The sequence below is a fragment of the Lathyrus oleraceus genome, chromosome 6 (assembly GCF_024323335.1).
Source record: "Lathyrus oleraceus cultivar Zhongwan6 chromosome 6, CAAS_Psat_ZW6_1.0, whole genome shotgun sequence".
Lineage (NCBI taxonomy): Eukaryota > Viridiplantae > Streptophyta > Magnoliopsida > Fabales > Fabaceae > Lathyrus > Lathyrus oleraceus.
In genome coordinates this window covers 515451326-515691944 of record NC_066584.1, presented here as the reverse complement: position 1 = coordinate 515691944, position 240619 = coordinate 515451326, and the positions used below count along the sequence as shown (strand labels likewise).

Genomic DNA, 240619 nt, shown 5'->3' with positions numbered 1-240619 from the left:
GGACAACAATAAATTCAGAGATTAAGATACAGGAGAAAAAAAATTAAATCATTAATTTATTTTTCAACATAAATATTTCATTTATGGTTTCTTAACATGTGTCATTGGGTGTAAGTTAACGTTACCTTAAAAATAAATACATTAAATTAAATTAATAATAGTATTAAAAATATATGATCGAATAATAAATTAATATAACATATAATATTAATAAAAAAATAAGTCAAATATAAATAAGATTAAAAATATATGCATGTGGTTTGGATTGGTTTGAAAAATCAATCCAAAATCTGATCTGAACCGAGTTGTTTTTAAAAAATGACATTCAAACGCATCTAATAATATTTGGCTTTTGTGATTTTTTGTTTTTTTAATCGATTTACAATTTTTATTTGGATCGATTTGGATTTGAACACCCCTAAATGGAACTCAATACTTCTTATTTTATAATTTTATTTTTCTTCAATTTGGAATATGTTTCGAATTGGTCAATGCTCCATGAAGATCGACGCAATCCAATCAGGAGGTGTGAATCATTAATGATCATGTGAACTTTCGTTTCTAGACTATGTACATAAGCATGGTCTCCCTTCATACATATTGTCGGCATGCATTCAATTGTTCTCTGCACTCTACGCTGGACAAATAAGGGTTTGTTATAATTGTCTTATCTACATATATGTGTGATTGTGATCACACTTGGGTATCTTCCCATTCATATTTGCAAAGATCCACCTCATTAATATTTTAACTTGAGCGTCGAAGTACTAACATTTTTTCAAGTATCCTCCCCCTCTAATAATTAGAAAACCATAACCATCGCCCCTCTGATAATTAGAAAACCATAACCATCGCATCACAAGCTTCATTGTGGTGGTCATCTTCAACCTAACATTCATTTATGTTCTAATACAGAATAATGGCTTCATCTGTGAGAATCCTTTTCTGATTCTGAGTGTTTCTTTTGTAGTTCTTTCAAGTTTTCAGTTGCACCGTCACAACTATTTTTTGTTACAATTATGAGCTACTGTAACTTTTTCCTATTACATCTCCAATGTCGAGTTTGAAAGCAATACACAGTTAAAACGCAACTCATGATCTCTAGTTAATTATTTGGATTCTTCAAGATAGCAGTTTATCTTTCCTCTTTGTCCTCAATGAAGATCCCCACGCTTCATCTATGATTTCTCAACCACCAGTTCAAGAAACTCATCCAGTTTCTCTATATTATGAGGCTAGGTTAGACAACAAGTTACATAGCTTTATATATGTATTGATGTATATCAATATGAGTGGATCACTATGCACATGCATGCATAACTATAACTAACTCTTACATTATCCACCCTGCATTCTTTTTTATATATAGGTGGCTATGGTATTGTAAAAATTGAGTTAAATTGAATGAATATGTGAGAAATACATTATATCATGGTATCAAAGCCTAGTTGATCCCTTCCGCTCTCTTTAACTTCCCTAACAAAATTTTGTTACGTAATTAACTTTCTCTCTCTTCTTCATCTTCTTCATTAAGACTCCATGGAATAATCTCCCAATGTTACACTAACTGCACCAGGTGGCGGTGTTCGTTAATCTTCATAACACATGGTGTTTTCTGCATCCAATTCATCCATTTCACATCATTATGGTTTGAAGCTTTCAATCAAAATGCAGGATAATAGTTACATGCATATAATCAATAGGTCGAAGGCATTATCATAGCTCAAAGATCTCATAAAGTGGTTGTGAATCCTTGCATTCTAATTACGTTTAATATGCCTCAAGATCAACTTGAAGGCAATATCTCTGATGAATATTAAGAGTGGATCGTTCAAGATCAAACTATTTTCATATGGCTTCTCTCCATAATATTTGAATATGTTCTTCCTCGTGTTCTTTCATGCAAGCATACCTTTGAAATTTGGAATTAAATTCACAAGTACTTCAATACACACATGAAAGCTCGCGTTCTCCAGCTACGTGTTGAACTGAAATCCATCAATAAAGGCACTAGTTCAATCATTGAATTTGTGTTAAGTGTTAAACCTATTGCAAACTTGTTGTCTTCATTACTTCTCCTTTTATCCGCACTAATACCATGTTCGTTTCATGTTCTGTGACATTTAGTGTAAATAAATCTAGCTCCAGCCTTCCTTGGCATTTTTGACTAGGTCATTGAAACAATCCAGTTATTTGACTAGCTCTAAAGTATTGTTAAATTTCCCTTTCTACTAATATATTTTCGACTAGGTCGTGTAAGTCTTGTTATATTGGCAAATATCAGTGATTGTATGCACATGCATCTATAACATTATATCATTCTCCTTTTGAATTAATGACATGGATCTTTGGGGCTCTGCACCCTTCCCTTCAACCTCCGACTTTCATTACTATGTTGCTTTTTCCAATGCTTATTCCAAGTATACTTGGATATATTTTATTAAAAACAAGTCGGAAACACTTCATGCCTTCAAATTATTTCACAAGTTCACTCAATCTCAATTTAACACTACCATTAAAGTTGTTCCATCCAATTTTGGGGGAGAATTTCGACCCTTCACCGAGTATTTTATTGATTTAGGTGTGTCTCATAGGCTCAGGTGTCCACACACGTATCACCAAAGTGGTACAGTCGAATGCAAGCACAAACATATTATTGAAATGGGTCTTACCTTGTTATCTCATGTTTCCCTTCCTCTTCATTTTTGGGAACATAGTTTTGCATCTTCAGTTCATGTGATTAGTTGATTGCCTATTGCGGGTCTTGCTCATTTTCAGTCCCCATTCTTTGCCTTGTATTGCAAGTATCCTTTATATGACGCTCTCAGAGTATTTGCTTGCTTGTGTTTTACATTCACCTGTCTTTACAACAAACATAAGTTGGATTTTCAGAGTCATGAGTGTGTGCACTTAGGAGATTCTTCTCAGCATAAGGGTTACAAGTATCTAAGAAGGTTAAGTAGAATTTGTATTTCCAAAGGTGTTATTTTTCATGAGGATGTCTTTCCTTATCCAACATTATTTTCCACTCCCACTTGTGAACCATCTGACCGTGACTATCACACTGAGTCCATTCTTTTTCCTTCTATTTTCGAGTTTTAATGGTCCTTTAGTCACAAGTAAAAGTCAGGAGTTAGCTAAGGAGGAATTGTCATCTCATTATTTTTAAGTTTCTCCCACTAATTCATCTCATTTACCCGTACCATTGATCACACCTCCCATCGGTCTTCAGGCCCCTCATACTTCTCACAAGGTCCTACCATAAGTCTTTCAACTGAGTAAGAGTCCCATATTATTCCTTCTTCCAATCTTTCTCGAGTTCAACAATTTAATGCACATCCCATGTTGACTCGTGCCAAGACAAGTCACTCCAAGCCTAAGGCTCTTCTTTCCCATGTTGAACCAACTTCAGTCAAACAACCTATCTCGAATCCATATTGGCTCGAGGCAATGCAACTTGAATATGAAGCTTTGCTAAAGAATTAGACCTAGACACTGGCCATTCTTCCACCAAATCAAAAACCTGGGGATGCATGTAAGTTTTCAAGGTTAAAGAAAATCATGATGGTTGAGTGAACAAGTACAAAGCTTTATTGGTTGCTAAGGGGTTTTATGAACAATCTGGCTTTGATTTCAATGAGACGTTTTCTCTAGTTGTTAAACCTATCACAAACTAAGTCATTCTCACTTTAGCTCTTACTCACAAATGGGAGTTTCAACAAATTGATATCAGCAATGCCTTTTAAATGGCTCATTGAGTGAAGATATTTACATGGTAAAACCTCCTGATTTTGAGCATCATGATTCTTCTCTTGTTTGCAAACTACATAAGGCGCTTTATAGGATCAAACAAGCACCTCGTTCTTGGTATGAGAAGCTAACTCACGCACTAGTTCAGTTTCTTTTTAGTCACAACAAATATGATCACTTTATCTTCATATATTCTCATTAGGGTGTTACTCTTTATGCCTTAGTATACATGGATGACATTCTGATCATAGGCTATTCCCTTGCTCATTCACAAGCTCGTAGTTTTCTGCATGCTAAGTTTGCTTTCAAGAAGTTGGGATCCACTGACTATTTCCTGGGCATTAAGATCAAATGTTTAGCTTCAGGAAATCATCTACTCACCCAGTCTAAATGTATTTGTGGTCTTATTTCAAAAGTCATTATGAGCAATTCCAATGGAATTACCACTCCCATTCTTAGCACATGCAAACTCAACAAACATGGCTCTTTTCCTCTTCATGATTCATTCATGTACCGTGTAACACCCCGAATATTTTGGATTAATTTAAATATTATTTTAATAAGATTATTGGAAGGAAAAAGGAATTATTAAATAATATTGGGAAATATTATTATTGATGTTATTTATTTTAATATTAATTAAATAAATAAAATAAATGGAATATGAAGAGTGGAAGGGTAAAAGTGGAATTGGATATAAGAGGCCAAAGTGAGAACTCAGAAGTTTTGTCACGTATTTTGCCTCAGAGTCAGAGAAAGAGAGGAACCGCTGAAGAGAAAGAGAAGGAAGAGGAAAAGGCCAAAGATTGCTCAGAGCTTCCTTCAATCCAAAGAGGTAAGGGGTCTGAACCTTATTAAATGATCATATGCGAGCAAATTCATGATATATGTTGGATTGTTGATGAATTTGGGGATTTTAGGGAGATTGGGAAAGTTGGGGTTTTGATGGAAATTCTCCGATCTGTGAGTCTGGTTGAGTTATAGGCATTATAATCGAAGTATGTTGTGTATATATGACTGTTAAATGTTGATATTGGGTTGTTAGCCGTGGGGTATGAATTATAGCGAGTAGAGAAGCAAAGCTGCGTTGGGTTCTGTAGCAGAGGGCTTCTGTTCGCGCGCGATTCGCGGCGCGAAGCCAGTTCGCGGCGCGAACTGGGCAGAATCCAGAGGAGTTCTGTAACGCACCGTTCGCGGCGCGAACCCTGCTGCGCGGCGCGAACTGTGCTGTGCAGAACTTGATGTTGGTGAGTTTTTGAGTGCGTTGAGTTGCGAGACTCTTAGTAAGTCGCTGTAATTGTATTATAACAATTAATAGTGATTATATGATGGTGTATGAGGTGTTTATGATGATGAGATGTTGAATTTACGTGTTTAGTTATAAATGTGTTATGTAACGATATGATATTGTTGTAATGTTGTTGTTGCTTTGAGTTGTATGTCATGCTATTAATGATGATGATAACATGATTATATGATGTTGTTGTTGCTATGTTGATGATGATGCATGTTTGGTGTGCATGAATTCATGAAAGGCCGATGCCTAGTGATGAACGAACTGAGTTCCAATGATGATGTTGACTCCGGGCTTGTTGAGAGGCTTGGTTCCTTGCGGGGAACTCGGATTCTATGGTGGTGAATCTGGGAGTGGTGATCCTGTAGTGGTCACAAAATGGGTATACCGAGTCGTGTTGAGTCATGCATGGGTGTGTGCATTGCATTGATATGTTGTCTTGCTGATGTTCATGAGTATGTTGATTATGATGATTATGATGAGCTGTGTTGGCATAGGGGAAATATATTATGTTTATATTTCTGTCGTTATATTATTATTTAATAATGTAATTCTCACCCCTTCTGCATGTGTTTATGTTCATCTATGATGAGCAATGTGCAGATAAAGAGGAGTAGCTATTGTTGAGGTTTGAAGAATAAGTGTAGAGTTATTCTACAGAGTCGAGTCAAATGCTCTGGTCATGTGACACCGGGGTTATGGGATTCGATAGAGAATTGATTATTATTACGTTGTTTATGATGACTATTATGTTGAGATGTTTGTTGAGACGATAATGAAACATTATTATGAATTGTTATATGTTGAAAGATTATAATTGTGTTGTTGTCCGCTGCGAAGTTTTTATTTTAATAAATAATATGTTTTATGTTGTGATATGATAAAAGTGTTATGTTGTAAGAAATGTAAACTCTTCTACATGTTGTACTCTGATAATCCATTTAATTATGTCGTTTGGGGTAGAAGGGTGTTACATTAGTGGTATCAGAGCATGGTCAGTCCAGTCGAGTCATAATGTGATGTTTTCACTGTTGGTCGATTAGTGTAAATGACACTGTCGATATTTAACGGTTGTGGTTGTGTTGTGTAGAGTATGGCTGGAGAAAATGACTGTGCGATTGCTAAGGCTTTGGCTGCTATAGCGCAGGCTATGCAGGCGCAGCAGAATCCGCCGGTCGACGAGTTTAAGAATTTGGGAAGGTTTCTGAAGAATAACCCTCCTACATTCAAAGGGCGCTATGATCCAGATGGTGCTCAGATTTGGCTGAAGGAAATTGAGAAGATTTTCCGGGTGATGACGTGTACTGAAGCACAGAAGGTGCAGTTTGGTACGCATATGTTATCTGAAGAGGCTGAAAACTGGTGGGATAACACTCGCCAGAGAATTGCAGTACCAGGTGCTGAAATGACTTGGGAAAGGTCCAAGACGGCCTTTCTGGAGAAATATTTTCCTGCTGATGTGCGATGTAAGAAGGAGATGGAATTTCTAGAACTGAAACAGGGTAACATGTCTGTTGCTGATTACGCTTCGAAGTTTGAGGAGCTGGTGCAGTATTGTCCTCATTATAATGATGCTGGTGCTGAGGGATCCAAGTGTGTCAAGTTTGAGAACGGGTTGCGTCCCGAGATCAAACAAGGCATTGGTTACCAGGAGATTCGTAGGTTTCCTACACTGGTTAATAAGTGCAGGATATTTGATGAAGATAGTAAGGCTAGGACTGCTCATTACAAGAGTCTTAGTGAGAAGAAGAATAAGGATCGTGGTAGTCCTTATGCATCTCCGAATGGTAAAGGTAAGCAGAAAGTGGTAGATGAGAAGAAGCCAAGTGGGGGAGGATCTTCCATAGCTGGTAAATGTTTCAAGTGTGGCGAGCCAGGCCACCGTGCTGATAGCTGTACCAAGAGAGTGCTGAGATGTTTCCGATGCGGTCAGGCTGGTCATAGAGTTACTGAATGTAAGGATGCTGGTCCGACGTGTTTTAATTGTGGCGAGAAAGGCCATATCAGTTCGCAGTGCTCGAAACCGAAGAAGGCGGCTACTGCAGCTCATACTACTGGTAGGGTGTTTGCTCTGAGTGGGGCTGAAGCTCCTAAAGAAGATAATTTGATTAAAGGTACTTGCTTGATTAATAATGTTGAATTGCTTGCTATTGTTGACACTGGTGCTACTCATTCGTTCATTTCGTATGAGTGTGCGACCAGGATTGGTGTGATTATGTCGTCCCTAGGCGGAAGTATGGTGATAGATACTCCTGCTAATGGTTCTGTGAAGACTTCTGTTGTCTGTCGAGGTTGTCACTTGACGATCTTTGAGAGAGAGTTCGTGGTTGATTTGGTGTGCTTACCCTTGCACCAAATTGATATTATTCTGGGAATGAATTGGCTAGAATTCTATGGCGTGTCTATCAACTGCTATAGAAAGACGGTGCGGTTTTCTAAAGTTGGTGAGAATGATGAGGCAAGATTTCTATCTGCTAGGCAGGTGGGGGAATTTGTGAAAGATGAAGCCCAGATATTCGCTTTATTTGCGTCTCCGCAAGCGGATAAGAAAGTGGTGAGTGTATATTTGCCTGTTGTCTGTGAATTTCAGGATGTGTTTCCGGAGGATGTAAGTGAATTACCTCCAGAACGTGAAGTCGAATTTGCCATTGACTTAGTACCAGGTACGAGTCCAGTGTCGATGTCTCCTTATAGAATGTCGGCAACTGAATTAGTTGAATTGAAGAAGCAACTTGAAGAATTGCTTGAGAAGAAGTTTGTGCGTCCAAGTGTTTCTCCTTGGGGTGCACCAGTATTGTTAGTGAAGAAGAAAGAAGGTACGATGAGGTTGTGTGTCGATTATCGGCAGTTGAATAAGGTGACTATCAAGAATCGGTATCCATTGCCGAGGATTGATGATTTGATGGACCAATTGGTTGGAGCTCATGTTTTCAGTAAGATTGATTTGCGGTCGGGTTATCATCAGATCCGAGTGAAGTCAGATGATATTGCGAAGACTGCTTTCCGTACGAGGTATGGTCATTATGAATACACTGTGATGCCGTTCGGTGTGTCTAATGCTCCAGGTGTGTTTATGGAATATATGAATCGTATATTTCATCCGTACCTTGATAATTTTGTTGTGGTGTTCATAGATGATATATTGATATATTCTAAGACGGAAGAAGAGCATGCAGGACATCTGAGAATTGTTTTGCAGGTGTTAAGAGAAAAGAAATTATACGCAAAGTTATCTAAATGTGAGTTCTGGTTGAAGGAAGTGAGTTTCCTTGGCCATGTGATTTCGAGTGGTGGGATTTCTGTTGATCCTGCTAAAGTTGGTGCTGTATTACAGTGGGGGACTCCGAAGTCTGCTACTGAGATACGCAGTTTTCTGGGGTTAGCTGGTTATTATCGCAGATTTATTGAGGGCTTCTCTAAGTTGGCATTGCCGTTGACGCAGTTGACTAAGAAGGGTCAAGTGTATGTATGGGATGCAGCTTGTGAAGCGAGTTTTGTTGAGTTGAAGAGGCGGTTGACCAGTGCTCCAGTGTTGATCTTGCCTAATCCTGGTGAGTCCTTCGTTGTTTATTGTGATGCTTCTTTGATGGGTCTTGGTGGTGTTTTGATGCAGAATGGTAAAGTTGTAGCTTATGCTTCTAGACAGTTGAAAGTTCATGAGAGGAATTATCCTACGCATGATCTAGAACTTGCAGCTGTTGTATTTGTGTTGAAAATGTGGAGGCATTATCTGTATGGTTCCAGATTCGAAGTGTTCAGTGATCACAAGAGTCTGAAGTATCTATTTGATCAGAAAGAGTTAAATATGAGGCAGAGAAGGTGGTTAGAATTACTGAAGGATTTCGACTTTGAATTGAGTTATCATCCCGGTAAGGCTAATGTAGTTGCAGATGCACTGAGTAGAAAGTCTCTACATATGTCTATGATGATGGTTCGGGAGCTTGAGTTAATTGAACAGTTCCGTGATATGAGTTTGGGTTGTGAAGTTTTCGCTGATAGCGTAAAGTTGGGTATGCTGAAGTTGACTAGTGGAATTCTGGAAGATATTCGGAATGGTCAGCAAGTTGATGTCGCTCTAGTTGATCATATTACTATGGTTAACCAGGGTAACGGTGGTAATTTTGAGATCGATGAGAATGGCATCCTGCGATTTAAAGGTAGAGTTTGTGTTCCTGAGGTGTCGGAATTGAAAAAGAGTATTCTTGAAGAGGGCCATAGGAGTGGATTGAGTATCCATCCAGGTGCAACTAAAATGTATCAAGATTTGAAGAAATTGTTTTGGTGGGCTGGTATGAAAAGAGATGTTGCTAAGTTTGTGTATGCCTGTTTGACTTGTCAGAAGTCAAAGATTGAACATCAGAAACCGGCAGGTGTGATGCAACCTTTGAAGATTCCTGAATGGAAGTGGGATAGCATTTCCATGGATTTTGTGACGGGATTGCCGAGGACAGTGAAAGGTAATGATTCTATTTGGGTGATTGTGGATCGATTGACTAAGTCGGCGCATTTCTTGCCGATGAAGATTAATCACTCTTTAGAGAAGTTGGCAGAGTTGTATATTGAGGAGATAGTGAGGCTGCATGGTATTCCATCCAGTATTGTGTCTGATAGAGATCCCAGATTTACTTCTAGATTTTGGGAAAGTTTGCAGAAAGCGTTGGGGACTAAGTTGAGGTTGAGTTCAGCTTATCATCCTCAGACTGACGGTCAGACTGAAAGAACTATCCAATCCTTGGAGGATTTGTTGAGAGCTTGTGTGTTGGAGCAGAGTGGTTCTTGGGATAGTTATTTGCCGTTGGTGGAGTTTGTAACACCCCGATTATCGTTAGAATAATTTAAATATTATTTAATAGGATTATTTGAAGGTAAAAAGGAATTTTTAAATAAAATAGGGAATTATTATTATTATTATTATTATTAGTGTTATTTATTTTAATAATAATTAAATAATAAAATAAGTGGAATATGAAGAGTGGAAGGGTAAAAGTGGAAATTGGATAGAAAAAGATTCCAAAGGAGAACTCAGAGTTGGTTTTTCACGTATTGTGTCTCAGAGTCAGAGAGAAAGGGAAACGCTGAAGAGAAAGAGGAAGAAGAGGAAGAGGCCAAAGATTACTCGGAGCTTCCTTCAATCCAAAGAGGTAAGGGGTCTGAACCTTATTAAACAATGATATGTTGAAATTGGTGAAATATTGGATGAACGAAATTAGGATTTTAATCGAAGTAATTCGTAGAAATTATATGCAATGATGTTAGGATTTGTGAAATCGAATAGGGGACTATTGTATTAGATGATATGAGTGATTCTGTGTGAAATTTGGACTGTGGAGGGATGAATTTGGATAGATCTCGTAGCAGATGGAGCCATTGCAGATCTGGAAATCTGGTTTCTGGTCATACGCGTATGGCACTAGGCAATACGCGTATGAGATGGCCTGGTACGCGTATGGCACTAGGCAATACGCGTATGAGATGGCCTGGTACGCGTATGGCACTAGGCAATACGCGTATGAGATGGCTGGTACGCGTATGGCGCTAGGCAATACGCGTATGGAGGAGGAAGATGGAATTTTGAACGTGAAATGGTCTCTGGTGGTACGCGTATGGGGAAGTGATACGCGTAGCATACGCGTATGGGAATGGGCAATACGCGTATGGATTTGGCCAGGCGTGGGCAATACGCGTATGAGCATGGGCAATACGCGTATGGGCAGACTTGTGGTCTTTCCTGGCTGTTGTTGTGCAGTTTCGGTTGTTTAGGCTGAGCGAGGTAACTTAGCTGATGCATAGTATACGAGGGATCAATTCCCGTTGCTTTGAGTGGTATAGATATTAGTAGAGTGCGATAATACTGTGTTTGATTATGTGGCATGAGGTGATATGCTCTTATGATAGAATGTGTTAATGATGATGATAACATGACTATATGATGCTGTTGTTGCTATGTTGATTATGATGAATGCTTGGTGTGCATGCATTCATGAAAGGCTGATGCCTAGTGATGAACGGACATGAGTTCCAATGATGTTGTTGACTCCGGGCTTGTTGAGAGGCTTGGTTCCTTACGGGGAACTCGGATTCTATGGTGATGAATCTGGGAGTGGTGATCCTGTATTGGTCACAAAATGGGTATACCGAGTCGTGTTGAGTCATGCATGGGTGTGTGCATTGCATTTGATGTGCTGTGTTGTTGATGTTCATGAGTTATTGATTATGATGATAATGATGAATTGTGTTGGTATATGTGAAATATATTTAGGTTTATATTTCTGTCGTTATATTATTATTTAATAATGTAATTCTCACCCCTTCTGCATGTGTTTATGTTCATCTATGATGAGCAATGTGCAGATAAAGCGGAGTAGCTATTGTTGAGGTTCGAAGAATAAGTGTAGAGTTATTCTACAGAGTCGAGTCAGATGCTCTGGTCAGGTGACACCGGGGTTATGGGATTCGATAGATAGTTGATTATTATTTATGTTGTTTATGATGACCAAATGTTGGGATGTTTTACTGAGATAATGTTGAACCATTTTTATGAATTGTTATATGCTGAATTAGAATAATTGCGTTGTTGTCCGCTGCGAAGTTTAAATATTAAATAATATGTTTTATGTTGTAATGTAATGAGTGTTATGTTTTTATGAAATGTAAACTCTTCTACAGTGTTGTACTCTGATAATATATATATATTATGTCGTTTGGGTAGAAGGGTGTTACATTAGTGGTATCAGAGCATGGTCAGTCCAGTCGAGTCATAATGGGAGGTTTTCCCTGTTGGTCGATTAGTGTAAATGACACTGTCGATATTTAACGGTTGTGGTTGTGTTGTGCAGAGTATGGCTGGAGAAAATGACCGTGCGATTGCTGAGGCTTTGACTGCTATGGCGCAGGCTATGCAGGCGCAGCAGAATCCGCCAGTCGACGAGTTTAGGAATTTGGGAAGGTTTCTGAAGAATAACCCTCCTACATTCAAAGGGCGCTATGATCCAGATGGTGCTCAGATTTGGCTGAAGGAAATTGAGAAGATTTTCCGGGTGATGACGTGTACTGAAGCACAGAAGGTGCAGTTTGGTACGCATATGTTATCTGAAGAGGCGGAAAACTGGTGGGATAACACTCGCCAGAGAATTGCAGTACCAGGTGCTGAGATGACTTGGGAAAGGTTCAAGACGGCCTTTCTGGAGAAATATTTTCCTGCGGATGTGCGATGTAAGAAGGAAATGGAATTTATAGAACTGAAGCAGGGTAACCTGTCTGTTGCTGATTACGCTTCGAAGTTTGAGGAGCTGGTGCAGTATTGTCCTCATTATAATAATGCTGATGCTGAGGAATCCAAGTGTGTCAAGTTTGAGAACGGGTTGCGTCCCGAAATCAAACAAGGCATTGGTTACCAGGAGATTCGTAGGTTCCCTACACTGGTTAATAAGTGCAGGATATTTGATTAAGATAGCAAGGCTAGGACTGCTCATTACAAGAGTCTTAGCGAGAAGAAGAATAAGGATCGTGGTAGTCCTTATGCATCTCCAAATGGCAAAGGTAAGCAGAAAGTGGCAGATGAGAAGAAGCCAAGTGGGGGAGGATCTTCCATAGCTGGTAAATGTTTCAAGTGTGGCGAGCCAGGCCACCGTGCTGATAGCTGTACCAAGAAAGTGCTGAGATGTTTCCGATGCGGTCAGGCTGGTCATAGAGTTACTGAATGTAAGGATGCTGGTCCGACATGTTTTAATTGCGGCGAGAAAGGCCATATTAGTTCGCAGTGCTCGAAACCGAAGAAGGCGGCTACTGCAGCTCATACTACTGGTAGGGTGTTTGCTCTGAGTGGGACTGAAACTCCTAAAGAAGATAATCTGATTAAAGGTACTTGCTTGATTAATAATGTTGAATTGCTTGCTATTGTTGACACTGGTGCTACTCATTCGTTTATTTCGTATGAGTGTGCGACCAGGATTGGTATGATTATGTCGTCCCTAGGCGGAAGTATGGTGATAGATACTCCTTCTAATGGTTCTGTGAAAACTTCTGTTGTCTGTCGAGGTTGTCATTTGACGATCTTTGAGAGAGAGTTCGTGGTTGATTTGGTGTGCTTACCCTTGCACCAAATTGATATCATTCTGGGAATGAATTGGCTAGAATTCTATGGCGTGTTTATCAACTGCTATAGGAAGACGGTGCGGTTTTCTGAAGTTGGTGAGAATGATGAGGCAAGATTTCTATCTGCTAGGCAGGTGGGGGAATTTGTGAAAGATGAAGCTCAGATATTCGCTTTATTTGCGTCTCTGCAAACGGATAAGAAAGTGGTGAGTGTAGAATTGCCTGTTGTCTGTGAATTTCAGGATGTGTTTCCGGAGGATGTAAGTGATTTACCTCCAGAACGTGAAGTCGAATTTGCCATTGACTTAGTACCAGGTACGAGTCCGGTGTCGATGTCTCCTTATAGAATGTCGGCAACTGAATTAGTTGAATTGAAGAAGCAACTTGAAGAATTGCTTGAGAAGAAGTTTGTGCGTCCAAGTGTTTCTCCTTGGGGTGCACCAGTATTGTTAGTGAAGAAGAAAGAAGGTACGATGAGGTTGTGTGTCGATTATCGGCAGTTGAATAAGGTGACTATCAAGAATCGGTATCCATTACCGAGGATTGATGATTTGATGGACCAGTTGGTTGGAGCGCATGTTTTCAGTAAGATTGATTTGCGGTCGGGTTATCATCAGATCCGAGTGAAGTCAGATGATATTGCGAAGACTGCTTTCCGTACGAGGTATGGTCATTATGAATACAATGTAATGCCGTTCGGTGTGTCTAATGCTCCAGGTGTGTTTATGGAATATATGAATCGTATATTTCATCCGTACCTTGATAATTTTGTTGTGGTGTTCATCGATGATATATTGATATATTCTAAGACGGAAGAAGAGCATGCAGGACATCTGAGAATTGTTTTGCAGGTGTTAAGAGAAAAGAAATTATATGCAAAGTTATCTAAATGTGAGTTCTGGTTGAAGGAAGTGAGTTTCCTTGGCCATGTGATTTCGAGTGGTGGGATTTCTGTTGATCCGGCTAAAGTTGATGCTGTATTACAGTGGGAGACTCCGAAGTCTGCTACTGAGATACGCAGTTTTCTGGGGTTAGCTGGTTATTATCGCAGATTTATTGAGGGCTTCTCTAAGTTGGCATTGCCGTTGACGCAGTTGACTAAGAAGGGTCAAGTGTATGTGTGGGATGCAGCTTGTGAAGCGAGTTTTGTTGAGTTGAAGAAGCGGTTGACCAGTGCTCCAGTGTTGATCTTGCCTAATCCTGGTGAGTCCTTCGTTGTTTATTGTGATGCTTCTTTAATGGGTCTTGGTGGTGTTTTGATGCAGAATGGTAAAGTTGTAGCTTATGCTTCTAGACAGTTGAGAGTTCATGAGAGGAATTATCCTACGCATGATCTAGAACTTGCAGCTGTTGTATTTGTGTTGAAAATGTGGAGGCATTATCTGTATGGTTCCAGATTCGAAGTGTTCAGTGATCACAAGAGTCTGAAGTATCTGTTTGATCAGAAAGAGTTAAATATGAGGCAGAGAAGGTGGTTAGAATTACTGAAGGATTTTGACTTTGAATTGAGTTATCATCCCGGTAAGGCTAATGTAGTTGCAGATGCGCTGAGTAGAAAGTCTCTACATATGTCTATGATGATGGTTCGGGAGCTTGAGTTAATTGAACAGTTCCGTGATATGAGTTTGGGTTGTGAAGTTTCCGCTGATAGTGTAAAGTTGGGTATGCTGAAGTTGACTAGTGGAATTCTAGAAGATATTCGGAATGGTCAGCAAGTTGATGTCGCTCTCGTTGATCATATTACTATGGTTAACCAGGGTAATGGTGGTAATTTTGAGATTGATGAGAATGGCATCCTGCGATTTAAAGGTAGAGTTTGTGTTCCTGAGGTGTCTGAATTGAAAAAGAGTATTCTTGAAGAGGGTCATAGGAGTGGATTGAGTATCCATCCAGGTGCAACTAAAATGTATCAAGATTTGAAGAAGTTGTTTTGGTGGGCTGGTATGAAAAGAGATGTTGCTAAGTTTGTGTATGCCTGTTTGACTTGTCAGAAGTCAAAGATTGAACATCAGAAACCGGCAGGTATGATGCAACCTTTGAAGATTCCTGAATGGAAGTGGGATAGCATTTCCATGGATTTTGTGACGGGATTGCCGAGGACGGTGAAAGGTAATGATTCTATTTGGGTGATTGTGGATCGGTTGACTAAGTCGGCGCATTTCTTGCCGATGAAGATTAATCACTCTTTAGAGAAGTTGGCGGAGTTGTATATTGAAGAGATAGTGAGGCTGCATGGTATTCCATCCAGTATTGTGTCTGATAGGGATCCCAGATTTACTTCTAGATTTTGGGAAAGTTTGCAGAAAGCGTTGGGGACTAAGTTGAGGTTGAGTTCGGCTTATCATCCTCAGACTGATGGTCAGACTGAAAGAACTATCCAATCCTTGGAGGATTTGTTGAGAGCTTGTGTGTTGGAGCAGAGTGGTTCTTGGGATAGTTATTTGCGGTTGGTGGAGTTTACTTATAATAATAGTTTTCATGCTAGTATCGGTATGGCTCCATATGAAGCATTGTATGGTAGGAGGTGTAGAACTCCATTGTGTTGGTATGAGTCAGGTGAGAGTGTTGTACTCGGACCTGAGATTGTGCAGCAGACGACTGAAAGGGTTAAGATGATTCAGGAGAAAATGAAGATTTCTCAGAGTCGTCAGAAGAGTTATCATGATAACAGGAGAAAGGCACTTGAGTTCCAAGAGGGAGATCATGTGTTCTTGAGAGTTACTCCGACGACAGGTGTGGGTAGAGCTTTAAAGTCTAAAAAGCTTACTCCGAGGTTTGTGGGTCCGTATCAGGTTTTGAAGAGGGTTGGGGAAGTGGCGTATCGGATAGCTTTACCGCCGTCGCTTTCGAATCTGCATGATGTGTTTCATGTATCTCAGTTGAGAAAATATATTGCGGATCCTTCGCATGTTGTTCAGTTGGATGATATCCAGGTGAGGGATAATTTGACCGTTGAGGTGTTGCCAATTCGGATAGATGACCGAGAAGAGAAGACCCTGAGAGGTAAGAAGATTGCTCTAGTGAAAGTTGTTTGGGGAGGTCCAGCTGGTGAGAGCTTGACTTGGGAGCGTGAAGATCAGATGAAGGAGTCGTATCCGGCTCTATTTGCTTGAGGTATGTTTTCGAGGACGAAAACTCTTTTAGTGGGGGAGAGTTGTAACACCCCGATTATCGTTAGAATAATTTAAATATTATTTAATAGGATTATTTGAAGGTAAAAAGGAATTTTTAAATAAAATTGGGAATTATTATTATTATTATTATTATTAGTGTTATTTATTTTAATAATAATTAAATAATAAAATAAGTGGAATATGAAGAGTGGAAGGGTAAAAGTGGAAATTGGATAGAAAAAGATTCCAAAGGAGAACTCAGAGTTGGTTTTTCACGTATTGTGTCTCAGAGTCAGAGAGAAAGGGAAACGCTGAAGAGAAAGAGGAAGAAGAGGAAGAGGCCAAAGATTACTCGGAGCTTCCTTCAATCCAAAGAGGTAAGGGGTCTGAACCTTATTAAACAATGATATGTTGAAATTGGTGAAATATTGGATGAACGAAATTAGGATTTTAATCGAAGTAATTCGTAGAAATTATATGCAATGATGTTAGGATTTGTGAAATCGAATAGGGGACTATTGTATTAGATGATATGAGTGATTCTGTGTGAAATTTGGACTGTGGAGGGATGAATTTGGATAGATCTCGTAGCAGATGGAGCCATTGCAGATCTGGAAATCTGGTTTCTGGTCATACGCGTATGGCACTAGGCAATACGCGTATGAGATGGCCTGGTACGCGTATGGCACTAGGCAATACGCGTATGAGATGGCCTGGTACGCGTATGGCACTAGGCAATACGCGTATGAGATGGCTGGTACGCGTATGGCGCTAGGCAATACGCGTATGGAGGAGGAAGATGGAATTTTGAACGTGAAATGGTCTCTGGTGGTACGCGTATGGGGAAGTGATACGCGTAGCATACGCGTATGGGAATGGGCAATACGCGTATGGATTTGGCCAGGCGTGGGCAATACGCGTATGAGCATGGGCAATACGCGTATGGGCAGACTTGTGGTCTTTCCTGGCTGTTGTTGTGCAGTTTCGGTTGTTTAGGCTGAGCGAGGTAACTTAGCTGATGCATAGTATACGAGGGATCAATTCTCGTTGCTTTGAGTGGTATAGATATTAGTAGAGTGCGATAATACTGTGTTTGATTATGTGGCATGAGGTGATATGCTCTTATGATAGAATGTGTTAATGATGATGATAACATGACTATATGATGCTGTTGTTGCTATGTTGATTATGATGAATGCTTGGTGTGCATGCATTCATGAAAGGCTGATGCCTAGTGATGAACGGACATGAGTTCCAATGATGTTGTTGACTCCGGGCTTGTTGAGAGGCTTGGTTCCTTACGGGGAACTCGGATTCTATGGTGATGAATCTGGGAGTGGTGATCCTGTATTGGTCACAAAATGGGTATACCGAGTCGTGTTGAGTCATGCATGGGTGTGTGCATTGCATTTGATGTGCTGTGTTGTTGATGTTCATGAGTTATTGATTATGATGATAATGATGAATTGTGTTGGTATATGTGAAATATATTTAGGTTTATATTTCTGTCGTTATATTATTATTTAATAATGTAATTCTCACCCCTTCTGCATGTGTTTATGTTCATCTATGATGAGCAATGTGCAGATAAAGCAGAGTAGCTATTGTTGAGGTTCGAAGAATAAGTGTAGAGTTATTCTACAGAGTCGAGTCAGATGCTCTGGTCATGTGACACCGGGGTTATGGGATTCGATAGATAGTTGATTATTATTTATGTTGTTTATGATGACCAAATGTTGGGATGTTTTACTGAGATAATGTTGAACCATTTTTATGAATTGTTATATGCTGAATTAGAATAATTGCGTTGTTGTCCGCTGCGAAGTTTAAATATTAAATAATATGTTTTATGTTGTAATGTAATGAGTGTTATGTTTTTATGAAATGTAAACTCTTCTACAGTGTTGTACTCTGATAATATATATATATTATGTCGTTTGGGTAGAAGGGTGTTACAGAGTTTACTTATAATAATAGTTTTCATGCTAGTATCGGTATGGCTCCGTATGAAGCATTGTATGGTAGGAGGTGTAGAACTCCATTGTGTTGGTATGAATCAGGTGAGAGGGTTGTACTCGGACCTGAGATTGTGCAGCAGACGACTGAAAGGGTTAAGATGATTCAGGAGAAAATGAAGATTTCTCAGAGTCGTCAGAAGAGTTATCATGATAAGAGGAGAAAGGCACTTGAGTTCCAAGAGGGAGATCATGTGTTCTTGAGAGTTACTCCGACGACAGGTGTGGGTAGAGCTTTAAAGTCTAGAAAGCTTACTCCGAGGTTCGTGGGTCCGTATCAGATTTTGAAGAGGGTTGGGGAAGTGGCGTATCGGATAGCTTTACCGCCATCGCTTTCTAATCTGCATGATGTGTTTCATGTATCTCAGTTGAGGAAATATATTGCGGATCCTTCGCATGTTGTTCAGTTGGATGATATCCAGGTGAGAGATAATTTGACCGTTGAGGTGTTGCCAATTCGGATAGATGACCGAGAAGAGAAGACCCTGAGAGGTAAGAAGATTGCTCTAGTGAAAGTTGTTTGGGAAGGTCCAGCTGGTGAGAGCTTGACTTGGGAGCGTGAAGATCAGATGAAGGAGTCGTATCCGGCTCTATTTGCTTGAGGTATGTTTTCGAGGACGAAAACTTCTAAAGTGGGGGAGAGTTGTAACACCCCGAATATTTTGGATTAATTTAAATATTATTTTAATAAGATTATTGGAAGGAAAAAGGAATTATTAAATAATATTGGGAAATATTATTATTGATGTTATTTATTTTAATATTAATTAAATAAATAAAATAAATGGAATATGAAGAGTGGAAGGGTAAAAGTGGAATTGGATATAAGAGGCCAAAGTGAGAACTCAGAAGTTTTGTCACGTATTTTGCCTCAGAGTCAGAGAAAGAGAGGAACCGCTGAAGAGAAAGAGAAGGAAGAGGAAAAGGCCAAAGATTGCTCAGAGCTTCCTTCAATCCAAAGAGGTAAGGGGTCTGAACCTTATTAAATGATCATATGCGAGCAAATTCATGATATATGTTGGATTGTTGATGAATTTGGGGATTTTAGGGAGATTGGGAAAGTTGGGGTTTTGATGGAAATTCTCCGATCTGTGAGTCTGGTTGAGTTATAGGCATTATAATCGAAGTATGTTGTGTATATATGACTGTTAAATGTTGATATTGGGTTGTTAGCCGTGGGGTATGAATTATAGCGAGTAGAGAAGCAAAGCTGCGTTGGGTTCTGTAGCAGAGGGCTTCTGTTCGCGCGCGATTCGCGGCGCGAAGCCAGTTCGCGGCGCGAACTGGGCAGAATCCAGAGGAGTTCTGTAACGCACCGTTCGCGGCGCGAACCCTGCTGCGCGGCGCGAACTGTGCTGTGCAGAACTTGATGTTGGTGAGTTTTTGAGTGCGTTGAGTTGCGAGACTCTTAGTAAGTCGCTGTAATTGTATTATAACAATTAATAGTGATTATATGATGGTGTATGAGGTGTTTATGATGATGAGATGTTGAATTTACGTGTTTAGTTATAAATGTGTTATGTAACGATATGATATTGTTGTAATGTTGTTGTTGCTTTGAGTTGTATGTCATGCTATTAATGATGATGATAACATGATTATATGATGCTGTTGTTGCTATGTTGATGATGATGCATGTTTGGTGTGCATGAATTCATGAAAGGCCGATGCCTAGTGATGAACGGACTGAGTTCCAATGATGATGTTGACTCCGGGCTTGTTGAGAGGCTTGGTTCCTTGCGGGGAACTCGGATTCTATGGTGGTGAATCTGGGAGTGGTGATCCTGTAGTGGTCACAAAATGGGTATACCGAGTCGTGTTGAGTCATGCATGGGTGTGTGCATTGCATTGATATGTTGTCTTGCTGATGTTCATGAGTATGTTGATTATGATGATTATGATGAGCTGTGTTGGCATAGGGGAAATATATTATGTTTATATTTCTGTCGTTATATTATTATTTAATAATGTAATTCTCACCCCTTCTGCATGTGTTTATGTTCATCTATGATGAGCAATGTGCAGATAAAGAGGAGTAGCTATTGTTGAGGTTTGAAGAATAAGTGTAGAGTTATTCTACAGAGTCGAGTCAAATGCTCTGGTCATGTGACACCGGGGTTATGGGATTCGATAGAGAATTGATTATTATTACGTTGTTTATGATGACTATTATGTTGAGATGTTTGTTGAGACGATAATGAAACATTATTATGAATTGTTATATGTTGAAAGATTATAATTGTGTTGTTGTCCGCTGCGAAGTTTTTATTTTAATAAATAATATGTTTTATGTTGTGATATGATAAAAGTGTTATGTTGTAAGAAATGTAAACTCTTCTACATGTTGTACTCTGATAATCCATTTAATTATGTCGTTTGGGGTAGAAGGGTGTTACATACCGATCCATAGTTAATGCAATTTAGTATGTCACTCTTACTCGCCCTAATATGGCTTTCAGTGTCAACAAAGCATGTTAATATATGGATTCCCCTATTGACTCTTATTGGGCAGTTGTTAAACACATTATGTGTTATCTCAATAGCACTCTTGATCTGACTTTCTCATTTCTATGGTACCACCCTCGTGCAAACTTTCATTTCGTGCTTATAGCCATTCTGATAGGGCGAGTGATCCTGATGATAAACGCTCATCATCTGGATCATGTATTTATATTGGTCTGGATCTTGTTTCATGGAGCTCAAAGAAGCAGTATTTGGTGGCTCATTCTAGCACGAAGGCTGAATATCGTGCTCTTGTGCATGCTACGTCTGAGTTGCTTTGGATTTAGTCGTTTCTACTATAATATCACGTGCCATTTCAATCTCATACTCTGCTTTGTGATAACCTTAACATGGTTTTGCTGTCACATAATACAATTCTTCATGCTCGAACCAAACACATTGAGTTGGACATCCACTTTGTCTGTGAACATGTTATTTTAAAGCTCTTAAAGATCCAACATGTTCAAAGCTCTCTCCAACTTGCAGATCCTCTAACTAAGCCTTTGGAAACTGTTTCCTTTAAAAACTTCACATCAATCTCAAAGTCGTTGCTTTCACCCCTCCATAAACTTGTGGGGGAGTATTATGAGACTAGCTTTGGCAACAAGTTACAATGATTTACATATGCATTAATGTATTTCAATATGAGTGGATTGCCATGCAAATGCATGTATAACTGTAACTAACTCTTGCATTATCAATCATGCATTATTTGTTATATATAGGTGGCTATGGTTTTGTAAATTAAGTGAGAGTGAATGAATAATGTGAGAAATACATTTTATCATTCTACAAGCAATCTAGATTCTTTCACCTCAAGATTTTCTCCCTCTGCCGCAACCTAACTTTTCTCCTTTGTAACCTTATATTTCGGTCCCATCGCTATTTCATCTTCTATAACATCACAAGCTTTGTTAGGCACTCCAAATTCTAACAACTTTATATTAAACATTTCCAACATTGTGCAACAAAAAAACATAAGGCTTTTTCGCGTAGAATAAAACCAGGAAAGGATCCCAGTTGAGTTTGCAACGCAGTTAGAGATTTTGCAAAGTGTTCACTCCGGTGTCAAGAGTTCACTATGACAACAATTCACTATCCTCCTTAGTGTGACAACAATTACCTCCATGTCGAAAAGAGTTTTGTTTTTAGTTATCGAGATCAACCTTGAAATCTCTAAGAAGGTTAGTTAGCTTATCATGTGGTAAAAGATATCTTTGGTTGGGGATAAACCCGTAAAAATCTCAAAGATTAGATTGTATAAAAATTTGTGGGCATAACCTTCAAAAGCTCAACATTTATAGTCAAACTTTCAAGAATATCTCTTGGGAAGAGAACTAGACCAACGTTCGCCCGAACCTATATAAATCTATGGTGCAATCTCTTTAAACTTATCCTTTGTAATTTTTGTTGTTTATTTTTACAGTTTTATTTCCAATGTTATTTACTCTTAAGAAACTACTAACACAATTTCAAGTTTAATCGAGAAAAATATAAAAATAATTACAAATTTAAATACCACAATCCAACCCCATCCTCCTCATGTGCTTAAAGTCACTTGTCCAACAAGTGTAAACTCCTAATCAAGTTAGTTATTAATTCCTTGAGTGGTTAAACTAATTCTAATCTTAATTATCATTAAAATAAAATATTTATTAAGTAATATGTATGATCATGTTATTTGGATCACTATGGATTAGTAATATCCCATGATTATAAATGACACTTATAGTAAAATGAACATTGCAAATACCTATGAAATTAGGGTGTATTATATTGGTATATGTAGTTATAACTTAAATTTTTATCTATGGATAATAAGATGTCAGACATAATATTGAAACAATGTGTACGATAAGTAGCATACGTAGCAGACAAAATAAAAAGGAAGAATATAAATAACAAAAAAATTGGCAACCAAGTTCGGTGCAAAATCACATACGTCTAGAGGGCGTTAACCTAATCAAAGAAAATTCACTCTTAATAGTCATAAGTACAAATTGGTCTGATTTAAGTTTTCCTAGTTCAGTGCCTATTTTCCTAATACTACTTGTTCTGGGTTAGTCATATCGACTATATAATCTCCTTAGCACATGAGAATTATCCTCATGAAAACAACAAATATATCTAATGCAAATGCACCTAACGACTCTCCTCAATTTATTCCTAACAAATAACGAGTTGGTATTACATATCTATTATATTTAGAGAAGGCGTTAAATTCATGTAAGAAGTTTCAAACATAATTGCAATGCACTCTTCATCATCACATACTGAATTGAGCATTGAAGTGATAACCTTGCAGGTCCCCTACTCCACTGCGCTTGAAGCTCATATCTACCATCACTTTCGATCACCACTCTATTTATGGTTCTAGAATAGAATACTACCCAAAAACTTTGATCTGGGGTCCACTCTGAATCTAAGACACCTCTCACTTTCACTCAAACATTATCCCAAGTGTTTTCACAATTAAAAAAGCATATGAATGATGGAACAATATTACAACTCAAATACTCTAGTCTCCTAACTTACAATTAAGACGCATAAATAGAGTAGTACACAAAAACAAACACAAGACTCAAGAACAATAAAATACGCCAAGCTTAGTAGTACAAGGTCCAAGTCTTCACAAAGGAGAACCATTTCTTAAATAGTAACAATGACCCAATTACAAAACTTAATAGATTTTTGATCTTGAAAGCATACGAACCTTTAAAAGTGTAAGGGGTAAATCATCAATAATGTTGATTGCAAATCTTGATTGATCAAATCTTGAATAAATCAAAAACCTTTGAAAATACAAAATCAATCTTACTAAAACTGATTCGGGTTAAACCTTTCCTTAATCCAAAAAGCACAAAATCAAGCGGTTTTTTAATTGTATATAAAAGGAAACAAATTAATCAACCACGGGAATTACTACAATCAATCTTGCGCGCGAAGCAACTCAGAGTCGGACAAGATGTCTCATACAATGTAGGACATTATACTTAACATGTTGCTTTCTACTAAAGTTTCTTGATCATTTAGAGACACGATGTCTCACAACTTGACAGAATATCTTGTTTCACATGTTACCTACAAAATATTGTCAATCACATGTAGTAACAAACTCCCCTTTTAGCCAATTTTTATGCAAATAAAACATGCAAGTGTTAGAAACAATCTTATAGACATTCTTCCAGAAAAGTGTCGAAAACACATTTAACAACATCATATTACAATGAAACTAAATAAAGAACATGTTAATAAAGAACACTTCTTCACGAGGAAACACATGCTTACATGCTTGCAAAAACTAACATCCGATACTATAATAGCAACATAGAGTGCATGCATTCCTTCACATATTCATTCGTCTTCAACTCAATAAGATTGTATTTCACTCCCCCATCAATATCAATCCAATCTTCACGAAACTCGATCTTTCTCACTTTTATATTTTCGGTATCGACTAATAATTCATTCAACTTGGACGTCAGACCGGCGAGAGATGTGATGTCATCCGGAAGTCAAAATTCTAGGGAGGTGAGACTCCGTTGAAGTACATTTCTATTTTAATCAAAAATTGAGGAAAATATATTTTTTGTGATTTTTTTATCAAACAATAGGTCGCCCCCTATTTATACAACTTTGCACTTACTCTGAACCACACAAAACTATCGGCAATATTCTGAGCGTTTATAATTTCACACAAATAATGCTACCAAAAATTTCTTTATGGTTGTAATTTCTGATATGAACCTCTAAGTTTTAAATTTCCAAAATTATTTATAACATATCCGAAAATTTTAAACATAAATTTCATAAGGGACAATTTTAATAATATAAAAGTATGGGAGAGACAGGTTTAATTGGGAGGTGTGATCTTGTTAGAGGAATTGAGATTCGAGTCTATAGAAATTATTATATCACCCGATGTTATTTTCTTTTCTTTCAGACATCAGGTTACAAGGAAGGAAAAACAAAACGCTATTTGAAGACTGGATGCTTAGTTTCTTATGTTTCATGTGTTATTTTCGATGCATACTCATATTTGGATGTATTAAGACCTTGTTGTTCTTGATTACTTGTTGTGTAAGACTAATGATCTACACTATTTGAGTAATCAATACCAATGATCTAAATACCTCATATTATTATTTTAGACAATTAAACCAAAATATATTGTAAGAAAAAAAATTACCAAAATATACTGTAAGAAAAAAAATTACATACATTATAGGATTTGGAAAATGACAAACTGCCACCTTAAAAACACATCCATCGCAGGATTAAAACAACAATTTAAAGTACTTCACATAGAGTTGAAATTCTGAAAAATAAAATTTCAAAACTTCTCAAAATTACTCCTTCCGTCACATAATGAATGACCCATTTGTAATAAAAGAATATCCCAAAATGTATTTTTTTCAATTTTACCCTCTATCATTCTCAATACGTAAGAAGGATATTTTAGTAAAAACATCATATTGTCTCTCTTTCCATTATTCTTTTTTCTCTTTCCATTATTCTTTTTTCTTAATCAGTATGAAATGATTAACCGGATCCCTCAGTGTGGAACGGAGGGAGTAATAACTTTTAATTAGTCCCTATTTCCCAAAATTAATGATACATTTACAAAAATTCAGGTTTTCCAAAATGAATATCACTCACCATTATTACTGTCATGATTATTAATGTAATACAGTACTCATTACTTTCTTTATACTATCATCATCATTTTTAAAATTAACATGTGAAATAAACAAATGTGACCCTTGAGAGCATAAGATCTAAACTCAATGGTAGAAATCACGAAAATCAACAGGGAGAAGTAAGAAATCAGAATGGGTAAGGGAGAAGGAGGTCTAATTTGCCTTAAATAACTTCCATAACTTTAATTGATGTTCCGAATAAATAGTTTTCTAACATAATTAAAGCTTACATCTAATCTAAATCCTACTAGATGCTACCAACAACAACCTACAACTACATCTAATCTTACAATTTGTACAGAAAAAAGTTACACAAGAATACGAGAAATTTGGCCCCCAAGAGTAACAACTACTCCTTGTTGCGAGAGGATCGGCCTTTCTTTTGGCCCCCAAGAATACGAGAAATTTGCAACCCTCGGCTGAATGCTTGATTGAAAAGCATACGTGTCTGAAATTCTGACACAAAAGGAAACCAAGCAAGGAAGGCAACAGGAGTGAACAAGAGCAAACCCATGACAACCTCATAAGCACGTGCTAGAGTTTTTACTGATTCCCAAATCCCTGCTCGGCCTATTAGAGGCTTTAATGCTTGTGCAATCTGCATGATAATGAAATAAAAATGATGACTATAAAAACCACAAACAAAAACATGAAGGGAAATAAGGATATTGCAGCTGTTGATAAACTGCCTCAAGATCTCATGACAAAAAGAAAGAATATTCATTCACCTGTAGCATTCCCCAACCCGTTGGCATGAAGGCAAGAATGCAAACAACAATGTCTTGCAATGTCATGTGAGCAAGAGCAATCATGGTTACTAGAATTGAGACAAATGTCACGAATATCAATCCCTTCATTAGCCTAAAGACAAGTTGAAAATCTGCACTAAATTTCCTTCTCCCAACAGACACCGTCTGAAAAAACACAGAATAAGAAAATCAGAAAGAGGAAATAGCTATTGTTGATTAGTTTGTATTAGTTGTCACAAATCCAAATGTCCGGCCCATGTACTTTGATAATTGAAATAATATTCTGAAATTCTTTCTACATAAAAATTGTTAATTCACCAAGGACTCTAAATAATACATGATATGACCCTACCCAAAGAGCAGAGGCCGATAACAACCTCTAAAGTTTACATTGAGAAATCATATATCGCGTGGATAATTTTAAGTTTTTAACATGCCCAACAATATAAAAACTAGTTTGCTTCTAACCTTCAACACAACTAATATTAGAAAGATCACCAACCATGATATGCCATAAACCTGCAGGCAAGAAATTGATATCCGTTTAATATACCAAATTATGAAAGCGAGATAGTTGAGAAAGGAGACTAACGCAAGTAAATACTTACCAGGACACTTTTCGTAGACTTAACAAAGTTCAAGTGATAAACAAGACCATACTGATAGATGAAAAACCGCAAAGACAAAACTATCTCAGCTATGATTCCGCGCATTCCTGAATATTTTAGATGCTCCTGTTCCTCCTCCCACCAGGATTCCCAACTCTTTTCAGGTGGTACACCAATACCACCTCGGATGCTAATCCACTTATTCCAATCAGTCCAATCATCAACAATCTTTTGCCACTCAAAACCAGAAGGATTGAACAAGAAGGGGGCATAAAGCCAGGTGCCCACCATAAACCATGTTGGTATGGTAATCAACAGATACGCAACCCCACTTCTATAAGTATTGCCAAAAATTTGGTATACAATGAGCAAAATCATTAGCTCTATACCTTTGACGAAGTGGCTACGGGAGTAAAGTCTATAGTTGTCAGCAAATTTAGCATGGAAAACCACAAACCCTCTACCAGTAGCTCTATATTTTGCACCTCCATGAAGCAACGTCCTTCCATAATAGTGAGTTTTTGTCCCAAGCGAAAATGTGAAGAAAACTGGAGCTAGCTGCAACTGCATCAATATGAACTCGCTAAGCGCTGTTCGGAATCCCCTTTCCAAGCCAATTTCCATCAACATAGGCAAAGCCATCAAAAACCCAATTTGAACAAAGGACTGGGATGCGAGAGCCACTTGAAGAGGCTTATTATCTCGAATGATTTTTTGTGTACTCAAACCTTCTTCAAGCCCACTAAGAACAAGATAAAGGCGACCGTAGAGGAATACGTACACGGTGAGAACAGTAATCTGCTCAAAGTTTAAACATGAAAATAAAAAGTTCAGAAAATCATGTGAAAACAAACAAACTAAATAAGAGTTAACTCTGTTGGTGACATACAAGAGTACTGAAGTAAAACCCAATTGTGGTGAAATAACAAGACAGCATTCTGAAAAAGTCAAATCGGTGACCAAGTCGGTATATATCTCGACTCAGTGTTTGTTCTCCATTGCCATTAGCTATCTTTGCTTCAAACATAGAAATCTGGTTGAGACCCACATCTCTTCCTTTCCCAACTTGTATGTATTCATGATGAGTAACGTTTCCTTCACGGAGGGTGGAATTAAAGCCTGCAAATAACATAGTGAAATTTAAACTAAGACTGTACAAAAAAGCGAATGATATAAGATTACAAAAAAATGGAGATAGACATCACTATACCAGCAAATATATCTTCACTCAAATTGATAACCTTGGAGGCTTTACTTACACCCCCTCTAGTGAGGTGAAAAATCCTATCAAAGACATCAGGATGGCCATAGTGGAAGCGAACCCTACATAATCATATATATAGAATGAAGGCAAATTATATATTTCCAAATGAAATTGAAATGGAGATTAAAATAATATATCTAACAAGGAGAATATACCAAACTTTTCCCATATAATGCTAATTTTGTCATCAAAGATTAATTAAATTCAATGATCAGTACTTGGTTTTTCTCTTGCTCATATTATCAGATTGTCGTGTGTCAGTATATAGGTTCAGTGGGAATATAAACTACGGTCTTCTTTTTAATAACTACTAGGATTGGAGAATAGCTTAGCAACCAGCCATGTATATTTTTTTCTCTCTTGCATAGACCCTTATTTTCTTTAATTCCTCTTTTGCAGTCATAAATCACTTTTAACAGCCAAAATAACATACAAACAAAAACGGGAATGACAACGTACCTCAGTGGATTAGCTAACAATCTCTGACCAATTGTCACAAAACTGGTTTCCTGATTTGACATGAACCACGCAAGAGAAGAAACACTGAAAATCGGTCAAAATAGTAGTCAGGAACTCATAACTTGTGAGTTACAGTTGCAAAACATTGTTTAAGCAGTATAAAAAAACCCAGTATGTGGAAAAACTGCTTTTACCTTCCAGTAAATATATGCTCCCGAAGTCCAAGAATACTTGGGTACCTCACTCCATCATGCTTTTTAAGGAATTCTTGCAACAAATTTCTCATTTTCAAAGCCTCTTCCATGTAATTATCCTAAAAAAGAGGAAGGTCGATCACATGGATTGATTGATATCAGACCATATAAAAAATTATGCTTTTCATACAAATATTATACCTGGTTCATATCTATTGTTTGCAAGCCTTCTCCACGTGTGAACATTATGGCATGATTCTGATTTTCAGGTTTACCCTCACCCAAAATAGCTGGCCCAGGAAGCTTTATTTTATATATGACCTAATTAAACAATCACATGCAGAGTATGAACCAAGATATTGATAGATGAATAATGAAAGAACTATTATGGAAGGAAAAGGATGTTGGCTTATGCAACTCTGAACTCCTGAGTTGTATTTAGTCCTATGCAAATTATATAACTAGCTAGAAACTACAAAATGAGAAATCATTTAGAGGGAAATATTGTTCATGTTGATTGTAAAAAATAGTTTGCAATTACTATTTGATTTATTTGATATAGGATCCTTGTCCCTTACATAGAGAATTCTGTTTTGATTTGATCCTGATATTATGGAATCATGTTTGCTTTATTCAGATTTAAGTGTCTGCGCTCGTGATAAAATCCTAAACAGGATTATTCATATATGAATAAACTAAACAGAGTGCTTACGTAAAGACAATACAATGTCAAAAATAAAACATGTCATTAACAGTTAGACAAAAATTCGGCTCTATTTAAGTGATTCAACACACTTAATTTCTTATCAAGAGATATTTGAGAGAAGTGATTCAACACACTTAGGGCCTGTTTGAAATGCATCTTAAAAACTCTTTTTTAGTTTTTGAAAATTTAAAATTTAAAAACTTGTTTGAATATAATGTTTTGCAAAAGTGTTTTTAAAAACTCTTTTCTATTTTTCAGTTTTTAAAAGTAAAAAAGTGAAACAGTTTAATTGTGTTTTCCTTCTCACTTTTTAATTTTTAGTATTATAAAACTTGAAGAAAAAATATAAAAAATTTATAATTTTCATTAATAACATTAATGTGATTTTAAAAGATTAGATTATCAAACAAGTTTTTTCATTTTCATATTTTTAAAACAGTTTTTAAAAATTACCTTATCAAACAATTTTTTTTTTAATTTTCTTCTTAAAAATAATTTTTTAAAATAGATTTGAAAAACAAATTTTAAGAACTAAAATTGGAAAGTGTTTCAAACAGGCCCTTAATTTCTTGTCAAGAGCTTGGTTACATCAATCAATAAAAATAATCGAGGAGTTAGCTATTAGCTGTTAAACAAAAATTCGGATATAAACATTTGTACAGACAAATCAAGCAGTTTGCAGTTATGCAGCAGTCAGGTTTGTTGTTAGGGTGCTTATGGGAGTTGCCATCTTATAGGATTGGAAACGTTGCTGTTTTTTTAGTTTTCTTATTTCAAAATGAATATAAACTTTCCAGTTTTCAAAAGATTAGGGGCCTGTTTGATTTGGTTTTGTAAAACTGTCTTCTAGTTTTTAAATTTTGAAAACAATGAAATTTGTTTGGTAGTATAATTTTATAAAACTATTTTTGAAAACTATTCTCTATTTGAGAGTTTTCAAAACTAAAAAACTAAAACACATTTAAGAAGTTTTAGTTCTTAAAATTTGTTTTTCAAATCTATTTTAAAAAACTATTTTTAAGAAGAAAATTAACAAAAAATTTGTTTGATAAGGTAATTTTTAAAAACTGTTTTAAAAATATGAAAATGAAAAAACTTGTTTGATAATCTAATCTTTTAAAATCACATTAATGTTATTAATGAAAATTATAAATTTTTTATGTTTTTTCTTCAAGTTTTATAATACTAAAAACTAAAAAGGGAGAAGGAAAACACAATTAAACTGTTTCACTTTTTTACTTCTAAAAACTGAAAAATAGAAAAGAGTTTTTAAAAATACTTTTGCAAAACATTATATTCAAACAAGTTTTTAAATTTTAAATTTTCAAAAACTAAAAAAGAGTTTTTAAGATGCATTTCAAACAGGCCCTTAGTTTTTGGTTTTTAGTTTTGGAAAGTAGAAAGAAGAAAAAAAAACAAGGAAAAGTGATACATTTAAGAACTTTAAAACAATTTTTAAAAGTAGGATTATCAAACATGTTTTCTTTTATTCTTCTTCTTCATAACTCTTTTAAAATTGATTTACAAAATAGTTTTTAAAAACTAAAATTCATTCAAACAAGCCCTAGGTATACTCCTGTGGTTGTATTTTCCCTCTTTTATGTGTAATAAAAAACTTCATTTTTCATCAGAAACGAATTATTAATACCAGAGAGAGAGAACTATTTGCATCCGTTAATTATCAAAATGCACTTACCTGGTCTAGACACTGCTCAGGCTCCGTCTCAGAAGGACTGTTGGATTTTGGCATAGCCTTCACCAAGCAGGAGTAATAAACCTTGCTGATCTTTTTTGGTCTCTCTTTGCTAGGTTCCTCTACCTCATCAATGTAGGCAACTCGAAGGGAAGGATATCTACCAAATGAAAACATATGAACCCACAAATTGGTATAAACAAGCATGAAGGCCAGCAGTACAATTAACACTAGACTTACCTTGCCATAAGCCTCAATATATCCTGTGCACGAGCAGCACCAGATCGCTTGTCAATCCCATATTGTTGGCATGATACAACATATGAGAATTTCATATCAGCTACAGCTTGACATTGTGTCCATAGTGACCTTTCCCCCCTTGAATTATCATCTGAATTTTCTATGGCCTTGTAGCCTTCCATCAAATCTGTACACTCGTATCGATTGGTTCAGAATAAGAAAAAAAAAATTAAGAAGTTAGTTTCATGCAAAAAAAATCATCTACTATAAACTTTAAAACCAAATTAAAAGCAAGAGAAAATCTTTGATCTCATTCCAAACAAACAGTCACCTTCGTCTTTGGCCATATCAAGAAAAGCCTGGAGCTCCAAGGCTTTTCTGTAGTACATCATGCCTCTAACTGCATCGATAAAAATTCTTCAATCAATTGTAATGATAAACAATAGGCAGTTTACACTTAATACAGGACATAATTATATAGGAACATCACACAAGTTTCATTTAAACATAGAGAAGGAAAAAAACCAGTTCTGGTCAACGTTTGGCCTCGGTATGATGCCCAACGACGAAGCTCTTCTTCTAATTCATCGTATTCTTTAAGTTCCTCTTCATTGGAACAATTCACTCGCTGAAGAAAGTTGTTCCATTCATCTGACGCCCAAATTACAGAATATCACATTAATACCCACCCCCTTGAACTTTAACATCTATACAACAGTGACTGAAGTTGGGTAAGGGTGAACACCTGGAAAGATTTTTTGCAAGTAGAAAAGTATAGAAACACCATCTTCATTGGGCGATTCCAACTCGCGCAAGGAAAAGAGAACCTCTTCTGTGTAGTATGGGGTTAAAACCCTGCAAAGTTCAAGTTGAAAGAGAATATTAGAGAAACTAAATATTGTTTTATTATTTATAAGTACAAGCACTAATACTATGGGGCATACACGGATCAAACAACACCATAATGCTCTATCTACCATAAGCCATTTCTATAATAAAACCATTGACCTCTCAATCATTTTTAATAGTTTCCCCTAAATATTTTATTGGTCTTATTCTACCTCAAGTCATTCATTATGGCTACCTCAAGGCAAACCAATGTCCTCTAAATATTGCCTATGTTATGCTTTGTTGCAAAGCTATACATAGTTGATCTCAAGCCAGGAGAAAAAGAGTGGGTTGTATTGCAAAGCCTTACATATGTCCTCTAACCAACATTCTTTAGTGATTTTGATTCTTATTCCACTTTCACATCTTTTATTGACATGTGTGCAGATTCAGCTTTGACAAAAAAGTATTTGCAAAAGATTACAATTGATAAGCTTTTGGTAACAAAAGACAGGTCTTGAAACCTCAGCATGATATGCAAGGCTATATACATGGATACAAAACAGTGAGGGCGGCCAACCCCAATGACCTTGAGCTAGGATATTAGAACCTTACTCTGGTACCATAATTTAGAATTAATGACTTACATTATACAATGGGGCTGTACAGAATATATATGCAAGAGAGAATCTCTCAAAATAAAGGAAAATAGTAATTAGTAGACTATAAAGATTATTTATGACTATAATCAACCTGTAAATTTACCAGCTAAAACCTGTCATAGGGTACTCTATAGATTGATGCTTCCCTTAAAACTCACAGTATACGCATGCATATATTGGGAGAAACAAACAATCTATTACATAGTTAGAATGTGTTACCAACATTATTGCATTGAAAGCTATTGATTCAAATAAAAAGCAAATTAATTGTTTTTTTTTCTATAATCACTTAACTGGTTCACATGTTTCATCATAAAAGCATATCAAAATATATAGAACTAAAAGAATGCTTACGAGAATGAAAGCATGTTGCGAACTTTGGGTGCTGTAGGCATATCCATAAACAGTGAATTTGAGAAAAATGAAATACGCCTTTTGGCTTCTAAGTTAGATGGTACATCCATTGCTGATTCTTTAGTTGTAAGCAACAAGTACAACCGTTTAATCTGAAAATATTAAATATACGGCAAAAGGTCATTAGATGTACACTCCGCTGTTCAATTTATCACAAGAACTGAATAAATAGCAGTAAACCTTCTCTTTCCAAGCTTCTGTAATCGGTTCAATTGGAAACCTGATAGCCCCTTCAGATGCAAACAACTGGTGTTGCTGCTCAAGAAGAAGCATCCCCTCCTGTCCAGATCCTCCATGGATTGAATCTACCAGGCTACACATGCAAAATAATATAATCATAATCACAGAAGGAAGAGTATATAATTTACAAATGTGGGATTATGGAATTTTCATCACCTGAATATATGATCCTCCATCATTATATCTCTTGTCACCACCTCCAGCATGTCCTGGAATAGAATCACAACTTGGTCCCTGTCTTCGTGCTTATTGTCTAACTGCATTAAATAAAACGTTGGAAAAGATTTTGACCAGGTACATATTCACAAACTAAAATGTAAATTTCATAAAGCTGTGTCCAAACGTTACCAAATATTTTATGAGCTCAACAAATTGCCCATAGAGGCTAGGAAGCGCACTCAGTTTGAATTCACTAATTAGATCACCAGCTTCAATATGTTTGTCTACCTCGGATAAAATGTATTCTATAACCCTGAAAAGGAAGGTGCCAAAATATTGAAAATAGGTTTTAGATAAACATAGACTTCAGTAGTCAGATAGATGCTGTAAATATAAAACATCAAAATTGAGGAAAATGGCCATTTTCAAAAGCATTCTGTTATAATTTGGATCAACTCGGGAATACTTCCTAGTAAGAAATATCACTCAAAGTACTACTACACACATCAACAACCAAGTGCACAACGGCATTATACTGTTTTAAAGGACTTACTTCTTCTCACGGTCCCCTTGAACCAAGTATCTAATAATGCTCTTAAATGAAGCATAACACTCACGAACAGCACAAGACATATAATTGTCAAACTCTATTCTTTTTCTTAGCTCTCGATCCTTTCCATTGCTGTCCTTAGCCATATCCAATGCAATTGGAATCTACAAAAGCAAATAGATAATCAATAATGGACATTAAGGCAGCAAGCTTTCAAAAGTAAAACACTAAATAAATAAACCTTGCTAGCAAGTAGAAATGGTGGCCATTGTATAAGGTCTAACTCAGGATCTGCCCAATAAGGCACAAGCAAAAGGTCCATTTCCCTGCACAGTATAACCACATTCGGCACACTATAGTCAAAAAAATAGAGTACTGTATCTCGTATCAAGAGAGAGAAGAAAAGATCAAGAACCACAAACTCAAAGGTCCCCTGCAGATTACCTATTACTGATAAGATCTTCTTCCCTAAAACTAGTGATAATTTGGTTCCAAAGTTGTGCAAATTTTGCAGCCTCTTTACCTTTGTTAGATGGGATCTGTATCAACAAGGAAAAGGAAATTTTGAAATAATGATGTTTTAAACTTTAACCACTCATCCAAGAAAGTGATGGTAAAGTAATTTAAAATTATCAACCTGATCAAATCTCCGCGAGAAAGTTGCTTTTAATCCTTTCTTTCTTAGCTCACTCTTTTCCTCTGGGATCAAACAGGCATTAAAAGCACCGGGCAGTGATTCAAACCGAGACCTAAGCATTCCGAGTGTCCTTATCTGAAACCAAAAGTAAACAATAAAATAGATTGAAAAGAGCAGAGGGTTATCACAGAAACAAACATTTTGTTTGATAAATAATTAATTTACAAAGTTGAAATCCTTGACACTCAACCCCCCAAATCCACATGTATCCATTAAACTGAAGGATATGTACTGAAGAATGGCTTAGTTTCGTATCTTGTTTCTATGAATGACAATTATTTAAATATCTCATGTTTTAAATTTCAAATCTAATCATGCATATCCTCATTTTCAACTTATACAATCTCAATGTTTTTTATGACTTTGAAAAATCATGCAATGCACGAGATACCTTCTAAACCAACTAAAACAAAAAGCCAAAGTTGAGGCATATTAGTATAAAAACGCATAAACCTATGCAAATCTTCTATAGCCATAGCAAAATAAAACATACTTCTCAAAACAGTGACTTAACTCAAGAAAAATCAGGTAAAAGTAACCACATTATGAAACTCAAGAACTAAAAGAGATTATAGGAGTAGGAAAATCTTCTAACCTCACCGAGGCGACGGAATGCCCCATAAATACCACCAAATAAAGTTGAGAATATGGCATACCAAATCTGGGTATCCATAAAATATACCTAAAAAAGGAAAAGATAGTGCTCAGTACGTAATGTGGTATTTACTGACCAAGTAACCGAATCAGATACGTTATAAAGACAGACATACCAAAATAATTGGAGCCCAAAGTGCAATTACAACACCAATATTTTTTCGAGCTGCAAAACACAGAATTTATGAACTCATTTGTGGGAAAATGAAATAATATGAAAAACCCAAGTATTCAAGCCATCTACCTCGCGGAAAGAATTCATGCCACTGGAAATGCGAGATTCTTACATGCATTATAGCCTTTGAAGGTTCCACCAAAGGTTTTATCTATAAAATTAAAATATACAGCCCGTTAAAAAGTCAATTAATTTATCGTTTGACACAGACAATATTGTGTTTTAGTGATATAGTTTGTGTGATATGAGACAAGTGCATGCGAGGACGATAACACCAAACCAATACAAATCCTGGTGCACTCTCTCCTTCTCTCTCTCTTGTTTAGATTTCTTGCATGCTCATGTTAGCAGTTAGATTTATTGTTTAGTCTAAAATTGCATGCTTCATAGGTTTATTGCATGGTCTTAATTTCTATAAGATTAAGTTTGATTAGAATTGGATTTCTAAATAATCACGTTATTGATTATTCTGAAAGAATTGAAATTAGAATTGCTCAAAACTGATTAATTGTTAAGTACATCAAACACCTTGTTTGAAACTTTGACTTTGACTCATTACATTGTCCATATCTTCATTTCATATCATTGGCGTGTGTATTACAACAATCTTCTTCCAATAGCTTAAAACCTTTCAAACAAAGTTCTCACTATATTTGTTTTCACTCGCTTAATCTGATTTTTACTCATTACATCATCCATATCATCATTTCAAACCATTTCAAACCATGGGGTGTATTACAACAATCTTCTTCCAATAGCTTAAAACCTTACAAACAAAGTTCTCACCATATTTGTTTCCGCTCGCTTAATCTGATTTTTTTTAACGAAAAGAAGGGAATTTTAATTGTCTATAAAAGTTTTCACCATATCTGTTTCCGCTCGCTTAATGATTTTTTTAACCAAAAATAAGGGAATTTTAATTGTCTATTCACCCAAGACAAATTACCCATATTCAAACCAACAGCATATTCATTCACACAAATGTGGAAAATTTTGGAATTAATGAACGAAAAGGGATTACCTCTATATAGTAACTGAATGCTAACTTTGTAATTATCAAGAGAACCCAAAACACAGTATACCTGAGATCATACGCTGACAACATGTTAAAATCAAATTTCAAGGAAAGTTACATTATCCTCAGCAAACAAAAACTTTTTAAACTTACTTGAAAAGGGAAAATGTGCTCTCATGCATCCCCCTACCGACATAGAGACGGGGCTGTCGATTACAAGGCAACAAAACCACCAAGTTAGAGCCTATATATCTCAGTTTTGAACAAAACAACTGTTGTTTGATGAACCAAACCAAATTATATACCGAAAACAAAGTTGTCATATCACCTACCTGCGACCACCACATCATTAGCATGACAATCCTATAATTTGATCTCTCAAGAAAACGCCGAATGAGTGGGAACATAAACAATATGGCAGCTAGCATATTTGGTGACAAGTATACAATAACAGCCATAATAAACATTGAAGGTGAGTGTTTAATGCTTCCAAACCAACTTTGGATGGTTTGAGCAAAGCTAGGAGGATTTTCCCAAGTATAAGCATAAGTGACCGATAAAACAATCACCCATGCTGCAGATGAAACAACCTTTAGAATGTATCTTAACTTAACATACATCAACATGCTCCGCTGTGCTTTCCAACTGAGGATCACATCAAGAATAGCTGCCACATTAACATATAATAAGAAGCGGTAACTATAAACAACCTGATATTTATATAAAGTTGAGATAGTTCCCGTGAGAATAAACTGTGATAGTCAAAAAGTTGTAGAAAAAAAAGTAGGGTATTTTGTGGAAAGTAGCTGCTTGCCAATTTTGGATGTTTTAATTATTGCATGGTGTCATCCAACAGACTTCTTCACTAACAAGACAACCTTTTATTAATGAAAGCTTGCTTTTTGATCAAAATAAGCAGCCCGTAGAGAAAAAAACTTTTCTACCATCCTATTTTGTCACTAGCAAGTTTTTTCAAACACTTGCACAATCTCCTTCTCCTGTTCTCTCTACTGTGTAAAGAAACTACGAACATCAAATTTTTTAAAGCGTTTAGGCAACTAAAAACAAGAAAATTTCCTTTAACAAAGATTGTTTCAGTGGCTATTACTATTTCTTGTTAACCAATCATTAAAATCTCAATAACAAAAGGCTCTAGAATCTTAGGGGGTGTTTGTTTCGCGGATACAAATGTCATTCCTGGAAATATGACATTGGAATTCATATATTCCCTTGTTTGTTTCAAGTTTTGATAATTTAAGTTTGGGTACTTTTTATTCCCAGGAATATGTTTTGTTCATAAATTTCTCCATTTTTATTCTCATGTCAAAGGATAGGAATCTTATATTTCCATGGGAATATAAAATAACCAACCATAACTTCCCACTCTCATGTTATTTAACACATTTATTTTTTTATTTATAATTTTTAAAATTTAATTAAATAAAAGTTAAAAATATTTCTGGAAATTTTATTGATTTGCCAAACACATTAATGGGAATAAAGTTCCTGGCAATAATATTCATAGGAATGATATTCCCGCGATTATAATTTTAATCCATCAAACAAACACACCCTTAGTCATCTTGGTAATAGAGTAGGCTGTAATTCTATATAGCAACACAATTTACTAAATACAAAACGGATACAATTGGCTATTGAACAACATCTAGCAGCAATATATATGTTGTTGTAAAATTGGCAGTCACGTACCTTGTCCAAGCTTTAATATAGCTGCTGTTATAAACACGCTAAGTGCCTTCTTGAAAACATTACCATTAAATATTGCACTTAGATCCCCATTTCCATTCCAAGCAACAATAATCATAGCCTAATGACAAATAGGCTCTTTCAGAAATGGATCTTAAACAAAAAAAATAAAATTAATGGGAGGGAGAATATATATTTTGCCAAAATAGGATATAAAGTACTTGTTACCTGTAAGCTTAGAATGAAAAAACTCCACATGCGATCAAAACTTCTGAAAATATGCCAAAAGGACCTTATCTCAACAAAGTTGCCCTTTCCAACCCATCGGTCCCTATTATCTGGCTTGTTACCCTGCAAGTTCAAGCTTCTATCAAGGCTTAAAATCTAGTGTCACATACAAGTTTCAAGCTTTCCATAATATATTGTTCAAATTTACTTGTATGCTCGATAATTTTAATAGCTCCTATTTAACAGTTTAAATCAGCATCATAATCATAATCAAGCATAGAAGAATCTTCATATTTTCATCCCAGCATATAGCTCTAAAGCCAATGCATAAAACTTTTTTAAAAGAAAAATAGACATCTTAACCAATGAAGCCCACATACTTCAAAATGGAGAAGTATAAGTGTCTGATACTTCCTGATACATACTCATAAAGTACCAATTTTTTTTTTATCTTTTGGGAATACTTTCCCTTATACTTCTTATATACATCTTTGATACTTCTCATATACATCTTCCATACTTCTCAGGTACATCTTTGATATTTTTTACCAACTATAGACACAGTTACCTTCCAGATACTATACATTTTGATATGTCGTACTAACTAAAGACATAAAATTGCATGCTTTTTGTGACACATACGTAGTAGAAATAATATGTACTCATAAACCAAGATACTAACATTATGGGTTTATTTTTAGTTTATTATACAAATAAATTTTGTTAACATATATTGACTGTCGTATTTTAAAATTTTGTCTATACCCCATAACAGTGTCGTATCGTACTATGTATTCCGGGCTTATTATTTAAGCAGTAATCAGCTAGTATATAATGCACATATTAAAACTCAATTTTCAATGGGTTGTATGCATCTAGTAAATCTTGGAAACAATCTTCTCTTCTGAGAACAAAGTTCTTGAAAAGATCAAGACTTAAGAAATTAAAGAATTGTGGAATTGCTTGAGTAATACTTACAAGAATTATAAATAAAGAAATAACCAATAAAAATAAGAAAGTATTTCAAAGAATACTTTGGGTTTTGTTTGGAATTGGAGAGAAAATGAAGGGAAGGTAAATAAATTTTTCATTTTAAAATCAAGAGGTAAAAATGAACAAATATGACATTAATTTTCATGATAACCTATCATTTAATATATTTCATTCTATAAATTTATTAATTTAGAGAATGTTTCATTTGAAATGAAACTTTTTCCCTCTCAAACTCTTCACCTAAACATAATGTAAGTCAAGGTTCCAATGCTACATGAAAATAACTAGGAGTACTAATTAGGAATGCCACTTGAAACTAATTTCCACTTATTTGATGCTATGAAAATTCCATCATAAAACTTATTCAATTAAAAGAATAAAAACTTGAAATTTGTGGACGAAATTGAGAAAATAGTAATATTATGAAAACCAAAAAGACAGTTTCTTTAAAAAGCATTATGTAAGTCACAGTTCCAATGCTACATGAAAATAACTACTAATTAGGAATGCCACTTGAAACTGATTTCCAATTATTCGATGCTATAAAAATTCCATCATATAACTTATTCAATTAATAGAATAAAAACTTGAAATTTGCGGACCAAAATTGAGAAAATACAGTTTCTTTAAAAAGTATTACCACATTAGCCACATCAATTAGGTTTGCACAAAAAGAAGATTCCAAGAAAGCCTAACTACTAACCAAAAGTATCATAAAAGCAAAATGATAATTCCAAGTTTCATCCACTTTGCAACAAATTTAAGATATGTACAACTCTTCTACGCAAATATTATTATAGCACCGATGTAATAAAAGTAATAAATAAATAGCAGATTTCAATATGAGAGTCACTATAGCAGCTATCAAATAATCAATAAATAGAAGTAGAAGTAAACCATATTTCCCACTATGAGATCAAAATCAATGCCTACCTTCAACTTATCAAAGTATAGTTGTTCAACTGGAAGGCAAAAGAAATCAGCATCAGCGCGCATTGGCCAACCAAGCCGAAAACAATCCGCTGACCTAAATTTTTTTATTGAAAGTTAACATTCAGACAGGTTTTATTCAAGACAAAACAATAAAGGAAGAATAAGTTAATTCATACCAGAAATATTCATTTATATCATCATAATTTCTCCATTGTGAATGCTTTGACCTCCCTCTTTTGGTCCTTTCAGCTTCCTATTGAACCAATCAATCAATACCTTTCTATGAGACATTACTAATATCATGAATAAAACATGGTTTAGCTGTGTGCTCACAAACATAGTGGGAAAAAAGTGTAGAATTGGGGAATAATTTTTTAAACATTATTCCAAAAGTAATTTGAGTTCAATTACTAAACTGTTTAAAGAGACTAGGCTATACTTAATGAGCCTAATTAGTGAATACAATCTATACAAATAATTACACAATATAAAACTGTATTTACAACAAGAATATAATCAGAGACTACAGGAAGTACCTTTGCAATCACATTATATATGGGAGTTACAACTTTACTTAAGAAAGCCTCCTCTTCACCTCCATAGGCTGGCTTGATATTCTCTCCCGTCATTGGACTAACATTACCAGCAAGCATACCATACAATTCAAAAGCCATCTACAAAAAACACCACGAAAAATATTACAAAGCATGTCAATATTCGATCAAGTTCAACAAATGAGTATGCTACCTTCCAAGAAACCGTTCAATGCCAACAACCATAAGGACAAACACACTTAAATATTAGAGATATACAATTATGATGATATAAATGACCAACTGATAAGGAGACCCGCGCATTGTCCAGGAGTCACAAACAACAAGCTCTTGCATACAGGAGAGTTGATCACTACCTAACAACTTAAGCTTTTGAGAAAGTTGGTCTTCAAAAATATCTAAACATTGGTTCTATAAGGATCTCCGTGTCCATCTTGAGTCTTAACTTATAGCGTATGATAACATCACTGAGAAACAAAATGACAGCAAAACCAAAACAGACATGCTTTAAGACAGAGCTTAGTTACATTAATTTATAGTGCTAAATGACTCAATATGGAACTTGTCGCGCCTCTAGGTAAAAACCATGGGAGGGTTATCCAAAGCAGGGAAACTCCAACTTAGTATACAAAAAATAGGCCCAATTCAAAACCAAAGGGTTTGAGAATTCAGAAACAAAGATAATGAAGTGACGCCTAGGATTAAATGGAAAGGAAAAAATAATTGTTTCATAATGGGTTAGCATATCCAATGGAAGCTCCACCTTTTAAACTTATTGTCACAAATGCATCTAACAAATATTACAATTACAACAAGGTGAAACCTAAAAAATTACTATTGACCATCCCATTGCATACCTAAACGTTCATAAAATCATAAAATACAGTCATGGAATAGTAGCTAAACATTATAGTAGGGATGAAATTGGCAAGTACAAGAGAATAATGCATGCACCCGTACCAACATAGATACTAGCATTTATTCATATACCTGATTGATGTCCATAAATCTAAAACCAGCCCATTAGCCATATGTGTTTTCGTATTTTTTTCTATAAATTTATAAAAAATGGCCTTTTACTATTAAAACTAATTGTAAAAAGTGGACTAATTTCTATAAATTTATAAAAAATGGCCTTTTACTATTAAAACTAATTGTAAAAAGTGGACTAAACTTTGATTAGTTAGTGCAACATCCAAAATATAAAATATTAATTGCACCTAGTTTTCATTGATTTGGATTGGAGAAGACTAATGATAAAGTGCCCAGAGAAATTTTGTGGAAAGCCGCTTGAGATAAAAAGGGATTAGGATTGCATTCGAGCTATCCAAGATATTTCTGAGGGGGTATCTACTAGTGTGTGGACGAGGTCCAATCCTAACAATAGGATTGCACCAAGGTTCAACCCTAAAACCCTTATCTTTTTACTTTAGCACCATGTATGTTTTTTTATAGATGATATTGTTCTACTTGAGCCGACCCCAATTGGTGGGATAAAGTTTGGTTGTTGTTGTTATTTAGGGCAGGTTTGTTTTAGCTTTAAAAATAGATTTTTTCTTTGTATTTTCAAAAATGATTTTTATGAACATTTTACAAAATATTAAAAGTTTTTTCAAATTTGTATTTTAAAAATTGAAAGAATAATTTTAACATCTTATAACATAAACATACATTATTGAAGATCAAAATATATAGTCAAAATCGCAATTTTTTCAAAAAGTTGTATTTTAAAAATGATTTTTATGAAAAGCTATTTGAAATAGCTTCAATTTAGTGATTTTTTGAAATTTTAATATCCAAAAAGAATTTCAATAAGAAGATGAAATGTTTAAAATAACATTTTAAGAACAACTATTTAAACCAAATTTTCGTTTGAAACTTTTATTAAAAAATTCTTTGTAAATTTTTTTTATACAAAAATATATAACGCTATAAAAATCATTTTAAAAAACAACTAAAAACATACATTATTGAAAGAACATTTTACAAAATATTAAAAAAAAATTCAAATTTGTTTTTTAAAAATTGAAAGAATAATTTTGACATCTTATAACATAAACATACATTATTGAAGATCAAAACATATAGTCAAAATCGCAATTTTTTCAAAAAGTTGTATTTTAAAAATGATTTTTATGAAAAGCTATTTGTTTTAATATTTTTTCAACTTTTAAAAAACAAATTTGATTTTTTTTTTAATATTTTGTAAAATGTTCTTTCAATAATGTATGTTCTTTGTAAAAAAAATTTAACAAAAATGTGTAACGCTATAAAAATCATTTTAAAAAAAAACTAAAACAAACGGGCCCATAGTCTCATTTTATGTAACACCTGAAGTCTTAAAAGCATATGACTTTGGCTTAAGCAGAAGTAAGATGGAGTATATGGAATGTAAGTTTAGCAAAAGGAGAAGAGTTTCTAACCTAAAGGTGAAAGCTAGAGATCATATTTTTACCACAAGTTACGCGGTTTAAATATTTTGGATTTGTAATACAAAATGACAGAGAAATAGAAGGAGGCGTAAACGACTGAATTCATGTTGGGTGGTTGAAATGGAGGAAGGCTTCCAGTGCTTTATGTGACACAAAGTACTGCTCAAACTGAAGCAAAAATTTTAGCAAACAAGTGCAAGACCGGAGATGTTGTACGGGACAGAATGTTGGGCAAGTTATTTTGAATGGGTCATGAGTGGTAAGACTAGATAAGATAAGATTAGAAATGACAATATCAGATAGAGTGTTGGGATAGCACTTATAGTAGAAAAGATAGTGGAAAATAGACTTAGGTGGTTTGAACATAGAGAGAAAACTTGTCAATTCTGTTATAAGGATAGTATATCAGATGAAGATTATTCAAACATTCAAGGGTAGAGGAAGATCTAGAAAATATAAAAAATAAACTATTAAGAAAGATTTTGAGATTAATGAGTTGGATAGAAACATGGTTTGAACATAGAGAGAATGGGATAAGACTTGGTTGGTTGGTTGTTGGTAATTAATATGAAATCAAACTGATTTAACAAGTTAAAACCCTTGTATCGGAAGAAGAAAAAAAAGGTTAAAACCCTACCCACGAGAAATAATATTTTAGGATGGGTACCCATATGATCTAGAAGTCCATTGTCATCCATAATTTAAATTACAAAGCTTACATGGTGATAGATATAGCAAAGGCATTCTGGCAAGAATCTTAGATTGGCAGCTTCACCCCATATTAGAAGATAAAGACCCATGTATAGTAATTTGCGTTGCTGCACTTCTTGTTGTATGGTTGGCAACCTGCAATGTATATTGATGAGATATGTTGCACGAGAAACTGTCATATGCATATATTTTTGGGAAAGCTAGGCAAAAAGAAACAAGATGGGAATAAGAAATCAAATTCAAAATGGAAAGTCGCAACTAAAACTTAAGAGTACAAATGACTATTTAACAATAGAGCATAAAATGTATAATGAGAATACAAAAACAAGTTTAAAATCTCTCTTTTGTCCTCAACTCTTCATATAGCTCCTAGTTGGCAAAACAACATCATAGATATATTTCCACGTTATGAGAACATAATTCTCACCAAAGGCTACTCTTTCGACCCAAATACTTGCACCACTTTTTATAATTCTTGAAAAGCTTCTTCATCACTTCTGTCAGTGCACGATCATCCAACTAGGCAAATAACATGCACAAGTCACAACCATATTAACACAAACCAAATATATGAATATTCTTATGGACAACGAAAAGAAGAAAAAAATATTAACACTAGAAATTGAAACATCAAGTGTAAAATATCTTCCCTCAAAATCAGTAAGAGAGTGCACTTGTATAGGATGTTTGAAGAGGCATTCATATCTATGACTATATTGCGCATGACATTTTTGAAACAAAAGAAACACACGCACACATTTACAGAATTTAAAATTGAAAATATAGAGGAAAAAACATTGTATAAACTATCCAATTAAACCTCACCTTTGGTTGTTGATCGGGCTTAGGGAATTGTCTAATGTGTACATTTGCAAGCAATAAGATCAAATGCTCTCTCTGATTTGCCACATTGTGCTTCTGTATTTTGTACAAGAGGTGGCAAAAAGCCCAACCGAATTTGTTAGTAACACATAAGTCATGATGTGTGAAAACAACAGATTGTAATTTACCTGAAACCCATACATTGCCCCAAGCCAATCCAGAATGTCTTCATCTTTCCTTTTCTTGTAGTCCTTTGGCCAGGCAAGACCCCTCGTGTTACGAAGAGCAAATACAGCAGCTTGGATCTGAAAATAGCATGGATAACTTTCACCAAGAGTTGAACAAAAGCATATGGGGATCATAATTATGTACATATATGAAACTACAGACCCTACCTCCGGAAATCTCATTATCGCCTGATTTGCACTATCAGGATCAAGAGGAAGAATATTGTAAGGAACTAAGATCTCTGTTTTTTCAGCAACTTTATCTTGAGTCTCCAAAATCTGTTACAATGCCAATGGAAAATCAATCATGACTCATGAATACAAAGGCAGGTGAAATTTAAATTTGTTGAGAAAAAATTCAATAATAGTGAATTAATTTATGAAGGAATGTTCGCATAAAAAGACTCAGCAGGGGAAAATTACCTCACGGTCAACTTCCATAGATTGTGTCATATTAACAGCTTTCAAAACCTCAAAAAGAACGTTAGCAGTCTGATATGCTTTGGTTAGTTGTGCTCTGAAAGTAAGAATAGAAACTCACTGCTAGTCACATCACAGAAAAGGCACATAACAAATCACATTGCACTCTGCATAAACACCATACCGATCAGCTTTATCAGCAGCATTTTGTAAAGCTTGGATATATTTTTTGTAGTAATGCTGATAGAAACTCTGCATCTCACGGGCATCACTTTTCTTTATCCTTCCTTGCAATGTTGGATCATTTTCCTAAGAAATATAGAATAAAATGATAAAAGATATCCATAACTTAAACGAAATGTTCTAAATTAGTAGTTAGGCATTACCAACTCTAAATCTTATTAGGGAAAATCGTTCACATTCATTATGTATAGCATGATAACAGAAAAAAGGTTGGTAAATAAAATTCTCCGAATAGAGCCTTCCTTAAACCTCCATGATGAAATCAGCAACAGTCTAACAATGTCAATGGAAACTATTGAAACATAAGAAAAGTTTTTTAAAAAGAACATAAATGGCACTATCAAAAATCTCTTCCTAAAATAAAATACAAGTGAAAACAGTAGAGCCATGACACATTATTTGGAAAAATAATGTCATAAATGATATCTTATCCAATGAAAACATGTTATTGCTTACTCTTTCTAAACGTTGAAGAAGAGCAGTTTTAAATTGTCGAACACCACGACCACTTGAAGTCGGGTCCAACCTATGAGCTTTCTCAAATGCGTAGAACCGGCCTACAATAGCAAAATAAATACCCTCAAATCGAAATACTCCATTCAAACACCAACAAATAATCACAGTGCTTACATAACTAAGCTGGTAGAGAATAATACTAAAATTAGCTAACACCAAGGTTTGCAATGCAACAGTGAGTAACTAAACTCTAATCAACTCAATAAATCGGAATCAGCAGCAAGTAAACAACACTATGTATATAAACTCAGTATGCACAGAAACAATAATGTGCTTCAGATTTCAACGCGGGTAAACGGAAATCAAACAGTTCAAAAAAAAATAACTTACAGAGATAAGCAACTCTAGGATGAGTCTTCTCAACCTCATTAGCAACACGAAGAATAGGAGCAATTTCAACAAGAGAAGAAGGTACAACCTCACTATCAAAAATGGCTTCTCCAAGGTTTCCAGCTGTTTGCGTCCGCGTTATCCGCCTCTGCATCACCGGACCTTGAGGCTCCGACGGTCCCGCTCTCGACGACATTCTCTTCTCTCACCGATCTAACTTCCTTCCCATTCAACAAAAACAACAACAAATAAACGATTTCAGAATCATAATCATAACCATAACCATAACTACGCATTTCATAAAATTAAACAGAAAATACGAACAATAAACGCGAAGAATCAGTTAGAATAATGAAGAAGAAGAGAAAGAGCTTACGAGTTACGGTGAAAAGAGAAAACCCTAGAAATGAGATAATGAGAATGTTTGCAAAGAAGGCACGAATACAGAGATAGTGAGTATTGTAACTGTTTGCTGTTACTTGTTTTGTTGCAGAAACGGAAAAGCACATGCAGCTTGAATGGAGTAGCAGAATACTGCTATATTCCGTCAAGCCAAGTCATCAGGTGGGTCCCATTTAATTCAGCTTCTTAGAAAATGTCTCATATTTTAGGTCAAATAACGTATATGCCATTGTGTGTGTATTTCAAATTTTAAAGTAACGGCTTTTTATTTATAACCAAATTTAATGTTATATTTGGTATTTAAAGAACTTTAATTTATTTTTTCACTTACCAAAAAGTTATATTTTCAAGGAAAGTTGTGATTTTTTATTATATAAATATATAAATATAAATATAACTGCAATAAATACTTAATACTATATTTTTTAGGTGAGTAAATAAATTTTAAATTAATATTTTTTATTAAATACGATTAAAGTCTGATGTCACTGGTCTTTAAAATGGAGTGAATTGTATTATTTAGTTTTTAAAGAAAAAAGGTAAAAGTTATTCTCTCTGCTATTTTTTAAGTGTCATTTTTCTATTTTTCTACCCATATCAAGAAAATTAATCATTACGGTTATTTTTTCAAAACAATTCTCCTTTTATGTGTAATGCATCTCACTGTTTATTACATTCATTTTACTTATTTAGGGGTAAATTTGACAAAATGCAATTAATATTACATAAATGACAATTAAAAAGGGACACAACTTTTTCAAAAAAAGGGAAATTTCAAAAGGAACGAAGGGAGTAGATTTTAAGGTTGGTTAATTTTAAGAAATAAGAAGAGTAAGAGAATTAAGAATGAAAAATAAAATATATAAATGTAAAGGAGAGAAAGAAAGATCACATCAGAATTTATAGTAGTTTAGCCTCAAACCACGCGGTTTAATTCAACCCTTAAGAGTTTTTCTTTAAGATATCTATTAAAGAGTTTGAGTTTCTACATCAGGATCAGCCCACAACCTCCTTATACCAAACTTTTACACCGATTTAGCTTGCAACCTCAATGTTACAAGAGAATTATGTTCTTAAATTACAATTATAACACAATCTCATTAAAAAAAACAAAATTACACATCTCTTAGTATAAGTCTTTAACTTTCTCGGCACTAAAATAATGAATGGTGTATAAAAACAATTTATAGGAAGAGGGTGAGTAGGAGAGAAGAGTGTTAAATCATAAATTTGTTATTTTGAATAGTGTCAAATACTCCTTATTATATGAGAAAAATGTTGGCTTAAAAGTTAAAAAAAATCGACTGAATCCGCTCTCTAATCGATTTGATTATCATTCTAATCAATTTGACTATTACCCTAATTAATTAAATTACAACTCGAGTCCTAATTGATTAGAAAACAATTATAATCAATTAAATTATCGTTCTAATCAATTAGACATAACAAAAAAGGAAATAATTGATGGATCTGATCCCTAATCCAATAGATAACTTCCTTAATTGAGAAAGTTTTATCTTATACCCCTACATTTATCCTTCCACCCCTACATTTTATAAAAAATACCAATTTTATCCTTATATATTTTTAATTACTTTATTATTTTATTTTTTAAATATTTTTAAAATTTTATTTTTGTGTACCGGAAGTCTTTGCAAAAGAGTTTCGGTAGTCATTTTTCAAGTATTTTTTAAATATTTTTTTATGTACCGGAAGACTTTGCAAAAGAGTTACAGTAGTCAATTTTTGTGTACCGGAAGACTTTGTAAAAGAGTTCCGGTAGTCATTTTTCAAATATTTTTTTAACATTTTTTTTGTGTAAAGGAAGACTTTGCAAAAGAGTTCCGGTAGTCAAATTTTATGTACCGGAAGACTTTACAAAAGAGTTCCGGTAGTCATTTTCAAATATTTTTTTATCATTTTTTTGTGTACCGGAAGACTTTGCAAAAGAGTTCCGGTAGTCAATTTTTGTGAACCGCAAGACTTTGCAAAAGAGTTTCGATACTCATTTTTCAAACATTTTTTGACTCTTTTTTTTGTATAGCGGAAGACTTTGTAAAAGAGTTCCGGTAGTCAATTTTTATGTACCGAAACTCTTTTGTAAAGTCTTCCGGTATATAAAAAAAAGTTTAAAAAATACGTGAAAAATGACTACCAGAATTCTTTTACAAAGTCTTCCGGTATGTAAAATAAAATTTAAAAAATATTTAAATATTTAAATAATAAATTATTTAAAAATATATAAGGATAAAATTGGTATTTTTTATAAAATATATGGGTATAAGGATAGATGTAGGGGTATAAGGTAAAATTTTCCTTAATTGATTATTGAGCAATTTTTGCCTTATAATCGATTATAAACTGAATTCTCATTGTATAATCGATTAAGCAACATCCATAATAGATTAGACATTGGCTAGAATCAATTTTAAGAAAGCTTGAAAATATATGAAGATTTAAAAAAATACTTAAGTGTGTGTATTGCTTTAATATTTTGAGAGCTATTCACATTTATTTACACATTAATCATCCTAAATAGTTAAATAAATAATTTAGCATTCAATCGGATAAGTTTTCACATCTTCAGTTCCTTATAGCATTTGACTTTCTTTGTTAAAGACACTTGGAACTTTCTTAGTTTTTCGTTTTGATAAACTTCAATATTTTTCTTCACTTGATGATTCTTATGACAGACTTACTTTACTTCCCTTATCATCATCAAACCCTATTATACCTATTAAGCATAAAGTCATACTCATGTAGTGAATCTTATATAAATAGAGATCTTTTATCAAGGTTTCTCATAAAATGAAAATCCGTGTCAATGTGCCTGCTTTTTCCATGCAGCATTGGATTCTTAGCAAGACCTATATCTGATTTGTTGTAAACTATCAACTTCACATGATTTCTCACCTTGATCTTTAAATCCTACAGCAAGTTCAGAATCCACACAGCTTGACAAGCAGATAAAGCACCTGCAATGTACTCATCTTTACAGGTTGACAATGCACCCACTAGTTTCTTCTTTGAGCACCAAGAAATAGAACTTCCTAGATACTTGAAAAGATATCTATAAGTGCTTCTTTTGTCAACTTTGTCTCCATACCAATCAGAGTATGAATAGCACATCAGTTTTGACTCAGTTTCAACACCAGAAGGGAACACAACTTCATACTTCAGAGTTCCCTTAATATACCTAAATATCCTGACAGCGTATTGGTAATGTGATCACTTTAGGTTGTTCATAAACCTACTCGGCATTCCAACTACATAGCAAACATTGGGTCTGCTATTACATAGATGTCTTAATGAGTCTACCAACCGTTTAAAAATTGTAGCATCTACATCATCACCCTCAACATCAAAATCCAACTTTTTATTTGTTTTAGGAGGTGTGATTGCAGACTTGCAATTCGTTATCTTAAATCTCTTCAGAAGCTCAAGTTCATACTTTAGCTAATGCAAGATTATACCCTTATCAGAGTAAAAAATCTCTATCCCTATAAAATATATCATATTTTCTAGACCAGTCATCTCAAACTCATTCATCAACGTCTTTTTAAACTTAACTATCTCATTTGAACAACTCCATGTTAGCAATATGTCATCAACATAGAGACACACCAGAATCATATTGTTATTAGATGTATACTAAACATAAACACCATACTCCATCTCATACTTTGTGAATCCTTGAAGCTTGAAAAATGAATCAATTTCCAGATTCCAAGCTCTAAGAGCTTATTTCAATTCATATAAGGCTTTATACAACTTGTACATCATCATTTCCTGATTCTTTTTCACAAATCCAGGATGTTGTGATACATAAACTTTCTCTTGCAAAGGACCATTCAGAAATGCAGATTTCACATTTAAATGCGTTAGAGGTCAATTCATGTTAGCAGTTATAGTAATTACCACTCTGAGTGTTTCATGTCTAAATACATGAGTAAACACCTAAAAGTAATATAGTCCATATTTTTGTATAAATCCTCTAGCTACTAACCTTTATTTGTATTTTCCAATTGATTCATTTGGCTTTAGTTTCACTTTGTAAACCCATATGACACTGATGGATTTCCTGTTCTTTAGAAGCTCAATCAACTCCTAAGTCTTATTTCTTTTTATCACCTTAAGTTCTTCTTTCATGGCCTTCAGCCAGACTTTCTTCTTGAGAGCTTCTTTTGTACTTACTAGTTCAGGTTCTACCAACATGGCACTCTTAATGACTTATCCTTCAGAGTTTATCTCAATATCTTGCAACATGTCAAACTCTACAAATCTTCTTGGTATTTGTCTGATTCTGTATGGTCTCTGAACTTGTTCTGAATCTTCTTCAGATGCTGGAATAGTATCAGATGTTGGACTACCTTCAGAGTTTGGTCCACCTTCAAAGGCATGACCATCTTTAGAGGCATGAGTACCACTAGAGTTTGGATCATCATCATCAGAACTTGGATCAGAATCAGATTCACCTCTTGAGTCTTCTTCAGCATCAGAGTCACCTTCAGACTCTAACTCATATTTAGACTTTTCTTCAGACTCATAATCTCTTTCAGAGGCAGATTCCTCTTCAGAGTCTGAAATATCTTCAGAAGTAAACTCTGGTGTTGAGAATACACCATAGTTGGATTGAGACTTTTTCCAATCCCACAATTCTGATTCTTTCACAATGATATCTCTACTAAATTCAACTTTGTTAGTGACGAGACAGTAAATCTTATAAGCATGTGTAATATGGTACCCTGCAAGCAACATGACTTTGTTTCCATCATCCAACTTCCTTCTTTTAGCATTTGGGACATGTTTATAAAAAACAGAGCCAAACTCCTTCAAATGGCTCACAATTTGCGTATCTCCAATCTACTTCTCAAAAGGAACAACTTCCTTTAACTTCTTAGTTGGACACCTGTTGAACACATATATTGTAGTGGCAACAACTTCTCCCCACAAGGTGTGAGGTGGTTTCTTCTCCTTCAGCATGCTCCTTATCATATCAAGCAAATTTCTATTTCTTCTTTCAGCAAGACCATTGTGTTGAGAAGTGTATGAATTTGTAACCTCATGCTCAATTTCATTCTCCTCACATAAGCTTATGAACTCTGTAGAGTTGTACTTACCTCCACCATCAGTTTTGAGAACTTTCAGCTTTTGACCACTATTTTTCAGCCTTCACCTTGAACTTCTAAAACTCAACAAACACTTCATGTTAAAATTTGATGAGTGTTACCCATGTCATTCTTGCGAAGTCATCCAAAAGTGACACAAAATACATGTTTCCTCCAAGTGAAGGTACTTCAAATGATCCACATACATCAGAATGCACCACTCTTAAAGCATGTTTTGCTCTTAGAGACTGATAACATGAAATAATATCACATTTTTGGACTCGATTTAATTAAATTATATTATTATTTGTTTCGATTTATTTCATTTTATTCAATATTACTTGGTATTTTCCTTCTATTTGTCTCAGGTAACTTATTTGAAGCATAAGTGAAAAAGGAAGAAAAGGGGGGTGAAAAAGAGGATGAAAGCAAATTCCACTAAAGCCTAGCCCACAATTACAAGCCAGGAGCGCTGAAGCTGTGACGATCGCCACACAAGGTGTGACGAGCGTCACGCCCTGCTACTTTGTGTTACGAGCGTAACACATGGTGTGACGAACGTCACACCCCACTCCTATATTTTTGGCTTTTAACGCGCAACAGAGGCACGTTGAAGCCTATTCCTCCGCTTGACTCGTTGAAGCGTGCAAGTTACTTACGGAAGGCACTTTTGGAAACAGTTATAAAATGGATTAATATAAATAGTTGCTTGGATCCAACCCTGCAGCTCGCTCGGTCTCGCTTTTTTTTCCGCCGTGCAAGCATTTACAGCATTAATTTTCTACACCTTTCTATTATTAGCAATTTTTATTTCCTTTTCTTTTCCAGTCAATTTTCAGAGCACTTAATTAATTTTTCACACAATAGTTTCTACACGGAAATTATTGTGTATCTTTTACTGGATCTAACCTTACGTTAGATCATAGTATTTTTATTCCTTTGCCTTTTATTTTCTTGTCCAACTGAAGAGTGCAAGAACAAATCCAACCGGTCTGTGGTGGAGTGTTCAAGATTCCTATTAATTATTCAGGTTCTTTAATTTGTTGCTTTAATTTATATATGCTCTGCATTACTGTTTATTTATATTGTTTGCCTGATATGGTTTTATTTAAGCATGATAATTGTTTATGTTTAGACCTGCTTAGCATGTCCGGCTAATTAATTTAGATATCGGTATGTAAAGTAAACAGAATGAAGGAATCAAAACTAAGTTGGTATAATTGTATTTAAAAATAAAGTCACTCTTTTTATGGTCTCAATTTACAGAGTTAATACCAAGGTTTTTGTACGAGAGTAAAAGACATAAAGAAGTTAAAATCAATAGAACGATGGTTTGAGTTTTTAACTGGACAGTGTAAATTGGACATTAATTCTAAATCAGGGCGAAAACAATTTTTAGAGTTAATTAAATTCTAATCTTTTTCAAAAAGTATTTTTAAAGGTTAAATGTGAGGACGAGAGTTAAGCATTTAAGTTTAATTATATAATCTAAGTCAATAGAGCGAGAGTTTGAGACGAGGGTGTTTAAACGATTATTATTTTAATGAAAAGAGTTTCTATAGATTCTGTTGTTTTCAAAAAGTGATTTTGGACTTAACTAATAAGTGACAGCTACGTTAACATAAAGTCATAGTCTATTCAACAGAGCGAGAGTTTGAGATAAGACTTTTAATCAATAGTGCCTACTGAAAAGATTTATTTTAAAACCAAGAAACCAACGAAGATTTGATTCCCTAATTACGACGAACTACATACCGATATCCGCTTAATTGATATTTAATCTAGATCTTATTTTAGTTTTATTTTTCCCCCAAATCATCAAAGTATTGTCCGCCTTAGCTTTACGAAGTAACCTTAGAAAACGGTATATCGATTCATAAGTCCCTGTGGGATCAATATCTTTTAAAACTACGCGATAAGATTGTGCACTTGCAGTCAGTACCCCAATCGACTCATAAAGTCGCGGTCAAGTTTTTGGCGCTGTTGCCGGGGACTTTTATTTAGTCGATATCGTAACTCTTCTGTTACGCTGTAGAGACTAAGGCAATTTTTATTTTTTTTCTTTCGTTGATTTGTATGCCACACACTCGCTCACAAGGCGAGTCTTTCTACTTACGAACCAACGACGTTGAACTATATCTCCGAGTCTTACGACGAATTCGGGAATATCGTGCTGCAAACAATCTCCCTCCTATCGAAGTGCCCGACCTCAAAAATCTTCTTCCTTCGCCGATACCCGAGATGGCAGAACCAGCTCGTGCTCTTCGAGATTACGCCGCTCCATCGCAAGATGAGCCACATTCGAGTATTGCTCCACCCACAATCGAAGCAAACAACTTCGAACTTAAACCTTCACTGTTACAAGCAGTGCAACAGAATCAATTCTCTGGAAATCCTACCAAGGATCCCAACCTTCATTTATCCGTATTTGTCCAATACGCCGATACTGTTAAAGCTAATGGTGTCACTTCAGAGGCAATTCGACTTCGTCTCTTTCCTTTCTCGTTAAGAGATAAAGCTAGAAGATGGCTTCAGTCTCTTCCTTCAAATTCAGTCACCACATGGAACGAGTTGAAGAAAGTCTTTCTTGCCCGATATTTTCCTCCAAGCAAAACAGCTATGCTAAGAGCCCAGATAAATGGATTTAAACAAAAAGATAACGAGTCTCTTTTCGAAGCATGGGAAAGATACAAAGACATGATGAGACTTTGTCCACACCATGGTTTAGAGGACTGGTTAGTAATTCATACCTTCTATAATGGTCTCTTATATAACACAAGGTTAACAATAGACGCCGCCGCAGATGGTGCACTTATGGATAAACCTTATACAGATGCTTATCAACTTATCGAAAGCATGGCCCAAAACCATTATCAGTGGGGAAGCGACCTGTAACACCTCAAAATTTGCCCTCCTCTCTTGGGACTAGCATTAACATCTATTGCATACATTTTAGGGCATTAGGCATTTCATATTGCATAACATGTGGTTACATTGTGCAAGCCATCTTCCCAAGTCTTGATCAGAAGATGAGGAAGTCAGAAAGTGCAAGCCTAGGGTCTACTGATTGATCATTGGCCATCTGAGGATTGGGCTGTGAATTAGGGTTTCATGATTCTCAAGGGTGTTGGTCTTAATATTGATTGAAGTGATACATCATCATCATCATCATGGTTGGATGTCATCAGAAGATTGAAGCTCATTCCTTGAGATTAGGGTTTTGACCACTGGTCAACCCTAATCAGTTGTATTGGGCCAAGCAGGGCTGGATCAGGAGATGAGGTTTATGAAGGATATGGGGTTCATTATTTGATTATATTGAGCTAATTGAGGCTAGGGTATCATGCTTGAGCCATTTCAGTTGAAGATTGGAGCTCAGATTGATCTATGCATTGCCTGATTCATCTATCAGTTGAAAAAGTCAACTGTGGTCAACTGTACATGATCTGATGGATGTGGAGGTGAAAATGAGTTGAAGACATTTCATTCATGTTGGAACAAGTGTTGAATGACATTGCAAAGCTTAAAAATGAAGAAAATCAAGTCAGGACAAAAACTGCCAAAAATAGCAAGTGACTTGTAACTGAAGTTTCCAAAAATGGAAAGTTTTGGACCTCAAAGCCACGTGTCCAAGGAAGCTTCAAATGAAAATTTGTTCAACATGAAAGTTGTGGATCTTGTTCTCACCTTTCCAAAAAGTCCAAGAACTTGAAAGTCCAATGTACGGTTGGAAAGTTATGGCTCAGTGAAATTCAAAAATGACCTGTAATCAGGAGGCCATAATTTCCACATACTTTGTCCAAATTGCAAGTTCTTTATATGCACAAACTCCATTTGACATGTACTTTGAGGGTGCATCATTGGATTTGTTCAAAAATGGCCAAGGCAAAAAGTCACTTTTCAACTGGACAGCTGAATTGGATCAGGGGCAAAATTGTCCAAATGTCAAAATAATTGGAATTTTTGAATGGGACTTTTTCCAACACCTCAGGAATGGCATTTTAAGTATGTTTGAATATTCATTTCATGGCTAAGGCATGTAAATTGGATTTTGGCTTGGAAAGTGAAAGTGCTAAAAATGGACATTTTGCAAATACAAGGTGAAATTGAGAAATACACCACCAATTGGAATGAAACAAGTTTCTACACATCACATATGTCATTTGGGGGCTGCTTGAGCTGTCAAAACAGCTGGCACTAGCTGGGATGATGTATTTACCATTTTGCCCTTGTTTACAAAATTACCATTTCCATTAACATTCCAAATTGTTAATTAAGTGGATTAAGGCATGATTAAGTGGACATATATAAACTAAAACCTCTCCTAATCCTAACAGAAAACACAACTACCAAGAATTCAGATCTGAAAATCTCAACATTCTCTCAATTTTGCTCAAGAACTCAAAAGCTTCAATCTCAAGTTTCTTCCTCAATTCTCAACCAAACTTCAAGATTTCTTTTGCATTCAACCACATTCATCATCTACACCGACTGTTTTTGTAAATTGGAAGGCATAGGGCGCTGCATCGTGACTGTTCCAAAACTCATCATCCATGGCAAATCCGAATTGTGGACACTAGGAGCAAAGGCAATTGAAGATAGCACCTCCATTCACCTTCTCTATCCTTCTAGTGTTGCTGTTTTCAAGAATTGAGCCCTGAAAGCGCGCGAATCACACCGCCATATCCAGGTTTGAAGGTTTTTTGAATTTCATGTTTCTTTGATTACTTATATGCGTTAGAAAGAGCATGAAATGTAGGTTCTGATGCTGCTTGTGGTTTTAGAAATAGTGACCTGTAGTGTGAGAAATCGTGAATTGAAAGTATGAACATAAACCCTAATTCGTTCGATTCTTGAGTTTTAGGAACTTTTAGGATGAATTGAATGGATATTTGGAATGTGCTTGAGAAGACGAGTTCAATGACTATATGCATGTCCATTTCTTTTGACGTTTGATGTTCTTTGATTTTTCAATTTTCTGGAAAATTTCGTGAGGAAGACGAAGCTGGAAGGTGTTTTGATCTGAAAATGTGTTCAAATTTTCAAACGCGGTGTTTACCGCCCCCGCTCAAAAGATTTACAAAAATGCCATTGTCCTTTTTTATTAATTTAATTAAATTCTTAAAAATTGATAATGACTTTAAAAATTCATAAAAAATAGTAAAAAAATTCAGAAAAATATGGAAATTTTTCTATGACTTTGTTGATGAGTGTAGAATTTTTTTGACCTATTGGTCAAAGTTGTGCTTGGTAATAATATTATTTGACCTAGGCTTGTTTCACATGTATCCATTTTCGACACCTTGCACCATTTTAATTGGGAAATGCACATGATGTAAAATAAATTCTTGAAAATTTTTGTGATGATTCTTGACTGATTGATGCTCATTTCTATGTAAATTTCATGCATTTTTGATACCTGGTCAATGAGCAGCAAATTCTGGAACTTAGGTGTGACAATTTGTGTCACACCTCATTATGTCAACTTGCTGGATTTTTTTGATTGGCTTATACTTGTTGAAATTGATTGAAATTTTGCATGGTGAATTGTTGACATGTTAGGATGCTTGGTGAATTTTTGTAGAATTTTTCACTGCCTTTTCTAATTGATCATGATTTTTCATTTCTGGTGATTGAATTTGCAAGTCCATGTGACCTAGGTTGGTAGAATGATTGAGAAATGCTCATGTTGTATTGTATGGCCATGAAATTTGATATGCATGAACTAGACACATGTTAGGACCTCCCTGTTTTGGTCTCATCCATTTCTTTTTTGTTTTCAATGAGATATGAATTTTTGATGTGGATGTATGCATTGATGTTGTGAATTGGAGCATGCAATTGTGTCTGTTTTTGTTGATTTTTATTGACATGGTTCCATTTGCCCAATTGAGCTCAAATTTGACATGGTAGACCTTGATTGACCCCTGTTTAGGTGTAATTAATTTGAGAATTTTGGATGTGTTTTGATGTGGATTTGAATGCAATACTTCTGTTTGTATGTTTGATGCTTCATATGAACCAATAGGGATTGTTTTGTGCATGAATTGAACATAATGGATGATATAAACATGAGACCAATGATGTTTGCTCTTGTTTGATGTTAATTTGAATTTGGTTTGAAGATACCTTGCTGTTTGAGATTTTTTTCTTGCCTTTGGGCCCTAGGCTTGGCCTAGTGGTCTAGTTGCTAATGTTTGCTTGATTTTTCAGGATTAAAAAGCAATGCACATGGATAATGGTCCAAATCAATTTTGATTGATGTTGTTGATGTTTGTACACTAACATAATTGTGTTTTGTAGGTTGTGAAGCATAGGCTTGAGCCTTGGCTTGCTTTGTTTGTGCATAGCTTGTATAGTTTGTCTGATTGAACTTGCTGTTTGGTTTTGTCTGTCTGAGTACTAATTGTGTTTGACTGTTTCCAGGTACTTTAGTTGCTCAGTTCCTTGCGAACTTTTGCTTTGCGTTGCTTAAGCAACTTGCATTGAGGTAAGTCCTCTCGACTTCATGTAGTCTGGAGACCCGGCTGTTACCGGGCCGGGCAAATAAATGTCTGAAGTCCTCCTTAAGAGGCAATGATTGTGGTTGTTTATTTTTAAGCCCAAGCAGGTGAAAGTCCTTTAAAGAAGGCAATTGGTGGAAGGTAGGGGTATGCAGCCTACCCCCCACTATTCAGTTGAGTCTTCTCCTTGCTCCCATTACATGGTTGTAGCATTGAGATCAAAAGCCCAAGATCCTGTGCAGTGCACATTGTGTTTGAGTCATCGAGTATAGAAGGGTTCCCCTATTCTGGACCCATGCTCATTTGTCAGCTCTCCCTGGTTAGGGATAAGAGCTGTGAGGTCTGATCCTCACTTCATCCTTTCATCTGCTTCACCTTAGCCTCGTAATGGCAAGGTTAAGAGCAAAACCAGCATGTACAGACGACTCGCTTCGGCGGTCAAACCCCATTGATTGAGCCCCTTGTTTGGCTATAGTGCGTGTTATGTGGATATCTGATTGACATGCTTGTTTGAGATACCTGTTCTCATTTGATGATATATGATTGTATGCTTGTGTGCTAGCTTCTTTCCTGGTTAGGTTAGTTTGCTTATGCAAGTAGGATAGAAAACTGAACTTAGGGTTAACGATGCATGACAACATTAGGCTCGAGTCTCAGCTCCCTAGTCGCGTGTCTTTCCCCGGTTTCTGGTTAGCAATTTAGTCCCTTTCAGGGGAACTACATCGCCCTGATCCTCGTGCCAGACGAGGTATGTAGGCAGGTGGTCGTGCGAGACCACTCCGGGCAACCTTTTTCTTTTTTGCGTGCGTTTACTTGTTATCTGATTATGTGTGTTTGGCTCGGATGCCGACGTAAGTCCAGGATTGGCTGTCGGGCTCCATGTTTGCCCTTTTGAGTGTGTTTTGGTTCGGATGCCGACGTAATTCCATCCAGTGGTTGTCGGGCTCCATGTTTGCCACCCTTGCATGTTCGTGTTGTTTTGTGTTGTTTGGCGTGCGTAAGCCGAACTACAGTGGCTCTGATTCTTGTTCCAGACAAGATATGTAGGCATAAGGTGCGATACCTTATCGAGCTCGTTCCTCTTAACCCCACCTGCGTTCCCCGTGTGTGTGTGTGATGTTTAGCAACCTTTTCTTTATTCTAGGACGTGGATCCCTAGGAGTACCTAGGACGTGAGGGGTGCTAATACCTTCCCCTCGCGTAACCGACTTCCTTACCCTGTCTCTTTGGTCGCGAGACCATGTTCTTTCCAGGTTTCTCTGAGCGTTTCCTTTCCCTATTTTGGGATAAATAACGCGCAGTGGCGGCTCTGTGTGTGCTTTCTTTTTAGGCTCGCCGGTTGATTTTCGCAGGATGCGACAGCTGGCGACTCTGCTGGGGACACACGATGTAGACCTATGCTGGTCCATCGTCCCTAAGCGAGTCCTTCCTAGCGTTCTAGGATTAGTTTAGGTTGCTTGTTGTGTGATTTATTGCATTTATTATTCTAACCAGTGTGTATATATTTGCATTAATGTCTGCATGCATCATACTATCATGTTGTTGCCATCCTCTGTGCAGGTGATTCCTCTGTTTGGGGTGGGTGTTCTGAGTGGGGCTAAAACCCAGGCCCGAGTATACACCTAGGATTAGCGTGGTCTCGCGTCGCTCACATGTCGGTTGGGCATGATGTTGCGACGTGACATACCACAAGCCGGACGAGGTTCATCTGAGAAATGCTCTTCCAGTGGGATTTTCCACTTTGGTTGGGTTATCTCTTTTGGGCTGTTGACTCTGGTGACCGATCATTTCCCGGATCTTTGGTTTGGACGATCTCAGGAGAGCTACAATGGCACACCCGAGAGGGCAAACCCATTGAGTATCTCTGCCCGATTGTCGAGACTATTATCCGCCTTAGGATGACCTGTTTAGAATTTACCTGTGAGGGGAGGGTGATTCTTTCAGATGCATGTTCAGATGGATTCAGAGGGTGACTATTTGTTCCGTGGGTCCTATTTATAAGTCGGATTTATGGTCATTTATTGCCGTGACGCCGGAGTGCTGTCCGTGATTTATCAGTGGGGATCCGTTTATTTCAGGATTCCCCGGCCGAGATATTTATCAGTGGGGATCCGTTTATTTCAGGATTCCCCGGGCCGATTCAGATGGTTGAGAATGTCAGCTCAGAGATTGTCAGATGATGATGATGATGTATCTGTCTTCCGTTTATTTCGGAACCCGTGGGCCAGATTGGTGGTTACATATTCCCTCAGATGGTTATGATCAGTTCAGAGACCAGGTTTCAGAGCAACAGATGATCAGATGACTTGGAGGATGGCAATGCAGTGCATTGCATACATCTGCATCATTCTCATTTTGCATTCATCTGCACTCAAACTCACATCTAGCCATATGGGGAGTATTATTGATTGAGAATCTGGTTGAGAGACATCTTGAATTTCAGAATGTTATTGTCAAAATATTATCCGTCTCGATGAAACCAGGATCGAAAGACAGAAGCTTCCTCATATGGATAGACGTTGCATTCATGCATATTAACCTGTTTGCTGTTTTGCAGGAATCATTGCTCGTGCTCGCAGAACCGTACCTTTGCACTCAACACGTCCTCACAGATACTTCACCAGACGCAATACTCCCGGACTAATGAATCCGTCCAACACCGACATTCTCGAGCTGAAAGAGAAGATGGGAGAACTGATCAGTGTCATGCAAGAGTTCGCCTTAGAGCAGAAAGTAATTGCCGAAAAGGTGAGGAGGATTGAAGACTGGCTGAAGATGGGGAACATGCAAGGAAACGCTTCGTCGTCTGGACCGAAGAAATCTTTTGGTAATGGCCAGCACAAGGATGAGGGTGAATCGAGTGCTGTATACGCCCAGAGAGGACACGGTAGGGGTCGTTACTACCAGCACACTGCTGCAGTAACCATCCCTGCTGGTAATCAGTCAGTACGACAGCAACGTCAGCTACCTCAACAGAGAGCCGGGTACCAGATGAGAGGAAAAGGGGTTGATCGCCATTTTGACAAGCCACCCGTGACATACGCTGTTCTGTTCAAGAAACTGATGGATCTTGGGTTGGTTCAGCCGAGGGCGATAGCTCCATTAGAACCTGATCAGAGGCCAACCAACTACGATGAGAATGCTAAGTGCGAATTTCATTCTGGAACACCGGGGCATAACATTGAGGGCTGTAGAGCATTCAAGAATGTTGTCCAGGATCTGGTAGACTCCAAGGCTATCAACTTTGCTCCATCTCCCAACGTTAATGCCAATCCCATGCCGGCACATGGTCAGGCGATGGTGAGTGCAGTTGCTGAAGATTCGGATCACGCCTGTGCGATGGGGGAAGAGACTGACAGTGACTGTGAGCTGGAGTCGTGGATAAAAGCGTGCCTACCAGGAAGCTGGAAGGCCTAAACAAGATCATCACTGTCACTCGTCCGGAAGAGTAATATTTCTTGTTTCCAGTTTTATTTGCATGAAAGCCATACGTGTTGCCCGACACGTAATGGTCCATTGTAAGGGCCACCTCATGTTTAAATTTGCATTTCTGCATCATTAATAAATGGATGTTTTTCAGTCAAAAAGCGGTGTTCCCTGTTATTCATTTATTTTTGCAGTTTAAAAACAAATAAAAATGGCAATGTTTATTTTCATTTTTCTTTTTGTGTTTTGTCTCGTTCCGACTTCGAAACAATAATTCTCCAGATCTCGTTGATAACAATTTGGTTACCCCTCATATGACTTCGACAAACCGAGCAATCATGCCGAAGAAGAAGGCGAAGAAGATTGTGATCTACTGGAATTAGCCAGGTTGTCAAAACAAGAGGAGAAGGTGATTCAGCCGCACGAGGAGCGGGTTGAGGTTGTTACTCCAAGCACCGCCGAGGTCAGGAAAGAAATAGGAAAATGAGGCCGCTTCAGAGGCGAATCGAGAGCAGAATGGTAGCCGTGTTAAAGGAGCACGTGGATACCTTCACCTGGTCATGTCAGGGTACGCCAGGGTCGAATACTGGTGTCGCGGTACAAAGCTACCAGGGAGAGAAGGCTGTCCTCTAGAGAAGCAGAACGCCAGTGCTACATATCAGAGAGCCATGGTGACTTTGTTTCATGATATGATTCATCATGAAACCGAATGCAATGCTATGACATGATAGCAAAGTCCCAGACAGAAGAGGGGCATCTGGTGGCTCTGGCCAAGTTGGTTAACTGGTTGAGACAATTCAAACTGAGATTGAATTCAAGTGAGTGCACTATCAGAGTGCGATCCGGTAAGATGCTGGGGTTCGTTGTAAGAGAGGAATCGAGGTTCATCCTGCAAAAAAAAAAAAAAAAAAAAAAAAAAAAAAAAAAAAATGCCTGAACCGAGGAAGAACATGAAGAAGAGGTTCGTGGTTTCTTAGAAAGATTGAACTACCTGTCATGGTTCACATCTCATCTAACAGCCACGTGCGAACCTATATTCAAGATGTTGAAAAAAAAATCAAACGGTCAGGTGAAATAATGATTGCCAAGGGGCATTGAAAAATAAAAGAATAAGTGCAGGAACCTCTGATTCTGACGCCTCCCTGTGGAGAGAGACTGTTAATCTGTACTTGATGGCCTTCGAGGGGTCTACGGGGTGTATTGGGTCAGCATGACGCGTCTTGTCGAAAAGAGCATGCAATTTACCTTAGCAAAAAGTTTACCGACTGTGAAACAATACATTCACTGTTCGAGAAAACTTGATGTACTTTGGCATAGGCTGCTCGCCGACTGAGACAGTTTATGCTGGTTCATACCACTTTGTGGATTTCCGAGATGGGTCCGATCGAGTATGTGTTCGAGAAGCCAACATTGACCGGACGGGTTGCGAGAGGAGCAAAAGAATGTTGACTGATTTGTGATGCTCTCAGAAAGCAATCAAGGGGTGTATTGTCTGATTACATCTCTCTGCAACCCATTGAGGATTATCAACCGAGGACGTTTGAGTTCCCTGATGAGGACATCTCGAGGTGCTCTAATCGAAAGATTGAGAGTAACCGATCCCGGAGGAGGGGCCTGACCCCAAATCCGAACGGATTCTGATATCTGATGGGGAGGTTAAGGTGTATGAGTTTTTGTTGCCCGGATAACGTTTGAATGCACCGATGGTGTGGTTGAGTAGGAAACTGGTATCCTGGGTATCGAATTTCAGTATGAACATCTACTGGGGCAACTCCTTTCTCATTGGTATATGGAATGGAGGCTGTATTACCTGTTGAGGTTCAGATTCCCTCTTTGAGAGTCCTGATGGACGTGAGATTGCAAGAGGCGGAATGGGTAAAGACCCGGTATGAAGAGTTGAGCCTGATTGAGGAAAAGAGGCTAGCAGCCATCTGTCATGGGCAGTTGTATCAGCAGCGAATGAAGCGTGCTTTTGACAAGAAGGTGCGACCTCGGGTATATCACGTAGGTGATATGGTGCTGAAAAGGATCTTTCCTCCTCAAAACGATTGAAGGGGCAAATGGACACCGAATTATGAAGGTCCATTCGTGGTCAAGAAGGTTTTCTCTGGTGGAGCCTTGTTGTTAATGACCATGGATGGCGAAGATTTTCCATCCCCTGTGAATGCGGACGCAGTTAAAAAATACTTCGTGTAAAAAGAGACCCGCTGGACGAAAAGAACAAAATAGTCCAGGCAAAAATGGGCATCCCGGCGAACCAAAAACAGAAAGAAAGGTTCAGGCAAAAATTAGGGATAAAATGAAAAAATGTACACCCGGCAAGTCGAAAACCTGAAGAGGCGACTTGGGCAAAAAAGGGTATCCCGGTGGACTGAAAACCCGCAAGGGCGGTCCAGGCAAAAGAGGGATTGAAACGAACAACTGCGTCCAACATGATCGTTTGCGCTTTGGTTAAAGCATCATGGATAATACCCGGTAGGGATCAATCGTAATCGTCTTGTTCAAAAGGCAGAAAGCATGGAGAGTCTGAGGACATATGGGGTGTAACCGAGTTGGAACTCGATGAGATCACGGGTTTCACATTGCCATTAAGATAGATTTTTCCTTTTGAGCGCAATTACCTCTTTTCAGGAATTGCTTCCTTTGTATTGCTCATTTGAGCCACACTTTTCCAATCAATAAAATGCATATTCAGTCAAATAATCTTGTTTTTTGTTTTCATTACCGCTTTGATTGCAAAAACATCCAGATATTTTTGATAAAGAATTTTGCATTTTTAGACATACAGGTCCCTTCCGATGCATGTTTATAAGATTGAGAGCTTGAAATCTTATTTGGAAGGCTGAGTGACCCAAGTGTGGAAATCTTGACACGCCTGGGGCACGGTTTTATCTAACGATCTGTTTTGCAGGAACTGTTGGATATTTTCACTCACTTGCATGTTGTGATGTGGAAGCTTTGTAACAGATCCCCAGAGAGTTCGCTCAGGAACGAATGAATGAAAAACGACGAAGTGACGTTGAGGCGTACGACGATCCTTGATGTTAATCAAGAAGACTCTTCAAAGTCGGAAGACTTGAAAGTTTGTAATTCCCCGCAGAGTTCGATCAGGGACGAGTGCACGAAGAAGGGCGACGAAGAGACGACGAGAGACGTCCGGCGACCTTTGAAATTAATCAAGAAGACTCTTCAAAGTCGGAAAATCGAATTTCTGTATTAATTCCAGGAGTACATCTCTCGTCGAGCGCGGAGCGACTTGGAATATAAGATGATGGAGCAGAAAAGGTCCAGATGAGTCTGGCAATTCTCAAAAGTGGAAAGCCGATGCGAGTATTGGAGGTGGATACCATGGTTCGATGAGTCGACGGGTGTTCTGTACCTACTTTTCTCATGTCCCAGCTAGGTCCCCGAGCAGAATTATAGGACTAGCTCCCCAGCAGATCCAGGGTCTATGGATTTCTCCAGCCGAGTCAGGTGGTTATCTCCGTCAGGTTTAAAGTGGTGTTTCCTCAGTAGCCAGGCCAGAAGGTTGCTATTCCCCGAGTGGAGCGGGTCTTTTTCAAAGAAATATATCTCCAGCAGTTCCCCGAGTGGAGCGGGTCTTTTTCAAAGAAATATATCTCCAGCAGTTCCCCGAGTGGAGCGGGTTTCAACGATATATATCTCCAGCAGTGTTCATCCTACCTGTGGATTGGACAAGTTCCCGTAGCGGACGGATTTTTTGCATCCCCAGCTGAGTTGATTCTATCTATGGATGGCATGGGTTGTCCCCAGCGGAGTAGTATGCAATTCCTTAGCAGGATCAGGATGGTTATCCCCAGCAGGTGATATATTGATGTTTCCCCAGTTGAGCCTGGAGGTTGCTATTCCCCTAGCAGAGTCTCTGTGAGTGTTTCCCCAGTGAAGTCAGCAGGTATCTGTGAGGGTTTCCCGAAGCGGAGTCAGGATTGATATCCCCAGCAAGTCAAAGATTGTTGTATCCCCACAGAGTGTTGGTGGTTCCTATCCCCAGCATTTCCTCGAGCGGATTGGGTGCAAAGGAGGTTTTTCCCCAGCAAGGGTTGCCTATTTCCCAGCAGCAGTGCTATTCCCCAGCAGGGTGGAATCGGAGTATTGACGAGTTCCTCAGCAGAGTGTCTCGTGCTCTTCAGAAGAGTCCCTGAGAGGGATACTTTTTATGCATTCATCATGTAGAGTAAGCATAGCATATTGCATAGAAAAAATAAATAAGCGCGTAGCATTTCCATAATTATGGAGCATTACGCAGAAAAAGATCATGCATCATTGTTGCACGTATAAGCTAGTCTCAAGCCGTGGTTACCGTTTGAGAGGTGGTTTTATCAGACAGTGAAGGTGTTACTCCGAGGAGTTCAGCATCGTGATTGAATCAAGGTGTTCCCCAGTAGTGCGATATTGGAGGAAATGTTTCCGTCGGGCCGAGATGGGAATGAAGATTGGAGGATGTTACGCGATCAGCGCGATTCGAGCCGTGGATACCGCTTGAGGATTGGTTTTGCCGGATAGTGAAGACGATACTCCGAGGAGTTCAGCATTGTGAGTGTGGAACAACAGTATTTCCCGGTCATCAGTCAGTGTCTGGTCGAGCTTTCTTTGGTGTCAGTAAACATCATCATTCGATGTCCAGTAAACGTCGAGGTATTTCCCAGTCATTGTTTAATGTCTGGTCGAGTTTTCTTTGGTGTCAGTAAACATCATTGATTCGATGTTCAGTAAACGTCGAGTTATTTCCCAGTCATTGTTTAATGTCTGGTCGGTCATTGTTTGATGTCCTGTCAACATCCTTGTTTGATGTCCTGTCAACATCCTTGTTTGATGTCCTGTCAACATCCTTGTTTGATGTCCTGTCAACATCCTAGTTCGATGTCCTGTCAACATCATTGTTTGATGTCCTGTCAACATCCTTGTTTGATGTCCTGTCAACATCCTAGTTCGATGTCCTGTCAACATCCTTGTTTGATGTCCTGTCAACATCCTTGTTTGATGTCCTGTCAACATCATTGTTCGATGTCCTGTCAACATCATCATTCGATGTTCAGTCAACGTCGAGTTATTTCCCAGTCATTGTTTAATGTCTGGTCGATCGTTGTTTGATGTCCTGTCAACATCCTTGTTTGATGTCCTGTCAACATCATTGTTTGATGTCCTGTCAACATCATTGTTTGATGTCCTGTCAACATCATTGTTCGATGTCCTGTCAACATCATTGTTCGATGTCCTGTCAACATCATTGTTCGATGTCCTGTAAACATCATTGTTCGATGTCCTGTCAACATCATTGTTCGATGTCCAGTAAATGTCGAGTTTTCTCCCAGTCATCAGTCAGTGTCTGGTTGAAGATGTTACTCTGAGGGGTTTAGCATCACGACGTCAGATCAACAATGTTCCCCAGTAGTGCGATACTGGAGGAAGCTTTTCCGTCGGACAGAGATGGAAATGATATCAGAAGACGTTACGCGATCAGCGCGATTCCGGGGTTCAAATGGAGAAAAGGAAATGTGGAGACATTTTCTGGAGAGCGGGGTTCAATCGGAGAAAAGAAATACTGAGGTATTTTCTCGGGTTCAAATGGAGATAGAGTTGAAGATTATATCCAGGATGAGGTCCTTGGGATTATCTTCTGTTCATGTGTCACCTTAGACTTTGGCGGATGCCAGTGGAGGTCGTTACAGGTGTCTTCTGAGGAAGAGATACACATGTTACCTTCCGTTGTGAAGGGTTACCCTCTGACATGTCGCCCTCAGAGTGGTTTGGTGTTAGTTCCGTCGTTGCCAGCGGAATTATCACGAGAGATTGGAGAAAAGGAGATGTTGCGACATTTTCTGGAGAGCGGGGTTCAATCAGAGAAGAGTATATGCTGAGGCATTTTCTGGGGTCCAAATGAAGATGGAGTTGAAGATTACATCCGGAATGAGGTCCTTAGGATCGTCTTCTGTTCATGTGTCACTTTAGGCTTTGGCGGATGCCAGTGGAGGTCGTTATAGGTGTCTTCTGAGGAAGAGATACACATGTTACCTTCCTTTTGTGAAGGGTTACCCTCTGACATGTCGCCCTCAGAGTGGTTTGGTGTTAGTTCCGTCGTTGCCAGCGGAATTATCACGAGAGATTGGAGAAAAGGAGGTGCTGAGGCATGTTCTAGGGTTCAAACGGAGAAAGGGAGATGTTGCGGCATTTTCTGGAGAACGGGGTTCATATTGGCGATCGCGAGTTATCGTCAGGCGACTGGGGTTCAAACTGGAGATTGGGGTTCATTATTCTGGCAAAAAGGAGTGCTGAGGCATTTTCCGGGGTTCAAATGCAGAGATCCGAGGATCGTTTGCGCAGAGAAAAGTTTCGGGGTTCAAGAAAATAAGAAAAGAGAAAAGAAAATTTCGGGGTTCAAGAAAAGCAAAAAAAAAAGAGAGAGAAAGGAAGAATGACAATCCCGAGTGGATGTGTGGTGATCAGACCATGGTTATCCCTGTGTTACCATTTATTTTGGTATCCAGGTCGACGTTTCAAGAGTTTGTTTCTTCGCCGCTGCTGACAGGCGCTGTTAATTATTCATCCCATCAGAGTGCAAATTGTTCGTCTGTTCTTGGTATTCAATCACTCTTCATCCTGATCATCTGAAAGCCGAGGCTATTCATATCGACAGGTTCACAGTGGATTGAATAGGGGCAGCTGTAACACCTCAAAATTTGCCCTCCTCTCTTGGGACTAGCATTAACATCTATTGCATACATTTTAGGGCATTAGGCATTTCATATTGCATAACATGTGGTTACATTGTGCAAGCCATCTTCCCAAGTCTTGATCAGAAGATGAGGAAGTCAGAAAGTGCAAGCCTAGGGTCTACTGATTGATCATTGGCCATCTGAGGATTGGGCTGTGAATTAGGGTTTCATGATTCTCAAGGGTGTTGGTCTTAATATTGATTGAAGTGATACATCATCATCATCATCATGGTTGGATGTCATCAGAAGATTGAAGCTCATTCCTTGAGATTAGGGTTTTGACCACTGGTCAACCCTAATCAGTTGTATTGGGCCAAGCAGGGCTGGATCAGGAGATGAGGTTTATGAAGGATATGGGGTTCATTATTTGATTATATTGAGCTAATTGAGGCTAGGGTATCATGCTTGAGCCATTTCAGTTGAAGATTGGAGCTCAGATTGATCTATGCATTGCCTGATTCATCTATCAGTTGAAAAAGTCAACTGTGGTCAACTGTACATGATCTGATGGATGTGGAGGTGAAAATGAGTTGAAGACATTTCATTCATGTTGGAACAAGTGTTGAATGACATTGCAAAGCTTAAAAATGAAGAAAATCAAGTCAGGACAAAAACTGCCAAAAATAGCAAGTGACTTGTAACTGAAGTTTCCAAAAATGGAAAGTTTTGGACCTCAAAGCCACGTGTCCAAGGAAGCTTCAAATGAAAATTTGTTCAACATGAAAGTTGTGGATCTTGTTCTCACCTTTCCAAAAGTCCAAGAACTTGAAAGTCCAATGTACGGTTGGAAAGTTATGGCTCAGTGAAATTCAAAAATGACCTGTAATCAGGAGGCCATAATTTCCACATACTTTGTCCAAATTGCAAGTTCTTTATATGCACAAACTCCATTTGACATGTACTTTGAGGGTGCATCATTGGATTTGTTCAAAAATGGCCAAGGCAAAAAGTCACTTTTCAACTGGACAGCTGAATTGGATCAGGGGCAAAATTGTCCAAATGTCAAAATAATTGGAATTTTTGAATGGGACTTTTTCCAACACCTCAGGAATGGCATTTTAAGTATGTTTGAATATTCATTTCATGGCTAAGGCATGTAAATTGGATTTTGGCTTGGAAAGTGAAAGTGCTAAAAATGGACATTTTGCAAATACAAGGTGAAATTGAGAAATACACCACCAATTGGAATGAAACAAGTTTCTACACATCACATATGTCATTTGGGGGCTGCTTGAGCTGTCAAAACAGCTGGCACTAGCTGGGATGATGTATTTACCATTTTGCCCTTGTTTACAAAATTACCATTTCCATTAACATTCCAAATTGTTAATTAAGTGGATTAAGGCATGATTAAGTGGACATATATAAACTAAAACCTCTCCTAATCCTAACAGAAAACACAACTACCAAGAATTCAGATCTGAAAATCTCAACATTCTCTCAATTTTGCTCAAGAACTCAAAAGCTTCAATCTCAAGTTTCTTCCTCAATTCTCAACCAAACTTCAAGATTTCTTTTGCATTCAACCACATTCATCATCTACACCGACTGTTTTTGTAAATTGGAAGGCATAGGGCGCTGCATCGTGACTGTTCCAAAACTCATCATCCATGGCAAATCCGAATTGTGGACACTAGGAGCAAAGGCAATTGAAGATAGCACCTCCATTCACCTTCTCTATCCTTCTAGTGTTGCTGTTTTCAAGAATTGAGCCCTGAAAGCGCGCGAATCACACCGCCATATCCAGGTTTGAAGGTTTTTTGAATTTCATGTTTCTTTGATTACTTATATGCGTTAGAAAGAGCATGAAATGTAGGTTCTGATGCTGCTTGTGGTTTTAGAAATAGTGACCTGTAGTGTGAGAAATCGTGAATTGAAAGTATGAACATAAACCCTAATTCGTTCGATTCTTGAGTTTTAGGAACTTTTAGGATGAATTGAATGGATATTTGGAATGTGCTTGAGAAGACGAGTTCAATGACTATATGCATGTCCATTTCTTTTGACGTTTGATGTTCTTTGATTTTTCAATTTTCTGGAAAATTTCGTGAGGAAGACGAAGCTGGAAGGTGTTTTGATCTGAAAATGTGTTCAAATTTTCAAACGCGGTGTTTACCGCCCCCGCTCAAAAGATTTACAAAAATGCCATTGTCCTTTTTTATTAATTTAATTAAATTCTTAAAATTGATAATGACTTTAAAAATTCATAAAAAATAGTAAAAAAATTCAGAAAAATATGGAAATTTTTTCTATGACTTTGTTGATGAGTGTAGAATTTTTTTGACCTATTGGTCAAAGTTGTGCTTGGTAATAATATTATTTGACCTAGGCTTGTTTCACATGTATCCATTTTCGACACCTTGCACCATTTTAATTGGGAAATGCACATGATGTAAAATAAATTCTTGAAAATTTTTGTGATGATTCTTGACTGATTGATGCTCATTTCTATGTAAATTTCATGCATTTTTGATACCTGGTCAATGAGCAGCAAATTCTGGAACTTAGGTGTGACAATTTGTGTCACACCTCATTATGTCAACTTGCTGGATTTTTTTGATTGGCTTATACTTGTTGAAATTGATTGAAATTTTGCATGGTGAATTGTTGACATGTTAGGATGCTTGGTGAATTTTTGTAGAATTTTTCACTGCCTTTTCTAATTGATCATGATTTTTCATTTCTGGTGATTGAATTTGCAAGTCCATGTGACCTAGGTTGGTAGAATGATTGAGAAATGCTCATGTTGTATTGTATGGCCATGAAATTTGATATGCATGAACTAGACACATGTTAGGACCTCCCTGTTTTGGTCTCATCCATTTCTTTTTTGTTTTCAATGAGATATGAATTTTTGATGTGGATGTATGCATTGATGTTGTGAATTGGAGCATGCAATTGTGTCTGTTTTTGTTGATTTTTATTGACATGGTTCCATTTGCCCAATTGAGCTCAAATTTGACATGGTAGACCTTGATTGACCCCTGTTTAGGTGTAATTAATTTGAGAATTTTTGGATGTGTTTTGATGTGGATTTGAATGCAATACTTCTGTTTGTATGTTTGATGCTTCATATGAACCAATAGGGATTGTTTTGTGCATGAATTGAACATAATGGATGATATAAACATGAGACCAATGATGTTTGCTCTTGTTTGATGTTAATTTGAATTTGGTTTGAAGATACCTTGCTGTTTGAGATTTTTTCTTGCCTTTGGGCCCTAGGCTTGGCTTAGTGGTCTAGTTGCTAATGTTTGCTTGATTTTTCAGGATTAAAAAGCAATGCACATGGATAATGGTCCAAATCAATTTTGATTGATGTTGTTGATGTTTGTACACTAACATAATTGTGTTTTGTAGGTTGTGAAGCATAGGCTTGAGCCTTGGCTTGCTTTGTTTGTGCATAGCTTGTATAGTTTGTCTGATTGAACTTGCTGTTTGGTTTTGTCTGTCTGAGTACTAATTGTGTTTGACTGTTTCCAGGTACTTTAGTTGCTCAGTTCCTTGCGAACTTTTGCTTTGCGTTGCTTAAGCAACTTGCATTGAGGTAAGTCCTCTCGACTTCATGTAGTCTGGAGACCCGGCTGTTACCGGGCCGGGCAAATAAATGTCTGAAGTCCTCCTTAAGAGGCAATGATTGTGGTTGTTTATTTTTAAGCCCAAGCAGGTGAAAGTCCTTTAAAGAAGGCAATTGGTGGAAGGTAGGGGTATGCAGCCTACCCCCCACTATTCAGTTGAGTCTTCTCCTTGCTCCCATTACATGGTTGTAGCATTGAGATCAAAAGCCCAAGATCCTGTGCAGTGCACATTGTGTTTGAGTCATCGAGTATAGAAGGGTTCCCCTATTCTGGACCCATGCTCATTTGTCAGCTCTCCCTGGTTAGGGATAAGAGCTGTGAGGTCTGATCCTCACTTCATCCTTTCATCTGCTTCACCTTAGCCTCGTAATGGCAAGGTTAAGAGCAAAACCAGCCTGTACAGACGACTCGCTTCGGCGGTCAAACCCCATTGATTGAGCCCCTTGTTTGGCTATAGTGCGTGTTATGTGGATATCTAATTGACATGCTTGTTTGAGATACCTGTTCTCATTTGATGATATATGATTGTATGCTTGTGTGCTAGCTTCTTTCCTGGTTAGGTTAGTTTGCTTATGCAAGTAGGATAGAAAACTGAACTTAGGGTTAACGATGCATGACAACATTAGGCTCGAGTCTCAGCTCCCTAGTCGCGTGTCTTTCCCCGGTTTCTGGTTAGCAATTTAGTCCCTTTCAGGGGAACTACATCGCCCTGATCCTCGTGCCAGACGAGGTATGTAGGCAGGTGGTCGTGCGAGACCACTCCGGGCAACCTTTTTCTTTTTTGCGTGCGTTTACTTGTTATCTGATTATGTGTGTTTGGCTCGGATGCCGACGTAAGTCCAGGATTGGCTGTCGGGCTCCATGTTTGCCCTTTTGAGTGTGTTTTGGTTCGGATGCCGACGTAATTCCATCCAGTGGTTGTCGGGCTCCATGTTTGCCACCCTTGCATGTTCGTGTTGTTTTGTGTTGTTTGGCGTGCGTAAGCCGAACTACAGTGGCTCTGATTCTTGTTCCAGACAAGATATGTAGGCATAAGGTGCGATACCTTATCGAGCTCGTTCCTCTTAACCCCACCTGCGTTCCCCGTGTGTGTGTGTGATGTTTAGCAACCTTTTCTTTATTCTAGGACGTGGATCCCTAGGAGTACCTAGGACGTGAGGGGTGCTAATACCTTCCCCTCGCGTAACCGACTTCCTTACCCTGTCTCTTTGGTCGCGAGACCATGTTCTTTCCAGGTTTCTCTGAGCGTTTCCTTTCCCTATTTTGGGATAAATAACGCGCAGTGGCGGCTCTGTGTGTGCTTTCTTTTTAGGCTCGCCGGTTGATTTTCGCAGGATGCGACAGCTGGCGACTCTGCTGGGGACACACGATGTAGACCTATGCTGGTCCATCGTCCCTAAGCGAGTCCTTCCTAGCGTTCTAGGATTAGTTTAGGTTGCTTGTTGTGTGATTTATTGCATTTATTATTCTAACCAGTGTGTATATATTTGCATTAATGTCTGCATGCATCATACTATCATGTTGTTGCCATCCTCTGTGCAGGTGATTCCTCTGTTTGGGGTGGGTGTTCTGAGTGGGGCTAAAACCCAGGCCCGAGTATACACCTAGGATTAGCGTGGTCTCGCGTCGCTCACATGTCGGTTGGGCATGATGTTGCGACGTGACATACCACAAGCCGGACGAGGTTCATCTGAGAAATGCTCTTCCAGTGGGATTTTCCACTTTGGTTGGGTTATCTCTTTTGGGCTGTTGACTCTGGTGACCGATCATTTCCCGGATCTTTGGTTTGGACGATCTCAGGAGAGCTACAATGGCACACCCGAGAGGGCAAACCCATTGAGTATCTCTGCCCGATTGTCGAGACTATTATCCGCCTTAGGATGACCTGTTTAGAATTTACCTGTGAGGGGAGGGTGATTCTTTCAGATGCATGTTCAGATGGATTCAGAGGGTGACTATTTGTTCCGTGGGTCCTATTTATAAGTCGGATTTATGGTCATTTATTGCCGTGACGCCGGAGTGCTGTCCGTGATTTATCAGTGGGGATCCGTTTATTTCAGGATTCCCCGGGCCGAGATATTTATCAGTGGGGATCCGTTTATTTCAGGATTCCCCGGGCCGATTCAGATGGTTGAGAATGTCAGCTCAGAGATTGTCAGATGATGATAATGATGTATCTGTCTTCCGTTTATTTCGGAACCCGTGGGCCAGATTGGTGGTTACATATTCCCTCAGATGGTTATGATCAGTTCAGAGACCAGGTTTCAGAGCAACAGATGATCAGATGACTTGGAGGATGGCAATGCAGTGCATTGCATACATCTGCATCATTCTCATTTTGCATTCATCTGCACTCAAACTCACATCTAGCCATATGGGGAGTATTATTGATTGAGAATCTGGTTGAGAGACATCTTGAATTTCAGAATGTTATTGTCAAAATATTATCCGTCTCGATGAAACCAGGATCGAAAGACAGAAGCTTCCTCATATGGATAGACGTTGCATTCATGCATATTAACCTGTTTGCTGTTTTGCAGGAATCATTGCTCGTGCTCGCAGAACCGTACCTTTGCACTCAACACGTCCTCACAGATACTTCACCAGACGCAATACTCCCGGACTAATGAATCCGTCCAACACCGACATTCTCGAGCTGAAAGAGAAGATGGGAGAACTGATCAGTGTCATGCAAGAGTTCGCCTTAGAGCAGAAAGTAATTGCCGAAAAGGTGAGGAGGATTGAAGACTGGCTGAAGATGGGGAACATGCAAGGAAACGCTTCGTCGTCTGGACCGAAGAAATCTTTTGGTAATGGCCAGCACAAGGATGAGGGTGAATCGAGTGCTGTATACGCCCAGAGAGGACACGGTAGGGGTCGTTACTACCAGCACACTGCTGCAGTAACCATCCCTGCTGGTAATCAGTCAGTACGACAGCAACGTCAGCTACCTCAACAGAGAGCCGGGTACCAGATGAGAGGAAAAGGGGTTGATCGCCATTTTGACAAGCCACCCGTGACATACGCTGTTCTGTTCAAGAAACTGATGGATCTTGGGTTGGTTCAGCCGAGGGCGATAGCTCCATTAGAACCTGATCAGAGGCCAACCAACTACGATGAGAATGCTAAGTGCGAATTTCATTCTGGAACACCGGGGCATAACATTGAGGGCTGTAGAGCATTCAAGAATGTTGTCCAGGATCTGGTAGACTCCAAGGCTATCAACTTTGCTCCATCTCCCAACGTTAATGCCAATCCCATGCCGGCACATGGTCAGGCGATGGTGAGTGCAGTTGCTGAAGATTCGGATCACGCCTGTGCGATGGGGGAAGAGACTGACAGTGACTGTGAGCTGGAGTCGTGGATAAAAGCGTGCCTACCAGGAAGCTGGAAGGCCTAAACAAGATCATCACTGTCACTCGTCCGGAAGAGTAATATTTCTTGTTTCCAGTTTTATTTGCATGAAAGCCATACGTGTTGCCCGACACGTAATGGTCCATTGTAAGGGCCACCTCATGTTTAAATTTGCATTTCTGCATCATTAATAAATGGATGTTTTTCAGTCAAAAAGCGGTGTTCCCTGTTATTCATTTATTTTTGCAGTTTAAAAACAAATAAAAATGGCAATGTTTATTTTCATTTTTCTTTTGTGTTTTTTGTCTCGTTCCGACTTCGAAACAATAATTCTCCAGATCTCGTTGATAACAATTTGGTTACCCCTCATATGACTTCGACAAACCGAGCAATCATGCCGAAGAAGAAGGCGAAGAAGATTGTGATCTACTGGAATTAGCCAGGTTGTCAAAACAAGAGGAGAAGGTGATTCAGCCGCACGAGGAGCGGGTTGAGGTTGTTACTCCAAGCACCGCCGAGGTCAGGAAAGAAATAGGAAAATGAGGCCGCTTCAGAGGCGAATCGAGAGCAGAATGGTAGCCGTGTTAAAGGAGCACGTGGATACCTTCACCTGGTCATGTCAGGGTACGCCAGGGTCGAATACTGGTGTCGCGGTACAAAGCTACCAGGGAGAGAAGGCTGTCCTCTAGAGAAGCAGAACGCCAGTGCTACATATCAGAGAGCCATGGTGACTTTGTTTCATGATATGATTCATCATGAAACCGAATGCAATGCTATGACATGATAGCAAAGTCCCAGACAGAAGAGGGGCATCTGGTGGCTCTGGCCAAGTTGGTTAACTGGTTGAGACAATTCAAACTGAGATTGAATTCAAGTGAGTGCACTATCAGAGTGCGATCCGGTAAGATGCTGGGGTTCGTTGTAAGAGAGGAATCGAGGTTCATCCTGCAAAAAAAAAAAAAAAAAAAAAAAAAAAAAAAAAAATGCCTGAACCGAGGAAGAACATGAAGAAGAGGTTCGTGGTTTCTTAGAAAGATTGAACTACCTGTCATGGTTCACATCTCATCTAACAGCCACGTGCGAACCTATATTCAAGATGTTGAAAAAAAAAGATCAAACGGTCAGGTGAAATAATGATTGCCAAGGGGCATTGAAAAATAAAAGAATAAGTGCAGGAACCTCTGATTCTGACGCCTCCCTGTGGAGAGAGACTGTTAATCTGTACTTGATGGCCTTCGAGGGGTCTACGGGGTGTATTGGGTCAGCATGACGCGTCTTGTCGAAAAGAGCATGCAATTTACCTTAGCAAAAAGTTTACCGACTGTGAAACAATACATTCACTGTTCGAGAAAACTTGATGTACTTTGGCATAGGCTGCTCGCCGACTGAGACAGTTTATGCTGGTTCATACCACTTTGTGGATTTCCGAGATGGGTCCGATCGAGTATGTGTTCGAGAAGCCAACATTGACCGGACGGGTTGCGAGAGGAGCAAAAGAATGTTGACTGATTTGTGATGCTCTCAGAAAGCAATCAAGGGGTGTATTGTCTGATTACATCTCTCTGCAACCCATTGAGGATTATCAACCGAGGACGTTTGAGTTCCCTGATGAGGACATCTCGAGGTGCTCTAATCGAAAGATTGAGAGTAACCGATCCCGGAGGAGGGGCCTGACCCCAAATCCGAACGGATTCTGATATCTGATGGGGAGGTTAAGGTGTATGAGTTTTTGTTGCCCGGATAACGTTTGAATGCACCGATGGTGTGGTTGAGTAGGAAACTGGTATCCTGGGTATCGAATTTCAGTATGAACATCTACTGGGGCAACTCCTTTCTCATTGGTATATGGAATGGAGGCTGTATTACCTGTTGAGGTTCAGATTCCCTCTTTGAGAGTCCTGATGGACGTGAGATTGCAAGAGGCGGAATGGGTAAAGACCCGGTATGAAGAGTTGAGCCTGATTGAGGAAAAGAGGCTAGCAGCCATCTGTCATGGGCAGTTGTATCAGCAGCGAATGAAGCGTGCTTTTGACAAGAAGGTGCGACCTCGGGTATATCACGTAGGTGATATGGTGCTGAAAAGGATCTTTCCTCCTCAAAACGATTGAAGGGGCAAATGGACACCGAATTATGAAGGTCCATTCGTGGTCAAGAAGGTTTTCTCTGGTGGAGCCTTGTTGTTAATGACCATGGATGGCGAAGATTTTCCATCCCCTGTGAATGCGGACGCAGTTAAAAAATACTTCGTGTAAAAAGAGACCCGCTGGACGAAAAGAACAAAATAGTCCAGGCAAAAATGGGCATCCCGGCGAACCAAAAACAGAAAGAAAGGTTCAGGCAAAAATTAGGGATAAAATGAAAAAATGTACACCCGGCAAGTCGAAAACCTGAAGAGGCGACTTGGGCAAAAAAGGGTATCCCGGTGGACTGAAAACCCGCAAGGGCGGTCCAGGCAAAAGAGGGATTGAAACGAACAACTGCGTCCAGCATGATCGTTTGCGCTTTGGTTAAAGCATCATGGATAATACCCGGTAGGGATCAATCGTAATCGTCTTGTTCAAAAGGCAGAAAGCATGGAGAGTCTGAGGACATATGGGGTGTAACCGAGTTGGAACTCGATGAGATCACGGGTTTCACATTGCCATTAAGATAGATTTTTCCTTTTGAGCGCAATTACCTCTTTTCAGGAATTGCTTCCTTTTGTATTGCTCATTTGAGCCACACTTTTCCAATCAATAAAATGCATATTCAGTCAAATAATCTTGTTTTTTGTTTTCATTACCGCTTTGATTGCAAAAACATCCAGATATTTTTGATAAAGAATTTTGCATTTTTAGACATACAGGTCCCTTCCGATGCATGTTTATAAGATTGAGAGCTTGAAATCTTATTTGGAAGGCTGAGTGACCCAAGTGTGGAAATCTTGACACGCCTGGGGCACGGTTTTATCTAACGATCTGTTTTGCAGGAACTGTTGGATATTTTCACTCACTTGCATGTTGTGATGTGGAAGCTTTGTAACAGATCCCCAGAGAGTTCGCTCAGGAACGAATGAATGAAAAACGACGAAGTGACGTTGAGGCGTACGACGATCCTTGATGTTAATCAAGAAGACTCTTCAAAGTCGGAAGACTTGAAAGTTTGTAATTCCCCGCAGAGTTCGATCAGGGACGAGTGCACGAAGAAGGGCGACGAAGAGACGACGAGAGACATCCGGCGACCTTTGAAATTAATCAAGAAGACTCTTCAAAGTCGGAAAATCGAATTTCTGTATTAATTCCAGGAGTACATCTCTCGTCGAGCGCGGAGCGACTTGGAATATAAGATGATGGAGCAGAAAAGGTCCAGATGAGTCTGGCAATTCTCAAAAGTGGAAAGCCGATGCGAGTATTGGAGGTGGATACCATGGTTCGATGAGTCGACGGGTGTTCTGTACCTACTTTTCTCATGTCCCAGCTAGGTCCCCGAGCAGAATTATAGGACTAGCTCCCCAGCAGATCCAGGGTCTATGGATTTCTCCAGCCGAGTCAGGTGGTTATCTCCGTCAGGTTTAAAGTGGTGTTTCCTCAGTAGCCAGGCCAGAAGGTTGCTATTCCCCGAGTGGAGCGGGTCTTTTTCAAAGAAATATATCTCCAGCAGTTCCCCGAGTGGAGCGGGTCTTTTTCAAAGAAATATATCTCCAGCAGTTCCCCGAGTGGAGCGGGTTTCAACGATATATATCTCCAGCAGTGTTCATCCTACCTGTGGATTGGACAAGTTCCCGTAGCGGACGGATTTTTTGCATCCCCAGCTGAGTTGATTCTATCTATGGATGGCATGGGTTGTCCCCAGCGGAGTAGTATGCAATTCCTTAGCAGGATCAGGATGGTTATCCCCAGCAGGTGATATATTGATGTTTCCCCAGTTGAGCCTGGAGGTTGCTATTCCCCTAGCAGAGTCTCTGTGAGTGTTTCCCCAGTGAAGTCAGCAGGTATCTGTGAGGGTTTCCCGAAGCGGAGTCAGGATTGATATCCCCAGCAAGTCAAAGATTGTTGTATCCCCACAGAGTGTTGGTGGTTCCTATCCCCAGCATTTCCTCGAGCGGATTGGGTGCAAAGGAGGTTTTTCCCCAGCAAGGGTTGCCTATTTCCCAGCAGCAGTGCTATTCCCCAGCAGGGTGGAATCGGAGTATTGACGAGTTCCTCAGCAGAGTGTCTCGTGCTCTTCAGAAGAGTCCCTGAGAGGGATACTTTTTATGCATTCATCATGTAGAGTAAGCATAGCATATTGCATAGAAAAAATAAATAAGCGCGTAGCATTTCCATAATTATGGAGCATTACGCAGAAAAAGATCATGCATCATTGTTGCACGTATAAGCTAGTCTCAAGCCGTGGTTACCGTTTGAGAGGTGGTTTTATCAGACAGTGAAGGTGTTACTCCGAGGAGTTCAGCATCGTGATTGAATCAAGGTGTTCCCCAGTAGTGCGATATTGGAGGAAATGTTTCCGTCGGGCCGAGATGGGAATGAAGATTGGAGGATGTTACGCGATCAGCGCGATTCGAGCCGTGGATACCGCTTGAGGATTGGTTTTGCCGGATAGTGAAGACGATACTCCGAGGAGTTCAGCATTGTGAGTGTGGAACAACAGTATTTCCCGGTCATCAGTCAGTGTCTGGTCGAGCTTTCTTTGGTGTCAGTAAACATCATCATTCGATGTCCAGTAAACGTCGAGGTATTTCCCAGTCATTGTTTAATGTCTGGTCGAGTTTTCTTTGGTGTCAGTAAACATCATTGATTCGATGTTCAGTAAACGTCGAGTTATTTCCCAGTCATTGTTTAATGTCTGGTCGGTCATTGTTTGATGTCCTGTCAACATCCTTGTTTGATGTCCTGTCAACATCCTTGTTTGATGTCCTGTCAACATCCTTGTTTGATGTCCTGTCAACATCCTAGTTCGATGTCCTGTCAACATCATTGTTTGATGTCCTGTCAACATCCTTGTTTGATGTCCTGTCAACATCCTAGTTCGATGTCCTGTCAACATCCTTGTTTGATGTCCTGTCAACATCCTTGTTTGATGTCCTGTCAACATCATTGTTCGATGTCCTGTCAACATCATCATTCGATGTTCAGTCAACGTCGAGTTATTTCCCAGTCATTGTTTAATGTCTGGTCGATCGTTGTTTGATGTCCTGTCAACATCCTTGTTTGATGTCCTGTCAACATCATTGTTTGATGTCCTGTCAACATCATTGTTTGATGTCCTGTCAACATCATTGTTCGATGTCCTGTCAACATCATTGTTCGATGTCCTGTCAACATCATTGTTCGATGTCCTGTAAACATCATTGTTCGATGTCCTGTCAACATCATTGTTCGATGTCCTGTCAACATCATTGTTCGATGTCCAGTAAATGTCGAGTTTTCTCCCAGTCATCAGTCAGTGTCTGGTTGAAGATGTTACTCTGAGGGGTTTAGCATCACGACGTCAGATCAACAATGTTCCCCAGTAGTGCGATACTGGAGGAAGCTTTTCCGTCGGACAGAGATGGAAATGATATCAGAAGACGTTACGCGATCAGCGCGATTCCGGGGTTCAAATGGAGAAAAGGAAATGTGGAGACATTTTCTGGAGAGCGGGGTTCAATCGGAGAAAAGAAATACTGAGGTATTTTCTCGGGTTCAAATGGAGATAGAGTTGAAGATTATATCCAGGATGAGGTCCTTGGGATTATCTTCTGTTCATGTGTCACTTTAGACTTTGGCGGATGCCAGTGGAGGTCGTTACAGGTGTCTTCTGAGGAAGAGATACACATGCTACCTTCCGTTGTGAAGGGTTACCCTCTGACATGTCGCCCTCAGAGTGGTTTGGTGTTAGTTCCGTCGTTGCCAGCGGAATTATCACGAGAGATTGGAGAAAAGGAGATGTTGCGACATTTTCTGGAGAGCGGGGTTCAATCAGAGAAGAGTATATGCTGAGGCATTTTCTGGGGTCCAAATGAAGATGGAGTTGAAGATTACATCCGGAATGAGGTCCTTAGGATCGTCTTCTGTTCATGTGTCACTTTAGGCTTTGGCGGATGCCAGTGGAGGTCGTTATAGGTGTCTTCTGAGGAAGAGATACACATGTTACCTTCCTTTTGTGAAGGGTTACCCTCTGACATGTCGCCCTCAGAGTGGTTTGGTGTTAGTTCCGTCGTTGCCAGCGGAATTATCACGAGAGATTGGAGAAAAGGAGGTGCTGAGGCATGTTCTAGGGTTCAAACGGAGAAAGGGAGATGTTGCGGCATTTTCTGGAGAACGGGGTTCATATTGGCGATCGCGAGTTATCGTCAGGCGACTGGGGTTCAAACTGGAGATTGGGGTTCATTATTCTGGCAAAAAGGAGTGCTGAGGCATTTTCCGGGGTTCAAATGCAGAGATCCGAGGATCGTTTGCGCAGAGAAAAGTTTCGGGGTTCAAGAAAATAAGAAAAGAGAAAAGAAAATTTCGGGGTTCAAGAAAAGCAAAAAAAAAAGAGAGAGAAAGGAAGAATGACAATCCCGAGTGGATGTGTGGTGATCAGACCATGGTTATCCCTGTGTTACCATTTATTTTGGTATCCAGGTCGACGTTTCAAGAGTTTGTTTCTTCGCCGCTGCTGACAGGCGCTGTTAATTATTCATCCCATCAGAGTGCAAATTGTTCGTCTGTTCTTGGTATTCAATCACTCTTCATCCTGATCATCTGAAAGCCGAGGCTATTCATATCGACAGGTTCACAGTGGATTGAATAGGGGCAGCTGTAACACCTCAAAATTTGCCCTCCTCTCTTGGGACTAGCATTAACATCTATTGCATACATTTTAGGGCATTAGGCATTTCATATTGCATAACATGTGGTTACATTGTGCAAGCCATCTTCCCAAGTCTTGATCAGAAGATGAGGAAGTCAGAAAGTGCAAGCCTAGGGTCTACTGATTGATCATTGGCCATCTGAGGATTGGGCTGTGAATTAGGGTTTCATGATTCTCAAGGGTGTTGGTCTTAATATTGATTGAAGTGATACATCATCATCATCATCATGGTTGGATGTCATCAGAAGATTGAAGCTCATTCCTTGAGATTAGGGTTTTGACCACTGGTCAACCCTAATCAGTTGTATTGGGCCAAGCAGGGCTGGATCAGGAGATGAGGTTTATGAAGGATATGGGGTTCATTATTTGATTATATTGAGCTAATTGAGGCTAGGGTATCATGCTTGAGCCATTTCAGTTGAAGATTGGAGCTCAGATTGATCTATGCATTGCCTGATTCATCTATCAGTTGAAAAAGTCAACTGTGGTCAACTGTACATGATCTGATGGATGTGGAGGTGAAAATGAGTTGAAGACATTTCATTCATGTTGGAACAAGTGTTGAATGACATTGCAAAGCTTAAAAATGAAGAAAATCAAGTCAGGACAAAAACTGCCAAAAATAGCAAGTGACTTGTAACTGAAGTTTCCAAAAATGGAAAGTTTTGGACCTCAAAGCCACGTGTCCAAGGAAGCTTCAAATGAAAATTTGTTCAACATGAAAGTTGTGGATCTTGTTCTCACCTTTCCAAAAGGTCCAAGAACTTGAAAGTCCAATGTACGGTTGGAAAGTTATGGCTCAGTGAAATTCAAAAATGACCTGTAATCAGGAGGCCATAATTTCCACATACTTTGTCCAAATTGCAAGTTCTTTATATGCACAAACTCCATTTGACATGTACTTTGAGGGTGCATCATTGGATTTGTTCAAAAATGGCCAAGGCAAAAAGTCACTTTTCAACTGGACAGCTGAATTGGATCAGGGGCAAAATTGTCCAAATGTCAAAATAATTGGAATTTTTGAATGGGACTTTTTCCAACACCTCAGGAATGGCATTTTAAGTATGTTTGAATATTCATTTCATGGCTAAGGCATGTAAATTGGATTTTGGCTTGGAAAGTGAAAGTGCTAAAAATGGACATTTTGCAAATACAAGGTGAAATTGAGAAATACACCACCAATTGGAATGAAACAAGTTTCTACACATCACATATGTCATTTGGGGGCTGCTTGAGCTGTCAAAACAGCTGGCACTAGCTGGGATGATGTATTTACCATTTTGCCCTTGTTTACAAAATTACCATTTCCATTAACATTCCAAATTGTTAATTAAGTGGATTAAGGCATGATTAAGTGGACATATATAAACTAAAACCTCTCCTAATCCTAACAGAAAACACAACTACCAAGAATTCAGATATGAAAATCTCAACATTCTCTCAATTTTGCTCAAGAACTCAAAAGCTTCAATCTCAAGTTTCTTCCTCAATTCTCAACCAAACTTCAAGATTTCTTTTGCATTCAACCACATTCATCATCTACACCGACTGTTTTTGTAAATTGGAAGGCATAGGGCGCTGCATCGTGACTGTTCCAAAACTCATCATCCATGGCAAATCCGAATTGTGGACACTAGGAGCAAAGGCAATTGAAGATAGCACCTCCATTCACCTTCTCTATCCTTCTAGTGTTGCTGTTTTCAAGAATTGAGCCCTGAAAGCGCGCGAATCACACCGCCATATCCAGGTTTGAAGGTTTTTTGAATTTCATGTTTCTTTGATTACTTATATGCGTTAGAAAGAGCATGAAATGTAGGTTCTGATGCTGCTTGTGGTTTTAGAAATAGTGACCTGTAGTGTGAGAAATCGTGAATTGAAAGTATGAACATAAACCCTAATTCGTTCGATTCTTGAGTTTTAGGAACTTTTAGGATGAATTGAATGGATATTTGGAATGTGCTTGAGAAGACGAGTTCAATGACTATATGCATGTCCATTTCTTTTGACGTTTGATGTTCTTTGATTTTTCAATTTTCTGGAAAATTTCGTGAGGAAGACGAAGCTGGAAGGTGTTTTGATCTGAAAATGTGTTCAAATTTTCAAACGCGGTGTTTACCGCCCCCGCTCAAAAGATTTACAAAAATGCCATTGTCCTTTTTTATTAATTTAATTAAATTCTTAAAAATTGATAATGACTTTAAAAATTCATAAAAAATAGTAAAAAAATTCAGAAAAATATGGAAATTTTTTCTATGACTTTGTTGATGAGTGTAGAATTTTTTTGACCTATTGGTCAAAGTTGTGCTTGGTAATAATATTATTTGACCTAGGCTTGTTTCACATGTATCCATTTTCGACACCTTGCACCATTTTAATTGGGAAATGCACATGATGTAAAATAAATTCTTGAAAATTTTTGTGATGATTCTTGACTGATTGATGCTCATTTCTATGTAAATTTCATGCATTTTTGATACCTGGTCAATGAGCAGCAAATTCTGGAACTTAGGTGTGACAATTTGTGTCACACCTCATTATGTCAACTTGCTGGATTTTTTTGATTGGCTTATACTTGTTGAAATTGATTGAAATTTTGCATGGTGAATTGTTGACATGTTAGGATGCTTGGTGAATTTTTGTAGAATTTTTCACTGCCTTTTCTAATTGATCATGATTTTTCATTTCTGGTGATTGAATTTGCAAGTCCATGTGACCTAGGTTGGTAGAATGATTGAGAAATGCTCATGTTGTATTGTATGGCCATGAAATTTGATATGCATGAACTAGACACATGTTAGGACCTCCCTGTTTTGGTCTCATCCATTTCTTTTTTGTTTTCAATGAGATATGAATTTTTGATGTGGATGTATGCATTGATGTTGTGAATTGGAGCATGCAATTGTGTCTGTTTTTGTTGATTTTTATTGACATGGTTCCATTTGCCCAATTGAGCTCAAATTTGACATGGTAGACCTTGATTGACCCCTGTTTAGGTGTAATTAATTTGAGAATTTTTGGATGTGTTTTGATGTGGATTTGAATGCAATACTTCTGTTTGTATGTTTGATGCTTCATATGAACCAATAGGGATTGTTTTGTGCATGAATTGAACATAATGGATGATATAAACATGAGACCAATGATGTTTGCTCTTGTTTGATGTTAATTTGAATTTGGTTTGAAGATACCTTGCTGTTTGAGATTTTTTTCTTGCCTTTGGGCCCTAGGCTTGGCCTAGTGGTCTAGTTGCTAATGTTTGCTTGATTTTTCAGGATTAAAAAGCAATGCACATGGATAATGGTCCAAATCAATTTTGATTGATGTTGTTGATGTTTGTACACTAACATAATTGTGTTTTGTAGGTTGTGAAGCATAGGCTTGAGCCTTGGCTTGCTTTGTTTGTGCATAGCTTGTATAGTTTGTCTGATTGAACTTGCTGTTTGGTTTTGTCTGTCTGAGTACTAATTGTGTTTGACTGTTTCCAGGTACTTTAGTTGCTCAGTTCCTTGCGAACTTTTGCTTTGCGTTGCTTAAGCAACTTGCATTGAGGTAAGTCCTCTCGACTTCATGTAGTCTGGAGACCCGGCTGTTACCGGGCCGGGCAAATAAATGTCTGAAGTCCTCCTTAAGAGGCAATGATTGTGGTTGTTTATTTTTAAGCCCAAGCAGGTGAAAGTCCTTTAAAGAAGGCAATTGGTGGAAGGTAGGGGTATGCAGCCTACCCCCCACTATTCAGTTGAGTCTTCTCCTTGCTCCCATTACATGGTTGTAGCATTGAGATCAAAAGCCCAAGATCCTGTGCAGTGCACATTGTGTTTGAGTCATCGAGTATAGAAGGGTTCCCCTATTCTGGACCCATGCTCATTTGTCAGCTCTCCCTGGTTAGGGATAAGAGCTGTGAGGTCTGATCCTCACTTCATCCTTTCATCTGCTTCACCTTAGCCTCGTAATGGCAAGGTTAAGAGCAAAACCAGCATGTACAGACGACTCGCTTCGGCGGTCAAACCCCATTGATTGAGCCCCTTGTTTGGCTATAGTGCGTGTTATGTGGATATCTGATTGACATGCTTGTTTGAGATACCTGTTCTCATTTGATGATATATGATTGTATGCTTGTGTGCTAGCTTCTTTCCTGGTTAGGTTAGTTTGCTTATGCAAGTAGGATAGAAAACTGAACTTAGGGTTAACGATGCATGACAACATTAGGCTCGAGTCTCAGCTCCCTAGTCGCGTGTCTTTCCCCGGTTTCTGGTTAGCAATTTAGTCCCTTTCAGGGGAACTACATCGCCCTGATCCTCGTGCCAGACGAGGTATGTAGGCAGGTGGTCGTGCGAGACCACTCCGGGCAACCTTTTTCTTTTTTGCGTGCGTTTACTTGTTATCTGATTATGTGTGTTTGGCTCGGATGCCGACGTAAGTCCAGGATTGGCTGTCGGGATCCATGTTTGCCCTTTTGAGTGTGTTTTGGTTCGGATGCCGACGTAATTCCATCCAGTGGTTGTCGGGCTCCATGTTTGCCACCCTTGCATGTTCGTGTTGTTTTGTGTTGTTTGGCGTGCGTAAGCCGAACTACAGTGGCTCTGATTCTTGTTCCAGACAAGATATGTAGGCATAAGGTGCGATACCTTATCGAGCTCGTTCCTCTTAACCCCACCTGCGTTCCCCGTGTGTGTGTGTGATGTTTAGCAACCTTTTCTTTATTCTAGGACGTGGATCCCTAGGAGTACCTAGGACGTGAGGGGTGCTAATACCTTCCCCTCGCGTAACCGACTCCCTTACCCTGTCTCTTTGGTCGCGAGACCATGTTCTTTCCAGGTTTCTCTGAGCGTTTCCTTTCCCTATTTTGGGATAAATAACGCGCAGTGGCGGCTCTGTGTGTGCTTTCTTTTTAGGCTCGCCGGTTGATTTTCGCAGGATGCGACACGACCGAACAATGGTAGAAAAACCTCAAACGAAAAGTGGCATGTACGAGATAAGTAGCCTTGATCATGTTAATGCAAAAGTGGATGCTCTGGCCCAGAAAATTGAAAGTTTAAATGTATCACCTCCAGCCACCGTGGTTGCCGCAACTCAAAATTGCGAAGTCTGTGGAATCCAAGGTCACACTCCTGCAGATTGTCAACTCTTAACAGGAATCCAAGCAGAGCAAGTGAATTATGCTCAAGGAAATCCCTACTCGCATACCTATAACTCAAACTGGAAGAACCATCCTAATTTTTCATATAAGAGCAATAATGCTTTATACGCACCAGGACAAGCTCCCAATCAAGCCCCAGTTATACCTCCTGGATATCAAAAGTCGACCCCATCTACACCTAACAATAATGTTCCTAGGAAATCCAACTTGGAAATCATGATGGAGAACTTCATAGCTTCTCAACAGCAAACCAATAAAGATTTCTTAAACCAGAATGTACACACGAGCGAACAAATTAAACAACTAGCAAGTAAAGTAAATGCCCTGGCTACCCATAACAAAATGCTAGAAACACAAATCTCACAAGTAGCTCAACAACAAGCGCCTACTGCTGCCCCAACTGGTACATTTCCTGGACAGCCCCAACCTAACCCAAAAAGCCACGCTCATGCAATCATATTAAGAAGTGGAACAGAGGTAGAAGGACCAGTAGATCCAAGGATTGAAAACCAAAACTCTAAAAAGTTAATTGAGGAAGAAAATAAACCTAAGGAAAAGGATGAGAGTAATAAGGAAACCGTAGAAAAGAAAGAACCTTATGTACCTCCACCACCTTATAAACCACCTATCCCTTATCCTCAAAGGCTTATTAAAACCAAAGATGTAGGCCAATTTAAAAAATTTGTTGACCTACTGAAACAATTAAACGTCACAATTCCGTTTACAGAAGCTATTACACAGATACCCTCATATGCTAAATTCTTAAAAGAAATTCTTTCTAATAAAAGGAAACTTGAAGATAGCGAAACCGTTACACTCGCTGCTGAATGCAGCGCTATAATCCAGAATATGCCTCCTAAACTTAAAGATCCTGGTAGTTTCTCTATACCCTGTCATATAGGAAAATTTGTCATAGACAAAGCCTTATGCGATTTAGGAGCAGATATCAGTGTTATGCCTTTATCCATATGCAAGAAACTGGAAATGGGAGAATTAAGACCAACTAAAATGTCTCTGCAATTAGCAGATCGTTCCGTTAGATATCCTGTAGGAATTCTTGAAAACGTTCCCGTGCGCATAGGTCAATTCTACATTCCAACTGATTTTATAATTATGGACATAAGAGAAGATGAAGTTACACCCATTATATTGGGAAGACCATTCTTAGCAACCGCTGGTGCGATCATAGACGTAAAACGAGGACGACTCACTTTCGAAGTAGGAGAAGAGAAAATTTAGTTCATTCTTTCCCAATTTTTGAAAGCACCTGCAATAGATGACACATGTTACTTCATGGATATCATCGATGAATGCATAAAAGAAACAGAAATAGAAAATGACAAATTGTCTGACTATCGTGTAGAAGACGAACTGAATCAATGTTTAGCAATAACACCGGATCCTACGCAATGCCTTAAGAAACCAACGCTCGACCTGAAAACACTTCCCAAAAATCTGAGATATGAATTCCTAGACTTAGAACTTGAACGACCAGTGATAGTTAATGCAGACCTAGGAAGACTCGAAACCGAAAAACTCCTACATATCTTAAGAAAATATCCAACCGCACTAGGATACAACATCACCGATCTTAAAGGGATAAGTCCTTCTATTTGTATGCACCGCATCATGCTAGAAGAAGACTGTAAAACTTTTAGGGAACATCAGAGGAGACTAAACCCAATCCTGAGTGAGGTAGTGAAAAAGGAAGTAACAAAGTTATTAGAGGCAGGTATCATATATCCTATATCTGATAGCAAATGGGTTAGTCCTGTACACGTAGTACCAAAGAAAGGAGGTATAACAGTTATTGAAAATGAAAAAGGAGAAACTATAACCAAACGAATCGAATCGGGATGGAGAATGTGCATTGACTATAGGAAACTAAACAAAGCAACCCGAAAAGATCATTTCCCTTTACCATTCATAGACCAGATGTTAGAACAATTAGCAAAGCATTCTCATTTCTGCTATTTAGACGGTTACTCAGGCTTCTTTCAAATACCAATCCATCCTGATGACCAAGAAAAGACAACATTCACATGTCCTTTTGGTACCTTCGCTTATCGACGAATGCCGTTCGGCTTGTGCAATGCTCCCGCAACCTTCCAAAGGTGCATGATGGCAATATTCGCCGATTTTCTCGAAAATATCATGGAAGTCTTTATGGATGACTTTTCCGTATGCGGGCAAAGTTTCGAAGAATGTCTTGAAAACCTAGAAAGAGTTCTAGAGCGATGTGTAAAAGTAAACCTAGTACTTAATTGGGAAAAATGTCACTTTATGGTACAAGAAGGAATTGTTTTAGGACACATCATATCAAATAGAGGAATCAAAGTAGACAAAGCCAAAATAGAAGTAATCGAAAACCTTCAACCTCCGAAAACTGTGAGAGAAGTACGAAGCTTCTTAGGACATGCCGGTTTTTACCGACGATTCATTAAAGACTTCTCTAAAATAACTAAACATTTAACCGGATTATTGATGAAAGATGCTGAATTCATCTTCGACAATAAATGTTTAGAAGCCTTTCAAACGCTTAAACAAGCATTGATCTCCGCGCCCATAATGCAGGCTCCAGATTGGAATGAACCATTTGAAATAATATGTGACGCAAGCGATTACGCCGTAGGTGCTGTCTTAGGACAACGAAAAGATAAAAAGCTTCACGTCATATATTATGCAAGTAGAACTCTAGATGAAGCACAGATGAATTACGCCACGACCGAGAAAGAACTTCTAGCAGTAGTGTTTGCGCTAGATAAATTTCGTTTTTACTTGGTCGGAGGTAAAACAATCGTTTACACTGACCACGCCGCCATTAAGTACCTCTTAACAAAAAAGGATGCTAAACCTAGACTCCTAAGGTGGATCTTGTTGCTACAAGAATTTGATTTGAAAATCAAAGATAAAAAAGGAACTGAAAATGTAGTAGCAGATCACCTCTCTAGACTTGAAAACCTGGAACCGGAAAGAACATCGATCAATGATAACTTCTCGTACGATAAACTTATAGCTAATTTGGAAGAAAATAAAGTTGATGAACAGGTAGAGACCACCTTGGCTGTATGCGTTACACCATGGTACGCAGACTTCGTCAATTATTTAGCTGCCGGAATAGTTCCACCTAATTTATCTTACCAACAAAAGAAACGATGCTTCCATGACATAAAACATTATTACTGGGATGACCCTTTACTTTTCAAAAGAGGCCCCGATGGTATTTTCCGTCGGTGTATACCTGAAGAAGAGATAGAAAATATAATCCAACACTGTCACTTCGCTCCTTATGGTGGACACGCAAGTACATCCAAGACCTGTTCTAAAATCCTACAAGCTGGTCTTTATTGGCCAAACATATGGAAGGATGTTCATGCGACTATCAAGAAATGTGATAGATGTCAACGCACATGAAACATATCTAGACGTGACGAGATGCCACAAAAGGGCATTTTGGAAGTAGAGATTTTCGACGTGTGGGGAATAGATTTCATGGGACCTTTTCCACCTTCTTTAGGTAACAAGTACATACTCGTAGCGGTTGACTACGTATCAAAATGGATTGAAGCTATAGCTTCCCCAACAAACGACACACGAGTAGTAACTAAACTCTTTAAGAATATAATTTTCCCAAGATTTGGTGTCCCAAGAATAGTAGTCAGTGATGGTGGATCGTATTTCATATCTAAGATACTCGAAAAACTATTGTTTAAGTACGGTGTAAGACATAGAGTAGCGACACCTTACCATCCTCAAACCAGTGGACAAGTGGAAGTGTCTAACAGAGAAATCAAACAAATATTGGAAAAAACAGTCGCCACCTCAAGGAAAGACTGGTCATCGAAACTACCCGAAGCTTTATGGGCATATCGAACCGCTTACAAAACTCCCATAGGGACAACCCCATTTAAGCTTATTTATGGAAAATCTTGCCACCTCCCGGTAGAATTAGAACATAAGGCCTACTGGGCTATTAAAAATCTAAATTTAAACTATAAGGCCGCTGGTGAAAAGCGAATTCTTGACATAAACGAATTAGAGGAGCTTCGACAAGACGCCTACGAAAATGCCAGAATCTACAAAGAAAGAACGAAAAAATGGCATGACAAACGTATATCTAGAAAAATCTTCAAACAAGGCGATATAGTCCTTTTGTTCAACTCTTGGCTTAAGTTATTCCCGGGAAAACTACGATATAGATGGTCAGGCCCTTTCCAAGTTACCAATGCTTTCCCTAGTGGAGCTGTGGAAATTAAAGGCAAATCTATGGAACCATTTATCGTAAACGGGCAGCGTCTAAAACATTATCATTATGCAGAGAACAATGAAGATTCGCAAGTCCTGCACTTAGACGTAATGCCTCCAGAATTTATAGATTATATTTGATGGTTTTTATGTCGAGCTTGCGACATTAAACAAAGCGCTTCATGGGAGACAACCCACAAATATTTTTATTTTTATTTCTTCTTTGATTATTCTTTTAAAATTTTATTTAGTATTCATTCTTCATTTATTTTAATTTATAAAAAAATTCTTCTTCTCTTCTTTCGGCATTTGGCCAAATCCTGACTAAAACTCTTGTTTTTCTTTTCTCTAGCTAACACTAACCTGATGGGACAAATTGATCGTATGGGTATCAAATTCAGAGGGAAAACTCAGAAACAAAGGTTTGAGGAACTAGCAGAGAGAGAGATGCTACCTAGTTTGTATGCTGATGATTGGGCAATGACCGCCCTTGGACTAAGAGAGAGTGTCATGTATTTGCTGAGTCAAATAGGGTGGGAAACCACTCCTATCCGAAGACAATTCGTCACTTACCGGAGACTAACGCTAGAATTCCTTAGCTCCCTGGTCTATCTTGTTGGTGTAAGTCCTAGAGGCTAATATTTTTGGTACTTGTATCGAATTATTTATTAATAATAAAAGGCATTTTCTTTATTATGGTTGATTAATAAAGCCCCTAGAATAGATAGTCCGTTTAATGTATTAAGTGTGACTTAATCATGAGAACACATTAAACATAAGGGCACTGTTCTTAAAGTATCCGTAGTCGAGCTTTAATGTGAAGTGGGATAACATTAAAGCATTAAGACTATTATGTTTGTAGACTGATGATCACATCTCATGGATCATGGATAAAGAGTTATCAAGTCTTAAACATAGGTATGAATATTAGGAGTAATATTTATACCGGATTGACCCGCTATGAGAATACTATATAGAAAGTTATGCAAAGTGTCATAAGTTATTCTCATGGTGATAATAGTGTATACCACTCTTCGACCTGAAACCACTATGGATCCTAGATGTAGAGTTGAGTGCCTTATTACTGATCCAACGTCATCCGTAACTGGATGACCATAAAGACAGTTGATGAGTACTCCACGAAGCATGCTGAGGGACATGAGTGTCCTAGATGGAATTTGCCAATCCTGCGTAACAGGATAAATGTCTATGGGCCCAATATTGAACTGGACAAGGGTGACACGGTCTATACCTTGTGTTCAATATAGACATAAGGGCAAAGGGGTAATGATACACATAATTATTATCACAAGAGGTTTTGTCAGATCACATGACATTTTTCGTGACTTGGGTAGCAGTGATGTGTTGCTAGATACCGCTCACTGTTTATTATGTTAAATGCGTGATTTAATATAATTGCCAACGCCGCGAAAACCTATAGGGTCACACACAAAGGACGGATTGATGAGAGATAGAATAATTAAGGAACATCGTAAGGTACGGTGTACTTAAGCAGAATACGAAATATGGTAAGGTACCAAATACTTAAGTGATTTTGGCATATTATGAGATATAGGCCAAAATGCACTTAAGTGGGCTTTTTGGCTTGAAGCCCACACAAGTGGTTCTATAAATAGAGCTCTTGTGCAGAAGCTTTGTATGGGAATACAACACAACTGAAGAGTTGGAATTTCGTATCTCTCTCTCACTCAAAGCCTTCATTCATAACAGCTAGCACTGCGATTGAAGGAATCCGTTCGTGTGGACTGAGTAGAGACGTTGTCATCGTTCAAGTTCGTGATCGCCCCGTGGATCTGTATCAAAGGTTTTGATCATTATCAGAGATCTGCACCAAAGGTTTGAATCGCCGCAAGAGGTAACGATTCTATCACTGATCATGCCCATTCGTAAGGATCACTAAATGGAGAAATTTTAAAATTCCGCTGCGCCTTGGATGGCAATTCTCCAACAGTGGTATCAGAGCCACTTACGAAACCATGAATCTGATAGCTGTTTTTGTTCTGTAATAATATGATTAAAACAGAATGAATCAAAGGTTAAATTGAGATCGATTAAGTTACATATATGTGATATATGTAACCCTGATGCAAAATACATTATATACGATATAATGTTCTTGTTTCGTTCATTCAAAACCTCGATGATTGTTTTCCTTTGAGCGATCAATGGTCGTTTGCTTCTTGATCCGACATTAGTATGGTGAAGCAATGACGTGTTGATCAATCATACTGAATTAACAATCGAGACGTGTTTGACGGTCTGAAATTGGTGCATTAGGGTTAGTGACGGCACAAGGGTTGTGTTGTCAGAGAGTTATGCGATTGGGGTTTGAACGCACAAGAGTTGTGCTTCCTAAACATTTTTTGGAACAGTGTTAACCGGTTAACGCGTATGGTTAACCGGTTAACGGAATGCGAAATAATTTTTTGTGATTTTCAAACAGTGTTAACCGGTTAACGCATTTGGTTAACCGGTTAACGCAAGGCGGAAAACAGTTTTCCAAGACATTTTCAAACAGTGTTAACCGGTTAACGCATTTGGTTAACCGGTTAACGCAAGGCAGAAAACAATTTTTTCAGATTTCAAAACAGTGTTAACCGGTTAACGCATATGGTTAACCGGTTAACGCAAGGAAATTTTCGCCCATTCGGCTAACTCAGTGCTTTAAAAATGTCAAGTGTTGATACGAAAAGCGACATCGATTTTAAATGAATTGTTCATTAAAATGTGATAATCGGTCATCGAAATTTAATTTGATTTTAATTAATTAAAGGAATTAATTATAATAATAATAAAGTGTTTATTATTGTCTTGTGGTGATCGGTTATGGCCCTAGTTTTCCTTTGTTTTGTTTTGGGTTTTTAAAATACGACCTACGTGTCGTGCCTCTCTCTTAATCTCCCAAATGTAACTTCTTTTCTCATCTCACTCCCTCGTATGTAAAACGAGTTTCTTTCATGTAATGTAATGATATGAAGAAAGCAAAGAAGTCAGTGCCAAAGGAGGACAACCTTGGAGATCTTGCTTGGAGAAGCTTAGATCGTTGTAGGTTAGCTTAGGTTCTCTCATTGGCTTGGGAGAACAATTGCGCTAGGGGCCATAACTGTTTCATTTTGTTTGTATGTATGTTGATGCATGTGAGAGACGGTTTATATGATAAACAAGCCGGTGAGATCAGAAAATTGCAATTCCCTCAAAATTAAATATTAAGTTTATGCTTTCCAAGTTTTAACACTCATCAAGACTAGTAATGGATAATGTAGGTTTCGCCTACGCGAGGTGCATGATCTATATATTAGTAAGGTGCGATGGGATAATTGTAATATTCAACTGTTAAAACAATGGGTCAAACTTAACTAAACAAATTATAATAAGATTATATATATGTTTAGAAGCAAGAGTTGGGAATGATCCATATGATGGATTGGAATAAGGAGTTATTCACCCAACTGAAATTTTCGAGAGTTGTATGAGATACAATTGGAAGGAGTTCCTACCTAAATAACCTAGTTTTGTGTAATCCGCCTACGCGGACTTAGAACGAAGTGAAATATGGATCTCGACCCACTAGAAAATCTTCCAACGGGATTTTCCGAATCAAATGATGAGGGTCATCTGTTTTGAATAAAATAGTGGGAGCATGTTTAATTAAAGGCCTAATTGAATATGTCAATGATACTTATATTTTCATTAATCCTTATGTAGATTACCATGACAACAAACACCTCTAACAACATCCTGCGATCAATCCTTGATAAGGAAAAATTGTCTGGGACAAATTTTCTGGATTGGCACCGAAACCTGAGGATAGTTCTCAAACATGATAAAAAGCTGTATGTCTTGGAGACACCTGTTCCTGAAGAGGAACCTCCTAGTTCTGCACCCAAGGCAGAAAGAGATGCTTATAAGAAGCATGTCGATGATGCCAATGAAACTGCTTGTTTCATGCTAGCTACCATGAACTCAGAATTGCAAAAGCAACATGAGAACATGTCAGCGTTCGATATGATCGAACACCTGAAGTTGCTCTATCAAGAGCAAGCAAGGCATGAGAGGTTTGAAGTTTCAAAAGCCCTTTTTCAAAGCAAGTTAGCTGAGGGAGCCCCTGTAGGTCCCCATGTACTCAAGATGATTGGGTATGTGGAAAACCTTGAGAGATTGGGTTTTCCCCTCGAAAAGGAACTTGCAACTGACTTGATCTTGCAATCGTTGCCAGATAGTTTCAGTCAATTTGTCCTAAATTTCAATATGATTGATATGGACAAATCTCTTCCTGAACTGCTCGCCATGTTAAGAACTGCCGAGCAGAATCTGAAGTCAAAAGGGAAGTCCATTCTGATGATCGGAAATGGAAAGAGACAGAACAAAAGGCCCACTAAGCATAGTGATAAGGGGAAGGGCAAGGAAGTTGCCAATCCCAGACCCACTGCTGCTTTGAAGCCTAGTGGAGGCATAGCAAAAGAAGGCACCTGCTTCCATTGCGGTAAGACCGGACACTGGAAGAGGAACTGCCCAAAGTACCTGGAAGATAAGAAGAATGGAGTAGAGACTTCAACTTCAGGTATTTTTTGTTATTAATTTATCTACTTCTATATCATGAGTATTAGATACTGGATGCGGTTCTCACATTTGTACAAATGTGCAGGAACTAAAAAGGAGTAGAGATTTGGCAAAAGGTGAAGTCGACCTACGAGTTGGCTATGGAGCAAAGGTTGCTGCTTTAGCCGTAGGAACTTTTGTAGTGACTTTACCTAGTGGTTTAATAATTTAGTTAGATAACTGTTATTATGTACCTGCAATTAGCAGGAATATTATTTCCATTGCTTGTTTGGACAAGTTTGGTTTTTCATTTATAATAAAGAACAATTGTTGCTCAATTTATTTGAATGATATATTCTATGCTACTGCACAAATGAACAATGGACTATATGTCCTTGATCTTGAAATGCCTATTAATAACATTAATACAAAAGGATGAAACCTAACGAGTCAAAACCAACTAGGTAAGAATATTAAAACTCTTCGATCAGATCGAAGTGATGAGTATTTAATCCTAGAGTTTGATGACCATCTGAAAGAGTGTGGGATCCTATCCCAACTTACTCCTCCTGAAACATCCCAATGGAAGGGTGTATCTGAGAGAAGAAATCGAACCCTGTTGGACATGGTCCGATCCATGATGAGTCACACCAATCTTCCAAACTCCTTTTGAGGACATACACCATTGACATCAACTTACACACTTAACCGTGTTCCATCCAAAAGGTTGAAAAGACACCATATGAGATATGGAGTGGTAAGAGACCACATATGTCTTACATGAAGATTTGGGGTTGCGAAGTTTATGTGAAACGACAAATTTCAACTAAGCTTGAGCCCAAATCTGACCAATGCTTGTTTATGGGGGTATCCTAAAGAAACAAGAGGATATTACTTCTACAATCCTCCAGAGGGCAAAGTGTTTGTCGCTCGAACTGGAGTTTTCCTAGAAAAGGATTTTAATTCCAAAGGAACCAGTGAGAGGAAAGTAGAGCTTGAAGAAATTCAAGAATCACAAAGCATCGATACACCTATGGAGGAATTAGAGCAGGAAACACAAGTAGTTGTGTAAAAGCAACCTGCTCAAGTAGAACAAGACCAACATAGGTCAGGCAGGATACGTCACCTACCTGAGATATATGGATATCTGATCAAGGTGATGTATTACTCATGGATCAAGATGAGCCTGTCACCTACCCATGGAATCTTCGTTTTGATGAAACAGTAAAAATGTATGGATTCATCAAGAACGAAGATGAGACTTGTGTCTACAAGAAGGTTAGTGGGAGCATGATCGTATTCCTGATATTATATGTAGATGACATATCACTCATTGGAATCGATATCCCTACCCTGCAACAAGTAAAGTCTTGGTTGGGGAAATGCTTTTCTATGAAGGATCTGGGTGAAGCAGCCTATCAGAATCTATAGAGATAGATCATGAAATGCTTGGCCTAAGTCAGAGTACATAGACAAAGTGCTGAGACACTTTAATATGAATGATTCCAATCTGGTTATGTGTTTTGCGTAAATGGTGGCACTGTGAGGTTGAAAAGTTCAACGCAAGATGCAGTTGCTGATTCTACAACTGAGGCCAAGTATATTGTTGCCTTAAGTGCAGCAAAGGAAGTTGTTTGGATCAATAAACTTGGCATAGTCCATAGCATTGTGGATCCCATTGGTCTCTATTATGATAACAATGGTGTTATCACACAAGCTAAGGAGCCTAGATCTCACCAACGATCCAAACACATACTTAGGCGTTGTGTGAAAATATGTAAAGTACCTACACTAGGCAATATAGCTGACCCACTAACAAAGCCTCTTACGCAGTAGAAGCATGATGTCCATACTAGATCAATGGACATACGGGGTATGTCTGATTGGCTCTAGTGCTAGTGGGAGATTGTTGGTGTAAGCCCTAGAGGCCAATATTTTTGGTACTTGTATTGAATTATTTATTAATAATAAAAGGCATTTTCTTTATTATGGTTGATTAATAAAGTCCCTAGAATAGATAGTCCGTTTAATGTATTAAGTGTGACTTAATCATGAGAACACATTAAACATAAGGGCACTGTTCTTAAAGTATCCGTAGTCGAGCTTTAATGTGAAGTGGGATAACATTAAAGCATTAAGACTATTATGTTTGTAGACTGATGATCACATCTCATGGATCATAGATAAAGAGTTATCAAGTCTTAAACATAGGTATGAATATTAGGAGTAATATTTATACCGGATTGACCCGCTATGAGAATACTATATAGAAAGTTATGCAAAGTGTCATAAGTTATTCTCATGGTGATAATAGTGTATACCACTCTTCGACCTGAAACCACTATGGATCCTAGATGTAGAGTTGAGTGCCTTATTACTGATCCAACGTCATCCGTAACTGGATGACCATAAATACAGTTGATGAGTACTCCACGAAGCATGCTGAGGGACATGAGTGTCCTAGATGGAATTTGCCAATCCTGCGTAACAGGATAAATGTCTATGGGCCCAATATTGAACTGGACAAGGGTGACACGGTCTATACCTTGTGTTCAATATAGACATAAGGGCAAAGGGGTAATGATACACATAATTATTATCACAGGAGGTTTTGTCAGATCACATGATATTTTTCGTGACTTGGGTAGCAGTGATGTGTTGCTAGATACCGCTCACTGTTTATTATGTTAAATGCGTGATTTAATATAATTGCCAACGCCGCAAAAACCTATAGGGTCACACACAAAGGACGGATTGAAGAGAGATAGAATAATTAAGGAACATCGTAAGGTACGGTGTACTTAAGCAGAATACGAAATATGGTAAGGTACCAAATACTTAAGTGATTTTGGCATATTATGAGATATAGGCCAAAATGCACTTAAGTGGACTTTTTGGCTTGAAGCCCACACAAGTGGTTCTATAAATAGAGCTCTTGTGCAGAAGCTTTGTATGGGAATACAACACAACTGAAGAGTTGGAATTTCGTATCTCTCTCTCACTCAAAGCCTTCATTCATAACAGCTAGCACTGCGATTGAAGGAATCCGTTCGTGTGGACTGAGTAGAGACGTTGTCATCGTTCAACATTCGTGATCGCCCCGTGGATCTGTACCAAAGGTTTTGATCATTATCAGAGATCTGCACCAAAGGTTTGAATCGCCACAAGAGGTAACGATTCTATCACTGATCATGCCCATTCGTAAGGATCACTAAATGGAGAAATTTTAAAATTCCGCTGCGCCTTGGATGGCAATTCTCCAACATATCTACCCAGTCATGGAAAAGGAATAAGCAGAGGTTTCATTCAGTTCAGAATGTTCAACATGGAGTATCAATTTAACATTCAAGACTTTACTAACCTTTTAGGGTTCCCTACATCTTTTGATACATTCACAGTAAGCCAAGAAGACCTTTTTGAATATAGAGAACTTGAACATTTTTGGGGATGTTTGACTGGAAATGACGATCCCGAGGAACATGAGTTTCTCTCTGGAAACATTCATAACCCGACCTTCCGTTATTTCCATAAGATCCTGGCCCACACCCTTTTTGGGAAGAAGTCAAACAGTACCACAGTTTCACATGATGAACTCTTCATCATATTTTGTGCTTCCCATAACCGTCAAGTGAACGGTGCCACTTTTATGTTGGCGAATTTTGACCGCCTTATTCAAGATGAACGAGCACCAATTCAAATAGGCGGATTAATAACCATGATTGGTAATGCCATCAGATTACGCCAACCCATGCTTGACTTAAGCCCTTTTTGTGGTATTGCGCCTATGAGTATACCCTTCCTCTTCAACACTATGTTTATAGGAAACCTAGGGCCTGAAGAGTTTGAATTAATAGTCAACAACCAAGTTCTTTGCCTATTCACCTTGCCTAGTCCGAGGACTAGTGTGCATAACCGAAATAATTGGCTCTACAATCTGAATGGAATACCTTCTCCTGCTAGATCTACTGAATCCATCCAGAACTATGAGATTTGTGACGACCAGATTCCTTATGCTGAGTCTGACCCTCAGACACCATCTGGTTATTATGATATTGACCCTCCTCCTCAACTTATCCCGACCGAAGAGTCGGCAATACCCGATCTTAGACATCATATGCCCGGAGCTAATTATAACACCACCATTCAAGCTTTGATGTCAGAACAAGACGCCATCAGAGAAGAGTTAGCTAACATGGGACAAGAATTTCTGGGATACATGAGCAGTATGACAAATCAATTCCACGAGTTGCTAAACCGTGTTAACTCCCTTGCTCCTCCGGCCAAAGATCCTACAAGTGGCTAGAAGTTTTTAGTTAATTAATTTTAGTTTAGGTTATTTATAGTTTTGTTTCACATCACTTTTAATCTTAGTATTGTTTTTTTTCTTCGCATGTTTGCTTTTTCCTTCCAATGTTACATTATGATTATTTTATGAAGCTATTGCATTATTGGTTTATTTTATTTTATTTTAATCTATGCAATATCTACAATTATCAATAATGCTCTCTACTATATGCTGCTTATATAGCCCATTAGAGAAGAATATATTTGCACTGTGACGAGTAGTAAAATACATGGTATTTCTAAAATATAGCAATAGTAAAATAAAATAAACATAAGCAAAACAAAATAACAAAAATAAAATATAATAATAACAGAGTATGAAGAACCCACGCAGATGACCGTTACAAGCTGACTGTGTGACGAGCGTCACACAAGCCATCACGGTCGTCACACCAAGTGCCTGTGACGCCCGGAACATCCCTGTCACGAGCGTGACACCTTCAGACTAGGTGAACGTTAGTAACCGTTGGGGACACGACCGTTACACCACCCCACTTTTTACCTTCCCCATTCATTCATCCATTAACTCACATTTACCCACATTTATTTTTCTCCCACCCACTCCCCTTCCAACTTCCAAAACTTTTCCTATAAATACCCACCATACCTTTCTTCATACACCACAAACCATTCTATAAAATATTTTTCATTTTCATTCCTTTTACTTCTTTCAACCAACTTATCAGTATGACGGAAAACCAACAATTCGGAAATATCATCTTCCGATCCGAAGATGATAATTATCAAAGGGAGCAATTCGAGCGGTTTCAACAAAGAGGTATTGTTTCTACCAGGTATCCTGATTTAAATTGTTTACAAGAATTAGGATTACTTCAAGGTGTACAATGGATGCTTCAGCTTGCTGATTTAACCTTTCTTTGCACACACAATCAACCTACCTACCCATCCCTCACCTTAGAATTTTTAAGTTCATACTCATACACCACTTCAACCGGTGAAGACGAATACTTAACCGGTACCGCCACCTTCCGCATGTTCAACACCGAATACTCATTATCCTAGAACCAATTGAGTGTCATGCTACACTTCCCTGTAGAAGGCCAAGTCCACCCTAGAATCCCTCCGAACTCCCAATGGCACATAAACGCCTTTGACCTCTTTAGAAAAATATCAGGTGTGGAAACCAACAACTGGGATGTACTACTTGCTTCACATATACATAACCCAACCATCCGCTATTTTATCCGCATCCTGCAAAACACAGTTTTTGGAAGACCGAACAACAGCAAAGTCAACGCCAAGGAATTATTCTTCCTCCACTGCGTCTTTGAAATGGATACAAAGGTAAACGCTGCTTCTTTCTTATTCCATCATATCCGCACCCTATGTGCTAGAGGCCGTCAACCTTTTATGATTGGAGGTTTGATAACCACAATAGCACTTGGTTTAAATCTAGGGGACCGACTCCAAAATTTACAATCTCTGCCACCCCTATTTATGGATATAAGCTATTGTCGGTCCAGCCGCCTAATCAAAAATAGGATAGGCGGAAGGTATTATCTTATGGTAAACAACCAAGAAGTCCCTAGCGTTATTTTGCCCAACATTGCCCTCACAGATGTCACCAACCCCAACCGCTTCATCTACGATCTGAATGCTCCCGAAGCTACCGAGCCTACACACGCAAACCCGCCTCCAGACGAGTTTGAAGAAATGGATCAAGGTGATCAAGGTCCTGAGCAACAATCAATCCCGCTCAACCCTTCCGATAATGCAACTGGTCCATCCTCACGACGTCGTCGACGAAGAAGGCCAGCCACTAATGATGACATCATGGATGCTATTGACGGTATGCAAGCGCAAAATCTCGAAGTGATGCAACTGATGCGCCAGATGCAACAACAACAGGAAGCGAGGAATGCAATAACCGATCAGCGGTTCATCGATTTGCTCAGCAGGTTTGATGACTTGGATGTTCGTCAACGATCACCGGGGCCAAGAACAAGAGGACGTCGGCAAAATTAAGCTTGTTTATTTTTATTTAATTTTTCCTTGCCTTTCGCTTTTTTTTTTTTTTCTAAAAACATTGGGGACAATGTTTCGTTTAGGTGTGGGGGGGAAAACCTTGCTCTTTCAACCTTCCCTTTTCAAGTATGTTATTTTCCCTTTCATTGTTATTTCCCTTTCTTATTATTATAAAATAAATAAATTATTATAATATATATTTATTTTAAGTCAAGTCCCTAGTGTGAAAAATTCTTATTATCTATTCCCCTCAATTTTCTTGAGCCATAACAAAAATTCAACACACTCAGTAAATATAAAGGTTGCTTATTTTATCAAACTTGAGTGAAATCAAGACAAAATTATTACCATACCAACGCTCTAAACAAACCTCAACATGTTAGATCAGAAAAGTACCTATTATACCTTGAACTTTTAGCTTTATAGTAACCCCGAGTAGTTTATACAAGAAGTCAGCACCATCTTAATAGCAAACTACGTGGAGAGCCGATGAATATAAGTGAATGATTCCCAAAATAACAAAAATATATATATATATATATATATATATATCAGGAAATGCACTAATTAAGTTAGGTGATCCTTACCAGATCATTTAATCTAAAGGTTGCAGATCATACAAAAGCATAGTACGAAAGATCCATTATGAGTTGGTTCAACAGGTATCTGGTGCTGAACTTGGTAGGGCGGACTACGGTCCGATCCCCCGCAATTTGCAATAGACCAAGTAACGAAGTTATCCAACTAATGTACCAGAACTTCAAGCTAAAAAGGGGATCAGAATCACTAACCGGTTACTCCACTATGTGCGTGAAAAGATAAAGGGCTTAATGTGATTTCGCTAGAATGAAGATGGGTGAAATAAGAGTAAAAGAACTAGGATAGCTATAATAGCGTGACTCGATCTGGTTTGCATAAGGTGGGGTTATCTGAGGTTGTAACGGTAGTTGTTGATGTTAAGATTAAGCTCAGGATATTTCTAAACGAGATTTACATGCAACCTAGTACGAATTGATGTGTGTTTTGAAATTTCATCTGGCCAAATTTTTAAAACGATTTCTATATTGTATCTTGCTTGAGGACAAGCAAAGATCTAAGTATGGGGGAGTTTGATAACATGAAATAATATCACATTTTTGGACTCGATTAAATTAAATTATATTATTATTTGTTTCGATTTATTTCATTTTATTCGATATTACTTGGTATTTTCCTTCTATTTGTCTCAGGTAACTTATTTGAAGCATAAGTGAAAAAGGAAGAAAAGGGGGGTGAAAAAGAGGATGAAAGCAAATTCCACTAAAGCCCAGCCCACAATTACAAGCCAGGAGCGTTGAAGCTGTGACGACCGCCACACAAGGTGTGACGAGCGTCACGCCCTGCTACTTTGTGTTACGAGCGTAACACATGGTGTGACGAACGTCACACCCCACTCCTATATTTTTGGCTTTTAACGCGCAACAGAGGCACGTTGAAGCCTATTCCTCCGCTTGACTCGTTGAAGTGTGCAAGTTACTTATGGAAGGCACTTTTGGAAACGGTTACAAAATGGATTAATATAAATAATTGCTTGGATCCAACCCTGCAGCTTGCTCGGTCTCACTTTTTTTTTCCGCCGTGCAAGCATTTACAACATTAATTTTCTACAGCTTTCTATTATTAGCAATTTTTATTTCCTTTTCTTTTCCAGTCAATTTTCAGAGCACTTAATTAATTTTTCACACAATAGTTTCTACACCGGAAATTATTGTGTATCTTTTACTGGATCTAACCTTACGTTAGATCATAGTATTTTTATTCCTTTGCCTTTTATTTTCTTGTCCGACTGAAGAGTGCAAGAACAAATCCAACTGGTCTGTGGTGGAGTGTTCAAGATTCCTATTAATTATTCAGGTTCTTTAATTTGTTGCTTTAATTTATATATGCTCTACATTACTGTTTATTTAATTGTTTGCCTGATATGGTTTTATTTAAGCATGATAATTGTTTATGTTTAGACCTGCTTAGCATGTCCGGCTAATTAATTTAGATATCGGTATGTAAAGTAAGCAGAATGAAGGAATCAAAACTAAGTTGGTATAATTGTATTTAAAAATAAAGTCACTCTTTTTATGATCTCAATTTACAGAGTTAATACCAAGGTTTTTGTACGAGAGTAAAAGACATAAAGAAGTTAAAATCAATAGAACGACGGTTTGAGTTTTTAACTGGACAGTGTAAATTGGACATTAATTCTAAATCAGGGCGAAAGCAATTTTTAGAGTTAATTAAATTCTAATCTTTTTCAAAAAGTATTTTTAAAGGTTAAATGTGAGGACGAGAGTTAAGCATTTAAGTTTAATTATATAATCTAAGTCAATAGAGCGAGAGTTTGAGACGAGGGTGTTTAAACGGTTATTATTTTAATGAAAAGAGTTTCTATAGATTCTGTTGTTTTCAAAAAGTGATTTTGGACTTAACTAATAAGTGACAGCTACGTTAACATAAAGTCATAGTCTATTCAACAGAGCGAGAGGTTGAGATAAGACTTTTAATCAATAGTGCCTACTGAAAAGATTTATTTTAAAACCAAGAAACCAACGAAGATTTGATTCCCTAATTACGACGAACTACATACCGATATCCGCTTAATTGATATTTAATCTAGATCTTATTTTAGTTTTATTTTCCCCCCAAATCATCAAAGTATTATCCGCCTTAGCTTTACGAAGTAACCTTAGAAAATGGTATATCGATTCATAAGTCCCTGTGGGATCGATATCTTTTAAAACTACGCGATAAGACTGTGCACTTGCAGTCAGTACCCCAATCGACTCATAAAGTCACGATCAGAGACATTTCTGATGCAAATGGCAATCTAGGTTCATTTCATGTATATCTCATGTGACCTTTTTGGCTTCACAGTCTTAAGAATTCCATGTACCAACTTCTTAGAACTCAAATGCCATAAGCTTCTGAAGTTCAGATGCCCTAATCTATTGTGTTACAACTCTATATCACATTCAGTACCTGATGCATTAAGGCATTTAGTTTCAGTTGTTTTGTAGATGTTTAATTGGATGCATTGTATGGTAAAACACTAGCTGGATTCTAATGTCTTGACTGATGTCATGACATGCTGTGGAGATGTTTGTTTGACTGCATTGTATGTTAGAATATCTAGTTGTACTCTGATGTCTTGGCTGATGTCATGACATCCTGAGTAGTATACTGCAGGATTAGCTAATACAGGATTTATTGAATGTCAAACTGGATGTTATAACATTCATCCCTGTCAGCAGATACTGAGGAATAGAACAGTTGGTGTTCTGTTAGAACTTAGTATTTATTTTCAGTCTGGTTATCAAGGAAATAACAGACCTGGCATAAGGCCTACTGTCTGAATGTCAAACTGGATGTTATGACATTCATCATTGACAGCATATACTGAACAATAGGCAGATTGGTTTTCTGCTACATTTCAGTATGCAGCTCAGTCTGCTTATCAAGAGGATAACAAACCTGATGTAAGGCTCTATGTGTGAATGTCAAATTGGATATTTTGACATTTATTAATGTACGTTGATACTGAAGTATGGACAGATTGGTTCTGTACAGTACAACAATTTTGTACAGTCTGTTTTCAGGAAAAACAGACTTAGCATATGGTCTATGATTTGGACGTTAAACTGAATGTTGTGACATTCATTCCTGACATCGTATGCTATATTGTAGGTTGTTTAGTTTTTCTGTTTCAGCATTTTTCTCAGGCTATTCTTCAGGAAGTCAACAGCTGAGCTAAAATTCAGGAAACCAACAACTAAGCTACAATTAATGAACCTAACAAATAGCCTATTTGTTAGTAACCTAGTTGTGGAATTTAGGTTAACTCGCTTGACCTTAAATTCAGGAAATACAAGTACAAGGCCCAAGTGTTGCAATATAAAAGGATGGCAATCCTTCTTTCAGAACTTAGGGATTTTAGGCGTGAAGATTTAGTGTGTCCATCATACTTCACTGTTGTATGTTTGTGTGTCTTGTATTAAACGTATCTTGTAAGCCAAGCTATTATCACGTAGATGATTGCATTGGTATAGGGTGTTCATTGAGTTGTAAGTGTTGTGTCATTATAAGCTTTTAAGCGTGAGTGCTGTATATCTTGATTAAAGCTGTTAAGCACAATCAAGAGTTGTTTGAAGTGTGACTTTATAATTGTCTTTAATACTGATTAAAGGTAGTAATCACTGAGGTGATTGAGGGGGAGTGAGTAGGAACTCTGATCTTAGTGTAAGATTGAAATTGCATTAGGTAGGTATTAAGTGATAGGGTTAAACAGTTGGTTTAAGGTCTGAATTAATACTATTAATAGTGGATTTCCTCCCTGGCTTGGTAGCCCCCAGACGTAGGTCATGTTGGACCGAACTGGGTAAACAATTACTTGTGTTATTTACTGCACTTACATTTTAAGTTCTGCATAATTCTTGCCTGCGCAGAATTGGATGTCATAACAACCCTTGTGACATCGGAAGTCTGTTTTCTAGAATTTCAATTGGCATCAGAGCAGGCACCCTGCCTATTAATTTCTGGGTGAGATATAGGGAAGTTACTTTCTAGTACCATGGACAAGGATGTAGGACACTCAAATAGACCACCCATGTTGGATGGTTCTAACTATGATGACTGGAAGCCTCGTATGATAGCCTTCTTAAGGTCTCTAGATAGCAAAGTCTGGAGAGCTGTCAACAAAGGATGGGAACATCCAACGAGGACAGGTAACGATGGAGTCAGTATGCAAATCCCTGAAGAAGAGTGGGACAAGGAGCAATAGGCATTAGCCGTTGGAAATTCTAAGGCCTTGAATGCATTGTTCAATGGAATAAGTAAGAACATCTTCAGACTGGTGCACCACTGTGAGCTGGCCAAGGAAGTGTGGGATACCCTCAAGGTAACTCATGAAGGTACCTCCAAGGTGAAGATGTCTAAACTTCAGATGCTGACCACCAAGTTTGAAAATCTGAGGATGAAAGAGGATGAGACTATTCATGACTTTCACATGAATATTCTTGAAATTTCCAACACCTCTGGTGGCTTAGGTGAGAAAATGGCTGAAGAGAAACTTGTAAGAAAGATTCTCAGGTCTTTACCTAAGAGATTTGCAATGAAGGTCACTGCTATAGAAGAGGCTCAGGAGATCTGCAAGATGAAGGTGGATGAGCTCATTGGTTCTCTCCAAACCTTTGAAATGGGCTTGTGTGAGAATGTTGAAAAGAAGAACAAAAGCATAGCTTTTGTATCGAATACTGAAGAGGAGTCAGAAGCTGGATATACTAAAGGTGATGAAAGCATATCAGAAGCCATAGCCATGCTTGGGAGGCAGTTCAACAAGTTCGTGAAGAAGATTGATCAAAGAGGTAGACCAAATGTCAAGAACATCCCGTCTGACATAAGGAAAAGATCAACTTCTGAAGAAAAGTTCAACCAAGGCAAGGGAATCCAATGTCATGGATATGAAGGTTATGGACACATTAGAGCTGAATGCCCTACTTACCTCAAGATGCAAAAGAAGGGGCTAGCTGTTACATGGTCTGAGGGAGATTCTGATAGTGACTCTGAAGGAGAATCTGCTAAACATGTCACTGCACTAACGAGTGTTTGTGCCACTGATGATGACTCAAGTGCAGATGAACTGGCCTTTGATGAACTTGCTGCAGCATATAAGAAGCTATGTGTCACCAGTGCAGAAATGCGTGTACAAGGAGAAAAGCAGAAGAAGCTCATCAAGGAGCTGGAAGATGAGAAACATAAGCATCTGACAGTTATAGAGGGTCTAAATGGTGAGATAACCTTGCTGACCTCCAAGCTGGATCATATGACTAAATCCATCAGAATGTTGAATAAAGGAACTGACACCTTGGAAGAGATCCTAAAGGTGGGACAGAAGTCTGGAACCAAGTCTGGTTTAGGCTTTGTAAAAAAATCCTCAGCTGAACTCAAACGCTCAAAGGCTAAAGTTCAGAAATTCAAGCGGAGGTCACACCCAATGTCTCAACATCAGGGAACCAGGATAAATAATCATCAGAAGAGGAAATTCCAGAAATGGAGATGTCACCACTGTGGTAGGCTTGACCATATAAAAGCCCTCTGCTACAGGCTTCATGGTTACCCTAACCAAGCCCCTCATGTCAGACCTAAGCTTAAGACATATAGGCACAATGTCCCCATCAAGAAGCGACAATGGTATGCTAGGTTAGCTTACACAGCTCTAAGGGCATCTACCAGAGAAGACTGGTACTTTGACAGTGGTTGCTCAAGACATATGACTGGTATGGAGAATTTATTGGTGGATATACAACCTCACTCTACCAGCTATGTGACCTTTGGTGATGGTGCTAAAGGAAAAATAAAAGGTGTGGGTAAGCTGGACTGCTCTGGAGTTCCAGAACTGAATAATGTGCTGTTAGTAAAAGGACTAACGACAAACCTCATCAGCATAAGTCAGCTGTGTGATCAAGGGTTTTATGTTCAGTTTACTAAGGAGCTATGTGTTGTGACAAATGGAGACAACCAGGAAGTTATGAGAGGATCTAGATCCAAAGATAACTGTTATCTGTGGGAACCTAAAGTCTCAAACTTCTCCACAATCTGTTCCTCAGCCAAGGAAGAACAGGAGGTGAAGCTGTGGCACAGACGCCTTGGATATCTCCACTTACGGGGAATGAAGAAGATCATATCCAAGGAAGCAGTCAGAGGAATCCCAAAGCTGCTTATTGATGAAGGAAGAGTCTGTGGGGAATGCCAGGTCGGCAAGCAAACCAAGATGTCACACCCTAAGCTGGGACATCCTACAACCTCCAAAACTCTAGAACTTCTGCACATGGACTTAATGGGACCTATGCAGGTTGAGAGTTTGGGTGGAAATAAGTATGCCTATGTGGTTGTTGATGACCATTCCAGATACACTTGGATAAGCTTCATCAGAGAAAAGTCAGATGCATTTGATGTCTTCAAAGAACTATGCATCAGACTTCAAAGGGAAAAGGACAGTTGTGTTGTCCGAATTAGGAGTGACCATGGGACGGAGTTTAAGAATTCCAGGTTTGATGAGTTTTGCTCGTCTGAAGGGATAAGTCATGAGTTTTCCTCTCCTATAACTCCTCAGCAAAATGGGATAGTTGAAAGGAAAAATATAACTATTCAAGAATCTGCCAGGGCGATGATTCATGCAAAGAAGCTACCTATGCACTTTTGGGCCGAAGCGATGAATACAGCTTGCTATGTTCACAATAGAGTTACCTTGAGAAAAGGAACCTCCTCCACTCTGTATGAAATATGGAAAGGCAGAAAGCCCACTGTGAAGTACTTTCATATCTTTGGAAGTAAATGTTACATTCTCACAGATCGTGAACAGAGAAGAAAAATGGATCCCAAAAGTGATGAAGGTGTATTCCTAGGATACTCAACTAACAACAGAGCTTACAGAGTGTTCAACTACAGGACCAATGTCCTGATGGAATCCATAAATGTTATTGTGGATGATAAAGAGGAGGGAATCGATGTCATAGAGGATGTTGGAACATACCTTGATACTTCAACAGACATATCAGTCAAGTCTGAAGAATTACTGGAGACTCCTCCTGAATGTGAGGTAGATGCACCCACCAAAATGCCATCTATCAGAATTCAGAAAGACCACCATAAGGATCTTATCATAGGGGATCCCAATAGTGGTGTGACTACCAGGTCAAGGGAAATTAGCTCAAACTCCTGTTTTGTATCCAAGGTTGAACCAAAAAATGTGAAAGAAGCCCTCACTGATGAATATTGGATCAATGCCATGCAAGATGAACTGGAGCAGTTTAAAAGGAATGAAGTATGAGAGCTAGTTCCACGAACTGAAGGGACTAACATCATTGGTACCAAGTGGATTTACAAGAACAAGTCTGATGAGAAAGGAGTAATCACTAGGAATAAAGCAAGACTAGTGGCTCAAGTATATACTCAAGTTGAAGGGGTTGATTTTGATGAAACGTTTGCACCTGTTGCTAGACTTGAGTCAATCAGATTGCTGTTAGGTGTGGCCTGCATTCTGAAGTTCAAATTGTTCCAAATGGATGAAGAGTGCGTTTTTGAATGGCTACTTAAATGAAGAAGTCTATGTGGAACAACCTAAAGGGTTCTGTGATCCCAACCAACCTAAACATGTGTACAAGTTGAGGAAAGCCTTGTATGGGTTAAAGCAAGCACCTAGAGCTTGGTATGAAAGGTTGACTGAATTTCTGACCTCTCATGGGTACAGAAAGGGTGGGATAGATAAGACCTTGTTTGTGAAGGACACAGATGGCAAAATCATGATTGCCCAAATTTTTGTGGATGACATTGTCTTTGGTGGAATGTCAGAGCAAATGGTGAAACATTTTGTTCACTAGATGCAATCTGAGTTTGAAATGAGTCTAGTTGGGGAACTAACTTATTTTCTTGGAATGCAAGTTAACCAAATGGTGGATTCTATGTTTCTCTCCCAGAGCAAATATGCCAAAAACATAGTTAAGAAGTTTGGTATGGATAATGCTAGGCACAAAAGATCTCCTGCACCTACGCATTTAAAGTTAACCAAAGATGATGGAGGTCCCAGTGTTGATCAATGCTTGTATAGAAGCATGATAGGTAGTCTACTATATCTAACTGCAAGTAGACCTGATATTTCCTATGCAGTTGGAGTATGTGCTAGATACCAGGCAGAACCCAAAGTGAGCCACTTGAATCAAGTCAAGAGGATTCTCAAGTATGTCAATGGGACTTGTGACTATGGTATGTTGTACTCTCATGGATCTGAGCCTATCCTATCTGGGTATTGTGATGCTGATTGGGCTGGGAGTGCTGATGATAGAAAAAGCACATCAGGAGGATGTTTCTTCTTGGGAAACAATCTCATATCATGGTTCAGCAAGAAGCAGAACTGTGTATCTCTGTCCACTGTAGAGGCTGAATACATAGCGGCTGGAAGCAGTTGTTCCCAACTAGTGTGGATGAAACAGATGCTTACTGAGTACAATGTCTCTCAAAATTTCATGACATTATTCTGTGATAATCTCAATGCCATCAACATTTCCAAGAATCCCATCCAACACAGCAGGACCAAACATATTGACATTAGACATCACTTCATCAGAGATCTGGTGGAAGACAAAGTGATTACCTTGGAACATGTAGCCACTGAACTACAACTGGCTGACATATTTACAAAGGCTTTGGATGCTACTCAGTTTGAAAACGTAAGAGGCAAACTGGGAATATGCCTCTCTGAGGACTTATAGCAACCAATGATGTTTGGGATGTATTGTTTAATATCTCAACCGATTAAACAATTGAAAGTGTGTTATGACTGGACAACAGTTCATAGCTATGTTACTTACTGCAAGTATAGTAACAAGATGTTAAGGGGATATCCTAACATAGGTTGGCCTATGTGGCTGCTGGACTTCAAGAAAGTGTTCATGCAGGAGGGGTTCAAGATGTCAGACTCAAAGTCATGGCATCTAATATGGGTGTAAAGCAAGAATGTGTAACTACTTGATCAAAGCTGTGAAGCAAGATCAAGTGGATGATGTCTTGATCAAAGCTATAAAGCAAGATCAAGAGGGGGTATGCTTGATTGAAACTGTGAAGTAAAATCAAGTCTGTAATTTTATCATTTATGTGTAATTCTGTTTATGTTATGTTGGTCTGTAATTTAAAGTGTTGCTTTGGCAACATTTTTGACAAAAAGGGGGAGTAACACCTGTGATGCCCCCAGGACAACAAAGTGTTTTGTTAAAACAGATATTCAAGACAGATTCAAGATCCTCTACTCTGCAGTTGATGTTCCACTTCTATGAGAGTGAGCATGTGTATGTGTGCTGCAGTTAGAAGTTTTTATTTAACTTCCATGTGTGTGAGTGTGTTGCCACTCTGAGTGTATTAGCTAGGTTAATTTCCTGCTAGATGTGAGATTTCCGCTGCTATGGACTCTGTTGTGAGATCAAAGTGTTTTAGCCAAAAATTTGCCAAAGGGGGAGTTTGTAGATGTTTAATTGGCTGCATTGTATGGTAAAACACTAGCTGGATTCTAATGTCTTGACTGATGTCATGACATGCTGTGGAGATGTTTGTTTGACTGCATTGTATGTTAGAATATCTAGCTGTACTCTGATGTCTTGGCTGATGTCATGACATCCTGAGTAGTATACTGCAGGATTAGCTAATACAGGATTTATTAAATGTCAAACTGGATGTTATAACATTCATCCCTGTCAGCAGATACTGAGGAATAGAATAGTTGGTGTTCTGTTAGAACTCAGTATTTATTTTCAGTCTGGTTATCAAGGAAATAACAGACCTGGCATAAGGCCTATTGTCTGAATGTCAAACTGGATGTTATGACATTCATCATTGACAGCATATACTGAACAATAGGCAAATTGGTTTTCTGCTACATTTCAGTATGCAACTCAGTCTGCTTATCAAGAGGATAACAAACCTGATGTAAGGCTCTATGTGTGAATGTCAAATTGGATATTTTGACATTTATTAATGTACGTTGATACTGAAGTATGGACAGATTGGTTCTGTACAGTACAACAATTTTGTACAGTCTGTTTTCAGGAAAAACAGACTTAGCATATGGTCTATGATTTGGACGTCAAACTGAATGTTGTGACATTCATTCCTGACAGCGTATGCTATATTGTAGGTTGTTTAGTTTTTCTGTTTCAGCATTTTTCTCAGGCTATTCTTCAGGAAGTCAACAGCTGAGCTAAAATCCAGGAAACCAACAACTAAGCTACAATTAATGAACCTAACAAATAGCCTATTTGTTAGTAACCTAGTTGTGGAATTTAGGTTAACTCGCTTGACCTTAAATTCAGGAAATACAAGCACAAGGCCCAAGTGCTGCAATATAAAAGGATGGCAATCCTTCTTTCAGAACTTAGGGATTTTAGGCGTGAAGATTTAGTGTGTCCATCATACTTCACTGTTGTATGTTTGTGTGTCTTGTATTAGACGTATCTTGTAAGCCAAGCTATTATCACGTAGATGATTGCATTGGTATAGGGTGTTCATTGAGTTGTAAGTGTTGTGTCACTCTAAGCTTTTAAGCGTGAGTGCTGTGTATCTTGATTAAAGCTGTTAAGCACAATCAAGAGTTATTTGAAGTGTGACTTCATAATTGTCTTTAATATTGATTAAAGGTAGTAATCACTGAGGTGATTGAGGGGGAGTGAGTAGGAACTCTGATCTTAGTGTAAGATTGAAATTGCATTGGGTAGGTATTAAGTGATAGGGTTAAACAGTTGGTTTAAGGTCTGAATTAATACTACTAATAATGGATTTCCTCCCTGGCTTGGTAGCCCCCAGACGTAGGTCATGTTGGACCGAATTGGGTAAACAATTACTTGTGTTATTTACTGCACTTACATTTTAAGTTCTGCATAATTCTTGTCTGTGCAGAATTGGATGTCATAACAACCCTTGTGACATTGGAAGTCTGTTATCTAGAATTTCATGTTTCCATATTCACCTTGAATGTTATGTTATTTCCATGCTTAGACTGCATAACCAACTCTTTATTAGAATCATACAACTTCAAGAGATTATCCTTCATAGTAACTCAGAAACCTTTATCAATTAGCTGACATATACTCATCAAATTGCTCTCCATGCCAGGAACATACCAAACATCCTTGATTTGAACTATTTTTCCATTCTTCACTCTGACTTTGACATTTCCCATTTCTTCAGCATTCAAATACTTATCATTAGCACATATGATTTTTTCCTCTTTCTAAATTCAAAAATTAACCAACCATTATTTGTTTTCATTTAGGTGATTTTAGCAACTAGTGTCCATATACCGCCAGTCTCCCAAGTATCCACTATTTGATTCAGAAGCCATCAATAACACATGTTCATCGTCAGATTCTCCTCTGGCTATGTTTGCTTCTTCTGATTTCCTTTCCTTGTTTGACAAACATTCAGCGGCAAATTGATTAAACTTATTACGACAGTAGCATTGAACCTTCTCCTTTCTCTTTTGATGTTTCTTCTCATCAGAGCTGGAGACTTCTAACTTCTAATAACGACCACCATGTCTCTTCTCAGACTCTGACCAAGATTACTTCTAATTTTTCTTACCAGAAGATGTTTTCAAAGCTTGATCTACCTCTCTTTTAGAGGTTCTCTATCATGCCCCAAAATTCTCCCTCATCTTTACATTTTTCATCTGACTTTGGATCTTTTATTAATTTGCATACATTCATGTGAAGTTCATGCATATCATCCATTTGCATTAACATTTTCGAAAACAAGTATCATGGATTCAAAGGTTTGTGTTAATTATAACTAACAATGAGTTGGGTTTCTCTGAGTCTTAGGTGGTGCACTTAAGTTCAGAAGCTTGTTATTTGGGCCAAGGTCCATGAAACCCTAATTGTTTGACTTTTGGCACTCATAGTTCATGTGTGTTGTGTTATTCGTTTGGATTCGATAAGGACTTACAAGGATCATTATGATCATTTATGGAGGTTTGCAATGGATTTATTGGCCATCTTGGTCCTTTAAGTATTTGAGGTTTATTCAAGATAGTTCATCAAGGTCCATTCAAGACATTGCAAGTTCATTTTCCAAGCATTGGAACAAGTTTATTTGCAAGGGATCAACACAAGGTCAAAATACACTTTTGAAGGAAAAACTCATTTAAAGATCAAGTTACAAAAGTTTTTTATTATTACTACAAAGTCATACAAGGTTTAAATATCCTTATTATATTACAATTCACTAAAAAATCCAATTACACAAAAATGCAATCTTCGATCTACAGTTGACTCTGGTCAACTGTTGACCAAAGTCAACTCTCTAACCCTAGAACTAGTTCCCACTAGTCTTCAAGCCTTCTACATCTTCAAAGTCATGATCATCCTTCCATGTGCCATTTTACTTTCGAGTGTCATGCTGAATCCATGGCCAACCTTATCTGAGCCCAAGCATGCTTCCACCCTACAAGGACATAAACAAAGCATCCAATTAGCAAACCAAACCAAATTCATCCAAACCATTCAAACAAAAGTCATTACCAACTAGCAATTCATATTTATATTCAACTTCAAATTAATCCAAACCTAACATGTAGCATAACATTTTAACCTAAAAGTGTTTTAACAACTTTCTAACCATCTAATTCCTAACAATATCACTACCAATATAACCATAGCTCATTCGTTCATTACAATCCATAAACTCAGTTCATAAAACCACATCAACTCAAAACCAAGCATAACACGTCATTACCATTCAAAAAGAAAGAAGAGATTAGGGCCAAGACAATATATAGCATACCATATTCAATACAAAGACTAACAATACACAACAACCTCACAAACAATACACGATTTAACACCATGTTAATATCTAAGTTCAAACACATAACAATTGATTTCCAACTAGTTAAGCATAGTATAGATGTGTTCAAACTAATAGCATCACTACCAAAGGAACCATTACACGTTTAAACATACCAATTTCATTCAAAGGATTCATTCCATAACTAATAGCAACTCACTAATTCCAAACCGCATATAACAATTAAATGATTTAACAAACTGGTAACATAAACATCAACTCTTAACTAACTTTCACTTAGTGAACCTAACAACATAACATAGTCCATCCATAACTAACTTTAACAAAATAAACTAACAGCTCTTAACTTTAAACTTTTTCACTTAACTAGACTTAACAAACTTTATCATAACTAACTGATTTCACATATATTTAACATCGTTAATAATATTCAACAAACTTTGCACAAAGATATTCTAACAGCGCTAACAGAGTTACAACTCAAAGCCATATATAATCATTCACCAATCATCACAATCACTCTTCAATCATAATTCTAGAAAATCACACAAATTACTCTCTCTGATTTCTCTAAATCTTTTCATCAGTATCTCCTAATTCTCTTTGAACCATTCCTTCACCCCTACCACACGCTCTTCTCACTACTGTTAGAGATTCAACGTTTAAAGCTCTAAATAATTGAGCTTTGAACTCCTCCATTACTTTATTTGCACTCACAAATCAGCATCACAAGAATATTAACACCAAGCAACAGGCTCAAGCAACAACACAACATCATATCGAATTTCCTACATACTAATAGGTTAAAGACAAATAAGAAGTTTAAGTGAAAAGAAAGAGGTTGCAGTAGCGAGCTTACCTAAGTCTCTGGTATTTTTCATCACCGTCTTTGTCATCTCCGTCACAACAGTCACCAGAGCAAGTCACTGCTTCGTAGGTAAGCCATTCCTCTTCCATTTCGCCTTGTTTTGGTTACCAGCATGTAGTTAATGTTTTGAGGAATTCAAGCCCTAATAGGAGAGGCTTTGATTCCTCCATAGCTTCGTTTAATTTTAGAAATTAAGAGTTAGGGTTCATAGGTGTGTTTGGCTCGATTTCATTGATAGATTTGGATTTAGGGGAAACGAACATGATAGGGAGAAAGAGGGGAGTGAACTAAGGAGTATGATATAAGGTTCGTGGTGTTTGGCACTCTGCCGCCGCCGGAGCTGATTTCCGGCGTGGCGGAGCTAAGGAACTCTGGCCAAAGTTATTTTAAGGTGAAACACATTGATCTGAACACGTGAGGTTAAAGTGACCACACTACTGAACCATTACCCTCTCTTTTGGTCTTGTAATGTGGTTTGGGCCACAAGCCCATGGAAGCTCTTTTCACACCCTTCTTATATGTTGAACCCCCTTAATTCCTGTTTGAACATCCCCCTGAATCTTGCTGAAGCATGTTGGGCTTAGGACCTAGAGCCCAAACAGGAATTTCACATTTAACACTTATATCCTATGTTGCACCTTTGATTTCGTGTTAAACCTCCCTCTATCGAATCTACTTCATAGCTTTGGGCTTATATTCCCAAGCCCATTTTGAATTCTCCAATACACCATATAGTTCAGGCCTGCACCCCTGCCTCCATTGTTTTCTTCTTTTTCTTTAGTTTTGTTTTTGTTTTCTTTTAATATCATTTTTGGTTTTTTAATACATCTTAATACTTGTTTCACATGTTATTTTGTATGAAAAAATACTTTGAAAAATCATGTTAATACTTAGATTTTTTAGGTTTTATTTATTTTTTCCATTAAATTCATGCCTTGAAAAAATAATAAAAATGACCATATTGCATTGTTTAGAATTTAATCACTAATTTTTAGGATTAATTTTCTAAGTAGATTTTAGAAAATTTAACCATGTTCCCTTGGATTCTAGGTTAATTTTAGAAAATTGAAGCTCGTTGATACTTTGATTCCTGCATGTTTTGGGCTTAGAAATCATTATGTCTGCTTTACAACTAGATCTCACCCCTGATTAATTAAGTTGACAAAAGTCTTATTTGATCAACTATATCCTTTAACATATGCATGTCCCCTCTTTCTATTCAAGTGATAAAAAGTCTCTTGATCATTTGACAAGACTAGTCCCCCGTATTGGAGTTGCATTGGATCTTTCAAGACAAATACAACTCAAGACTTCATATTCAAATCAAAACACATCAAACAAAATACTGCAAATAACTTAGAGATTGGATTATTGTTCAAGCACAACAAATGTTCTTCTTCAACACTTGCCAGTTGTGATGCAAATTGCGTTCCACGAGCCTTAAGTAGTAGAGAAAGAATGAGAGAGAGTATTCTTATCCTCATTCTGAATATCTTTGGATACGGGACATATTACCCAATTTTTCAAAGTATTAACCTCTAATCATAGAGTTTACTGTAATTTAAATCAGATAATTGATAAGTTCTCTTCCCCTCGGGCATTGCAGACAGACTGCGCATCAAGGAACAAACCGTTGTTGGATCCTCACCTTTTCTTTTCCTTGTTCATTAAGACTAAAATAATTTTTGCAAATAAACTCAAAAACACTTAAAAATATGATTTGAATTGTGCCCACGATCCCTAAGAAGTGGAGAAGGAATGAGAGGGAGTATTCTTATCCTCATTCTGAATATATTTGGATATGAGACGAATGACTCAGTTGTTCAAAGTATTCACCTTCATTCATAGACTTTAGCACAATTTAAATAAAGACAATCTTTTCAAAATCTAAAATTAATCACAACTCATCAAATCCAATTTTTCGCCTTAGGGTCTTCTAAAAACCTTTTCAAAAAGAACATGTTGTTTTTGTTCTACTGCAACACAAACAACGCTTAAGCCTCCCATGTAAGAGCATATAAATTACGTTTAACTGCTAGAATGTGATTCAAGCATATCCATTCTACCACAAATATTTATTTTAACTCAAAAATAAAACAAAAGTTATCCCTTGTCCCGATTATTATCCCCAATTAAGTTAGTCAACCATAAAAATGACCTTGAATTAATCCTAAAATCATCCCAACAGTCAACCTTAATTTCCTAACTATTATTCCTTTAACTTTATATTCACTCCCTTAGATTATTGATTATAAATAAATAACTTCTAAATTGTCATTCTAATAAAAAAACCTAATTATATTCATTATCTTAATTGGCATATTTTAATTAATTAAACTAAATTATGATCCTAATTAATAAATAGTTAAAATTATAATTAAAATTAGTAAACAAGTTAGGGGTGTGAACTAAGTTAAACTAGTAATGGCTTGCTAATTGGAGGGTGTGAATAGAAATGGCAGAAAGGCCCATTACTTTCTTAGGCCCACGTTTGAGAGAGTACACCAAAGGAGAGAGTCAATGTTTGACTCTCTCTAGACCTCTTAATCTTGATCAGAGGGAGGTCATTGCATCTGATCCATGCTCTTGATCTGAAGGACTAGTCAAGGTATGAGGTGTGAGAGGTTATAATGAAGAGTCAACGAGGACTCGTGGTGCATGCGTGTCTACAATGTATGGGTTTAGTCAGCAACTCAATTGGTTGAATGGAGCCACGGTGGCGGCTGACCTAGGAGGTATATAAGTGCCACTCATTCAGAAATGCTTCATTTTCCCTTTCTACTCTTTCTCTTCCCTCCTTTCTCTTTATCCTCTCCTTCTATTCTTTCTGATCACCCTCCAACCATCACCCCCAAAATCACCGCCTTCATCAAGAACATGATGATCTTCTACCCATAACCAAGAACAAACCCAGAAACCAATATACCCACCTTTTGATACCACCGTAAGCCTCATGTCTCTAGTTGAAGTCCAATCAGGATCTTCAACCGGTGTTCATCTGGGTGATGAACACCTACCCATAACCCTTTAGACCTAATAACCCAAACCCTAGACCCGAAAACCCTAACCCTCCAACTCATAACACTAAGAACCTTAACACAAGTTAGATGAACCTTAATCCTACATGAACAAACCCTAACCCTAACCATAACCTCCAACCTCTAACCTAAATCTTCATCATGTTCATCATGATGAAGATGAACTTCATCTTCAACCTCCGACCTTCATCCTCCAAACCCTAAACCTACCCAAAACTACCTTAAACTACCCAGATCAACCTCAAACCCAAAACATAAATTGGTTCTCCTTGAGCTCAAATCATAATCCTAAACACATAAATCAAACCACAAATTCAAACCTTAAACCCTAGATTCGCCATTGTAACCCCTAAATCGAAACCCTCTTAAACCCCAATCACACTGAAACAAACATGAATGTCATCAAGTCACATCAAACACAAAATATAATCAATTCATAAAACTTCAACCTAATTACAACTCAAGTAAGAAAATTATTAGACACAACAGATATGGATAGAAGGTGAGTAGAGCACCAACCTACGGAGATGGGGCCTTCTTCGGTCAAAAGGTAACTCTTAATTCTTTTCTTTTCTTTTTTGATTGTCGTTTTCTCCTTTCTCTATATTTTTCTTTTCTTTCTGGTACGAGATACTGTTGGATTGGGATGGTGGCTAAGATCATAAAAAGTAGGGTTTCAATGTGAAATCATAATCTATATTTGATTTGAGCTTTGGTGAGGGATTGGAATTGTAGAAGAATCAACTTCTAGTTTTTTTCCATCATGTTCATCTTAATTCACCTTGTATTTATAGATTAATATTAGGTCTTAGGTTTTTAATTTGATTGATTATTTTAGGGAGTTTTTCATTTGATTGATATGTAACTTGATTCATATTTGATTGTAATTCTGGTTGTTTTTAAGATTTGATTTAAAAATAGAATTTGGTCTTGAGATTTGATGTATTGAGAATGATTTTAATGTAAAAATTCGTTTGTTTGAATGTATCTGTAAGAAAATAAAGTTTTAATTCACTGCATTTGATCCGTTTTGGTTTTACCATGTGCAAGATTTAGGGTTTCTATTGTGGGGATGTTTGGGGTGAACATGGGTCATATTTGACTTAGTTCAGATGGTTGACCTGGGTCTTACCTGATCCAGTTAGAACTTGGGTCATCCACTTGACCCGAATTGGAGGTCAGATTAGGCTAGATCCATTCTAACTTTTAGACAGAAGGCCCAATAAACAACAATAACGGGAAATAAAGAAAATAAGTAATCCAATTAATATTATTATCTTTTGTTAAATTCTAATGATAACATTAATAATAATAATCCAGTGTTAATAATATTCTTAATAAGAATATTAATACTCTTAGAAATAATATTAATAATAATAAATCTTAGTAATAGAACCTAATACCCTAAGTAATGGCTTAAATAATAACAATAATACTAATTAATTAATAATGATACTAATTAATCTTTTTTTAACTATTTTTCTCTAATAAATTATTTTTAACTATAATTTTTTTTAAATAAAACTATAAATGATATTTCTAGAGCTATGTTTATAAAACGACCAAATCAAAATATTTTAATTTAACAAAATAAAATTATCCAATAAAATCTAAAATCAACTCCTAAAAAGTTAGAATGCCCCCCTTTTACTTTTTAAGTCATTGGGGATATCATGTGGCTTATATGGTTTCTGAATATGTTAGTGTTAGCTGAAAATAAAAAGAAAAGGTGGTCAAAATTTGGGATACAACAATTGCTCCTATTTAATCAACTTTAATCTGGGAAGATGATGATAGTGAGCCTTCGTCTTCTTGGGGAGGAGATGATTAAATATAGAGAGGGACCCTAATTTTAACCGCGAAGTTAGTAAATCATGGGAATGAGCAAGGATTAAACAATCATTAATGCTCTATTAATACCCAAACTAAATTTTAATGGAATCCTGTTAATACCCTTGAAAGAACCCTAGTGATACCCTGTTGATTAGTTTCAGTCCATCAGGGTGAAACTTCCATATGATTCCCATGATCATCCGATCATTCTACGAAAATTGGGTATGATTCTGATGATCCTAACAGTCATTTTTTGATAAAACCTTTGTGGGACTTCATTGATATCTTGATCACTCTCGGTGAAGCTCCCGATGAAACCCCTGATGAAGCCTCTGGTGCAACTCTGGATGGAACCTCTGGTGAAACCCCTTTTAATCAGTTCCAACCCCTCTGGGTGAAACTTGCCTATGATTTATGATCATCTGATCATTTTTATGGGAATCGTGTATGACTTTAGTGATACACTAATTACTCCTTATGGAACCTCCTTGGTAGAACCCCATTGATATAACCCAATGATACTTCTGATAAAACCCTAGTGTATTTGATGGAACATATTCCGTGTGTGGGATAAGTTAAAAAGCTAGAGATGTGAAAGGTGAATAACTTCTTGCTGATTACTAACAGTCATTTAGGATGACCGACTGTCAGATAGGTTCCCTTGAAGACCCACGGTGAATGAGCTTACTGGGGAAGTCATTTATTGAAAAGTTGCTTTGTGGAAAAGTTAGTTACTTGGGAAAGCCAATAAGCATTCCTACTTGGTTTGTGTACTAGTATAGCTAGGGATTAGACCTCTAAGAGTGGTCATAAATCCTACGTTATGTATGCATGCTCATATGTATGCATGTTTTGAATTGTTGTATATGTTTTATGTATGATGCAATATTTGGTCAATTACATATTTTCTGATATGTGTATGCCATGCGTGTCCTTGTGGGGACCGGTGTCTTTGTGACATTCCGACTCTCTAACCCCTTGAGATTTTGATATGTCCATGGACTAGGCTATGATACTTTTGTTGTTTGGGACTATGACATATGATTTGAAGGGAAGATATTTTTGTGTTAGTTAAGTTACGATTATTGATTTATGGACCATGTGCCTTGCTCGAGATATAGTAGTGGAAGACTACGATCCCTTTGATGTTTCGAGATCAAAGCAAAATATGTTTTTGAAAGCTTTTTATTATACCCATGTTTTAATGCATTATCCAAAAATAATCTACATTTTGTAATCAAGCAGGAAGAATTAATAGAAACAAGATTTGAAGAAACAAAAGCTTTATTCATTGAAATTGTCCCGTAAATAGGCGATAATACATAAGGAAGTAATTCCTCTAAGAGGAGATTACTGAAAACTAGTAAAAAAATGAAAATGGCAATGAAAACATATTTATTTATTTCCCTATTGAACTCAACACATGCTACTATCCTTATGTCTTCAAGGTCACAATACTTTGCTTCTGACGACGAGGATTAGATTGATTGCCCCCATCTGAATTCCTATTGTAGCATGACTCCAATTATGCAACCACATGCCTTTTGGATATCCCTAATTTTTGCCTGGACCACTTTCTTCGAGTCTTATTCCACCAGGATGATATAGCTTATTTTGCCTAAGCCGCCCTTTTGGGTTTTCGACTTATCAGGTTTTGTTTTATACAAGTCCCTAATCTTTGCCTTGATTTCTCTTTCAAGATTTTAATCCACGAGACGCCTTAACTTTTTCCTAAGTCTCCCTTTAGGTTTTTCGACTTAGCGGGCTTTTTATCCTCTTTTTATAGGCATAGTATTTTTTGATTGCGTCGAAGTTCACAGGTCGTGGCAACTCCGCTCCATCCATAGTTGTGAGAATTAAGACTTCGGCAGAGAAGGTCTTCTTCATGACATTTGGACCTTCATAGTTCGGGGTCCATTTTCCACGGAGATTTTTATGGATGGGTAATATTTTTATGAGCACTATGTCACTTTCTTCGAATAGTCGAGGATGAACTTTCTTATCGAACGCCTTTTTAAGCCTTTGTTGATAAAGTTGCTTGTGACATACTGCAGCCATGTGCTTCTCTTATATGAGGTTTAATTGATTGAACCTGGTTTGTACCCATTATGCCTCGTATAGTTTAGTACCCATGAATACTCTTAAAGAGGGGATCTCAACTTCGATAGGGAGTACTAATTCGGTACTATATACGAAAGAGAAATGAGTTGCTCCTTTCGAAGTGCGAATTGAAGTTCTATAGCCATGTAGTGCAAATGGAAGCATATCATGCTAGTCTTTATAGGTTTTTACCATCTTCTGGATAATCTTTTTGATGTTCTCGTTGGTCATTTCTACTGCGTCGTTCATCTTTGGTCGATAGGGTGACAAGTTATGGTGTTCAATTTTGAAACTCTCGCATGACTCATACATCACTTTGTTGTTTAAATTTAACCCATTATCCATGATAATTTTGTTAGGAACCCCGTAGCAACAAATGATCTCCTTTTTGATGAACAACGCTATTACTTGCCTCATCACGTTGGTGTAAAAAGTTGTTTCTACCTACTTGGTGAAGTAATCGATAGCAACTAGAATAAAATAATGTTCATTTACAGCTTTTGGCTCGATCATCCCGATTATGTATATACCTTACATAGAGAAAGGCCATGAGCAGTCAAGACATTCAAGAGAGTAGGTGACACATTTACTTTATCTACACATGTACTTTATCCACATAGATCTAGCACTTGTGACATTTCCTGACGTATTTGAAACAATTAGTCTCCATAGTCAACCAGTAATATCCCGCTCTGAGAATTTTCTTAGCCATGGAATATCCATTGGCATGAGTGCCAAAGGTTCCCTCGTGAATCTCCTTGATGAGGATGTTTGCTTCGTATCCATCCAAACATAAGAGTAAAACCATGTTATGATTCCTTTTGTAAAGTACATCCCCATTAAGGAAGAATTGGGAGGCCAATCTTCTAAGTGTCTTCTTGTCTACGCTAGAGGCATTTGCAGGATACTCCTGCTTCTAAAGGAATTGTTTGATGTCGTGAAATCATAATTTACTATCAACTTCTACCTCTACGACCATGTAGTAGGCAAGCTCATCCAAATGGTGAATTCTTATAGCTGGTGTTTCTTTTGACCATTTGACCTTGAACATGGATGACAAAGTGGCAAAGGCATCAGCTAGTTGATTCTCCCCCCGAGGAATATAGTGGAAGGTAATCCCGTTAAAGCAGGTGATCATATTTTAGGTGTGGTCTCGGTATCATATCAACTTAGAATTATGGGTCCCCTATTCTCCCTTCATTTGATTGATGACGATGACTGAATCTCCATATACTTCTACGATCTTGATTCTCAGGTCAATGGCTTGTCAATCCCTATGATACACATCTCATATTCTTCCATGTTATTAGTATAAGTAAATCATAACATAGTCGTGAAGGGAATATGGTACCCTGTTAGGGAGGTTATGACATCTCTAATTCCATGTTTGGTTGCGTTTGAAGCACCATCGAACACTAACTTCCATCGTACATACTGGATGTCGTACTCTGTTAGTAGCATCTGCTATCGGCCTATTCTCCCAATTACTGCCAACTTTTCAAATATATATTTGATATGATCCATTCTAGATATCAATATAGTAGTATGACATACCATGTATTGTCTCAAACGTCGAGCGGCCCAGACTATAGCACGTCAAGTTTTCTCCACGAGCGAATATCGGGATTCACAATCGGTAAATTTATTGCTTAGGTAATAGATTGTATGCTCATTTCTTCTGGTCTCATCTTGTGGCCCCAATACACATCCCATAGAATTGACAAGTACCGTTAGTACATTACAAGTGGTCTTCCTGGATCTAGTGGCACCAATATAGGTGGTTCTTATAAATATTATTTGATTTTATCAAAGGCCTTTTGACACCCTTCATTCCATTCGATGGCTTGATTTTTCCCGAGCAACTTAAAGACTGGTTCACACGTGGCTGTAAGATGTGAGATAAACCTAGCGATGTAATTCAATCTCCCTAGGAATCCACGAACCTCTTTTTTTTATTCTTGGAGCTAGCATATCTTGGATGGATTTTACTTTGTCAAAATTAACTTCAATTCCCCTCTGATTGACTATGAACCCCAATAACTTTCCAGAGCTGACCCTGAAAGTGCACTTTGCTGGATTAAGATGTAACTTGAACTTACTTAAACGATCAAACAACTTTTGTAGATTGATTATGTGATCCTCTTTAGTTTGTGATTTGACAATCATATCACTGACATAAACCTCTATTTCTTTGTGGATCATATCATGGAATAAAGTCACCATTGCCTTTTGATATGTTGGCCCATCGTTTTTCAATCCGAAAGGCATTACCTTATAACAGAAGATGCCTTAAGGAGTGACAAATATGGTTTTCTCCATGTCTGTGGGATCCATCTTTATCTGGTTATAACCAAAGAATCCATCCATGAATGAGAAGACTAAGAACTAAGTGGTGTTATCTACCAGTACATCAATGTGCGATAGTGGAAAGTTGTCTTTAGGACTTGCTCTATTCAAATCCCAATAATCCACACATATTTTGACCTTACCATCATTCTTCGGAACCGACGCGATGTTAGCTACCCATTATGGGTATTTTGCAACGGCTAAGAACCTTACATCGAGCTGCTTTCTGACCTCTTCCCTAATCTTGAGAGGCATGTCTGGTCTGGTTCTTCTAAATTTTTGCTTAACTGCAGGACACTCTAGTTTGAGCGGTAGCTTGTGTATGACGAATTCCGTGTCTAGCCATGGCTTATCTTGGTTACGACTAAGCAAACATATATGTGTATTCATGTAGGAGCTCGACCAACCTTTTCTTAATTTCATATTTTAAGGAAGTGTCAACCTTAACCTCTTTCTTGCTTTCTTCAGTTCCTAGATTTACCACATCCATTGGTTCTTTGTGAGGTTAAATTTCTTTGTCCTTTTGCTTTAATAATCTTGCTAATTCTTCAGGTAGTTCATAATCATCCTCATCACCTTCTTCCGCTTGGTTAATTGGGAATTCAAAGTTGTAAGGGATTATAAATGTGTCATTCTTAATAGGTTCATTCATTAATCTGCATGGGGAAGATTTTTGTTTATTATCATCTTTTGTATTGAGAGGGATGAGTGTGTATGAAAATATATTTTCATTTTTGAAAGACTTGAAATGAAATAAAGGAGATCTTAATTGAAAACAAAATGCAATTTATTGATAAATAGGTCAATGAAACAAAGGGGGCCCATACAAAGCTTGCATGTTTGCTTTCGGCAGAGCAAATGACTTATTATTATTAAAAAACAGTAAATTACTTTGAACTAGAAATCATCTTCGGAATCTTGATGGCCTTCTAATTGTTGAGAGTTATATTTGGTGAGCAGTGACACACCAAGTTGGGTATCCCTTCTTCTCCTTCAACCACAACCACGTGATCTTCACCTATGTAGCATGCATTATGGAAAGTCTCTTAAAGTGTCACGAGCTTCTTCTGATTGGTCTTCTAAAATCCTTTATTGGCTAGTTTGTGACCCATGCCAAACTGATCCTTCTTTTCAAGTATCTCCGACAGCTTGTCCTATCCCAGTGTATCTCTACCCTTGGTCAATTTTGACGTCTTCTCCCATATTGATTTTTCTCTTATTCGAATGACTGTTGCAATCTCCAAAGCTTGAAAAGGTATTTCTAATGTTTCGCCATCCACTTCTACGTATCTAAACGATAATAGATGACTAACAAACATGTTTTCCTTTCCTTCGACGATTATTAGTTTATCATCAATTATGAATTTCAACCTATGGTGCAGGGTTGAGGTGACGACTCATACGACATGGATCCAAGGTCATTCTATAAGGTACCCGTAAGATGGATTGATGTCCATCACCTGAAAGATGACCATAAATGTATCGGGTCCTATAGTTATTGGTAAATAAACTTCACCAACTACCATCCTCTTTGAACCATCGAAAGCCTTGACCACCAAAGTACTAGCCTTCATGGAAGTTCTTACGTTATTCAGCTTCCCCAAAGTGTTCTCAGGCATGACATTTAGAGATGAGACATTGTCCACTAATACCCTTGATAGGAGACTGTCCTGGAACTTAACTGATATATGTAAGGCCTTGTTATGAGCACATCCTTATGGTGGTAATTCATCATTATTAAACCCTCAAATAGCTGTTAGCAATGATATTAGCCATTACATTGTCAAATTGACTTACTGTTATGTCATGGGTGACATGTGCTTCATTTAATATCTTCAACAAAGCTTCTCTATAAGCTTTAGAACTTTGCAAAAGAGACAATATAGAGATTTTATAGGGTGACTGGTTCAGCTGATCTACCACTTTGTAGTCACTTTTCCTAATAAGCCTTAAAAATCCATCGACTTTGAATTTACAACCTATTTCCATTTCGAACTCTCAGACGTCTTTCCGTTTTGTTGTCGTTCAAGAATGAAAACTCTTCCACTTCGAGTCATAACCCATATGTCAATAATATTAGTGGATGTCGGTTCTAGCACTATATGCTTTTCTCCTACATATATTGTGGCGTTATAATTCCAAGGTACAAACTTAGTAGTTTCGAACGGGAACAATGCAGGAACATGGAAGACGATAGGGTCCTCTGACTTTGCTGGTATATGGAATGGAATTTGGATTTGTATTGGGACTGGTATTTGTATTGATGTCTGAGAAGACATTGTAACCGATATTGGAACTGGAACTGACACTCTTATTTGTTGATAAGGGATCTCAAAAGGTGTGTCCCCCTGAGATTCTATAGCTAATACATATTTTACCTTCTTTGTGTAAGCAATTTGGACCAAACCTTGATCAATCATTTGTTGAAGGCACTTTGGATTGATTAGGCAAATTTTGCAATCAGAACGTAATTCTTCAAAAGCCTTGTAGCCAGTCAACTTCTCTTGTGTCTTTAATATAATGGTCTTTACTTGATCGACCCTTTGGATTAAGATGTCATCTTCTAAACCCTCAATAGCATTGACGGTTGGACCATTATGTCCTGGCATTGGATTACCCTTCACATTTGGACCCTCAAGAGTGAAATAAATGATTTCGATCCAACAAATATTGCACTTTAAACTTGAGTGCCAAACACTTCTCAGTAATATGCCTAGGCGAGTCATCATGAAATTCACACCTAGCATTACCATTGTAGCCACGAAGAGGTGTTGGTGGAGGTGCTAGCGATTTAATCTCTACCAATCCTTTTTTAATTAAGTAAGATAATACCTGAGTATATGTCATAGGTATATGGGGTCGAATTCCTTCCATGGACTTTGTTGATCCCTTCGAGGATACCCATGTTGTTGATTTTGTGGAGGCAGCGCCCTAGGTTGTTATGCTTGAGGCCTAGAGTATGCCTGTTGTGGGAACTGATTAGAATGTTACCATAGTATCTCCTGTTACTATTTTGATTGGCGGACGGTTTTCCAATCTTACCACTCTTCAAGCCATTCTCAATCCTTTCCCCAATTATTATTAGGTCAGCAAATCCGATAGATACCTAACCAATCATATTTTTATAGTAAGGGCCTTGCAGGATGCCATTGAACATGTCCACTAGCTCGTTTTCCAAGAGTAGAGGTTACACGCGATAAGCTAGTTCCATCCATCTTGAGCATATTCCTTGAAGGATTCATTACCCTTTTGAGATAGATTCTAAAGTTGCATGCAGTTAGAAGCCATATCCAAGTTATACTTATATTGCTTTAGGAAGGCATTAGTCAAGTTTTCCTAGGTCTTGATGTGGATTCTCTCAAGTTGCATATACCAATATAAGGATGCCCCACTTAGACTGTCTTGGAAATTTTGCATCACTAATTTCTCATTGTCTGCGTAGACGACCATTTTCCAGACAAACATTTAGAGATGACTCTTAGGGAAGCTAACAACCCTTGTATTTTTGAAACTCCAGTGTTTTTAATTTCGGTGGTTGATCACAATGAATCACACCGCATTTTTGACTCGGATTTCACATGTTTATTAGGGCTTTATTATCATTTTACTTGTGTTATGCTCTCTTTTATGCTGTTTTCAGGTATTTAGCTCTTTCGAGACCTTTTTAGAAGAAACAAAGCAAAAAGACCAAAAGTTAGGGTTTTTCGACAAATATTGTACACATGGCGTTATGCATGGCGACCGCTATAGGATAAGCCATGACACATCAGCCCTCAACCAGGAGGAAACCGCCAAGATCCCATGAACTTTCCCATTCACACACATGGCGAGCACCATGAAGGGGTGACGGACGCCACCTTTGCATCTCATGTTCCCACTAAGGAGAAGTTGAAGGGCATCATGGTCTTTGCATGCTGCTGAGTTCCTCTATAAATAGGCCGTTCTAGTTCATTTCCAAATCATCCAACTTAGTTTACAACACTAAGACTATATTATCATTTGTAAAAGCGATAATCTGTCACATCGAAGGGTTATCATACCGTAGTGTAATTGAGTTGGAGCACTTTGATTTTGCTGTCGTCTTTATCTTCAAAGTCAAAGGTTTATTTTCCTTGTACCAGATTTAAAGCCTCCGTTTGGAGCAGGTTCTAATTTAATTTGTTTTATTTATTTTACTTGTCATGCTTTACTTTATTTAATTTCTTGCCACACTTTACTTTATTTAATTTCTTGTCATGCTTTACTTTATTTAATTCCTTGTCATTGTCTTTACATTATTTAACTTTCTCGTTGTTATCTTTATTGCTCGTTTTAATCGTTTTACACGCTTTACTTGTTCTTCACGCCTTATATTCTAAACTTCTTTTCATCATGTTCAACATCGTTGTATTTGTTTTTATTACCATTTCTGGGTAAATCTTTCAAAGGTTAGAATGTAAGGATCGCTGTTAAAGAGATGTTTCACATATTAAATCTGTAGAAATGCTTTAAAGGCTGTTTTGATTTTTGATTCGAGTTTTCTGAAACAAACTTGGTTAGTTTTAACTACTCAAGGAGTGCGAAAGCACCCTGGCTTAGTTAACTAGGAATTTTTATCACTTTAAGGAAAAATGATTTTTGAAACTGTTTTCAGACGCGTTGATAGATTTAAAATCGGGAAACTCATTGGGTAAACTTTCCAAATCAAAATCACTTTTCAACTAAGTTTACGAGTCTTATTTCTTAAGAATAAGTTTACTACTTTAGCGTTCTGCGCACCTTTTATAAGTGACAATAAAAGGCCTTAATTTAAGGGTAAACTCGGTTCTGAATACGCGAAAGCGACAATTCCTGTTAAATGGATTCTTTTCAAGAGTAAAAAATATTGCCCCCTAAGTAGTTCTATTTAGACAATTGAAACATCGTTTAACTGACGTGAATTACATTCAAGCCTATCTTTATCTGCACTGTATTTATCATTTCCTTTATTTACCGTTTTTTTATGACATCAATATCTCTTTTGTACCGCCTTAGATAAACATCATAACAGTAGTAATCGATAGATTGACGATTTGGTCTTTGTGGGATCGATATTCTTTTATATTACTCTGACGTGATTCCTGCACTTGCGAATAGAGCGATCAAGTTTTTGGCGCCGTTGTCGGGGACCAACTTCGTCAAATTTCGTACCCTGCTGTTACACCATCTAGACTAAGGCATTATTAGCCGGTAAATACGAAGAACCCGTAGTACCGGAAATTTAGTAGATCCTTTAGCGGAACCCGAACGTTACACTCGTACACGCCTCTTACTCGTCCGAATTAAGAAAGCTATGGCCAAGAATCGCGACCAGAGACTTCTTAAGGAATTTGCCCAACCCTCTGACGAGGAACCTAGTTCTAGTATAGTAAACCCCCTCATTCCTGCCAACAATTTCGAACTAAAACCATCTTTACTGCAATTAGTGCAACATAACCAATTCGTGGGTCTCGCTACTGAGAACCCAAATCAACATTTAAAAATCTTTATCCAACTGGCCGACACCTTTAAATCCAACAGTGTTTCACCTGATGCAATTTGTTTAAGATTATTTCCTTTCTCCCTCAGAGATAGAGCATGTTCATGGTTGGATTCACTTCCAGCTAACTCAATAACTACCTAGGAAGACCTTAGAAGAGTATTCCTTGCTAGATATTTTCCCCCTAGTAAGACCACTGTTCTTCGAATCACTTTTTGAAGCTTGGGAGAGATACAAGGAGCTGTTAAGAGTCTGTCCACACCATGGCCTAGAACAATGGTTGATCGTTCATACCTTCTACAATGGACTCCATTATAACACAAAGATGAGCATCGACGCTGCCGCTGGTGGCGCGTTGATGAACAAACCTTACCCTGAAGCTTGTGAACTAATTGAGGATATGGCCCAAAACCATTACCAATGGGGAACTGAACGAGCATCAGTAGAGAAAAAGGATACCCAAAGTGGAATACATGAGATAAGCTCTATGGACATGATGCAGGCGAAAATGGACGCTTTAGCCCTTAAGGTCGAATATATTTCTACAAACTCAAACACCGCAGCGGTAGTCCACACATAGTGTGAACTTTGTGGACCTAAAGGACACAAATCGGTGAAATGTAACCTTTTGAACGACCTGAACACTGACCAAGTGAGTTACGCCCAAGGTAACCCATTTTCAAACACCTACAACCCTGGATGGAAGAATCACCCGAATTTTTCCTATAAAAACCAGAACCTTATCCAAAATTATACACCTTAAAGACCACAAGGTTATCCAGCCCAAAAACCAAATCAACCTATACAAGCTGTGCCCCAGAAGTTTAACCTTGAGAAGATCATGGAGAACTTTATATCAGGCCAGACTCAGCAAAACAAAGAATTCCTAAACCAGAACATTCACGTAAACGAACTGATAACGCAATTAGGGACCAAGGTTGATCAGATAATCACTCACAACAAGATGCTTGAAACCCAGATCTCACAGGTAACACAAAACCAAGCCCCGCAAACTACACCTGGAGGACAATTCCCTGGACAACCTCAACTCAACCCTCGAGGGCAAGCTAACGCTATCTTATTACGAAGTGGGACCGCTTACGAAGGGCCTCATAACCCAGCAATGAGTGAGTTCAAAGCTTCTAAAGAAAATATACCTACAACTCAAGGAGAAGAACCAGTGGAACCCGAGAAACAAACCGACCAAGAAGGAGAAGCCAAGGATAAAACTTACAAACCACACCCCCTGTACAAACCACCAATCCCATATCCGCAAAGACTTAAACAAACCAAAATCGATAACCAATACCAAAAGTTTATAAAAGTAATAGAGAAGCTTCATGTAGAGATTCCTTTCACCGAAGCCATCACCCAAATTCCATCTTACGCCAAATTTCTCAAAGACATCTTAACCAACAAGCGTAGGCTTGACGATTCCAAACCCTTGGAATGCAACTTTATTTCCGAGAATGAACTTGCTAAGAAGGAGAAAGACCCTGGGAGTTTTTCTATACCTTGCATTTTAGAGAGTCATGTGATCGACAAAGCTTTTCTAGACTTAGGCGCTAGTGTGAGTTTAATGCCCTTAGTTGTGTGTAAAAGGTTAAACTTAGGAGAATTACAACCAACTAAGATGTCCCTTCAATTAGCCGACATGTCTGTTAAGTATCCTGTAGGCATTTTAGAAGACATCCCAGTTAGGATCGGTCAACTTTATATCCCGACAGACTTTATGGTCATGGATATCAAGGAAGACGACAATATCCCTATCCTTTTAAGTAGACCATTTTTATCAATAACATGAGCTATAATAGTGTTAAAAGAGGAAAATTAACCTTCGAAGTAGGAGATGAAAAGATAAAGTTTATTCTTTTAAAGTTCCTGATGGCACCAATCATAGGAGACGCATGTTACGCGATTGATATCATAGATGAATGCATAAGGGAACTTGATCAAGAAGGACCTATGATCAAACCATTTTCAAACCCGAATGAAAAGGATGACGAGCTAGAGGAAAAGGAACCTCACACTAATGAATGTTTGGACCTTACTCCAGACCTTTCACCTAACTCTTAAAAACCAGCTCAAGAACTTAAGGAATTGCCCAAGAACCTAAGATATGAGTTTTTGGATAAAGAAATGAACCGCCCAGCAACAGTTAGTGCCACCTTAAACCAAGACGAGACAAATCGACTCTTGAATGTTTTAAGAAGATACCCCTCTGCCTTAGGATACAACATCTCTGATTTAAAAGGTATTAGCCCATTCGTGTGTATGCACATGATCTCGCTAGAGGAGGATTCAAAACCTTCCAGAGAACATCAGAGAAGAATCAACCCTATAATGAGTGAGGTGGTAAAGAGGAAGTCCTTAAATTGCTAGAAGCTGGTATAATCTATCAAATCTCTGATAGTAAATGGGTAAGTCCTGTACATGTGGTACCCAAAAAGGGAGGCATCACAGTCGTGTAGAACGAGAAGGGCGAGCATGTGGCTAAACGTATAGAAGGCGGATGACGTATGTGCATAGACTATAGGAAACTCAATAAGGAAACTAGGAAAGACCATTTCCCCCTTCCATTCATAGATCAAATGCTTGATCGTGTTGCCATACACTCTTACTTTTGTTATCTGGATGGATATTCTGGATTTTTCCAAATACCCATACACCCCAAAGATCAAGAGAAAACAACCTTCACTTGTCCTTACAGAACGTTTGCTTACAGACGAATGTCGTTTGGACTCTGTAATGCGCCAGCTACTTTCCAACATTGTATGATATCAATCTTCGCAGATTATCTCGACGAAATTATGGAAATATTTATGGATGATTTCTCGGTATGTGGGTTCGAATTTGAGAGTTGCCTCATTAATCTTGAGAAAATCCTAGAGAGATGCGTAGAAGTTAACCTTGTGTTAAACTGGGAGAAGGGCCACTTTATGGTTAAAGAAGACATAGTGTTAGGACATATAATATCTGAAAGAGGCATTGAGGTCGACAAAGCAAAGATACAAGTGATAGAAAACCTTAACCCTCCTAAGACAGTTAGAGAAGTCCGTAGTTTTCTTAGACACGCCGGTTTCTACCGACACTTCATCAAAGATTTCTCTAAAATATCAAAACCCCTGACCGGCCTTCTGATGAAAGACGTTGAATTCATTTTCAATGAAAAATGTGTCAAAGCCTTTAATCATTTAAAACAAGCAATAATTTCAGCACCCATTTTACAAACTCCAGATTGGACTCAACCCTTTGAAATAATGTGTGATGCTAGCGATTTTGCTATAGGAGCTGTTTTACGACAAAGAAAAGATAAGAAATTACATGTAATATATTATGCTAGTAGAACCCTAGATGCCGCTCAAGTAAATTATACAACAACAAAGAAGGAACTCCTAGTTGTAGTTTTTGCAATTGATAAATTTATGTCTTATCTTGTCGGATCTAAGATTATAGTCTATACAGACCATGCAACTATCCGTTACCTTCTAAGCAAAAAGGATGTGAAACCAAGGTTACTCAGATGGATCCTTTTGCTACAATAGTTCGACTTAGATATTCGAGACAAAAAGGGAACAAAAAACGTAGTTGTTGACCATCTTTCCAGACTAGAGCATTTGAAGCCAGACCGTTTACCTATAAATGATGATTTTACCTATGACAGATTGATAGCTAAGTTAGATATCGTTCCCCTTGAACTTGATAGAGACAACTTTGGGGCAGTTTCAGAAATTAGCAGAGTACCATGGTACGCTGATTTTGTGAATTATCTAGTCGCTGATATCATACCACCTGACCTCAATTATCAACAAAAGAAGAAGTTCTTTAAAGACGTAAGACATTTCTATTGGGACGAACCACTCCTTTTTAAAAGAGTAACATATAATATCTTTCGACGTTGCGTCCTAGAAGAAGAAGTCATAAATATCATAGAGCATTGTCACTCTTAACCTTATGGTGGACATTCAAGCACATCCAAGACATACGCTAAGATCCTTCAAGCTGGTCTTTATTGGCCAACACTATGGTGTGATGTCCATACTTATATTGTCCTATGTGACCGGTGCCAGCACGCTGGAAACATCTCAAGACGCGACGAAATGCCTTTGAAGAACATCCAAGAAGTGGAATTATTTGATGTTTGGGGTATTGATTCCATGGGACCTTTTCCATCTTCGATGGGAAATAAGTATATTTTGGTAGCCGTCAACTATGTGTCCAAATGGATAGAAGTTATAGCCGCACCCACCAACGACACAAGAGTAGTCATCAAGATGTTTAAAAACAATATTTTCCCCAGATTTGGAGTGCCACGACTTGTCATAAGTGATGGTGGATCACATTTTATATCCAGGATATTCGATAAACTCTTAAGAAAGTATGGAGTAAAACACAGAGTAGCAACACCATATCATCCCCAGACTAATGGTCAAGTGGAAGTATCAAACAGAGAGATTAAGAGAATCTTGGAAAAAACTGTTTCAATATCCAGAAAAGATTGGTCTGAAAAGCTAACAGAAGCATAATGGGCTTACAGAACTGCTTACAAAACCCTTATTAGAACTACACCATACCAGTTAGTCTATGGAAAGTCATGCCACTTGCCTTTTGAACTTAAGCACAAAGCATATTGGGCCATCAAGACCCTGAATACGGATTACCTAGCATCTGGCGAGAAGCGAATCCTCGATATCCACAAATTGGAGGAACTCCGCCAGAATGCTTACGAGAATACCATTATATACAAAGAAATAACCAAAGCTTGGCATGACAAAAGGATTGTGAAAAAGTACTTTAATATAAGCGACTCCGTTCTCCTTTTCGATTCCAGATTATGATTTTTTCCAGGTAAGCTGCGTTCGAGATGGACAGGCCCCTTTAAGGTTTCCAAAATCCTAAAATCTGGAGCAGTTGAAATCCGAAACAATTCTTGTAATCCGTTTGTGGTAAATGGACAATGACTGAAGCAATATCAAGGAGGTGACATCCCCACAAAATGCCCTGGCCATACTCTGATCGACCCTCCGGTTCCTACCTCTGATATATAAAGTTCGAATCGTCAAGCTAACGACGTTAAACAAGCGCTGCATGGGAGGCAACCCATGATTTCTTTTCCTTTACTTTACTTTTACTATTTCAATTTATATTTTCATATGTTATAGTTATATATATATATATGTATATATATATATATATATATATATATATATATATATATATATATATATATATATATATATATATATATATATATATATATATATATATATATATATATATATATATATATTTGTTTAGACTAACATTTACAATATTTGCGATTTCAGGTGTCCTCTGTTTTTAACCTAACTTTTCAGGATGGAAAATTTCGACACTATGCTAGTGATCTTTCGTGACCCAGTACATGAGCAACGCTACTCAATGCTTTCCCAGCGTCCAATGCTTCCCACCAGATATCCTGATTCAAGCTGCATGGAAGCATTAGGCATTGAGACTAGTATCAGGCATTTGTGCAATCAATTACAATGGGATGAATATACTGAAGCGATGCACATGACTTACAGGAACCTCACTTTGGAGTTCTTGAGCTCGCTGAACTACGAGCCCTATGTTGGTCACGCTAGTGATGGTGGCTACATTAATTTCAAGTTGTTTGGGACAGAGTACACTTTCAACCACAAGCGTTTCGGTGACTTGCTTGGATTTCAGACTACTTATGATGCCTCATCTGAGCTCCCCATGAGCTATTTCTTGAGCAGAGACGTTGAGAAGTTCTGGAGTGACATTACATGTGGAGGTAGCCCTGACCCTTCCACCCAAATCTCTAACAAGATCCATGATCCTACTTTCATATATTTTCAGATGATTATTGCCCACACCTTCCTGGGGAAAAGTGACACTGATACACATGTAAGTGCTGAAGAGATTTTCTTCATGTACTGTACCACTCAGTCACGCCCAGTAAATTGCGGAGCTTTTCTGATCGAGAGTCTCTATCTCAATGCTCGCTCCACTGTGAGCCCTATACATGTTGGAAGCACGTTGACTCATATAGCCTCCTCCCTAAGACTTGATAGAAGGCTTTTTCACCTAACATCTTACTGCAATTATACTTTGATGGATATTGACTTCCGTCTAGATCGTGGCCTCGTGAGGAGATCTTCTTTTCACTCAAACCAATACATGCTCTTGATTGAGGGTGAGACTATCCACTACTTTAATTTACCAGACCCTCAGGTAACTTGTGTTTATAATCAGGCCAACTGGGCCTATGCCGTAGAAGGCCAATGCGAGACAGTAGATGAGCAGAGAACCCCACCTGAAGCAGAGCATCATCCATCACCTACCAGAATCAAAGTCCTCACCAATAATCCAAATCTTCAGAGTCCAAGCATGCATTATGAGCTTGTTAAGCTTCGTATGGAGATATCCCAGCTCCTCCAGGAGCTCGCTGAAGTTGCTTTGCAGGTCAAAGTATCCGATGCCACACATGCCACTGAAGCCGATATACTGAACAATGAGATCTCCGACCTTAGACACCAGATTGTGGAGCTCCGAGGATCCGAAGTCGAGGAGACTCCATTATTCCTTGAGCATTTATGATATCACCGACCGATAGATGCCGTTTGATTTACGTATTTCCTATTATTTATTATTTATGCTTGTTTTTATTTTTCCTTTTGACTTTATGCTTGCTTTTCCTTTCCTAGGATCTCTTGACCCGTGACTTATTACTAACTATTCATACATATATATATATGCATTATTATTATTATTATTATGTTTTATGTCCATTTTATTTTATTTTATTTTATTTTATTTTACTTTACTGTTTTATTTTATTTTATTTTATTTTGCCAAGCTTAATAAAAAAAACAGCATACCATAGAAACCTATGTACACCCCCCTTCTTGCAAAAATGAATACAAAAAGTTGTGGTCCAAGAAGCAATGAATAAACCCGGCCCAACCAATTCCGAAGCCATGGCGGGCGCCATAAGCCTCATGGCAGACGCCATGAGGTCTGAACATTTAACGGGACAGAATCCCTAATTTTACCATTTTCACCTTCTTCAACCTCTCAAAACTCATTTATCTCCTCCTCCCAACTCCACCAAAGTCCATGAAAAATCCCAACTTCCTTATTTTAACTCCAAGCCATTACCATTTCCAAACTTCACCCATCCATTTCTCCACCAAAAACCCACTAAAATTCCATTTTCACTTCCTTTCCATAAACACCCATTTTTCTCTTCACTCACCATCAATGATTGGAATGTAGTTAAACAACATCATTCTTCACGGAGGAAAACCCGGAGAGCGTCAAAACAAAATTTTACAAAAATTGCAATCACGGAAAATTCTCGCTACCAGGTATGTAGACGAAGATTGTTAGTATACTTTAAGAACATACCACCGTGTTTTTCATATGCTTGATACTTTATGATTACATGATATTTTTACTAATAAAGCACCCACCTATGATAGGTTGACTAGGGAATTTTTGAGTTCCCTAATTTACATTGTTTATCCTGGCACTGCTAGCACGATTGGTACCGTATGTTTTAGAATGTTTAATATTGAATATGAGTACGCTACCGATGCTTTAGCAAGTTTGTTAGGAGTGCCTTACGGAGAGGGTGCCATTTGTGAGACACCCTTAGATGCTAAATGGGCACTCGAAGCATTTACTTTTTGGAATAGATTATCAAATATGGTTGTCACTTCCTTTGAAGGAATTTTAGCTTCCAATATTCATAACCCGACCATCCGTATTTTTTGATATCTTTTGGCATGTATTATTTTCGGTCGGGAGAATTCTAATAAAGTAAATGCTCGCGAGTTGCTATTTTAACAGGGTTGCCTCACTAATCGAATGATCAATCCTGTTCCTTTTATGCTTGCGCATATGTCCGCCATTCTTAAAAAGGGAGGAACCATTTCTTTTGGTGGTTTAATTACTTCTATTGCTAGAGTGTTAAATCTCAACATTGAGTTAGCCACCTTAGAACTACTCCCTCACCGCACCATTAACTTAAATTTTTTGAAGGATATGAAATTATGCAAGGTGCGGCGAGCAGGTGGTTATAACATCATAATCTATGGTGTAGCTATACCCAGTGTTGTCTTACCTTGGTCTCAGTGTACAGATGTTCGACATGCAAGGAACTGGACGTATGATCTCGATGCTCCACCTTTTACCAGTCCTTTGCCACCTAATGTTCCTATGAACGATGGGCAAGGGACCGATGATGAGTATGACCGGCGCGACCAGTCACTTGCTCATGATATTCCTACTGCATCACCTGCACACACCGCACCTTCTTCTTTTGACCATTTTGCAGGTACCGCTTCCAGTTTTTACATCACTGAGGAGATGTAGCGCGAGCACCTGGCTTAAGAGGAAAGGCGTGACTCCCTTTTGAATACCATAAACCAACAATTGACAAATAATATGAGTTTTATGGTAGCCTCCCAACAACGTAGTGAGCAAGCACATCAGACTATCACTGAGTCCTTACTTGCGATCACTAATGAGCAGCATCGACAGTGACAGGCTATTGAGCGTCACTTCGCACTTATTGAGGCCAACCAGGGGTCTCTCTTAGGTCGCTCTAGGCAGCTGCAGGAAGGACTTAGTACTCGTAGCAGGCGTCGTCGACCTAGGCATCCTGACCAGGCCGATGACGGTGACGGTACCGGTGATCACCCATGGTTTTCTCTCTCTCTCTCTCTCTCTCTCTCTCTCTCTCTCTGTCTCTCTCTCTGTCTCTCTCTTTTTCAGGTTACTCCTACCCTATCTCATATCGAAACATTGAGGACAATGTTCGGTTTAAGTGTGGGAGGAGATTTTTATCGCTTTTTATCGCTTTCCTTTATATTTTTAGTATGTTTTGTGTGTTTTAGTTGTTTGGTTTTTCTTTAAATAAATAACATGTGTTTGACGAGTCATCTGTGTAGTGTATTCGTACTTCCCCCATTTCTTTAACCTTACCAAAAAAAAATTGTGAGCAAAGAAAACAGTGTATCTTGAATATTCAGGCTATAAGACAGGTTTATGACGGGATGTAAAAGACTTGGGATTTTTTTTCTTTCTAAAAATCAATATTGTCTTAACACCATAGGCTTCATGATTATAAGAGTCGATTCCGATACCCCATATGATGTGGCCCTAATTTTTGTTCCAAATAAGTCCTTAAGTAGTTTATCCTTGCAGTCAGCCCCGACTTAAGCATGCTCTACGTAGGGGACCGATGAAAATAAGTGAATGATCACAAAAATTCCTGCTTTATTCTCTAGTTGTATGAAAATCTGGGCTAGGTGACTCTCACACGGTCATTTAACCCAGCAAAATAAAGACATTTGTGAAACATGCAGAAGAAAAATAAAAAATATATACAATAATATGCCTATTGTTGGTTGGTTCAAAGGTATCTGGTGCTAAACTTGGTAGGGTGGATTACAATCCAATCCCCTACAACTACAAATTGGGTTAAATAAAGGGTTTACACCAACTTATGTACCAGAGCCCCATGCTTAAGATCATAATCACTAACCGGTCACCTTACTATGAGTATGTACGAATAACGGGCTTAATGTTATTGCACCTGAATGAAAAGTACTTAAAGAAGATGAAAAGAAAGCGTAGGTATGTGTAAGATCCTAATTTTGACCCTAAGATCCCTCATGGCATCATATCATTGCACATTGCATTTGCCTCAAGGATCATAGCATTTTGGCTCCTTTACCCTAGGGTTGGGACTTGCGTGAGTTGGTTTGAGACCACCAAGCATGCTTGAATTTCATATTATTGCTTTTCTTATTTTGTTTACTAGCCAAAAGCACAAAAATATGTCATTAACTTTGTTTGTTTTGAAGCTCAAGCAGTCATGTGATCCAAGGCTCCTAGGAGGCCCCTATGCTCATTGATATGGCCAGATGAAAGTGAAAGCAAGCATGACAATGGTTCCCAAAGCTCTCAATCATCATATATGCATCCCAAGTATCTCAATTTGTCAATTTGATCAAGATAAACCAAAGGGGCTTGAGGATTGTTTCCCAAGGAAACCCTAATTCAATTGTGCATTGACTGTGCCTTACTCATGAAGCAACCTCAACCTATGATAAAATACAATCAAGGGAAGTTATTTCATTCATCATTTTATGCATATATGAGCTTATGTGAGTGTCCTCAATCATTTGTTCGTCAAGATTTGAATTTTGGACTTGAGAAGTTGATCAGTCAATTCATCTAACTATTTTGAAATCCACTGAGACCTAACTTTTGATGTGTTTGTCAAATTATGATTACCCCAAGAGAAAACATGTTCTTAAGAACCATATTAACAACTTTCATGTTCATCAAGTTTTCATTAGAAACTTAGAAGGTCATCATTCATTTCAAAACATTATAGGTCATTTTGACTGAAACCCTAATTTTAGGTCAACTCCCCAAGGACCTAACTCCTTCATTTGTCATGATTTTAAGATGGGACCAAGTTCATTGGAAATTTTAAGATGTCTACTTCAATATTTATGTTGTACAAAATTTCATAATCCTAAAAGAAACACATGTGATAATACAAAACATTATAGGTCACTTTGGACCAAAGTCATTGAAATGTGAAAAAGTCCAACTTCAAGTGCCCATAACGTTCTCATACAAAATCCAAATGATGAAAAAGTTAAGTCCAAATTTATTGTATTGAAAATATCTACAACTTTTATGTTGAAGGTTTTGTCATTTGAGGCTTGCATCTTTGAAACATAAGGGCTTGAAATTGGTCCATTTTGGCAAAAATTCCGTATACATGTTTTGTACATTGAACTTCATGACCGGTTTTCAATATTTTCCCAACTCCAAATGGATTTTTGTTCAAGATAACATTTGTTCCTTATGTCAAGACCTTTCCAACCATTACACACATGCCTATGTTTCAATTTTTCAAATGGCATTTTCGAAGAGGTGAAGTTTTGGTTTCAATTATGCATAACATATCAAAATTCCATGCACAAGCTTACACATTGCAATCTGCACGTCTAATTTCATTTGGCTGATGTTTAGCACTCAATTGCCATTGCTTTTGGGCCTCCCATGCGCCTGTACAGGCCCATGCATGGAGGACCCAAGCTCATGCACACACAGATATTTCATGCATTGCATCACCCTTGACTATAAATAGAAGGCTTCATTCACTTCAAACTTTAACCTAAAGGCGCCTGAATTTTCTGCACAATTGAATCCCTAACCCTCACGCAAAGGAATTTTGATTTTTTCTCTCATTTTTTCAAGTTCAATTTTCAACTTCGTTGATTGATCTTTGACTTACAATTCCTTAGCCTAACTTCTTTGTTACTTCAAGAACAAGCTGCATCAAAGAATTGGAGTGGATCAAGCATTGAAAAGTTGCAATTCAAAGGTTGATTCTCAAACTGTTTTCATTCGAATCTCTTTGGATTTTGAGCATTTCTTGTATTGGTTGGTACCTCTGAAGTCCTCATGTGAGAGGCAATTGGTTTGTGCTTTTAATTTTATAAATTGAGCAAGTTTAGTTTGAACACCTTATTTTTCCATCTCAGATTTCTCCTCATATGAGAGTCTTGAGCAAAAACTAAGGGCACATGGGTGATGTATATCACCCCAGCTTTCGAATGATGTATGGATCGTGTATTATGGTGAAGGTTGTGAAACCTACAACTCTGGCCAAAACAGTGAGGTTCACCGGAGAAGACGGTGGTTTCCACCACTGTCCCCACGTGGATGAGTTCCTGGCCCTTGGATCCATTGCCTCAGATCTAATCTTGGCTCTTGGTTTGGCTGATTTCATTTAATGTCATGTGTGATGCTGTTGACTCAAGTGTTCCATGCGCGCACGTCTCCTAGCCATCAGATGCGCCACGTTAATTAATGAGCGTTGATCCAAGCGCTGTGGATTTTTCCAATTTTTAATTTCTGTTTTAATTTTCTTTTATTCCAATTATTTTTAAAAATTCACAACTTCTTTATTTGGAATCACAAAAATATGGGACCAATTGCAGAATTTTTCTCTTAAATTCTAGTTTCTAAAAATGATTTTTAATTATTTTTGTGATTCCATTTAATATTTTTCGTGAATTATTTCTTTTCTGATTATTTTTAATTCATTTAAAATACTTTTTGATATTCAAAAATGCCAAAAATATTTTCTTAACATCTTTGGATGATGATGAATCTATGAAAAATATTCTCATCAATTTCTTAATTGATTTGAGATTTATTTGAGATTTTAGTTCAATTATGTTATTTTTTCTTCATTTTTAATTGTTTAAAATTAGTTTCTGTTTTCAAAAAATGATGAAATTTTTTGTCAAACCTTGTTTAACCATGTTAGACTTATGATGATCCAATTGGACTTTTCCAAGTTGATTTGAATTGGATTAGAAGTTTGACCTTTATTTGTTTGTTTTAATTCAAGTATTATTTTAATTCCAAAAAATACCAAAAATATTTTTATTGTTTCTTGACTTCTAATCTTCATCTCACTTCTGTTTACCATTGATTGATGTTGATTCTATTCATGTTTGATCAATGTATCTTGTTTATGTCATTTGAATTTCAATTATGCACATTCCATTTCCATCTTCTTCTTCTTCTTCTTTTTCTTTTTGACCAATGAGTTAATGATTGGTGGTTAGCCTTGACATATGAGAGGCTTAACCTTCTTTGATCCAAATCAAATTCATCTTGATCAAATATCAATTGAATTGCTTTGCATTAGAGATAGGTTGTTTTTTGGTCAAGCAAAAAACATAAATCCATACAAGGTCATTCATCTTTTCTTTTGGCATGGCAAGTTGTAGGTGTTTGGCTTACTAGTCATGGTCTCTAACTTGTGTTTATTTGCCTATAGTTTTATTGACTGTCCTCAGATAGGTGTGACTACTACATTAGTCCACTTACGATTGCTTAACATAACGCTAAATTGCCTTATGACACACTAACACTAATTACTAACTACTAACTTTTAATTCTTGCAATTTAATTTCTTGCTCATTAATTCATTTGCCTTTGCCCTTTGCTCACTTGAGCTCATGTTTATGCTTATGATATTTGCCTTTTGCTCACTTGAGCACATTATTGTGTATATACTATTGTCTTGTGCTTGTTTTGTTTGTGTGAACCCAATGCAAAATGGAGAAAGGACTTAGATTTAGAAACTTACTGATAATGCGAAAACACATCAGATATTTGCCTTGATTTACACTCAAAGATCATATCATTTTAATTAATATCCCTATTATTCCACAAGTATTCGAGTTGTTTTTGCAGGTATTTAAATCTCCATGCATTAATGAGCAAAATGAAGAAAAGGAAGAAAAAGAAGAAGAAACAGATGAGAAAGCACAGGAAAAAGCAGAAAACCAGAATGCAAAATTTGTTGATGTGACGACTGTCACAGATTCATGACGACCGTCACGACCCAGCCTGTGACGACCATCACGCGGCCAGAATCTGTGCTTTGAAACAGTCAATCACAGGCACCCAAACGTGCCTAAATTCCCTCTAACAGCATGACTCCCCCGGATTCCTCATTCAAACCAAGTCCTCCTTAAATATCTCAACCACCAAGACCTAAAGGAGCACTAAATAAAGGACCAAAGAGGGAAAAATTGGGGACGCCTACATTTACACTTACGCTCTGCAATTAATTTTTACAGCTTTCTAGCTTTTTAGTTATTTTTTTTCCAGCAACTTTGTTTCCGTTGCCTTAGTTCATTTGCCATTCTTTTTAAACTTTCCTTTTTCCCTTTTCCTTTCCGTTTTCCAGTTAGCCATAGTAGCAGTTTTCTACAATGGGGAACTACTACACTTTATTTAATTTTAGTAAGAAATTTGTATTGAAGAAGCAGAAGCCTACCGACTTGTAGAGGACTGCTCAAGTATTCCGAGATTCGCTATACTCTGTTACTTCGATTGCCAGGTTTTTATTGAATTATTATTATTATTGCCCAGTTATTATTATAATTATGTTTGTCGCAATGTTGATCTGTTTATGCACTGTGTTTGCCTTATTTAACATGTCCGTCTAAATTACCGGTATCGGTATGTAGCAATTTAATTAGATGGGATTTAATAATAATCGGTGAAAACTCTTTTTCTCAAACAATCTTTTAGGCTGAAGTTTTTAATCTAAATTTAATTAACTTTATCACAAAAGCATGAAAAGCTATTTAATACGATTTTGCCACGAGAGTGGGAAATTAACTAAGGTAAGAACCAACAATCGCGAGAGCGTGAGGCTCGAGCTGGATAGTAAAAATTAGGCATTGAGTTTAAAAACAGCGAGAGCACTTTAAAAGCAATTAGAACTTATTTATTTTCAAAAAGTAATTTTAACTTCAAATGGGACAGCGAGAGCGTACATTATGACTTAAAGCTATAGGCCGAATCAACAATCACGAGAGTGTGAGATAAAGCTTTTTAAATAAATATTTTCTACTGAGAGATATTTGCATTTAAACTATTCACCGGTGACTTATCGAATCCCCGACAATTAATGCGTTGCATACTGATTCCTTCCATAAATTATTTTTTAAAACTACATTTCCCTTAGATTTACTATTTTGCCCCCGAACTTCTACTAATCATTCCCTTATCTAAACATAGTGACGTTAGTAACACTAGTTTGACCATAGGTCCCTGTGGGATCGATATCTTTTAAAACTAAAGCGACTGGACTGTGCACTTGCAGTCAACTACCCGATAGACTATATTTTATATATAGTGACGACAAGCATCAAGTTTTTGGCGCCGTTGCCGGGGACCTGTTTTAGTCGAATAGTGCGATTCTTTCGTTGCACGGTATAGACTAAGGTAAAAATAAAAACTAATTTACTCTCCCTTCTTTCCCTGATTGTATGCCAAGTACTCGCTCACAAGGCGATAACTTAGCACCACCAGTCCCGAAATTAGAGCGTTTCTTATACGTAAGACGCCGAATACAAGAATATCAACAAAAGTACGATATTCCTGATATCTTCTCTCCTCCTAAACCAGAAGAAAAACCAAACATGGCTGAAGAAGGACCACAGAATCGTCCTCTTAAATTCTGCGTTACCCCGTCTCAACAAGAACCTCACAACAGCATTGCTGCCCCCGCTATCAATCAAAACGATTTTTAGCTGAAACCCTCACTATTATCAGCCGTCCAACAACATCAATTTGCTGGAAATCCTACGGACGATCCTAATGAACACCTGACCAAGTTTGTGCAGTACGCAGATACTGTAAAGGCGAATGGTGTATCTCAAAATGAGATAAGACTGCGCCTCTTTCCTTTGTCACTAAGGGACAGAGCTTGGGCTTGGTTGCAATCCTTGCCCTCCAACTCCGTTACAACATGGGAAGAACTGAATAATGTCTTCTTATCCCGATATTTTCCACATAGCAAAACTACTATGCTGAGAGCTCAAATCAACGGATTCAGGCAAAAAGATATGGAATCTCTCTACGAAGTGTGGGAGAGATACAAGGACATGATGAGGATATGTCCACATCACGGTCTCGAAGACTGGGTGATCATTCACACATTTTACAATGGGCTTCTGTATAACACAAGACTTACAGTAGACGTTGCCGCGGGCGGTGCACTTATGGATAAGCCATAAACGAAGCCTATCAACTTATTGAAAACATGGCTCAAAACCATTGCTAATGGGGAGGTGAACGAACTCCAGTGGAAAAGTCCCACACTAAGGGTGGAATGTACGAAATCAGTAGCCTTGACCATGTTCATGCAAAGGTAGATGCCCTTGTTCAAAAATTAGATAACTTGACCATACCACCTGCAGCCATTGTGGCTGCTGGAACTCCAAACTGTGAGTTATGTGGAATCCCTGGACACATTGCACAAAAATGTCAAATATTAGCAGGAGTCCCAACCGATCAAGTGAATTACACACAAGGAAATCCCTATTCGAATACCTAAAACCCAGGTTGGAAAAACCATCCTAATTTCTCATATAAGAATAACAATGCCCTGTATGCACCTGGCCAAGCACCAGCTGTTCCGCCTGGATATATAAAGCCATTTAATAATGCTCCTAACATGCCTAGGAAGTCAAATCTTGAATTAATGATGGAAAGCTTCATAGCTACCCAAGCTCAGACAAACAAAGACTTCTTAAACCAAAACATACATACTAGTGAGCAACTCAAACAACTAGCGAACAAAGTAGACGCCTTATCCACCTACAATAAAATGCTTGAAACACAGATTTCACAAGTGGCTCAACATCAAGCATCTACAGCCGCTCCAGCTGGAACATTTCCTGGACAGCCACAATCGAATCCAAAAGGACATGCAAATGTCGTTGTACTGAGGAGTGGAAAAAAAATAGACGGACCCGTAGATCCAAGACTCCAAAACCCTGCCATGTACCAAAAATAAGATAAAACCTCAACTGAGCAGGTGAGTGAACAAAAGGAAACATAAGATAATACCCAAGAGGCCGAAGAGAAAGAAAAACCTTATGTGCCTCCACCTCCTTATAAACCACCCATTCCGTATCCTCAAAGACTCAAAAGTTCTAAAACTGCGAGTCAATTTAGGAAATTTGTTGAACTTCTGAAGCAACTAAACATTATGATACCCTTTATAGAAACCATCACACAAATGCCCTCCTATGCCAAATTTCTTAAGGAAATCCTATCCTATAAGAAAAAGATTGAGGATGAAGAAGCAATTACACTTACTGCTGAGTGTAGCACCATAATCCAAAATAACATGCCTCCCAAACTAAAAGACCCAGGTAGTTTTTCCATACCCTGTGTCATTGGAAAATTCGTCATAGACAAACCTCTATGTGATCTAGGAGCCAACATTAGTGTAATTCCCTTAACCATTTGTAAAAGGCTCAGTATGGAAGAATTAAGACCGACTAAGATGTCTGTTCAATTAGCTGACCGCTCAATCAAATATCCTGTCGGTATACTAGAGAATGTCCCAGTACGCGTAGGACAATTTTACATTCCTACAGACTTCATAATCATGGACATCAAAGAAGATGCCAATACACCTATTATACTAGGAAGGCCATTCTTGGCTGCCGCCGAAGCCATAATAGACGTAAAGAGAGGTAAGTTGATATTCGAAGTTGGAGAGGAAAAGGTTGAGTTCATCTTAACACAATTCTTACAAGCGCCAACTATAGACGATACCTGTTATCTACTCGATGTCATAGACGAGTGCGTGAGAGAGATGGAGATGAAAGAAACCACATATTCTGATATAATGAAATTCCAAATCCCTCCAATCTTTGAAGACGATAATTGGCATGAAAGATACCAAAACGAAAGTCTAAGAGAATGCTTAGCACTTACACCCAACCACATGCCATGCCCAAAGAAACCTGACTTGGAATTAAAAGCACTACCAAAGAACCTAAGATACGAACTCCTAGACACTAAACTAAAAAGACCAGTAATTGTCAACGCTGACTTGGGACAGATGGAAACTGAAAAGTTACTAGATGTCCTAAGAAAATATCCAACCGCGTTAGGATATAACATCGCCGATCTAAAAGAAATAATTCCTTCTATCTGTATGCATCGCATTATGCTGGAGGAAGATTGTAAAACCTCTAGAGAACACCAGAGAAGGATCAACCCAATCATAAGTACGATAGTCAAGGATGAAGTAAAGTAACTTCTAGATGCTGGAATCATATACCCGATCTCTGATAGTCAATGGGTTAGCCCCGTTCACGTAGTACCTAGGAAAGGGGGTGTTACAGTTGTTAAGAACGAGAAGGGCGAGTCCATAGCACAAAGAGTTGTGACCGGAAGTAGAATGTGCATTGACTATAGAAAACTAAACAAAGCCACTCGGAAAGATCATTCCCTCTACCTTTCATTGATCAAATGCTTGAACGATTGGCTAAGCATTCTCACTTCTGCTATCTAGACGGTTATTCAAGATTCTTTCAAATCCCAATCCATCCTGACGACCAAGAAAAGACTACCTTCATATGCCCTTATGGTACATTCGCCTATCGACGAATGCCATTTGGATTATGTAACGCTCCCGCAACATTTCAAAGATGCATGATGGAAATCTTCACCAATTTTATAGACGACATCATGGAAGTCTTTATGGACGATTTCTCTGTTTGTGGGCAGAGTTTTGAAGGATGTCTATCAAACCTTGAAATGGTACTCGAAAGATGCGTAAAAGTAAACCTTATTTTAAACTGGGAGAAATGCCATTCAATGGTTCAACAAGGAATCCTGTTAGGTCACGTGGTATCTGACAGAGGAATTGAAGTAGACAAAGCTAAGATCGAAATCATAGAGAACCTTCAACCTCTGAAAACCGTACGAGAAATACGAAGCTTTCTAGGACACGTCGGTTTCTACCGACGTTTCATTAAAGATTTCTCGAAAATTACCAAGCCACATACAGGTTTACTAATGAAAGACGTTGATTTCATATTTGATGAAAAATGCTTAACAACGTTCGACCAACTAAAAATATCCTTAATCACCGCACCCATAATGCAACCATCTAACTGGAGACTACCTTTTGAAATCATGTGTGATGCGAGTGATTACGCAGTAGGCGCAGTACTAGGACAAATAAAGGATAAGAAGTTTCATGCTATTTACTATGCAAGTAGAACACTAGATCCAACCCAAATGAACTACGCCACCACTGAAAAAGAACTTCTAGCCGTCATGTTCGCTTTGGACAAATTTCGTTCCTACCTAGTAGGGGCGAAAATTATCATCTATACCAACCACGCCGCTATTAGATATATGTTAAGTAAGAAGGATGTCAAACCAAGACTTTTAAGATGGATCATGCTCTTACAAGAATTTGACTTAGAGATAAAAGATAAGAAAGGTATTGAAAACGTAATAGCAGACCACTTATCACGAATCGAAGGGAATAAACCTGAACAAATTCCAATTAATGATGATTTCCCTTACGAACGACTCATAGCCCAAATGGAAAGCGATATGTCTGAACTAACATTAAACGATACAGAAATAGAAGAATCCGTGGAAGAAATACATGCGAATGCAACTCTGCCATGGTATGTTGATTTTGTCAACTTCCTAGCTGTCGGAGTACTTCCACCGGACTTATCCTACCAACAGAAGAAGAAATTCTTTCACGATCTAAAACATTACTACTGGGATGAACCTCTACTTTTCAAAAGAGGTACCGACGGTATTTTTCGTCGATGTGTTCCTGAGGATGAAATAGATGATATAATCTCTCATTGTCATTCCGCTCCCTATGGAGGGCATGCAAGTACCTCAAAGACCTGTACTAAGATCCTGCAATCAGGCCTCTTTTGGCCCACTCTATGGAAAGATGTCCATAATGTAACACCCCTTTTCCTACCCCAAAATATTTAACATATAATCAGAGTAAATAAGCACGCATATAAACAAAAGGGCGTCACATCGACGTTTTCAAAAACTAAAAGCTTTCAAAAACCAACAATACACCTGGTCATTTAAAATAACACATCTCAATTATCATGAATATTCAAGCATATGCGTTTGCAGCGGAAAATAAAGAATACTCATGTATTTCATAAACTGATCCATGTCCCATACCATGATCATCTCTCAACAATCATCTCAAGATAACGTAACTCAAGTAATAACATACTGCATCTCCAATGAGATATGAGTTCGATACTACCAATCTACCCAGTGTTACATGACCAGAGCATTGACTCATTACCTAATCGTCAAACTAAAATACGGAAATTCTCCAGCTAATCTCGAGCGAGCTACCGTCCTCTTACTTCCGTGATACTACTCCTGAGTATCTGCACGATACCCATGTAAAGGTAACATTCAAACTGAAAGGGTGAGAATTCAAATCATTATGAAATAGCATAATAAGGCACAATGATTAAATCAACAATTAAAGGAATTCATCACACCTTGTATAATCATGTCAATAATATTAACCAACATTTATTTCACATGTTTCGAACATACATTAACACTCAAGAAGTTAATACTAAAATTCAATGCAATATTCTCAAATATACACATAATCACAATTATCACATAATCACATATTTCACCAAGTTAAGTATCCAAACATCACCAAATTCAATTACCACATCTCATACACACATCACAATCACAACCATGCAAACATTCAACTATCACATGACTCTAATGTGACTCAATGCAAGACATGTGACTCCATGCATGTGGTACCATTTACTACCTCGCCTATTTCCATTAAGGATCAACGAGTGCTCATCTACCTCGCTTATTTCCAATTCAAGATCAACGAGTGCTACATCTACCTCACCTATTTCCAATTAGGATCAATGAGTGCTACATCTACCTCACCTATTTCCAATTAAGGATCAATGAGTGCTACATCTACCTCACCTATTTCCAATTAAGGATCAATGAGTGCTCATGTGAATCCACAGTTTCACCACTTCCACAATGAAGTCGACCATGCTATGAATGAATGCACACATACCAACACATATGCAATTAAGATCATCTCTACCATCTTAACATTCCACATATCACCATAACTCAACTCTATGAATTATCCATCAATGGTACATATACACATTCATAACAACATATCATCCACAATTACATATACACATTCATAACAATATATCATTCATAATCCACCAATGGTACATATACACATCCATAACAATATATATCATTCATAATTATGCATCACACCATTCATCATGCAATAACCAATTCATGTTACCACATGAATAATATCAAAAAATAACAACAACTCATTAACATCTTAACATCATCGACATAACAACATAATTATTACGCAATCATATTACAACAATGCAACGATTCATCAACCAAACGTATAACCCAATATATTTATCAATACAGTAGGCATATGAATATTATTAAAACATATTAACAATCAATACCATGTTTTAGGTATGAGCATTAGCTTTCTAACGCTTCAAACGCCCCCAAAATCGGACTTACGAGTTAAAAGTTATGATCAAAACCGTGCACGAAGGCATTACTAAAAGTTGTTGTTCATTAAATTTTCCAACATAATTTTCATCTTCTTCAACCCCCCGAACATCCATGAAATAATCTCCAAAATTATTTTATTCCTGAAACAAAGTTGTAGCCCTCTGTTTCAGCTATCCAACGCTTCGAACTGCACTCGATTTGGACTTACGGATCAGAAGTTATGACAAAAACGATTTCGACAATAAAACATAAAAACAAGCCGCGAGTGTGACAGACAGCGTGCAGAATTTCCCGCGGTTTTCACCGTTGGAGGACTTCCGGACCTCCGATTTCAATTCCTTAAAAAGCCAAACGTTTAGAAAATTATAACTCACATAATACTCCAAATATATAACGTTAATTTGCAGTTTTAACACAATCAATCACCACAATCAAGCATAATCATCAAAACATAACAATCCTAAAATCATGCAAATTAGGGATTTTGACCTAAACATACATCTACCCATTGACCCAATCATACTAACCCATAATAATAAGGATTCCCCCCTTACCTCTTCAATTTGATGGAAACCCTAGCTCTTCTCTTTACTTTTCCTCTCCTCTTTCTCTATTGCCTTCAATGATCAAATGAATTCTAATTCTCACTCTCCTCACCTCTTACTATTTATATTAGTATTCTAGTTGGGCTTAAATCATGACATCCATCTAATTTAATTACTAGGCCCAATAATACCTAATATTTAAATATCTCTTATTTAAATTTAAATAAATTAAACCACTCACTATGCACACCAAGTTAATTAATTCGATTATTTAATTATATCAACTAAATAATTAATTAACACACCAAATTAATTAATATACTCGATCATTATACTATCTAACAACCGATTAATTACTTAACACTCCAAATAATTAAATATAATATAATAATAATAACATACGAACTAATTACTAAAATTGGGCTGTTACAACTCTCCCCCACTTAAAAGATTTTCGTCCTCGAAAATTCCTCAAACGAACAACTCTGGATATGATTCCCTCATCTTATCCTCGAGTTCCCAACCTGCCAATGGAAAATAAAACAAGCACCGACAGTGTTCTCACACACATGTCGCATACTAGGGAACAAACCTAATTAAACAACCTGGCCGGACGGACCGACTTGCTCTGATACTACTAATGTATCAGACAAACAGTATCGATCGTGTCAGATACACAAATCAAATACAACGGGATTGAAAACCCTAACGACTATTGACCAACTGGTCGACCATGCTCTGATACCACTAATGTAACACCCCTTTTTCTACCCCAAAATATTTAACATATAATCAGAGTAAATAAGCACGCATATAAACAAAAGGGCGTCACATCGACGTTTCCAAAAACTAAAAGCTTTCAAAAACCAACAATACACCTGGTCATTTAAAATAACACATCTCAATTATCATGAATATTCAAGCATATGCGTTTAACATAATAAACAGTGAGCGGTATCTAGCAACACATCACTGCTACCCAAGACACGAAAATATCATGTGATCTGACAAAACCTTCTGTGATAATACTTATGTGTATAATTACCCTTTTGCCCTTATGTCTATATTGAACACAAGGCATAGACCGTGTCATCCTTGTCCAGTTCAATATTGGGCCCATAGACATTTATCCTGTTATGCAGGATGGGCAAATTCCATCTAGGTCACTCATGTCCCTCAGCATGCTTCGTGGAGTACCCATCAACTGTCTTTATGGTTATCCAGTTACGGACAACGTTGGATCAGCAATAAAGCACTCGACTCTACATCTAGGATCCATAGTGGTTTCAGGTCGAAGAGTGGAATACACTATTATCACCATGAGAATAACTTATGACACTTTGCATAACTTTCTATATAGTATTCTCATAACGGGTCAATCCGGTATAAATATTACTCCTAATATTCATACCTATGTTTAAGACTTGATAACTCTTTATCCATGATCCATGAGATGTGATCATCAGTCTACAAACATAATAGTCTTAATGCTTTAATGTTATCCCACTTCACACTAAAGCTCGACTACGGATACTTTAAGAATAGTGTCCTTATGTTTAATGTGTTCTCATGATTAAGTCACACTTAATACATTAAACGGACTATCTATTCCAGGGACTTTATTAATCAACCATAATAAAGAAAGTGCCTTTTATAATTAATAAATAATTCGATACAAGTACCAAAAAGTATCGGCCTCGGTTGTAGAATCAGCAACTGTATCTTGCTTTGAACTTTTCAAGCTCACAGCGCCACCATTTCAGCAAAACACATAACCATTGGAATCATTCATATTAAAGCGTCTCAGCACCTTGTCTATGTACTCTGACTTAGACCAAGCATTTTATGATCTATCTCTATAAATTCTGATTCCTAATATATAGGCTGCTTCACCTAGGTCCTTCGTAGAAAAGCATTTCCCCACCCAAGACTTTACTTGTTGCAGGGTAGGGATATCGTTTCCAATAAGTAATATGTCATCTACATATAATACTAGGAATACGATCATGCTCCCACTAACCTTCTTGTAGACACAAGGCTCATCTTCGTTCTTGATGAATCCATATTGTTTTACTATTTCATCAAAACGAAGATTCCATGAGTAATACATCACCTTGATCAGATATCCATATATCTCAGGTAGGTGACGTATCCTGCCTGACCTACGCTGGTCTTGTTCTACTTGAGCAGGTTACTCTTCCACAACTACTTGTGTTTCCTGCTCTAATTCCTCCATAAGTGTATCAATGCTTTGTGATTCTTGAATTTCTTCAAGCTCTACTTTCCTCCCACTGGTTCCTTTGGAAATAAAATCCTTTTCTAGGAAAACTCCAGTTAGAGCGACAAACATTTTGCCCTCAGAAGGATTGTAGAAGTAATACCCTCTTGTTTCTTTAGGATACCCCACAAATAAGCATTTGTCAGATTTGGGCTCAAGCTTAGTTGAAATTTGTCGTTTCACATAAACCTCGCAACCCCAAATCTTTATGTAGGACATATGTGGTTTCTTACCACTCCATATCTCATATGGTGTCTTCTCAACCTTTTTGGATGGAACACGGTTAAGTGTGTAAGCTGTTGTCAATAGTGCATGTCCCCAAAAGGAGTTTGGAAGATCGGCGTGACTCATCATGGATCGGACCATGTCTAACAGGGTTCGATTTCTTCTCTCAGATACACCATTCCATTGGGGTGTTCCAGGAGGAGTAAGTTGGGATATGATCCCACACTCTTTCAGATGGTCATCAAACTCTAGGCTTGAATACTCACCACCTCGATCTGGTCGAAGAGTTTTAATATTCTTACCTAGTTGGTTTTAACTCGTTAGGTTTCACCCTTTTAGTATTAATGTTATTAATAGGCATTTCGAGATCAAGGACATATAGTCCATTGCTCATTTGTGCAGTAGCATATAATATATCATTCAAATAAATTGAGCAACAATTGTTCTTTATTATAAATGAAAAACCAAACTTGTCCAGACAAGAAATGGAAATAATATTTCTGCTAATTGCAGGTACATAATAACAGTTCTCTAACTGAATTATAAAACCACTAGGTAAAGTCAATACATAAGATCCTACGGCTAAAGTAGCAACCTTTACTCCATTGCCAACTCGTAGGTCAACTTCACCTTTTGCCAATTCTCTACTCCTTTTCAGCCCCTGCACATTTGTACAAATGTGAGAACCGCATCTAGTATCTAATACCCATGATGCAGAAGTAGATAAGTTATTTTAATAACAAAAATACCTGAAGTTGAAGTCTCTACTCCATTCTTCGTATCTTCCAGGTACTTTGAGCAGTTTCTCTTCCAGTGTCCGGTCTTACCGCAATGGAAGCAGGTTGCCTGCCTTTGCTATGCCTCCACTAGGCTTCAAAGCAGCAACAATGGGTCTGGGTTTGGCAACTTCCTTGCCTTTCCCTTTATCACCCTGCATGGTGGGCCTTTTGTTCTGTCTCTTTCCATTTCCGATCATCAGAATGGACTTCCCTTTTGACTTCAGATTCTGCTTGGCAGTTCTTAACATGGCGAGCAGTTCAGGAAGAGATTTGTCCATATCAATCATATTGAAATTTAGGACGAATTGACTGAAACTATCTGGCAACGATTGCAAGATCAAATCAGTCGCAAGTTCCTTTTCGAGGGGAAAACCCAATCTCTCAAGGTTTTCCACATACCCAATCATCTTGAGTACATGGGGACCTACAGGGGCTCCCTCAGCTAACTTGCTTTGAAAAATGGCTTTTGAAACTTCAAACCTCTCATGCCTTGCTTGCTCTTGATAGAGCATCTTCAAGTGTTCGATTATATCGAACGCTGACATGTTGCTTTTGCAATTCTGAGTTCATGGTAGCCAGCATGAGACAAGCAGTTTCATTGGCATCATCGACATGCTTCTTATAAGCATCTCTTTCTGCCTTAGGTGCAGAACTAGGAGGTTCCTCTTCAGGAACAGGTGTCTCCAAGACATACAACTTTTTATCATGTTTGAGGACAATCCTCAGGTTTCGGTGCCAATCCAGAAAATTTGTCCCAGACAATTTTTCGTTGTCAAGGATTGATCGCAAGATGTTGTTAGAGGTGTTTGTTGTCATGGTTATCTACATAAGGATTAAGAAAATATAAGTATCATTGACATATTTAATTAGGCCTTTAGTCAAATATGCTCCCACTATTTTACTCAAAACAAATGACCATCATCATTTGATTCGGAAAATCCCGTTGAAAGATTTTCTAGTGGGTCGAGATCCATATTTCACTTCGTTCTAAGTCCGCGTAGGCGGATTACACAAAACTAGGTTATTTAGGTAGGAACTTCTTCCAATTGTATCTCATACAACTCTCGAAAATTTCAGTTGGGTGAATAACTCCTTATTCCAATCCATCATATGGATTATTCCCAACTCTTGCTTCTAAACATATATAATAAAATTATAATTAAGTTTGACTCATCGTTTTAGCAGTTGGATATTACAATTATCCCATCGCACCTTAACTAATACAAAACATGCACCTCGCGTAGGCAAAACCTACATTATTCGATATCAGTCTTGATGAGTGCTAAAACTTGGAAAGCAAACATATATAATATTATTATAATTTGTTTAGTTAAGTTTGACCCATTGTCTTAGCAGTTGGATATTACAATTATCCCATCGCACCTTACTAATATAGAACATGCACCTCGCGTAGGCGAAACCTACATTATCCGATACTAGTCTTGATGAGTGCTAAAACTTGGAAAGCTTAAACTTAATATTTAGTTTGAGGGAATTGTAATTGTTATGATCTCACCGGCTTATTTATCATATAAATCGTCTCTCACATGCATCAACATATATTCACATGCATCAACATACATACACATGCATCAACATACATAATGAAACAGTTATGGCCCCTAGCGCAATTGTTCTCCCAAGCCAATGAGAGAACCTAAGTTAACCTAATAACGATCTAAGCTTCTCCAAGCAAGATCTTCAAGGTTGTCCTTCATTGATATTGAATTCTTCTCTTTCTTCATAACATTATCCTCCTTTGATATTGAATTCTTCTCTTTCTTCATAAAATTGTCCTCCTTTGATATTGAATTCTTCTCTTTCTTCATATCATTAAAAGGAGAGGCACGACACGCAGGTCGTATTTAAAAACCCAAAACAAAATGAAGGAAGACTAAGGCCATAACTGATCACAACATGGCAATAATAACAAACACATTATTATTATTATTAATTTTTAATTCCTTTAATTAATTAAAACAAAATTAAATTTCGGCGACCGATCACACTACGCAGAGTTAGTCGGGGGTCCGCTGCCCGGACAGCGGGAACGGGTGTTCCGCTGCCTGGTCAGCGAACGGGTGTTCCTCTATGAGTGTGACAACCGTCACAAGCGTGTGACGACCGTCACAAGCAATTTTGGATCTGTGAGTGTGACGACCGTCACAGGCTTGTCACGACCGTCACACATAGTTTGTTACGCTTTGTTACGACCGTCACACAAAGCACGTGACGACCGTCACGTCTAGCTTGTTACGCTCGTCACAAGCTCGTGGCGAACGTCACGCGGCCAAAATAACGGAACTTTGAAACAGTCTACAGACCTGTTCCAAAAAGCCCTAAATTCACAACTCCTTGACGGCACAACCCTTGCGCCGTCACCAACCCTAATGCGCCAATTTCAGACCGTCAAACACACCTCGATTGTTTATTCAGTATGATTGATCAACAGGTCATTGCTTCACCATACTAATGTCGGATTCCGAAGCAAATGACCATTGATCGCTCAAAGGAAAACAACCATTTAGTATTTGAATGAACGAAACAGAAACAATATATCACATATATCGTACTTTGCATTAGGATTACTTATATCATATATAAGTTGATCGGTCTCAATTGCGTAACATATGGACGATCGATGTATCGTTGCTTCACCATACTAATGTCGGTACCGAAGCATAGTCAACATCAATCATCCAACTCGTACACTCATGATGCCAAATTTAATTACCCGTTTAATTAATTGATTCATTCTGTCTTTTAATCATATTAATACAGAAATTAAACAGCTATCCGATTCATGGTTTCGTAAGTGGCTCTGATACCACTGAAGGAGAATTGCGATCCAAAACGCAGCGGAAATTAAAATTTTCTCCTTTAGAGATCCTTACGAATGGTCATGATCAGTGATAGAATATTTACCTCTTATGACGATTGAAACCTTTGGTGCAGATCTCTTGTGACGATCAAAACCTTTGAATCCACGAAGCGATCACGAACGTTGAACGATGACAACGTCTCTACTTAGTCCACACGAACGGATTCCTTCAATCTCAGTGCTAGCTGGTACGAATGAAGGCTTTGAGTGAGAGAGAGAGAGAGAGAGAGAGAAAACGAAAATAATGTAACCGCTATGAATGCTTCTGCACAAGGGTTCTATTTATAGAACCACTTGTGTGGGCTTCAAGCTAAAAAGCCCACTTAAGTGTATTTTGGCCCATATCTTATAATATGCCCAAAATCACTTAAGCCCATGGTACCTTACCATATTTCGTATTCTACTCAAGTACACCGTACCTTACGATGTTCTATAATTCACTTAAAGGCATCATACCTTACGGTATTCCTTAGTTACTCTATCTCTCATCAATCCGTCCTTTGCGTGTGACCCTGTAGGTTTTCGTGACGTTGACAATTATATTAAATCACGCATTTAACATAATAAACAGTGAGCGGTATCTAGCAACATATCACTGTTATCCAAGACACGAAAATGTCATGTGATCTGACAAAACCTTCTATGATAATACTTATGTGTATAATTACCCTTTTGCCCTTATGTCTATATTGAACACAAGGCATAGACCGTGTCATCCTTGTCCAGTTCAATATTGGGCCCATAGACATTTATCCTATTACGCAGGATGGGCAAATTCCATATAGGTCACTCATGTCCCTCAGCATGCTTCGTGGAGTACCCATCAACTGTCTTTATGGTTATCCAGTTACGGACAACGTTGGATCAACAATAAAGCACTTGACTCTACATCTAGGATCCATAGTGGTTTCAGGTCGAAGAGTGGAATACACTATTATCACCATGAGAATAACTTATGACACTTTGCATAACTTTCTATATAGTATTCTCATAGCGGGTCAATCCGGTATAAATATTACTCCTAATATTCATACCTATGTTTAAGACTTGATAACTCTTTATCCATGATCCATGAGATGTGATCATCAGTCTACAAACATAATAGTCTTCATGCTTTAATGTTATCCCACTTCACACTAAAGCTCGACTACGGATACTTTAAGAATAATGTCCTTATGTTTAATGTGTTCTCATGATTAAGTCACACTTAATACATTAAACGGACTATCTATTCCAGGGACTTTATTAATCAACCATAATAAAGAAAATGCATTTTATAATTAATAAATAATTCGATACAAGTACCAAAAAGTATTGGCCTCTAGGCTTACACCAACTGTACGCTCCTGCAGCTAGATCTTCTGACATTGTTGTTAGGGATCCTTAGGATGATTAGTCTCCTTTTCTTTTGTATTTTTGTATTTTGGTTTCTGAAATGATACTCAATGTAATCCTTCCAATTGTATAAATAAAAGAGACTTTTATGGTTAATCAAATTGTTGCAATGCATATGCAAATAAAATAGTAAGTTCATCAAAAATAAAAACAATAAAAACATTTCATTTCATGCATCATTTGCACATCAGGTTTCTCTTTCGCCAGATGTCTCATTCGTTATTCTTCTGTGCTTCAGCCAAAGCTAACTCATCGACACAATACCTGCGCCAATCACTCAAGAATCATGGAACATCTAAAGCAAAAGAACAGAGACTTGAAGGATGAGATCAGTCGCCTGACTGCCTTGATGGAGTCAGTGTTAGCTGCTCTTAGTCGATCTTCTCCAACATCGACAACTCCTCCTCCTCCTCAGAGGATTGTTATTTCTGAGGTTGCTACCTCCATCATTCCTGCTACTGCTGCTCATTTTGGGCCTACCATGCCTGCCGAATTTCGGTGGGGAATGCCGCCTAATTTTGTGCCTGAGGGCTTCACGTCTACCTTTACTTTCATACTGGCATATAACCCGGTCATGTCTGTTCCACCACCGGTTGTTCACACTCTGCCTCGTGTTGAGGACACCATCTACCATTCCGAGTCGTCTGAGGGTCCGGATGTTTATGAGAAGATGTATGAAATGAAAGAAAAACTCCTTGAGTTGCAAAAGGAGTTGAAGAATTTGAAAGGAAAGGGTCTGTTCGGTAAGAGTGTTGCGAAACTTTGCTTGGTTCCTAATGTGAAAATCTCGATGAAGTTCAAAGTCCCTGATGTAGGTGTTTAATTGGCTGCATTATATGGTAAAACACTAATGTCTTGACTGATGTCATAACATGTATGTGTGACTACATTGTAGTTACTGCAGGACTAGCTAACACAGGATTTATTGAATGTCAAACTGGATGTTGTGACACTCATACCTGTTAACAGATACTAAGGAATAGAACAGCAGGAGTTCTGTTAGAACTTAGTATTTAAGTGCAGTCTGGTTATCAAGGAAGAACCAGATCTGGCATAAGGCCTACTGATTGAATGTCAAACTGGATGTTATGACATTCCTCATTGAAAGCAGCTGCTGAAGATTAGACAGAGTGGTGTTCTGTTATACTTCAGCATGTAACTTAGTTTGTTCTTCAAGAGAATAACAAAACTAACTTAAGGCCAAATGTGTAAATGTTAAGTTGGACACTTTGACATTTATTAATGTAAGCTGTTACTGTAGTATGGTCATTTTGATCATGTACAGGTCAGCAAAATTGTACAGTCTGCTTTCTGGAAAAACAGACTCAGCATATGGACCTTGATGTCAAGCTGAATGTCGTGACATTCATGCCTAACAGCATATGCTATATTGTAGGTTGTTCAGTTTTCTGTTTCAGCTTTTTCTCAGGCTATTCTTCAGGAAGTCAACAGCTTAGAGAAAAACCAGGAAATCAACAACCAATCTACATTCAATGAACCTAACAAATAGCCTATTCGTTAGTAACCTAAATGTTGAATTTATGGGAACTTGAGTGACCTTAAATTCAGGAGAATACAGGTGCAAAAGCCCAGGTGCTGCAATATAAAAAGGAAGGCGTTCCTTCATTCAGTTTCGGGGATTTTGAGGCGTGAAGATTTTGTGTGTCCATCATACTTCACTGCTGTAATTTTTGTGAGTCTAGTATTAGACGTATCTTGTAAGCCAAGCCATTATCAAGTAGATGATTGCTTTGGCATAGGGTGTTCATTGAGTTGTAAGTGTTGTGTCACTCAAAGCTTTTAAGCGTGAGTGCTGTGTATCTTGATTTAAGCTGTGAAGCATAATCAAGAGTTGTTTTTGAAGTGTGACTTCAAAGTGTCTTTAATATCACTGAGGTGATTGAGGGGGAGTGAGTAGGAACTCTGATCTTAGGTTAAGATTGAAATTGCATTGGGTAGGGATTAAGTGATAAGTTGTAAACGGGTGAGTTTAGCTTTGAATTGATACTACTAATAGTGGATTTCCTCCCTGGCTTGGTAGCCCCCAGATGTAGGTCATGTTGGACTGAACTGGGTGAACAATTACTTGTGTTATTTACTGCACTTACTGTTAAGTTCTGCATAATCCCTTTCTGTGCAGAATTGGATGTCATAACAACTAGTGTGACATCCAAAGTCTGATAACTAGAATTTCAATTGGCATCAGAGCAGACACCCTGCCTGTGAATTTCTGGGTGAGATCTAGGGAAGTTACTTTCTAGTACCATGGACAAGGATTTAGGACACTCAAACAGACCACCCATGTTGGATGGATCTAATTATGATGACTGGAAGCCTCGTATGATAGCCTTCTTAAGGTCTCTAGACAGCAAAGTCTGGAGAGCTGTCAACAAAGGATGGGAACATCCAATGAGGACAGGTGAAGATGGAGTCAGTGTGCAGATTCCTGAAGAAGAGTGGGACAAGGAGCAAGAGGCGTTAGCTCTTGGAAATTCCAAGGCCTTGAATGCATTGTTCAATGGAATCAGCAAGAACATCTTCAGGCTGGTACACCACTGTGAACTAGCTAAGGAAGTTTGGGATACCCTCAAGGTAACTCATGAAGGTACTTCCAAGGTGAAGATGTCCAAACTTCAGATGCTGACCACCAAGTTTGAAAATCTGAGGATGAAAGAGGATGAGACTATTCATGACTTTCACATGAATATTCTTGAAATTGCAAACACCTCTGGTGGACTAGGTGAGAAAATGGCTGAAGAGAAACTTGTAAGAAAGATTCTCAGGTCCTTGCCTAAGAGATTTGCTATGAAGGTCACAGCCATAGAGGAGGCGCAGGACATATGCAACATGAAGGTGGATGAGCTCATTGGTTCCCTCCAAACCTTTGAAATGGGCTTGGGTGAGTATGCTGAGAAGAAGAACAAAAGCATAGCTTTTGTATCTAATGCTGAAGAGGAGCCAGAAGCAGGATATACTGGAGGTGATGAAAGTATATCAGAAGCCTTAGCCATGCTTGGGAGGCAGTTCAACAAGTTCGTGAAGAAGATTGATCAAAGAGGTAGATCTAATGTCAAGAACATCCCGTCTGACATTAAGAACAGATCAACTTCTGATGAGAGGTTCAACCATGGCAAGGGGATCCAGTGTCATGGTTGTGAAGGGTATGGACACGTCAGAGCTGAATGCCCTACTTACCTCAAATTGCAAAATAAGGGGCTAGCTATCACATGGTCTGAAGGAGATTCTGAAAGTGAATCTGAAGGAGAATCTGCCAAACATGTCACTGCACTAACCAGTGTTTGTGCCTCTGATGATGACTCAAGTGCAGATGAACTGTCTTTTGATGAACTTGCTGCAGCCTATAAGAAGCTGTGTTCCACCAGTGCAGAGGTACGTGCACAAGGAGAAAAGCAGAAGAAACTCATCAAGGAACTGGAAGATGAGAGACAAAAGCAACTGTTTGTCATAGAGGGTCTAAATGGTGAAATAGCCCTGCTGACCTCCAAGCTGAACCAGATGACTAAATCCATCAGAATGATGAATAAGGGAACTGACACCTTGGAAGAGATTCTCAAGGTGGGACAGCAATCTAGAACCAAATCTGGCCTAGGATTTGGGAAAAGATCCTCAACCGAACACAAACGCCCAAAGGCTAAAGTTCATAAGTACAAGCAGAAGTCAAAGCCAATGTCTCAACATCGAGGATCTAGGATGAATGATCATCAGAAGAGGAAATACCAGAATTGGAGGTGTCACCACTGTGGTAGGCTTGGACATATAAAAGCCTTCTGCTACTGGATTCATGGTTTCCCTAACAGAGCCTCGCATGTCAGACCTAAGCACAAAACACATAAGCGATGTGTTCCCATTAAGAAGCAACAATGGTATGCTAGGATAGCACACACTGCTCTAAGGGCTTCTTCCAGAGAAGACTGGTACTTTGACAGTGGATGCTCAAGACATATGACTGGTATGGAAAATCTACTGGTAGATATTCAACCTTACACTACCAGCTTTGTGACCTTTGGTGATGGTGCCAAAGGAAAAATAAGAGGTGTGGGCAAACTGGATTGTTCTGGAGTGCCAAAACTGAACAATATGCTGTTAGTAAGAGGACTAACTGCAAACCCCATCAGCATAAGTCAGCTGTGTGATCAAGGTTTTCATGTTCAGTTTACTAAGGAGCTGTGCATTGTGACAAATGGTGACAATCAGGAAGTTATGAGAGGAACCAGGTCCAAAGACAACTGCTACCTGTGGGAACCTGAACTCTCTAACTTTTCCACAACATGCTCATCAGCCAAGGAAGAACAGGAGGTGAAGCTGTGGCATAGAAGACTTGGACATCTCCACCTACGGGGAATGAAGAAGATCATATCCAAGGAAGCAGTCAGAGGAATTCCAAAGCTTCTGATTGATGAAGGAAGAGTCTGTGGAGAATGCCAGGTGGGCAAGCAAACCAAGATGTCACACCCGAAGCTGGGACATTCCACAACCTCCAGAGTTCTGGAACTGTTGCACATGGACCTAATGGGACCTATGCAGGTTGAAAGTCTTGGTGGGAAGAAGTATGCTTACGTGGTGGTTGATGACCATTCCAGATACACGTGGATAAGCTTCATCAGAGAGAAGTCAGATACATTTGATGTCTTCAAAGATCTGTGCATAAGACTTCAAAAGGAAAAGGACAGTTGTGTGGTCCGGATTAGAAGTGATCATGGTACTGAGTTCAAGAATTCCAAGTTTGATGAGTTTTGCTCGTCTGAAGGAATAAGCCATGAGTTCTCCTCTCCTATAACTCCTCAGCAGAATGGAATAGTTGAAAGAAAAAATAGAACTATTCAAGAATCTGCCAGAGCAATGATTCATGCAAAGAAGCTCCCCATGCACTTTTGGGCTGAAGCAATGAATACCGCGTGCTATGTTCACAACAGAGTCACCTTGAGAAAAGGAACCTCCTCCACTCTGTATGAAATATGGAAGGGCAGAAAACCCACTGTGAAGTACTTTCATATCTTTGGAAGTAAATGCTACATTCTCACAGATCGTGAACAGAGAAGGAAGCTAGATCCCAAAAGTGATGAAGGTATATTCCTGGGATACTCCACTAACAGTAGAGCCTACAGAGTGTTCAACTACAGGACCAATGTCCTGATGGAATCCATAAATGTTATTGTGGATGACAAAGAGGAAGGAACCGATGTCATGGAGGATGTTGAAACATTCCTTGACAATTCAACTGACACTCCAGTCAAGTCTGAAGAAGTACAGGAACCTCCTCCTGAATGTGAAGTAGATGCAACCACCAAAGTGCCATCTATCAGAATTCAGAAAGACCACCCTAAGGATCTTATCATAGGGGATCCCACCAGTGGTGTAACTACCAGGTCAAGAGGAATAACCTCAAATTCCTGCTTTGTTTCCAAGGTTGAACCAAAGAATGTGAAAGAAGCCCTGACTGATGAATACTGGATCATTGCCATGCAAGAGGAACTCGAGCAGTTCACAAGGCATGAAGTATGGGAGCTAGTTCCAAGACCTGAAGGGTCCAACATCATTGGTACCAAGTGGATCTACAAAAACAAATCTGATGAGAAAGGAGTAATTACTAGAAATAAAGCAAGACTAGTAGCTCAAGGATACACTCAAGTTGAAGGGGTAGACTTTGATGAGACTTTTGCTCCTGTGGCTAGACTTGAGTCCATCAGATTGCTGTTGGGGGTAGCTTGCATCCTGAAGTTTAAGCTATTCCAAATGGATGTGAAGAGTGCATTCTTGAATGGCTACCTGAATGAAGAAGTCTATGTGGAACAACCCAAAGGGTTCTGTGATCCTAACCAACCTGAGCATGTATACAAGTTGAAGAAAGCCTTGTATGGGTTGAAGCAAGCTCCCAGAGCTTGGTATGAAAGGTTAACCGAATTTCTGACCTCAAATGGATACAGAAAGGGTGGCATAGATAAAACCTTGTTTGTGAAGGATGAAGAAGGCAAAATCATGATAGCTCAAATCTATGTTGATGATATAGTCTTTGGTGGAATGTCAGAACAAATGGTTAAAAAATTTGTTCACCAGATGCAGTCTGAGTTTGAAATGAGTCTAGTGGGAGAACTGACCTATTTCCTTGGAATGCAAGTAAACCAAATGGAGGACTCTATGTTTCTCTCCCAAAGCAAGTATGCCAAGAACATAGTTAAGAAGTTTGGTATGGATAATGCCAGGCACAAGAGGACTCCTGCTCCTACTCATCTGAAGTTAACCAAAGATGATGGAGGGCCTAGTGTTGATCAATGCCTGTACAGAAGCATGATAGGTAGTCTGCTGTATCTAACTGCAAGTAGACCTGACATTTCTTATGCAGTTGGAGTGTGTGCCAGATACCAAGCAGAGCCCAAGGTGAGCCATTTGAATCAAGTCAAAAGGATTCTCAAGTACATCAATGGGACGTGTGACTATGGGATGCTGTATTCACATGGGTCTGAGCCTGTCCTATCTGGGTACTGTGATGCTGATTGGGCTGGAAGTGCTGATGACAGAAAAAGCACATCAGGTGGATGTTTCTTCTTAGGAGAAAACCTCATATTGTGGTTCAGCAAGAAGCAGAATTGTGTCTCTCTGTCCACTGCAGAGGCTGAATATATAGCTGCTGGAAGCAGTTGCTCCCAACTGGTTTGGATGAAACAGATGCTCACTGAGTACAATGTCTCTCAAAATGTCATGACATTGTTCTGTGATAATCTCAGTGCCATCAATATCTCCAAGAATCCCATCCAACACAGCAGGACCAAGCACATTGACATTAGGCACCACTTCATCAGAGATCTGGTGGAAGACAAGGTGATCACTTTGGAACATGTAGCCACGGATCTTCAACTGGCGGACATATTTACAAAGGCTCTGGATGTTACTCAGTTTGAAAACTTAAGGAGCAAACTGGGAATATGTCTCTCTGAGACCTTATAGCAACCACTGATGTTGGGAATAAATTGTTTAATATCTCTGTCTATTAAACAATTTGTACTAAGTTATGATTGGGCACCAGATCATAGCTATGCTACCTGTAACAAGGGTGGATACAAAAGGGTAAGGAGACACCCTACTGTGAGAAGGCCAATGTACCTGCAGGAGTTCAAGGATGCTGTTCATGCAGGAGTGGTTCTGGATGTCAGAAACAAAATCAGGGCATCTGATATGGTGGTACCTACTGTAAAGCAAAAGTGGGTGATTACTTGATCGAAGCTGTGAAGTAAGATCAAGGGGATGTCATTGTGCTCTGGAAATGTTGGCTTTGGCAACATTTTTGACAAAAAGGGGAGAGTAATAAAACCACCACCACACCACCACTACCCCTGACAAACAGAGTGGGTCTCTACAACAGACTCTCATGACAGATCTGAAGATTCCCTCCCCTGCAGCAACTGTGTGTGTGCTGCTGTGTGAAGTTGTTATTTAACTTCCATGTGTGTGAGTGTGCTGCCACTCTGAGTGTATTAGCTAGTATTATTCCGCTGCTATGAACTCTGTTATGGGGATCAAAGTGTTTTAGCCAAAAATTTGCCAAAGGGGGAGTTTGTAGGTGTTTAATTGGCTGCATTATATGGTAAAACACTAATGTCTTGACTGATGTCATAACATGTATGTGTGACTACATTGTAGTTACTGCAGGACTAGCTAACACAGGATTTATTGAATGTCAAACTGGATGTTGTGACACTCATACCTGTTAACAGATACTAAGGAATAGAACAGCAGGAGTTCTGTTAGAACTTAGTATTTAAGTGCAGTCTGGTTATCAAGGAAGAACCAGACCTGGCATAAGGCCTACTGATTGAATGTCAAACTGGATGTTATGACATTCCTCATTGAAAGCAACTGCTGAAGATTAGACAGAGTGGTGTTCTGTTATACTTCAGCATGTAACTTAGTTTGTTCTTCAAGAGAATAACAAAACTAACTTAAGGCCAAATGTGTAAATGTTAAGTTGGACACTTTGACATTTATTAATGTAAGCTGTTACTGTAGTATGGTCATTTTGATCATGTACAGGTCAGCAAAATTGTACAGTCTGCTTTCTGGAGAAACAGACTCAGCATATGGACCTTGATGTCAAGCTGAATGTCATGACATTCATGCCTGACAGCATATGCTATATTGTAGGTTGTTTAGTTTTCTGTTTCAGCTTTTTCTCAGGCTATTCTTCAGGAAGTCAACAGCTTAGAGAAAAACCAGGAAATCAACAACCAATCTACATTCAATGAACCTAACAAATAGCCTATTTGTTAGTAACCTAAATGTTGAATTTATGGGAACTTGAGTGACCTTAAATTCAGGAGAATACAGGTGCAAAAGCCCAGGTGCTGCAATATAAAAAGGAAGGCGTTCCTTCATTCAGTTTCGGGGATTTTGAGGCGTGAAGATTTTATGTGTCCATCATACTTCACTGTTGTAATTTTTGTGAGTCTAGTATTAGACGTATCTTGTAAGCCAAGTCATTATCAAGTAGATGATTGCTTTGGCATAGGGTGTTCATTGAGTTGTAAGTGTTGTGTCACTCAAAGCTTTTAAGCGTGAGTGCTGTGTATCTTGATTTAAGCTGTGAAGCATAATCAAGAGTTGTTTTTGAAGTGTGACTTCAAAGTGTCTTTAATATCACTGAGGTGATTGAGGGGGAGTGAGTAGGAACTCTGATCTTAGGTTAAGATTGAAATTGCATTGGGTAGGGATTAAGTGATAAGTTGTAAACGGGTGAGTTTAGCTTTGAATTGATACTACTAATAGTGGATTTCCTCCCTGGCTTGGTAGCCCCCAGATGTAGGTCATGTTGGACTGAACTGGGTGAACAATTACTTGTGTTATTTACTGCACTTACTGTTAAGTTCTGCATAATCCCTTTCTGTGCAGAATTGGATGTCATAACAATCAGTGTGACATCCAAAGTCTGATAACTAGAATTTCACCTGACTTTGAAAAGTATAAGGGGAATACTTGTCCGCTCAACCATGGACCAAATTTGACTTGTGGAATACAATTTTGACAAGAGAAATCAAAAGTTAACTTTTTAATCTGCTCAGTTGACTTCTCCACAATTGAATCAAAACATTGGTCATTTGTGCAATTGAACTTCTACTGAATAAAATTGATGGCCAATTTTCCAAACATGGATGTTTAGGGGCACATAGAATACCATGGAATGAAGTCTTGCTCAAAAATCCAGAAATAAACTATTTTCATCACAAACCCTAATTTCAGTCCAAAAAGATATTGTCGCAACTAGCGAAAAAAACAACCGGCGAAAAAGAAAAAATGACAGAAGAGTCGCCACCGTGCGTTATTTATCCCAAAGGAGGGAAAGAAGACACTCGAAGTAAACCTGGAGAAAGGAAAGGAAAAGACAAGGTCTCGCAACCAAATCTTGGGTTCGGAAGTCAATTATGCGAAGGGAAGGTATTAGCACCCCTACGCATCCGTAGTACTCTATGGGACTCACTCTTGTTGTTCTTGTCTAAAGGGTGTGTGTTTATCTAATGTACTATTTACTAAAAGAATGGTCAAAGAAAAATGACTCGCACGGATGTCGCATCCACTACATACGTATCTCATTTGGAATGAGAATCAGAGTCTTCGTAGCTCGGCTACCTATGGGTTAAAGAGAAGTGTGCTCGCTAAGACATCGCATCTTATGCCTATGTATCTCATCAGGAATGAGAATCAGAGCAAAACGTAGTTCAGCTAACTACGGGAACAAAGGGTCTCGATTGTAACTAGGGCAAGAGAAAGGGAATGTCTCGTTCGCAACGAGGGCGAAAACAAGCAAGGATTAGTTGTTAGTTGTTAGTCAAACTCGGCAAGACATCACATCTTGTGCCTACGTATCTCATCTGAACATGAGAATCAGAGTTGCCGTAGTTCGGCTACATAGGGGATTGCCATCTGAACATGGACTTACAAAAGAAGACACCAGTTGTGTCAAAGGAGAGTGGGCAATGTATTCACGTCCTAGTAGCAGGTGTCGCAGCTCGCTGAATCGAGTCTTAGGCAGTTACCTCTATGCAATAGAACAGACTACATGCCACAGGATCGGAGACGCACGGAAGATCTAAAAGAGTGGGGAAGCTCTGTCCTAGAGTTGTTATGCAATGTGGAATTAAGTGTTAGGATTTACAAATGGGAACATTTATCTAATGTTATCATACAAAGGAAAGAGGCAATACTACCTATGTTATCATACAAAAGAATAAGGGAATACTACATATGTTATCATACAAAGGGTTCTACCTAATGGGTACTACCTAAACGGAACAAGAATCGACGAATGGAGCAAGGAGAGGAGTGGGGTAAATGATAGATGGTGATGCCTGAAGCAATCGACTTACAAGAGAAATGGCGATGTATGAAGCAATCGACTTACAAAAGGATGGATGAACACGTGCTGGTTCTGTTAAGTTTTGAAAATGATTACTCGACGTTGGATTGAGGTTTTGATCTTATTTTGAAATGGTTATCGGATGTTCGTTTTATTTCTTGTATTAACATATGAATAAAGAATGAAAGAGACATTATACACTATATGGGAGAGGGGTACATTTATTATGAATGGGGATTATTCATGGCAATCAAACAATAGTAAATATATGCCTCATACAACATACAAGTAGGCCACAGTTAATCAAACAGATAAGATATATAAACAGGTATATGATCAAATCAAATAATCAAAGAATGAAATAATGGAGCATTAGACAATGCATGAGAAGTATAGACATGTTAAGCAATCAAACAATAGAAGCATGGATGAAAGAAACAAGTATAAAAAATATCAAATGAATCAAACAGGTGAAACTATGCACACAAATGATCAATGAATAATTTAATCGGGAAATGATGCAAGGATCAAATAAAATCAAGATGAAAGGCCTCTAATATGTGGCATATGAGATGAACAAGGGAGGATCAAAATATCTCTTCAATTGCCTTAAGCAATCCCTATGTCAAACATCAATCATAGAAAAGTCAACTGAAAAGTCAAGTCAACTTGAAAATTATCAAATAAATAGTAAATTAATCAACAAAAATTATGAAAAATTAAACTCAATAAGGCGGGGTCAGGACATCATCATCCCCCAAAAAGATTTTAAAAATAATGTGAATTAGTGTATAAATTAATTGAAATAAAACAGAAATCAAATGAAAAGTCAACCAAACAAACTAGGTCAAAAATAAATCCAAAATAAATTGAAAATGAGGAATAAAATTCTAAGAAAAGGTCAGGTTAACCATGAGAGATTGGTCAACCCTCATCCCAAAATCAGAAGTTAAAAATAATTATAAGTCATGAAAATAAAATAAATAAATAAATGTATGCTTAAAAGAACCACTTGAAATAAATAATTAAAATAAAATATTAACATTAAATAAAATATGAAAATAAAAATTAAATAAATTAAATAAAACATTAAGGAAAGTAAAAAATATTTTTTGGTATTTTTATTAATTAAAAACAAAACAGAATAAAAAAAATAAATAAAAGAATGGAAATGAAAATAAAGGTGAAATAGTGATGATGGGCCATGAGGAGGTGTGGATAGCGCAGCTGAAGTGCCAGGCCCGGTCCAGGTAAACAAAAACAGCATGTGACAAAAAAAAGGAAGATAACGTTTTATTAACAGGCTACGTAACCGTGCATCAATTGGTCATGTGTATTTTAAGTCATATAAGACAAAAAGGGAACGGATGGTTAGGATCACATGACAAGCGCGCGATCGGACGGTATATGCAGCGCCACGTATGGCTTCTTCATGCAACGTGAGGAACTAATAACATGCAGTAGGAAAATACGAAAAAAAGTAATGCTTGCTCATCTTCCAACCAAAATATCTCATGCTAGGGTGCTCCAAATGAGATGATATAAAAAGCAAAGTTCAAGTGCAAAATAAGAGGAACATCATGGTATCTTGTTTTATTGAAAATAATGACTTAAACATGGTGAAAAGTGAACAACAAGGGAGCTACACGCACACGGATACAGCAAAAATTTCACAACACAAACTTAAGCTCAATCACAATGCCTCATGGTGAGAACTTCATAGACAAACATGGCATATTATTTACATGGAAAATAAGCATGAAACAAGTGTGGCAATAGCATGGGAAAAAAAGTAGTAAGCATAGGAAGCATGAAATGAACATGGAAAATATGATGAGCAAGCATGGAAGAGAGTAATAAAATGTTTAGCTAGTGGATGCAAGGTCCACTGCCCCTTGAAGATGGAAGTATAAAGGAGATACTCTCGGTGCTTCAATGCTTGTGAAATGGAAGAGGAATGCAAAATGAAAGGAAAACCAAGCTTGCCTTGTCCTAAAGTTCTGCAACCACTACTCTTCAAGTTAGGGTTTTATAAGCTTATATATGTAGGGTTTAATGTGTTTAATGGGCTGAAAGTTTGTTTTGGATTCATGAACAAAATGTGTAAAAAGTGAGGTGGTATGAGCAAGTTCTAAATGTAGCAAAACTTAAGTAAGTGAACATAAAGCAAATGGCCAAATGAGGTAAAAAGTGTGTTGGTTGGTTTTGTGGTCTGATTTGGTTCGGCTTGTGCAGCACAAAAATAGTCCAACGGGGTGACTTTAAGACATTGTATCTTGATGAGTATGTAACCACATGGCAAGCCAATGCAAACAGTAGAAAGAGGGCATGGAGCTTAACATTTTTCATGTTGAACACAAATTGAAATGATGAGTGGAAAGAGGTGAAAAATGGCCATAAAGTGCAGGTCTCACAACTGCAGAATGGTTGGGCCAGTTTGGCCTAAATGCTGTCAAAAAATTCAGTCTATGATACCAAATTTAGATGAGTGCATCTCCCAAACCAATGATCCAAATGGAATGATTCCAAAAAGGTGTGAAAGAGGACATGGCAAGGTGCAATTGTTATGAAGAAAGTTTTTTCAAAAGATGCCTTGAAATGCAAGAAACCTGACCCATAAATCTTGACAAATTTTACAGATTTTGGACTTAGAAAATTTTCTAAGTGTTCTAAAATAATCCTCCACTTTGACCAAGCATAACTTTCTCAATTTTAATCCAAATGAAACAAACTTTATATATCTAGAAAGGTTAGAACAAGAGGAACAACGTTCATGTTGGAGAAATTTTCAAATGGAGCTTGCATCTTGATGGAAAATGGGCTTAAAGTGGGTGCAAAAACCCATAAAAACTTGCCCTAAATGGAAAGTCAACTATTTCCAAATTTGGTAACTTTTCAAACTCCTGATTAAATGATGAATCCATGATCCAACCTTGATCAAATTTCACATGTAGGCTCCCTTAGGCATGCATTTTGAGATTCCACTTTCAAAATGTCAGGAGTTGACTTTTTTGGCCCCACAGTTGACTTTTCCCAAACTGTTTGATTTTCGATTCCATTGATCAATTGAAGCACCTCTGCCTCAAAAAAAGAGCTGATTTTTTGTATGTAGTCCCTTGTGGACATATGGAGGGCCATGGAAAAGAGTTTCACCCAAGGAATCAGAAATAGATTGATTTTATACCAAACCCTAGTTTAGGGCAAAAATGATCAGGAACTGATTCACTGATTGCCAATGGATCTTTGTGAGACAATTGTGGATCTTCTTAGGCCAAGATGCCTCTATAATCATGACATGAATGATCCCCTCTACTTCCAACCAAACCTTGCCTGTTGCAGGTAGCCATGAAACCCTAATTTCTGATTAAGTGCAGATGCACACTCTGAGAGCTTTGAATCTTCCACTGATGAACTAGGGACTATAATAAGACATATGGAACCCCTTGAGACTTGTATATTTGGAGAATGAAGTTCAATTCTCAGTCTTGCTTTGTGTGGGCTCACTCTAGTTAAGGAGTGGTCAATCAAACCCTGATTTCCCAAGTCACTGATGCAGTATGCAATGAGTATGACCTAGTATGATGCTAATGCAATGTGAAACCATCCCATGCTTCCAAGAAAAATGAAGGGTAAATTTTGGGGTATTACAAATATGAGTGTTGATTCCTCTAGATAAAGTGGATAAACTCTTGAACAAAGATGTCTTGTATAACATCAAGATGGAAATGATTCAAAAAGTTCATGGCACCATAGCTCAGGGTCCAAAAGACAAAGAAGTGTGATCAGCTTGCAATGTTTTTCCATTTATTGTCACTTTTCTTCCTTCTAAAGCTTGAAGAAGGTCACAAGAGGGATGTCTTGATCCCAAAACCATAGAAACCAATGATATGCATGAATGTATATAATGATAAAACATAAGCAAATAAGGTGAAAAAGAAGAGGGTAAATTTTAGGGTGGCGACTCTTTTCGAATCGTTTTTTTTTTCGCAACCATCGTGAATGATTGTATTTTTCGGGATGCGACAATATGCACTACATACATAATGCATAACATACTTTTCTTTCACGATTGATCTATTCCCCCAAACAAGAAAGTCAGTCAATAACGCCACAAGAGTTATTTTTCATTCCATATCTCCAACAAACCAAAATTCTCAACGATACCCTTATTCTCCTTACATTACATCCACTCATTTTTCAAATGTCAAATTTTTAGATACACTTTCTAACTCTAGGGGTTCCCATTTAAAAAAAAAATGATTATTACTATTTCTAAAAGTACTCATTTTTCAAAGGTCAAATTTTTAGATACACTTTCTAACCATTTAAAAAAAATTGATTATTACTATTTCTAAAAGTATTTAATTACTATTTGATTCTTTTCTTATTCATATTGATATATTTATCATTTTTATTTATTATTACTATTTGATTATTCTTTTTAAAAAAATGAATATAAATAAACTTAAAAAATATTTTGATTATTTAAAAATCATATATAAAACATTATATATATATATATATATATTCAAAAACTATCTTGAGCGTGAAGCACTCACGCGGGAAGTTGGGTCTCCAATCAATCTCCTCCTGCAATGAGGATCGATTCAGCTGCTCTCTGCTTAGTTTTTTGTGTCATTTTGCTTTTTGGTTCGGTTGATGGGTACGATTTTTCACTCTAAGTCTACAATGGGGGCCAACTTTTTGTTACCACCACCACTTGAATGGTGGTACCTGCCTAGTCCATCCTACTGAAACGGGCTTCACTATCCACGGGTTTTGGCCCTCCACCATCGAGGAACCTCAACCACGTAATTGCTCAGTAGCTTGGCATGAGATGAATTTGAATGTACTACGGGTAATGATGATTCTATATTCAACCTTTTTTTTATTTTTTAGTAGTAATGTAATAATAATATTCAATTCAATGTATGTAATAATAATGTTTATGCAATTCAATGTAGCTTCCTCAAGTTTTGACTAATGAAATGAAGAAGTTGTGGCCTTCGTATACCATGCGAAATGATGATTTTTGGAAATACCAATGGGCGAAGCATGGAAGGTGTTCATTCCCTGGTTTCACTCAAATCGCATATCTACGTGAAGCTATGAATGCTTTCGAATCATTGCATCTCTTTGAGGCCCTTCAGATAGCTAATCTTGTACCCGTGGATTATCGTCTACGGCATCGATATTACTATCGTCAGGATTTAATTCAAGCGGTAGGTGATCGTATCGGGTTTCATCAAATCCAACCTGAATTGGTATGTCATAGAGAAAAGTTAACGGAAGTTAGATATTGCATCTCACATGATGCATTCGAATTAGTTAACCGTACAAATATAGGCACATGTGGACGACGATTCCTCTTCTTGATATATCCGCAAGGACCCCGGGGAATACCTGATTATGCCCTTCACATCAAGATTTCTATGTGAAGGGCATAATGAGGTATGCACCGGGGTCCTTGCAGATATATCAAGAAGAGGAATCGTCGTCTACATGTGCATGTATTTGTACAATTAACTAATTGGAGTGCATCATGTGAGATGCAATATCTAACTTCCGTTAACTCTTCTCCATGGCATACCAATTCAGGTTGGAATTGATGAAACCCGATACGATCACCTACTGCTTGAATTAAATCCTGATGATAGCAATACCGATGCGGCAGACGATGATCCACAGGTACAATATTAACTATCTAAAGGGTCTCAAAGAGATGCAATGATTTGAAAGCATTCATAGCTTCTCGTAGATATGTGATTTGAGTGAAACCAGGGAACGAACACCTTCCGTGCTTCGCCCATTGGTATTCCCAAAAATCATCATTTCGCATGGTATACGAAGGTCACAGCTTCTTCATTTCATTAGTCAAAACTTAAGGAAGCTACATTGAATTGCATAAACATTATTATTACATACATTGAATTGAATAATATTATTACATTACTACTAAAAAATAAAAAAGAGGTTGAATATAGAATCATCATTACCCATAGCACATTCAAATTCATCCCACGCCAAACTACTGAGCAATTACGTGGTTGACGTTCCTCGACGGTGGAGGGCCAGAACCCGTGGATAGTGAAGCCCGTTTCAGTAGGACGGACTAGGCAGGTACCACCATTCAAGTGGTGGTGGTAGCAAAAAGTTGACCCCCATTGTAGACTTAGAGTGAAAAAATCGTACCCATCAACCGACCCAGAAAGCAAAATCACACAAAAATATTAAGCAGAAAGCAACTCAATCGATCCTCATTGCAGGAGGAGATTGATTGGAGACCCAACTTCCCGCGTGAGTGCTTCGCGCTCAAGATATATATATATATATATATATATATATATATATATATATATATATATATATATATATATATATATATATATATATATATATATATATATATATATATATATATTAAATAATCAAAATATTTTTAGATTATATTTTTTAAGTTTATTTATATTCTTTTCTTATTCATTTTTTTTTTTAAAAAATCAAATAGTAATAATAAATAAAAATGATAAATATAACAATATGAATAAGAAAAGAATCAAATAATCAAATAGTAATTAAATACTTTTAGAAATAGTGTTTTAACACACAACCAATATTGAGCGAAATATAGAGAGAGAGTTATGATTTGTGTCTGTTTAGTCGTGAGACTTGTAAGTCATTCAAGTCATCTTTTAATTATTGAATTGGACTGATTTGTGGTTGTAATTTGTCACTCTAAAGCTGTTAAGCAAGAATGTGTGTCTACTTGATCAAAGCTGTGAAGCAAGATCAAGTGTGTGTCTTCTTGATCAAAGCTGTGAAGCAAGATCAAGAGTGTGTCTTCTTGATTGAAACTGCGAAGTAAAATCAAGAATGTGTTATTGAAAAGTGTTTTCTTTTCTCAAGGGATTGTTGTTTAAAATCTCTAGAATCTTAGTCAGCTTGGTAATAGAGTAGGTTGTAATTCTATATAGCAACACAATTTACTAAATACAAAACGGATACAATTGGCTATTGAACAACATCTAGCAGCAATATATATGTTGTTGCAAAATTGGCAGTCACGTACCTTGTCCAAGCTTTAATATAGCTGCTGTTATAAACACGCTAAGTGCCTTCTTGAAAACATTACCATTAAATATTGCACTTAGATCCCCATTTCCATTCCAAGCAACAATAATCATAGCCTAATGACAAATAGGCTCTTTCAGAAATGGATCTTAAACAAAAAAAAAAAAAAACTTAATGGGAGGGAGAATATATATTTTGCCAAAATAGGATATAAAGTACTTGTTACCTGTAAGCTTAGAATGAAAAAACTCCACATGCGATCAAAACTTCTGAAAATATGCCAAAAGGACCTTATCTCAACAAAGTTGCCCTTTCCAACCCATCGGTCCCTATTATCTGGCTTGTTACCCTGCAAGTTCAAGCTTCTATCAAGGCTTAAAATCTAGTGTCACATACAAGTTTCAAGCTTTCCATAATATATTGTTCAAATTTACTTGTATGCTCGATAATTTTAATAGCTCCCATTTAATAGTTTAAATCAGCATCATAATCATAATCAAGCATAGAAGAATCTTCATATTTTCATCCCAGCATATAGCTCTAAAGCCAATGCATAAAACTTTTTTAAAAGAAAAATAGACATCTTAACCAATGAAGCCCACATACTTCAAAATGGAGAAGTATAAGTGTCTGATACTTCCTGATACATACTCATAAAGTACCAATTTTTTTTTTATCTTTTGGGAATACTTTCCCTTATACTTCTTATATACATCTTTGATACTTCTCATATACATCTTCCATACTTCTCAGGTACATCTTTGATATTTTTTACCAACTATAGACACAGTTACCTTCCAGATACTATACATTTAGATATGTCGTACTAACTAAAGACATAAAATTGCATGCTTTTTGTCGTAGTAGAAATAATATGTACTCATAAACCAAGATACTAACATTATGGGTTTATTTTTAGTTTATTATACAAATAAATTTTGTTAACATATATTGACTGTCGTATTTTAAAATTTTGTGTATACCCCATAACAGTGTCGTATGGTACTATGTATTCCGGGCTTATTATTTAAGCAGTAATCAGCTAGTATATAATGCACATATTAAAACTCAATTTTCAATGGGTTGTATGCATCTAGTAAATCTTGGAAACAACTCTTCTCTTCTGAGAACAAAGTTCTTGAAAAGATCAAGACTTAAGAAATTAAAGAATTGTGGAATTGCTTGAGTAATACTTACAAGAATTATAAATAAAGAAATAACCAATAAAAATAAGAAAGTATTTCAAAGAATACTTTGGGTTTTGTTTGGAATTGGAGAGAAAATGAAGGGAAGGTAAATAAATTTTTCATTTTAAAATCAAGAGGTAAAAATGAACAAATATGACATTAATTTTCATGATAACCTATCATTTAATATATTTCATTCTATAAATTTATTAATTTAGAGAATGTTTCATTTGAAATGAAACTTTTTCCCTCTCAAACTCTTCACCTAAACATAATGTAAGTCAAGGTTCCAATGCTACATGAAAATAACTAGGAGTACTAATTAGGAATGCCACTTGAAACTAATTTCCACTTATTTGATGCTATGAAAATTCCATCATAAAACTTATTCAATTAAAAGAATAAAAACTTGAAATTTGTGGACGAAATTGAGAAAATAGTAATATTATGAAAACCAAAAAGACAGTTTCTTTAAAAAGCATTATGTAAGTCACAGTTCCAATGCTACATGAAAATAACTACTAATTAGGAATGCCACTTGAAACTGATTTCCAATTATTCGATGCTATAAAAATTCCATCATATAACTTATTCAATTAATAGAATAAAAACTTGAAATTTGCGGACCAAAATTGAGAAAATACAGTTTCTTTAAAAAGTATTACCACATTAGCCACATCAATTAGGTTTGCACAAAAAGAAGATTCCAAGAAAGCCTAACTACTAACCAAAAGTATCATAAAAGCAAAATGATAATTCCAAGTTTCATCCACTTTGCAACAAATTTAAGATATGTACAACTCTTCTACGCAAATATTATTATAGCACCGATGTAATAAAAGTAATAAATAAATAGCAGATTTCAATATGAGAGTCACTATGGCAGCTATCAAATAATCAATAAATAGAAGTAGAAGTAAACCATATTTCCCACTATGAGATCAAAATCAATGCCTACCTTCAACTTATCAAAGTATAGTTGTTCAACTGGAAGGCAAAAGAAATCAGCATCAGCGCGCATTGGCCAACCAAGCCGAAAACAATCCGCTGACCTAAATTTTTTTATTGAAAGTTAACATTCAGACAGGTTTTATTCAAGACAAAACAATAAAGGAAGAATAAGTTAATTCATACCAGAAATATTCATTTATATCATCATAATTTCTCCATTGTGAATGCTTTGACCTCCCTCTTTTGGTCCTTTCAGCTTCCTATTGAACCAATCAATCAATACCTTTCTATGAGACATTACTAATATCATGAATAAAACATGGTTTAGCTGTGTGCTCACAAACATAGTGGGAAAAAAAGTGTAGAATTGGGGAATAATTTTTTAAACATTATTCCAAAAGTAATTTGAGTTCAATTACTAAACTGTTTAAAGAGACTAGGCTATACTTAATGAGCCTAATTAGTGAATACAATCTATACAAATAATTACACAATATAAAACTGTATTTACAACAAGAATATAATCAGAGACCACAGGAAGTACCTTTGCAATCACATTATATATGGGAGTTACAACTTTACTTAAGAAAGCCTCCTCTTCACCTCCATAGGCTGGCTTGATATTCTCTCCCGTCATGGGACTAACATTACCAGCAAGCATACCATACAATTCAAAAGCCATCTACAAAAAACACCACGAAAAATATTACAAAGCATGTCAATATTCGATCAAGTTCAACAAATGAGTATGCTACCTTCCAAGAAACCGTTCAATGCCAACAACCATAAGGACAAACATACTTAAATATTAGAGATATACAATTATGATGATATAAATGACCAACTGATAAGGACTGAGAAGAAGCTCAGTGAGTGCTGCTAAAAGCAGGGAAACTCCAACTTAGTATACAAAAAATAGGCCCAATTCAAAACCAAAGGGTTTGAGAACTCAGAAACAAAGATAATGAAGTGACACCTAGGATTAAATGGAAAGGAAAAAATAATTGTTTCATAATGGGTTAGCATATCCAATGGAAGCTCCACCTTTTAAACTTATTGTCACAAATGCATCTAACAAATATTACAATTACAACAAGGTGAAACCTAAAAAATTACTATTGACCATCCCATTGCATACCTAAACGTTCATAAAATCATAAAATACAGTCATGGAATAGTAGCTAAACATTATAGTAGGGATGAAATTGGCAAGTACAAGAGAATAATGCATGCACCCGTACCAACATAGATACTAGCATTTATTCATATACCTGATTGATGTCCATAAATCTAAAACCAGCCCATTAGCCATATGTGTTTTCGTATTTTTTTCTATAAATTTATAAAAAATGGCCTTTTACTATTAAAACTAATTGTAAAAAGTGGACTAAACTTTGATTAGTTAGTGCAACATCCAAAATATAAAATATTTTAAATCATAATATGTACAAGAATTGCACCTAGTTTTCATTGATTTGGATTGGAGAAGACTAATGATAAAGTGCCCAGAGAAATTTTGTGGAAAGCCGCTTGAGATAAAAAGGGATTAGGATTGCATTCGAGAAATTTTGTGGAAAGCCGCTTGAGATAAAAAGGGATTAGGATTGCATTCGAGCTATCCAAGATATTTCTGAGGGGGTATCTACTAGTGTGTGGACGAGGTCCAATCCTAACAATAGGATTGCACCAAGGTTCAACCCTAAACCCTTATCTTTTTACTTTAGCACCATGTATGTTTTTTTATAGATGATATTGTTCTACTTGAGCCGACCCCAATCGGTGGGATAAAATTTGGTTGTTGTTGTTATTTAGGGCAGATTTGTTTTAGCTTTAAAAATAGATTTTTTCTTTGTATTTTCAAAAATGATTTTTATGAACATTTTACAAAATATTAAAAGTTTTTTCAAATTTGTATTTTAAAAGTTGAAAGAATAATTTTAACATCTTATAACATAAACATACATTATTGAAGATCAAAATATATAGTCAAAATCCTAATTTTTTCAAAAAATTGTATTTTAAAAATGATTTTTATGAAAAGCTATTTGAAATAGTTTCAATTTAGTGATTTTTTGAAATTTTGATATCCAAAAAGAATTTCAATAAGAAGATGAAATGCTTAAAATAACATTTTAAGAACAACTATTTAAACCAAATTTTCGTTTGAAACTTTTATTAAAAAATTCTTTGTAAATTTTTTTTATACAAAAATATATAACGCTATAAAAATCATTTTTAAAAAAACTAAAACATACATCATTGAAAGAACATTTTACAAAATATTAAAAAAAAAAATCAAATTTGTTTTTTAAAAGTTGAAAGAATAATTTTGACATCTTATAACATAAACATACATTATTGAAGATCAAAACATATAGTCAAAATCGCAATTTTTTCAAAAAATTATATTTTAAAAATGATTTTTATAAAAAGCTATTTGTTTTAATATTTTTTCAACTTTTAAAAAACAAATTTGAATTTTTTTTAATATTTTGTAAAATGTTCTTTGTAAAATTTTTTTTAACAAAAATATGAAACGCTATAAAAATCATTTTAAAAAAAAACTAAAACAAACGAGTCCATAGTCTCATTTGTATGTAACACCTGAAGTCTTAAAAGCATATGACTTTGGCTTAAGCAGAAGTAAGATGGAGTATATGGAATGTAAGTTTAGCAAAAGGAGTAGAGTTTCTAACCTAAAGGTGAAAGTTAGAGATCATATTTTTACCACAAGTTACGCAGTTTAAATATCTTGGATCTGTAATACAAAATGACAGAGAAATAGAAGGAGGCGTAAACGACTGAATTCATGTTGGGTGGTTGAAATGGAGGAAGGCTTCCAGTGCTTTATGTGACACAAAGTACTGCTCAAACTGAAGCAAAAATTTTAGCGAACAAGTGCAAGATCGGAGATGTTGTACGGGACAGAATGTTGGGCAAGTTATTTTGAATGGGTCATGAGTGGTAAGACTAGATAAAATAAGATTAGAAATGACAATATCAGATAGAGTGTTGGGATAGCACTTATAGTAGAAAAGATAGTGGAAAATAGACTTAGGTGGTTTGAACATAGAGAGAAAAGTTGTCAATTCTGTTGTAAGGATAGTATATCAGATGGAGAGTATTCAAACATTCAAAGGTAGAGGAAGATCTAGAAAATATAAAAAATAAACTATTAAGAAAGATTTTGAGATTAATGAGTTGGATAGAAACATGGTTTGAACATAGAGAGAATGGGATAAGACTTGGTTGGTTGGTTGTTGTTAATTAATATGAAATCAAACTGATTTAACAAGTTAAAACCCTTGTATCGGAAGAAAAAAAAAAGGTTAAAACCCTACCCACGAGAAATAATATTTTAGGATGGGTACCCATATGATCTAGAAGTCCAATTGTCATCCATAATTTAAATTACAAAGCTTACATGGTGATAGATATAGCAAAGGCATTCTGGCAAGAATCTTAGATTGGCCGCTTCACCCCATATTAGAAGATAAAGACCCATGTATAGTAATTTGCGTTGCTGCACTTCTTGTTGTATGGTTGGCAACCTGCAATGTATATTGATGAGATATGTTGCACAAGAAACTGTCATATGCATATATTTTTGGGAAAGCTAGGCAAAAAGAAACAAGATGGGAATAAGAAATCAAATTCAAAATGGAAAGTCGCAACTAAAACTTAAGAGTACAAATGACTATTTAACAATAGAGCATAAAATGTATAATGAGAATACAAAAACAAGTTTAAAATCTCTTTTGTCCTCAACTCTTCATATAGCTCCTAGTTGGCAAAACAACATCATAAATATATTTCCACGTTATGAGAACATAATTCTCACCAAAGGCTACTCTTTCGACCCAAATACTTGCACCACTTTTTATAATTCTTGAAAAGCTTCTTCATCACTTCTGTCAGTGCACGATCATCCAACTAGGCAAATAACATGCACAAGTCACAACCATATTAACACAAACCAAATATATGAATATTCTTATGGACAACGGAAAGAAGAAAAAAATATTAACACTTGAAATTGAAACATCAAGTGTTAAATATCTTCCCTCAAAATCAGTAAGAGAGTGCACTTGTATAGGAAGTTTGAAGAGGCATTCATATCTATGACTATATTGCGCATGACATTTATGAAACAAAAGAAACACACACACACACATTTACAGAATTTTAAATTGAAAATATAGAGGAAAAAACATTGTATAAACTATCCAATTAAACCTCACCTTTGGTTGTTGATCGGGCTTAGGGAATTGTCTAATGTGTACATTTGCAAGCAATAAGATCAAATGCTCTCTCTGATTTGCCACATTGTGCTTCTGTATTTTGTACAAGAGGTGGCAAAAAGCCCAACCGAATTTGTTAGTAACACATAAGTCATGATGTGAGAAAACAACAGATTGTAATTTACCTGAAACCCATACATTGCCCCAAGCCAATCCAGAATGTCTTCATCTTTCCTTTTCTTGTAGTTCTTTGGCCAGGCAAGACCCCTCGTGTTACGAAGAGCAAATACAGCAGTTTGGATCTGAAAATAGCATGGATAACTTTCACCAAGAGTTGAACAAAAGCATATGGGGATCATAATTATGTACATATATGAAACTACAGACCCTACCTCCGGAAATCTCATTATCGCCTGATTTGCACTATCAGGATCAAGAGGAAGAATATTGTAAGGAACTAAGATCTCTGTTTTTTCAGCAACTTTATCTTGAGTCTCCAAAATCTGTTACAATGCCAATGGAAAATCAATCATGACTCATGAATACAAAGGCAGGTGAAATTTAAATTTGTTGAGAAAAAATTCAATAATAGTGAATTAATTTATGAAGGAATGTTCGCATAAAAAGATTCAACAGGGGGAAATTACCTCACGGTCAACTTCCATAGATTGTGTCATATTAACAGCTTTCAAAACCTCAAAAAGAACATTAGCAGTCTGATATGCTTTGGTTAGTTGTGCTCGGAAAGTAAGAATAGAAACTCACTGCTAGTCACATCACAGAAAAGGCACATAACAAATCACATTGCACTCTGCATAAACACCATACTGATCAGCTTTATCAGCAGCATCTTGTAAAGCTTGGATATATTTTTTTGTAGTAATGCTGATAGAAACTCTGCATCTCACGGGCATCACTTTTCTTTATCCTCCCTTGCAATGTTGGATCATTTTCCTAAGAAATATAGAATAAAATGATAAAAGATATCCATAACTTAAACGAAATGTTCTAAATTAGTACTTAGGCTTTACCAACTCTAAATCTTATTAGGGAAAATCTTTCACATTCATTATGTATAGCATTATAACATAAAAAAGGTAGGTAAATAAAATTTTCCGAATAGAGCCTTCCTTAAACGTCCAGGATGAAATCAGCAACAGTCTAACAATGTCAATGGAAACTATTGAAACATAAGAAAAGTTTTTTAAAACGAACATAAATGGCACTATCAAAAATTTCTTCCTAAAATAAAATACAAGTGAAAACAGCAGAGCCATGACACATTATTTGGAAAAATAATGTCATACATGATATCTTATCCAATGAAAACATGTTATTGCTTACTCTTTCTAAACGTTGAAGAAGAGCAGTTTTAAATTGCCGAACACCACGACCACTTGAAGTCGGGTCCAACCTATGAGCTTTCTCAAATGCATAGAACCGGCCTACAATAGCAAAATAAATACCCTCAAATCGAAATACTCCATTCAAACACCAACAAATAATCACAGTGCTTACATAACTAAGCAGGTAAAGAATAATACTAAAATTAGCTAACACCAAGGTTTGCAATGCAACAGTGAGTAACTAAACTCTAATCAACTCAATAAATCGGAATCAGCAGCAAGTAAACAACACTATGTATATAAACTCAGTATGCACAGAAACAATAATGTGCTTCAGATTTCAACGCGGGTAAACGGAAATCAAACGGTTCAAAAAAAAATAACTTACAGAGATAAGCAACTCTAGGATGAGTCTTCTCAACCTCATTAGCAACACGAAGAATAGGAGCAATTTCAACAAGAGAAGAAGGTACAACCTCACTATCAAAAATGGCTTCTCCAAGGTTTCCAGCTGTTTGCGTCCGCGTTATCCGCCTCTGCATCACCGGACCTTGAGGCTCCGACGGTCCCGCTCTCGACGACATTCTCTTCTCTCACCGATCTAACTTCCTTCCCATTCAACAAAAACAACAACAAATAAACGATTTCAGAATCATAATCATAACCATAACCATAACTACGCATTTCATAAAATTAAACAGAAAATACGAACAATAAACGCGAAGAATCAGTTAGAATAATGAAGAAGAAGAGAAAGAGCTTACGAGTTACGGTGAAAAGAGAAAACCCTAGAAATGAGATAATGAGAATGTTTGCAAAGAAGGCACGAATACAGAGATAGTGAGTATTGTAACTGTTTGCTGTTACTTGTTTTGTTGCAGAAACGGAAAAGCACATGCAGCTTGAATGGAGTAGCAGAATACTGCTATATTCCGTCAAGCCAAGTCATCAGGTGGGTCCCATTTAATTCAGCTTATTTCAAATTTTAAAGTAACGGCTCTTTATTTATAACCAAATTTAATGTTATATTTGGTATTTAAAGAACTTTAATTTATTTTTTCACTTACCAAAAAGTTATATTTTCAAGAAAGTTGTGATTTTTGATTATATAAATATATAAATATAAATATAACTGCAATAAATATTTAATACTATATTTTTTAGGTGATTAAATAAATTTTAAATTAATATTTTTTATTAAATACGATTAGGTTCTGATGTCACTGGTCTTTAAAATGGAGTGAATTGTATTATTTAGTTTTTGAAGAAAAAAAGGTAAAAGTCATTCTCTCGATTACTTGTTAAGTGTCATTTTTCTATTTTTCTACACATATCAAAAAAATAATCATTATGGTTACTTTTTCAAAACAATTCTCCTTTTATCTATAATGCATTTCACTATTTATTACATTCATTTTACTTATCTAGGGGTAAATTTGACAAAATGCAATTAATACTACATAAATGACAATTAAAAAGGAACACAACTTTTTCAAGAAAAGAGACATTTCAAAAGGAACGAAGGGAGTAGATTTTAAGATTGGTTGATTTTAAGAAATAAGAAGAGTAAGAGATTTAAGAATGAAAAATAAAATATATAAATGTAAAGGAGAGAAAGAAAGATCACATCAGAATTTATAGTAGTTTAGCCTCAAACCACGCGGTTTAATTCAACCCTTGAGAGTTTTTCCTTAAGATATCTATTAAAGAGTTTGAGCTTCTACATCAGGATCAGCCCACAACCTCCTTATACCAAACTTTTACACAGATTTAGCTTGCAACCTCAATGTTACAAGAGAATTATGTTCTTAAATTACAATTATAACACAATCTCATTAAAAAAACAAAATTACACATCTCTTAGTATAAGTCTTTAACTTTCTCGGCACTAAAATAATGAATGGTGTATAAAAACAATTTATAGGAAGAGGGTGAGTAGGAGAGAAGAGTGTTAAATCATAAATTTGTTATTTGGAATAGTGTCAAATACTCCTTATTATATGAGAAAAATGTTGGCTTAAAAGTAAAAAAAAATCAACTAAATCCGCTCTCTAATCGATTTGATTATCATTCTAATCAATTTGACTATTACCCTAATTAATTAAATTACAACTCGACTCCTAATTGATTAGAAAACTATTATAATCAATTAAATTATCGTTCTAATCAATTAGACATAACAAAAAAGGAAATAATTGATGGATATGATCCCTAATCCAATAGATAACTTCCTTAATTGAGAAAGTTTTATCTTATACCCCTACATTTATCCTTTCACCCCCTACATTTTATAAAAAATACCAATTTTATCCTTATATATTTTTAATTATTTTATTATTTTATTTTTAAAATATTTTTAAAATTTTATTTTTGTGTACCGGAAGACTTTGCAAAAGAGTTCCGGTAGTCATTTTTGAAGTATTTTTTAACATTTTTTGTGTGTACCGGAAGACTTTGCAAAAGAGTTTCGGTAGTCAATTTTTGTGTACCGGAACTCTTTTGTAATGTCTTCCGGTATATAAATTTTTTTTAAAAAAATACGTGAAAAATGACTACCGGAATTCTTTTACAAAGTCTTCCGGTATGTAAAATAAAATTTTAAAAATATTGAAATAATAAAATAATAAATTATTTAAAAATATATAAGGATAAAATTAGTAATTTTTATAAAATATAGGAGTATAAGGATAGATGTAGGGGTATAAGGTAAAATTTTCCTTAATTGATTATTGAGCAATTTTTGCCTTATAATCGATTATAAACTGAATTCTCATTGTATAATCGATTAAGCAACATCCATAATAGATTAGACATTGGCTAGAATCAATTTTAAGAAAGCTTGAAAAAAATGAAGATTTAAAAAAATACTTAAGTGTGTGTATTGCTTTAATATTTTGAGAGCTATTCAGATTTATTTACACATTAATCATCCTAAATAGTTAAATAAATAATTAAGCATTCAATCGGATAAGTTTTCACATCTTCAGTTCCTTTTAGCATTTGACTTTCTTTGTTAAAGACACTTGGAACTTTCTTAGTTTTTCGTTTTGATAAACTTCAATATTTTTCTTCACTTGATGATTCTTATGACAGACTTACTTTACTTCCTTTATCATCATCAAACCCTATTATACCTATTAAGCATAAAGTCATACTCATGTAGTGAATCCTATATAAATAGAGATCTTTTATCAAGCATTTTAGCACAGGTTTTTCCATCTTCTTCTCACAAATTTTGTTTTGTTTTTCTAACATGTATGTTAGTGGTGTTGGTGCATAAAGGAAGAAGCTGAAGGTGATGAGAGAGAGAGAGAGAGAGAGAGAGAGAGAGAGAGAGAGAGAGAGAGAGAGAGAGAGAGAGAGAGAGAGAGAGAGAGAGAGAGAGAGAGAGAGAGAGAGAGAGAGAGAGAGAGAAGTTGTAACTAACTTTTCTGGAATTGAAATTCTGTTACAAAATGAAAAGATGCTTACAAATGAAGTTAGGTTATATTTATATACCATCATAACCAGAATTAAATGAAACTCAAATTCATCATAAATGTAACTTAAATAAAAATGAATTATATCTAACGTCATACCATAATTCATATTTAGCTAATCAAAATCAACAACATGAATTTTATTCCTCGGTTGGATAAAATATTTAGTCTTAATTGCTTTTGTCAAGATATCTGCTAGCTGCTTCTGAGTGCTAAAAACTTTAAGTACCTCATTCGGAACCAGGTTTCTCATAAAATGAAAATTCGTGTCAATGTGCCTGCTTTTTCCATGCAGCATTGGATTCTTAGCAAGACTTATATCTGATTTGTTGTAAACTATCAACTTCACATGATTTCTCAACCTTGATCTTTAAATCCTACAGCAAGTTCAGAATCCACACAGCTTGACAAGCAGATAAAGCACCTGCAATGCACTCATCTTTACAGGTTGACAATGCACCCACTAGTTTCTTCTTTGATCACCAAGAAATAGAACTTCCTAGATACTTGAAAAGATATCTATAAGTGCTTCTTTTGTCAACTTTGTCTCCATACCAATCAGAGTATGAATAACACATCAGTTTTGACTCAGTTTCAACACCAGAAGGGAACACAACTTCATACTTCAGAGTTCCCTTAATATACCTAAATATCCTGACAGCGTATTGGTAATGTGACCACTTTAGGTTGTTCATAAACCTACTCGTCATTCCAACTACATAGCAAACATCGGGTCTGCTATTACATAGATGTCTTAATGAGTCTACCAACCGTTTAAAAATTGTAACATCTACATTATCACCCTCAACATCAAAATCCAACTTTTTATTTGTTTTAGGAGGTGTGATTGCAGACTTGCAATTCGTTATATTAAATCTCTTCAGAAGCTCAAGTTCATACTTTAGCTAATGCAAGATTATACCCTTATCAGAGTAAAAAATCTCTATCCCTATAAAATATATCATATTTTCTAGACCAGTCATCTCAAACTCATTCATCAACGTCTTTTTAAACTTAACTATCTCATTTGAACAACTCCATGTTAGCAATATGTCATCAACATAGAGACACACCAGAATCATATTGTTATTAGATGTATACTAAACATAAACACCATACTCCATCTCATACTTTGTGAATCCTTGAAGCTTGAAAAATGAATCAATTTCCAGATTCCAAGCTCAAAGAGCTTGTTTCAATTCATATAAGGCTTTATACAACTTGTACATCATCATTTCCTGATTCTTTTTCACAAATCCAGGATGTTGTGATACATAAACTTCCTCTTGTAAAAGACCATTCAGAAATGCAGATTTCACATTTAAATGCGTTAGAGGTCAATTCATGTTAGCAGTTATAGTAATTACCACTTTGAGTGTTTCATGTCTAAATACACGAGTAAACACCTCAAAGTAATATAGTCCATATTTTTGTATAAATCATCTAGCTACTAACCTTTATTTGTATTTTCCAATTGATCCATTTGGCTTTAGTTTTACTTTGTAAACCCATATGACACTGATGGATTTCCTGTTCTTTAGAAGCTCAGTCAACTCCTAAGTCTTATTTCTGTTTATCACCTTAAGTTCTTCTTTCATGGCCTTCAGCCACACTTTCTTCTTGAGAGCTTCTTTTGTACTTACTAGTTCAGGTTCTACCAACATGGCACTCTTAATGACTTATCCTTCAGAGTTTATCTCAATATCTTGCAACATGTCAAACTCTACAAATCTTCTTGGTATTTGTCTGATTCTCTATGGTCTCTGAACTTGTTCTGAATCTTCTTCAGATGCTGGAATAGTATCAGATATTGGACTACCTTCAGAGTTTGGTCCACCTTCAGAGGCATGACCATCTTTAGAGGCATGAGTACCACTAGAGTCTGGATCATCATCAGAACTTGGATCAGAATCAGATTCACCTCTTGAGTCTTCTTCAGCATCATAGTCACCTTCAGACTCTAACTCATATTTAGACTTTTCTTCAGACTCATAATCTCTTTCAGAGGCAGATTCCTCTTCAGAGTCTGAAATATCTTCAGAAGTAAACTCTGGTGTTGAGAATACACCATAGTTGGATTGAGACTTTTTCCAATCCCACAATTCTGATTCTTTCACAATGATATCTCTACTAAATTCAACTTTGTTAGTGACGAGATAGTAAATCTTATAAGCATGTGTAATATGGTACCCTGCAAGCAACATGACTTTGTTTCCATCATCCAACTTCCTTCTTTTAGCATTTGGGACATGTTTATAAAAAACAGAGCCAAACACCTTCAAATGGCTCACAATTTGCTTATCTCCAATCTACTTCTCAAAAGGAACAACTTCCTTTAGCTTCTTAGTTGGACACCTGTTGAACACATATATTGTAGTGGCAATAACTTCTCCCCACAAGGTGTGAGGTGGTTTCTTCTCCTTCAGCATGCTCCTTATCATATCAAGCAAATTTCTATTTCTTCTTTCTGCAAGACCATTGTGTTGAGAAGTGTATGAATTTGTAACCTCATGCTCAATTTCATTCTCCTCACATAAGCTTATGAACTCTGTAGAGTTGTACTTACCTCCACCATTAGTTTTGAGAACTTTCAGCTTTTGACCACTATTTTTCAGCCTTCACCTTGAACTTCTAAAACTCAACAAACACTTCATGTTAAAATTTGATGAGTGTTACCCATGTCATTCTTGCGAAGTCATCCAAAAGTGACACAAAATACATGTTTCCTCCAAGTGAAGGTACTTCAAATGGTCCACATACATCAGAATGCACCACTCTTAAAGCATGTTTTGCTCTTAGAGACATTTCTGATGCAAATGGCAATCTAGGTTCATTCCATGTATATCTCATGTGACCTTTTTGGCTTCACAGTCTTAGGAATTCCATGTACCAGCTTCTTAGAACTCAAATGTCATAAGCTTCTGAAGTTCAGATGCCCCAATCTATTGTGTTACAACTCTATATCACATTCAGTACCTGATGCATTAAGGCATTTAGTTTCAGTTGTTTCCATATTCACCTTGAATGTTCTGTTATTTCCATGCTTAGACTGCATAACCAACTCTTTATTAGAATCATACAACTTCGAGAGATTATCCTTCATAGTAACTCAGAAACCTTTATCAATTAGCTGACATACACTCATCAAATTGCTCTCCATGCCAGGAACATACCAAACATCCTTGATTTGAACTATTTTTCCATTATTCACTCTGACTTTGACATTTCCCATTTCTTCAGCATTCAAATACTTATCATTAGCACATATGATTTTTTCCTTTTTCTAAATTCAAAAATTAACCAGCCATTATTTGTTTTCATTTAGGTGATTTTAGCAACTAGTGTCCATATACCGCCAGTCTACCAAATATCCACTATTTGATTCAGAAGCCATCAATAACACATGTTCATCGTCAGATTCTCCTCTGGCTATGTTTGCTTCTTCTGATTTCCTTTCCTTGTTTGACCAACATTCAGCGGCAAATTGATTAAACTTATTACAACAGTAGCATTGAACTTTCTCCTTTCTCTTTTGATGTTTCTTCTCATCAGAGCTGGAGACTTCTAACTTCTAATAACGACCACCATGTCTCTTCTCAGACTCTGACCAAGATTGCTTCTAATTTTTCTTACCAGAAGATGTTTTCAAAGCTTGATCTACCTCTCTTTTAGAGGTTCTCTATCATGCCCCAAAATTCTCCCTCATCTTTACATTTTTCATCTGACTTTAGATCTTTTATTAATTTGCATACATTCATGTGAAGTCCATGCATATCATCCATTTGCATTAACATTTTCAAAAACAAGTATCATGGATTCAAAGGTTTGTGTTAATTATAACTAACAATGAGTTGGGTTTCTCTATGAGTCTTAGGTGGTGCACTTAAGCTCAGAAGCTTGTTATTTGGGCCAAGGTCCATGAAACCCTAATTGTTTGACTTTTGGCACTCATAGTTCATGTGTGTTGCATTATTCGTTTGGATTCGATAAGGACTTACAAGGATCATTATGATCATTTATGGAGGTTTACAGTGGATTTATTGGCCATCTTGGTCCTTTAAGTATTTGAGGTTTATTCAAGATAGTTCATCAAGGTCCATTCAAGACATTGCAAGTTCATTTTCCAAGCATTGGAACAAGTTTATTTGCAAGGGATCAACACAAGGTCAAAATACACTTTTGGAGGAAAAACTCATTTAAAGATCAAGTTACAAAACTTTTTTATTATTACTACAAAGTCATACAAGGTTTAAATATCCTTATTACATTACAATTCACTACAAAATCCAATTACACAAAAATGCAATCTTCGATCTACAGTTGACTCTGGTTAACTGTTGACCAAAGTCAACTCTCTAACCCTAGAACTAGTTCCCACTAGTCTTCAAGCCTTCTACATCTTCAAAGTCATGATCATCCTTCCATGTGCCATTTTGCTTTCGAGTGTCATGCTGAATCCATGGCCAACCTTATCTGAGCCCAAGCATGCTTCCACCCTACAAGGACATAAGCAAAGCATCCAATTAGCAAACCAAGCCAAATTCATCCAAACCATTCAAACAAAAGTCATTACCAACTAGCAATTCATATTTATATTCAACTTCAAATTAATCCAAACCTAACGTGTAACATAACATTTTAACCTAAAAGTGTTTTAACAACTTTCTAACCATTTAATTCCTAACAATATCACTACCAATATAACCATAGCTCATTCGTTCATTACAATCCATAAACTTAGTTCATAAATCCACATCAACTCAAAACCAAGCATAACACGTCATTACCATTCAAAAAGAAAGAAGAGATCAGGGCCAAGACAATATATAACATACCATATTCAATACAAAGACTAACAATACACAACAACCTCACAAACAATACACGATTTAACACCATGTTAATATCTAAGTTCAAACACATAACAATTGATTTCCAACTAGTTAAGCATAGTATAGATATGTTCAAACTAATAGCATCACTACCAAAGGAACCATTACACGTTTAAACATACCAATTTCATTCAAAGGGTTCATTCCATAACTAATAGCAACTCACTAATTCCAAACCGCATATAACAATTAACTGATTTAACAAACTGGTAACATAAACATCAACTCTTAACTAACTTGCACTTAGTGAACCTAACAACATAACATAGTCCATCCATAACTAACTTTAACAGAATAAACTAACAGCTCTTAACTTTAAACTTTTTCACTTAACTAGACTTAACAAACTTTATCATAACTAACTGATTTCACATAGATTTAACATCGTTAATAATATTCAACAAACTTTGCACAAAGATATTCTAACAGCGCTAACAGAGTTACAACTCAAAGCCATATATAATCATTCACCAATCATCACAATCACTCTTCAATCATAATTCTAGAAAATCACACAAATTACTCTCTCTGATTTCTCTAAATCTTTTCATCATTATCTCCTAATTCTCTTTGAACCATTCCTTCACCCCTACCACACGCTCTTCTCACTACTGTTAGAGATTCAACATTTAAAGCTCTAAATAATTGAGCTTTGAACTCCTCCATTACTTTATTTGCACTCACAAATCAGCATCACAAGAATATTAACACCAAGCAACAGGCTCAAGCAACAACACAACATCACATCGAGTTTCCTACATACTAATAGGTTAAAGACAAATAAGAAGTTTAAGTGAAAAGAAAGAGGTTGCAGTAGCGAGCTTACCTAAGTCTCTGGTATTTTTCATCACCGTCTTTGTCATCTCCATCGCAACAGTCACCAGAGCAAGTCACTGCTTCGTAGGTAAGCCATTCCTCTTCCATTTCGCCTTGTTTTGGTTACCAGCATGTGGTTAATGTTTTGAGGAATTCAAGCCCTAATAGGAGAGGCTTTGACTCCTCCATAGCCTCGTTTAATTTTAGAAATTAAGAGTTAGGGTTCATAGGTGTGTTTGGCTCGATTTCATTGATAGATTTGGATTTAGGGGAAACGAACATGATAGGGAGAAAGAGAGGAGTGAACTGAGGAGTTTGATATAAGGTTCGTGGTGTTTGGCACTCTGCCGCCACCGGAGCTGATTTCCGGCGTGGCGGAGCTAAGGAACTTTGGCCAAAGTTATTTTAAGGTGAAACACATTGATCTGAACACGTGAGGTTAAAGTGACCACACTACTGAACCATTACCCTCTCTTTTGGTCTTGTAATGTGGTTTGGGCCACAAGCCCATGGAAGCTCTTTTCACACCCTTCTTATATGTTGAACCCCCTTAATTCCTGTTTGAACATCCCCCTGAATCTTGCTGAAGCATGTTGGGCTTAGGACCTAGAGCCCAAACAGGAATTTCACATTTAACACTTATATCCTATGTTGCACCTTTGATTTCGTGTTAAACCTCCCTCTACTGAATCTACTTCATAGCTTTGGGCTTATATTCCCAAGCCCATTCTGAATTCTCCAATACACCATATAGTTCAGGCCTGCACCCCTGCCTCCATTGTTTTCTTCTTTTTCTTTAGTTTTGTTTTTGTTTTCTTTTAATATCATTTTTGGTTTTTTAATACATCCTAATACTTGTTTCACATGTTATTTTGTATGAAAAAATACTTTGAAAAATCATGTTAATACTTAGATTTTTTAGGTTTTATTTATTTTTTCCATTAAATTCATGCCTTGAAAAAATAATAAAAATGACCATATTGCATTGTTTAGAATTTAATCACTAATTTTTAGGATTAATTTTCTAAGTAGATTTTAGAAAATTTAACCATGTTCCCTTGGATTCTAGGACAATTTTAGAAAATTGAAGCTCGTTGATACTTTGATTCCTGCATGTTTTGGGCTTAGAAATCGTTATGTCTGCTTTACAACTAGATCTCACCCCTGATTAATTAAGTTAACAAAAATCTTATTTGATCAACTATATCCTTTAACATATGCATGTCCCCTCTTTCTATTCAAGTGATAAAAAGTCTCTTGATCATTTGACAAGACTAGTCCCTCGTATTGGAGTTGCATTGGATCTTTCAAGACAAATACAACTCAAGACTTCATATTCAAATCAAAACACATCAAACAAAATACTGCAAATAGCTTAGAGATTGGATTATTGTTCAAGCACAACAAATGTTCTTCTTTAACACTTGCCAGTTGTGATGCAAATTGCGTTCCACGAGCCTTAAGTAGTAGAGAAAGAATGAGAGGGAGTATTCTTATCCTCATTCTGAATATCTTTGGATACGGGACATATTACCCAATTTTTCAAAGTATTAACCTCTAATCATAGAGTTTAGTGTAATTTAAATCAGATAATTGACAAGTTCTCTTCCCCTCGGGCATTGCAAACAGACTGCGCATCAAGGAACATACCGTTGTTGGATCCTCACCTTTTCTTTTCCTTGTTCATTAAGACTAAAATAATTTTTGCAAATAAACTCAAAAACACTTAAAAATATGATTTGAATTGTGCCCACGATCCCTAAGAAGTGGAGAAGGAATGAGAGGGAGTATTCTTATCCTCATTCTGAATATATTTGGATATGAGACGAATGACTCAGTTGTTCAAAGTATTCACCTTCATTCATAGACTTTAGCACAATTTAAATAAAGACAATCTTTTCAAAATCTAAAATTAATCACAACTCATCAAATCCAATTTTTCGCCTTAGGGTCTTCCAAAAACCTTTTCAAAAAAAACATGTTGTTTTCGTTCTACTGCAACACAAACAACGCTTAAGCCTCCAATGTAAGAGCATATAAATTACGTTTAACTGCTAGAATGTGATTCAAGCATATCCATTCTACCACAAATATTTATTTTAACTCAAAAATAAAACAAAAGTTATCCCTTTTCCCGATTATTATCCCCGATTAAGTTAGTCAACCATAAAAATGACCTTGAATTAATCCTAAAATCATCCCAACAGTCAACCTTAATTTCCTAACTATTATTCCTTTAACTATATATTCACTCCCTTAGATTATTGATTATAAATAAATAACTTCTAAATTATCATTCTAATAAAAAAACCTAATTATATTTGTTATCTTAATTGGCATATTTTAATTAATTAAACTAAATTATGATCCTAATTAATAAATAGTTAAAATTATAATTAAAATTAGTAAACAAGTTAGGGGTGTGAACTAAGTTAAACTAGTAATGGCTTCCTAATTGGAGGGTGTGAATAGAAATGGCAGAAAGGCCCATTACTTTCTTAGGCCCACGTTTGAGAGAGTACACCAAAGGAGAGAGTCAATGTTTGACTCTCTCTAGACCTCTTAATCTTGATCAGAGGGAGGTCATTGCATCTGATCCACGCTCTTGATCTGAAGGACTAGTTAAGGCATGAGGTGTGAGAGGTTATAATGAAGAGTCAACGAGGACTCGTGGTGCATGCGTGTCTACAATGTATGGGTTTAGTCAGCAACTCAATTGGTTGAATGCAGCCACGGTGGCGGATGACCTAGGAGGTATATAAGTGCCACTCATTCAGAAATGCTTCATTTTCCCTTTCTACTCTTTCTCTTCGCTCCTTTCTCTTTATCCTCTCCTTCTATTCTTTCTGATCACCCTCCGACCATCACCCCTAAAATCACCGCCTTCATCAAGAACATGATGAACTACTACCCAGAACCAAGAACAAACCCAGAAACCAATATACCCACCCTTTGATACCACTGTAAGCCTCATGTCTCTAGTTGAAGTCCAATCAGGATCTTCAACCGGTGTTCATCTGGGTGATGAACACCTACCCATAACCCTTTAGACCTAATAACCCAAACCCTAGACCCGAAAACCCTAACCCTCAAACTCATAACACTAAGAACCTTAACACAAGTTAGATGAACCTTAATCCTACATGAACAAACCCTAACCCTAACCATAACCTCCAACCTCTAACCTAAATCTTCATCATGTTCATCATGATGAAGATGAAACTTCATATTCAACCTCCGACCTTCATCCTCCAAACCCTAAACCTACCCAAAACTACCTTAAACTACCCAGATCAACCTCAAACCCAAAACATAAATTGGTTCTCCTTGACCTCAAATCATAATCCTAAACACATAAATCAAACCACAAATTCAAACCTTAAACCCTGGATTCGCCATTGTAACCCCTAAATCGAAACCCTCTTAAACCCCAATCACACTGAAACAAACATGAACGTCATCAAGTCACATCAAACACAAAATATAATCAATTCATAAAACTTCAACCTAATTACAACTCAAGTAAGAAAATTATTAGACACAACAGATATGGATAAAAGGTGAGTAGAGCACCAACCTACGGAGATGGGGCCTTCTCCGATCAAAAGGTAACTCTTAATTCTTTTCTTTTCTTTTTTTATTGTCGTTTTCTCCTTTCTTTATATTCTTCTTTTCTTTCTGGTACGAGATACTGTTGGATTGGGATGGTGGCTAAGATCATAAAAAGTAGGGTTTCAATGTGAAATCATAATCTATATTTGATTTGAGCTTTGGTGAGGGATTGGAATTGTAGAAGAATCAACTTCTAGTTTTTTTCCATCATGTTCATCTCAATTCACCTTGTATTTATATATTAATATTAGGTCTTAGGTTTTTAATTTGATCGATTATTTTAGGGAGTTTTTCATTTGATTGATATGTAACTTGATTCATATTTGATTGTAATTCTGATTGTTTTTAAGATTTGATTTAAAATTAGAATTTGGTCTTGAGATTTGATGTATTGAGAATGATTTTAATGTAAAAATTCGTTTGTTTGAATGTATCTGTAAAAAAATAAAGTTTTGATTCACTGCATTTGATCCGTTTTGGTTTTACCATGTGCAAGATTTAGGGTTTCTATTGTGGGGATGTTAGGGGTGAACATAGGTCATATTTGACTTAGTTCAGATGGTTGACCTGGGTCTTACCTGATCCAGTTAGAACTTGGGTCATCCACTTGACCCGAATTGGAGGTCAAATTAGGCTAGATCCATTCTAACTTTTAGACAGAAGGCCCAATAAACAACAATAACGGGAAATAAAGAAAATAAGTAATCCAATTAATCTTATTATCTTTTATTAAATTCTAATGATAACATTAATAATAATAATCCAGTGTTAATAATATTCTTAATAAGAATATTAATACTCTTAGAAATAATATTAATAATAAAAAATCTTAGTAATAGAACCTAATACCCTAAGTAATGGCTTAAATAATAACAATAATACTAATTAATTAATAATGATACTAATTAATCTTTTTTTAACTATTTTTCTCTAATAAATTATTTTTAACTATAATTTTTTTTAAATAAAACTATAAATGATATTTCTAGAGCTATGTTTATAAAACGACCAAATCAAAATATTTTAATTTAACAAAATAAAATTATCCAATAAAATCTAAAATCAACTCCTAAAAAGTTAGAATGCCCCCCCTTTTTTTTTAAGTCATTGGGGATATCATGTGGCTTATATGGTTTCTGAATATGTTAGTGTTAGCTGAAAATAAAAAGAAAAGGTGGTCAAAATTTGGGGTACGACAATTGCTCATATTTAATCAACTTTAATCTGGGAAGATGATGATAGTGAGCCTTCGTCTTCTTGGGGAGGAGATGATTAAATATAGAGAGGGACCTTAATTTTGACCGCGAAGTTAGTAAATCATGGGAATGAGCAAGGATTAAACAATCATTAATGCTCTATTAATACCCAAACTAACTTTTAATGGAATCCTGTTAATACCCTTGAAGGAACCCTAGTGATACCTTGTTGATTAGTTTCAGTCCATCAGGGTGAAACTTCCATACGATTCCCATGATCATCCGATCATTCTACCAAAATTGGGTATGATTCTGATGATCCTAACAGTCATTTTTTGATAAAACCTTTGTGGGACTTCATTGATATCTTGATCACTCTCGGTGAAGCTCTCGATGAAACCCCTGATGAAGCCTCTGGTGCGACTCTGGATGGAACCTCTGGTGAAACCCCTTTTAATCAGTTCCAACCCCTTTGGGTGAAACTTGCCTATGATTTATGATCATCTAATCATTTTTATGGGAATCGCGTATGACTTTAGTGATACACTAATTACTCCTTATGGAACCTCCTTGGTAGAACCCCTTGAAAACCCCATTGATATAACCCATTGATACTTCTGATAAAACCCTGGTGTATTTGATGGAACATATTCCGTGTGTGGGATAAGTTAATAAGCTAGAGATGTGAGAGATGAATAACTTCTTGCTGATTACTAACAATCATTTAGGATGACCGACTGTCGGATAGGTTCCCTTGAAGACCCACTGTGAATGAGCTTACTGGGGAAGTCATTTATTGAAAAGTTGCTTTGTGGAAAAGTTAGTTACTTGGGAAAGCCGATAAGCATTCCTACTTGGTTTGTGTACTAGTATAGCTAGGGATTAGACCTCTAAGAGCGGTCATAAATCCTACGTTATGTATGCATGCTCATATATATGCATGTTTTGAATTGTTGTATATGTTTTATGTCTGATGCAATATTTGGTCAATTACATATTTTCTGATATGTGTATGCCATGCGTGTCCATGTGGGGACCGGTGTCTTTGTGACATTCCGACTCTCTGACCCCTTGAGATTTTGATATGTCCATGGACTAGGCTATGATACTCTTGTTGTTTGGGACTATGACATATGATTTGAAGGGAAGATATTTTTGTGTTAGTTAAGTTACGATTATTGATTTATGGACCATGTGCCTTGCTCGAGATATAGTAGTGGAAGACTACGATCCCTTTGATGTTTCGAGATCAAAGCAAAATATGTTTTTGAAAGCTTTTTATTATACCCATGTTTTAATGCATTATCCAAAAATAATCTACATTTTGTAATCAAGCAGGAAGAATTAATAGAAATAAGATTTGAAGAAACAAAAGATTTATTCATTGAAATTGTCCCGTAAATAGGCGATAATACATAAGGAAGTAATTCCTCTAAGAGGAGATTACTGAAAACTAGTAAAAAAATGAAAATGGCAATGAAAACATATTTATTTATTTCCCTATTGAACCCAACACATGCTACTATCCTTATGTCTTCAAGGTCACAATACTTTGCTTCTGACGAAGAGGATTAGATTGATTGCCCCCATCTGAATTCCTATTGTAGCATGACTCCAATTATGCAACCACATGCCTTTTGGATATCCCTAATTTTTGCCTGGACCACTTTCTTCGAGTCTTATTCCACCAGGATGATATAGCTTATTTTGCCTAAGCCGCCCTTTTGGGTTTTCGACTTATCAGGTTTTGTTTTATACAAGTCCCTAATCTTTGCCTTGATTTCTCTTTCAAGATTTTAATCCACGAGACGCCTTAACTTTTTCCTAAGTCTCCCTTTAGGTTTTTCGACTTAGCGGGCTTTTTATCCTCTTTTTATAGGCATAGTATTTTTTGATTGCGTCAAAGTTCACAGGTCGTGGTAACTCCGCTCCATCCATAGTTGTGAGAATTAAGACTCCAGCAGAGAAGGTTTTCTTCATGACATTTGGACCTTCGTAGTTCGGGGTCCATTTTCCACGGAGATCTTTATGGATGGGTAATATTTTTATGAGCATTATGTCACTTTCTTCGAATAGTCGAGGATGAACTTTCTTATCGAACGCCTTTTTAAGCCTTTGTTGATAAAGTTGCTTGTGACATACTGCAGCCATGTGCTTCTCTTATATGAGGTTTAATTGATTGAACCTGGTTTGTACCCATTATGCCTCGTATAGTTTAGTATCCATGAATACTCTTAAAGAGGGGATCTCAACTTCGATAGGGAGTACTAATTCGGTACTATATACGAAAGAGAAATGAGTTGCTCCTTTCGAAGTGCGAATTGAAGTTCTATAGCCATGTAGTGCAAATGGAAGCATATCATGCTAGTCCTTATAGGTTTTTACCATCTTCTGGATAATCTTTTTGATGTTCTCGTTGGTCATTTCTACTGCGTCGTTCATCTTTGGTCGATAGGGTGACAAGTTATGGTGTTCAATTTTGAAACTCTCGCATGACTCATACATCACTTTGTTGTTTAAATTTAACCCATTATCCATAATAATTTTGTTAGGAACCCCGTAGCAACAAATGATCTCCTTTTTGATGAACAACGCGATTACTTGCCTCGTCACGTTGGTGTAAAAAGTTGTTTCTACCTACTTGGTGAAGTAATCGATAGCAACTAGAATAAAACAATGTTCATTCACAGCTTTTGGCTCGATCATCCCGATTATGTATATACCTCACATAGAGAAAGGCCATGAGCAGTCAAGACATTCAAGAGAGTAGGTGACACGTTTACTTTATCTACACATGTACTTTATCCGCATAGATCTAGCACTTGTGACATTTCTTGACGTATTTGAAACAATTAGTCTCCATAGTCAACCAGTAATATCCCGCTCTGAGAATTTTCTTAGCCATGGAATATCCATTGGCATGAGTGCCAAAGGTTCCCTCGTGAATCTCCTTGATGAGGATGTTTGCTTCGTATCCATCGAAGCATAAGAGTAAAACCATGTTATGATTCCTTTTGTAAAGTACATCCCCATTAAGGAAGAATTGGGAGGCCAATCTTCTAAGTGTCTTCTTGTCTACGCTAGAGGCATTTACAGGATACTCCTGCTTCTAAAGGAATTGTTTGATGTCGTGAAATCATAATTTACTATCAACTTCTACCTCTACGACTATGTAGTAGGCAAGCTCATCCAAATGGTGAATTCTTATAGCTGGTGTTTCGTTTGACCATTTGACCTTGAACATGGATGACAAAGTGGCAAAGGCATCAGCTAGTTGATTCTCCTCCCGAGGAATATAGTGGAAGGTAATCCCGTCAAAGTAGGTGATCATATTTTGGGTGTGGTCTCGGTATCGGATCAACTTAGAATTATGGGTCCCCTATTCTCCCTTCATTTGATTGATGACGATGACTGAATCTCCATATACTTCTACGATCTTGATTCTCAGGTCAATGGCTTGTCAATCCCTATGATACACATCTCATATTCTTCCATGTTATTAGTATAAGTAAAGCATAACATAGTCGTGAAGGGAATATGGTACCCTGTTAGGGAGGTTATGACATCTCTAATTCCATGTTTGGTTGCGTTTGAAGCACCATCGAACACTAGCTTCCATCGTACATACTGGATGTCGTACTCTGTTAGTAGCATCTGCTATCGGCCTATTCTCCCAATTACTGTCAACTTTTCAAATATATATTTGATATGATCCATTCTAGATATCAATATAGTAGTATGACATACCATGTATTGTCTCAAACGTCGAGCGGCCCAGACTATAGCACGTCAAGTTTTCTCCACGGGCGAATATCGGGATTCACAATCGGTAAATTTATTGCTTAGGTAATAGATTGTATGCTCATTTCTTCTGGTCTCATCTTGTGGCCCCAGTACACATCCCATAGAATTGACAAGTACCGTTAGTACATTACAAGTGGTCTTCCTGGATCTAGTGGCACCAATATAGGTGGTTCTTATAAATATTATTTGATTTTATCAAAGGCCTTTTGACACCCTTCATTCCATTCGATGGCTTGATTTTTCCCGAGCAACTTAAAGACTGGTTCACACGTGGCTGTAAGACGTGAGATAAACCTAGCGATGTAATTCAATCTCCCTAGGAATCCACGAACCTCTTTTTTTTATTCTTGGAGCTAGCATATCTTGGATGGATTTTACTTTGTCAAAATCAACTTCAATTCCCCTCTGATTGACTATGAACCCCAATAACTTTCCAGAGCTGACCCCGAAAGTGCACTTTGCTGGATTAAGATGTAACTTGAACTTACTTAAACGATCAAACAACTTTTGTAGATTGATTATGTGATCCTCTTTAGTTTGTGATTTGGCAATCATATCACTGACATAAACCTCTATTTCTTTATGGATCATATCATGGAATAAAGTCACCATTTCCTTTTGATATGTTGACCCATCGTTTTTCAATCCGAAAGGCATTACCTTATAACAGAAGATGCCTCAAGGAGTGACAAATGTGGTTTTCTCCATGTCTCTGGGATCCATCTTTATCTGGTTATAACCAAAGAATCCATCCATGAATGAGAAGACTAAGAACTAAGTGGTGTTATCTATCAGTACATTAATGTGCGATAGTGGAAAGTTGTCTTTAGGACTAGCTTTATTCAAATCTCGATAATCCACACATATTTTGACCTTACCATCATTCTTCGGAACCGACGCGATGTTAGCTACCCATTATGGGTATTTTGCAACGGCTAAGAACCTTGCATCGAGCTGCTTTCTGACCTCTTCCCTAATCTTGAGAGGCATGTCTGGTCTGGTTCTTCTCAAATTTTGCTTAACTGCAGGACACTCTAGTTTGAGCGGTAGCTTGTGTATGACGAATTCCGTGTCTAGCCATGGCTTATCTTGGTTACAACTAAGCAAACATATATGTGTATTCATGTAGGAGCTCGACCAACCTTTTCTTAATTTCATATTTTAAGGAAGTGTCAACCTTAACCTCTTTCTTGCTTTCTTCAGTTCCTAGATTTACCACATCCATTGGTTCTTTGTGAGGTTAAATTTCTTTGTCCTTTTGCTTTAATAATCTTGCTAATTCTTCATGTAGTTCATAATCATCCTCATCACCTTCTTCCGCTTGGTTAATTGGGAATTTAAAGTTGTAAGGGATTATAAATGTGTCATTTTTAATAGGTTCATTCATTAATCTGCATGGGGAAGATTTTTGTTTATTATCATCTTTTGTATTGAGAGGGATGAGTGTGTATGAAAATATATTTTCATTTTTGAAAGACTTGAAATGAAAGAAAGGAGATCTTAATTGAAAACAAAATGCAATTTATTGATAAATAGGTCATTGAAACAAAGGGGGCCCATACAAAGCTTGCATGTTTGCTTTCGGCAGAGCAAATGACTTATTATTATTAAAAAACAGTAAATTACTTTGAACTAGAAATCATCTTCGGAATCTTGATGGCCTTCTAATTGTTGAGAGTTATATTTGGTGAGCAATGATACACCAAGTTGGGTATCCCTTCTTCTCCTTCAACCACAATCACGTGATCTTCACCTCTGTAGCCTGCATTATGGAAAGTCTCTTAAAGTGTACCGAGCTTCTTCTGATTGGTCTTCTAAAATCCTTTATTGGCTAGTTTGTGACCCATGCCAAACTGATCCTTCTTTTCAAGTATCTCCGACAGCTTGTCCTATCCCAGTGTATCTCTACCCTTGGTCAATTTTGACGTCTTCTCCCATATTGATTTTTCTCTTATTCGAATGACTGTTGCAATCTCCAAAGCTTGAAAAGGTATTTCTAATGTTTCCCCATCCACTTCTACGTATCTAAACGATAATAGATGACTAACAAACATGTTTTCCTTTCCTTCGATGATTATTAGTTTATCATCAGTTATGAATTTCAACCTATGGTGCAGGGTTGAGGTGACGACTCATACGACATGGATCCAATGTCATTCTATAAGGTACCCGTAAGATGGATTGATGTCCATCACCTGAAAGATGACCATAAATGTATCGGGTCCTATAGTTATTGGTAAATAAACTTCACCAACTATCATCCTCTTTGAACCATCGAAAGCCTTGACCACCAAAGTACTAGCCTTCATGGAAGTTCTTACGTTATTCAACTTCCCCAAAGTGTTCTCAGGCATGGCATTTAGAGATGAGACAGTGTCCACTAATACCCTTGATAGGAGACTGTCCTGGAACTTAATTGATATATGTAAGGCCTTGTTATGAGCACATCTTTATGGTGGTAATTCATCATTATTAAACCCTCAAACAGCTGTTAGCAATGATATTAGCCATTACATTGTCAAATTGACTTACTGTTATGTCATGGGTGACATGTGCTTCATTTAATATCTTTAATAAAGCTTCTCTATAAGCTTTAGAACTTTGCAAAAGAGACAATATAGAGATTTTATAGGGTGTCTGGTTCAGCTGATCTACCACTTTGTAGTCACTTTTCCTAATAAGCCTTAAAAATCCATCGACTTTGAATTTACAACCTATTTCCATTTCAAACTCTCAGACGTCTTTCCGTTTTGTTGTCGTTCAAGAATGAAAACTCTTCCACTTCGAGTCATAACCCATATGTCAATAATATTAGTGGATGCCGGTTCTAGCACTATATGCTTTTCTCCTACATATATTGTGGCGTTATAATTCCAAGGTACAAACTTAGTAGTTTCGAACGGGAACAATGCAGGAACATGGAAGACGATATGGTCCTCTGACTTTGCTGGTATATGGAATGGAATTTGGATTGGTATTGGGACTGGTATTTGTATTGATGTCTGAGAAGACATTGTAACTGATATTTGAACTGGAACTGACACTCTTATTTGTTGATAAGGGATCTCAAAAGGTGTGTGCCCCTGAGATTCTATAGCTAATACATATTTTACCTTCTTTGTGTAAGCAATTTGGACCAAACCTTGATCAATCATTTGTTGAAGGCACTTTTTCATTCTCCCATAGGTGTCTGGATTGATTAGGCAAATTTTGCAATCAGAACGTAATTCTTCAAAAGCCTTGTAGCCAGTCAACTTCTCTTGTGTCTTTAATATAATGGTCTTTACTTGATCGACCCTTTGGATTAAGATGTCATCTTCTAAACCATCAATAACATTGACGGTTGGACCATTATGTCCTGGCATTGGATTACCCTTCACATTTGGACCCTCAAGAGTGAAATAAATTATTTCGATCCAACAAATATTGCACTTTAAACTTGAGTGCCAAACACTTCTCAGTAATATGCCTAGGCAAGTCATCATGAAATTCACACCTAGCATTACCATTGTAACCACGAAGAGGTGTTGGTGGAGGTGCTAGCGATTTAATCTCTACCAATCCTTTTTTAATTAAGATAATACCTGAGTATATGTCATAGGTATATGGGGTCGAATTCCTTCCATGGACTTTGTTGATCCCTTTGAGGATACCCATGTTGTTGATTTTGTGGAGGCAGCGCCCTAGGTTGTTATGCTTGAGGCCTAGAGTATGCCTGTTGTGGGAACTGATTAGAATGTTACCACAGTATCTCTTGTTACTATTTTGATTGGCGGATGGTTTTCCAATCTTACCACTCTTCAAGCCATTCTCAATCCTTTCCCCAATTATTATTAGGTCAGCAAATCCGGTAGATACCTAACCGATCATATTTTTATAGTAAGGGCCTTGCAGGATGCCATTGAACATGTCCACTAGCTCGTTTTCCAAGAGTAGAGGTTACACGCGATAAGCTAGTTCCATCCATCTTGAGCATACTCCTTGAAGGATTCATTACCCTTTTGAGATAGATTCTAAAGTTGCATGTAGTTAGAAGCCATATCCAAGTTATACTTATATTGCTTTAGGAAGGCATTAGTCAAGTCTTCCTAGGTCTTGATGTGGATTCTCTCAAGTTGCATATACCAATATAAGGATGCCCCACTTAGACTGTCTTGGAAATTTTGCATCACTAATTTCTCATCGTTTGCGTAGACGACCGTTTTCCAAACAAACATTTAGAGATGACTCTTAGGGCAGCTAACAACCCTTGTATTTTTGAAACTCCAATGTTTTTAATTTCGATGGTTAATCACAATGAATCACACCGCATTTTTGACTCGGATTTCACATGTTTATTAGGGCTTTATTATCATTTTGCTTGTGTTATGCTCTCTTTTATGCTGTTTTCAGGTATTTAGCTCTTTCGAGACCTTTTTAGAAGAAACAAAGCAAAAAGACCAAAAGTTAGGGTTTTTCGACAAATATTGCACACATGGCGTTATGCATGGCGACCGCTATAGGATAAGCCATGACACATCAGCCCTCAACCAGGAGGAAACCGCCAAGATCCTATGAACTTTCCCATTCACACACATGGCGAGCACCATGAAGGGGTGACGGGCGCCACCTTTGCATCTCACGTTCCCACTAAGGAGAAGTTGATGGGCATCATGGTCTTTGCATGCTGCTGAGTTCCTCTATAAATAGGCCGTTCTAGTTCATTTCCAAATCATCCAACTTAGTTTACAACACTAAGACTATATTATCATCTGTAAAAGCGGTAATCTGTCACATCGAAGGGTTATCATACCGTAGTGTAATTGAGTTGGAGCACTTTGATTTTGCTGTCGTCTTTATCTTCAAAGTCAAAGGTTTATTTTCCTTGTACCATATTTAAAGCCTCCGTTTGGAGCAGGTTCTAATTTAATCGGTTTTATTTATTTTACTTGTCATGCTTTACTCTATTTAATTTCTTGCCACACTTTACTTTATTTAATTTCTTGTCATGCTTTACTTTATTTAATTCCTTGTCGTTGTCTTTACATTATTTAACTTTCTCGTTATTATCTTTATTGCTCGTTTTAATCGTTTTACACGCTTTACTTGTTCTTCACGCCTTATATTCTAAACTTCTTTTCATCATGTTCAACATCGTTGTATTTGTTTTTATTACCATTTCTGGGTAAATCTTTCAAAGGTTAGAATGTAAGGATCCCGCTTAAAGAGATGTTTCACATATTGAATCTGTAGAAATGCTTTAAAGGCTGTTTTGATTTTTGATTCGAGTTTTCTGAAATAAACTTGGTTAGTATTAACTACTCAAGGAGTGCGAAAGCACCCTGGCTTAGTTAACTAGGAATTTTTATCACTTTAAGGAAAAATAATTTTTGAAACTGTTTTCGGACGCGTTGGTAGATTTAAAATCGGGAAACTCATTGGGTAAACTTTCCAAATCAAAATCACTTTTCAACTAAGTTTACGAGTCTTATTTCTTAAGAATAAGTTTACTACTTTAGCGTTCTGCGCACCTTTTATAAGTGACAATAAAAGGCCTTAATTTAAGGGTAAACTCGATTCTGAATACGCGAAAGCGACAATTCCTGTTAAATGGATTCTTTTCAAGAGTAAAAAATATTGCCCCCTAAGTAGTTCTATTTAGACAATTGAAACATCGTTTAACTAACGTGAATTACATTCAAGCCTATCTTTATCTGCACTGTATTTATCATTTCCTTTATTTACCGTTATTTTACGACATCAATATCTCTTTTGTACCGCCTTAGGTAAACATCATAACAATAGTAATCGATAGATTGACGATTTGGTCTCTGTGGGATCGATATTCTTTTATATTACTCTGACGTGATTCGTGCACTTGCGAATAGAGCGATCAAGTTTTTGGCGCCGTTGTCGGGGACCAACTTCGTCAAATTTCGTTCCCTGTTGTTACACCATCTAGACTAAGGCATTATTAGCCGGTAAATGCGAAGAACCCGTAGTACCGGAAATTTAGTAGATCTTTTAGCGGAACCCGAACGTTACACTCGTACACGCCTCTTACTCGTCTGAATTAAGAAAGCTATGGCCGAGAATCGCGACCAGAGACTTCTTAAGGAATTTGCCCAACCCTCTGACGAGGAACCTAGTTCTAGTATAGTAAACCCCCTCATTCCTGCCAACAATTTCGAACTAAAACCATCTTTACTGGAATTAGTGCAACATAACCAATTCGTGGGTCTCTCTACTGAGAACCCAAATCAACATTTAAAAATCTTTATCCAACTGACCGACACCTTTAAATCCAACAGTGCTTCACCTGATGCGATTTGTTTAAGATTATTTCCTTTCTCCCTCAGAGATAGAGCATGTTCATGGTTGGATTCACTTCCAGCTAACTCAATAACTACCTAGGAAGACCTTAGAAGAGTATTCCTTGCTAGATATTTTCCCCTAGTAAGACCACTGTTCTTCGAAACCAAATAACTAGATTTACTCAAAACCAAGGAGAATCACTTTTTGAAGCTTGGGAGAGATACAAGGAGCTGTTAAGAGTCTGTCCACACTATGGCCTAGAACAATGGTTGATCGTTCATACCTTCTACAATGGACTCCATTATAACACAAAGATGAGCATCGATGTTGCCGCTGGTGACACGTTGATGAACTAACCTTACCCTGAAGCTTGTGAACTAATTGAGGATATGGCCCAAAACCATTACCAATGGGGAACTGAACGAGCATCAGTAGAGAAAAAGGATACCCAAAGTGGAATACATGAGATAAGCTCTATGGACATGATGCAGGCGAAAATGGACGCTTTAGCCCTTAAGGTCGAATATATTTCTACAAACTCAAACACCGCAGCGTTAGTCCATACAAAGTGTGAACTTTGTGGACCTAAAGAACACAAATCGGTGGAATGTAACCTTTTGAACGACCTGAACACTGACCAAGTGAATTACGCCCAAGGTAACCCATTTTCAAACACCTACAACCCTGGATGGAAGAATCACCCGAATTTTTCCTATAAAAACCAGAACCTTATCCAAAATTATGCACCTCAAAGACCACAAGGTTATCAAGCTCAAAAACCAAATCAACCTATACAAGTTGTGCCCCAGAAGTCTAACCTTGAGAAGATCATGGAGAACTTTATATCAGGCCAGACTCAGCAAAACAAAGAATTCCTAAACCAGAACATTCACGTAAATGAACTGATAACGCAATTAAGGACCAAGGTTGATCAGATAATCATTCACAACAAGATGCTTGAAACCCAGATCTCACAGGTAGCACAAAACCAAGCCCCGCAAACTACACCTGGAGGACAATTCCCTGGACAACCTCAACTCAACCCTCGAGGGCAAGCTAACGCTATCTTATTACGAAGTGGGACCGCTTACGAAGGGCCTCATAACCCAACAATGAGCGAGTTCAAAGCTTCTAAAGAAAATATACCTACAACTCAAGGAGAAGAACCAGTGGAACCTGAGAAACAAACCGACCAAGAAGGAGAAGCCAAGGATAAAACTTACAAACCACACCCCCTGTACAAACCACCAACCCCATATCCGCAAAGAGTTAAACAAACCAAAATCGATAACCAATACCAAAAGTTTATAAAAGTAATAGAGAAGCTTCATGTAGAGATTCCTTTCACCGAAGCCATCACCCAAATTCCATCTTACGCCAAATTTCTCAAAGACATCTTAACCAACAAGCGTAGGCTTGACGATTCCAAACCCTTGGAATGCAACTTTATTTCCGAGAATGAACTTGCTAAGAAGGAGAAAGACCCTAGGAGATTTTCTATACCTTGCATTTTAGAGAGTCATGTGATCGACAAAGCTTTTCTAGACTTAGGCGCTAGTGTGAGTTTAATGCCCTTAGTTGTGTGTAAACGGTTAAACTTAGGAGAATTACAACCAACTAAGATGTTCCTTCAATTAGCCGACAGGTCTGTTAAGTATCCTGTAGGCATTTTAGAAGATATCCCAGTTAGGATCGGTCAACTTTATATCCCGACAGACTTTATGGTCATGGATATCAAGGAAGACGACAATATCCCTATCCTTTTAGGTAGACCATTTTTATCAATAGCATGAGCTATAATAGTGTTAAAAGAGGAAAATTAACCTTCAAAGTAGGAGATGAAAAGATAGAGTTTATTCTTTTAAAGTTCCTGATGGCACCAATCATAGGAGACGCATGTTACGCGATTGATATCATAGATGAATGCATAAGGGAACTTGATCAAGAATGACCTATGATCAAACCATTTTCAAACCCGAATGAAAAGGATGACGAGCTAGAGGAAAAGGAACCTCACACTAATGAATGTTTGGACCTTACTCCAGACCTTTCACCTAACTCTCAAAAACCAGCTCAAGAACTTAAGGAATTGCCCAAGAACCTAAGATATGAGTTTTTGGATAAAGAAATGAACCGCCCAGCAACAGTTAGTGCCACCTTAAACCAAGACAAGACAAACCGACTCTTGAGTGTTTTAAGAAGATACCCCTCTGCCTTAGGATACAACATCTCTGATTTAAAAGGTATTAGCCCATCCGTGTGTATGCACATGATCTCGCTAGAGGAGGATTCAAAACCTTCCAGAGAACATTAAGAATCAACCCTATAATGAGTGAGGTGGTAAAGAGGAAGTCCTTAAATTGCTAGAAGTTGGTATAATCTATCAAATCTCTGATAGTAAATGGGTAAGTCCTGTACATGTGATACCCAAAAAGGGAGGCATCACAGTCGTGTAGAACGAGAAGGGCGAGCATGTGGCTAAACGTATAGAAGGCGGATGGCGTATGTGCATAGACTATAGGAAACTCAATAAGGAAACTAGGAAAGACCATTTCCCCCTTCCATTCATAGATCAAATGCTTGAGCGTGTTGCCATACACTCTTACTTTTGTTATCTGGATGGATATTCTGGATTTTTCCAAATACCCATACACCCCAAAGATCAAGAGAAAACAACCTTCACTTGTCCTTACGGAACGTTTGCTTACAGACGAATGTCGTTTGGACTCTGTAATGCGCCAGCTACTTTCCAACATTGTATGATGTCAATCTTCGCAGATTATCTCGACGGAATTATGGAAGTATTTATGGATGATTTCTCGGTATGTGGGTTCGAATTTGAGAATTGCCTCATTAATCTTGAGAAAATCCTAGAGAGATGCGTAGAAGTTAACCTTGTGTTAAACTGGGAGAAGTGCCACTTTATGGTTAAAGAAGACATAGTGTTAGGACATATAATATCTGAAAGAGGCATTGAGGTCGACAAAGCAAAGATAGAAGTGATAGAAAACCTTAACCCTCCTAAGACAGTTAGAGAAGTCCGTAGTTTTCTTAGACACGCCGGTTTCTACCGACACTTCATCAAAGATTTCTCTAAAATATCAAAACCCCTGACCGGCCTTCTGATGAAAGACGTTGAATTCATTTTCAATGAAAAATGTGTCAAAGCCTTTAATCATTTAAAACAAGCACTAATTTCAGCACCCATTTTACAAACTCCAGATTGGACTCAACCCTTTGAAATAATGTGTGATGCTAGCGATTTTGCTATAGGAGCTGTTTTAGGACAAAGAAAAGATAAGAAATTACATGTAATATATTACGCTAGTAGAACCCTAGATGCCGCTCAAGTAAATTATACAACAAAAAAGAAGGAACTCCTAGTTGTAGTTTTTGCAATTGATAAATTTATGTCTTATCTTGTCGGATCTAAGATTATAGTCTATACAGACCATGCAACTATCCGTTACCTTCTAAGCAAAAAGGATGTGAAACCAAGGTTACTCAGATGGATCCTTTTGCTACAATAGTTCGACTTAGATATTCGAGACAAAAAGGGAACAAAAAACATAGTTGCTGACCATCTTTCCAGACTAGAGCATTTGAAGCCAGACCGTTTACCTATAAATGATGATTTTACCTATGACAGATTGATAGCTAAGTTAGATATCATTCCCCTTGAACTTGATGGAGACAACTTTGGGACAGTTTCAGAAATTAGCAGAGTACCATGGTACGCTGATTTTGTGAATTATCTAGTCGCTGATATCATACCACCTGACCTCAATTATCAACAAAAGAAGAAGTTCTTTAAAGACGTAAGACATTTCTATTGGGACGAACCACTCCTTTTTAAAAGAGTAACAGATAATATCTTTCGACGTTGCGTCCCAGAAGAAGAAGTCATAAATATCATAGAGCATTGTCACTCTTCACCTTATGGTGGATATTCAAGCACATCCAAGACATACGCTAAGATCCTTCAAGTTGGTCTTTATTGGCCAACACTATGGCGTGATGTCCATACTTATATTGTCCTATGTGACCGGTGCCAGCACGCTGGAAACATCTCAAGACGCGACGAAATGCCTTTGAAGAACATCCAAGAAGTGGAATTATTTGATGTTTGGGGTATTGATTCCATGAGACCTTTTCCATCTTCGATGGGAAATAAGTATATTTTGGTAGCCGTCAACTATGTGTCCAAATGGATAGAAGCTATAGCCGCACCCACCAACGACACAAGAGTAGTCATCAAGATGTTTAAAAACAATATTTTCCCCAGATTTGGAGTGCCACGACTTGTCATAAGTGATGGTGGATCACATTTTATATCCAGGATATTCGATAAACTCTTAAGAAAGTATGGAGTAAAACACAGAGTAGCAACACCATATTATCCCCAGACTAATGGTCAAGTGGAAGGATCAAACAGAGAGATTAATAGAATCTTGGAAAAAACTGTTTCAATATCCAGAAAATATTGGTCTGAAAAGCTAACAGAAGCATTATGGGCTCACAGAACTGCTTACAAAACCCTTATTGGAACTACACCATACCAGTTAGTATATGGAAAGTCATGCCACTTGCCTTTTGAACTTAAGCACAAAGCATATTGGGCCATCAAGACCCTAAATACGGATTACCTAGCATCTGGCGAGAAGCAAATCCTCGATATCCACAAATTGGAGGAACTCCGCCAGAATGCTTACGAGAATACCATTATATACAAAGAAAGAACCAAAGCTTGGCATGACAAAAGGATTGTGAAAAAGTACTTTAATATAAGCGACTCCGTTCTCCTTTTCAATTCCAGATTATGATTTTTTTTCTAGGTAAGCTGCGTTCGAGATGGACAGGCCCCTTTAAGGTTTCCAAAATCCTAAAATCTGGAGCAGTTGAAATCCGAAACAATTCTTGTAATCCGTTTGTGGTAAATGGACAAAGACTGAAGCAATATCAAGGAGGTGACATCCCCACAAAATGCCCTGGCCATACTCTGATCGACCCTCCGGTTCCTACCTCTGATATATAAAGTTCGAATCGTCAAGCTAACGACGTTAAACAAGCGCTGCATGGGAGGCAACCCATGATTTCTTTTCCTTTACTTTACTTTTACTATTTCAATTTATATTTTCATATGTTATATATATATATATATATATATATATATATATATATATATATATATATATATATATATTGTTTAGACTAACATTTACAATATTTGCAATTTCAGGTGTCCTCTGTTTTTAACCTAACTTTTCAGGATGGAAAATTTCGACACTATGCCAGTGATCTTTCGTGACCCAGTACATGAGCAACTTTACTCAATGCTTTCCCAGCGTCCAATGCTTCCCACCAGATATCCTGATTCAAGCTGCATGGAAGCATTAGGCGTTGAGCCTAGTATGAGGCATTTGTGCAATCAATTGCAATGGGATGAATATACTGAAGCGATGCACATGACTTACAGGAACCTCACTTTGGAGTTCTTGAGCTCGCTGAACTACGAGCCCTATGTTGGTCACGCTAGTGATGGTGGCTACATTAATTTCAGGTTGTTTGGGACAGAGTACACTTTCAACCACAAGCGTTTCGGTGACTTGCTTGGGTTTCAGACTACTTATGATGCCTCATCTGAGCTCCCCATGAGCTATTTCCTGAGCAGAGACGTTGAGAAGTTCTGGAGTGACATTACATGTGGAGGTAGCCCTGACCCTTCCACCCAAATCTCTAACAAGATCCATAATCCTACTTTCATATATTTTCAGATGATTATTTCCCACACCTTCCTGGGGAAAAGTGACACTGATACACATGTAAGTGCTGAAGAGATTTTCTTCATGTATTGTACCACTCAGTCACGCCCAGTAGATTGCGAAGCTTTTCTGATCGAGAGTCTCTATCTTAATGCTCGCTCCACTGTGAGCCCTATACATGTTGGAAGCACGTTAACTCATATAGCATCCTCCCTAAGACTTGATAGAAGGCTTTTTCACCTAACATCTTACTGCAGTTATACTTTGATGGATATTGACTTCCGTCTAGATCGTGGCCTCGTGAGGAGATCTTCTTTTCACTCAGACCAATACATGCTCTTGATTGAGGGTGAGACTATCCACTACTTTAATTTACCAGACCCTCAGGTAACTTGTGTTTATAATCAGGCCAACTGGGCCTATGCCGTAGAAGGCCAATGCGAGACAGTAGATGAGCAGAGAACCCCGCCTGAAGCAGAGCATCATCCATCACCTACCAGAATCAAAGTCCTCACCAATAATCCAAATCTTCAGAGTCCAAGCATGCATTATGAGCTTGTTAAGCTTCGTATGGAGATATCCCAGCTCCGCCAGGAGCTCGCTGAAGTTGCTTTGCAGGTCAAAGTATCCGATGCCACACATGTCACTGAAGCCGATATACTGAACAATGAGATCTCCGACCTTAGACACCAGATTGTGGAGCTCCGAGGATCCGAAGTCGAGGAGACTCCATTATTCCTTGAGCATTTATGATATCACCGACCGAGAGATGCCGTTTGATTTACGTATTTCCTATTATTTATTATTTATGCTTGTTTTTATTTTTCCTTTTGACTTTATGCTTGCTTTTCCTTTCCTAGGATCTCTCGACCCGTGACTTATTACTAACTATTCATACATATATATATGCATTATTATTATTATGTTTTATGTCCATTTTATTTTATTTTATTTTATTTTATTTTATTTTATTTTACTTTACTATTTTATTTTATTTTATTTTATTTTGCCAAGCTTAATAAAAAAAACAGCATACCATAGAAACCTATGTGCACCCCCCTTCTTGCAAAAATGAAGACAAAAAGTTGTGGCCCAAGAAGCAATGAATAAACCCGGCCCAACCAATTCCGAAGCCATGGCGGGCGCCATAAGCCTCATGGCAGACGCCATGAGGTCTGAACATTTAACGGGACAGAATCCCTAATTTCACCATTTGCACCTTCTTCAACCTCTCAAAACTCATTTATCTCCTCCTCCCAACTCCACCAAAGTCCACGAAAAATCCCAACTTCCTCATTTTAACTCCAAGCCATTACCATTTCCAAACTTCACTCATCCATTTCTCCATCAAAAACCCACTAAAATTCCATTTTCACTTCCTTTCCATAAACATCCATTTTCTCTTCACTCACCATCAATGGTCGGAATGGAGTTCAACAACATCATTCTTCACGGAGGAAAACCCGGAGAGCGTCAAAACAAAATTTTACAAAAAATGCAATCACGGAAAATTCTCGCTACCAGATATGTAGACGAAAATTGTTTGTATACTTTAGGAACATACCATAGTGTTTTTCATATGCTTGATACTTTATGATTACATGATATTTTTACTAATAAAGCACCCACCTATGATAGGTTGACTAGGGAATTTTTGAGTTCCCTAATTTACATTGTTTATCCTGGCACTGCTAGCACGGTTGGTATCGTATGTTTTAGAATGTTTAATATTGAATATGAGTACGCTACCGATGCTTTAGCAAGTTTGTTAGGAGTGCCTTACGGAGAGGGTGCCATTTGTGAGACACCCTTAGATGCTGAATGGGCACTCGAAGCATTTACTTTTTGGAATAGATTATCAAATGTGGTTGTCACTTCCTTTGAAGGAATTTTAGCTTCCAATATTCATAACCCGACCATCCGTATTTTTTGATATCTTTTGGCATGTATTATTTTCGGTCGGGAGAATTCTAATAAAGTAAATGCTCGCGAGTTGCTATTTTTACAGGGTTGCCTCACTAATCGAATGATCAATCCTGTTCCTTTTATGCTTGCACATATGTCCGCCATTCTTAAAAAGGGAGGAACCATTTCTTTTGGTGGTTTAATTACTTCTATTGCTAGAGTGTTAAATCTCAACATTGATTTAGCCACCTTAGAACTACTCCCTCACCGCACCATTAACTTAAATTTTTTGAAGGATATGAAATTATGCAAGGTGCGGCGAGCAGGTGGTTATAACATCATGATCTATGGTGTAGCTATACCCAGTGTTGTCTTACCTTGGTCTCAGTGTACAGATGTTCGACATGCAAGGAACTGGACGTATGATCTCGATGCTCCACCTTTTACCAGTTCTTTGCCACCTAATGTTCCTATGAACGATGGGCAAGGGACCGATGATGAGTATGACCGGCGCGACCAGTCACCTGCTCATGATATTCCTACTGCATCACCTGCACACACTGCACCTTCTTCTTCTGACCATTTTGCAGGTACCGCTCCCGGTTTTTACATCACTGAGGAGATGTAGCGCGAGCACCTGGCTTAAGAGGAAAGGCGTGACTCCCTTTTGAATATCATAAACCAACAATTGACAAATAATATGAGTTTTATGGTAGCCTTCTAGCAACATAGTGAGCAAGCACATCAGACTATCACTGAGTCCTTACTTGTGATCACTAATGAGCAGCATCGGCAGTGACAGGCTATTGAGCGTCACTTCGCACTTATTGAGGCCAACCAGGGGTCTCTCTTAGGTTGCTCTAGGCAGCTGCAGGAAGGACTTAGTACTCGTAGCAGGCGTCGTCGACCCAGGCATCTTGACCAGGGCAATGACGGTGACGGTACCGGTGATCACCCATGGTTCTCTCTCTCTCTCTCTCTCCCTCTCTCTCTCCCTCTCTCTCTCTGTCTCTCTCTTTCAGGTTACTCCTACCCTATCTCATATCGAAACATTGAGGACAATGTTCGGTTTAAGTGTGGGAGGAGATTTTTATCGCTTTCCTTTATATTTTTAGTATGTTTTGTGTGTTTTAGTTGTTTGGTTTTTCTTTAAATAAATAACATGTGTTTGACGAGTCATCTGTGTAGTGTATTCGTACTTCCCCCATTTCTTTAACCTTACCAAAAAAAAAATTATGAGCAAAGAAAACAGTGTATCTTGAATATTCAGGCTATAAGACAGGTTTATGACGGGATGTAAAAGACTTGGGATTTTTTTTTCTAAGAATCGATATTGTCTTAACACCATAGGCTTCATGATTATAAGAGTCGATCCCGATACCCCATATGATGTGACCCTAATTTTTGTTCCAAATAAGTCCTTAAGTAGTTTATCCTTGCAGCCAGCCCCGACTTAAGCATGCTCTACGTAGGGGACCGATGAAAATAAGTGAATGATCACAAAAATTCATGCTTTATTCTCTAGTTGTATGAAAATCTGGGTTAGGTGACTCTCACACGGTCATTTAACCCAGCAAAATAAAGACATTTGTGAAACATGCAGAAGAAAAATAAAAAATATATACAATAATATGCCTATTGTTGGTTGGTTCAAAGGTATCTGGTGCTAAACTTGGTAGGGTGGATTACGATCCAATCCCCCACAACTACAAATTGGGTTAAATAAAGGGGTTACACCAACTTATGTACCAGAGCCCCATGCTTAAGATCATAATCACTAACCGGTCACCTTACTATGAGTATGTACGGATAACATGCTTAATGTTATTGCACCTGAATGAAAAGTACTTAAAGAATATGAAAAGAAAGCGTAGGTATGTGTAAGATCCTAATTTTGACCCTAAGATCCCTCATGGCATCATATCATTGCACATTGCATTTGCCTCAAGGATCATAGCATTTTGGCTCATTTACCCTAGGGTTGGGACTTGCGTGAGTTGGTTTGAGACCACCAAGCATGCTTGAATTGTATATTATTGCTTTTCTTATTTTGTTTACTAACCAAAAGCACAAAAACATGTCATTAACTTTGTTTGTTTTGAAGCTCAAGCAGTCATGTGATCCAAGGCTCATAGGAGGGCCCTATGCTCATTGATATGGCCAGATGAAAGTGAAAGCAAGCATGACAATGGTTCCCAAAGCTCTCAATCATCATATATGCATCCCAAGTATCTCAATTTGTCAATTTGATCAAGATAAACCAAAGGGGCTTGAGGATTGTTTCCCAAGGAAACCCTAATTCAATTGTGCATTGACTGTGCCTTGCTCATGAAGCAACCTCAACCTATGATCAAATACAATCAAGGGAAGTTATTTCATTCATCATTTTATGCATATATGAGCTTATGTGAGTGTCCTCAATCATTTGTTCATCAAGATTTGAATTTTGGACTTGAGAAGTTGATCAGTCAATTCATCTAACTATTTTGAAATCCACTGAGACCTAACTTTTGATGTGTTTGTCAAATGATGATTACCCCAAGAGAAAACATGTTCTTAAGAACCATATTAACAACTTTCATGTTCATCAAGTTTTCATTAGAAACTTGTAAGGTCATCATTCATTTCAAAACATTATAGGTCATTTTAACTAAAACCCTAATTTTAGGTCAACTCCCCAAGGACCTAACTCCTTCATTTGTCATGATTTTGAGGTGGGACCAAGTTCATTGGAAATTTTAAGATGTCTACTTCAATATTTATGTTGTACAAAATTTCATAATCCTAAAAGAAACACATGTGATAATACAAAACATTATAGGTCACTTTGGACCAAAGTCATTGAAATGTGAAAAAGTCCAACTTCAAGTGCCCATAAAGTTCTCATAAAAAAGTCCAAATGATGCAAAATTTAAGTCCAAATTTATTTTATTGAAAATATCTACAACTTTTATGTTGAAGGTTTTGTCATTTGAGACTTGCATCATTGAAACATAAGGGCTTGAAATTGGTCCATTTTGGCAAAATTTCCGTATACATGTTTTGTACATTGAACTTCATGACCGGTTTTCAATATTTTCCCAACTCCAAATGGATTTTTGTTCAAGATAACATTTGTTCCTTATGTCAAGACCTTTCCAACCATTACCCACATACCTATGTTTCAATTTTGCAAATGGCATTTTCGAAGAGGTGAAGTTTTGGTTTCAATTATGCATAACATATCAAAATTCCATGCACAAGCTTACACATTGCAATTTGCACGTCCAATTTCATTTGGCTGATGTTTAGCACTTAATTGCCATTGCTTTTGGGCCTCCCATGCGCATGTACAGGCCCATGCATGGAGGACCCAAGCTCATGCACACACGGATATTTCATGCATTGCATCACCCTTGGCTATAAATAGAAGGCTTCATTCACTTCAAACTTTAACCTAAAGGCGCCTGAAGTTCTGCACAATTGAATCCCTAACCCTCACGCAATGGAATTTTGATTTTTTCTCTCATTTTTTCAAGTTCAATTTTCAACTTCGTTGATTGATCTTTGACTTACAATTCCTTAGCCTAACTTCTTTGTTACTTCAAGAACAAACTGCATCAAAGAATTGGAGTGGATCAAGCATTGAAAAATTGCACTTCAAAGGTTGATTCTCAAATTGTTTTCATTCGAATCTCTTTGGATTTTGAGCATTTCTTGTATTGGTTGGTACCTCTGAAGTCCTCATGTGAGAGGCAATTGGTTTGTGCTTTTAATTTTATAAATTGAGCAAGTTTAGTTTGAACACCTTGTTTTTCCATCTCAGATTTCTCCTCATATGAGAGTCTTGAGCAAAAACTAAGGGCACATGGGTGATGTATATCACCCCAACTTTCGAACGATGTATGGATCGTGTATTATGGTGAAGGTTATGAAACCTGTAACTCTGGCCAGAACAGTGAGGTTCACCGGAGAAGACGGTGGTTTCCACCACTGTCCCCACGTGGATGAGTTCCTGACCCTTGGATCCATTGCCTCAGATCTAATCTTGACTCTTGGTTTGGCTGACTTCATTTAATGTCATGTGTGATGTTGTTGACTCAAGTGTTCCATGCGCGCGCGTCTCCTTGCCATCAGATGCGCCACGTTAATTAATGAGCATTGATCCAAGCGCTATGGATTTTTCCAATTTTTAATTTCTGTTTTAATTTTCTTTTATTCCAATTATTTTTAAAAATTCATAACTTCTTTATTTGGAATCACAAAAATATGGGACCAATTGCAAATTTTTTCTCTTAAATTCTAGTTTCTAAAAATGATTTTTAATTATTTTTGTAATTCCATTTAATATTTTTCGTGAATTATTTCTTTTTTGATTATTTTTAATTCATTTAAAATACTTTTTGATATTCAAAAATGCCAAAAATATTTTCTTAACATCTTTGGATGATGATGAATCTATGAAAATATTCTCATCAATTTCTTAATTGATTTGAGATTTATTTGAGATTTTAGTTCAATTATGTTTTTTTTCTTCATTTTTAATTGTTTAAAATTAGTTTTTGTTTTCAAAAAATGATGAAATTTTTTGTCAAACCTTGTTTAACCATGTTAGACTTATGATGATCCAATTGGACTTTTCCAAGTTGATTTGAATTGGATTAGAAGTTTGACCTTTATTTGTTCGTTTTAATTCAAGTATTATTTTAATTCCAAAAAATACCAAAAATATTTTTATTGTTTCTTGACTTCTAATCTTCATCTCACTTCTGTTTACCATTGATTGATGTTGATTCTATTCATGTTTGATCAATGTATCTTGTTTATGTCATTTGAATTTCAATTATGCACATTCCATTTCCATCTTCTTCTTCTTCTTTTTCTTTTTGACCAATGAGTTAATGATTGGTGGTTAGCCTTGACATATGAGAGGCTTAACCTTCTTTGATCCAAATCAAATTCATCTTGATCAAATATCAATTGAATTGCTTTGCATTAGAGATAGGTTGTTTTTTGGTCAAGCAAAAAACCTAAATCCATACAAGGTCATTCATCTTTTCTTTTGGCATGGCAAGTTGTAGGGGTTTGGCTTACTAGTCATAGTCTCTAACTTGTCTTTATTTGCCTATAGTTTTATTGACTGGCCTCAGATAGGTGTTGTCGCAACCTGAAAAATACAGTGCGAAAAAAAGCAACCGGCGACGCCACCGTGCGTTATTTATCCCAAGGGAGGGAAAGGAAACGCTCGAAGTAAACCTGAAAAAGAAAAGAACAAGACGAGGTCTCGCAACCAAATCTTGGGTTCGGGAGTCGGTTATGCGAAGGGAAGGTATTAGCACCCCTACGCATCCATAGTACTCTACGGGATCCACTTTTGTAGTTTTTGTCTAAAGGGTGTGGGTTTACCTAATGTGTTTATTTACTAAAAAGGTTAAGAGAAATGACTCGCGCGGATGTCGCATCCACTGCATACGTATCTCATCTGAATATGAGAATCAGAGTCTTCGTAGCTCGGCTGACCTATGGGTTAAGGGTTAGTGTGCTCGCTAAGACATCGCGTCTTATGCCTACGTATCTCATCTGGAATGAGAATCAGAGCAAGCCGTAGTTCGGCTAACTACGGGGTTATGGATTGGGTTTTGGACGAACGGCGTCACTACGCAATCTACCGGATGCTCGACCTTTGGAGACTTACTCGCCTGTAGTAGAAGGAGTAAACGTGTTGCTTTGGGTTTTAGGGTTTGGGATGCTCGAGGGAAAACAGGCAGTCCTTGACGAAGGAACCGCGCTACATGTGGGGATATGAATACAAAACACAAAACATGTATCTCAAAGTAAAATGCCACCAAGGGGCCCAAACATTGCCTCCTATCGAGGTCTTCCAGCTAAGAAAGCGATAAAGTACGAGAAAAGGAAAAAAATTACCACACGGATAAAGATCCGAAGCTATAACAGTTAAAGGAGCAAGAAACCCTGAAATCTCTCCAGCTGGACCGTCAAAGGAAATCAGTCAACACGAATAATCAGAATAAGACTCCAGGGGGGTATCCCACAAATAAAGTGGGAAACCACGCGAGTGTCTCTGCAAAAGCCATGTGAGCCCTCACAAAACTCGACAAAGGGTTAGAGCAACAGGATGAAATCAAGAGAAAACAATGCCATGGCAACGCAAAGACAGGTTAGAGAAACAAAATAGGGTAACCCAGAGTTGCCCCTAAATCAAAATGTAACCACATGAATAATTCCATCAAAATTCACAAAAGGCTCACAAAAAAGGTATCAAATTCACCCATAATACCTCATACATTTAGAGCATTCAAATAAAAGGCATAAAGATGATGGATATAGGGCAAACCTGATTGGAGAGCTTGATTGAAATTGAGTTGCACCCGTGAGGTTTACAAGTTGAGTTCCCTTCAGGGTTTGGAGGTTGCTCTGAACTCTGTTGGCTTTTCTCTCACTATCTTTTTCCTCAGGGTTTTGTTCCAAGGAAACCTCAGAGTATCTTGCTTCTCTCCCTTTTTCTCAAGTGAATCTCCCAGTGTAACTCCAAGTGTGTTTTCCTCTACTGAAACTTCAGTATTTATATACTGATTTTCGTGGGTAATGGGCTCAAATGAGGGAGACCCAAGTCCAAAATAATTTGTTATATTTTATTTATTTATTTTATTTATTCATTTATTTAATTAATTAATTAATTAAATAATAATTTTTTTTTCTTTTTTTTTTATAGTTTTTTTTTTATTTTTTTTTTTTTTTTAGGAAAAATGAGGGGTAAATTTTGGGGTATTACAGCTGCCCCTATTCAATCAACTGGAGACCCGGAAAGAAGATGACAGCTGCTTTCGTGCTTTCGAGGTATCAAGGGATTGAATACAATAAAAGCCCAAAAATTTGCACTGAAGTGAAGTGAAGTAACAATGTCTGTCAGAATCGGCAAAGAGGTGGTCTTGAAAGAAGAATCCGTCTGGTACGGTGAAAGTCAGTCTGAATATCGAAAAAAGAATGTTAAACTGGATACCAAAATAAATGGTAACACAGAAATAACCATGGCCTGAACGCCGCTCAGCAGTCTGAATACTGGAAAGGATTTCGATCTGAACATCGGAAAATTGGCCTGAATGCCACAAGTCGCATCGACCTGAACGTCGGAAACTTCTTCGATCTGAACATCGGAAAGACTTGGCCTGAATGCCACAAGTCGCATCGACCTGAACGTCGGAAACTTCTCCGATCTGAATATCGGAAAATTGGCCTGAATGCCACTTCGGTCTGGATACCGGAAAACTGGCCTGAATGCCATAAGTTGCATCGACCTGAACGTCGGAAACTTCTTCGATCTGAATATCGGAAAATTGGCCTGAATGCCACTTCGGTCTGGATATCGGAAAATTGGCCTGAATGCCACTTCGGTCTGGATACCGGAAAACTGGCCTGAATGCCACTTCGGTCTGGATACCGAAAAACTGGCCTGAATGCCACTTCGGTCTGGATACCGGAAAACTGGCCTGAATGCCACTTCGGTCTGGATACCGGAAAACTGGCCTGAATGCCACAAGTTGCATCGACCTGAACGTCGGAAACTTCTTCGATCTGAACATCGGAAAACTTCATGCCTGTCAGCATTGGCAGAAATAGGGAATGATAAATAGAGGCGGCGCATGGGCCAATGACACTTGCTGGGGATAACAAAGGTAAGTCATGAACAATCTTCAGTCTAAGTACTGGAAACAACTTCTAGCTTATTACTTGGGATACCGAGAATGTTTTATGCTTACATGCGTATGTTTGAATTTTTCAATGGCGTAATGCTCCATGAAAATGGAAATGCTACGCGATTTGGAAGGATGCAATGCAATATGATTCTACATGCAGGGATGCGAAATGCTGGGTAGAATGCCAAGCCGAGGCAAGGGGATCTGCTGGGGAAATGATTACCATCCTCTGGGCTCTGGCCAGGCTGCTGGAGATACACACCACAATGAACTCTGTGGGGAGATGACTAGCCATGCGGTGTTCTGGCCATACCGAGACTCTGATCAGGGAAAGAATGGCATTGGAAGCCTGCTGCTGAGGAAAGCTACAATGGTTCTGGCAACCACGATTTGCGAGAGATGACTCAGCAGGGGGAGCAAACACTGATACGGTACCGAGGTTCTGCTTCAAGGAAAGAAACCATGGATCTGGCATTGGGATTATCGATCTGGCATCGAACTCTAAGGAGCAGCCACTTCTGCTGGGAAGATAAAGCCTGGCACTGTCAACCCCGTTGGGGATATGTAGTCTGGTACTGTCAACTCTACTGGGGAGTGTATGTCCTGAAACAACCACTTGGGGAAGTACGGTGGTGAGAAACTGCTGGGGATTGAAGAATCCAACGCTCTGATCAGCTCTGCAGGGATAAGACACCGAATTTGTCTGTTGGTGACTTCACTGGGGAAGATATTCACGATCGTCCACAGGGGATTTTAATGGAATGCCCCGAGGGTATCTGTTCTGAATAGACGATCCAAAGCACTTAAAATTTACAGCAATTTTAAATGTTTATTGAGCATGTACCTGTAAAGCCCTTATGTGTCGTGATGCAATGTTTATCAAAAATTCGGACGTCATTTTTGCAAACAAAACAGTAAAATGAAAATGAAAACAGAGATATACTGAATAACATGATTTTATTGATTGAATGGCCTCTGAATAGGCATTTACATTGAAGCAATCCCTGGAAAGAGGTAATCGCACAATAGATAAAAACAGAAATTAATCTAATGGCAATGTGAAATGGATTTCTATTGGGTTCCAATTCTGCTATGACTTGCCCGTCTTCAAGATCCTCCAGATGATCAGCTTTCTGAAAGAGTGATTGGACTGTTTCCTATCCTTCAAAAATTTCCAGTCATTGGCACGAGATGAGATTCAAAACTACTCAGAACGCAGTCATTCGCTTAATCCCTAACTTTTGTCTGGATCGCCCTTTTCGGGTTTTCGATCCACCGGGATACCCATTTTTGCCTAAGTTGCCTTTTCAGGTTTTCAACTTACCGGGTGTACAATCTTTTTTTTATTTTTGTCCCTAATTTTTGCCCGAACCCTTTCATTTTCTTGGTTCGCCGGGACGCCCATTTTTTCCTGGACTACTCTTTTTTACTGTCCAACGGGTCTATTTTATGCGAAGTATTTTTTAACTGCGTCTGAGTTCACAGGGGAAGTGAAGTTTTCACCATCCATAGTTGCAAGCATTAAAGCCCCACCATCAAAAACCTTGGTGACAATATACGGTCCATCATAGTTAGGAGTCCACTTGCCCTTGTGATCTGTCTGAGGAGGAAGGATCCTTTTCAACACTAAATCTCCGACTTGGAAACAACGAGGACGCACCTTCTGATCAAAAGCTCTCTTCATCCGACTCTGATACAACTGCCCATGACAAATGGCTGCCATTCGCTTCTCTTCGATAAGACTCAACTCATTGAACCTTGTCCGAATCCATTCAGCTTCGTCTAGCTTGACATCCAACAAGACTCTTAGAGAAGGAATCTCCACTTCAACAGGTAGGACTGCTTCCATACCATACACAAGGGAGTAAGGGGTTGCCCCGGTCGATGTACGTACTGAAGTGCGGTACCCATGCAAGGCGAAAGGTAGCATCTCATGCCAATCTCTGTATGTGACGACCATCTTCTGCACAATCTTCTTTATGTTCTTATTTGCCGCCTCAACAGCGCCGTTCATCTTAGGGCGGTAAGGGGAAGAATTGTGATGCTGAATGTTGAAGTTCTGACACAACTCCTTCATCATTTTGTTGTTGAGATTAGAACCATTATCAATAATGATTCTTTCGGGAATCCCATAGCGACAAATGATTTCTTTCTTGATGAAACGGGCAACCACATGTTTGGTGACATTCGCGAACGACGCTGCCTCGACCCATTTAGTGAAATAGTCGATGGCAACAAGGATGAAGCGATGCCCATTGGAAGCAGTCGGCTCAATCTTTCCAATCATGTCAATGCCCCACATGGCAAACGGCCACGGCGAAGACATCACATTCAGAGGATTCGGCGGTACATGCACCTTATCAGCATAAATCTGGCATTTATGACACTTCCGAGCATACTTGAAACAATCTGATTCCATGGTCATCCAATAATAACCCGCTCTCAACAATTTCTTAGCCATTGCATGTCCGCCGGCATGAGTACCGAAGGAACCTTCATGAACTTCCTGTATTAATATGTCCGCCTCGTGTCTGTCCACACATCTGAGCAAAACCATGTCAAAGTTCCTCTTATACAACACATCGTCTTTGTTCAAGAAGAAACTGCCTGTCAATCTTCTCAAAGTCTTTCTGTCATTGTTGGATGCCCCTGCAGGGTACTCTTGATTCTTCAGAAAGCACTTGATATCGTGATACCAGGGCTTGTCATCGACTACTAGTTCAGCAACAAACACATACGCGGCCCTGTCAAGGCGCATCACATCGATCCTGGGAGCATGGTTCCAACGAATTACCTTGATCATGGAGGATAGAGTAGCAAGCGCGTCTGCCATCTGGTTCTCATCACGAGGTATATGATACAATTTTACTGTTGTGAAGAAAGTCAACAGTCTTCTCGTGTAATCTCTGTAGGGGACCAGAGTGGGCTGGAGAGTATTCCAATCACCATTTACTTGATTGATCACCAGAGCTGAATCTCCGAAGATGTCCAGAGTCTTGATTCTCAGATCAATGGCTTGCTCAATACCCAAGATACAGGCCTCGTACTCAGCTTCATTATTTGTGCACTCAAAAGTCAAACGAGCGGTGAAAGGCATGTGGGCACCCTTCGGAGTAGTAATGACAGCACCAATTCCACTTCCTCTAGCATTGACAGCCCCATCAAACAACAAAGTCCATTTTTCGTTTGGATCAGGTCCCTCCTCAACAACTGGCTCTTCACAGTCTTTTATCTTGAGGAACATGATGTCTTTATCAGGGAATTCAAACTTCATTGGCTCATAATCATCAATCGGTTGCTCGGCAAGGTAGTCTGACAGAATACTCCCTTTGATGGCCTTCTGTGACGTGTACTGAATATCATACTCTGTTAAAATCATTTGCCAACGGGCAACACGACCAGTGAGAGCTGGCTTCTCGAATATGTATTTCACTGGGTTCATCTTAGAAATCAACAAGGTAGTATGGTTCAACATATACTGTCTCAGTCGGCGAGCAGCCCAGGCCAAAGCACAACAAGTTTTCTCAAGCTGCGAATATTTGATTTCACAGTCGTTAACTTTTTGCTAAGGTAGTATATGGCATGCTCTTTTCGACCAGACTCGTCATGCTGTCCCAATACACACCCCATCGAGTTCTCGGTCACTGACAGGTACATTATCAGAGGTCTCCCAGGAACTGGAGGTATAAGGATTGGAGGTTTCTGTAGATACTCTTTTATCTTCTCGAAAGCCCTTTGACAATCTTCATTCCACCTGATAGCCTGATCTTTCCTCAGCAATTTGAAAATTGGCTCACACGTAGTTGTTAGGTGAGAGATGAACCTTGCAATGTAGTTCAACCTCCCTAAGAAACTACGGACTTGCTTCTCTGTTCTTGGCTCTGGCATTTCCTGTATCGCTTTTACTTTGTCAGGATCCACCTCGATCCCTTTTCCGCTAACGATAAAACCCAGCAATTTTCCCGATCTCACCCCGAAAGTGCACTTGTTCGGATTAAGTCTCAGTTTGAATTTCCTCAAACGCTCAAACAGTTTCTGCAAATTCAACAAATGTTCTTCTTCTGTCTGAGATTTGGCAATCATATCATCAACATAAACCTCGATTTCATGATGAATCATATCATGGAACAGAGTTACCATAGCTCGTTGATATGTTGCTCCAGCATTTTTCAGACCAAACGGCATCACCTTGTAGCAGAAGGTGCCCCATGGGGTTATGAAAGTTGTCTTTTCCATGTCTTCTGGTGCCATCTTGATTTGGTTATAGCCAGAAAAGCCATCCATGAAGGAGAATACCGAGAACTGAGCTGTATTATCCACCAAAACGTCGATGTGAGGTAATGGGAAATCATCTTTAGGGCTAGCTCTGTTCAGATCCCGGTAGTCGACACACATCCGTACCTTTCCATCCTTCTTAGGTACTGGGACGATGTTTGCAACCCATGGCGGATAATTGGTGACTGCTAGAAACCCTGCATCCAACTGCTTTTGCACTTCTTCCTTTATCTTAACAGCCATCTCTGGTCTTGTTCTTCTTGAGCTTCTGCTTGACCGGAGGATAACCTTCTTTGAGAGGCAAGCGGTGTATCACGATGTCTGTGTCCAGCCCAGGCATGTCCTGATAAGACCAGGCGAAGATGTCAACGTATTCTTGCAGCAATTCAATCAGCCCTTTCTTCATATTATCTTCCAAAGCAGCCCCTATTTTGATTTCTCTCTTGGCGTCTTCGGTGCCGAGATTAATCACTTCAACAGACTCTTGATGTGGTTGAATGACCCTTTCTTCCTGTTTTAATAACCTGGTAAGTTCTTCAGGGAGTTCACAGTCTTCATCACCCTCTTCTTCAGCTTGAAAGATTGGATTTTCAAAGTCGAAGCGAGCCATAGCAGAACCGTTATCAATAGGATCCGGTGTTATGCATCTGCATGAGTGATGGTATGTGCTTATGAGTGTGAACAAGAAGTGAAAACTAAACAAAACATTGCCATTTTTTTATTTTGAAAAACTGCAAAAATAGAAAGATAGGGAACGAAATATTTGAATGCAAAAATACGTCCTTTATTTATGATAAAAATGCAAGTGTCACATAGATGGGCCCTACAATGAGTCATTACGCCCTGGGCGGAACGTAAGACTTGGATATGCATGAATAAACAAAGAAAGTTACTCTTCAAGAAGAGTGACTTGGATAATCTCTTCAGAAGACCAATTGTTGATGACTTCACCCGGGATCCTCGGACGCACCCAGTTGTCAATGTCACAATCACTATCCCCATCTTCTTCGTTGACTGCAGAGACTTGACCATTCTGAATGGGTTGTTGACCGGAGGTGACATGTAGGATTGGGATAGGCCCCGGTCCATTGGGACCATTAGCCTCTCCAGCTGGAGGATCAGCCAACGTCTCCGGTTGAGTAATAGGGGGATCCCTCTGTACCAACAATCTAAGCTCCTGCTGTCCTTGAGCCACCCCTTGAACCAAATCCATGAATTGATTCATGCGAATCTTCATCTCGGCGAGCTCTGCTTGTAGGCTCTCCATCGCTCTCTGTTGATTCCTTCGGGTACCGTATCGGTGAATGCCTGAGTCAGCTATCCTGCTAGTGGGACACCAAACAAACTGAGAACACTGTGGTCGTACCTGTTATGCAAGACATGCGGATGACTATCCAAATGCAATGACATGTTTATCAATTCCAAAAGTATTCTACCCCCTTGATTCCAGTCTCACATTTGATAAACAGTGTAAGAAGAAAACCCCGACTAGAATCAAGAAGAAGATTTAAACCTCCTTGAAAAGGATAAACATGTGTTAAATGATATGAATGCAAATGATGTGATGATGTGAATGTAATGCAGTGGCATGTCAATCAGGATTGCTGTATCTGCTTGAACATCTGTCAGGTTGCACTGTCTGGAGAGAAATCAAGAGCACACCGAACAAAGGTCATGGGATGGATCATGTTATCCTTAATATCAACCACCCATTTTGGCGGATTATGGTTTACACCTTGTCAACACCCGAGTTTCATTGATATTAAGGATGCCTGATCGGATCAACCATGAATCAAGGGTTTGTCGCAAGTCACGAGCATGGAGTTTAGGTTAAGAACCACCCAAAAGGAGTGTACTAAGGTTTAAACCTGCCAAACATGTTCTACAAAAGGTTCCCATAGTCATAATCCCATCTTTCGGATATTATTAGAGGAACGACTACTCGTATTCCAACAATATTCTCAAGAGAGACTCTTATGAGTGTAGTATCGCGTAACAATCGTATCAAATCTTACACTTGAACGACTTTCGCACTACGTCCTACGAATAGGCCAAGATGGGTTAGGTAAACTAAGGTCCTTGGCTTCTTAGGTCTATATTGGAACAAGTAATGTCTAACCACAACTTACTTATGTGACATTATTGATCTCAACATGACCTCCACCAAGTGAATGGGCTTGCAAGTCAACTCGCTAAGGAATACTCCACACAAGTTGACAGGACTATGCCATTCTCCTATCTTAAGTGCACTCGAGTTCGGGTATAGAACTCATCTCACAAAGATCACCAAGCAGCCATAGCCAACCAACAGATACAACAATGATATGTACACAATGTAATAAGGTAAAGCAGGTAAATAAATAACTGTACAAAAGCATGAACACCCAATAAACAAACAAACTACAAAAGCTAGGAGGGACTCGCTTAGGGAAGATGGACCAGCAAGAGGTCAACTTATTAAAATCCCCAGTGGAGTCGCCAGCTGTCGCAACCTGAAAAATACAGTGCGATAAAAAACAACCGGCGAAAGAAAAAGACAGAAGAGTCGCCACCGTGCGTTATTTATCCCAAGGGAGGGAAAGGAAACGCTCGAAGTAAACCTGAAAAAGGAAAGAACAAGACGGGGTCTCGCAACCAAATCTTGGGTTCGGGAGTCGGTTATGCGAAGGGAAGGTATTAGCACCCCTACGCATCCACAGTACTCTACGGGATCCACTTTTGTAGTTTTTGTCTAAAGGGTGCGGGTTTACCTAATGTGTTTATTTACTAAAAAGGTTAAGAGAAATGACTCGCGCGGATGTCGCATCCACTGCATACGTATCTCATCTGAATATGAGAATCAGAGTCTTCGTAGCTCGGCTGACCTATGGGTTAAGGGTTAGTGTGCTCGCTAAGACATCGCGTCTTATGCCTACGCATCTCATATGGAATGAGAATCAGAGCAAGCCGTAGTTCGGCTAACTACGGGGTTATGGATTGGGTTTTGGACGAACGACGTCACTACGCAATCTACCGGATGCTCGACCTTTGGAGACTTACTCGCCTGTAGTAGAAGGAGTAAACGTGTTGCTTTGGGTTTTAGGGTTTGGGATGCTCGAGGGCAAACAGGCAGTCCTTGACGAAGGAACCGCGCTACATGTGGGGATATGAATACAAAACACAAAACATGTATCTCAAAGTAAAATGCCACCAAGGGGCCCAAACATTGCCTCCTATCGAGGTCTTCCAGCTAAGAAAGCGATAAAGTACGAGAAAAGGAAAAAATTACCACACGGATAAAGATCCGAAGCTATAACAGTTAAAGGAGCAAGAAACCCTGAAATCTCTCCAGCTGGACCGTCAAAGGAAATCAGTCAACATGAATAATCAGAATAAGACTCCAGGGGGGTATCCCACAAATAAAGTGGGAAACCACGCGAGTGTCTCTGCAAAAGCCATGTGAGCCCTCACAAAACTCGACAAAGGGTTAGAGCAACAGGATGAAATCAAGAGAAAACAATGCCATGGCAACGCAAAGACAGGTTAGAGAAACAAAATAGGGTAACCCAGAGTTGCCCCTAAATCAAAATGTAACCACATGAATAATTCCATCAAAATTCACAAAAGGCTCACAAAAAAGGTATCAAATTCACCCATAATACCTCATACATTTAGAGCATTCAAATAAAAGGCATAAAGATGATGGATATAGGGCAAACCTGATTGGAGAGCTTGATTGAAATTGAGTTGCACCCGTGAGGTTTACAAGTTGAGTTCCCTTCAGGGTTTGGAGGTTGCTCTGAACTCTGTTGGCTTTTCTCTCACTATCTTTTTCCTTAGGATTTTGTTCCAAGGAAACCTCAGAGTATTTTGCTTCTCTCCCTTTTTCTCAAGTGAATCTCCCAGTGTAACTCCAAGTGTGTTTTCCTCTACTGAAACTTCAGTATTTATAGACTGATTTTCGTGGGTAATGGGCTCAAATGAGGGAGACCCAAGTCCAAAATAATTTGTTATATTTTATTTATTTATTTTATTTATTTATTTAATTAATTAATTAATTAATTAAATATTTTTTTTTATTATTATTTTTTTTTTCGTTTTTTTTTCAGGAAAAATGAGGGGTAAATTTTGGGGTATTACAGGTGTGACTACTACATTAGTCCACTTACGATTGCTTAACATAACGCTAAATTGCCTTATGATACACTAACACTAATTACTAACTACTAACTTTTAATTCTTGCAATTTAATTTCTTGCTCATTAATTCATTTGCCTTTGCCCTTTGCTCACTTGAGCTCATGTTTATGCTTATGATATTTTCCTTTTGCTCACTTGAGCATATTATTGTGTATATACTATTGTCTTGTGCTTGTTTTGTTTGTGTGAACCCAATGCAAAATGGAGAAAGGACTTAGATTTAGGACCTTACTGATAACGCGAAAACACATCAGATATTTGCCTTGATTTACACTCAAAGATCATATCATTTTAATTAATATCCTGATTATTCCGCAAGTATTCGAGTTGTTTTTGCAGGTATTTAAATCTCCATGCATTAATGAGCAAAATGAAGAAAAGGAAGAAAAAGAAGAAGAAACAGATGAGAAAGCACAGGAAAAAGCAGAAAAGCAGAATGCAAAATTTGTTGATGTGACGACTGCCACAGATTCATGACGACCGTCACGACCCAGCCTGTGACTACCGTCACGCGGCCAGAATCTGTGCTTTGAAACAGTCAATCACAGGCACTCAAACGTGCCTAAATTCCCTCCAACAACATGACTCCCCCGGATTCCTCATTCAAACCAAGTCCTCCTTAAATATCTCAACCACAAGACCTAAAGGAGCACTAAATAAAGGACCAAAGAGGGGAAAATTGGGGACGCCTACATTTACACTTACGCTCTGCAATTAATTTTTACAGCTTTCTAGCTTTTTAGTTATTTTCTTTTCAGCAACTTTGTTTCCGTTGCCTTAGTTCATTTGCCATTCTTTTTAGACTTTCCTTTTTCCCTTTTCCTTTCCGTTTTCCAGTTAGCCATAGTAGTAGTTTTCTACAATGGGGAACTACTACACTTTATTTAATTTTAGTAAGAAATTTGTATTGAAGAAGCAGAAGCCTACCGACTTGTAGAGGACTGCTCAAGTACTCCGAGATTCGCTATACTCTGTTACTTCGATTGCCAGGTTTTTATTGAATTATTATTATTATTGCCCAGTTATTATTATAATTATGTTTGTCGCAATGTTGATCTGTTTATGCACTGTGTTTGCCTTATTTAACATGTCCGACTAAATTACCGGTATCGGTATGTAGCAATTTAATTAGATGGGATTTAATAATAATCGGTGAAAACTCTTTTTCTCAAACAATCTTTTAGGCTGAAGTTTTTAATCTAAATTTAATTAACTTTATCACAAAAGCATGAAAAGCTATTTAATACGATTTTGCCACGAGAGTGGGAAATTAACTAAGGTAAGAACCAACAATCGCGAGAGCGTGAGGCTCGAGCTGGATAGTAAAAATTAGGCATTGAGTTTAAAAACAGCGAGAGCACTTTAAAAGCAATTAGAACTTATTTATTTTCAAAAAGTAATTTTAACTTCAAATGGGACAGCGAGAGCGTACATTCTGACTTAAAGCTATAGGCCGAATCAACAATCACGAGAGTGTGAGATAAAGCTTTTTAAATAACTATTTTCTACTGAGAGATATTTGCATTTAAACTATTCACCGGTGACTTATCGAATCCCCGACAATTAATGCGTTGCATACTGATTCCTTCCATAAATTATTTTTTAAAACTACATTTCCCTTAGATTTACTATTTTGCCCCCGAACTTCTACTAATCATTCCCTTATCTAAACATAGTGACGTTAGTAACACTAGTTTGACCATAGGTCCATGTGGGATCGATATCTTTTAAAACTAAAGCGACTGGACTGTGCACTTGCAGTCAAGTACCCGATAGACTATATTTTATATATAGTGACGACAAGCATCAAGTTTTTGGCGCCGTTGCCGGGGACCTGTTTTAGTCGAATAGTGCAATTCTTTCGTTGCACGGTATAGACTAAGGTAAAAATAAAAACTAATTTACTCTCCCTTCTTTCCCTGATTGTATGCCAAGTACTCGCTCACAAGGCGATAACTTAGCACCACCAGTCCCAGAATTAGAGCGTTTCTTATACGTAAGACGCCGAATACAAGAATATCAACAAAAGTACGATATTCCCGATATCTTCTCTCCTCCTAAACCAGAAGAAAAACCAAACATGGCTGAAGAAAGACCACAAATCATCCTCTTAAATTCTACGCTACCCCGTCTCAACAAGAACCTCACAACAGCATTGCTGCCCCCGCTATCAATCGAAACGATTTTGAGTTGAAACCCTCACTATTATCAGCCGTCCAACAACATCAATTTGCTGGAAATCCTACGGACGATCCTAATGAACACCTGACCAAGTTTGTGCAGTACGCAGATACTGTAAAGGCGAATGGTGTATCTCAAAATGCGATAAGACTGCGCCTCTTTCCTTTCTCACTAAGGGACAGAGCTTGGGCTTGGTTGCAATCCTTGCCCTCCAACTCTGTTACAACATGGGAAGAACTGAAGAATGTCTTCTTATCCCGATATTTTCCGCATAGCAAAACTACTATGCTGAGAGCTCAAATTAACGGATTAGGGCAAAAAGATGTGGAATCTCTCTACGAAGTGTGGGAGAGATACAAGGACATGATGAGGATATGTCCACATCACGGTCTCGAAGACTGGGTGATCATTCACACATTTTACAATGGGCTTCTGTATAACACAAGACTTACAGTAGACGTTGCCGCGGGCGGTGCACTTATGGATAAGCCATACAACGAAGCCTATCAACTCATTGAAAACATGGCCCAAAACCATTGCCAATGGGGAGGTGAACGAACTCCAGTGGAAAAGTCCCACACTAAGGGTGGAATGTACGAAATCAGTAGCCTTAACCATGTTAATGCAAAGGTAGATGCCCTTGTTCAAAAATTAGATAACTTGACCATACCACCCGCAGCCATTGTGGCTGCTGTAACTCCAAACTGTGAGTTATGTGGAATCCCTGGACACATTGCACAAAAATGTCAAATATTAGCAGGAGTCCCAACCGATCAAGTGAATTACACACAAGGAAATCCCTATTCGAATACCTACAACCCAAGTTGGAAAAACCATCCTAATTTCTCATATAAGAATAACAATGCCCTGTATGCACCTGGCCAAGCACCAGCTGTTCCACCTGGATATATAAAGCCAGCTAATAATGCTCATAACATGCCTAGGAAGTCAAATCTTGAATTAATGATGGAAAGCTTCATAGCTACCCAAGCTCAGACAAACAAAGACTTCTTAAACCAAAACATACATACTAGTGAGCAACTCAAACAACTAGCGAACAAAGTAGACGCCTTATCCACCCACAATAAAATGCTTGAAACACAAATTTCACAAGTGGCTCAACATCAAGCATCTACAGCCGCTCCAGCTGGAACATTTCCTGGACAGCCACAACCGAATCCAAAAGGACATGCAAATGCCGTTGTATTGAGGAGTGGAAAAAAATAGACGGACCCGTAGATCCAAGACTCCAAAACCCTGCCATGTACCAAAAACAAGATAAAACCTCAACTGAGCAGGTGAGTGAACAAAAGGAAACAGAAGATAATACCCAATAGGCCGAAGAGAAAGAAAAACCTTATGTGCCTCCACCTCCTTATAAACCACCCATTCCGTATCCTCAAAGACTCAAAAGTTCTAAAACTGCGAGTCAATTTAGGAAATTTGTTGAACTTCTGAAGTAACTAAACATTATGATACCCTTTATAGAAGCCATCACACAAATGCTCTCCTATGCCAAATTTCTTAAGGAAATCCTATCCTATAAGAAAAAGATTGAGGATGAAGAAGCAGTTACACTTACTGCCGATGTAGCACCATAATCCAAAATAACATGCCTCCCAAACTAAAAGACCCAGGTAGTTTTTCCATACCTTGTGTCATTGGAAAATTCGTCATAGACAAACCTCTATGTGATCTAGGAGCCAACATTAGTGTAATGTGTAACACCCTTCTAAAATACCCCCAATAAACAATTAAAACAACCAAACATAAATCAGAGTATATATGCAATTTAAGGGTGTCACACTTGACACTTCACACCATGTTCCAATTTAACTCGTCATGCTCATTTATTCATCAAAATAAACATTTGCATAATTCGCAGCGGATAAAGTCTAACAACAATGCAAAACATGTAACACATTACATGTAAACTTGTTCAACAATCATCAATGAAAAACAAGTAAAACATCCCGTCCCGATGTTACATCTACCAGAGCATGACCCACTAAGGAACTACACTAGACTCCAAGGACTAGCTTCTACTCAATCACTGCTCGTTACCTGAAACATAGTTGTAAGGGTGAGTTCCTCAATCGATATAATAAGCATTATAAACTATCATGTAATGTTAAGTAAATTAACACATTTCATCACCCTAATCATAACACATATTCAGCAACGGCAATATCAACTCATAATCATCATCATCATCATACTCAAACTCAACACAACCACAAAACACACGTATAATATTGGAATACATCCATTCATATTATACGCCACACATACATTATGCAATGAGACTCCATGCATGCGGTACCGACTATTCGTGAACATATAGTTCAACCTCACCGATCAAATCCAGATACGGCTACCAAGCTCACTAGTCCCACTCATTTGAGACCTAGTGACTCACTCACTAATTCCTCACCATGGGAATTAGCTACCACCCCAAGGGCTATGCTATGCACGCTAATCACCTAGCATGCAAACATCAACAACAATCCACAATGATTCACTCACTAATTCCTCACCATGGGAATTAGCTACCACCATAAAGGCCACAATATGCAAGCTAAATCACTTAGTCATGCAAACATCAACAATCATCCACAATGGACATATGCTCACACTCTAAGCCATAAACAGTCCATTCATAATTGCATACATAATAGATACATTCACAATATTATGCATACCATCATACATCATCAACATATTTATCACATAATCATATCATGTCATACCACATAATCAATCACAGTATTAGCACACTCTACTAATACCTATACTGCTCAAAACAACGGGAAATGATCCCTACTCTATCATACATCAGCTAAATTTCATCACTCAGCTGAACAACCAAAAACTGCACAACAACAGCACAGAAAAATCACAAATCTGCCCATACGCGTATTGCCTAGTCCCATACGCGTATGGCCCATTTCTCAGCCAATCCCATACGCGTATTGCCTGCCTCATACGCGTATGCTACGCGTACCACTTCCCGATACGCGTACCAACAGAGACCAAACCACGTTCAAAACATCATCTTCCTCATCCATACACGTATTGCCTAGTGCCATACGCGTACCAGACCATCTCATACGCGTATTGCCTAGTGCCATACGCGTATGACCAGAAACCAATTTCCAGATCTGCTATGGTTTTCTCTGCTACGAGATCTCCCAAATCCAACCTCCCACAGTCCAATTTTACACAGAATTCGTTCATATCATCTAACACGAATCATACCCTATTCAATTTCACAAATTCTAACATTATTCCATCTAATCCTTACGAATTTCTCCAATTATAACCCATATCTCGTTCATCTAATATTTCACAATTTCAGTATTCATCGTTCTAATCAGGGACAAATCAATGGCTTATCACTACCCATTACATGTTAACCCATAATACCCATTAAACGACGATAAACCCCCCTTACCTGAGTTAATCCGGCAATCCTTTAGCTTCGAGCTCTTCCTCTCTTCAACCCTTGTTCTCTGGCTCTTTGACCTTTTTCCACTTTAGAGTCGTTTCTCTGTTTTCACGTGAAAATAACCCTTTTTACCAAATGGGACCTTTTCTAATTCCAACTTTTATTCCAATAATAATAATAACAATAATCCAATAATAATAATCCAATTATTTAATTAAATTAATAAATATACTATTAATTTAAATTAAATAATTATCCTTATTTCATCGGGGTGTTACAACTCTCCCCCACTAAAAGAGTTTTCGTCCTCGAAAACATACCTCAAGCGAATAACTCCGGATAAGACTCCTTCATCTGACTCTCAAGTTCCCAAGTCACATTGCCACCTGCTGGTCCTCCCCAAGCTACCTTTACCAAAGCAATCTCTTTACCCCGCAACTGCTTCAACTCTCGATCCTCGATCCTCATAGGTGATGTTTCAACAGTCAGGTTATCTCTCACATGTACATCATCTACTTGGACCACATGCGACGAATCAGGAATGTACCTCCTCAACTGAGACACATGAAAAACCTCATGCAAATTCGCAAGTGACGGCGGTAAAGCGATACGATAGGCTACCTCCCCTATCCTCTCCAAAATCTGATAAGGACCAATAAATCGAGGTGTCAACTTTTTCGACTT

The 240619-nt window shown here is 37.7% G+C and overlaps 1 protein-coding gene, 1 long non-coding RNA gene, 4 other non-coding genes and 2 pseudogenes across 7 annotated transcripts; 1 reads left to right on the top strand and 7 right to left on the bottom strand.

Moving 5' to 3' along the window:
* Window positions 1-25625: 25625 nt before the first annotated feature.
* Window positions 25626-47483, bottom strand: LOC127091357 (callose synthase 3). Of its 2 annotated transcripts, none has more exons than XM_051029976.1 (43): window positions 47268-47483; window positions 46892-47112; window positions 46502-46602; window positions 45987-46111; window positions 45806-45899; window positions 45551-45661; window positions 45344-45460; window positions 45159-45251; window positions 44761-44852; window positions 44342-44468; window positions 41173-41310; window positions 40813-40889; window positions 40637-40730; window positions 38711-38833; window positions 38486-38603; window positions 37108-37442; window positions 36929-36981; window positions 36782-36842; window positions 35830-35911; window positions 35702-35751; window positions 35527-35613; window positions 34872-35006; window positions 34679-34773; window positions 34476-34560; window positions 34238-34398; window positions 33874-33997; window positions 33682-33782; window positions 33466-33598; window positions 33226-33377; window positions 32127-32236; window positions 31907-32032; window positions 31713-31781; window positions 31382-31568; window positions 31145-31301; window positions 28944-29063; window positions 28743-28861; window positions 28549-28632; window positions 28036-28148; window positions 27715-27944; window positions 26826-27623; window positions 26686-26736; window positions 26197-26382; window positions 25626-26066 (listed from the first exon to the last, which is right to left on the bottom strand). In XM_051029976.1, exons 2-43 carry the CDS (start codon window positions 47085-47087, stop codon window positions 25818-25820), a joined length of 5859 nt encoding a protein of 1952 aa, XP_050885933.1. In that variant the 5' UTR covers window positions 47088-47112; window positions 47268-47483; the 3' UTR covers window positions 25626-25817. The 2 variants fall into 2 exon arrangements, with proteins under 2 accessions (XP_050885933.1, XP_050885934.1); XM_051029977.1 differs by having other exon boundaries at window positions 46892-47108; window positions 47268-47418.
* Window positions 47484-52525: 5042 nt separating this feature from the next.
* On the top strand, window positions 52526-150962 carry LOC127096511 (uncharacterized; annotated as a pseudogene).
* On the bottom strand, window positions 55021-55127 carry LOC127099425 (small nucleolar RNA R71). The gene has a single exon (XR_007793928.1). It is a non-coding gene; the product is annotated as a small nucleolar RNA R71 (small nucleolar RNA).
* On the bottom strand, window positions 147578-147684 carry LOC127099129 (small nucleolar RNA R71). The gene has a single exon (XR_007793679.1). It is a non-coding gene; the product is annotated as a small nucleolar RNA R71 (small nucleolar RNA).
* A 742-nt stretch (window positions 150963-151704) lies between the features above and the next one.
* Window positions 151705-187356, bottom strand: LOC127094598 (callose synthase 3-like; annotated as a pseudogene).
* Window positions 187357-194073: 6717 nt separating this feature from the next.
* On the bottom strand, window positions 194074-196310 carry LOC127094599 (uncharacterized). The gene is made up of 2 exons (XR_007792635.1): window positions 195597-196310; window positions 194074-194374 (listed from the first exon to the last, which is right to left on the bottom strand). It is a non-coding gene; the product is annotated as an uncharacterized LOC127094599 (long non-coding RNA).
* A 14334-nt stretch (window positions 196311-210644) lies between these two features.
* LOC127099935 (small nucleolar RNA R71) lies at window positions 210645-210751 on the bottom strand. The gene has a single exon (XR_007794395.1). It is a non-coding gene; the product is annotated as a small nucleolar RNA R71 (small nucleolar RNA).
* Window positions 210752-236772: 26021 nt separating this feature from the next.
* LOC127098932 (small nucleolar RNA R71) lies at window positions 236773-236879 on the bottom strand. The gene has a single exon (XR_007793615.1). It is a non-coding gene; the product is annotated as a small nucleolar RNA R71 (small nucleolar RNA).
* Window positions 236880-240619: the final 3740 nt, after the last annotated feature.

Bases quoted from the DNA above. Each gene is read 5' to 3' on its own strand.
- LOC127091357 (XM_051029976.1), bottom strand. From the start codon at position 47,087: ATGTCGTCGAGAGCGGGACCGTCGGAGCCTCAAGGTCCGGTGATGCAG. The intron at 31,569-31,712 runs GTGACTGTTTGT...ACGAGTGTACAG, and splicing joins TGATATGGCCAAAGACGAAG to ATTTGATGGAAGGCTACAAG. The intron at 29,064-31,144 runs GTAAGTGCATTT...TTGTTTAATTAG, and splicing joins CTGAGCAGTGTCTAGACCAG to GTCATATATAAAATAAAGCT.